Below are 288,358 nucleotides of genomic sequence, written 5' to 3'. Positions count from 1 at the left end.
ATTCTGATTTCGAGTCATAAAAGCATATTTTTCTTTTAAAATATTAAAATTGTTGCTATGATGTCATAGCGGTATGAATCATAGACCATCAGTTAGTTCAGTGTAGACAGTTGGGTATATTATATACATAGATAAGTATTTATATTTATATTATAATCAGATGTCTATGAATATATCGGTCAAAATTATTTGTGTTATTTCGTATAGTGATACCCATATTACGTCATCAAATTGGATGCCCGCATTTTTGACAGTTTAAAAAAGGTTTAAAATTTAATTTAAGTTTTTGGCAAGAAAGCGTGTGTATTTTTCCGAAATAAATTTTTGGTGGCTTTTTATTAGCAAAATTAACATTTTGAAGTACTTTTTCAAAAATAGTGGAATACCCTATTGTTTGTTTTCACTTGTCAAATTTTATATTTCGAAATAACGAAATTAAAACCGCAGTTTCCAAATTTCTTTCATTCCCATTCAAAATAATCTTAATAAAATTAAGTCAAATGGCGCCTGCGGTCGCACTTGTCGAAGGTCTCACAGTCAACTGGCTCGCGGAACAATATGACAGCAAGCATGCTTCGCCGGCAATTTAAAACTTTCAATATAGATCGAGTTTGTAATATTTTTAAGTTTGTTGTTTTTGAACCCCCTCGAAAGTTTTTGACCCCCCCTGCCCCTTGTCACATAATGTCACATTTCGTTGACCCCCTCCCTTCCGCTTGAGTTAATTTAATTATGACTCCCCATACAGTGTATAAAAATTACACGTTTTGTAGTCGATTGAAAATTTGAAAAAATGTTGACATTCTCTGATCGAAAAGAACATATTTTCTAGGTAATAAATATTTCAATTACACACCCGCTTTCCGTTCTGTTTACAGCATACACTGAACTCTCTTATAATAATAAACATAATGATAGAGACTCGACTTGAGGTACGCTATTCGAATAGGAAATACGAAAAGGAATGGAAAATTATTTTCTTATATTATTTTTCTTTTAGTGTCGTATTTCACCTAATTTTATGATTGCAAAGAAACAAGAAGGAAAGTGGATGCCACACTAACACTAACTGTGTACGAGAGTACAACAAGAAACGAACGATACTCGTAAATATTTTTATTTCTTATATCATTTATACAGGGTGTAACAGAAAATCGGTGATATGTTACAGTATGAAAAGTGTAACAATAGAATCTCGATAATCAAAACACAAAAGAAATCTCGATAATCAGGAAATCTTCGTTCACCCGCACTTCCCACACCGCTCTATCAATCACTTAAAAATTTTATTGTTTGTTTGTATACAGTGTGACCATTTCAAAAGTATCCACCCTTAATAATTCTTGACCTGATGTGATTATTGTTTTGAGTTAAAACACGTCGATTATCGAAGGGGGAAGTTCAAAAATGATACCTAGAGAATATTAAGTCTTACTCTTTCGCCCCTAGCCACCCCAAATTTCAAATAATCCTTTCCCTTATTATACATCAATTAAAAGGGCATACAATTTTCTATTCACCATGCTAAAAAAAATGAAATCGATCGATTGATTTTCAAGATAGACACACAGAAAATGGAAGGAATTTACCCTTAATAACTCGTGACCTGATGTGATTGTTTTGAGTGAAAACACATCGATTTAGGAATCGTCGGAAAAGTTCAAAAATGAACCGGAAATCGATCCGAAATATCGTTTTTTTCGAAAATTACTCGGCCAATCGCCAAATAAACTCGATTTTTGAATTTCTTGGGTCAAAATTACCTTATAAACTGAGTTTCATCCAATTCCGAAACAAATAATTTTTTACGACTTTTTCGAATTTTTCTAAGGGGTACCCCCTGAAAAAATTGCAAAAAATCGATACAAATTTATCGTCTCCAATTTCGATAAAACTCTGTATATAAGGTAATTTAGACCCAAAAAATACAAAAATCGGTTTCATTTAACGATTGGGCGAATAATTATCGAGATAATACCGAAAATCGATCCGAAAAATCGTTTTTTTCGAAAATTACTCGGCCAATCGCCAAATAAACTCGATTTTTGAATTTCTTGGGTCAAAATTACCATATAAACCTAGTTTCATCAAATTCCGAAACAAATAATTTTTTACGATTTTTTCGAATTTTTCTAAGGGGTACCCCTTGAAAAAATTGCAAAAAATCGATACAAATTTATCGTATCCAATTTCGATAAAACTCTGTATATAAGGTAATTTTGACCCAAAAAATTCAAAAATCGGTTTCATTTAACGATTGGGCGAATAATTCTCGAGATAATACCGGAAATCGATCCGAAATATCGTTTTTTTCGAAAATTACTCGGCCAATCGCCAAATAAACTCTATTTTTGAATTTCTTGGGTCAAAATTACCTTATAAACTGAGTTTCATCAAATTTCGAAACAAATAATTTTTTACGATTTTTTCGAATTTTTACGAGTCATAAGGTCATTTGGGTCTTTGCTGCGTAGGACCTATCTTGTAAACCGTTAGAGATAGAACAAAAATTTAAATGTAAAAAATGTTCCTTATAAAATATTAAACAACATTTTTTCGTAAACATCACTGTTTACCCGTGAGAGCACAAAATTGTATAGTACGTATGTTATGGTTATATCAGTTATAGTATCAGACAGAGTAATCAACACTGTCCATACATGGTATTTCGACAATTAACTCAGTCAATTGTTTGTTTTCTCTTGTTGGTGTAATAGATTTAACACCGAGTACTTGACTCATCTAGTAGTCGTGTCAGTATAATATATTTAGACCATAGTATAAGTTTTAATTGCGTGACCTTTCTATAAAACATATAAGAGGTTTTTTTGGCCAAAGTATAAACCGAATTTCATAATGATATTAAATAAAATTTTATTGGTTGTTAGAAATTGAAGTTGACATATTAAAAAAATGTCTGAATGTGTGTATATTTGTGTATGCTTGGTGGTATTACAAAAGTGTCATTTTAATTGAATTTATGTTCAATTATGGATTTATAATACGTTAAATATCATATTTTAAACAAGTTTGTGCAATTATTTTTTGTAGAAACTATAAACTGATTACTAGAATAGACTATAAGCCCAAGCTAAATGAAAAAATTAATTAAAAAAAAAATGACCTACCAAGAATCATGTTGAACAAGTGAAAACAGACAATTGACTGAGTTAATTGTTGAAATACCATGCATGGACATTGGGCAGTATTGATTACTCTGCCACATTACACATACATACATGTCACACATATGTAACTGCTATCCTCATTTAATACATACTACACAATTTGCGCTCTCGTGGGTAAACAGTGATGTTGACGAAAAAATGTTTTAAACAGTTGTTTATTTTTTTATAAGGAAAATTTTTTATATTTAAACTTTTGTTGTATCTCTAACAGTTTAAAAGATGAGCCTAACGGACCCAAGACCCAATTGACCTTTGTTGCTCATCTACGAACTCGACCTCACTTTTTACGACCTGAATACGCTGTAAAAATTTCAGCTTCATAAATTTTTTCGTTTTTGAGTTATCGTGTTCACGGACGAACGAACGGAAGAATAGCCGGAAATGGACTAATTAGGTGATTTTGTTCGTAGCATCATTATTAAGCGTTACAAACTTGGTACTAACCTTAATTTATCTTGAAATATATTACATGGAATAAAAGGATGTTCTTATATATAAGTTTAAGCACCATGACGTTAGTTTTGCGCGGTACAGGTAAGTTGAGGTGAGAATATGGATGTCACACTCCTTGGTGTCTTGCCCTTGCACCAGCAAATATGTCTGGCGTTGATGGATACTAACTTTGCATAAGTATTCGAAGTGAATTACATAAATGCCGTATAGAAATAAATCACGTAGAGCTTCGGCAATTGACGTGAGATCAAAAATTTTTCTAGTACAACTCTCTCACCTATACCGCCCAAAATAGACGCCATGGTTGGTGCTTAAACTTACTTTTACATATAGGAGCATCTTTTTCGACATGATTCCTGGCGGATCATTTCACCCGAACAAATTTTAGCAGGAGGTTGTAGTCTAGAAGAATAATTCAGGAATTCCAAATGTTATGCCATCATTAGGCAATTTAGAAATGTTTCGTGATCACAACCAAATCTGGAATTTTTTGAATGCCGAACTTTGTGTGAACAAATTCGCCCCAAACTGATTCTTCGACATGTCTCACTACAATTTCTAGTCGAATTAAGTTATGTAAATTTCTTAAAAATCAAGAGAAAGTATAATTAAACATTACATGGGAAAATCAGGAAACGAGAATATTGCAAATTGATTATTGTGGATATTCTCAATGAATCATCCTGTATAAATGCGCCATCATAATTTGTATAGTGTGGTTTTAATAATTTGTGATGTCAATTTGATGTTGAGATGATAAGCCATCAGTTTTTTCCATTATTTCATTTCTAATATTTATAAAAAACAGTTTTTAATGACATTTTTAATAAATTCATTAAAACATTGAATATAAAAAAAAATTTAATTTATTTGTGAATAAAATAATAATACTTCAAAACTAATGATGATTTTTTTGGATCCATATAAAAAAATAATAATTTTTCCACTAGAAATTTCATTTTCAAAGAATATGAACTATTGGTTGTACGGCAGATGGAATGTTGATACCTAAACTGCTTTTGGCGTAAACAAGGTACCCAGTAAGAAATTTTTTGTTGATCATTATGCCAGTATTGGCGTGAACTCCATACTGTATCGGTGTGAACGCTATATTGAGCGATTAGTAACATAAGCAATAGTTCTGGCTGACGAGTCAATGCAGTATGGGGGTCAGGCTTATACTGGTTGGTGATACCCACAATACTTCTTGTTGGTGATACCCACAATAGTCCTATTCAATGCTTTAATATTACTTATGCTAACATAGATATTATATATATCTTTCTGTATACCATACCAGCATTATAGTAAACGGTATTCATTTCTTACCGTGCGCAGACGGATTAAAATGCGGTTTATCCAAATTGTGGCTAATGTGGGGGGGGGGGTTAGTGTAATACTATTTTTGAATTTCAGACTTTCCAAACACTTTACTTTAAAATCTGAAACTGTATGTCGTATTTGTGGGAATTCGATTTGAGAAAGAATTTTTGTAGTTAACGCAGCTCCTGCGTGTCGACTTTTTATACCATGTATGAAATATACATAGTATATTAAGTTTAGTCCCAAGTTTGTAACGCTTAAAAATATTGATGCTAGGAAAAAAATTTTGTCATAGGTATTCATAAAATCACCTAATTAGTCCATTTCCGGTTGTCCGTCCGTCCGTCCGTCCGTCTGTCCGTCCGTCCGTCCGTCTGTGGACACGATAACTCAAAAACGAAAGAAGATATCGAGCTGAAATTTTTACAGCGTACTCAGGACGTAAAAAGTGAGGTCAAGTTCGTAAATGAGCATCATAGGTCAATTGAGTCTTGGGTCCGTAGGACCCATCTTGTAAACCGTTAGAGATAGAACAAAAGTTTAAATGTAAAAAATGTTCCTCATCAAAAATTAAACAACTTTTGTTAGAAACAATTTTTTCGTAAACATCACTGTTTACCCGTGAGGGCGCCAATTAGGCGGAAATTTTATAATATGTGTACTATACTTGATTATCAGTTATGTATGTGTCACATGTTTGTATGTGTTATGTGATCAAGAAATCAACACTGACTATGCATGGTATTTCAACAATTAACTCAGTCAATTGTTTGTTTTCACTTGTTAATAATTTGTTTCTGAACTGAAACAATTTAAAGTGAATTATAATATTATTTATAAAATGATATTTTATATTTAAATTTAAATAAATGCATGTTTATTTGTGTAATTATAAAGTTTAATTTCTACTTCGATGTATAAATTAATTAAATTTATATATGCAATTTAATATCGTTTATTTTAAAATAATTGGGTTTATGGTCTAGTCAATTCTGGTAGAGCGGAGAAGAGTAAACTTTTAATTTATTATGGCTAACCAATAAAAAAATAACTTAAACAAAAATTGTAAAGTTTAATGGGGGACATCATATGTTCTGACATCAGATTGGATTTATTTCTCCGGGATGCCTTAGTAGTCAATTCAGATTCTTATTCTGATCTAAAAAATACCTTTTTTAATTAAAACATTTTTTCGAAAATCATTAGCTTTCGAAGGATATGCGATTTAAAAAATATGTCATTATTGCATTTCATCGAAAGAAAATACGCTAACTACAGAAAAATGCTCTAACCAAAAGTTGTCAAGAGCAATCATTCACATTCACAATCAATTGTCAAGTCACATATGCCCATTACTTTGACCTGAAATTCTAGTTTCACGGTCATTTGATCTTGATATTCAAATGATCTTGAAAATTTATCTGGGTTTAACAGTTATTAACACAGGCGAATACCTTTATTGTTCTTGAAAACTTTTGTCTAAAATATTTTTGTAAACCTAACGTATTTTCTTTCGATTAAATGCAATAATGACATATTTTTAAGTCTTATTTCCTCCGATAGCTACCGATTTTCGAAGAAATGTTTTTTTTTTTCGAGAATCAACTTCCTAATTTAAAGTGTTTTACTATCTCTTACCTTTTAGGACCTAAATTGACTATTAAAGCAACCTGGAGAACTAGGTCTTATGTAAGGACATGATGCCCCCTCCCCCCTTTACACTCTACAACTTTAGTATGTAGTTTTAATCTCCTGTATGAGATTATAATATCCTAAACACAAATGCTTCTTAAGGTACAAGCTTTTATTTATTCGAAAGTAGAAAATATTTTTTTCTATGAGTCACTCCTACACGACTATTTGCAAAAACTTGAGGCGCTCCCATTTATTCTTGATAATTTAAATTGAGCACCTTCAGATTTACAAAATAGTCGTAAATGAGTGACTCAAAGAAAAAATTATTTTCTACTTTTGAGTAAATAAAAGCTTGTCCTTTAAAAAGAATTTTTTATTAGTCCCTCATAAATTTTTTCGCTTAAAAGATGGCACTGATATTTTATTAATGTATATAATAATTCATTTCATATAATTATATCTCGCAACAATTTTTTTTCTACTATAGAAATTTAAAATTAAAAAGCTGTACAGTAAATCATGTAGTATACGATTTTATCTTGGTATTTTAATCAGGGAACTTTTTTCATACATTTATATACAATTATTCATCCATTCATATTCATTCATTTAATTTGAAAGCTCAAGTTGAAAGCTCATGTATAGTAGTGTACTCTTTTGTATGGTTTGTTAAATTATGAAGAAGATAATAATATATGTTACAAAAAAACATTTGAAAATTAAAGCTCATATAGAACATAAAATAAAGCTTACAAAAGTACTTATGTTGCTCTAGTAATGGAGGAAGGTGTACATGTAATTTCCTAACCTTAATTACAATTATGAAGGAATATGAGAGATGAAAGTAATTTACTTGTACGGTTAATACTAACTGTTCACTTTTTAATTAGAAAATTGTTATTAAAATGGAAAAGCTACTGAAAGTTCGAGGATGATTTAGACAATTTTTGCATTGGAAATTTTCTTTAGTAATATATCTTTTTTTTTCCAGGTATTCATTAAAAATGTACTTTGTCTGTTGGTGTTCAGAAAGAAGCGAAAATTATAATGCCTAGAATCGAATTTGGGTTCTCTAATCCTTGAATGTGTTTGGATTCCGGCCCAATTAAACATCAATCTAGTCTGCATATATTACGATGTAATAAGGTAATATAGCAAATATATAAAGCGCAAAAATACTTTTTGTTTCAAAATAAATAACAGCTACCCGAGTAGGAATTTTAATCCGCGTCTGATCCAATTGGCCGTAGGTTCTTTCCGGCTTGGATGTGGAAAATCTGATCAGAATCGGACAAGTTGTGTAACGCTTGAGTCGCTCCGGGCCGGACCTGGTACACTCATCCGACCCGGAGCTGATACATTCATCCGGCCCGGAGCTGGTACACTCATCCGGCCCGGAGCTGGTACACTCATCCGGCCTGCATCGACTCTGCTTATCTTTTAACATTATTTTGGTATATTTAAGGTAGTACGAGCGCCAAGGCAAGTTTAGACTATAGTAGTTGAAATTATTTGTACCTTAATTTCTACTTTGATGATGAATTTTGTTACAACTACATGAATGTAGACGAAAAATAAGAATCAAATTTTTCGATATCTGAATTGGTTTTCGAAATATCGATGGCTTAATAATTAAAAAAAATTTTCAATTTCCGATATTTTGAAAATTACTCAGGGTATCGAAAAATTGTATTCTTACTTTTCGTCTAATATTGTCAAATTACAACATAATTCACAATCAAAATTGAAAATATATATTTTTTTTAATTTGCGTCCCCATTAGGTACCGTGCTCATACTTATCCTTAATTAGTCGAAAACAAAGGGTTTTTTTTTATTTTCAATAATTTATTAAGGTTTAAACTTTAATTTAAATAGTTTATTTAAATTTCCACCGACTAGTTTTCTAGACATCTGTGAAGACATATCCCGCTACCGTTTCCTCATAAGACCAATGCTAAATATGCCTACTTTTAAAGTAATTTATTTATTTCAATAATCGAACAACGACAAACCACCCCCCCCCTCAAAAATTTTCAGAATTGATTTAGACTTAGTTCAACTTCATATAAAAAAAGTTTTAATTTTCTTTTTTCAATGATTTCAATACATTTTTACCAAAGTTTACGTTTTTGAGAGAGTATAAATAATTTTTTAAAATTTTATTTTGTTCTCTCTCTTTCAAAAACAAGACTAAAACACTCAAAAAATTGTTTATCATTCCTTGAGGTAAAATTTAAAATATAATAAACGTTTTATTTAAAACAAAATTTTATTACAAATTTTTTTTTCTTTTCTTTTCTATATTTTTTTGTAATAAAAAAAAATGTTATTTTCTTTCAATGTTATCATAAATTTTTTATTTTATTTTCGAGTTTTTGTTTGTTTGTGCTTTCAGGGATTTGTATCTGTAAACATTATCAATACCCTCAAGATTACTTAGCTGTGTATGTATACGCATCCCTTAAAGCTTAAATATTTATTATTTATTCTTTAATCGAAATTTAAGCGTCTGTGAAGCTAGCAAGCCAAAATTATCGAGAATATCTCAATTTTGTTAAAAAAATTACAAATCTTTTTATATTTTTTGGTACTTGGTCTATAAGACATTCTTCCCGTCTATCGGTAATATTTTATTAAAATTATAAAATTATTAAAATGCATGATTATAAAAGTTCATGATAAAATTTTTGCAGTTATTTAAATGAAATAACAGTTTTAATAAATGCAAGCAACTAACAAGTAATGTAATAAATAAGTAGCTAAGCTACTAATACTAGATTATTAATTTATTACACAGTTGTTGTTTGTAACCTGTAGACCTCGTCCATGTCCGTTGATGGGTCAACTCTATCGGTCGAATGATTTCTAGGACATATATTACATATTTACATGGTTGGTACATCCAATATATGAATTGTACATGGGCATATATGAGAGGTTTAACTTGACTTCTCTTGACTTACTGTTTGCTCATTGACTCATTGACTCAGTTAGTTAGTATATTGGACTATTGCAGTGAGTAATATGTTTTTATATTCAACTAGAGAATCAAGTAATAATGTTTATAACTATATATATATAACCAGGTGTATTGATGTTACTGCAATGTTATGTTATTACAGTATGTTCAAGTAAGAATCCAGACACATTTTTGGAAAATGAAATATTACGTTACTAGCTAGACCCGTGCGAAATTCCGCTCCCGTAGTTACCGTAACCCGTGGTTACCCTGTACTCGTGGCTAAAAACAACAAATTTCGTAGAAAAGTGGTGAAAAAAATCAAAAGTCCTTAAATTAATAAAACTACAACATGTATTAAAATAGTAATTATAAGTCTTATTAGGAGAGTATCTGTAAAAACTAACATGTTTGCCTAATAAACTTATTTTTTAAATTTATGATATTTTTTCGCATAAATTATTTGTCTAGCATTCTTTAACTGACTTCAATAAAAAAAGGAGGAGGTTATCAATTCGACTGAATTTTTTTTTATGTGTGTTACCTCAGAACTTTTGACTGGGTGAACCGATTTTGATTATTATTTATTTATTTGAAAGCTGGTACTTCCCGTGTGGTCTCATTTCATTTTGGTCCAGTTCTGACAACGGCATCCATGGAAAAACCATAAAAGTCTTAAATTTGCATTAAGTATGCACGACAAGATAATGAATAACTCAATATCACGCCAACCGATTTCGATGATTCTTTTTTTACCAAAAATTAGTGTACTTCAGATTCACTAAAAATCACAAAAGAAAAAAAAAACTTTTAACAAAAAGAAAAACCGACTTCAAAAGAAAAACTTTTCTAAAACAAATTAATATACACTAAAAAGTAAAAAAGTAACGATACTTAATATAATGTAGTTAAAATTATTTTTATTTTTGGAGTCGATGTCAGCCAAGCTAATGTAGCAAACTGTTCTATCAAAGTTGCTTTCTTGACTGACACCGACTCCAAAAATAACAATAATTTTAACTACATTATATTATCGATATTTTTTTACTTTTTAATGCACATTAATTTGTTTTAGAAAAGTTTTTCTTTTGATGTCGGTTTTCATTTGTTAAAAGTTTTTTTTTATTCATTTGCTTAAGCGGTACATTTTTAGACCGTGAGTATAATTTTCGTTAAACCTAGACACAATAAGCTTGAAAAGGAGGGGTGAATCATGAAATTTGATAAAAAATAATTAAGATAAAGGTAAGACAGAATAAAACTTGCTAGAGTAATAATATATAAGATTGTAATTTCAAAAGTTAGCATTTCAAAATTTCAAGTTTACTTATAATCAGCGTTCGAAAAATCGGATTTAATAATAATTCGCTAAAATTTTAATTTGAATTCCATAATTTTCTAAATGAGATTTTTTTAAATACATCTATATAAAATGTACAGCTTTGAGAGTTTGATGAACATTATGATCTGATATCATATTGAATCTAATTCTTTGGGTTACTTTAATAGCCAATGTTGATCCCAAAAGGTAAGGAAATGCGACTTAAAAATATCTTTTTCCATTTAGCCGAAAGAAAAAGCCTAAATGGCCGAGCGGTCTAAGGCGTTAGACTTTGAGGCGATCTCCAATCCAGACAGCGGCAGTGTGAACAATTAATATAAAAAATTAATGGGGGCGGTAGAATTGATCACTTTGTCGTCGCTTGGATAAGAACGAAGTAATCGAATCCACCCACATCAAAATGTAATTATAAACATGTATGTAGTTAAATAAATAAAAAGATTAACCAATAATGATGCGGGTGGCCTCTGTTATAGGCGCATGTCAGAGAAACGGAGGTTGAAGCCTATTATTATTATTATTATATTCTTTTGCCAAAACTTGCCAACGGCAATGGGGAGGACATTCGCATGTGCCCATTACTTTGACCAGAAATTCTAGTTTAAAGGTCATTTGATCTTGATATTCAAATGATCTAGAAAATTTATCTGGGCTTAAAAGTTATTAACACAGACGAATGACCTTCATTGTCCTTGATTACTTTTATCTACAAAATTTAATAAAGATAGCATATTTTCTTTCGATAAATGCAATATAGTACCATATTTTTATGTCACATTTCTTCCGAAAGCTAATGATTTTCGTAAAAATGTTTTAGATAATAAATGTTGGTTTTTTAACTATTGTTCAACTTTGTTGAAGATCAAATTTGTAATTTAAATTATTACTCTTTTAAACCCAAGCCAATAACAGAAGTCCCCCATCAAACTGGGCAATTTTAATTCAAACTGGGCAGTTATTTTTTTATTGATTAGCTGCAAAACGAGATACTAGCCATAATAGATTAAAATCATTAATTATGACAATATTTATTAATAATACCAAACAGTGCTATCTCATCTTAGTATTCAATCTGAAACATCCTGTAAGATATAAAAATAGTTGACTATCAAAAAACAATATTTTTTGTATCTAGTTATTTGGTATCTACTATCTAGTATAGAATATTGAGTGTAGAATCTATTCGATTGTAATTTACAATATATTTTCATTCTAGCTCTAGCAAAGCTTATCAACTAGCATTTTACTATCTTGGTAGTATCATCTCTTGTATAGATTTTAAAGTGTATAGCAAGAAATTGATAGTATAACAAGTGTACAAGTGTACAGTTGTTGTTCCATTCTATTCCAAAGATGTTATTATTCGTATAAAATGACCCATTCTATACGTTTTGTAAAAATTTTTTATGACATTGCCCCAGTTGGCACCAAGAACATCTGTAGCTGTAGCTGTAGCTATTGCTAGTACCTATGTATGTTCTTAGCATGTTATATAACATGCTAGTATGTATACCTTGTGTTTAATGGAAAGTTGTCTTTTTACCTCATTATGATCAAGCAGACTGATTTCGTAGCTTTCTCATCCATTTTAACAGAACAGACGGAACATAAAAAACGAGGAACATAATTGTAAGAAAGTTAAATTAATGTCCACATGCCAAAATGAAATTTTTACAGCGTACTCATGACGTAAATTTACGAGGTCAAGTTCGTAAATGAGCAACATAGGTCAATTGGGTCTCGCCCTATGGGTCTTGAGAACAAATCTTGTAAACCGTTAGAGATAGAACAAAAATTTAATTGTAAAAAATCTTCCTTACCAAAAAATAAACAACTTTTGTTTGACAGATTTTTTCGTAAACATCACTGTTTGCCCGTAAGGGCGCAAATTAGGCGTAAATTGTATATGATGAACTAAATGTGTAATGTGATAGAGTAATCAACACTGTCTATGCATGGTATTTCAACAATTAACTCAATCAATTGTTTGTTTTCACTTGTTTATGCATGAAATTTACATTTATGATAAACATTGTTTAATTGAAATTCTACTTAAATGAACACATATTATTTATAACAATTACAATTACAAGAATGATGATAAGAATATAATAACAAATGAAATTTATTTTATGTGTTCAATACCAATAGTTTGGCTTGATACCAAAATAATATTATAAATGCCAAGATTCCAGTCAAACATGTACGTATATACAACAATTGATTCCAAACTAAATACACAGATATTTGACATTTATAGTTACAAATTTTTATCTATTTTCTATTTAAAATGAAATTATACTTTTTTTTATTTTACTTTAGGTACATATAAAAATGTTGTCGATTAAGTGCGGTCATATCAGAATAACTTATCTTTAATGTGTCGTAATTATTGCTGATAATTTAATTTATATTAAAATATACCACTTTTTTTTTTATCACAAAATGGATAAAATGTGGTTTGATGAAATTGAATTTCCTGGATTTAATTTAATTTTAATACTTATCATCAGAGCTATTTTAGGGAAAAAATCTCCCGTAAATATGTCATTACAACGTCCTTATGTAGCCAATAAATACTTACCGTCAGTATTTGCATTAAGAGCATTTTGCTCACGCTCGATTTAAAACATGAATAACTTTTTTAATTTTTTAAATGTAATCTCAGAGCGCGTAAGCAAATATCTGAATACGCCACTAAAAATTACCGAACGGTTGATGCAAGTGCTGTTGGGTTAAGGTTCGTCATTCATTTCTAGATTTAAAAAAATCTGAATTATTGATATGTTATTAATTGCCAATTTTTATTTTTTTTTTATATTTGAGGATGGATTTTCATGTAATTATTTGAAAATTTAATATGTTGTGAAAAAAAAAATGTTGAATGAACGTATACATTTTCGATAAATCTCGTAAAGTACGTTAAAGTTAAAAAAAAAAATAGTCTGACGATAAATTTTGTAAAAATCTTTCTTTTTTCCGCCAAGATGTACAGAATCAATTTCGATTCTCCAGTTTGTCTGAAAAGACAACTATTGGCGTGAGTGGTGCCAGGATCAGAGTCCACTGTTCGGGCTAAAAATCGGTCTAATTGTAAAGGTTGTTAGGTAAAGACAATACGGTGAATTTTTTACTACGGAATGCTAAAAAAAAAGCTATAAAAAATTGAAACAAATTTTTAAATACAATATTTATGTATTCCATTTTAATAAAATTTTCATTTCGATGGATCGATTGAGTTGTAAAACGGTAAAGAAAGAAAAATGTTTTTTGTCATTTTAAAATAAAATTGAAATAAAATATAAACATTGTAAAAAATATGGTGAAACTACCCAGAACAAGTAGTCTCGGTGCCCAACACCATAAAATGTCATTGATAAATACATCTTGCGTTTAATTTCCTTGAATTCAGTATCTGGCAAAACAATTTTTGGAGAAACAAAACAGCGAGAATCCGTCAACTTGAAGCTAATGGGGGCGTTAAAAAGTTTCTGAGTCTTGTTAAAAAAAAAGCTCAATTTACAAGAATTTGCATAAATAGAAATTGTTAGACTTAGCATAATAAAAATACAACACATGGGCATACATCCTTATTCCGTTAAGCCGTTTCGATATCAAAACGATAGTGTTACCAAAAAGCTGAAATTTTCTGTGTCAATTAATGAATATTTAATAAGCCTTCGGTATAAATTGGATTCTCTGTACGGTTTACGATAAATTGTTAAAAACCCTTCTTGCATGGTAATATATGAAGTAGTCGTAATAAATGTTGGCTTTTTAGTCAATAAAAGTTTTAAAAATGTTTTACCTATTATATAAACAACTTTTATCAATATTTCTCAAGTTTTAAGCTTTAAAATCATATCAAAATTAAGAATTGTACATGCAATTGTACACTTTGATAGTTAATTTCTCATAAACCGTTATGAGAATCGATATTAATTTTTCACAAAAGACGTATAAAAAAATGATTAATTCTTAAATAAAATTTTAAAGGTTTTGGATCATTTTTTGGTATCGAAATACCTTAAAAAACAAAATTTTAATATTATTCTGAACCGTTTAAAATCTTTTTTTAGCCGTATTAACTTTATTTTGGCCCTTATTAACTCGTGTATTGGTTATAACGACTATTTGCCATTTTAGTTAGCATTAGCGACGAACATGTGAACCTACTTTCACTTTAATACAAACATGTACATATCGCTTACAAAGACTATCTGTTAAAACGACCATTATTATTGACCCCTTCCAATGTCGTTATATCCGATTTCCATAGGGATCGGATTAATTTTTTTTTAATCACTTCAGTTGAAGAACTCTCACTGGACGTGCAGAAAAGTGAAGTTGGTTTGTAAAAATCTTTACTAGTATGCAAGATATGAACGTTTAAAATTCCTAATTAAAGAAAGAGGAAGATAGCCACTAGTGACGTCAAACGTGGGTATCGCAATAGAGATTACATATAAAACTTTGTTTTTATAAAAGCAGATGAGCAACCTATGAATGCAATCTTTGATTGCTTATAACTTTTTCATTATTTAATCAATTTTAAATTTACTTTCAAATTTTGTGATGATATCAAGTCTAGTTTTACATTTTTATGGGTAATATGGTCAATTCGACATCAGTATTATCCTCTATTGTATTTGTCAAACGACAATGTAATAGTAATGGGCATCCAGCCTAAAATCAGTACAGTACAATACAGTAGTCATATACAAATGTTATCACATTCAATTAATTCCTCATGATTGCGTTCAAGAAATACTTTCTTTTATAGTGTAGTAACATTTCGAGTTTAGAAGTGTGTATCAAGAATGATATTATTTCTATTCTATTCTATTCTAGTTGTTGATGTTGATGTTGAATACATCTGTAATGTTGTCTAGACAATTCGATTTTAATATATTATTAAATTATTATTATTTTTTATTTTTAGTTTTCTTCTAATTTTATATTCGAGGAAATATGTTTGTGTTTTGGTGTCTATGTTTACGGGAGTTTAAAGTACAGAGTGTTTCTTGAGTCTTGATCGATTCGATCTTGAAAGGTACAAGATTCTAGTTAAAAATACTATACAGGGTGGGTCATTTTAATCTATAATGGCTAATGGCTCGTTTTGTAACTAACCAATAACAAAATAAGAATAACTAAAACAAACATTGTAGAGTTTAATGGGGGATATCATGCCCTGACATTAATAGCCAATTTAGGTCCTAAACGATAAGGAGGGAGGGGGTCAAATAATATTGTTACAATTTGTTTCCCAAAAATACAATTTTTAGTTCTATTACATTCTATAAAGATGACATCGCAAGTTACTATTGATAAATAGTAAGTAAGCAGGTGGTCTAAATTGGAACTACTGAAAAAGCGATACACTTCCTGTTTAATGGTACAAATTTGTATCGCCAGTTGTCAGGATTTATCTGATTTGAATATTTCTATTGCCCTTAAAAATGGTATGTAGAAGTAAATATTGCCATCTGGTAGTCTAAATTGTAACTACTAAATTCGGGGTTTCGTCCGATTTTAATTAGTACGAATATTATCGCCAGTTAGCGAGTTGCAACTCCCAGTTATCAATAGCAGCTTTTTTTATATTATTTGTAAATTAGCGGCGATATTTGAAGAAAAAATTCAATGAGTTCCTCGAAGAAACAATAATGCAGAACAGTTTCCGAATATCGTAAATCTCTCCTGGTATTCTTTTACTCGAATCTTGAGACAAAAAGAATAAAGAAAATCTCGTTTCGTAAATATCATATTTCGTAACAACACAGATTTTTAACCAACTGTGAAAATAGATACGAAATGTCTTTAACAGAGAAAGTACAGCTACGAAAAGCCTTTCATATGATTTAATTTTGTATTGAACTTTTGAAACAAATTTATTTAAAACAAATGTGGTTGTATATATTTTTAAAAGATTTAACATGTCCAGTATATTTAGGATATAATTAATGTGTATTTTTTCTGGACATACGTAAATATTCTGGATTTTGTTTAAAATACAGCACATATTTTTGTATAGGTATATGTTTTTAGGTTGAAATGAGGTTATGTATGTTTTGTAATAAATAAATCATACATATAGAACGTTCTGTATCCAGACGGTTGATTCTACGATGAACGGATATAGAAACAGGATATCGAAATGTTAACAGTAGTGGGTTTTCATATATATACTTCAATTCTAGAAACCAATATATTTATACGATTGATATATTGCTGCTTCGATACATATTTGTATCAGGTAATATATTATGTTTGAAAAAATAAAATATATACAGCTTGAGTATAAAATGTGAAGAGTTTTATTTAACACAATAATGTTATTTACTTTATAAAGGACGTTGGGGAATAGAGAAATTATTACTCTAATTAAGAAATCAGAGATATCTTAGAAGTTTCCAAATATCTTGAAAATTACTGAAAAGCAAAATGGATATTGAAATTTGTTATTTATTTGTTTGACAATGATTGTTTTAGACTGAAAAAATAACTACACTTATTAAAAGAATCGAGAAATTTATTTTTTAAAAATCGTTTAAAAACACCAGGAAATACAAAAAAACAATTAATTGGACGACTACTTAAATAGTTCTGAAATAACGACATCTCTCCAAAATATAGTTTTTTTTTGGGCCAAAGTGCTCTATATAATCTCGAAACAAAAAATGTAATTTGTAATTTGTTGGATTTTTCAAAAGGTATTCCATTAACGAACTTAACCTCTTTAAACCCTAAAATTTTCAAAGTTAAAAGTGTTCATTTGATGATTAAATGCATAGTTTTTGAGGAATTCCAAAAATTCATATAAAGAACGATTTTTTCAAGATTTGCGTGAATTTTTGTGAGAAAAAATGAAATAAAACAAGTTAATTTCGAAAGGATGGTACCCTTCACTGTGGTTTTAATCTTCAAATACTGGAAAATCGGGAATTTAAAAATATGTAAGTGAAATACCACTGATTGGCTAACTGACTGATTGATACTTCACGAAACTATATTCATCCATTTTACGATGTGGATGCTTACCAAGAACGGATTTTTGAAAATTTAACTTCTAAGGTGGTTAAAAAGGGTATGATAGTTTGTATATGGAAACCTCGTGGAAATAATTTTATGGACAAATGTAGATCAATGTTTGCTATAATTTCAATGTTACTGAGATTTTCGTTTCACAAGCAGTATGTTAAGAATGTTTCTTTATAAATCGAAAATCAAACTATATTTTATCAATACAATAGGTACAGTAATTGTAAAAAAAATCTTCTTTGTATAATTTAATTTTATAAATAACTAGCTGTACACTTTCACGCTTCGCTGTGGCACATTATGATTGCATGAAAATAGATGAGAAGTTTAACAGCTTGTAAATTTTATAAAATTTGACAACCTCCCGATAAAAGAGTTCAGATTGTTCATCTCCACTTCCATTCCACTCTCATATTCCCTTGAGAGGGGGGGGGGGGGGGGTAAGGGATGATGGCAAATAAGTGAATGCTACAACACTATAATCTATGTATTTAAAATTAAATTTGCCCAGTGAAGTGCGGGGTTAACTGCTAGTTTAAAATGAAAAAAGTTAGAAATTTGATTTTAAAGTTATTCCACTGTAAGCATTCACTGTACTTCATTATTTTACTTTGCAGTAAAAATTTGTAGACGTATCAATAAAATAAATGTAAACATTTTATTGATCACAGGTATATAGTTTTTATGTTAGGTTGCGGGTTTCACGTTCCATATGGTGTGGATGTGCTTGCTATAATATAAGTAAAGTAACAAACAGTAACTGTTATATGTATTAGAACGTGGTTGGATATTTGGATGAAAATGTATCCACCTATCAAAAATATATCTATTTATTGGAAAAGTTTGAAAAATCAATTATTTTTTTATATCCACAAAATACATTCCTACATCTAACCATGGGAGAGTACTAACTTTTTAACATGATTAACACAAATTTAATATCAAAAATATACAAACTCATACATACTTTTTTTTATTGGACAACTTCCATAATTCATTAAATTATTCAGTCATTTCTCGAAAATATCACTTAGAAGTTAAAACCATACTCAGTCCGGAAGATGCCAATATCGTAACACTAACTTCTCTTCGGTTTTCCAACCTAAAATAAAGCCTGATTGACATTGAAGGTAGTGTAGGAAATGAATGTAAAATTAGGGTCAACTAACTAATTTTTTGATAATGAACCGAGTTTGATCAAACACGCGCATTTTGCTTGTTATTACATTTAACAAAAGCCCCTTAAATGAGTTTGTGATCCTTCCCTACTCCCTAGAAATTGGACTTTTATGCCCCAGAGTTCCTGAAACTAAATAGATGAAAATTTAAATATCATTCTGGAAGTTTTTAGGGGCGCTAAAGTCGAATCTGACTATAAAAAATATGAAAATTCAAAATAGAGGTCGAAAAATTCAGTTCGGGCCGAAATTCCTATTTTGAACCCCGACAACATTAAACACAATTAAAATAAATATATTAAGAAAACCATGTTGTCCTGGAGGTTTTCAAGGTCGTTAAATCCGAATCTGGGCCATGAAAAATGTGAAAATTCAAAATGGCGGCCTGGAAATTTTTAGCTAATCAATTAAAACAAATATAATATCAAGAAAATATTATTATATACGTATTCGAAGTAGTAGAGTCTGAATCTGCCTATAAAAACTTTGAAACATGACCAATCGTAGCTCCTCTCAACAGAATGCTGGTCGTGATTTTTGTCCGAATACAAGTTTTTTTGGAAACCTCAAAAATATAATTGCTAGCCCCCTCAAGTTGATGATAGTTTAAATTCAATATTATTTATCTTAATATGGAAGTTGTTTGAGGAACTGTATCATGCATAACATAATAATAATTATTATGCTTGTTCTGCTATAAATATGCCTCTCACTGGCATGGCATGTGAGTTTGTATAACATTTAATTATATTATTGACATTCAATATAATTATATTATGGATCAAGTTAATTAAAGTACTGAGAGTTTAATTTTATTTATACTTATGAAATAGTCCACAGTACGTATCTTTTGTTCATATTCGCTCATATTATTCGCACCGTGCGTGAGTTTTATTGGAGACGCTTCCATGTTAACGATACACTATTTTAATTATAGAATTGTATGGATTGCATTTATGACTTAACATTGAAAATTTAATATGATTGTCTCACAAATTTAAATAAATAATTATGATAATTTACATTTGAAAAATAATATTTGTGCAATTTGATTTCTTATTTTCACAATTTTTAGTTTTTTAGTGTTTTTCAATAATTTTAATTTGACATTTTCTGTAACATTAACATGTAAAGAATTGCAAATTAGTCATAACAGCCTCCTTTATCGCCAGAATTTTTCACTGGAAGCGCTGGCATCGTTTTTATTGTCCTTACCATGACTACAAACACAACGAATACTCATATTCTTTCGGTACATAAGTTTTATTTCAGAGAGTTACCATAGTAACGACACACTATTGATATAATTTTATATATACATATTTATAAATATTTATAATATAGTTTTTTTCTGTGTCTTTTGACTTTGATCTTTGATCTTTTTAACAAAAGAGGCAAGAACGGTTTCAAGGTCCTCAAAAAATTTTTCATGAATTAAGTTATTATTAACTAAGCTGTTTTTGAACAAAAGCTGTAGAAAAGTTTTTGAGATATTATTGAAAATGTGTTAGTTTTTAGTCAACTTAGTCAACTGTTACATTTAACCGAAAAATGTGGGCTTACGGACATTCTATCTCAACAAATTCTTAATAATGAAAAAGGTGGTAACGCTAAGTATACGCAAGAAAAGGTTATTTTAAGAATTTTTATGAACACAAAATGTTTCTGTGATTTAAAACAGTTCCATTCCATTTGATAGTTATGGAAATATCAATATTCAGTTCACCAGTTTTGACATTCCCAAAGTAACTGTTTTTCAATTTTAATTTCGATTTTGCAATTAATTCTATTATCAAAATTTTGTTAATTTATTTAAGCGTTTTATAGTATTCTTGTAAAATTAAATGTCCTATATCTCACGAAAATAAATCATTGCAAATTGCGTGAAAAATTACAAACTTACCACAAAAAATAAATCATTGAATATATTTTGGTCATAAAATTTAATTAATTTTGTAACGCAAACTTTTCAAAACTAATAAAGTTAACTCTGTGGAAATTAATATTATAAATAATACCATGTAATATTTTAAGGTAGAACAATCATGTTACCTAATCAGGATAAATGTTTTCGTGTAGAATTGTTTTTTACCTGAATCTATGTTTTGAATATTGTTTTCACAAATAATTTCTTACTTTCTAATAGTTCGGTATTTTACGAAACAGGATATTCATTATACGATGTCCAGAAAATTGTTTTTTTTTTTGGTTTGTAGGACGATAGACACTGTGTTTTGTATAATATCAAATCCCATTTTTTTTTAATACTAGCTGTACCTGGCATGCGTTAGCACAAAAAGTAAAAAGATTTGGTTGTATATTTTGTTTATTCAAGTGGTTTTTGACACTTTTGACACATATTTTTGTCAGACGGATTCCCGACGGCTGGACTAGACACATTTATTTGCTCATGTGGCTTATTTGTTATAATAGTTTTTAATTTTCCAATGGGTACATGAATATGATAAAGTCGAGTGTGTCTCCGCTTTAAATTTTTTTAAATAGATTTTTTGGGCCAGAAACCTTCTTGGGCGTCCTAAGAAGACCGTACTAAAGTGTCATCACTCATTCATTTTTATTTATACAGTGTGCTCATGTTATAACTCTTGACTTGATGTGATTATTGATTTCATTGAATAATTTTATGCCCTTTCAAATGAGGTATCACAAAGAAGGAGGTGTCATTTGAAATTTCTAAGGTGGAGAAGGCATGAAACCTAAAAATCTCTAGGTACCATTTTTGAACTTCCTCCTCTATATCAAAATCGACGTGGTTTCACTCAAAGCAATAATCAGATCAAGAGTTATTTATTGTGGATACTCTTGAAGTGAACACATTGTACAGATTGATTTAATTATCATCTTAGAATAACAAAAAACAGCTATCAATTAATTTCAACATTCTCAGGTAGTTGGAAATTATCGAACCTCTGCGAATTTCTGCCATTTTCGAATTTTTTTTTCAGTGGGCTATAGGGGGGAGGGAAATCACATAAAAAGTGTCCACCTGGTAGTAATTACTCATGAAAAGATGACCCGAGTTTACATTCATTGTTCTAATTTTGTATTTTAGAACATTGAACTTAAATATTTACGATAACCGTTCTTCCTTAATAATAATTATTTGAATTATTAAAAAGGAAAAATCACGAAAATTTTCTCTATTATTATGTAAAATTACAACAGTTCATTAAACTCGTAACTCTTTTGTATTATCGTTTCGAAGTGAATAATATGTTCCTTTTCGAATATAAATAGTTTCTAACAAAAGGTCTGTTTGTCTGTGTGATTCTACTTCTAGGTACATCGTTTCGATATAACTAATAAGTTTTAGTTTGTGTCCGTTGTGATTTGTTGACCTCAAATACATATCAACTTGAATTAAAATGAACTTGTTAGGTGGTTCAGCTTCAGTTTGTTCGCATCTAGAATGGCTGTGGTATTTGATTAATGATCGAAAAATAATTTTTTTTCTCGACAAACTTTTGTTATATTGGCCAAACTTTAATTAAATTGATTTTTCATGGTAAATTTTTCACGTATAGTCAATTGAAAGTTTTTCCTACTATGATAGCAAAGGAAAGTATAATATACAAGATGCATAAAATAAAATATATACAATCGCGAATCGTGCCTCTAATTTGTTTCAGAAAAAATTATAAATATGTTTATGACATTCTCAGAAAAAATAACTTGCAGAGATTAATCGAGTTTCAATGGGATAGTTGTATTCCATTCATATATTCAGGCTAACAGCTAGTTAAAATATAGGCATTCCTTCATATATTTGAACTAGCTGCTAACCATCTGCTACGCTGACCAATTTCAATTTTAAATACAAAGATTATTGTGTTATTACTTTCCTTTCATTTGCCCAAAAATCCCATAAATTATTTATTTAATTTCAGATTTTCGATTAAAAAAGAGACATTCCTAACATACTGCTTGTGAGAAGAGAAATAATGAATTCTCTTTTGTAAATATTATTTTCTGAAGGAAAATGTTATACTAGAACTGCTGTCTACACGAATTTTCCTTCAGGCCTTGCGCGCCATGTCTTTTTCTGTATAAAAGCATCTTCAACATTTTATCATGTGTCGATGGCACTTTATTTTTTCGCATAGCTTTTTTCTCGCATATTTCGATAAAGCTTCTATAACTTTTAAGTGCTATATATAGTTAAATTTTTTAGTAATATTTCTTCAAAACATCAAATAAAGTGAATTGAAAACGTAGAAGATATCAAACTAAACTCTCTCCCTTTCACATCTAAACATGCAATGCATACATAGATATACAGTAATCCCTGTTGCATTCAAAACAATAAGGGTAGGTTCCTTAGGGATGTGAAAATGCATACATTCAATAACAGTTTAGATACATATACAGTCAAACCTGGAGAAGCGAGAGTTAATGGGAGTATTGTTTTACCATTCTCGAGGTAGGATAGGAATCTGTACTCTTTTGAAAATATTTTTCCAAATTTTCAGTTCGCCATTTTTGCTGTAGAAAATAACTTTTAATAAAGATTAACAATAATGATGTGGATGACCTCTGTTATAGACGTATATGTCTGAGGAACGAAGGTTAAATCCCATTATTTTCATTTATTAAAATGACAATACCTGGCAATATGGGATATTCTATTATGTTTGAAAAGGTACTTCAAAATGTTGATTTTCCTTATGAAAATCACAAAAAAAAAAATGTTTTGGCAAAATAAACACGCTTTCTTGCCATAAAATTAAATTAAATTTTAAACCTTTTTATTCTCGCAAAAACGCTTGCAGCCATTTTGGTGACGTAATGTTGTTAAATGTTGTTAAAAACAACAGTCGTGTATGTAATTATTAGATGTATGAATATAGTCGATGGTAACATAACCTACAATGACTATAAAAGCTATCAACAATTTAGTAATTCCTGTATATTATCTTTGCCTATATGATGTCACATTATGGTGGCTCGTGTTTTAAGTCACGTGATATACAGATTAAAAATTACGATTTTTAATTTTAATTTAATAAAACCATAATGCGCTTTTATGAATCAAAATCAGAATATTTAAGTGTAATTCTACATAAATTTTAATTTTTATCAAATTTCATAATTTATTTTTCACTACCGAGAGTACTATCTTACTCTCGCTTTTACAGTTTTTCGCTTATACAGCACTGACTCAACCAGGTTTGACTGTACCTATACTATATTGCGTGTGCGTGTATGTGTCGCATATAATTTAGAGGGGTTGTTGGTTGCTGCAGTTCAACTTCAGTTGAATGTTGAGTTGAATTGGCATCTTTTTTTATTGAATGTGATTTCACTTGATTTGTAAATGTTGTGTCAGTTATTAGTTTTATGTGCATGTGAATTGTTTTGTAACGAATAATAATAATAATAATAATAATAATAATGGGATACTTGTTGTAGCTTTAAAGCTTGTTATCAAGGGTGAAACACCCTCCCTTTAATGTACCCAGAATCATATTTTGATGTCCATATTAAAACTATTTATTCATTTTTAAATGGAAAGTTATTTTTTTCACCTCAAAAATTGAAATAAAAATTATTTTTCAAATATTTCGTGATTAATACACTCTTTTCGAACTGTTTTCCTTGTTACAAATGCAATCTATACAATTATATATGCATTCATACAATTCTATAATTAAAGTAGTGTATCGTTACCATGGAAACGCCTCCAATAAAACTCACACACGGTGCGAATAAAAAAAATGTTGAGCCTTTAAATCAAACATTGTTGTCATGCTCATATATCCTTCAAGTTGGTACCTCTAAAAATACACTCGTTATATATTTGGTTTTTAAATTCTTTTTTTTTTTTTTTTTTGAAAGAAAACGTGAAGAAAAAAAAAAGAATTAAATTAGAACTATTATAAACTCGTTTCTAGCTCGAAAATGCTTATATTTACTAAATATGAATAAATTTTCTCATATATTTAGGGTATCTATCTCTATAAATAAAATTAGTAAATATATATTTTGATAAATCTGTGATCATTATTATAAGACAGTTAATTAATAATTCATTCATAATAATATTTTAATATTAATGTAGTATAGGTTGCCTATATACAGACATTATTATTATATTTTCATATAGTGCAAAATTTGCAATATTATATTAATCTGTAACCTATTATAAATAATATTGATAATAATGTAGACAGGAGAGCAGCCATAGGGAGGTAAAATAAAACCAAACCAACGTATACATATTCATACATGGCATTCTACATCCATAAATTAAATCCTATATATCAATAAAGTACTTTACAAGCTATGTATCTACTTTATTCTAGTATTGGACAAATAAAATGTTTATTGATAACATATAATGGCAATGATATATATATAGGGGATTTATTATTGAACGACTAAGCTATAAATGTCATTTAATGTGTTTTTAATAGTGTTGAGTGTCTGAAACCTTGCTTGAAAATTTTCGTGTCAGATTTCAGAATATAGTCAAAATTGCATTTAACAAACAAATGAAATGTTCCGACTGAATTTATATAACCACACACATGAATTGGCTATAAAGACATTGGCATAAAGACAACCAATATTCATTGGAATTATAAGCAAATATATCAGTTATAATCGTTTTTTTTTTTACATGCAAATATTTGTTCAGGTAAATTAAACGCCATTGTATTACAGTTTTGGACCTTATAAATTTTATTTATATTCTTATTGATTAACTTTTTCCAGTTATAATGTGCCCATGTCCAAATTTTTTAAGCATTCGTCTTGGAGAAACAATAAATAAATATAACTATTTTTTAAAACGTACATCGTAAAAAAAGTACTACTTGGGTAAAAAAATTTGTTCTTAACATAGTTGTAAGTATCACTATGTAAGTATAGGCGTGAACGCAATGTTGTATGATTCCAATGATTTTGATTTGCTTTAAAATTTAAAACATAGATGATTTTTAACCAACTTCAAACAAAAACGGAGGAGGTTATCTCAATTCGACTGTATTTTTTTTTATGTGTGCTACCTCAGAACTTTCGACTGGGTGAACCGATTTTGATGATTATTTATCTATTTGAAAGCTGGTATTTCCCGTGTGGTTCCAGTTATGACAACGGCATCCATGAGATAACCACAAAAGTATTAAATTTGCATTAACTATGCATGACAAGGGGACGAACAACTCGACTTCAGATTCACTAAAAATCACAAAATAAAAATAAAAAATTAGCAAAAAGAAAACCGACTTTAAAAGAAAAACTTTTCCAGAACAAATAAATATGCTCTAAAAAGTAAAAAAATAACGATAATATCATGTAGTTAAAATTATTGTTATTTTTGGAGTCGGTGTCAGTCAAGCCAATGTAGCAAACTGTTCTGGATTTCTTTTTGTTAAAAGTTTTTTTTTATACATTGAATGTATCGGAATATGAGTAACAATTAGGTCGTATTAGTCGAGGGACATCGTGAGCAATTTTTTGAATTGAAATATGGTGAAACTCAGTTTATTAGGCCCATTTGATAAAAAAAAAAAATGAAAATCAAGTTTATTTTATGATCGGTCCAGTAGTTTCTGAGAAAAGCAATATCTTCGATCGATTTCGGACTGAGAATTCTGAGAATTCGATAATCATTCGTTCAATCGTTAAACGAACCTATTTATGGTATTTTTTTGGGTCAAAGTTACCTTCTAGACTGAGGTTTATTATTATTTCAAATTTTTTGGATCAATTTCATTTTTTTGGTATCGAAATACCTTAAATTTTATTTAGCAAATATTATTGTTGGTTACTAAAATTAGTATTTGTAGCTGTATTGTATGTAGCACTAGTGATTGCATATAGCACACACAACACAACATAGGTTAAAATATGTTACAGTTTAATTAATTAGCAATGTAATATCGCACACCTGACTACATCATACATCACATATAGTTAGTTTGTACAGTAAAACACGTATATTATTGCATGTAATTCAGGTGTACCTACACCTGTAACAAGCAAGGGGAAGCTTATGGAATTCGATGTCCTATATTATTAAAAACAACAGTACCTATACAGGGTGTTCTGTTATTGACTGCAGATCGTTGGCCTACAGAATAAGCTCATAAAGACGAAGGAAAAAGTCATTTACCAATTTTGGATTTGAGCCCTAGTTTGGGCGCTACAGGTATGGCAAAAATTGATAAATTTGTTCATTCACTGACTATGATTCGATAACCAGCAGCCAATGATAATCAGTAGATATTAGTATATTTCATTCAAGAATATTATACTAAAGAAGGGATATGAACTGATTTCAATTGGGTTATATCATTTTGAAAAAACATTTAAAAAAGTATTTGATTGGTTTGGTCAAATCCTACTTTTTTTTATTTTTATTATATTTTTCCAAGAAAACATTAGATTCTTAGTAAAAAACAAATTACGTCATAAAAGGCGTTGTTTTAATTTATCGTAAACAAATAAAATTATTAAAACTTAAAATGCAATTGGTAAAAAAACAAATTAAGTCAGCATAGGAGTTTTTTTGTTTGTATACGTTAAATTAAAACAACGCCTTTTATGACTTAATTTGTTTTTTTACTAAGAATCTAATGTATTCTTGGAAAAATATAATAAAAATAAAAAAAGTAGGATTTGACCAAACCAATCAAATACTTTTTTAAATGTTTTTTCAAAATGATATAATCCAATTGAAATCAGTTCATATCCCTTCTTTAGTTTAATATTCTTGAATGAAATATACTAATATCTACTGATTATCATTGGCTGCTGGTTATCGAATCATAGTCAGTGAATGAACAAATTTATCAATTTTTGCCATACCTGTAGCGCCCAAACTAGGGCAAAAATCCAAAATTGGTAAATGACTTTTTCCTTCGTCTTTATGAGCTTATTCTGTAGGCCGACGATCTGCAGTCAATAGCAGAACATCCTGTATACAGGTATACAATAGAAGGAAGCATTGTATAAAATGTACGGGCTCACGCAAGAAATGGGAAACACATTTTTAACATATGATTTAATAAAACAGAAATGTTTATACAAGGCGTGTGTTTGGGGTTCGTGCAATGTTAAACGTAAAAAATTGATATTTTTATAAGCACCTGTAACACACTGAGACACTTTATCATTTTTTGTTTTGTTTTGTGTCTTAGGTGTCTCAATGGAGTTTGAAAGAAAAATAAAATAATGGGTCTCTGATGTTTTGAGATGAATATATTCATTTCACTGTTTTTATATTACCGGAAAATATAGAGGTTTAATATTGAGATAATAAAAAAAAAAAACCAACCAATCGCGAACTAAACTCGAGTTTCGAATTTTTTGGATCAAAATTATTCTATAAACTGAGTTTTACAAAATTCCGATAAACCGCAGTTTATTAAGTAAGTTTAAGACACACAAGATGTTGTTTTTCTCATAAACTACTCGACCAATCATAAAATGAACTCGATTTTCAATTTTTTTTTTTATTAAATGCGTGCTTTCACCTTTCAATTCAAAAAATTGCTCACGAGTTTTTCTTAACCGCTTAAGTAAAGTGTAAAAAATCGTAATAATTTAGTTTGTTTCCCCTTTTTGATGAAACTCAATTTATAAAATAATTTTGACCAAAAAAATACAAAAATTGGGATCAATTCATGATTTGTGTCGCATATTTTTTGAAATATCGTCCGAAATCAACCCTATTTGTCGTTTTTCTAAGAAATGATTTGAGCTATTATCAAATGAATTCGATTATCTTATTTTTTGGGTCAAATTTATCTTACAAACTCAAGTTTCATCAAATGGATTCAAAAAATTTACCACAAAAATTGTAAAAAATCGAGAAAATTGATTTATCTCCACATTCGATATAATATAAATTTTTTTGAATAGTTAAGAGGATTCTTAAACAAATTATTAAGAGGATTCTGATTCTGGAGTCTGATTTAAAATCAGATTTGTTTTTTGCGTGCAGTAACTCCAGTCCTTTGCAACAAGGCTCTTATATAGTTTTTTCGAAAGCCAAAAATGAAAAATATCATTGAATAGATTAGTAAATGATGTTCAATTCTTTGGAAAAGGGTTCGTCTAAGAACGAAACTCATTCCAAATATTTCATCACAATTCTTAAATAAATTACATAAAATTAATTGATAAATGTTTTTATGTAAATAAAATTCCGCCCAAAATTACTAGAAATTAAAAGCAGCAATAAAACATGTCTCTGTTTTTAAGGTGCGTAAATTTAAACTTAATAATATACAATTTTAATTTAGTTGGTGTAGACTGGGCAGTTTGTCGGACGTCTATTTATTTTTATCTATCAAATACACTCGAAACACACCCTTTCCCAATAATAAGTAGATTGAGAAAGGTTTTCTAACTAACAAAAATAATTTCAAGCATACATGAAGGAAGGTGGGCAATGTAGTAAGTGGTTGGGTAAGAGAAAAACACCCCCAACTCTCCCCTACAGAATAAATTAATCCTGATTATAATCCTCATAATATATTGCTGTAGGGTAAAAATAGTATTAATTGCATTAGAACCATTTTATAATATAAGGATTATCATTGAAAATATTACAGGAATCAGGGACTTATTGTTATTAGGAAAAATTATATATGTCCTGCAAATATATATTAGTACAGGGGGCGGTATAAGAACATATTTTTTTATCGATTTATAAACACGCTTATCATAATTTCTGCAGAAGATAAGTCTATATCATTATTTTCGTAATTAATTTAACTTTCTGCTGATACCAATTTCGATTGGTTAACAGATCGATGTGGATGTGCTCATTCTATTTGAAAAGGTAAGTCAATATAGGTAACTACACCGATCTGTTAATCAATCGAAATTGGTATCAGAAGAAAGATAATTTAATTAAGAAAATAATATTAGTCTTTTAGACTGCATGGATAATAGATTAAACAGTTCACTATCAACAAAGATATGCGCCATTTTTTCGGAAAACACTAATTTTTGAAAACAGTGATAGTTTATTTTTGAACTGATATGCTTTTGGGAAGTTTTTAACGAGGAAGTGTTAATAGCAGACATGGGCAAACATGACTTACAGAAGTCCCTCGGAGTAAGACTCACTACCTATCTCATTACTAGTAGAGAAACTGAGATAGTTAGAAAAGTTGTATACCCGTCTCGCTTCCTCCTCTATGAATAATGCGGACTTGGATAGACACACAATGAAGTTATAACATGACTATAACATGCCTGGTTTATAGTCATCAATTGCTTAGAGATTGGGAAGAGGAAATTGGGAAAAAAACGCGAGTAAATATAGGTGAATCTGCTGTTAAGAGTAGAAATAGCTCTATTAGGCTTACGGAGAGGGAATGATATTAGGAAAGGGGCTCAACCTTTTATTAAAATGAAATTAACCTATTTCTCTACTGTGCCTTTTTGAATTTCTGTCGCTTTTGATATCAAATGTTTTTCTGCCAAAGGAGGGTATGTTAAGTTTCGCCTTTTAAATTTCATCTTTTCCCACAGTGGGGTAGATGATTGATATCGAATTTGCCACATTACCCATTAAAATGTAAAAGAAGACTTGAAACCATAACAAAATTTGAAAGTTAAATTAAAAAAAGAAAAAAAAACCAATAAGTTATAAGCATTTAAAGATCTCTTCTTTTAAAAATAAAGTTTTTTATGTAATGCCTATGGCGATAGTGTTCAATGACGTCACTAGCCTATATCTTCCTTTTTGTTTAATAAAAAGTTTTAAACGTTCATATTTTGCAATCATCTAAAGATTTTCAAAAATCAACTTCACATTTCTGCAGTCCGTGCTGTCACACGCAGTCCGTGCATAATTCTTCATCTGAAATAAAAATTTAGTAGTCATTCCTATTGATGATTCTTTCACTTGGCGTTGGAACTTCACTATTCACTTATATTTGTTTCTTGAACACTCTGTATTTATGTAATAATTAATGAATTTTATAATTCAAATAATATTTAATAAAATATTTTTTTGTTTTTTACAGAAATTTGCACAAATAACAATTGTTCATGCTGTTATTTAAACACTGTAAGTATTTGAAAACTCCAATTATAATTTTTTTTTTTTTTTTAAATTATCTTGATAATTTATTTGTTTTTATAATTATTCCTGTTATTAATTGGATCATACCAAAATTTTTGTAAATCTTTGAATATTTTTTGTCTCTAAATTAAATTTTCAGGAAAATAACGATAATAGATTAAATTACTTTGCAGTGTGTTCACAGAACAAACTTGAACTAGACGACCTAATTGTGTGATATCTATTATTTACAAGGAAAAAGTCTATTATTTACAAGGATTGAATACTTCAAAAACAGCAGGTAGTTTACGACTACTGCTAGACCCAAGTGCTATGATCGTGTTATATGTTTTGCAGTACTGCAAAGTTGTTCTTTTCCTCTCTTAATAAATAGCCTTTGTTAAAATGGTTTGCCCCTGGAATGCCTCTACAATTAGGCATCCATACCGATTTTATACTGATTGATGCCGACTTCACATTCTGGGAATAACAGCAGTATGTTAGAGTGTTCAAACTTGAGGTTGAAGGGATGAACCTAACTTATCATCTCTGTCCTTGGAGGACGCAAATTTTTGCGAATTAAGATATTTTTAAACAAAACTCTTAATTAAGATATTTATAAAACTCTTTTTTAACTTTTTTTAAAAAATTTGTTGCATAATATGAGAGATTTTAAGGTAGTACTATCGGTAATAGACTTTGCATTCAGAATTTAATGAAACTTGGCATAGTTGTCCATTATTATATCATAATTAACCAGTTAAATTTTTAGGGGTCCTCAGAGAACTGAAAAAAGATATTTTAAAGAGCAACATTTTCAACATTAAATGTATGAGTTAATTCAACATTTGCAATTCACATGCTAAAATTCCAATTTTTAATGATTAATTACATAAAAATCCTTCGTTAGATTCTTCAAATAATAGCATATCAAAAATTTAGATTTTTATCTATATATTCCCTTAATGTCGGACCAACCTTAACTATTCGGATATCTTCGTTAAATCTTGTCACTTGCAGTTGATGAAACTGTCGTGATTCGAGTATTTTTCAAGGAAAGACTCTTCAACCTACTTTACCTTTAACTTGGATTCGTCAATATAAAATAATGTGTTCTTACGCCTGACCTGTCTCGGTCTCTCAATCGAACTCATTTCTGCAATTACAGAGATAAAGTTACAAGAAATATATATATCATTGAAGTTTCTTCCTTCATTATAAAAAAAGTGAGACTTTCTTATTTTTTATTAAGTGAAACAATTTCTCGAAAACCGAATGAATTAGTCGAAAAGTCTTGAATAATGTAAATATTAATATAATGATGTACATTTTCATCGATGTCCAATGTCCATGAGTGAATGAAACATTTATGAATAAAATTCTTGGAAAACATTAATCGATATTAATGTATGCTGTTGTGTTGTAACGTGACCTGACGTGACGTGACCTTGTTAACCATTAATATATAAATATATGTCACACAAAGAAGGGTTGATTTGTGTGTACTTCCATGTTGAAATATTCTAACTGACCATTAATAAAGTTTGAGAAGAAATAACAAAAAAAATCTATTTGAAAATTAATTTTTGGATAAACTGCGTATTCAAAAATTTACATCTCATTTGATTTAAGGTAGTACGGGCGCCAAGGCATGTTGAGACTTAAAGCTGAAATTATTTGTACTTTATTTTTAACTCTGATGAATTTTGTTTCAAAAATATGAATAAAATTTGTCGATATCTGCCATGGTTTTCGAAATATCGAAAACTAAATAATGAAATAAAATTTTCAATTTTCGATATTTTGAAAATTACTTCAGATGTCGAAAAATTTTATTCTTACTTTTCGTCTATATATTGTCGTCTGTATAAGTTATATAACATAATTCACCATCAAAATTAAAAATTATTTTTTTCAATTTTCTGTCCCCACTACCGTGGTTATACATTCCTAATTAGTCGGATAAAACAGGTTTAGTCATTTATTTATTTAAATAATTGGGCAATAACCCCCCCCCCTCCTAAAATTTTCAGAATTTATGTAGACTTAGTCCAACTTCATATAAAAAAAAATTAAGCCTTTTATCCAAAATTACCCTGATACTCGTACATCCTTAAAAACCTGCATCTCAGTTGATTTAATATGGTGTTAGTACATTAATATAATACATTGTTATCAGAATGTAAATATTTTTAGGCATATTTTATCGCCATAATTTTCAAATTTCACAACATGCATTCTATTGTTCTAAAAATAATGTTTTTTTATTTATTTTGAAAAATGAGAAAATGTTTTACCAGGAGTCCCTTTACTATTAACACTTAAATCATGAGGAAAATCTGAATATAATTTTAATGGTTTAATATTTGTGATAGGACATCCAGTGAGGTGAATTTTTCCCCGTGCATGACTTATTGTAACAAAATTGTGCCCATAAAAAAGCAATCATTGTGAAATAAATAAGTTGTTAAGAAAATAAAGATTTCACAAAATACTTTATCTTTTATTAATATTTAATATTAATATTAAAATATGAAATATTCGTTCACCCAACAATTTTTAACATTTTCTTATCGAAAATTCTTTATAAGACGTTGGAAGCATTGTCGTGACCTTCCATTATCAAAATTTAAAAATATTCATAAATTTTTATGATTTCCGTGAAAATTTATTATTATTTTAAAATTGCCATGAAAATAAATTGCTTTATTACATTTTTATACTGATTAGGAATCAAATGTAATAATAATATGCCTTAAACTGAAGCAAAATTTTATTTCTAGTATCGTGATATTTATTCGTTATTTTAATAACTAATATGCCACTGTTACTTTTAAACCTTCATATAGTTATATAGATTCTGCGAGCTTTTAGAAAAATGAAATGAATAGTTTACGCTCGTTAATAATCAAAATCGGTACACCTTTTACTCGCAAAAGGGGACTTTTTTAAATAAAAAATCTACTATCGTGTTTTTTTTTTCAGAATGCAATTTTTCTCAAGACTTGTACAAATTTGCAAAGTGAGCAATTTTAAATAAAAAAGAAGTGATAATTAACAATTGACTGAGTTAATTGTTGAAATACCATGTATAGATAGTGTTGATGACGCAAGCATTTGTTTTTTGACGTCACGTAATTAAAGAAAGATATCCACTCATAAATAGCCACACACACATAACTGATATTCCCATATTAATACATACTATAAAATTTGCATCTAATTAGCGCCCTCGTGGGTAAACAGTTATGTTTACGAAAAAATGTTTCAAACAAAAGGTGCTTATTTTTTTATAAGGAACATTTTTACATTTAAATTTTTAATCTATCTCTAACAGTTTACAAGATGAGTCCTACGGATCCAAGACCCAATTGACCTACGTTGCTCATTTACGAACTTGACCTCACTTTTTACGTCTTAAGCACGCTATAAAAATTTCATCTTGATATCTCTTTTTGTTTTTGAGTTATCGTGCTTACGGACAGACAGACGGACAGACAACCAGAAATGGACTAATTATGTGATTCAAAGAACACCTATACCAAAATTTTTTTCGTAGCATCAATATTTTTAAGCGTTACAAACTTGGGACTAAACTTAATATACTATGTATATTTCATATACCTATACAGGGTATAATGACCTTTTACACTTTTAAGTCTTTTCTATTTTTTTAAATTTAGCTTCAATTTTTTTTAGATTTCCCATATATTTTTTGTATCTATAGGCAAAAGATTAAGCCACAATTTAGAAATGCGAATAAGACTTTATTTTGATATATTTACCAAATTTATCTATAAAATGTTATTGTTTCTATTTTATGTACTATAATCTATAGCTAATAGGTTTTTTTCACATGGAAGTCAAGTTTCCTTATTTAGTATTTAAAAAACCATTATTATAAAAATTTATATCATTATTCTTAAATCAATAAAATTACTTAACTTACCTTGAATTGAAAAATAATAATATTTATTTTGATAATAATTTAAAGTATTTGAGAAAACAATTTATTTCAAATCTCCTCAAGTAAAAATGGCCTCGTCCAATTTTTTCTGTTATTATATCATCATTAATCAATATAGAGTATAGTGCTTCTAAAAAAATATTAATAATACTTGTAAAAATATTAAAACAATGTGTTTAAAAATTAGAAAAGGTTCTTGTAGCAGGTCTGGACCCGCGTGTAGTAATACAAACAATAAGCGATAGTGGAAAAGTTGGGAAACAGCATCGATTTAATGAATTTGTAATATGTTTATAAGACCCTGAGCAACATTAAGCCAATTTAACCTAGTTATAGGGAGTGGGGTACATAGAGCCCCGGTGGGAACCTGTGTCTGTGTCAATATCCATCAAATTTTTTTGAAATGCTAATTTTAGCTTAAAATTGTCTCTTGTAGGTGTCAAATTACACGGATTCTATCACGTATTTCGAAAATAGTGCCATTTTTGACAGGAAATTCCACTTTTCGGCACAACTAAGTGTTTATCGTTCTAACTGTGCTCTAGGGTGCATTTTTGTCAGATTAACCGGAAAATGGAAATTTAAGTGACTGGTATTCCTCAAATGAAAATTCTCATTGCCGGGGACTTGTCCGACAGCAGGGGATTTTGAAATGTTTTACTTGACTGATTTAATGAATATTCAAGGAAGCATATTCAAATAAGATGAATATTGAATAAATAATGCAAAGATCAAATCCTTCGCTATGAAATTTTTTTTTAAATTGAATTGTAGCATTTAAAATTTAAACGATTTTAAAATGATTGTCAAATACTCCACCTAGCCTTAGACCTAAAACTGACTAATAAGAAAAACGGTAGAAATAGATAGCATCATTAATCAAAAATTTGACGTGTGAAGTATTTTATAGAATTTATCGATTGATTGAATATAACTATCAAAAAATATAGTCCAGCGGAAAGGCATTTTCTTTTTAATTTCCAACAGTAATGCCATCTTATATAGTATAGTGATTCCACTTCTACAATTTTTAACTTTTAGAAAAATCTTCGAATATTATTTGACGAAAGATAAAATGTTGTAATCTTTCTTAACAGTTAATAACTTACTCATATCTAATAAAATAATAACCATATGATTAATGGCTTTAAAAATTTTTACCATTAATCTCTTCAAAAATTTGCTTTGAGTCAAGAAGATGTTTGAACTCTTGTTTGACGGACATTTAGCACCATTTACTACTTTCTGTTAATCATAACTTCATAACTCAAAACATGACAGCTTCTCAACTCAAAATAGAATTTTTTGGAAAAATTAATCACAAAAAATTGATGTTTTTAAAACAATATTGACCGCAATTGTTTGCCTGTGTTAATTTACGATTGTTTCTCGAAGGTTAATAAAAAATATCTTTTGTTTACTTTCCCGAAATTAATTGCGCAATAAATTTCGTTATAAATTCTGGAACAAACTCCAATGAAGTAAACATAATTATTGTTCACTTATAAAAAACATAGTCTTATTACCACCAAAAGATTTATTAAATCATTAAATCGAAAACTATTTTCTTGGTTTATCTATCTCTTCTCGAATCTGGTATCTGGTATGTGTGTTATTTATGAGTTTTCTAAAGTATTATAATGTCTTTTTCTTGAACCAAAGAGATGCTACTGACGACTTGATGATGTTATTAAATCTGTATGTGTATAGTCTTCTCTCATCTAGAAAACATTGAAAGGGTGGGTATTCGAAGGTCGATAGAATTGTCTACAACGTCATGTGTTTTGTGTTTGTGTTTGTGTGTGAATAGTAACGGTCGTTTTATTTTCTTTTACGTATTCATTTAAACTCTTTGTTTTTCCCGACAACAAAAAAACGAAAAATAGTCTACTTTAATGTACGTACGGGGTTAACACTTTCAATTTGTATTTTTCTTCCCAAAAAGTATGATATTTTCTAAGAATACTCCGTAGGTACCCATAAAATCGAAAATCTATTTTGAGAAATAGTTTCAGAAATTTATCTCTCCGTGTACAATTTAAATGATATGTCTTAATCTGCTCAGCAAATGAAAATTATAGTTTGATTTAAATCATAGAAAATGGCATAAAATTTTGTAGAACGATGTGACAAGCGATAACAAGATGTCGGCTGAAATCGCATACGAAGAGCCTTCCAGTGGCAACCATTTGATCAATTCTTATCGCAAAGTCATGAAAGAGATAAAAATTTTGAAATATCATGTTACAGGCTTTTCTTTAATTTCACTTGTATGGATGTCATGGAATTTTGCTTCAATATGTTACCCACTTCCTCGTTATTGGGTTGAACACATATTTGTTTCGCGTGAAAAAGTGTGACCTGATTTCCCATCACTTCCACCATATTTGATATACTTACGTTTTTATACCATGTATATATGAAATATATCTAGGTATACTAAGTTTAGTCCAAAGTTTGCAACGCTTAAAAATATTGATGTAACGAACAAAATTTTGGTATAGGTGTTCATTAAATCACCTAATTAGTCCATTTTCGATTGTATGTCTGTCCGTCTGTCTGTTAACACGATAACTCAAAAACGTAAAAAAGATTTCATGCTGAAATTTTTACAGTGTGCTCAGGACTTGGATCTTGAGTCCGTAGGACCCATCTTGTAAACCGGAGATAAAACAAAAGTTTAAATGTAAAAAATGTACCATATAAAATAAACAACTTTTGTTTGAAACATTTTTTCGTAAACATCACTGTTTTGTTTACCCCTGAGAGCGCAAATTAGGCGCAAATTACATAGTATGTATTATATGGGAATATCAGTATGTGTGGCTATCTAATAGTGACTTTGTTTGCTTACATGACTTAAAAAAGCAAACGATTGCGTAATCAACACTGTCTATACATGGTATTTCAACAATTTACTCAGTCAATTGTCTGTTTTTACTTGTTTTGTGTTAAATTAAAAATTTAAATAAAAAATTTTTTTTAGGGACAAGCTTTTATTGTACTTAAAAGTAGAAAATAATTTTTTCCATGGGTCACTCATACATGACTATTTTTAATAGCTGGACGCGCTTAAAATATCAGGGATGATTCGGAGCATCCCAAGTTCTTACAAATAGTCATGTACGGTGACACATGGTGACCAAATTCTTGCTTGTCTCAAAAAAAATATTTTTTTTTTAAATTTTTTAACTCCCTGCTCTCAACTGCGTAAGACACATTTGTTTTAGTGTGCCATCCTGTAGAACAACAAACCGCTTTCATACTTAAAGAGATAATCTTTTATATTATTTCCACCATTTCTGTATCCAAACCATCAGAGAATATAGGGGTAGGAATTTGTAAGGGTTTTACATATGTTGATGGTATAGTGTGGTAGTGTTGGTTTAGATGCAAACATAAGCTTTTCAGTTGCATATTTTCATTGTGTGCAGCCCATGACTAAATGATAAATTCATTATTTACCATATTTGGTTTTTCAATTATTTCTTATAAGTCTAAGCTTGCTAAAAAACCATTAGCTATTCATGAAATATTACGTTTTATTTTTCCGAGAATACAAAATTTCTTCGAAATAGTTGTTCGCCTCTTTGTTCCCAACAGTTTATGCCTGAATAAAAATATTTTTAATTAAAGCATATGACGTTCGCCAATTGCGATTTCTGAAACTTAATTCGTTATTCACAAAGTTCAATTTTCTTTGTGATCAAATATTTGCAGCTTGTAGCTACTTGGGAAACATTTCCTTAAAATTTCTGAAAGAAAATTTGGAGCTTTTAGGCACTCTGTTTTATTTGTCAGAAAGTTTAACCTCAGGGAAAGAAAAAACGAATTTTCTATATACTATTATTTTTGGGTTAAAATAATATTGTAAAAAATTTTGTCAAATAAATTTTCATTGGACGTGTAACAGGTTCTATTTACAAATAACAATACAATAATCATAATTTTCCACTCATAATAAGTAAAGTATGGGGAAAATTGTATTTACATTGTTATACACTCATTTACAGAATGTTTCAAACCATGTTGTGAATATTTTAGGAGTATATTGTATATTAGGCAATTTTTAGTTAAATCAGTTTATTGTAACACTGGCATAGAAATACATTTCAATTTTTAACCCCCGAACCAATAAAAGAGGTGTTATAAGTTTGGCCGCCTTGTGGTTGTGCCTGTCTGTCTGTCTGTGGCATTCTAGAGCCTAAATTATTTTAATATTTTTTTTTTTCGAGGTAATTTAATGAAGAGTGTTCTTAGCTATGTTTCCAGTGCGAGCTTAGAATTCCGTACCACTTAAGTTTACTTACACTTAAACACTTAAGTTTTTTTTTGAAATCTACTAATTTTGTGTCAAACTTTTCATTTTTGGTGTTAATTTTTGTCTAATATTTCCCTATTTTGCCAAATATCGATATCCCACTTTCTTTAAAACTGTTATAGGTAGGGAAAATTTGATCACAAATTTGAAAAGTGTGATCTAAATTTAGTATAATTATACACTTGGTTTATTAAAATTGGATATAATTTGAATTGACTAGTGTAAAATAAAATTTTTTGGATTTGATGACGTCATAAAGTACATAAAATCGAATGTTTTCATAATACACCCAAATTTTATCAAATTTAAATGAATTTTTTTTTTTGAAACCTACTAATTTTGGGTCAAACTTTTCATTTTCAGTGTTATTTTTTGTCTAACATTCACCTTTGTGCGAAATGTCATTACCAGGAATTAATTGCTTAACGCGGTGTGAATGGATGACAGATATCCGTATGGCGGAAAATTACATCTTACGAAATTTTAATTTTGTTACAATTTTTCGGCTTTTCATACTCTTGAAACATTCTGTATGTATAAATGTGTAGAGATACAAGAGTCGTTATTATCTTGTCCATTGTGTTTATCATACATACCCCCCACTCTGATCCCCACCATTCTACACTATAAACTATTGTATTTATTAAGCACAGTCTACAATGTTGTTTCCATTACCATCAGCAAATTTGGTTCTGATTACATCGGCAACTCTAAAAAATTTATATATTGTGTCGCATTTAAGATGAAGACACCTACATATTTTCGTTATTTATAGGAATAACGATTTGAAATTTTACAGTTATACAGAGTGATGGGTTATATTTTATGAGATACTTAACCGAAAACAGAACTTTAAACTCAGCCTACTACCAAATGACAAACACGACCGATTCTTAACATTTTTTCTAGCGTCAGAGATGGTTAAAGATATCGAAAAAAAATGCTTAAAATATTTTTTATACCCATATACCGATTTTCATGACAAAATTTGCATTTTTAATTTTTTCATAATTTTGGTCTTTACTTAAAATTTATTGAAATATTTGAATTCATAGCTAAATTATAAATTATTATACTATTATCATACTATTAAATTATAAATTTGTCCAGTTTTAACATTCCATAGCACAATAATTATATTTTTATTGTTTATTTTTTAATTTTATAACTAGTATGCTATGGAATGCAAAAACTGGATAAATTGATAATTTAATAGTTTTATGCATTCAAATATTTCAATAAAATTGTAATAATTATAGTTTTTTCGATATCTCTAACCATCTCTGACGCTAGAAAACATGTTAAGAATCGGCCGTATTTGTCATTTGGTAGTAGGCTGAGTTTAAAGTTCTGATTTCGGTTAAGTATCTTATAAAATGTGACCCATCACTCTGTATAACTGTAAAATTTCAAATCGGTATTCCTATAAATAACAAAAATATGAGAGTGTCTTCATCTTAAATGCGACACTCTATACCTGTAGTTTAAATGACATTCTAACTTGAATGTCGACTTGTAAGTTTATATCGTGTTTAAAAATATCAATATTTTAAATAAAAATATACACTTTTCGATATGTCAATGTTATATCAACAATTCTTACTTCCTGCCTATCTATATCCGTTCAATTTCAGTGTAAATCAGCCTTTATAACGCGTGTACATAACTAACTATACACAAATATACATTGGAAAATGGACGTTTATATATAAAATCGTGCTCTATCGATCGTCGGCTTCACCCGGCATATTAACGAACTTATACGAATGTATGTTCATTTGACAACGAGATATTACAATGTACAACTATATGTGTGGAAAATGGAAAAGATCGACGGACACCGTACATAGATACAAGAGTATTGTACCGTACTGTACGAACGGAGCAGAGAGCGAACGGCATGGATGTAACGGTAGCGGTGACGGCTGACGGCGGTATTCTAGTATATATCATCGATAGGAGGTAAGGTATTCTGTAACAAGTCCGGGATACTTTGATCCATCCACATCTCGGCAACAATCTCTCTTCTCTATACCGGAGTACCGGAGTTGTACGTTGTGTGTACATACCTTGTTATTATTTTCTTTGTGTGCGCGCTTCAATTCGAGACAGACGGAACGCGATTCGCGCTTACTGTATATTTCCTGCCTACGTCGCGGTGTGTGCGATATTTATATATATTTTTTTATTATTTCTGGCCGGGGTTTGAATAATTGTTATTGTTTAACAATTAATTGTTATTGTTGATTTATTTATTGGTTATTGAGTGCTTCGAAGATGATTTCATTGTTACATAGAAAATCGTTTTCGACGAATGTAAATATTGTTGTTTATAAATTTTTTTTTTTGTTATTATTGACATCTTTGTCTATCTCACTTTAGTGTATATATTTTTCTTTTGTTGGGCAAGTTCATTCATGTTGGGTTGGGTAAGAAATTTGTTCGAATTGTTCCATCAAATATGGACAAATTTATTTCAAAATTAAAAAATAACATATCTGGAGGTTTTTTTTCTGAACTATTTTCGTTTTATAAACAATTTTTATATAATATTATTTGTTACTTTTTTCCAAATCTAGTAATTTGAATTAAGACTGAACGTCCACTTGCGCATATATAATTTTTGGAGTAATTTCATTCATACTTAATAAATCCATTTCTTAGAAAAATATTTTATTAAGGCTGTTTTTAAAATCAGTGATCTTATCTCGAGTAATTCCCAAAGGAAGGCAGAAGAAATTGGGCGAGTTCAATGAACTTTTGCTTAGATCGGTTGTGCATTTACATTTTACTAATGTTGAAAATAATGTCTGAATCCTCAATATCTGATTTAAATAAATCTTGGTGAATATTTTGCTAAATAAGATTATTTGCCATTCGATTTCATTTACTATACTTGATTTTAAATTTTTATTAAATTACATAGAAAAGAATTTGGACAATAAGATAGAAAATACCAGGTCAATCGTTAAATGAACTTGATTTTTGAATTTTTTTGATCAAAATTACTTTGTAAGCCGAGTTTTATTAAATTCAAAAGTAAATCTGTCTGAGAAGTCGGTCTAAATATGGATACTCTGGCCGATATCTCCGAAATTGTGTACCCAATCATCAAATGAACCCGATTGATGTTTGTTTTGAGAGAAAGTTATCATATGTATTGAGTTTTATCGAAATTGGAGCTAAACATAAATCGGATTCATTTGATGAAAACATAAATCGGATTCTTTTGATGATTGGATGCATAGTTTTTGGCATATCCTCCAAAATCTCATACCAATAGCGAATTCTCGAATCGATTCAGATCATTTCTCAAAAAATATTTGCTGCCTAGTTCACTCAACTCAATTTTTGGATTAAAGTTGCTCTATAAATCACAAAACAACAAAAAGATGTCTGCAATTTCTGTCGAAGGAGTACTCCATACGAAAAGTGTAGAAAAACAAGCAAAATTTTCCGTCCACAATTTCTAACCTGATCAACTTTAGCAGATAAGGCTATGTACGGTTTCTGAAAAACTTCAAAGAGCGCTTTTTCCCGATCAATTCTATACAATATCTTGGCAAATAGAGGGAATTCCTAGTTGTGCTAGAAAATAAAAAACTGTGCTAGGAAATCAAATTATAAGACACCTTTAGGTCATAAATAACAATATATTAATATTAAAACAATTATCCACCTTTTTAAAAGGTTAACGACCTTTTTTTAATAAAATCAACTTGTTAGTTACTATACAGACACTTCATTTAACAATATCAAAAAGTTTTTCTTATATAAGCTACTTAAATTTTTAATAGACATTTTCAGCACGCTCCAAGATCGAGGCACTACCACCCCCAACTCCTCCTATTCAAGGAACACAAAGAAGAGGCCAAAAGGAAGGCATATTTTCAATTTAGTGTATTCCCATTCTATATATAGAATAAATGTGATATATTTTTAGGTGACACAGTTTTGTAGGTTGCCAAACCACTTTAAACTTTATTCCACATATTTAGTGATGTTCTAATAAGTTTTATTATTTTTTTCGGGGGTGAAAATATGATTATTAGATGGTAAATATTATTATTAGGTACGTAAGGGTGTGGTGTTTATGTTGTAAGGGTGTATCGTAGGATATATATACCTATATAGGAAGAACATGTAAAGGCATTTTAATAGAATGTAGGTCACTCAATCTCATATTCTCAGTGTCTTGTTAATAATTTTATTCAATATATATTTTTATTTTGTTGGCATATTATCCATTACTAGGCTTTTATGTGCAGCTTCGCTTGAATGGTTAGAAAAGGAAAAAATCGCAGTACAAAAGAAATGATCTTGGATGCTGTGTAAAAGATCACGAGAACCAGAATGTGATTTGTTCACGTAAGGGGTGTTTTTTATTAGAAGCTCACAATTTTAAATTAAAATTATACAAATAAAAATGTCTTTAAAAACTGGCTTTATTGCAAAGATAATTTTATTAATATTTGTATATGATTTTGGGAAATGAGACCGCAGGCGCGTAGATGGCGCAGTCTGAATATCCAATGATAACTTTGACCAATAACTCATCGAATGTTGTATTCTAAGTTTTTAACCGTTTTTGATTTACTGGCGCAAACAAGTGTCTTCATATCCCCTCCCCCAAAAATAATTAACAAGTACATTACGAAAAATTAATAAATTTCAAAAATGATTATAAAGATAAAAAACACCTTTAGATCGAATGTTTTATGTCTTTTCAATAGCCAAGAAAGCGATTTTTTTCGTACTATTAGAATGCATTCTACTTAAGTGAGACTTTCTATTGTCGATAGAAGACTTAAAACTTTAGAAAAAACAGCAGTGGTCTATGGGGTGGGAGACTAGAACATGAAAAGAATGGATTATTTTTTACTAGACAGTACGTTCTTACATTTGAACATTATTGTTGTAAGTTATTATGATTTCTTAATGTCTTATCAATTTAGTCAACGCCTGCTAAAATCTAGTTTGTAACAATGGTTCTATTAGATAGCACCAATTGTCGTATGGAAAAACCATTTTCCCAATACTACATACCGGATAAAAATGAAAGCGCAAGGTTATTGCAATGTCTATTACTATAATTAACTGCATTAGCTGTATTAAGCTTCCCAACTTTTTTTAATTTTAATATATTTAAATGTTAGATGTTGTGCTAGGGTATAATAAAACTCGTATGTATAACCCGGCAATTTCTTGTTGCTCCGTTTTGAGGTGGAAGACAGAAAAATCGCGGTGAGCATGGTCTTCAAAAAGCGAAGAAATGACTTCCTGATTGCATTAATTATTTTACTCAATAATAAATTATAGTAAAATTTATTATAATTATATTATCACGCTGGGCATTCCTAAGAAGTGTGTTATTTGATCGTTAAGGATTAAGGACGTAAAGATATCATACTATTTTTGATTTCTATTTTCGTTGTGGAAAGGATAACTTTCTATCAGAAAATTAATAATAAATTAATAATTTATTTTTATAATATCGAACAAAGAAATGACTACTTTTTGATGTAAATAAAAAAGCCAAGGTTTCTTTCTGCCTTCTTATTTGTAATTTGAGACCTATTCATTCTTCAATACAAACATATAACTCCTTTTATAGACCTGCAGCTAGTGACAAATTTTTTTTGTTCAATGCGTACACCCTCCAGGACTTATTCCGTCAAAAATGTACTGTTTGAGGCTCATTAGATCATATTCCAAATAATAATTACTTGAGTAAATACTTGAGTTCCAGAATCCTCTTTAAACTTGCTGCTGGAAGTCAAACTCATAATTTCTCAGTCATAATCAACCTCTCCCTTAGTTGTGTTTTCAATCACCTAGCTGATTGGAAATGTGAATCTGCCTCCAGCTGCCAGACTATAGACTTTTTATAATAAACAGAATTATGCGTGTGTAGGATGCATGTTAGCAATAATATAATATTTATTTTTTTTGGATTTAGTGATTCTGTCCACGATCAAAATATATAAAAAAAATAAACCTGTTTTTGTACTTGGTTTATTATCAATCGTAAACTAATTTGGTCAATGTAATAATGGGGGCGTTTTTTTTTTTATTGATACAAAACATATTTAACATCAGCAGTATTCAGTATCATAAAAATAGATATATTTTATTTCCTTTATTGAAATCAATTTCTAACGGGGATTATGTTTTAGCTGATTTATTAAGTATGCTTTGATATTTGGTCATCATAAATCCTGAGGGAAACATTAATTTAGTATTGTAAACCACTTGAAATTTTATATAGGAATTTTATTTAGAAAGAAAAAATTTATGTCAATTTTAAAACTTGTAACGGGATAAATATACCTATTGAAAGTCTTTTTAGAAGTAGTGATAAAGACTGAAAGACAACAAAGTTTTCCTGTTAATTGTTTTAATCCAATCAAAAATGGTTTCCCTTAGCTTTCATACTTTTCTGGGATGGATGTTTGTTACTCTTTCACACAAAAAATACTGAACGGATTTGGATGAAATTCCCGGTAAAATTTATGATTCTTGTGGGATAGATTTGTTTTAATTTTAGCAAAGTACCGACATGATATTTTGCATAGATAGTGGTAGTTTAGGGGTCAGAAAATGGCATAGGCTAATCTTTATCCCGGAAAGATGCACGGTTTCTATGGGAGACCATACTTGAACCGTGTTTTTTAAAGGGTTTTGTAAATGCTCGTGAAATTTTATGCATTTTTTCTCCTGAAGTCTTTATTTATTTTCACAGTAACGATAAAAATTCTCAAAATCTCTTTTAATCGCGTGTATCATCAGTGCCTTTTAATACCACAAGGCGCAGCTAATATTTCATTACAATATCTGAAGAACTTTAAGGTGTTTTATATTGGTGTGACAAAAGAACAAATTTTCTTCATTGTTCCAATAATTAATTGCCATATAGAAGAAATTTGCAGTATAATACATATTTTTTTCAATTTGCAGGTGTAGTTTTAAAGAAATACTCATACAGGATGAGTCGGTAGTAATGTAAACGGTGGGTTTTGATTACAAGAATTATATTCATTGAATTTAACTTTTGAAAATGAAAATTTATGGACTTGTTCATGGAAATTTGCAGTAGTTGATTTTTTTTTAAAGACCCATCCAAAACGAAGAAGCTATTTGAAATTTTTATATTAATGATAAAATTGTCACAAAAATCTGTTTTTTGAGCATTCATGTGTCACTGCATTTGCTTCTATGTCTTCTTACAGAAACAGTTTGTAAATTGAAAAGTTCTTAAGTAGAGAAAGAAAAACGCTTCAAATGTCAAAATGATCCTGTTTTAGAAAAAAAAAATTCTTTTAATGAACCTGGTGTGTTTACCTAAATTTCAGTTCAAACATTCAATACGTCTAATTTTATTTTATTTGGAAATCAAATCCCGAATCATTTAAAACTTAAGAAAGCCTGTTTGGGGAAATCATTTCTCCCGATTCATCCTTTACCTAAGATAAATTAAATTTATAAAACACACCCAATTTTCATTGTTTAAAATGTTAAAAAATGGATGTGTGTGTGTGTGTGTGTCTTTTGAGTTGGGTGAATCTAAATTAAAAAGAATTAATTTGTAAAAAAAAATAAAATTTAAATACAATAAGAAAACAATGACTGACATCTTTTTTAAGTCTATTCATATATATTTCAACTCTTTATCTCTTATTAAAACCTGCACGAAATCACTTCATTTACTTATGGAATTCTTTTAGTTAATTGGGTAACGGTTTAAAACTAACAGAGTTTACTTCAAAATTTTATCTAATTTTATAGATCGTTGTAGCTGAAAATGACCTCGCACAAATCTTATGCGAATTTGCTCCTAATGTGAGATTTTGTAAATCTTACATGCATAATTTTTTTTTTTTGGAAAACGCATATCATGGTAAGAAATGCATCGCGTTTATTATTACAATGCTGGTATAGTATAGGGACAGATACTCAAAAAGTATTTGAAAATACTCTATCTAATATTGCCATAAGATCCATAGCTATGGCGTTATTACCAATACTGAATGGTATAAAAATTTTGAAGCTACATTAGGAAATATATGTTCAACTCCACAGTAGGGTCCCATACTACATTGCATATGTCGCAATGCTGCTTGTTTTTCCCGCTTTGATTTTTGGCGAGTTTATCAATACGTATTATTACGATCCTATTCAGTATAGGTGTAAACGCTATGTTTGTTGTCACACTGCTCGCCACTCTATTGTTCTTAACCTATTTTGTCATTACATAAGGGTGGTATTCCATTAGTAGCATCAATGACATTACAGTATCAAATAGTACTATCCGCCATAAGTATTGTGAATATCACTAGACAGTAAGGACCTGGCACCCATCCTGACATCGACTCATGCACCATAACTGTTGCTCATATTCAGATATTTAATAGTTGCTCTATTTAATGGTAAAATTATCTATGTTTATTATTTTTAAGTTCTACAAAATCTCGCATTATCAGCAAATTTGACCGAAACCTAAATCCCATACGATTTGTGCAGGTCCTTTAAAATTTTTCAATTTATTAAGGTAAAGATTGAATCGTGTTATAAAATTAGTAGACGTAGCTTCGATTACCGCACAAATTCTCGAACGGATTCGACTTTTTCAAAACCATTAAATATGATCAATGGATTTTACAAAGTTAAATTGTGTCATTAAAATTCAGGTTAATAGTAATTACTTAATTACTTCAAAGTTAAATTCGTCAATGATTTTACTTCTTCAGGGTCCAATCTCAGAAATTATAATAGAATTTTGTTAAAACTATTTATTAATTTGCAATTATCTCCCCACCCTTCTCAATTTGCAAGTGAAGACATAATAGAATGTCCATAAAATCAGTGACAATAAATATTTATATGTAGTAATTAAAATTTATATCTTTAATTTATTATTTCACGGTACTTTTATTTCATAATTAGTTTCTTCACCTGTAGATACCTGTCCGTGTGTGTTAATTAGCTTCAATTTATTATATAAAAACTTTGTTGTTAACTTTTATTATTTAAATAAATAATTATTTTATTAAAATCAGTTGTTCAAACATGAATGAAAGAAAGTCATTGTATATTATTAACAAATTTTAAAAAAATTTTTATAATTTGGTAAGAAAAATTTTTATAATTTTTTAAGATCCCAATTTTCAAACGAAATATGGCGATTATTTTTGAAAATATACACTGGAAAAAAAATTATAAAAATGACAACTCATCTCGAAGTTGGCCGTTTCATATTGAAATAAAATAAAAATACTTTCAAACAATTTCCTAATGATTGGTAAAATACAGGTAAATATTTGTATTTACAATAGAATGAGATTCAATTTAAAATATGAATTCATTCATAAATAATCACTGAAGTTAAATAAACAAAATCATTACTTACATGGAAGAGCTTGATTTTAGTTTAAAGCCATGCATTTTAATGATTGAAAAAAAATTGTACTTATTTGGAATATATAATCGTGTAAATAAAGCGAATATACAAATTAAAATAATACGAACACGTGACTGTCATATCCAGTCTATATGTGATTGTGTCAACTACATGAAGATTGTTGTTACTAACTTACAGAGAGTTTGTAGTTTTTGTTTGTGTCATCCATACTATAATATTATAAATGCGAAAGTAACTCTGTCTGTCTGTCTGTCTGTTACTCTTTCACGCCTAAACGGCTGAACGGATTTTGATGAAATTTGGTATGGTGATAGATGATAACCTAGAAATGGTCATAGGCTATAAATAATCACGCCATCGTTCTTAGGGGGTAGGCAGTAGGCAGATAACTAAATTGAGTTAGTGATTTTTAGTCGTTTTTGTTGGGACTTTTGCTCTTTCACGTCTAAACGGCTGAACAGATTTTGATGAAATTTAGTTAGGTGATAGATAGTAACCTAGAAAAGGATATGGAATATGGGGGAGGGGTGAAAGTGGGAATGTTACCCAGCAAAGCGGGTAGTTCACAGCTAGTATAGCATATTTGTGTACATATATAACAACCATCGATAGCGCAGTGGACTTAAGACACTTAATTCAATAATAATGCATATGTCGCTGGTTCAAATCCGACTCGAAGAAATTTAATTTTTTTTAAAATAAACTTCATAAACTTGCTCATGTGGTTGTGACAATCACACCAGTATTTTATTATGGCATTTATAAGTAGTAGAACCAGTCAAAAAAAGATTGTTTAAAACTATGTTGCATTTCAAAACAACAATATTTGAAATTTGTTAGACAGTATATTACTTTCATGCAAACAACTCATGCGTTTGTGTCAACTTCACCCCGTACGGTAGTTGTATCACATTCGTCGCCACATTTGATCTCGCGATGAGATTGAGACGATCTCGTATCGATTGATAATAAGAATTTTTTTTTCAGTGTGGCGATTATTTTTGAAAATATAGTAAGACATTAAGATATGGAAGGATTGTACGCATCTATCATCCATATGAATTTGAAAGATCAGATAATTGTTAACATTTAAATTTTCTCCGTAAATACGCTTCATATTCTTTATAAATATGTAAATTATTCGTTCAAGTTTATAAGAGACGCGACAGCTTTGAATGTTAAATGATACAAAATGGTACAAAAACGATAAATATTTTTATACAAATATCATCAACGTCTCTTTAACCACGTTCTGTTCTATCTTGAGACAATCGCCTCAAGGTTTTGTAACAATAAATACACACACAAATTACTACTATAAATCTAGGTAAAGGTCGTAGGTAAATCAGAAAATTCTAAGAACTATTGAAAAATCTTTGAAAAATTTTGTAAAATTAATGCTTTTTGATTTTTAATTTCCTTGTGCAATATAATATTATCGAAGATAATAAATGAGAACTCTAGGATATGTCGAAATAAATTTCGATTTTTGCCCCAATTCCTAGATCAGTTTTTTGTATTTTTAAAATACGTATTTTCGACTACCAAGTAGTCATCATCAGTAAGAATTAGCTAGTGAATGTTACTCTTTGCTAATTTGGTGGCGGACTGCACACTGTTACATTCGTGTTTTTACAATTTATACTGTTCACAGTATCTGTCAAATTGTATTGTCAGTGGCGCTAGCCAATCAACTGCCATCAGTTGACTAGTTTGGCCAATGAGCATGATACTTGTGCGCAGGCCCATTCGAGTATTTTTTGACGTTTAAAATAATAAATTACAAATCTAACCTAAATTAAAAAACTATAAATAAATCATAAAAATAAATAATCCTTTATTTTTATAACGTATTGACAATTTTTAGAAATTCAACCTTGATTTTGCAATTTTTATTAAATCCGAATTTGGAATAGGTCCTTTGTCCAAGTTCATTGCTTCATTACCCATCTTTTGAATGAAGATGCTTTCATAAGCGTCTAATTCGCAAGGATTGGGTACTGATTTTAAGAGCTTAAGGTTTGATTTGTCGATTTTGTGGTCGTTTTCGATAACGTGAGCGGCTACACATGATTTTTCAATTCTTCCATATTTTAAATGGCCCATATGTTCTTTGAATCTTGTGATGATTTGTCTTCTACTTTGACCTACATACTTCTTCGAACAATTTTGACATCCAATGCAATATATTCCCGATTGTTGTTCCTTGTTGATTTTATCTTTGGGATTTCCAAGTAATTGTTTTAATTTTGTTCGACTAATGGGTGCTATTTTTAGGTTATGTTCTCCAAGTTCTTTTGTTAATTTGTTGACGTATGGTTGAAAATATGTAAGTTTGCACCATTTCTTTTTATCGATGCTGTTTTGTTCTGGTTTCAAAGTTGTTGAATTGTTCCTTTGGATTCTTAATTTTGTTTTTCGGATCATATTCTTGATTATTTTTGGATCAAACCCGTTGTGTATTGCAACTTGGTGGATGTGTTTTAATTCTTTAAAATAATTTCTGGTTGATAATGGTATTTTAATTAATCGGTTCACTAGGAAGTTGAAAATGGCTAGTTTGTGTTGTGGTGGGCTGTTTGAATCTGCTGTGATGTACCTTTCAGTGTGTGTTGGTTTCCTGTATATATCAAAATCTAGTTTCTTAGAATTTGTGTTTTTGGAAATTCTAATGTCAAGGAACGGAATCGAACCGTCCTTTTCGATTTCTGTTGTGAAATCAATTGAAGGGTACATGTTGTTCAGCTTGTTAAGAAAATCTTGTGGATTTTCTTTTTCTGTGTCAAAAATTGTGAAGATGTCATCAACATACCTGTACCAGACAGCGGGAAAATAACTGAATTGTTGTTTGGCTTGTTTTTCGAGGTCTGACATGAAGATGTTGCTCAAGAATGGAGATAAAGGATTGCCCATAGACGTTCCAAATGTTTGTTTGTAGTATTTACCTTCGAAGGTAAATACATTTTGTCTCATGCATAGACGTGTTAATTTTACCAATTCTGTTACTTCATCCATATGTAAACCTTGATTTTTAAGCCATTTTTCCAACGCCTTTATTGCTTCTGGTATTGGAACACTGGGATACAAAGCTTTGACATCAAATGACATTAGAACTGCACTTGGTGCCAATTCTGTATCCTTTATTTTGTTAATTAAATCAATACTATTTTTGACGGAAGACGAATCTGATTCGTTATTTAATGTTTGAAATTTGTTTACTAGCCATTTTGCAATCTTGTATGTTGGAGAATTTATACCTGAAACTATGGGTCGCATGGATCCGTCTTGTTTGTGTATTTTAGGTAAACAATACAGACGAGGTGTTACAGGATTCGAACACTGTAATTGAAATTTTAGTTGGTTGTTAATCAACTTTGGACATGCTTTTAAAGTGTCTTTTACATCGTTTACGAATGTGATTAATGGATCCGATCTTTGAACTCTGTATGGACCTTCGTTGAGCATTTTTTCTATTTTTGTTAAATAATCCTTTTTGTCCATTATGACGATTGAATTGCCCTTGTCTGCCTTCAGGTAGTGAACATCCTTTTCTTTTAATGATTTTATTATTTTGCTATGGGTATCTTGTCGACTGTTGTGTGGTTTGGAATTTTTTATTATTTTTGTACAATTTTTTCTAATTTGGTTTTTGGTTGCTTCATCTAATGCTTTGATTCCTGTTTCAATATCCACAGCTATATTTACGGACGGACATTCGTTTTTCTGGATTGAAAAATTCAATCCTTTGTTTAATAGATTAATCTCATCATCTGAGAATTTGATATTGGTTGTATTATGGACGAGCTGTTGATCTTTGAATATTGATTCTGGTTTTTTATTTTTGTTTTTTAGCATTTTTAGTTTTTTGTACAATTTTGTTGTTTTTGTTTTGAGTTTATGTTTTATGACTATTTGAATTTGCCTAAACCAAATGAGCCAGTTATCGAATTCAAAATTATTTAAATTTTTTGTCATCATTAAGTGGAACTTATAAGTTTCCAATTCCAAATTACTTCGTTTTGCATAAAGGGACTTAATTTCTAAATTAAGCCACTTTTGTTTCGCAGCTAATAATGATTTACTAGCTGCTCTGCTGTTTATGTTTGTTTTTATTTGGATAAAATTAGGAAAGATGCCGTTTAATTTGCACATTTTTAAAAAATGTATGTCTGCTGCCAATAAATGAAGTTTTTCCGCTAATTTGCGAAATTTATTATTCTCAGTTGGCCGGGAAGCCATTTTTAATATAATATTATCGAAGATAATAAATGAGAACTCTAGGATATGTCGAAATAAATTTCGATTTTTGCCCCAATTCCTAGATCAGTTTTTTGTATTTTTAAAATACGTATTTTCGACTACCAAGTAGTCATCATCAGTAAGAATTAGCTAGTGAATGTTACTCTTTGCTAATTTGGTGGCGGACTGCACACTGTTACATTCGTGTTTTTACAATTTATACTGTTCACAGTATCTGTCAAATTGTATTGTCAGTGGCGCTAGCCAATCAACTGCCATCAGTTGACTAGTTTGGCCAATGAGCATGATACTTGTGCGCAGGCCCATTCGAGTATTTTTTGACGTTTAAAATAATAAATTACAAATCTAACCTAAATTAAAAAACTATAAATAAATCATAAAAATAAATAATCCTTTATTTTTATAACGTATTGACAATTTTTAGAAATTCAACCTTGATTTTGCAATTTTTATTAAATCCGAATTTGGAATAGGTCCTTTGTCCAAGTTCATTGCTTCATTACCCATCTTTTGAATGAAGATGCTTTCATAAGCGTCTAATTCGCAAGGATTGGGTACTGATTTTAAGAGCTTAAGGTTTGATTTGTCGATTTTGTGGTCGTTTTCGATAACGTGAGCGGCTACACATGATTTTTCAATTCTTCCATATTTTAAATGGCCCATATGTTCTTTGAATCTTGTGATGATTTGTCTTCTACTTTGACCTACATACTTCTTCGAACAATTTTGACATCCAATGCAATATATTCCCGATTGTTGTTCCTTGTTGATTTTATCTTTGGGATTTCCAAGTAATTGTTTTAATTTTGTTCGACTAATGGGTGCTATTTTTAGGTTATGTTCTCCAAGTTCTTTTGTTAATTTGTTGACGTATGGTTGAAAATATGTAAGTTGCACCATTTCTTTTTATCGATGCTGTTTTGTTCTGGTTTCAAAGTTGTTGAATTGTTCCTTTGGATTCTTAATTTTGTTTTTCGGATCATATTCTTGATTATTTTTGGATCAAACCCGTTGTGTATTGCAACTTGGTGGATGTGTTTTAATTCTTTAAAATAATTTCTGGTTGATAATGGTATTTTAATTAATCGGTTCACTAGGAAGTTGAAAATGGCTAGTTTGTGTTGTGGTGGGCTGTTTGAATCTGCTGTGATGTACCTTTCAGTGTGTGTTGGTTTCCTGTATATATCAAAATCTAGTTTCTTAGAATTTGTGTTTTTGGAAATTCTAATGTCAAGGAACGGAATCGAACCGTCCTTTTCGATTTCTGTTGTGAAATCAATTGAAGGGTACATGTTGTTCAGCTTGTTAAGAAAATCTTGTGGATTTTCTTTTTCTGTGTCAAAAATTGTGAAGATGTCATCAACATACCTGTACCAGACAGCGGGAAAATAACTGAATTGTTGTTTGGCTTGTTTTTCGAGGTCTGACATGAAGATGTTGCTCAAGAATGGAGATAAAGGATTGCCCATAGACGTTCCAAATGTTTGTTTGTAGTATTTACCTTCGAAGGTAAATACATTTTGTCTCATGCATAGACGTGTTAATTTTACCAATTCTGTTACTTCATCCATATGTAAACCTTGATTTTTAAGCCATTTTTCCAACGCCTTTATTGCTTCTGGTATTGGAACACTGGGATACAAAGCTTTGACATCAAATGACATTAGAACTGCACTTGGTGCCAATTCTGTATCCTTTATTTTGTTAATTAAATCAATACTATTTTTGACGGAAGACGAATCTGATTCGTTATTTAATGTTTGAAATTTGTTTACTAGCCATTTTGCAATCTTGTATGTTGGAGAATTTATACCTGAAACTATGGGTCGCATGGATCCGTCTTGTTTGTGTATTTTAGGTAAACAATACAGACGAGGTGTTACAGGATTCGAACACTGTAATTGAAATTTTAGTTGGTTGTTAATCAACTTTGGACATGCTTTTAAAGTGTCTTTTACATCGTTTACGAATGTGATTAATGGATCCGATCTTTGAACTCTGTATGGACCTTCGTTGAGCATTTTTTCTATTTTTGTTAAATAATCCTTTTTGTCCATTATGACGATTGAATTGCCCTTGTCTGCCTTCAGGTAGTGAACATCCTTTTCTTTTAATGATTTTATTATTTTGCTATGGGTATCTTGTCGACTGTTGTGTGGTTTGGAATTTTTTATTATTTTTGTACAATTTTTTCTAATTTGGTTTTTGGTTGCTTCATCTAATGCTTTGATTCCTGTTTCAATATCCACAGCTATATTTACGGACGGACATTCGTTTTTCTGGATTGAAAAATTCAATCCTTTGTTTAATAGATTAATCTCATCATCTGAGAATTTGATATTGGTTGTATTATGGACGAGCTGTTGATCTTTGAATATTGATTCTGGTTTTTTATTTTTGTTTTTTAGCATTTTTAGTTTTTTGTACAATTTTGTTGTTTTTGTTTTGAGTTTATGTTTTATGACTATTTGAATTTGCCTAAACCAAATGAGCCAGTTATCGAATTCAAAATTATTTAAATTTTTTGTCATCATTAAGTGGAACTTATAAGTTTCCAATTCCAAATTACTTCGTTTTGCATAAAGGGACTTAATTTCTAAATTAAGCCACTTTTGTTTCGCAGCTAATAATGATTTACTAGCTGCTCTGCTGTTTATGTTTGTTTTTATTTGGATAAAATTAGGAAAGATGCCGTTTAATTTGCACATTTTTAAAAAATGTATGTCTGCTGCCAATAAATGAAGTTTTTCCGCTAATTTGCGAAATTTATTATTCTCAGTTGGCCGGGAAGCCATTTTTAATATAATATTATCGAAGATAATAAATGAGAACTCTAGGATATGTCGAAATAAATTTCGATTTTTGCCCCAATTCCTAGATCAGTTTTTTGTATTTTTAAAATACGTATTTTCGACTACCAAGTAGTCATCATCAGTAAGAATTAGCTAGTGAATGTTACTCTTTGCTAATTTGGTGGCGGACTGCACACTGTTACATTCGTGTTTTTACAATTTATACTGTTCACAGTATCTGTCAAATTGTATTGTCAGTGGCGCTAGCCAATCAACTGCCATCAGTTGACTAGTTTGGCCAATGAGCATGATACTTGTGCGCAGGCCCATTCGAGTATTTTTTGACGTTTAAAATAATAAATTACAAATCTAACCTAAATTAAAAAACTATAAATAAATCATAAAAATAAATAATCCTTTATTTTTATAACGTATTGACAATTTTTAGAAATTCAACCTTGATTTTGCAATTTTTATTAAATCCGAATTTGGAATAGGTCCTTTGTCCAAGTTCATTGCTTCATTACCCATCTTTTGAATGAAGATGCTTTCATAAGCGTCTAATTCGCAAGGATTGGGTACTGATTTTAAGAGCTTAAGGTTTGATTTGTCGATTTTGTGGTCGTTTTCGATAACGTGAGCGGCTACACATGATTTTTCAATTCTTCCATATTTTAAATGGCCCATATGTTCTTTGAATCTTGTGATGATTTGTCTTCTACTTTGACCTACATACTTCTTCGAACAATTTTGACATCCAATGCAATATATTCCCGATTGTTGTTCCTTGTTGATTTTATCTTTGGGATTTCCAAGTAATTGTTTTAATTTTGTTCGACTAATGGGTGCTATTTTTAGGTTATGTTCTCCAAGTTCTTTTGTTAATTTGTTGACGTATGGTTGAAAATATGTAAGTTTGCACCATTTCTTTTTATCGATGCTGTTTTGTTCTGGTTTCAAAGTTGTTGAATTGTTCCTTTGGATTCTTAATTTTGTTTTTCGGATCATATTCTTGATTATTTTTGGATCAAACCCGTTGTGTATTGCAACTTGGTGGATGTGTTTTAATTCTTTAAAATAATTTCTGGTTGATAATGGTATTTTAATTAATCGGTTCACTAGGAAGTTGAAAATGGCTAGTTTGTGTTGTGGTGGGCTGTTTGAATCTGCTGTGATGTACCTTTCAGTGTGTGTTGGTTTCCTGTATATATCAAAATCTAGTTTCTTAGAATTTGTGTTTTTGGAAATTCTAATGTCAAGGAACGGAATCGAACCGTCCTTTTCGATTTCTGTTGTGAAATCAATTGAAGGGTACATGTTGTTCAGCTTGTTAAGAAAATCTTGTGGATTTTCTTTTTCTGTGTCAAAAATTGTGAAGATGTCATCAACATACCTGTACCAGACAGCGGGAAAATAACTGAATTGTTGTTTGGCTTGTTTTTCGAGGTCTGACATGAAGATGTTGCTCAAGAATGGAGATAAAGGATTGCCCATAGACGTTCCAAATGTTTGTTTGTAGTATTTACCTTCGAAGGTAAATACATTTTGTCTCATGCATAGACGTGTTAATTTTACCAATTCTGTTACTTCATCCATATGTAAACCTTGATTTTTAAGCCATTTTTCCAACGCCTTTATTGCTTCTGGTATTGGAACACTGGGATACAAAGCTTTGACATCAAATGACATTAGAACTGCACTTGGTGCCAATTCTGTATCCTTTATTTTGTTAATTAAATCAATACTATTTTTGACGGAAGACGAATCTGATTCGTTATTTAATGTTTGAAATTTGTTTACTAGCCATTTTGCAATCTTGTATGTTGGAGAATTTATACCTGAAACTATGGGTCGCATGGATCCGTCTTGTTTGTGTATTTTAGGTAAACAATACAGACGAGGTGTTACAGGATTCGAACACTGTAATTGAAATTTTAGTTGGTTGTTAATCAACTTTGGACATGCTTTTAAAGTGTCTTTTACATCGTTTACGAATGTGATTAATGGATCCGATCTTTGAACTCTGTATGGACCTTCGTTGAGCATTTTTTCTATTTTTGTTAAATAATCCTTTTTGTCCATTATGACGATTGAATTGCCCTTGTCTGCCTTCAGGTAGTGAACATCCTTTTCTTTTAATGATTTTATTATTTTGCTATGGGTATCTTGTCGACTGTTGTGTGGTTTGGAATTTTTTTTTTTTTATTATTTTTGTACAATTTTTTCTAATTTGGTTTTTGGTTGCTTCATCTAATGCTTTGATTCCTGTTTCAATATCCACAGCTATATTTACGGACGGACATTCGTTTTTCTGGATTGAAAAATTCAATCCTTTGTTTAATAGATTAAAAAAAAAAAAAAAAAAAAAAAAAAAAAAAAAAAAAAAAAAAAAAAAAAAAAATTCCAAACCACACAACAGTCGACAAGATACCCATAGCAAAATAATAAAATCATTAAAAGAAAAGGATGTTCACTACCTGAAGGCAGACAAGGGCAATTCAATCGTCATAATGGACAAAAAGGATTATTTAACAAAAATAGAAAAAATGCTCAACGAAGGTCCATACAGAGTTCAAAGATCGGATCCATTAATCACATTCGTAAACGATGTAAAAGACACTTTAAAAGCATGTCCAAAGTTGATTAACAACCAACTAAAATTTCAATTACAGTGTTCGAATCCTGTAACACCTCGTCTGTATTGTTTACCTAAAATACACAAACAAGACGGATCCATGCGACCCATAGTTTCAGGTATAAATTCTCCAACATACAAGATTGCAAAATGGCTAGTAAACAAATTTCAAACATTAAATAACGAATCAGATTCGTCTTCCGTCAAAAATAGTATTGATTTAATTAACAAAATAAAGGATACAGAATTGGCACCAAGTGCAGTTCTAATGTCATTTGATGTCAAAGCTTTGTATCCCAGTGTTCCAATACCAGAAGCAATAAAGGCGTTGGAAAAATGGCTTAAAAATCAAGGTTTACATATGGATGAAGTAACAGAATTGGTAAAATTAACACGTCTATGCATGAGACAAAATGTATTTACCTTCGAAGGTAAATACTACAAACAAACATTTGGAACGTCTATGGGCAATCCTTTATCTCCATTCTTGAGCAACATCTTCATGTCAGACCTCGAAAAACAAGCCAAACAACAATTCAGTTATTTTCCCGCTGTCTGGTACAGGTATGTTGATGACATCTTCACAATTTTTGACACAGAAAAAGAAAATCCACAAGATTTTCTTAACAAGCTGAACAACATGTACCCTTCAATTGATTTCACAACAGAAATCGAAAAGGACGGTTCGATTCCGTTCCTTGACATTAGAATTTCCAAAAACACAAATTCTAAGAAACTAGATTTTGATATATACAGGAAACCAACACACACTGAAAGGTACATCACAGCAGATTCAAACAGCCCACCACAACACAAACTAGCCATTTTCAACTTCCTAGTGAACCGATTAATTAAAATACCATTATCAACCAGAAATTATTTTAAAGAATTAAAACACATCCACCAAGTTGCAATACACAACGGGTTTGATCCAAAAATAATCAAGAATATGATCCGAAAAACAAAATTAAGAATCCAAAGGAACAATTCAACAACTTTGAAACCAGAACAAAACAGCATCGATAAAAAGAAATGGTGCAAACTTACATATTTTCAACCATACGTCAACAAATTAACAAAAGAACTTGGAGAACATAACCTAAAAATAGCACCCATTAGTCGAACAAAATTAAAACAATTACTTGGAAATCCCAAAGATAAAATCAACAAGGAACAACAATCGGGAATATATTGCATTGGATGTCAAAATTGTTCGAAGAAGTATGTAGGTCAAAGTAGAAGACAAATCATCACAAGATTCAAAGAACATATGGGCCATTTAAAATATGGAAGAATTGAAAAATCATGTGTAGCCGCTCACGTTATCGAAAACGACCACAAAATCGACAAATCAAACCTTAAGCTCTTAAAATCAGTACCCAATCCTTGCGAATTAGACGCTTATGAAAGCATCTTCATTCAAAAGATGGGTAATGAAGCAATGAACTTGGACAAAGGACCTATTCCAAATTCGGATTTAATAAAAATTGCAAAATCAAGGTTGAATTTCTAAAAATTGTCAATACGTTATAAAAATAAAGGATTATTTATTTTTATGATTTATTTATAGTTTTTTAATTTAGGTTAGATTTGTAATTTATTATTTTAAACGTCAAAAAATACTCGAATGGGCCTGCGCACAAGTATCATGCTCATTGGCCAAACTAGTCAACTGATGGCAGTTGATTGGCTAGCGCCACTGACAATACAATTTGACAGATACTGTGAACAGTATAAATTGTAAAAACACGAATGTAACAGTGTGCAGTCCGCCACCAAATTAGCAAAGAGTAACATTCACTAGCTAATTCTTACTGATGATGACTACTTGGTAGTCGAAAATACGTATTTTAAAAATACAAAAAACTGATCTAGGAATTGGGGCAAAAATCGAAATTTATTTCGACATATCCTAGAGTTCTCATTTATTATCTTCGATAATATTATATTAAAAATGGCTTCCCGGCCAACTGAGAATAATAAATTTCGCAAATTAGCGGAAAAACTTCATTTATTGGCAGCAGACATACATGTTTTAAAAATGTGCAAATTAAACGGCATCTTTCCTAATTTTATCCAAATAAAAACAAACATAAACAGCAGAGCAGCTAGTAAATCATTATTAGCTGCGAAACAAAAGTGGCTTAATTTAGAAATTAAGTCCCTTTATGCAAAACGAAGTAATTTGGAATTGGAAACTTATAAGTTCCACTTAATGATGACAAAAAATTTAAATAATTTTGAATTCGATAACTGGCTCATTTGGTTTAGGCAAATTCAAATAGTCATAAAACATAAACTCAAAACAAAAACAACAAAATTGTACAAAAAACTAAAAATGCTAAAAAACAAAAATAAAAAACCAGAATCAATATTCAAAGATCAACAGCTCGTCCATAATACAACCAATATCAAATTCTCAGATGATGAGATTAATCTATTAAACAAAGGATTGAATTTTTCAATCCAGAAAAACGAATGTCCGTCCGTAAATATAGCTGTGGATATTGAAACAGGAATCAAAGCATTAGATGAAGCAACCAAAAACCAAATTAGAAAAAATTGTACAAAAATAATAAAAAATTCCAAACCACACAACAGTCGACAAGATACCCATAGCAAAATAATAAAATCATTAAAAGAAAAGGATGTTCACTACCTGAAGGCAGACAAGGGCAATTCAATCGTCATAATGGACAAAAAGGATTATTTAACAAAAATAGAAAAAATGCTCAACGAAGGTCCATACAGAGTTCAAAGATCGGATCCATTAATCACATTCGTAAACGATGTAAAAGACACTTTAAAAGCATGTCCAAAGTTGATTAACAACCAACTAAAATTTCAATTACAGTGTTCGAATCCTGTAACACCTCGTCTGTATTGTTTACCTAAAATACACAAACAAGACGGATCCATGCGACCCATAGTTTCAGGTATAAATTCTCCAACATACAAGATTGCAAAATGGCTAGTAAACAAATTTCAAACATTAAATAACGAATCAGATTCGTCTTCCGTCAAAAATAGTATTGATTTAATTAACAAAATAAAGGATACAGAATTGGCACCAAGTGCAGTTCTAATGTCATTTGATGTCAAAGCTTTGTATCCCAGTGTTCCAATACCAGAAGCAATAAAGGCGTTGGAAAAATGGCTTAAAAATCAAGGTTTACATATGGATGAAGTAACAGAATTGGTAAAATTAACACGTCTATGCATGAGACAAAATGTATTTACCTTCGAAGGTAAATACTACAAACAAACATTTGGAACGTCTATGGGCAATCCTTTATCTCCATTCTTGAGCAACATCTTCATGTCAGACCTCGAAAAACAAGCCAAACAACAATTCAGTTATTTTCCCGCTGTCTGGTACAGGTATGTTGATGACATCTTCACAATTTTTGACACAGAAAAAGAAAATCCACAAGATTTTCTTAACAAGCTGAACAACATGTACCCTTCAATTGATTTCACAACAGAAATCGAAAAGGACGGTTCGATTCCGTTCCTTGACATTAGAATTTCCAAAAACACAAATTCTAAGAAACTAGATTTTGATATATACAGGAAACCAACACACACTGAAAGGTACATCACAGCAGATTCAAACAGCCCACCACAACACAAACTAGCCATTTTCAACTTCCTAGTGAACCGATTAATTAAAATACCATTATCAACCAGAAATTATTTTAAAGAATTAAAACACATCCACCAAGTTGCAATACACAACGGGTTTGATCCAAAAATAATCAAGAATATGATCCGAAAAACAAAATTAAGAATCCAAAGGAACAATTCAACAACTTTGAAACCAGAACAAAACAGCATCGATAAAAAGAAATGGTGCAAACTTACATATTTTCAACCATACGTCAACAAATTAACAAAAGAACTTGGAGAACATAACCTAAAAATAGCACCCATTAGTCGAACAAAATTAAAACAATTACTTGGAAATCCCAAAGATAAAATCAACAAGGAACAACAATCGGGAATATATTGCATTGGATGTCAAAATTGTTCGAAGAAGTATGTAGGTCAAAGTAGAAGACAAATCATCACAAGATTCAAAGAACATATGGGCCATTTAAAATATGGAAGAATTGAAAAATCATGTGTAGCCGCTCACGTTATCGAAAACGACCACAAAATCGACAAATCAAACCTTAAGCTCTTAAAATCAGTACCCAATCCTTGCGAATTAGACGCTTATGAAAGCATCTTCATTCAAAAGATGGGTAATGAAGCAATGAACTTGGACAAAGGACCTATTCCAAATTCGGATTTAATAAAAATTGCAAAATCAAGGTTGAATTTCTAAAAATTGTCAATACGTTATAAAAATAAAGGATTATTTATTTTTATGATTTATTTATAGTTTTTTAATTTAGGTTAGATTTGTAATTTATTATTTTAAACGTCAAAAAATACTCGAATGGGCCTGCGCACAAGTATCATGCTCATTGGCCAAACTAGTCAACTGATGGCAGTTGATTGGCTAGCGCCACTGACACTACAATTTGACAGATACTGTGAACAGTATAAATTGTAAAAACACGAATGTAACAGTGTGCAGTCCGCCACCAAATTAGCAAAGAGTAACATTCACTAGCTAATTCTTACTGATGATGACTACTTGGTAGTCGAAAATACGTATTTTAAAAATACAAAAAACTGATCTAGGAATTGGGGCAAAAATCGAAATTTATTTCGACATATCCTAGAGTTCTCATTTATTATCTTCGATAATATTATATTAAAAATGGCTTCCCGGCCAACTGAGAATAATAAATTTCGCAAATTAGCGGAAAAACTTCATTTATTGGCAGCAGACATACATTTTTTAAAAATGTGCAAATTAAACGGCATCTTTCCTAATTTTATCCAAATAAAAACAAACATAAACAGCAGAGCAGCTAGTAAATCATTATTAGCTGCGAAACAAAAGTGGCTTAATTTAGAAATTAAGTCCCTTTATGCAAAACGAAGTAATTTGGAATTGGAAACTTATAAGTTCCACTTAATGATGACAAAAAATTTAAATAATTTTGAATTCGATAACTGGCTCATTTGGTTTAGGCAAATTCAAATAGTCATAAAACATAAACTCAAAACAAAAACAACAAAATTGTACAAAAAACTAAAAATGCTAAAAAACAAAAATAAAAAACCAGAATCAATATTCAAAGATCAACAGCTCGTCCATAATACAACCAATATCAAATTCTCAGATGATGAGATTAATCTATTAAACAAAGGATTGAATTTTTCAATCCAGAAAAACGAATGTCCGTCCGTAAATATAGCTGTGGATATTGAAACAGGAATCAAAGCATTAGATGAAGCAACCAAAAACCAAATTAGAAAAAATTGTACAAAAATAATAAAAAATTCCAAACCACACAACAGTCGACAAGATACCCATAGCAAAATAATAAAATCATTAAAAGAAAAGGATGTTCACTACCTGAAGGCAGACAAGGGCAATTCAATCGTCATAATGGACAAAAAGGATTATTTAACAAAAATAGAAAAAATGCTCAACGAAGGTCCATACAGAGTTCAAAGATCGGATCCATTAATCACATTCGTAAACGATGTAAAAGACACTTTAAAAGCATGTCCAAAGTTGATTAACAACCAACTAAAATTTCAATTACAGTGTTCGAATCCTGTAACACCTCGTCTGTATTGTTTACCTAAAATACACAAACAAGACGGATCCATGCGACCCATAGTTTCAGGTATAAATTCTCCAACATACAAGATTGCAAAATGGCTAGTAAACAAATTTCAAACATTAAATAACGAATCAGATTCGTCTTCCGTCAAAAATAGTATTGATTTAATTAACAAAATAAAGGATACAGAATTGGCACCAAGTGCAGTTCTAATGTCATTTGATGTCAAAGCTTTGTATCCCAGTGTTCCAATACCAGAAGCAATAAAGGCGTTGGAAAAATGGCTTAAAAATCAAGGTTTACATATGGATGAAGTAACAGAATTGGTAAAATTAACACGTCTATGCATGAGACAAAATGTATTTACCTTCGAAGGTAAATACTACAAACAAACATTTGGAACGTCTATGGGCAATCCTTTATCTCCATTCTTGAGCAACATCTTCATGTCAGACCTCGAAAAACAAGCCAAACAACAATTCAGTTATTTTCCCGCTGTCTGGTACAGGTATGTTGATGACATCTTCACAATTTTTGACACAGAAAAAGAAAATCCACAAGATTTTCTTAACAAGCTGAACAACATGTACCCTTCAATTGATTTCACAACAGAAATCGAAAAGGACGGTTCGATTCCGTTCCTTGACATTAGAATTTCCAAAAACACAAATTCTAAGAAACTAGATTTTGATATATACAGGAAACCAACACACACTGAAAGGTACATCACAGCAGATTCAAACAGCCCACCACAACACAAACTAGCCATTTTCAACTTCCTAGTGAACCGATTAATTAAAATACCATTATCAACCAGAAATTATTTTAAAGAATTAAAACACATCCACCAAGTTGCAATATACAACGGGTTTGATCCAAAAATAATCAAGAATATGATCCGAAAAACAAAATTAAGAATCCAAAGGAACAATTCAACAACTTTGAAACCAGAACAAAACAGCATCGATAAAAAGAAATGGTGCAAACTTACATATTTTCAACCATACGTCAACAAATTAACAAAAGAACTTGGAGAACATAACCTAAAAATAGCACCCATTAGTCGAACAAAATTAAAACAATTACTTGGAAATCCCAAAGATAAAATCAACAAGGAACAACAATCGGGAATATATTGCATTGGATGTCAAAATTGTTCGAAGAAGTATGTAGGTCAAAGTAGAAGACAAATCATCACAAGATTCAAAGAACATATGGGCCATTTAAAATATGGAAGAATTGAAAAATCATGTGTAGCCGCTCACGTTATCGAAAACGACCACAAAATCGACAAATCAAACCTTAAGCTCTTAAAATCAGTACCCAATCCTTGCGAATTAGACGCTTATGAAAGCATCTTCATTCAAAAGATGGGTAATGAAGCAATGAACTTGGACAAAGGACCTATTCCAAATTCGGATTTAATAAAAATTGCAAAATCAAGGTTGAATTTCTAAAAATTGTCAATACGTTATAAAAATAAAGGATTATTTATTTTTATGATTTATTTATAGTTTTTTAATTTAGGTTAGATTTGTAATTTATTATTTTAAACGTCAAAAAATACTCGAATGGGCCTGCGCACAAGTATCATGCTCATTGGCCAAACTAGTCAACTGATGGCAGTTGATTGGCTAGCGCCACTGACAATACAATTTGACAGATACTGTGAACAGTATAAATTGTAAAAACACGAATGTAACAGTGTGCAGTCCGCCACCAAATTAGCAAAGAGTAACATTCACTAGCTAATTCTTACTGATGATGACTACTTGGTAGTCGAAAATACGTATTTTAAAAATACAAAAAACTGATCTAGGAATTGGGGCAAAAATCGAAATTTATTCCTTGTGCAATGATTTTTATCCAAATCACAAAGTTTTTGCTTTTGATTTAATCGATTCCTGAATTCTAGGATTTTGTATTGGTACGCTTAAAATAATATCAAAATATTGCTTCATTCAGAATTTCGGGCGTATCATAAACAAATATTAAAACAATCGTTAATCGAAATTATTCCTCCACTCATCAAACCCGATTTTTATTTATTTTGGTCCAAAATTACCTTATGTACTGAGACTTATCGAAATTAGAATCAATTTTTAAACATAGCTAAGAACGCTCTCGATTAAATTAACTTCCAAACGATACAAGGCGCTACGATGCCACATACGGACAGGCAGACACACACACATACATAGCGGCCAAACTTATAACACCCCTTCTTTTAGTTCGGGGGCTAAAAAAATATGATTATTTTATCTTTTAAAGTAGAAAAATGTTCCCTTGTTCCCACAAAGGAACTGAACCTGCTTCATGATTGCCATGGAGCAATAATGAATGATTTGACTTTTTTTTCATCATAAAATTTGTACGTGGTAAAAGCTAAAAGTCATTTTACTTACAAGCAATATAAATTTATGAAATAATTTATGCATACAAATTATTATAAACAAGTGAAAACAAACAATTGACTGAGTTAATTGTTGAAATACCAATCATAGTCAGTGTTGATTTCTTTATCACATTACACATACAAACATGTGACACATACATAACTGATAATCAAGTATAGTACATATGTAAATGACTTTATAGGTTTCTGCATTACCGACCGACATTTAGTGTATAGTTTGTACACATATTATAAAATTTCCGCCTAATTGTCGCCCTCACGGGTAAACAGTGATGTTTACGAAAAAATGTTTCAAACAAAAGTTGTTTAATTTTTGATAAGGAACATTTTTTACATTTAAACTTTTGTTCTATCTCTAACGGTTTATAAGATGGGTCCTACGGACCCAAGACCCAATTGACCTATAATGCTCATTTACGAACTTGACCTCACGTTTTACGTCCTGAGTGCGCTGTAAAAATTTCAGCTCGATATCTTTTTTCGTTTTTGAGTTATCGTGACCACAGACGGACGGACGGACGGACAACCGGAAATGGACTAATTAGGTGATTCTATGAACACCTATGACAAAATTTTTTCATCAATCATTATTTTTAAGCGTTACAAACTTGGGACTAAACTTAATATACTATGTATATTTCATATATGCATGGTATAAAAATAAATGAAGATATTCCAAATCGATTCGCGAACGAACACGGTTTAGAACTAACTAGAAAAGTATGAAACTCAATGTGTTTACAAAAATGTATAAAACGTGTGTTGTACTTGTAATACGAATGGAATTTATCGATTTCCAGCCTTTCTTTTCTACCTGTTCGTATTTTTCTATTATATATTTTCTGTTTACTTTACCTATGTTTATACGTACGAAGTAAGTTGTTAAATTATTTATTTAAAAGATAAGATCAGAAAAATGTATGCCAAATCTGTACGATCTAACAATATATAATACAGCACAGGTAATACTTACTTTGTTGTTTCATTTGTTTTACAATTCAAATTTACTTGCAGATAGAAGAGAAAAACAGATAGGAGGGGGGTTTCCCGATTATTTAAATAAATTAAAGAACTTCAAAAGTAGGCATAGTTAATATTGGTCTTGGACGGTAGAGGGATCATATGTTCTCATAGATTTCTCCAAAACTAGTTGGTGGAAATTAAAAAAAAAAAATTTTAATTAAAGTTAAAACCTTAATAAATTATTGAAAGCAAAAATAACCCGTTGTGCCCGATTAATAAAGGATGTATGAGCACGGTAGCAGGGACATAAATTTAAGAAAAATGTATTTTCAAGTTTGATGGTGAATTATGTTAGAACTTGATAATGTAAGACAAAAAGTAAAAAATAAAAATTTTTCGATATCTGGAGTAATTTTCAAAATATCAAAAATTAAAAATTTAATTTAATTATTTAGCTTTCGATATTTCGAAAACTAACTTATTTTTAGTTTACATTCATGAAGTTATAACAAAACTAGCTGTTAAACCCGCTTCGCTGGGTTGTTTTTGCACATTTAAATATCAAAATTGTTAAATGAAAGACTTTTTTTTTAATTCTCTCTGTGTGTACGGAACAGTAAGATTTTTTTGGCCGATCCCAATATTATGTCTACACTCTCTGTGTGTACGGAAAAGTAAGGGAAAGATCGATAGAAACCCATGGAACATTCCAGAATATTCGAGAAAGTTCTAGAACATTCGATAGAAATCCATAGAACATTCCAGAATGTTCGAGAAAATTCTAGAAAATTCGATAGAAATCCATGGAACATTCCAGAATTTTCGAGAAAAATCGAAAGACATTTGCGCCAGTAGCGCCATCTAGTGAAAATTGTACTATTGACAGTGGGGCCTATTGTACTATTAGAACTATTTTTTTAATCTATTTTCTATGAATTTCTAGATCATTTTTAATTCCACCCCCACCAAACTCCCTTATTCACAATGGGAGCCTAAGGGCTACCCAATGACATAATCCCCTACCGAAGGTCAATGGTTAGTTTTAGGGAAAATCGGGGACATACAAACAAACACTCTCTTTTTATATATATAGATTCGTCATTAAAGTTGAAAATAAAGTACAAATAATTTCAACCACAAGTCTAAACTTGCCTTGGTGCTCGTAATACTTTAAGGAAAAGCACGTTAAAGGACGTTAGGACACCATGTATATAATATTATAAAGCTCGATCGTTGCCCCTTTTGGCTTGGTAATTGAATACTGATGGTGGTAAAATGAAATGAAGACTGACTCCACATAAATGGTAAAAACAATTAAAAAAAAACACAAAACCACAATTAAAATCATTGAACTTAAATATTATGTGTTCGTTCCTTTGCTGTTGCATTCAGTTCACTTCATTTTACAAATCTAGATTTTATAAAAATTATTTTAATAAGAGAAATATCCAAGATTTTTTTTTTTTTTTTTTTTTTTTAAATATTTTAGTATTAATAAGCATTTTTTTAATGATGTTGTAATTATTTCATAATATTTCTGTTAATTAATTCAATTTTTTATTTAACACTCACTTCTAGTGCAGTTTTTAAATATTTGAATATAATTAGAAAAATTTTTTATTAATAACTTGCCGGTTTATTAAAAAATAATTTATTATTTTATGTTTTCTTATAAAAAAACTTTATATTGGTTGTTTCAAAAGTTTTGCCCGTGTTAATGTCCTGTGGTTTTGTAGTTCCATATCTCCACAAATCAGTGTGCGAAAATTAAAAGAATTGAGTGTCGAAGTTTTGTCTCAACTACCATATTCCCCAGACCTTTCCACCACCGACTACCATCTTTTCAAGCACTTCGATAACTTTCTCACCGGTAGAACATTTGCCAATCAAAACCAGTCTTTGACGGCCTTCATCGAATCCCGAGCACTCAATTTTTATGCCGACCAAATCAATCGTCTTACGTTTCGTTGATAAACGTACTCTGATTCAAATGGCGCTTATTTCGATTAAATTGAATAAGTATTCACTGAGATATTACAGTTTAAAGTAGACTCATAAAAAAACGGTGCAAAACTTAGATAATGGTTTATAAAAACATTGTCTTTACTTACTCAGGATAATAATTCGCTTTCACACTATTTTTCTTGCGATAAATAGGTAATTGCCCATTACGTGGGCCAAATTTATTTATCGAAATCTTACTATTTGCCTACCAGGTGTTTATTTGCCGCACGAAAATTAACTGTTTGTTATTACATGGCAAATCGTGCAGAAGAGAATATCGTAAGTGTTGAAAATCTTGCAGAGTGTCTATTTCACAGTTCACACTCGAGTTTGGTAAAAGCTCACATTTCTTCACTCGCCCTTCTCAGAGGCGGACTGGCCATAAAGGAGTTTGGATAAATTTCCGGTAGGCTGACGGTCAAAAAACTAGAAAATGGGCAAAATTTCCTAATTTTGACCTTTCAAGTAAACATATGTTTTACACTTCTAGAAGATCTAAATAATTTAAATACTCGAATATTGAATTTCCTATTCATATTTCATTGAATTGACTATAAAAGCTCATTAGTGTGAAGAAAAGGCTAGAAAACACGTCTTTGCACTTTGCACTGTTCTCTTGTGCAATTGACTCTTTACCGCACTTACTGTCTATATTATACGATTTTATCCTACTTGAACTGATTCGCTTCCCTGCGCCAACACCACAATTTTTAAGTACAACAAATAAGATACTTCATTACTCGCCGAATGTGATATTTACGGTACATCTTATAGGGTTAGGTTTAATATCTGTAAAATAGCATGATTTATTTAACGGTAGTTTTAAATAGTTTTACTGTAATAAATGTTTGATACATATTATTAATTATTTTTATAAATTTCAAGCATTTATTCATAAAATTAGAATATCACATGAGTAGCAGATACAGTTAAATTTATGTTTACATTATTTCTGGTCTGCTACGATAATATCCATGTTCTACAGTAATTATTACTATAATACTTCAAAAATGCATTAAATATATTAAATTATCACAATGATACTTATATTAAACTAGCGACCTGCCCCGGCTTCGCACGGGTGCAATGCTGATACTAAATACACTACAGAAAAACTGTGAACGTTGTATATAAAAACATAGCGGCCCGCTCTGGCTTCACACGGGTATAAAATATATAGCCTATGTGATTAAAATCGATCCAGTAGTTTTGATTTATTCATTACTGCCCGTGGCCCGCACGCGTTAAATTTGGAGTAAAACAATCCCCCTTTCCCTATACCATGAAGATTTCCTGCTATCTTTGGAATATCTAAATTCATACACTACATTTTTACTTATTTACTTTTTACATTTTTAACTATTAACCTCAAAAATAGCAGTACTTCTCCACTATTTAATGGATGTTATTATACATATAAACCTTCCTCTTGAATCACTCAATCTATTAAAAAAAACCGCATCAAAATCCGTTGCGTAGTTTCAAATATTTAAGCATACAAAGGGACATAGGGACAGAGAAAGCGACTTTGTTTTATACTATGTAGTGATTATTAAATATAGTATGTAAAATGAATTATAAAGTAATCCAACATGTGAGGTTGGATATTTCTGATACACCCTGTGTACTTAAAAATAGAATCAATTATTTTTTTAAATCAATTTAAAATATTTTAAATTTATTTTATCTTGGGTATTATAAAAGTTATAGGCTTTTAAGAAACTATTTTTAAAATAGATTGTTTTTAGATTAATTAAAAATGTTTATCTATTTGTTCAATTCCTAGAAATATTAATACTTACTATTCGTAGAAGAGCTTCGTTTAAGATTAAGGTCTTTATTCTCCAGTTAATATTGAATAGGTTGTGCAGGAATCTGAGCTATAATTACTTTGGCGACACTAAGAGCTCCATTTGGATATTATTTTTGTACAAAATCGTACAAATAAAAGGACCGAAGCAAACAAATGTTGCTGCGGTAAGCCACAAACCAAAATCTTCAAAAAATGTCAGAGGAGGAGATTTCAAATCAACCGTTTGAAATGTAGCCATGACAAAAAAACAGGGATAATAGGGAATCGGACTCAATTTTTATTATCACTTCAGATGAAGAATTCTCACTTCACGAATAGAAATGTGAAATTGGTTTTTTTTTTAATTTTTACTAGAATGCAAGATATGAACGTCTAAAATTAACTAAAATTAACCTAACTAAACAAAGAGGAAAATACCAATAAGTGACGTCATACGCGGGTATCGCTATAGAGATTGCCTATAACTTCTTCGTTTTTAATCAATTTTAAATTCACTTTCAAATTTTGTCATGGAATCAAGTTCAGTTTTAAATTTTTATGGGTAATATGGTCAATTCGACTTCAGGATTATCCACTATTTATGATTGCAAATTAAACTGCTTCAATTCAGATTTTAATAAACAAATAATTTTGCTTTATTATGATTTTGCTTTATGAACTTCAAATCAATTTTTGAAGAAAATAATAATGATACAACTCAACGCCTAAAATATAAAAATAATTTGGGTCAAATAAATTATGTTATAGTACAATTTCTCGTATAAATGTATTATTATCGCAATTATAATAATTAGTATTAATGTCGTCAACACTTTAATAAAATATATATCACAATTGTATAAATAAAGATTGATTCACACCTTTGTATTTAATACTATGACACAGAAACACATAAAGTAAAACCATGACATTACAGAATATATAACATTTTACGAAAAGAAGAACCAAGTAATTGGCAATTATTATCAGTGATTATAATTGTAATACATAATAATCACTACATATTATAAAACAAAGTCGCTTTTTCTGTCCCTATGTCCCTATGTACGCTTAAATCTTTGAAACTACGCAACGGATTTAGATGCGGTTTTTTTTAATAGATAGAGTGATGCAAGAGGAAGGTTTTTATGTATAATACATCCATATTATAGTAGAGTAAAGGGTTGAAATAGGGGTTGAAAGAGATATGCTTCAAAAACTAAAAAAGTTGTGCATCGATTAAGTTCAAATATTGACAGGATATACAACCAGCTTCAAAGATCTATTGTTTTTATCTACTTTTAACCTTCGGAGGGTAGAAAGGGGTAGTGAGAAAGTGGGAAGGAATTACCGAATATTTACAAATATACCTAAGTGGGGTATCAAATAAAAGAGCATGACGTGTACATTACAAAACTGTTATCCCACGGAAGGAAATGTGGAGGGAGGGGTGCAAGTGGGGATGTTGCCCAGCAAAGCGGGTAGTTCACAGCTAGTAATAAATATAAAAGCAAAAGTATATTCTTAAAATATATTTTAATATTATAAATACAATTGGTCAATACACTTAGATTATTTTTATACCCTGTATATTAGAAATATATCATGGTATAATGAGTTTAGACCCAAGTTTTTAACGCTTGAAAATATTGATGCTGCGAACAAAGTTTTGGTGTAGGTGTTCATAAAATCACTTAATTTGCCTATTTCCGGTTGTCTGATCAACTGTCTGTGGTCACAATAATTCAAAAACGAACAGAGATATCAAGCTGAAATTTTTATAGGGTGCTTAGGACATAAAAAGTGAGAGAAATTACTTTTTCTGTAAGAGTGACTATCTTTCTTTTCTTACATGGCGTAAAAACACAAACGATTGCGATTGATTGATTTCAACAATTAACTCAGTCAATAGTTTGTTTTCACTTATTAATAGGTAAAAATTAATTGTAATAGGGGTCGGACTAATTTTTTTTTATCACTTCTGATGAAGAACTATCGCTTCACGAATAGGAAAGTGAAGTTGGTTTTGAAAAATCTTTACTAGTATGACATTTCTTAATTAAACAAAGAGGAAGATAAACACTAGTGACGTCATACGTGGGTATCGCCATAAAGATTACATATAGAACTTTGGTTTTGCTAAAAGGAGATGGGAAACCTTTGAATGCAATCTTTGATTGCTTATAACTTCTTCCTTTTTTTTTGAATCAATTGTAATTTCACTTTCAAATTTTGTCATGGTATCAAGTCAAATTTTACATTTTTATGGGTAATATGGCCATTTCGACTTCAGAATTATCCCTCATTTAGAGTGATCTCAATTAAAACCAAGTTGATTGGTATTTTTGATTAACATTTTATATGCTCACGGCATTTTTATTTAAAATGTAATGAAGGTATAACCTGGGCATTAGAAAATAAGTGATGACCTTAAAAACCATATTTAATTAAATACATTAATTAAAATTGATATTACATAATCAATTTACGGTGTCATATTCTGTATGTACTTTTTATATTTCTAAGGTATGAAATTTAAGATTTTTTATTATAACAAAAGTGAGATAGACAAAAAGGTTTTATCAAATTCATTTTTCAAGACAAAATATGAACGTCTCAACAAGTAATTTAATATCTGTTTGTTTAGTAAATACATTTAAAAAATCACTTTAATAAATAATAAAAGCACGACATTCATTGCATCTTCTGTAAAGTGGCACACTTTGAGTGCTATATCAAATTTCTTTGTAACAATTCTTTACAAAAGGACAACAAACTGAAGGGGTTGATTTTTTATAAAAAAAAGAACTATATTCTTATGTAAGCTAAAATTGGTTTAATGTGAATTCAATTTTTTAATAATTTTTTTCACTTGTGGCGGGTTTAATAAAAAAATTTATTCGGGGTGGCTGAGTGTAATATTGCTGTTGAAGAAGTCGCTTTGCAGTGGGACATGGTTTTACAAAAATTTATGTCCTCACGTTATCGGCGACCAAGAAAGAGGTAAGATTTTTCTATTTTAAATTATTTTAATGCATCATCAAACAATTGAAAACTTGGAATGGATCCGATACTGTTTAAACTTTATATATTATTACTTTATTGTTATTTATAAGAATATCGATTTGATACAGAGTTATGGGTCACATTTTTTAAGATGCTTAACCGAAATCAGAATTTGAAATTCATCCTTCTAAAAATTGACAAATAGGGACGAATCTTAAATTTTAAATTTTTTTTCTAGCGTTAGAGATAAAAACTATTTAAAAAAAGTTACTTAGAATATTTTTTTATACCCATAAACCGATTTTAATGACAAAATTCGAAGTTTATTTTTTCATTATTTTGGTCTTTACTCAAAATTCTTTCATGTTTATTTAAATTTATTTATCAATTTTTACATTACATAGCACACTAGTTATAAAACTTTATTTTTATAAAAAACGGTGTAGATAAATCGATCCGAAATATCGTTTTTTTTCGAAAATTACTCGGCCAATCGCCAAATAAACTCGATTTTTGAATTTTTTGGGTCAAAATTACCTTATAAACTGAGTTTCATCAAATTCCGAAACAAATAATTTTTTACGATTTTTTCGAATTTTTCTAAGGGGTACCCCTTGAAAAAATTGCAAAAAATCGATACAAATTTATCGTCTCCAATTTCGATAAAACTCTGTATATAAGGTAATTTTGACCCAAAAAAAACAAAAATCGGTTTCATGTAACTATTGGGCGAATAATTCTCGAGATAATACCGGAAATCGATCCGAAATATCGTTTTTTTCGAACATTTCTCGGCCAATCGCCAAATAAACTCGATTTTTGAATTTTTTGGGTCAAAATTACCTTATAAACTGAGTTTCATCAAATTCCGAAACAAATAATTTTTTACGATTTTTTCGAATTTTTCTAAGGGGGGGGGGATTTTTTCTAATTTTTCCCCTTGAAAAAATTGCAAAAAAATCGATACAAATTTATCGTCTCCAATTTCGATAAAACTCTGTATATAAGGTAATTTTGACCCAAAAAATACAAAAATCGTTTTCCTTTAACAATTGGGCGAATAATTCTCGAGATAATACAGGAAATCGATCCGAAATATCGTTTTTTTCGAAAATTACTCAGCCAATCGCCAAATAAACTCGATTTTTGAATTTTTTGTTTCAAAATTACCTTTATAAACTGAGTTTTGAAGTGTTGAAGATGCTTCGATCCGCCACTGATGATAAAGTATGTATAAAATTACACAAATTCTCAAATAATTCAGCTTTAGTGAACGTAATAATTTTAATTAAAACACAAATTTTATAAAATAATTTGGTATTGTTTTATTTTTGTGATGTATTTTAGTTTTTGTGACCTCCAAACTTACGGTTACTTAATTCATAAAATTAGATACACTTTTATTTCAAACACTCTGCTATGATGTAAGATTCGATCTTAAAATTATTATACAAACTACAGCGCGAGCGGTGACTATATACTACTGAAAACTTAAATAAATATTATTTATTTAATATAAATAATCAAATATTATTTTAATATTTATTAAAATAATAATAATTTTATACTTCATTAACGTTGATGGAGTTTTTTTTATTTATTTATTTTTATTGTAAAGAATAATAAGTTTTATTTTATTTTAATTTATAAAATCATTTTCTTATTATTATATCATTGTTTTTTATATCACAAGTACAAAGCGAATCAAATCAAAATATATTATATAACTTGATCAAATATATAAATTGTTTTGGTAGGTTCCAGCACAATACCTAATTGCATGGAAAAAAATCTTCCTAAAAAATATTTACTGATGTTTTTAGTGGCAATTCTTGTATGGAATTAAATAGTAAGAGACGAAAGGTATAGACACCTCCTTGCTAGAAATCAGAAACGGGAATAATAATATTTATTTCTCTAATATTCGGAAAGCAAACAGCCGAATTATTTGCATAATCTTACCTTGTGGGCGTACTTTCTTAAGGTTTAACACTCAAAGATTTTTACACAGACTTAAAAAGAGTCGAACGGAGCACAGTGGAGTATTTATACCAAGTAGAGTAGTCATATTCGTCTTCAAACCCAATTATTTCATTTTCTTCTTCAATTTTTTTAATTTTTTTGCTTCAGAGCCACTTTATTTCTTATCTGTGCTTGCTTTTGTTTCCACGTAAGGTGAAAGGCTTTGAAATTATAAGTTACAAAGTTTGACTGGAAAACTTCTTGCTCTTCTTTTGACTTTTGACTTAAGCTATCTTATTCTCTACCCTTATCTTGATCTTAAAAGAAAAGGCGCAAGTTCGTTCAAGATATTTTTCATAAACATGTTATAGAATACTTAAACTTTGCCATGTTACAAAAAATTTTGCTGGACAAAGTGTGGCACATAAACATAAGCTTTGAGTTTGATAAATTTAATGAAAAAAGTTACCTTTTTTAACAGCAAATATGAATCCCAAATATTTAATTTTATTAATAGAATCATTAACATTAAGTACTAATAAATAAAGCACAAGTCAATTATAAAAAATCCTGATTTAATTGCACTAACAAACACAGTAAAAGTAAATTGAATGACACGGTAAATCGAGAGAAACAACAATAATAACATGCATCCGTAAGAGAGGGCAGATTTCGGAGGTTAAGCTAACTCAAGGGACCTGTTTGTGATGGAGTGTTCTGTTTGTTTGTAACTCAATTGACCTGTATCTGACTACACCAAAAAACCACTTTTAATGCAAAACAAAGGAGTTGAGTTTTCTTCTTTACTTTTGCCCGGAAATTTGTTATAAATACTCCATTGTGCTTAATTTCCAGTAAAATATATCATAATCGTACATAATAATTTTGATCCATTCTGTAATGTTCTGTCAAATAGTATATACATAATATTTATATTTATGTAAATTTATTTTATATGAATTACTATTGCACAGCATAAAGATAGTACGTACTGTAGTGAATTAAAATTTATACACACAGGAAACAGAAACAGTATAACCAGCATCTGGGAATCATATCACATTGCTTTGCTACTAACAACTTTTATAGAAATTTTACATATTTATTACAGAATGACACAGAAATTAAATTTAATTAAGTGTTAAACATAATGAAACCTCTAAAATTCTAAATAGTAGATATTTCTTTTTATTACAAAATTGTCTTGGCAATTTTAATAATTCATAGTAAATCTCTTAACATTTTCAAAATATGTGTAAGATATAAAATCATAATGCCTCAACCATATGCTCTAAAATGAAAGCGTTGATTTTCAAAACTCGGAAATTGTAGAATACAAATCTTTATCCACAAAGATTATAAATTATTCCTTACAAGAATTGTTAATTCTACTAATGTATGAATAATAAATTATTTGAGCAAAACTTATTTTCCCTCTTAGAGAAAATTATTACATTTTTTTGTGCTTCGGACTTGATTGTATCACATTATTAAAGCAAAAACGTATTTCTGCTCCATTCTGTAAATTGATAGGAACTTTGCAATAATATAAAGTATAGTAGCAGTAATATAGTTTTTAGTCACAGTCGTCAACCATTATTACAATCATTATTATATATTATTTATTTATACATATTTATCTTCTTATTTTCATATCTCCCATCTATGCAACAACAACATATTATATCTATCTATCTCTTCCTGAATATAACAAATATATTCATGAATAATATATAAATAATATTATTTTCATCTTAATGGATTTTATATGTGTACCGCCTTCAACTGATTTATATTTTCAATATAAAATGTATACCGAGTCCTTAAAAATGTTCTTTAAAAACACTTTAGCCAATAATCCATAAAAAGTTTATTTCTACTTTCAAAATTAAGATATGTTTATAAAATTTATCGTCAAACTATTTTTTTTTTAATTTTAAGGTAGTAAGAGTATTAATTTATAAAAGTAGAAGTTTTTTATTTTTTAATCTTTAGAAATTGGAGCAACATTATTCAAAATGTATGCGATCATTAAAGATTTGCTGTGAATAATATATTAAAAAACAAATTTTTAATGATACCATTTTTTTTCTATACATTGCCTTAATAGCCGATCAACCTTCAGAGGCTTATCTTAAACTGAATACCGAATATAATCCACAAACTTTGTTGCCTGAAAGTGCGAGGTTGCTTGCGTCAAATCCGGTAGTTCTGATTTTCTGTAGACTTGTTTATGATGTTGGTCCAATGAATAATAATCCACGTTTTTGATCTCGAGCGCCGAATGCATCTATGTCAAAAAACAGAAATCTTAAAGGACTAGTTTTTAATACTACCTTTTCAGGATAGTTTTAAAGTAGACTAAATTTTCTACAATAGGAGACTAGAATTGTCTCTGTAGACCCAATACTTTTCGGGCTAAAGCCTTTTAAAGTTCATAATTTTTTCGCAATTATTTGCAATATTCTGTTGTTCTGAATGAATTTTTACCCTGATTCTTCGTAACCTCTCGTAAAGCTGAAATAAAGTCGAAATTAAATCTGCACAAAATCAGAAATAGAGGATTTGACGCAAGCTCTGATGTATAAAGTTACGTTGATAAAATTTGAAAGGCTTTATCTCGGAAATTATTGGGTCTATAGAGACAATTCTAGTCTCATATTGTAGAAAATTTAGTCTACTTTAAAAAAGATACTATTAAAAACTAATTCTTCATAGTTGTAATCGCCAAATCTAAAAATAATGACAAAAATTTCACAGTTTTTTTGATTTTGGACAATGTTGCGTTGGAGCTCACAAAGGAATATTCGTTAGGCCAACATCATAAACAATAATTCTGCATTTTCTCTCTCGATTAACTGTGATCTTAGCCAAATAAACGGCAATAAGCGGAAAACTTAAGTAAACGGGTTAATAATATTTTTATTTTGACGGTATACATAATAAATAAAATGTTATAGTGTATGACAATTAATATGGGTTCTAAAGTAATAATTTATTATTTAGTGTTAATATTTATTGTCTTCTCACAAGAGACTCATATTACATGCTAACATACATACTAAACTAACTATAAACTCCATTTTACATTACATTGCTGCCAACTTAATATTTATAATAAGTTTTGAATAATTGATTTCTTCTCTGATATCAGTCCATGCGTACTTTATTACTGTAAGTAGTAAAACCTTTTGACATTTTATTATTAATGACTTATAATAATAATAAATAAATAATTTAATATTATCAATTGAGATTCTGACCTAATTTGATCAAGACTGGCCAATTTATTTTTATTAATTCTATTTTATTTTCATGTATTTTGATCCTAATGGCTCGATTTAAGTTTAGTAAACATCGATGTGAAATTACCCTTATAATAACTCCAAATTTCTTAGCTTTATAGGTATTTATGGGGTATCCCAAAACCCCAGAGTGATAAAGATGATAAAAGCAGAAATTTTACGTTAAAGGCTATTGTCTTACTATAGGCATAGTGTCTGAAAATGCTAAATTTTTTTATACTTATTAAAGATATTATAATACAAGTTGCATTAAAAGTTTAAGTCGATAGACCGTTTCTAGCTCGACATAAACTGAATTAAAATTCGAATCATTAACATGCAGAGAGTATTCAAAATGTTGTGTTTTTAACAAGTTTTTGAATTTTGGAAAAAAATTTAACTGTTCATTGTATCTGGTATGAGATTTTGATTAAAAAAAGAAAAATTAATGATTGTTGAGAAATAAATAATATAAAAGTAAACCATCTAGTTGAATAGAAATAACTATATTTAGAGTATTGTGGTTATAAGAGAAATAACTATAATAACAAAATTGTAAACACCTGATTTTTCACAATGTAATGTATGAGAAATAGTTGTGTGATACAGTTTTAGACAAAAATTATACCTTCACTACAAGCTAATATATCGTGCAAAAATTTTTGACAATATTTAGCAAGACACAAAATTTGATTTTTTATCTAAAAATTTAAAATGTTTTTATTTTAGTAATTTGAACTTAAATATCTCTATAAATATAGAATTTGAAGAAACAATGCTTAAAGGATACATTAAGGAATAGTTTCGGACCACCCTGTATAGAGATTGTGTCACATTCGCGCTAGATTTTTAAGTATCCAAATCCAATTATTGTTGGCTACCAAATAATTCAATTTAATTAGATTTTACCATTATGGTTGCTTGATTTTATAAAATATTATATTTCTTTTGAATGAAATTATGAAAATAAAAACTACTTGTAAATTAATTGGGACAGTTCGAGTGATTATGATATACTCACTGGCAAAGAAATCGAATCACATAGAAATAAAATACAAAATAACATGTAAATTATCGGTAATAAATGTTTCTCGAGATCTTGAAATTATTAATTTTTTCTTTTTTCTTTACAAAAAGCGACTTTCTGCACAAAAACTGTTGCTTTTTGGACATAAAATTGATTTTTAAACAATTTTTGGAAAAACTTGAAATGCTTGTGTGTTCGAATCGATACTACCAATTGATCTTAAAACAGTTATCGTTAACCGATTGAGCTGAATTTTGCCAACATGTTTAGTTTGGATGACAATGCATTCTTAACTAAGTAGCGTCTTTCCAAATCAAATATAGCAGATGGCGAATCAAACTAGTTACTTTTATCCACCCGCATGATATGGATATCAAACCGAAGGTTTTCTGAGGAGAATACGAAAAACATATGTAATTTTAATGACTCTATAGTAAGCATGACCTGAGTTTCCCATCACTTCCACCATATTTGGTTGATATACGTATTTTTTTTTTAAGTTTTAAATAAAGAGTAGTTATTTCTATGAGTCACTCATGCATGACAATTTTTAAAAGCTTGAGTCTCTAGTTTGATATAAATTGATTTTTTTCACAGTTAACAGAATGAGATATTTTTTTAAAAGCATATATTAATTTCTTTGCTCACGAGTGTATATTTTTTTGCATATAAAATTATTTTAATAAAAATCCTTTTTAAAAACTTTTTTTGTATAAAAGTAAAAATAATATTTTTCAATTATACACACACAAAAAGAAAGATGCAAAGTAAGGTAATTTAATTTAATTTAGTTTATATATAAACACACACACTCAAAACTATAGAAGCTTAAAAAAATAAACTTTTTATTAAGTTTTTTGTGCCCACTTAAACTAAATAAATAATGATTTTTTCCAAGAAGACGTACCTACAAAAAATACATTTTCATTTTTTATTCATTTTCCGTTTTGAGTGGTTGAATGAAATGTTTGTTTGTTACTTGTAGTCCCTTGTTATTTTTTTTAGTTTGTGGCTTCCCTGAATGTTTTTTATTTAAAATAAATTTTCACTTGATTAAAATTTTTTTTTTAAGAAAGCAAAAATGTATTTTTTTAAAGGATTCAAAGCTCTTTGTAATTTTACAAACATTTAAAAAAAAAAAAAAAAAAAAATTTTAGATTTAACCACCAGTCAACTAAAACACGTATCATGAAAATTCTTTGAATAGATATGAACGCCAATTTTCTTAGTATTGCCTATCGTCTTTCGCTAATCGATTCTCACATCACCCTTAATTATTTTCCAAAAATGGAAAACTTTTTATATAAAACTAAACTGATTTCTAGTGCAATACGAGGCGGGAGTGAAAAACCTTGATTAATTTTACTACGAATATATTTTGTAGCAAACAGTAGCAGTCGTTGGTTGTTGGTGACAATGAACTGATGGTAAAGTGAGAAGCGTGCATACAGTTTACAAAGCTACAATGTACATGACATAGAATAGACAAAGACAATATGAATATGTAATAATAACAGAATACGATATTGTTTATTTACCATTAAATCTGTTGGAGTAATTAAATTTACAAAGTGTTCAACATTAAATTAGGCAATTTTGACGCGTAAAGTACGATGCAGATTGTAAACACAGTAAGTCTTATGTTCAAAGTCATTTTTTATACCCTGTATATATGATATATATATCAAACAAGTGAAAACAAACAATTGACTGACTTAATTGTTGAAATACCATCTATAGACATTGTTGAATATGGATCGTTTGTTTTTTCACGTCATGTAAGTAAAGACAGATAGCCAGCCATACATACATGCCACACACACATGACTGACATTCCCATATAATACATTCTATATACACTATATATATGTTCGAACATAATTTGCGCACTCACGAGTAAACAGTGATGTTTTCGAAAAAATGTTTCAAACAAAAGTTGTTTATTTTTTTATATGAAATATTTCTTACATTTAAACTTTTGTTCTATCTCTAACGGTTTACAAGATGGGTCTTACGAGCCCAAGTCCCAATTGACCTATGTTGCTCATTTACGAACTCGTTTTTGAGTTATCATGTTATCAGACGGACAGACAAACAGACAGACAACCGGAAATGAATTAATTAGGTGATCTTATGAATACCTATATCAAAATTTTGTTCAAAGTATCAATATTTTTAAGCGTGGGACTAAATTTATTGTACCTGGATATATTTTATACATGGTATAAATATACTAATTTTAGCCCCAAGTTTGTGACGCTAGAAATATTGATACTACAAACAAAATGTAGGTACAGGTGTTCATAAAAACTAATTCATGCTGAAATTCTAATAGCGTTCTCGCGACTTAAAAAGTTAGCTTGAGTTCGTAAATGAGCAACATAGGTCAATCAGGTCCTAGGTCCGTAAAACGCATCATGTAAGCCGTTAGAGGTAGAACAAATGTTTAAATGTAAAAAATGTTCCTAATAAAAAAATAAATAACTATTTGAAACACTTTTTCGTAAACGTCACTGTTTTAAAACTGTAAAAGGTAGAGAAATGAAAATTTCTATAAGTAACTTCATTTAATAAGTGAAAGATTTTCGAAATACAAAAAAAGTTTCCGTAAAAACTTATAGCCATTTATGTGATTGTTTTTTAAACTTCTGTAATTTAAAATAATGCAAGCCCTATTATTCATTATGTCTATACAGAGTATTTCAACAAGTAACTCAGTCAATTGTTTTATTCCTAATCTCTGTTTTGAGAAACTCGGTTGGTATAATTGTTGGGCAATTTGTGTAATTAAAATTTAGTTTCTCTAAGAATAATATTGAAAAACACACTTTAAAATATAAAATCTCGCCCATTTTTGCTTGAACACTTTGCACGGCAAAGTATATTTAATATAAAGCACTCCTATACTATAAAAGACAATAAATAATTTTCCAGATTTATTTCAGTAAAATAAAGTGTAGTGAATATTTGTTTTTCTTTTTATAATGTATAATATTTACATTTTTGATTTACCATATTTTGAGACTGTGAAACGGTTTTTATATTAGACTATGGAGTTTGTAGTGTATACTACTTCTGTTTAACTTTTCTTTTTCTTTGACTTTTAAATATGGTTGTCTAGTGCTAGTCTTTAGTCTTGATATACTCAAGTCAAATGTAAATAAATGTAAACAATTTAAAATATACATGAATGGGTTTACATTTGAACCGTTCAACGAATGTATACATGTACTATATGTAACTTGTATAGTCAATGAAATTTACATATTCATTCAACTCATACAGATTTGTTAAATTCAATATGTAAATTTATTGCAATTACTTCCAATATAATGTATATGTCATGTTGGAAACAAGAATCAGACGTTGAAAGTTTGATTATTACTACTTTTAGTATATTTAAATCATATAATATATTATTTAAATCTTATATTATATAGGTACTGGAAATTTAATATTTTATCTATATCTCTGCCTAAGTAATTTAGTTGAGGAAATAAGACTTGAGGTCGGAATTTATGAGGAATTTTGTACTCATATTTTGAACAATTCTTAGCGTTTTTTAACATTTTTTCCTATATCTTGACGTTTCCAAAGATTTGATACTGACAATATTTACGATTATCGAGTGGTTGTGATCAAATATTTGATTCAAAATCAACTGATTATATATTTTTGACTAATTTAAACACCTGGTAAATGTTGACATTTTATATCTACTTTCACTGTTTTCGAAATAAAGGCGTTTAAAAAAAGTCAAAAATATAAAATCAGTTGGTTTTCCCCGCACCAAAAAAAGAGGGTGTTATAAGGTTGACCGCTATGTGTGTCTGTCTGTCTGTGGCATCGTAGCGCCTAAACAGATGTACCAATTTGGATTTTTTGTTTCGTTCGAAAGGTAATTTAATGGGGAGTGTTCTTAGCTATGTTTCAAGGACGAGTTTCGAGTTCCGTACCCAGAACAACTAAAAAATGGACGATGATCCTCAAAATCGGTTCAGTTTAGAGAAAGCTCTAAAAAAAAAGATAATTTAATGAACAGTGTTCTTAGATACGTTTCAAATGCGAGTTTTTTAAAAGTTTGTAAATTTCACTTTTCTATTCAAAGATTTGATCAAAACCACTCGATAATCGTCAAACATTTTATATATTTTGGCCGGAAAAAGTTTAAAACGACGACATCGCGAAAGCGGCGGGATTAGATGAAAAAACTCATATAACAAAGAGTATATTACGAACCTATAGACCAGAAAGTTGGATTTCCTTTTTTTTTACAATCTAAAAACAGAGAAGGCTACTTTTTGCCGGTTGGCAAAAAATTATACAAGCAAATATTTATTGTTTTTAAAAATTAATTTTGTTTTTAACTTTTCTTTTTCAAAAGTCAAAACAAATGGAAAAATTTTAGATAGTAATTTTAACGCTTTACAAAATAAATTTACCAAAAGTACAACTTTCATCAAATTGCCAATTTTAAATTTGCGTATACAACGTAGCTGTGTTTTAATTTAAATTTAAGTAATGATTCATAAATCTAATCTGTTGGATATATATAAATTAATTGATGACTTAGAAGACTATTAACACATATTTTATAAATCATTAAAAAAATCATTTAAATATCAACTAATTAATTAAATGCAAGATATTTTATCAATGAACAAAATAAATAAAACTTTCTCTAAAATAAATAATAATGTGTGTGTGATTTTGGATTCAAACAATTACATTTATTTATTAATGTTTGTTTATCTGTTTATAATTGTTATTTAACTGGTAATGAATATGAATATACACCAAAAGCTAGAAATGGCAAAATTTGATCTTGCTCTTACCTTCTTGCATTTGTACCCAGAATAAGAGGTCACAATAAGAGTATTGTCAACTATCATAAACCAATTCAAATTTATTTCGAAAACAATGTATTGTGTGATGGCGTCTTGAATGACATCACGACTTGTCATACAATTATTTTTGTGTATGCAAGTTTAAGCAATTGTAATCAAGTAGCCTGCTTCATTTTATTAAATATAATATTTTCTGATTGGTGTTTAATATCACGAGACTAAATTCCTAATTTTACTAAAATTATTTTATGAATATAATAATCATGCTTAGTTTTTATGAAAAATAATTTTGTTTTGTTATCTATATATCAACTGTTAAGAATCGTGTGATTAGCGCTATTTTGAAAGCATAAGAAATTTTTGAATTAATCAAACTGATTAAAACAAAACAATTAACTTATAGATTTGATCTTATCAAAGTGTACCCTTTAAGAAGCTTAACACACGATCAAAATATTATTAGTCTCTTGGTGTAAAATTACAAATAATATTTGTTCTAAAATGAAATCACTTTCATTTTTAATACCTAAGTATCATTTTATTCTTACTTACTATCTAATTAATTTTAGCATATAGTAAATGACTAATTAAGAGTCTATTAATTATTATGAGAAAATAATATCACTTTACTTGACATGGTTAGGAGCTCAGTGATTACAATATTCATCGTTTTATAGTTAACTTAAATATACAACCTGAGTCTGACTTCATTTTTAGAGTTCCGTACCCGAACCAATCGTCTTCTGTCAACGGATTTTATCTCGTAAACTGCAATAATTAGGCAGCTGATATATAGTACCTATAATAACACTATATTTATAATTTGTATGACGGCCATCTTAGAATTCCCCAACTTCTTTTTATACCATGTATATATGAAATATACATAGTATATTAAGTTTAGTCCCAAGTTTGTAACGCTTAAAAATAATGATGCTAGGGAAAAATTTTTTCATAGGTGTTCATAAAATCACCTAATTAGTCCATTTCCGGTTGTCCGTCCGTCCGTTTGTGGACACGATAACTCAAAAATCGAGCTGAAATTTTTACAGCGTACTCAGGACGTAAAAAGTGAGGTCAAATTCGTAAATGAGCCTCATAGGTCAATTAGGTCTTGGATCCGTAGGACCCATCTTGTAAACCGTTAGAGATAGAACAAAAGTTTAAATGTAAAAAATGTTCCTTATCAAAAATTTAACAACTTTTGTTTGAAACATTTTTTCGTAAACATCACTGTTTACCCGTGAGGGCGCCAATTAGGCGGAAATTTTATAATATATACTATACTTGATTGTCAGTTATGTATGTGTCACATGTTTGTATGTGTAATGTGATAAAGAAATCAACACTGACTATGCATGGTATTTCAACAATTAACTCAGTCAATTGTTTGTATTCACTTGTTTTATTTTCTGTTTATTGTTAAACTAGAACTTTTGTTTAGAATTACTTTAATGTACATTCTCTCATGCGATAAAGCTACTACTACTTGAGTCAACCAACTTTACTATAAAACCAACAATACCGTAAATAACCCTTAAAATAAAAAACTGTAATAAAAAAACCAAAAGACAATTGACCAAATAAAACTAATAGAGACAATCATTTGATCGATTTTTATTTCTTATTTGTTTATTTTTTGTATCAATTGATGTATTTAGTGACGGTCCAATGACAAATCAAAAGATAGGGAAGAACAAAGAAAATATCGTCGACATTGACGTACTTACAGTCAATAAACAGAAAATAAAACAAGTGAATACAAACAATTGACTGAGTTAATTGTTGAAATACCATGCATAGTCAGTGTTGATTTCTTTATCACATTACACATACAAACATGTGACACATACATAACTGACAATCAAGTATAGTATATATTATAAAATTTCCGCCTAATTGGCGCCCTCACGGGTAAACAGTGATGTTTACGAAAAAATGTTTCAAACAAAAGTTGTTAAATTTTTGATAAGGAACATTTTTTACATTTAAACTTTTGTTCTATCTCTAACGGTTTACAAGATGGGTCCTACGGACCCAAGACCCAATTAACCTATGATGCTCATTTACGAACTTGACCTCACTTTTTACATCCTGAGTACGCTGTAAAAATTTCAGCTCGATATCTTTTTTCGTTTTTGAGTTATCGTGTTCACAGACGGACGGACGGACGGACAACCGGAAATGGAATAATTAGGTGATTTTATGAACACCTATGACAACATTTTTTTCCTAGCATCATTATTTTTAAGCGTTACAAACTTGGGACTAAACTTAATATACTATGTATATTTCATATATACATGGTATAAAAATAGTCTGTATAAAACAAAAGATTTAAAATCCATGTATCTTTGATTTCATGTAAATTGGGGTAGCATAAGTTAAGGTATTACTGTTTTGTTAACGTGAAGAAATTAGCAATTGAGTTTTCACCGGATATATCCATTTTGAAATAACGTTTGTGATTTGAATTTATCGTTAACACTCTATAAAAGTTAGAAAAAGCAATTGATCCAAGAAAAACTGGATCTATTTTCTAAATCGTAATTCATACAAGTAGTATTCATGTTTTTTTAAATAGTTTTTCTTCCCCATGTCTTTTTTATTCGTATTTCGTACACCACAAAACATTTGTCAATATATCATCAATAATAAGTTTTTCCTTTACCTTCGCATCAATTTAATATTTTATTTATCGATGGATGTACCTTTTTTCTTTTTTTTGTACAAAACAAACCGTTGTTATTTAGTGTTCCCGTAAATTGTTTACAGTTTAAAGGAAGAAGAAGGAATAATGGATAAACCTACTAAAACATCCTGTTTTCATGTATAAAAATATAAATGGTCACGCAATTCATAAAGTATTCTTTCCATCCCTATAATTTGTTGTTATTCTAATATTACCTAGTACACCACAGTACGTTTCCTTTCAAAGATCCGTGAATTTTTAATTGCATCACTTACTTCAAACTGATTAAAAACCGTTGTTTTTTATTATTTTTATAAGAAAGAACAAACAAAAAGGATGAGGTCGAGTCTGAACGCCTAGTCGTGTATCGGATGTTAAAAAAAGTTAGTCGAGCGATCTGAGTCAACGGTGCAACGTTTACTTAAAGAGCAACGTTTCAAACCAGAAATTTTTGCGTATAAAAATTAACGCTTTTCATTTTCTTCAATCAATATGGCAGTCATAAGCAGCTTTAATAGCCCAATAACAGAATATGCTGTATGAGACAGTTCATTCATACATTTTCACAATATTGTTGTAAATTCCTACTTTTTTCTGATATTCATTTATTTTTTCAACGCATGTTGAACCCTAGTTTAAACTCCTAATGTAGTTCTTTCTATTAAAAGGCACGAATAGTCGCAGGGAAAAATGATTCTCAAAGTGGTACTAAAAATGTTACCGTGGGTATTTTGCCAAGAAGTATGCTAAAATTGACTGGAGTAAAATAATTTTCCCGTTTTTTATATCCTGTGTATATGAAATATATACCAAGGTATACTAAATTTAGTCCCAAGTTCGTAGCGTTTAAAAATATTGTTGCTACTAACAAAATTTTGGTATGGGTGTTCATAAAATCACCTTATTAGTCCATTTCCCATTGTCAATGTCTGATGATTTTCTTTTCCGATTGACTTTGGGTCCGTAGGACGTTTTGGACCCATCTTATTAACCGTAAGAAATTTAACAAAAGTTTAAATGCAAAACACAGGCAGATAGGCAGCTGAAAATTTGCAGGAGACTAGTGGCCTTGTGAAAGATTCTAAGAAAAAGAAAAAAATTCTCGAACCCTAAACTCGCACTTGAATCATATCGAAGAAAACTCTTGTTTTTCTTTAAAGCCTTTTCCAAACTGAACCGATTTGAAAATCAAATTTTTGTTTTTTCGGGTACGGAACCTTAAACCCGCGCTTAAAACATAGTTAAGAACCAACTTTATTTAATAACTTTTCAAACGAAACAAAAAAATCAAATCGATTCATCCGTTTAGGCGCTACGATCCCACAGATAGACTGGCACACACACACATATAGCGGTCAAACTTAGCACACCTTTTTTGTTCGGGGGTTAAAAATAATGCAAGCACTGGCATTCAACACTTTCTATACTGAGTATTTCAACAATTAACTCAGCCAATTGTTTGCTTTCACTGTTTTTAAGGAAGTTTTTTCAATATTTTCAATAATAATTTTCATAATCAATTGCTTTCAAACATAATAAGTTATGAAGAACATTGATATTGATCATTTAATTTAAACGTCAACAAACATTTCCGATTCAACACAAATACTTTCACGCAATTGTTTAGGCAACTAATAATAAACTAGGGTGAATATTTTTACCCTCTGAATCTGATACAAGAATGTGTTTCTGATATCAGTTTAATGAAAACGAAGGTGAAGGTGTATATTAAATAGAATGTTAAGTGGTTTATATAGGTATCAATAGTTTTGAGACCCACCAATACCCAATCAATTATTTATTAAATATCTTGAAAACTAAATGTTATTACACAGAGTAGACCATTTTAGTCTATTATGGATAATAGCTTGATTTGTAGTTAACCAATCAAAAAATAACTGAAACAAAAGTTGCAGAGTTTTGTAGGGGTCATCATATTTGGTATCAGATTGAATCTAGTTTTCGGGTTGCATTTAGAGTCAATTTATTCTATTCAGGTAAGAGATAGAATAATACTAACATTAGAAAATAGATCCTCATAAAAAAACTAATATTTTTTATTTAAACCGTTTTTTTCGAAAATCGCCACCTTTTGGAAAAATATGTTATCAATTTAATCGAAATAAAAAACACGCTAGCTACAGAAAAATGTTTGAGCCAAAAGTTGTAAAGGGAATTAGAAAACATTCGCCTGTGTCCATGACTTTGACCTGAAATTCTAGTTTCAAGGTCATTTAATCTTTATTTTTAAGTTCTCTTGAACATTTTCTGGGCTTAAATATCATTAACACAGACGACGAATGACCTAATTGTCATTGATAGCTTTTGTCTAAACAATTTTATTAAGCTATCGTATTTTTTTCCGATTATTCAATAATGACATATTTTTAAATCGCATTTCCTCCAAAAGCTAACGATTTTCGAAAAAATGTTTCAAGTTTCTTATTTAAAGTGTTATTTTGTCTCATACCTTTTAAAATTTAAATTGACTATTAACACACTATGCAACTTTTGCTTTAGTTCTCTTTCGATTGGTTAATTACAAAACGAGCTATTAGTTACAATGGTCCACCCTGTACACCTATAGATCTATTGATTTATGTATGAGAAATGATTTGTACATAAAAGATACAGTAAACATATTGATGTGGTGGAAAAGCAAAAAATTCCGTACACTTTTTATCCTTCAAGCAAATACTTTAATCGCTAGACCCTTAACATTATTGTAGAAGTGGTGAAACTGACTTTGAGACCTTATTATCATGCTTTTATAAGCTTCTTTATTTTTGCTCTCTAGATGTGTAACATACTATTAATTGTAATATAAAATTCAAAGCGTGGGGTGTTCTCTGCATGTATTCTTCCAATTAGCTGATTTAACAGATATTGAATTTTACATAACAATTACAATTACGACAATTTATAACAAAACTGTTTTTAGTTTTTCATGATAATTTTAAAGTTACAGGCAGTTTTAAAAGAAGTTTTCCAAACAGAAACGCCCGACAAAAAAATGTTCGTAAAAGATCGTGTAACGTCATAATGTTAATTAATAATTGTATAAAGTGTATACTATTTAATTAACATTATTACGTCATAACGATGTTTTACGAAAAAAATGTGTAACGTCATAATGTTAATTAAACAGTGTATACTATTCAATTAACATTATTACGTCAAAATGTTTTACGAACATTTTTTCTGTCGGGCGCTTTCGTTTCTCTCTTCAAAAGTTCTTTTAAGACTGTCAATTATTATGAAAAAATAAAAGCAGTTTTGTTATATATATTATGATTTTTCCATTTTGTCAAAAAAATTTGGTTCAAAATAATAATTATTAACTACTTTTTAATACTACTTAATAATTTAATTATGATTCCAAGTATGAAATGATGATCTTGAAAATGATCTGCCTCCGTATTACATATTTTATTGTAAGAATTAAAATTTAAATAATTACAAAATAATAATTACAATTAGAGTTACATAATGATTGTTTATGCGTGACTGCGTTTTTACATAAACAATTTTAAAATTTAAATAATAAACAAACAAACAATCGTTCATTCTATTTCTGTACTTTTTATTATTGTATTATTGTTTAGCTTTTAGGTAAAAGAAAAATAAATAAAAAATTTTCACACAATTTAATTTTTATCATGTTTTTATCATTCAGAATAAAAATAAAATTATAATAAAATATATGAATATGCAGAGTAAGTATTTAGATAATTATTTTTGAAATAAAACATGGTGGACTTTAACTATTTGTTTGTTGGTAAAAGATAAAAACGAAAATTATAGTATTGTGACGTATGTGTCATGTTCATGTCTTTCTAGTCTCTACCAAATAAAACAACATATTCGGGTTGAAAACAAGTTTATATCAAAAAGTAATGTCTGATTCAAAGAGTGTCAAAACATCCATCTACCGTTTTAAGAACAATGTCAAATGAATTCATGAAGTCAACTTTCCCTCAAGTTTGAGGGAAACTTCCAATCAAATTTTCAGAATTGATTTAGATGTAGTCCAACTTCATATAAAAAAAATCAAGCCTTTTATCCAAAATTACCCTGGCGCTCGTACATCCTTAATAAGACTCGCTGTACGTTCGTCCGTCTTTCAACAGGATATCTCATAAATCACAACAGTTAGACAATCTAAATTTTGACAGAATGTGTATTACTATTGCCGCTATAATAACAATAAACCGAGATCATAGTCAATTCAAAAATTATCCCTATTCAAATTTTTAAAAAATTGATCATTGATCATGCGTGTTCAGCCGTGCTAACAATAAAATATACGAAAATGAACGAAACCATTCCTGTACGAGTCCAGCTCGCACTTGACCGGTTTTTATTATGTAAAGGTAATTATTATGATTATTATTTATAAAACATAAACATGATAACAGCTGCCAGAACGGTAAACAAAATAAATGTTAATTTGTAGGTATATGATGTTGTAGCTGTATTCGCTCCGTGCGTGAGTTTCGTTTCCATGGTAACGATACACTACTCTAATTATAGAATTGTATGGATGCATATATAATTGTATGGATTGCATTTAAGACTTACATTGAAACTTTAATATTATTGTCTCACAAATTTAAATAAATAATTATGATAATTTACATTTGAAAGATAATATTTGTTTGATTTGATTTCTTATTTTCACAGATTTTAATGCATTAAGTTTAATTAATTCGTGTTTTACAATAATTTTAATTTGACATTTCTATAACATTAACATGTAAAGAACTGCAAATTAGTAATAACAGCCCCCTTTAACGCCAAAATTTTTCACTGGAAGCGCTGGCATCGATTTTATTGTCCCTACCATGACTACGCACACAACGAATAAGTATAATAATAAATGTTTATTTAGTATTGTTATATTGTAAATGAATTGAGGTTATATTTGAGAAGAGATCAATAAATTCGACCATTACAAAGTTCGAGTGGCTGTGGGTATCATATCACATTCTATCATCTATCAGCTATCTAAACTCGAGTAACACCAATATTCTATACGAATATGTATAATCTATTACATATGTATTTATATATGTTTCGAGTTATGAGGGCATCGGGTCATATACATTTATATTCAGGAGCGTAGAAACATAAGGAAATCGGAGTAAAATGAGTAATGTTAACTTTCGTCCTACTGCGGTAATCGAAGTTGCCGCTTTCCGTCTCCGTCTAGCAAAAAAATAGTATACACACCACAGGAACATGTAAAGAAGGTCTCAGTATGTTTATTGTGGTTCGAGGCTTTTGCTTTCTAGGTAATATACTTTTTAACTTGCGTTGGTCGTTAACAGGGTGTCTTTTTTAAGTTGATATATGCTTGAAACTCAAAAAATAACTTTTATCGATAAAAATGCTTCAACCCAAGTTTTCAAGCTCAATGAAAGGCTCACTCTTTTCCATAACTGATAATAGTACTTTTATTTTTATAATTGACGAAAATCTTTACAAAATTTGAGATTTTATATAGTATTTTGGACGATATATTAGCAAATGTACTCCCAGTTATTAAACGGAACCGAATTTTTAATTTTTTAAGTCAAATTATCTTATATCACGGTAAAAAATGTATGTCGTTTACTTCAATGCTGGTATGGTACATATAGAGACAGATATTATAGAATCTATGTTAATATAATAATATTACAGTATTGAATAGGTCTATCCACCAGAAGTATTGTGATATCACCAACCAGTATGGGGCATGCTGCATTGACTCATAACTATTGCTTATGTTACTATTCCTTCAATGATCAAATCAGTATGGCGTTAACACCGATACTGACATAGTGATATCCTCAAAAAAAATACCGTGTACCATCAAAATACAAAAATTTCATACAAAAAATCTAGCTTTTTAGACGTTAAACTTTCATGTGGTTTTAATCTTTGTAGTCACCCGAAAAATAACTTAATAGATATCTGCTGAGAAATCAAACATATCGCCCTCTTCAAAAAGAAAAGTTGCAGTCTCCAACACTGGTATAATGGTTGGTTTAATATCTAGTTTACAATTTTCATGTGTTTCTCAAATATCGTTAGACCACCCTCTACCCACAAATAACAGTATCTATACTAACATGTTACGATGTTAATATTACCAACATATAAACATTAAAATGAATTAGTAATAATTTCCCACCAATAAAATCATTCATTTCAGGAATTTGTTTATCTTTTAAAACCATACCAAAACCATTAAATATACAAACTGGAATCAAATAAATAATTTACTTATGTAATCCTGCTGGCACTTACTATCCTGGATATTGGGGAAGTTTCAAACAATTTTTAATTTTTATATTATTTTAGGGAGTGTATAATGTTTATTTTATTAGGTTTGTAGATGTAATTATTGGGATCATTACATGTTTGGATTATATGAAGGCAAAGTTTGAAAAGTTTTATTTAGTCCAGTACTATTGTTTTAAACACACCATTTTTACAGTGTGTTCAAGAAATTAGATAGAAATATCAAGCTATTTATTCTATTTTTGATTTAATTAACTTAATTAGATTTTAAATAAATGATGTTTTAGTGTTTCTTATATTAATTTTATTTTTTTGTCTTGTTTCAGGTAAGTTTTGCCGTAAATTTGCACTCATCACTACAGCCACTAAAACAACTGGTAATTTTTAAATTAAAATTTGGAAAATTCGTATATTCATGCCTTTACCATTCTTTTTCCATTTCCACCAAGACGAAATTATTATCGATCCGATCGTATTAAACACGTGAAATTTAAAGAAGTGTAGTGTGAATCTGCCAGATAACGTCTTAGTAAAAACTGTATATAAAACCAATTTAAGAAGAATAACCCCAGATTAAATTCTGTTAACCAGTTGAACCGGGCAGAGAAATTGTGATTTATCATTGAAGTAGAGAAAATGATATTTAAAACTGCTTTTCCTAAGAATCAACGGATGTTGATCAAACAAAATTACGAAAGTCTAATCAATACAAAATGATTTCCATTGCAACAAAACATTCTGGTTAGCGAGAATGCATAGGGCTTTTCATTCTGACGTTCACAAAATGATTCTTTTTTATTTCGGACTGTTTTCAATCAAGTGAAGACATATCTTATATCTTCTATCCTTGTCAAAAAGCGCTGCTTGGAAAAGATAAAATATATTTAACTTTCTTAGATTGGATAATTTTTTGACAACTGTCCGAATGGGTCTGTCGATGAAAAGGTTTATTGGATCCCATTACTTGCTAATATTTCCTAAAGGTGTAATTTGAAAAGATTTTTTGAATGAATTTTGCTTTATCTCGTTGTCTGTACATTTTCTAACTAATAGAGGGTAAAAAGGGAGGATTATAGATAAATTATTTTGAAGAAAACCGTGTTATTTTCAAATGAATATCTCGATGTCATTCTAATATAAAATATAATTTGCAATGATAAGCATTATTTATTGCATTTTATACTTTATCGAATCCTGTTTTATTCAAATTCAGTAAATACTATTTAGTGATAATAATTATTTATTAATTTGATTGAAGTAGATAGTACAGACAATAGCATCAAATATTTATCTTCTATCATTCAGCGTCGGCATAACACTCACAAATTTTTCTCATATACATTAAAAAATTCATTCAAATACGATATTTGTCTAAAATATCTAAAAAAAAATTGATATTTTTTAAACTCTATGACATAAAAATCTCAAAAATTTAATTTTCTCCACCCCACGCAAGTTTTATTCAATTTTGATCACATACTTTTCATATATTTGGTCAAATTTTCCACATTTGGTATAAGGACTTATATAATAGAATATCTACCACATAAAATGAAAAATATTACCAAAAATGGGTTGGTTCAAAAAAAAATTCATTAAAATACGAAAAAATTTGACCAAGATATCTAAAAAATTGATTTTTTTAATCTTTATGACATAAAAATCCAAAAAATTTGTTTTGCTCCGTCCCACGCAAATTTTATCTAATTTTGATCAATCAAATATGTAATCCTACTTATTTTGTTGCCTATAACAAAGTTGATCTTGTTTACGTAATTTTTAAGCTCATAATCTATATTGTCTGTGCTAATAGACGAATTAGAATTAAATATATGAATTTAGGTCAATTTCTATTTTATTTTATTGATAGCATAGCTACAACAATAACAATAATAAATAAATTTTCTATTACTATTATTATTGTTGAAAATGAATCGATAAATACATAGATAAAATCTTGATTTGATTACTTCAATATAATAATAATTATAGACCAAATCAAGTATTCTTGATTATAATCAATTATTGTAGTACTTAAATATATAATTTCTCTTTTTTTTTTTTAAATAGACTCTTCTAATTTATGGCTTCTGTCTACAATCTACATCGTTTAAAAATTGAAAGTAAATGATGACTATTTATCAGGGTTCGAAAATATCCGATATTTATTATAAATATCAAAAAATCGGATATTTTTGATATATATCCGATATATATCCGATATATATCAAAATTTTGATATTTAAAAAAAACTAAAATGTTTTAAAGGTTTTATTTACTCAGGCGCTTCAAATCAGACAAATGAAACCAAAACATAAAATATTCTTCTAGATCAGGCAAAATCAATTAAAAATAATAAAATTTTTATAAATAAAAATCAATTTTAAAACAAAAAACAATTTTATAAATTGTTTTCAGTCAATGGTCATACCTACACTTAGGCAACAAAATAATAAACATTACAAATAATAACTCTAGAGTATAATCAGTCTTTTAATTATCAAATCAGTCATCAGTCATTCGTAATAAACTGTTAATTATCAAATAAAAAAAAAAAAATGTCGTTTCATAATTGTGCTTGGTTTGACTGCAAGGAAGATAAAGCTAGATCATCTTCCGATTCTGAATCTTACTTAAACTTACTCTTTAGTAACGAACTTTTTCTGACACGACACGGTTTGAGCTTAGTATTAGTAGGTTTTAACTCTACTCCAATGCCATCAAAATTTGGGAAGTAGAAATACGGTAACAAACGCCAAAAATTACTAAATAATATTAAATTTTTTGAAATCATTTTTGTATTGATATATATCATAAAAATGCACGTGATATATATCGTATATATATCGAATATATATCATGATATATATCCATTGATATAAATCCTCGAACCCTCCTTTTTATAAATCTAAAATTGATGATAACTTTAATTGTAATGTAAAATTCAAAGCGTGGAGAGGTCAATATCTGTCAAACCAGTTAATTTAAAGAATGAATGTAAAGAGCACCACACGCTTTAAATTTAACATTAAAATTAAAATTATTGTCCACTTTTGGAACAATAAAGCGTGCTTTTTAGTCTTTTTAAACTATAATTTATTTTTCTCCTTTTTAGTCTCCAAGATTGTGTACTCTTTTAGTAACAAAGTAGAACAAAAGAAACTTCTAAAAACGTGGATGATTTTTGATTTGTGTACCATAGCCACCACACCATCTGTTTGTTAAAATTAATATTTAAAGATAATATTATTAAAGTAATAAAGATAATATTATCGGTTTATCCTGGTCAGGATACTAGGATAAAGCTTTTAAATTGTTGTATTGTCATTAGATCTTCCTATATCTATTAATTTTTAAGAAAACATATTTTTCATTTGTAAAAGCTTGAATCTGTCAATAATCAGTTTATTAGCAACAAATACATCAATTCATCTTATTTGACATTATATACTAGTACGCGATTTTATTTAGAAGTTGGTGTGAAAAAATTTCCGTACTGTTTACATAGCAACAACAAAAATTTAATATTATTGAATTTTACATGTATGGGAAAGTTTATAGGAAGTTTAATTTCCGGTCAATAGCTAATAAACTAACAAAAAATATCTAAATACAAACAAAAAATGGTTACATTTTTTTAACAAAAAGTTCGTTTTCATTTAACATAATTACTGTGTGCTTATGTTTTCATAAAATCGATCTTTTAATGTAAAATTTTGATACTAATCTCCATTGGTTAACAGATCGATGTAGATCTGTTCATACCGTCTAAAAAGATAAGTCAATAAGATAACTATACCGATCTCTTAACCAATCGAAATCGATTGGTTGATCGAAATATCGAATATAATGGTATAGGTTTTTCCTGACAAAAACCGTTCATGGAAAAAATCTATTAAAATTAAAAATATCCATGAACACTTTTTAATAAAAAAACTATGATAGGAGGTTGTTAAAAATCAATTAAATTACCTAAAAAATATGTCTCACCTAGCTAGTTATCAGATGAGTGAAGATCAACCTTATACTGTCTCTTAGGCGATTAACATAAAAAAAAATTAAAAAATTTTCATCATACACGTAAAATAGGTGTATACCGTCCATCATCATCAAAAAGACATCCATTTTTGATTTGTTGAAAATCCAACCTGAAAGAAATGCCTATGAATTATTATTACACACTAAAAATGTGTTTCTAAACAAAAACAGACCTTAAAAAAATTTATTATGCTACAAATGTATTAAATAAAAACATTAGACTGCCCCTCTTACAGCCCCTCATCTCGTGAAATACTACGTGAGAATATTTTAAGATAAGCTCCTCTATGTATAAAAACGTGTTTTAAAAAACACTTGTGTACACACTAACATAGAAACATGTATTGTGTGCTTCGAAAAGAACAATAATGATTTAAATGTGATAGATCGTGCTGATCACGGGCTGGTACCCTCACGAGTCACAGGGTGTTACAAAATAACTCATCGTATTTTGGTTGGTCACTCCTAAGTTTAAATGTAACCTATGTACACTTTGGAATGGGAACATTTTTAAGGTGTTTCCAGCATGGGATTTGCAGTTCCTGTGTTAAACCTACGGTAAAACCCACTTTTCGACTGAATTTAATCGAAAAAAAATTTTCACAGGGTAAGAACTGGGCTTACTATTAAATCCCAAAGTTTCAGAAATTTTGACCGTTTATTTCAAAATTAATGTCTCAAAAACAAAACGTCTCAAATTTTTATATTTCTTACAACATTTCTTTAATTTCTTCTACTTATTTTTCAATTTTTTCAAGATAATTTTTTAATATCGTAAAAAATAGCTGGGAAGAGAGTTTTTCATGCTTTGACCCTTGAAATCGCGAACTTTACAGCTGATTATCTCGTGATCTAAACGTTACCTTAAATCTCTCAAATATCATCTGTGTCTCTTTATGCAGTGAATGTTTTAAAATCCTTTTAGAGAGTATGCTGCATTATGTTGCCTTATATTCGGTTAAATTTCCGGATGCTTCAAAGGTGATTACTTTTTCTAATGTCTCATGTTAAAACAAGTCTTAAACTACTAAATACCATAGTGCGCGGCTAATTGATTTCACACAACCTATCGAATTGTTATGCCTCAAAACTATTTCGCATTATTTTAGAAACGTTTGGTACGTTTCGTTAACGTTACGATTTATCATAACCATAAATACCATAAATACCATATATATTTATGTTTTAAGTTGTTTATTAGAATATAAAATTCTGAATAAAAAATTTATTATATATCTCTACTTTTCACAGAAAAGGAAAAATTGTTACAATTTTTTTATAACAAATTTATTAGTCAAGTGGTATCAATATTGATTGTGTCGATGCTTTACAAGATTCGAAACCGTATCTAGAGAAAGGCCCGAGTTCAATATCTTTATGGCATTCAGTAGTTTGAAATAATGTATTACTACATTTTTTAGACTTTTTTTAAAGATTGAGACGTTATAACTCACTGAAAATAACGGAACTCGATTATTTGTTGATTAAAAATCTTTATTGACGAGATTGGATTAGTTAAACAACCCAATAAAACGTTTATCCAATCAGTATATTAGATCGTGGAACGGACAATATGGGTTTTTTTAAATGATAAATACATACTTAAAACTTCGTTAGTGGCTTCCTTTTGACGAGTCTACCAAACTTTCGTCTACGAATTTTTTTCGAAAAGGTTGCATTTTGAAACGACATGCTGTCATATTTGAGTTATCGTTTTGAAAAAGCGCAGCAGGGAATTTGTCGGACACTATGGCCACTTGATAACATTAATAACTCTATTAAACAAGAAAAAATTTTGTCCGGCAAAAATACGTACATGGTTCACTTTTGCCGAATTGTGTAATAATTAATAATATTATCAAGCGGCGATAGTATCCGACAAATTACCCGCTGCGCAATATGACGTCATCATACTCATTTAAAATCCTAGTCTTTTCGAAAAAAATCGTTGAGGATATATATATGAAATATACATAGTATATTAAGTTTAGTCCCAAGTTTGTAACGCTTAAAAATATTGATGTTACGAAAAAAATTTGGTTATAGGTGTTCATAGAATCTTCCAATTAGTCCATTTTCGGTTGTCCGTCCGTCTGTCAACTCCGATAACTCAAAACAAAAAAAGATATCAAGCTGAAATTTTTACAGCGTACTCAGGACGTAAAAAGTGAGGTCGATTTTGTAATAAATGAGCAACATAGGTGAATTGGGCCTTGTAAACCGTTAGAGATAGAACCAAAGTTTAAATGTTCCTTATAAAAAAATAAACAACTTTTGTTTGAAAAATTTTTTCGTGAAAGTCACTGTTTACCCATGAGGCCGCAAATTGTATAGTATGTATTATATGGGTAGAGTAATCTATACTGTCTATACATGGTATTTTAACAATTAACTAAGTCAATTGTTTGTTTTCACTTTTTTTTTTTTTTTTTTTTTTTTGTAAATCATGGTGTCCTATGGTCCATATATATCCTAAACAAACTTATTGAAGGGTTCTGATTGTTTTTTCTAAATTGTTTATTTCGAAATAAATGCGAGTGAAAATTTTTTATATTTGTATTTTGTGAACACTATAAACAAAATGTATATAAAATATATAAATAATAATTATCCATTCATATGAAAAGCACATATATTATCTTTTTTTTGTTGTGTTTTCACATAAAAATAGGATAAAATTTTACACCCACCATGCTTTAATAAATAGCTACTATACTTAGTTATATATCTTTTAGCTATTTCAGCTACATTATCATTGTAAACATGACAAACACTTGGATCATCACAGTCAGTATAACGGCTCTATTCTTTCTATCTTGTCTCATATTCATATTCCATATTAAATAAATTTCACAGAATATCGTTTGTAATATTTTAAACTCCGCTTTTTCAGATAACACGCAAAAATTTATGTTTTTTAATAAAATACGAGAGTTTATTTTTTGTTTATGTTGATCGGACAGTACACCGAAAAGTAATAATAAAATTTTTCGATATCAGGCGTAATTTTCAAAGTATTGAAAATTAAAATTCTTCTTTGTTTCTACAGCTTTCGATATTTCGAAAACTAAAGCAGATATCGAAAAATGTTAAATATTTTCAACCCTAAGTCTACCTGGCTTGTACATTCCTAATATAGATGGAAACACCTGGTTTTTTCTTTTCTCTATCATTGCTAATATTTTTATTTTTTAACCGACTTCAAACAAAAATGGAGGAGGTCATCAATTCGGCTGTATTTTCTTTTTTTATGTGTGTTACCTCAGAACTTTCGACTGGGTAAACCGATTTTGATGATTATTTATCTATTTGAAAGCTGATGCTGTTCCCGTGAAAACCATAAAAGTCTTAAATTTGCATTAAGTATGCACGACAAGAGGACTCAATATCACGCCAACCGATTTCGATGAATCTTTTTTTAGTGGCAAATTAGTTAGTGTACTTCAGATTCACTAAAACTCAACAAACAAAAAAAAAAACAAAAAAATATATTTTAACAAATAGAGAAACTGATTTCAAAAGAAAACTTTTCCAAAACGAATTAATATGTCTAAAAAATAAAAAATTACAATAATATAATGTAGTTAAAATTATTGTTATTTTTCTAGTAGGTGTCAGCCAAGCTAATCTAGCGAACTCTTCTGTCAGAGTGGTTTCCTTGGCTGACACCGGCTCCAAAAATAACAATAATTTTAACAACATTATAGTAATTTTTTACTTTTTAGGGCATATTCGGTTTTCTTTTTGTTAAAAGTTTTTTTATTAAAAAGATTTGTATTATTTGCTTTCATTCATTCTAAGTGAAAATTATCAATTACTTGCAAGTCTGAAGTTTGAACCACATATTCTTTTATTAAAAGTCTACCTATACAAATATTTTGAAATTGTCATGCTCATACATTCTTAATGTACTCAAAACAACGGTTTAGATTAAATCTACTTCCTCCATTTCAGTACACAACAGTTTCAGTACAGTAATTATTATCTGTTTGGTTTCATTGAGGAAAGTCAATGTCACCATATTTTATAAAAATTATAAAACTATGAATCATACTAAAATAATTTATTTTATATTTATTTATGTTTTTTTTTTTTTTGTTAATTTTTTATAGGTGCTAAATGTCTATTTGTATGTTTGCTTACGTCATTCCAAAACATAAATTACTAAACACATTTTTATTATTTATCTAATGTAAGCTTATACTTAGGGGCACACTGGAATATTTACTAATGTATTGAAATAGATACAGGTTGATCTATGACGATTATTTTAACTTACTACTGTGCCCAAAAAATAAGGTGACATTGTATTTATTTTGAAAAAAATCTTTATTTATTCTTCCAAATCAATTTCACCCCCTTCAAATTAATCCCCTCCCGATGCAATGCATCAACGGATTTTCCACTTCTTCGAAACACTGGATGTAGTCATTTTCCGGGATTGTCTTCAGTTCCGTCTTCGCTGCTACTTGAATCTCCTCTATAGTATCAAAACGGTGTCCTCGGAGTGGTCTTTTGAGCTTGCTGAACAACCAGAAGTCGCTCGGCGCCAGATTAGGTGAATACGGTGGTTGCGGAACGATATGGGTTGAGTCTTTGGCGAAATGATCACAAATTATGAGTGCAGTATGGGATGGTGCATTATCGTGGTGTAAAAACCATGAATTGTCTTTCCAGTATTCCGGCATTTTTAGGCGGATAGCGTTACGCAAATGACGCATAACGTTCAAATAATATTCCTTGTTGACTGTTTGGCTGGGTGAAAGGAATTCATAATGCACAACAAACGCGCGCAGTTTAAATTCAAATGTCACCTTATTTTTTGGACAGAGTATTATATCGATAATCGTGAACTTCTGAAAAAAAAAAAACTTAATCAAAGTAATTCTTTAAAAAATACCATGACAAGATCTCTAAAATTTAAGTTTTAAGTCTCTGAATGCTAAAGCTAAATTTAAGAATGAATGTGCATAAAGGTGTTTCGATACCAAAACGAAAGTGTTACCATAAAAACCGAATTTTCGTGTGTCAATTAATGATTATTTAATACGCCTTCTGTATAAATTTCAAGTCGATTTTCTACGGTTTACGATAAATTATTAAAAACATCTCTTTTTACATGGTGATATATGAAGAAGTCGTAATAAATGCTTTCTTTTTAGTCAATAAAGTGCTTTTAAAAATGTTACCATTTACATAAAAAAAGTCAATATTCCTCAAGTTTTAAGCTTTATAATCTCGATTCTGTCACTCTATTCTTGCTCAGCGATCACAAAAACCCCCGAGTAACGAGTTTGGACCGATTATATAACGAATATTCCAGGAGATGCCGGGGATACCGTTTATTCTGAGCACCAGGTATCTCGTAGACCAATTCTAACGCGATATTCTTGTTGGAATCATTTTCATCACTATTAACCGAATTGTGAATTTAGTATATTTACGATCAATTCAAAATGCAAGTATAAAATACAAAGTATTTATGCAAATTGCATATTTTTAATTTCTTATAAATTAATTTTGGTCATAAAATTTCCCGACGCTCTAACGAATCGAATGCTGAAAACCGTATTCAACTCGGACTTCCTGTTCAAATTTTTCGAATTTCATTGCTTCGTTTCTGCGACTATAAATAGAACGCCATCTCGAAATATACCATATGACGTAATATTAAAGGTAGTAAATCTATCTCTGAAATGTTGTGGTTGTTTAATTACTAGACCAAAAATTGTTTACAAACAAATTTCTATGATTAAAATTTAAAATCAGTGTGTGCGAGTATAATGATTGAGTTTAGTTTTTAGTTTTGTAAATAATGACGATGGATGGGTGACCTTTTCTGTAACCACTAATGACAGTCATCAACAAACAAGTTCTAAATCAACAAACTGGATGCTGTACAGGTACAGGTAATACTAACAAGTACAGGTGGTGTTGTGATGTGATGTGAATGACTCATCTCTTGATTATTGTACCCAGGTATATTTGATGATAATAATGTTCAACTGATGCGATGCAATGCGACGACCATGATCTCACATTCACTTTTATATTAAGTACACTGGTTTGTAACGATTAAAATATGATCAATTATTTAATAATTTATTGATTATTTATTTAAATAAAATATAATTATATGCATCCGCAATAATGAACATCTTGAAAATTAATTAAATTTATACGACAGAAAACTCTAGTCTTAAACAAATTTAGAATAAATCGACAAGAATCAATAAGGAAGTTATAGGATACGCCAATGTTCGAAAACTACCCTCTTCAGAGCTACAGGTGTTCTTATAATCACCCACTGTTTAAATTTGCATTTCTACTAAATTCGGGTCATATTTATCAAATTTTTGGTAAAATTTTATCCCTCAGATCAAAATTACCTCATAAACCACGTTTCGTCAAATTCCAAAACAAAAATGTTTTTTCTGATTTTCTCGATTTTTTCAAAGAGAGTACCCCTTAAAAAAAATTCAAAAAATCGAAAAATTTTGTTTATCTCCAATTTCGATAAAACTCAGTTTATAAGGTAATTTTGACCCAAAAATTACAAAAATCGGGTGCATTTGTTGACTGGTCGAATAGTTTTTGAGTTACGGATTAAAATCGATCCAAATATTGCGATATCTCAAAAACTCTGCATCCAACCATTAATTTTACCCGATTTGTTTACTTTTTGGATCAAAATTACCCCATAAACCAAGTTTAGCCAAATTCCAAAACAAAAATGTTTTTTCCGATTTTATCGATTTTTTCAAAGGGGTACCCCTTAAAAAAAATTCAAAAAATCGAAAAATTTTGTTTATCTCCAATTTCGATAAAACTCAGTTTATAAGGTAATTTTGAACCAAAAAGTACAAAAATCGGGTGCATTTGTTGACTGGTCGAATAATTTTAGAGTTACGGACTAAAATCGATCCAAATATGGCGATATTTCAAAAACTCTGCATCCAATCATTAATTTAACCCGATTTTTTTACTTTTTGGATCAAAATTACCCCATAAACCAAGTTTAGCCAAATTCCAAAACAGAAATGTTTTTTCCGATTTTCTCGATTTTTTCAAAGAGGTACCCCTTAAAAAAAATCAAAAAATCGAAAAATTTTGTTTATCTCCAATTTCGATAAAACTCAGTTTATAAGGTAATTTTGAACCAAAAAGTACAAAAATCGGGTGCATTTGTTGACTGGTCGAATAATTTTAGAGTTACGGACTAAAATCGATCCAAATATGGCGATATTTCAAAAACTCTGCATCCAATCATTAATTTAACCCGATTTTTTTACTTTTTGGATCAAAATTACCCCATAAACCAAGTTTAGCCAAATTCCAAAACAGAAATGTTTTTTCCGATTTTCTCGATTTTTTCAAAGGGGTACCCCTTAAAAAAAATCAAAAAATCGAAAAATTTTGTTTATCTCCAATTTCGATAAAACTCAGTTTATAAGGTAATTTTGACCCAAAAATTACAAAAATCGGGTACATTTGTTGACTGGTCGAATAATTTTAGAGTTACGGACTAAAATCGGTCCAAATATTGCGATATCTCAAAAACTCTGCATCCAATCATTAATTTAATCCGATTTTTTTACTTTTTGGATCAAAACTACCCCATAAACCAAGTTTAGCCAAATTCCAAAACAAAAATGTTTTTTCCGATTTTCTCAATTTTTTCAAAGGGGTACCCCTTAAAAAAAATCAAAAAATCGAAAAATTTTGTTTATCTCCAATTTCGATAAAACTCAGTTTATAAGGTAATTTTGAACCAAAAATTACAAAAATCGGGTGCATTTGTTGACTGGTCTAATAGTTTTTGAGATACGAACTAAAATCGATCCAAATATTGCGATATCTCAGAAACTCTGCCAATCAATAAATTAACCTGATTTTTATACTTTTTGGATGATGACTTTATTTTATCAAATTAAAATTTTTGATTCATTTCAATAATTTATGATGAACATTCATCAACCAACATTAGGTATTATCCATCCGTCCGCTGTGAATAAAACAATTTGTCTCTTTTATACATTTCTTGTTATTTTATTAATAAAACACTATGACAAGTTACAGAAATAAAATGTCTGTCCATTGTTATCCAAAACAACACAAAAAGAAGACAACGGCAACGGTTGACAAGAAAAGTAGAAGGCAACCATTAAACAACAACAAAAAATATTTATGTCTAAATTTATTTTAGTATTTGTGTGCACAAAAAGATTTCTTTTTTTAGTTTTTGTTTTCATTCATTCTACATTCTACATTCTAGTAAGCAAACAAGAAGGAAAATCATCATAAAAATGTGAGAAAATTCTATTTGTGTTATCCTTTTGTGTTGCAAGGAATTGACATTGCTAGCTGACTGGCTGGCTGGGCTTTATGCTCTTTTATATGAATGTGCTATTGCCTCTAAAAGTCGACCTGTTTTAACCACATGCATCATTGTATGTGTTTGAAAAATGTGGTAAAAGGTCAAACTAGATGGAAATAATTCTCTTTTCAAGTTTTTTCATTATACTATTTTTCATTTTGTCTGTATATACAAATTTATTAATTCCCTCAATTTGTCATTGAGGTTTCTTTTGTAACTATTTTATCAAAAATTATTGTGCGCTCAGGATTCAGTTACATTCCTATATTATCATTTTTATTATCATAACAATAGAATCACTATATATTACAAGTGAAATTTAAAAAACCCTGACAAATTTTTTGATTACGGAACCCTAAATTCACACTTTAAACATATCTAAGAACACTCTTCATTAAATTACCTTTTTCGTTAAAGTCTTCTCCAAACTGAACCGATTTTGATGATCATGGCCTATTGATTAGTTGTTCCGAGTACGAAACCCTAAACTCGCATTTAAAACATAGCTAAGAATGTGAGAACATTCTCCATTGAATTACCTTTCAAACGAAACAAAAAAAAAATCGAAACCGGTTCATCTGTTTAGGCGCTACGATGCTAGAGACCGACAGACACACACACACACATAGCGGTCAAATAATACCCCTTTTTCTTGATCCGGGGGTTAATAAATGTGAAAGTAAGGTTGTTTTTTACGCTTCCACGCAAAAACTACAGAATGGATTTAAATGAAACTTAACAATAATAAAGTCATAAATTAGATTGAGCTTTAATTTATAAAAATGTATTTAAAAATATAAATTAAATTTTTTTTTTGATTTTTCATAAAACAGCGCGAAGGAGATACAATTTATGGACATCTGTTCAACCAAGGTTATCAGACATACTTTTTACATTTAAAAAAATTTAAAACTGATTTTTAAATGTGTCAAACAATCGAAGAATTGTACTTTTGATTATAGCATATTTCCATCTTTATGTCACCTTTAAGAGTTCATATGATTCTAAACAAATCAATTATTTAACATTTCATAAAACATGAAAGATACAATTTATATTTTTCCATTTGTATAGTCACTTAAGGTAATACAAATAATGTTCATATTATTTTATTTACTTTTAAAAAATCTTTGCCAGTTATTTCCGGACAAAAACGCCGCGCGGGTGGAATTGCGGTTAAAGCTATAATATGATATATTAACGATAATTCGTAATTTTTTGCTTTTTTCAAAAACAAAATGAAAAACATACCAATAAAATTTAAAGAGTTTTTGTTTTTTATAACTTTTAATAGCTAAACTTAGGTAGCATAATAGTGCTCAAGGGATATTATTAGATTGGTATGTAATTGCAATTTTTACACTTGATACAAATGATTTGCACTCGACCTTACACATTTCTCATGCACTAACAATGTATGAACTTATTATGATGCAACATACAATACAATATCTTATTATCGATAACTACTTGGATAAATTCTATACAACCTTGTTCATTCTTCTACTGTATTACATAATTATAATTACTAATTATACATAGTATAAAAGAAAGTCTATATCTGCGTCTGTCTCTCTGTCGGTTTATCCGCTAACTCCTTTTAAACCATGCAACGGATTATAAAAAGATTTCCACCTTCGTGTAAATAATAATTTTTTCCGGAAGTTTTTCGTGTGTAGTACATACTAATTAATATTAAGAAATTGTGTAAATAATAAATTATACATTTCTAGATGAAAAACAAGTGAAAACCAACAATTAACCGAGTTAATTATTGAAATATCTGGTGTTGGAAGTGTTGGATGTCATTTCAATTGTCATATGAATTGACATGTGTCATGTATTGAATATTATTTTTAATAAATTAGAAAACTTGAAATTCCAACAATTTTCGAAATGTTTTCTAGAATTTTTGAGAACCTTTCACAAGACCACTAGTCGAAGCTACCAAGAAAGTTTAAAAAAAAAATACTATTTACCTTATGTATTTTGCATTTAAAAAAATCAATTTAAATTTACTTCTAAAACAGTGTGGAGTATCATGGCGTCTTAAATGACATCAAACCGTGACAAACAATAATTTTTGTATATGCAAGTTTACATGTTTTTGTATTTGTTAGCTTACATAGCCTTTCATATGGCGTGACGTAGTACCTTCAAAGTACATCTGATTTGTGTTTGCTGTTACGTGTCCTAATGAATAATTTTAAAGAATTTATTATCAAAAATAATAATAATCCTTATATTTTATAAAAATTAATTTTGTGTTTCGTTATATACATACCATGATTAATCATTAGAAATTTTTATTCGACCGATTTATTCTTAGAGGACAAAAGCCTATTATCTGTATAACAAATTCTATAGTGTAAGAGAGTAAGCCGGGGCACATTTGAAAAGCCGGGCCGGGTCGCTAGTTATACCATGTATATATGAAATATACATAGTATATTAAGTTTAGTCCCATGTTTGTAACGCTTAAAAATAATGATGCTAGGAAAAAAATTTTGTCATAGGTGTTCATAAAATCACCTAATTAGTCAATTTCCGGTTGTCCGTCCGTCCGTCTGTGGATACGATAACTCAAAAACGAAAAAAGATATCGAGCTGAAATTTTTACATCGTACTCAGGACGTAAAAAGTGAGGTCAAGTTCGTAAATGAGCATCATAGGTCATTTGGGTCTTGGATTCGTAGGACCCATCTTGTAAACCGTTAGAGATAGAACAAAAGTTTAAATGTAAAAAATGTTCCTTATCAAAAATTAAACAACTTTTGTTTGAAACATTTTTTCGTAAACATCACTGTTTACCCGTGAGGGCGCCAATTAGGCGGAAATTTTATAATATGTACTATACTTTATTATCAGTTATGTGTGTGTCACATGTTTGTATGTGTAATGTGATAAAGAAATCAACACTGACTATGCATGGTATTTCAACAATTAACTCAGTCAATTGTTTGTTTTCACTTGTTTTACTATAATATTACTATTATTAAATAATAAATAAGTGAACTACTTAGAATATGAAAAGTGATATAACTTTTACATAAAAATTATAATTATTGAGGCTTCTTTAAAACCTTTATATTCAATAATACATAAATAATATTAAGTGTATTTGTTATTTCTGTTCAATAATACCAAACATGGTAAAAATTATAAATTTATAAACAAATTGAGTTGAGTACCTGGTTAGTTACTTATTAGTTGAGTTACTCCTTTTACAAATAGTTAGTTTGACATAGTTTTTATTTTATTTATTAATTTATAAATCAAAACATCAAATAAAAATAATAATAACATATTATTAAATACAAAAAAAAGTTACACATTGCTTGCTTGCTATTTCTATGATTATTGATTTTACAAAAAAAAATTTTATTTCAACTGTTCTAAATTTTTACACAAGAATGAATCCTATAAAAAATTATGTAAGTAGAATATTATAGAATTTATACAGATTGTATTTCTTTAGAAGTGTTGAAAATTGTAGAAAATCCAGTTTATAACGTCGTATATAACGGTTTATTCTTGATTCTACAAGTTTTATTGCACAAAATATTCGAAAATTTAGGACTAACTGCTGACTAGCCCGATATATAAGTTATTCAGGTTCAAAATAAAGTTAATAAGACTCAAAATAAAATTTGTAAGGTTCAAAATGATATACGATGGTGTTTTGTTTGACTAAAAAAGTATGTACATGCATTCACTTACACGGATTACACGGATTTTATGATTTGTAAACAGCGAACAAAAATACCCCTTAGAGCACAGTTTGGACAATAAATATTTAGTTTCCTTAGTGCCAAAAAAATAAAATTCTTGTCCAAAAATGGCACGATTTTGAGAGTACTTGAAAGAATCGATGATAAATATTTAATTTGGAGTATTTTTGTTCCAAAAAAGTGAAATTCTTGTGCCAAAAATTGCACGATTTATGGAAGATGGGCAAAATCCATCTAATCGGATATCGAATTCGTAATCAGCGGCCAAAAATAGGTCCTAGATAATAGGTTGGACGATAAATACTTTTTCTTTTTTGTGCCAAAAAGTGCAATTTAAAGTCATAAATGTCACGATTTTTGGAATACGTGACAGAATTCGTATAATCTGACATCGGATTCGTATTCAGCGACCATAAATACCTACTAAATGACAATTTTAAGCCAAAATAAGCATTTCAAAAAAATTGGAACTATACATATGCCCCCCGCTGGTGCCCTATACCCCTTTATCATTAGGTTAAGCTAGCTGAATGTTCCTTGGAGTTCTATAAGCAAAAAATTTCATTAAAATCGGTGCGATTTCCCAACTTATCCTATGAATTCCAGCTTATTTGCTGTAGTACTATATTGACAAAAACAAAAGTGACAATTAATTTATCACAATTATTGTATGTAACTTTTCAATTTCCATTTCGGGCAGAAATTTCTTTCAAAGCAAAATCATAAAATAATTTTAAATGAAAAATATACAAATTGCAACCATCGTATTTATAAAATTGATTGACCTTCTAATTTTTAATCAATAATAAAAATATGATTTAATTTATAAAAATTACATAATTGTATTTATTATGATTCATTTATTAAAACAAAGTAAAATTATTATTTATCAGCATTCGTTGAAATACAAATATTTTTAATATAAATAAATATAAATTACTATATTATTAATAAATTTTTATTTTATTTATTCATGTAATTGCTTACATTGCAATTAAATTTTATAAATAAACAAATAAATTTTTGTTTTTATTAATTAAAATTGGGTACATTTTTTGATAATTCAGAAAAAAAAAAAACAGATTGCACAATATTTTAAGGCCTACGTTTTAAAAAATTTTCAAAAATAATGCAAATATGTAAATTTATACAAAATTAAAATAAGCAAAAACAAATTGTGATAAAAATGCTTTATTTTCAACATGTAACCCTAAAAACCAATCTTAAACTTTGCTACTGCATTTTTTCCAACGATTATTAAAGAATTCTTTTTATCTGTTACCTTAACGACTCGAATTCGATTAGTCTAAAATAAACCTTTTGTCGGTATTTTATAGAAGGTGTCTTTCTTTATAAATTAACATATGTTTGAAACTCGATAAATAAATTTAATCAAGAAAAATGCTTCAAACGAAAAATATTAGTTTCAAAGGCACATATCGGCATCAAATTCGATCTAAGTTTTCATATTCAATTAAAACCCTACTATGATTCATAACTTATGAACATTAGATGAACGCTTTAAATTAGAAAGTTGTTATTTATAAATACGTAATCATTTTTTGTTTGAAACATTTTTTTGTAAACCGGATAGTTTGGACAGTAATTGAAAGAAAAAATTTATGTCTTTGTGCGTTTGGGCGTTTAATTTTAACAAAACTGGTCTTTATAGAAAAACAAACCACTATTGGATTTAGTAGAAAATTATTTTCGACAAGTGCCTAGTTTTCCTAGAGTGCCCAGAAACAATTATACGAAATAACAATTTTGATACGAAAAAACAATTTTGAAACGAAAAAACAATTTTGGGTTAAAATTTTTTAGTCTGTTTTTGTCTAAACTGTACGGTTTGCGAAAAAATGTTTCGGACAAAAAAAGTTACTTTTTTAATAATTAACAACTTTCTAATTCAAAGTATTCATTTATCGATTACCAGTTATTCAGTAGAGTGACTTTTCATTGAGCTTGAAAGCTTAGGTCAAGTTTAATTTCGTCGTAAGATGTACGCCTACACATCCAACATTTTTCGCTTGAAGTATTATTATCGATTAAAGTTTTTTTGCGAATTTCAAGCATATGTACCTTAAAAAGATAAATTTAAACACTTTAATTTTTGCTCAACCACTTTATCATATTTTATAATGCGACATGTTTCAGATATTACTCCATATTCAACTGCTCTGTATAGTTTAAACTTTAAAGTGAAAATAAATTTTGGTCAGCAAAGACACCGGTTCCGGTGTACATATTTTAGGTATTTTAAACACAGTAAAATTAATTTTGTCACGTTCATTTTTCACTTTTTAATTTTTTTGTAACGTGAGATTTTGGTCATTTTAGTTAACCAAGGACATGAAATATTACAACTTTATTTACTATTTTTGTAAAGAAATTGTAAATAAAAGATTTAACTTTTGCAATTTGAACAACAATATTTTTAGTAAAAACGTGATTTTTAAATAATAATTTTCAACATATATCCAATCTTTTCCTAATTGTAGGTAATGGAAATGAAAATAACCTTCAATTCAATCAATATATATTTACAGTAATTAGATTATTACTTATAATTAATTTGTTTACTGTATATAAACAAATTATCACTGTTTTAATTACTTATTGCAATTCTAACTTTATATCTTAACAACTAATTAAAATTGATAATTTTATAATTGAAATTATTGATTGATTAATTAATTACTAGACGGGAAATACATTGAAGAACTAACGATAAACATATCTTCTTAAGGACGTTCATGCGTCAACCTGTTTTGCTATGTGCGTTCATAGGGAAACAGTATGTAAATTTTAAAGAATTTTAAATTAATAGAAAATAGAAAATTTTTTTGAAATTCTATTAAAAGTTGAAATAATTATTAACTGGTAAAAGTTTCAAGTATAGTTATCGATATAATTTTTGAAAAATATCGATTTATATTTTTCATTTAGTCCCATGTTAAAACTTACTTTTAGTCATTTTTTAAACTTTAAAAAAATTTAAATTAATTCGAGGGTTATTTTTAACAGGTTATTTTTCCTGTCTTAAATCATAGAAAATCATTTAAATTATCGCATTATCATATTGTTTTTTATTTCTCTACTAATATTGTTGACGCATGAACGTCCTTAACACATTGGTTTCTTAAAACAAAAGTCGAAAATGTCTCATTTTAGAAAAGACTAACTTTTAAATACTTATTTTTAACCCCCGGCTAAAAAGAAGGCTTTTATAAGTTTAACGTGCCTCTGTGTCTGTTTATAGCATCATAGCTCCGAAACTTGGATAAACCAATTTTGATTTTGTTTTTTAAATTAATTGCTTTGAGTGTATTTTTAGCTATGTTTCAAGTGAAAGTTTAGTATCCAATAAACTATCACACGTATTTTTACAACCGTTCTTTCTATAATTCACCGACTGGACTATACTTATACACTTAAGTGAACTTTTCAAGCTTCATTTGAAAGTATCCTCCTCATTTGTATACAGTAACGATTGTGAGACAAACACAAGTTTTCTAGACTTTTAGTTAAATTCATGTTCTGCACATTTGTGATAAGTTTTAACACAAATGCACAACTTGAATATATTCTTACTTTATATTGCATTCTAAACAATTCCTTCCTGTAATACAATTCCGTTTCATTGCAGTCAGCCAGTAGTCCCTTGTGTAATTAATAAATACTAATTACGTACGTTATTTCATTTCATTCTCCGCTATACAGACGTTCAAATGTTCATTTGAGTAATCATCTAAAATACTAACAAATCCCTTTATGGTCTACATATCCTTACATTTTCTTTATCGTTGTTCCTTTCGTTATTCGTGCAAACAAAACAAAAAATTTGTTATTTATTATGAAAAAATTTTTTTTATATAATTTTTTTTAAGTTAAAATTTTTAACGTGTAAAAATTAAATTTATTATGCTTACTGTTCCGATTAACAATAATGGTAACAATTTAATTAAATTGTGGATCTCACGATATCATGGCTTATCGTAGCTGTTTCAAAAAAATGTATCCGAGAATTTTTCGATATATAAGCCTTGCGAAAATCTCAACAAATTTGCCCTCATTCTAGTAAAATTACAGCTTCCTCGTAGCCATACTCGAGTCTATAAACTACCATGTTTTAATGAATATTAACTAAAAATTAAATAAACGTATTAAAATTTAATAATTTTTGAATAAACATGCATATTTTTACAAAATATTCAACCCACTTATTATACTAATTATATAATATTTTGTATATTAAAATAAAAATATGCATTCAACCAATTTAATTTTTATTATGATTTGAAAATATTTGGAATTTTATAAGAAATATTGTAACTAAATTTACAAAACTTACTAAAAGAGAGGCTCCACATAGGTGTTTAATGTTAATGTTGCGAAGAAATTATTAGAAAAAGTATTTATTATTATTCTTTTATCTTTATCTAACACATATTATTTTTATTATTAATCAACAATTTTTACTAATACAAAAAAAATGTTTCATTTACCTTTACAGGAGGTTCAGAATAATTTCTGAGAAGAATAAACTCCATTAAAATGAATTTTATTGTGTAATATACAGAGTGTTTTTTTAAGTTACATATGCTTGAAAGTCGATAAATGTTAATCGAGGAAAATGCTTCGAATGAAAAATATCAGTTTCAAAGGCACACATCTTATACCGGCATCGAATTCGATCTAAGTTTTCGGGATTAATTAAAACCTCACTATGATTCATAACGGACAAACATTGGAGAACGCTTTAAATTTTAAAATTGTTCTTTATATATACGCAAACATTTATTGTTTGAAGAATTTTTTGTAAACCGAATAGCTTAGAGGCTTAGACAGTTGATAGAAAAAATTTATCTTTTTGTCCGTTCGAAACAATTATATGAAATAACAATTTTGGGTAGAACTTTTCTGTCCGTTTTTGCCTCAACTGTACGGTTTGCGGAAAATTATTTCGAACAAAAAATGTTATTACCTAGGCCATGTTTAATGTCTGCACAAAATATTTTTCGAGTTTCAAGCATATGTCTACTTTAGAAACACTCTGTGTATACTCTGGCGTGAGTGAAAGAAAGACTTGCTAAATCAAACTCATATGTTCAGTCTGTCTTTCACGTACACAAATAATATATATGCATAAAATAGAAAGGCTTACAATGAAATTAGGTGGAATAGTTTCGGAATTTGATGAGCCGATTTCTTCTGGACCATAAAAAAAATGTGAGCCGTCACGGGACGCCTGGCAGATGTGAAACATCGACATTATTTTGTAAAAGTAATATGCAGAAAAGAACTGCACACTACACACTACTGCATAACATCAGGTCTACTGTGCACTACACACTACTGCAATTGCATAGCCTGTAGATCTGATCACATCTACACACTACTGCATATAGACTGTATATATATACCATCATATGGCACGCGTCGCCACACCAGAAATCCGTTTTACGTGCGGCTATAGATGTTTCACATCAAAACTTTCACAGTTCCTGAAAGAAAAACTTCATCACAGTTGAAAAATTTTTTCGTAATCCTGTTCTACCCTCAATTTTTCTGAGGTACCCTGTATGTCGGCTATAACACATTTTAATTTTCAAAAGGTGTCCGTGTATATGAGTGTAGCTGACTAGCTGATTGCTTGCTTGACCGTTCTGCACACCTTTCACTCACTCACATTGCTTACTTTGGTATAGGTTGATGATTCATATTAATAATTACATCTATATAAAAACAGAGCACCTCAAACTATAGGTCACGAACAACTAAAACCAAACTGAAGTTTGTATACAAATGGCAAACAAGCTAGCAATCAATCTACGTGACTCATAAAATTAAAACGGGCTATTGTATTTTGCAAATAAATACCTGATAACATAGTTTTTATTTTAAGTGCATTTATATTTTGTTTTTATAAAATCATATAACAAATTTAAGCCATAAGAATGTTTCTTTTTAAGGTCCCCCAACACATATAGTGAGTGTATTAATAGGCTCTCTAGTCATTTTTCTATAGGTCATTTCCTTTTTTTTTCTGATCCGTGGAATCAATTTCTAAAGATTTCGAACACAACTTCTTGATTAGCGTTGTTTTATGAGTTTTGCATCCATAAATTGATATTTAGAAAATATGACTATTAAATCGTTTCTACGGCTCAAAAAACATATAAAATAACTTTGTTTATCAAAATTGGATAAAATTTCGATGTGATAGAGCAAAATTAATATTTTGAATTTTGGTGTCGTCATCAAGTTCAAAAATTCGATTTTTTTTAAATAACACAGACAATTTTGATCCGATCTTATTGGAATTTTTTTGAAACCCACTAATTTTGGGTCATTCTTTTCAGCTGTGATGTCAGTTTTTTGCTAGTTATCACTTATGTGCTTAATTCCGGGACCAGACCTCCACATTCTTGAAACCTATTAGTGCTAGGTTAATTTTGACCACAATTTTGAAAAGTATGGCCCAAATTTGGTAGGATTACATACTTTGTTGATCGAAATTGGATAAAATTTCGATGTAATAGAGCAAAATTAAATATTTTGAATTTTGATGACGTCATCAAGTTCAAAAATTCGATTTTTTAAATAACACAGGCAATTTTGATCCGATCTTATTGGAATTTTTTTTGAAACCCACTAATTTTGGGTCATTCTTTTCAGCTGTGATGTCAGTTTTTTGCTAGTTATCACTAATGTGCTTAATTCCGAAACCAGACCTCCACATTCTTGAAACCTATTAGTGCTAGGTTAATTTTGACCACAATTTTGAAAAGTATGGCCCAAATTTGGTAGGATTACATACTTTGTTGATCGAAATTGGATAAAATTTCGATGTAATAGAGCAAAATTAAATATTTTGAATTTTGATGACGTCATCAAGTTCAAAAATTCGATTTTTTAAATAACACAGGCAATTTTGATCCGATCTTATTGGAATTTTTTTTGAAACCCACTAATTTTGGGTCATTCTTTTCAGCTGTGATGTCAGTTTTTTGCTAGTTATCACTTATGTGCTTAATTCCGAAACCAGACCTCCACATTCTTGAAACCTATTAGTACTAGGTTAATTTTGACCACAAATTTGAAAAGTATGGCCCAAATTTAGTAGGATTACATACTTTGTTGATCAAAATTGGATAAAATTTCGATGTAATAGAGCAAAATTAAATATTTTGAATTTTGATGACGTCATCAAGTTCAAAAATTCGATTTTTTAAATAACACAGGCAATTTTGATCCGATCTTATTGGAATTTTTTTTGAAACCCACTAATTTTGGGTCATTCTTTTCAGCTGTGATGTCAGTTTTTTGCTAGTTATCACTTATGTGCTTAATTCCGGGACCAGACTTCCACATTCTTGAAATCTAATAGAGCTAGGTTTATTTTGACCACAAATTTCAAAAGTATCAAAAGTTCAAAAATAATAGTCTTAGAGACGGTATAAGGTCGATCTTCACCCATCTGATAACCAGATGAGACCACACTTCATACCAGACATACCAGAAATATTAGGAGAACATGTATTAAAAATAGTAATTATATGTCTAGAGTACTAGGAGAGCATCTATAAAAACTAACATGTTTGCCTAATAAACTTATTATTTAAATTTATGATATTTTTTCGTTCAAATTATTTGCCTAGTGTGTTTTTTCCTAAGCGGTACATTTTTAGACCGTGACTATATTTTTGGTCAAACCTAGACATAATAAGCTTGAAAATAAGGGGTAAATCATGGAATTTGATAAAGGAATAAGGAAGATAAGGGTAGGACCAAAAAAAACTTACTAGAGTAATAATTTATAAGATAATCATACACTTTCTGACACACTATTTTGGAACACATTGTAAAGTTTTACAAAGTTCTATATCGGTATTTGATTATTAGCTATTGATAAAATCGATTGTTGGATGTTGAAAGTTCCGCTATTTGAACAATGTTATTCGTTGTTTATGTATCCGTTGTCTATTGTATGAACAACAAGACCCCAAGCTAGAAAACTGTACAGGTGTAGTAAACAAGTTGCAAATTACTGTATTACGAACTTGCAAATACTAGGCTACAATATATCTTATATATTATTACTCTAGCAAGTTTTTTTTCTGCCCTATCTTCCTTATTCCTTTATCAAATTTCAAGATTAACTCCTCATTTTCAAGCGTATTATGTCAAGGTTTGACGAAAAATATACTTACGGTCTAAAAACGTATCGCTTAGGAAAAAAAACGCCAGAAAAATAATTTAAATCTCTAGACATATAATACTCAAAACATTAGGCAAACATGCTAGTTTTGACAGATAATACTCTAGGCATATAATTACTATCTTAAATACATGTTCTCCTAATATTAATTTAAGAACTGTTAATTTTTGTTCACCATTTTTTTTCTACCAAATTTGTTGTTTGTTGTTTTTAGCCACGAGGTACGGCAAATACGAGAGCGGAATTCCGTACGGATCGAGCTAGTCTCATCTAACTCTGCTTTTTTACTATGAGTACCAAATAAAATATTCAATTTACGTTATTATCCTCAACTTTTATCATTTTTTTACAATTTTCGTCTTTTCAAAGTATAACCGTAAAATAAATGGAATTTATCGCAAATCAATTACTTTTATTGTTAATTCAAGGGCGATCATTGCGCAATAATTAATAAGTACATTTATGGACATAATATATAGCAAAAAAATTTTACGATTATCGCACAATGGAAAAAGTATTTAGGTAAACAATAATATTTCGATTGAATAGCCATGAAAATTTTTTATAATAAAAATATTTCAATAAAAAAATTTTTAACGGAAATTGTTCAACATATTTATAAACATAAGCGTACCCAAAAATATATTTCTTGGCTAGAATCGCAATGAAACTTAAAATTTATTTTTAGCCATTATTCAATTGTTAAAAAAATTCTATTCGTAGGAACTACGTAGTCTTGACGAGTTTTCTTCCTTTAATGAAACAAAAAATACAACGTTAAAATTATTATACAGTAATGGAAAAAATTTAGCAACTCCCAAATTATTTTCTAAACAGTTTAAGAGAACTATAAAACGAATCTTTTGACAACAATACCGCTCACGCAACCCGCTTACGGTATGCAGGAGGAGGTAAAGAGCGCTTATTTTGTGGATTCGAGTCATGACTAATTCGAAATGATTTTTGAAGTTCTAGCAGAATCCACACTTTTTTCAAACGTAAGTTTCAAATATGTTCATACACTCATTTTTTTAGAAACGTCTTTAATTAAACAGATAAAAATTTACGAGAATTTTAGTTAAAAGACGATTTTTTATTATTTTTTAGTAATTAAATAATTATATAAATCAAATACCTAGTGTTAAAAGACCCGATAACTACGCCAATGATTTTTTTAATAATTATGTACAAGAGATAAAGATAGAGATAATACCTAGGTATTCATCCACAAAACAATTCCATATTGTTTTGTCCATTCCAATCATTCAGTGTATGTTTGGATGTGTGGATGTGTTGAACAGACACTAATATTGTTTGATATTATTTAAGAGCTTATAATAATGTAATTGTTTTTATATTATTGACCGGAAGTATGGTTACCATGATAGGTCACTCTACCTGTAATAACCCATACCATACCCATTCACTTGCTTGCTAACTGCTAAACAATATGTATTTATTGTTACCAAATTTAGCTGAAATATAGTATTCAAGCACGCTAATAGCATTTGTAATTCTTCTTTTTATTTTGTATTGTTTCTCAACACGAATTCTCAAAATTTATTATATTTTTTATTTAATTTATATTCGTACATTTATGGATGTTTTTAATCCCTTTGGTGAAATCATCCAAAATTTATTTCCATAAATAATCATTAAATTTTATTTGATTTCATACCCTCCATCTTCTGGGTTGTCTATTTTAAGAATCAATCGAACAATTTCATTTTTTTAATCATGGTTAAAGAGGTAATTTTATGCTCTTTCAAATGCGGTATCACAAAGTAGATACTGCCATTTGTAATGGCAAAGTTGAGAGGGGTGGGGGCTGAAGGAATGAAATCTAAAATTTTCTAGATACCATTTTTTAATTTTCCCTTCACAACCTAAATCGACATGTTTTCAATCAAACAATAATCACATAAGGTCGAGAGTTATTAAGGGTGGATACCTTCCATCTTCTGTGTAGTCTATCTTGAGAACCAATCGATCGATTTCATTTTTTTTTTTATCATGGTTAAATAGAGAATTTTATACCCTTTCAAAGGGTGTATAACAAGGTAGGGAGTGTCATTTGAAATTTCAAAGTTGGGGTGGCTAGGGTCGAAGGAGTGAAAATTAAAATTCTCTAGGTGCCATTTTTGAACTTCCCCTTCGATATATTAACCGACGTATTTTCCCTCAAAACAATAATCGGACCAGGTCAGGAGTTATTAAGGGTAACTTTTCAAATGATCACACTGTATGTTTACTTTTTATTAAATAGTATAATTATACATCTAGGGAGCAAAAGTAAAGAATGTCTCAGATCTCATTGTCGCCAGAGGCAAAGCCGGGGATGACTAACATGAGATCTGAGACATTTTTTACTTGCTCCCGTGGTGTGTATACTATTGTCTCCCCGACGGAAGCAGAAAGCGACAACTTTGTTTTGCACAGCGGGACAAAAGTTGACACTTTCTGCACGGAGTTGAGAAAATGTTTTTTTTTTTTTTTCATTCGTTTCAAGTGAAAATTATCAAAAACTTTCAAAATATGTCGTTTTTTGAGATTTCACTATAAGAGCAATGTATTTTATATCGATTTTCAATGATATTTATCTTAAAAATTTGCATGGTTACTTAAGCTGTAATTTTAACCATATTTTTTGAGCAAAAGTCTACCTATAAAAAATTTTGCAACTTAAAGTCAAACAAACATTGTTGTCATGCTCATACATCCTTAAATGTAAAAGATTCACCCCTTTAAATAAACTAATTCTGAATAACTTCAGATAAGATGATAAGTATTAAATAAAAGCAAGGTGAACGCTACCTTGAATTAAATACTGTTTACACCTGTGTATATAAAATTACTTGTTTGTTTGTGTTAAAAGTTATTAAAAGTCGTTACATAAGTAATAATATTTATGTTACGTATGTCGTATACTAAGACTTCTATTATTGTTATTATTTAAGTTACTTGTTTTTATTACCATGTATGAACGAACTTAAACTGGTGTAATGCCATTGGTAATGTCAACAATCAACATTCATGTTACCGTTAGATTTAGTTGTTAATAATAATAATAAAGGTATCTTCTATTTAACTTTACTATACCACAACTATGAGTGTGTATATACATCAGCTATATACGGGTAAACAGTGTACAGGCACGTACTTACAAAATTTATTGAATACACGCGAACAATAAAGAGGAAAAAAGTGTGTCGGCTCCATTGACATTATAGTACATACACTGAGCATCGCCTGCCTTTCCGTACAGTGTGGTAATTTGAGGTAATTGCTTGGGTCAGTTAGGAACATTTATCAAAAAAATACATTATATTAAAAGAATATACCTGGGGACATTTATCGAGAAAAATATACAATGCCAAATTTTCATATCAAAAAATGTTTTACATAAAACATCGTAATTTCACAGAACTTTTTCACTTTTTTATTTAAAAAAATACTTATCACATATCACTTTGCCTTTTTTGCTTACGAATCTACAATGACAAGTATGACAACAACACTTTTTTTGGCATTTCTAAACCGCAGTCATGATAAATTTGACCTAAGCAATTACCTCAGTAGTTGGCACGCTAAAAATCGTTTGACGCTCAGTTTACGTAACTTAATAGTCGAAAATCGGCTCACAAAGGATTCCATGAAAACGACAATTTATTTATCTAAAACCTTGAAATTTATTTCACTTATTTTTGAAAAGTATCTCAATTAGATTCCATAGCGCTATAAAAAAAACAAATTTCGTTGATTCGATATGATTTTAGTAACTAATAATAAATTAGCAATTAAAATTCAAATATAAATTCATTTCACCCTTTGTTGCCGTAATTAACGAACACGTTGAAAATAGGTTATTTTTTATTACATTGTAAATTAAAATCATTTACAGCGTGTGTAAGTCAAACGTATTGTTTTTTAGTACAATAACACAAAGTTATTCTTTGTAAAATAGAAATATTCTTCCATGAAAAAATATTTCGACAATGACTTCTATCCTCCCAAATTAAATTTCATCTAACCGTCAATTTCAGATAGAGTTTTTCCTATTATTCTCAAATCCCAATGAAGCCTTTAATCCACATCGCATAATTTTATCAGTCGCAAGTCAGATTGGTAAGAAGTAATCGATACAGCTTACTAGCACCTGCTCCGTTTATCCTCAAAACTCCATTATGCTCCTCAAAACCTGCTCTTGAAATACATTGGAATCGATTTGAATTTAGGAGAATATTTTTCTCTATCTAACTTAGTCTCCCAGATATGTCATTATAAATGAAAACGATCCACCGCGTTATAATGTAAATAAATCCCTTTTTTTTGAACACCCGATATTTGTATTGTATATGAATATGTATGTATGTTCCCTAAGGATAATAAATGCAAGCAATCATTGTTTAAAATTTCACGTAATTTATTTTAATGTTCAAATAAATATGATAATTAATGTTTGTTTTTGTATCTTGTATTCCAGAACCAGTCAACATTTGGCATCATTGAATTGTCTATCGGGAACACTCACAGACACAACTGGAGACGTCTTTCAAGAATCTGCTGTGCTTGTTGTAGATGGGTTCACGAGAGAGACAAATATCCGTGGTGCTGGGCAGCGTACACAACACAATAATCGTAGTGGATGTTGGACAACCAAGTCGGGTATGAGACTACAGCACGGAGGTATACTAACTGCTGATACGGAGAATAATAACATCCTCTTACAATCCGTTTTAACAGAGGATTGCACCACCGCCGAACTGGCGCTACTCGCTAAACTGGAGGAGGCAAATCGCCTCATTGAGGCTGATGCCAAATCATTAAATTCATTGTCGGGTGCATCCGTGTCGGGACATTCTCGAAAAAGTTCAGATACGTCACAAATATCATTAACATCAGGTAAGCAATTATTTCACAGACCTCTCCGATGTTTTTTTGGAGTTCGGTTGTTAAAGTTTGAAATGATTGCTTTTAGGTACAAGTTCCAGTCAAGAAAGAGGTGAAGATGAAGAAGATTTATGGACAATATGGGGTCGAGTTGTAAACGATTGGGATAATTGTTGGAAGAAACGAAATGCCTGGGTACGCGAACTTGTTCGAAAAGGTGTTCCACATCATTTTCGTGGAATCGTTTGGCAATTGTTATGCGGCGCACATGAATCTCCTGAGAAAAAACAATATGCTGATTATATAAAGGTAAACAATTTTTCACTAAATTTCCAATTAGCGAAAACTTGAGCAGAACTTGTCTTGCGAGAAAAATGGTCCGTCTAGTTTTCAAAGATATCAAAATTAAAAAAGGGCCATAATATCTTATGATTTTGACAAAAAAGATTTTGAATATTAAATAAAAATTTATATTTTTAGGCAACATCAGCATGTGAAAAAGTGATACGCCGTGATATTGCTCGCACATACCCAGAACATGATTTTTTCAAGGAGAAAGATGGAATGGGACAAGAATCCTTATTCAATGTAATGAAGGCATATTCGTTACATGATCGTGAAGTGGGTTATTGTCAGGGTTCTGGCTTTATTGTGGGGCTTCTACTTATGCAGGTGTGTATCTAATTCAAGTATAAAATTATCATTAGAAATTTCTAAAAATTTTCTTGGACTCAACAACGAAAACCGTTTAATTTTGTGTCATACTAAATATGTTTTTCATGAACATCACTTATTTTCCTAAATAACTATCGCTATCCTTTTTTCGATTTCTTTGAAATGAAATGAAATCCACCCACACAAATAATCTCCTTCACTTAAAAAAGCACCAATAAAGCTTCCACACGTCAAAAGTATAAAGCTAATGTTTATGTTGTTTATTTTTCAGATGCCAGAAGAAGAAGCATTTGCCGTATTAGTAAAATTAATGCAAGAGTATCGTATGCGTGATATGTTTAAACCAAGTATGGCTGAATTAGGTGTATGTATGTTTCAATTAGAAAATTTAGTACAAGAACAATTACCCGAATTACATGTACATTTTCAATCACAAAGTTTTCATACATCCATGTACGCGAGTTCATGGTTCTTAACTTTATTTACAACAGCGTTATCATTACCACTAGCATGTCGTATTATGGATGTGTTCCTGTCAGAAGGCATGGAAATTATATTTAAAGTTGCTATTGCAATGTTAACATTGGGTAAAGAGGATTTATTGTGTTTGGATATGGAAGGAATGTTAAAGGTATGCAAATTTGATTTATTTTGTTAATTCTTTGTTTTTAAGCCGATATTTCTGGCGTAAAATGAAATGGAATTGAAAATTGACAACGACTTCGGGTTGCAGCCACATTGTAACCGGTTACCCACGGGTTATAAAAACAGGGCCAGATTAACCATACTGGAGCCCCGAGACAATTCAATTGTCGGGGTCCATTTTCAGCCATTTGAAGATTATTAACTCTTTTCTAGTTGTTGAAGTAGGACAGAAAGTGGGACAGAAAGGGTGCTTTGTAAAATGATTAATACATAGTTGAAACTTCGTGAGTTGCTTTCTTTTGGCGAGTCTACTCAATTTCTCTCTACGATTTTTTTCGAAACTGCTGCGTTCTCAAATGAGCATGATGACGTCATATTTAAACTATCGGTCTGAAAAAACGCAACAATAAAATATTTTGTTCGACAAAAATACTGCACCGATGAGTATTTTACGTATATGGTTCATTTTTGAATGCTGAATAGTTAAATAATTATTGATGTTATCAAGTGGTGATAGTATCCGACAAATTTCCTGCTGTTCCCTGAAGTTCTCTGAATCGTGAATTTTATTTAATTTTAAATGAAATAAATAAGAATAAGATAGACGTTTATCCTGTTTTTTTTCCTGAGGTATTTTTGAAAACCGAATTACTCTCGTTTACAGTGAAGTTCGTTTATAATGACATAGAAAGAAAATTAGAATATCAGATGATGTCTTTATAAGTAATTGGACATTTTAGACACAGTCAATTTAGTCAATTTATACCAGATCGAATAAAAACCGAACTTTTTTGTATTTTTAGTTTTTCCAAAAAGAATTACCTCCTCGAGCTGAAGCTGACCCAGATGGATTAATGTTATTAGCATACAATGTTAAATATAATGCGAAGAAAATGAAAAAATTAGAAAAAGAATATATTGTGATGAAAACAAAGGAACAAGAGGAAATGGTTGAATTACGAGTAAGTGTACACTATATTCATTTTAATAAGGCACTGTATGTAACAAGGTTTTAAATCTTTATCAAAATTGATTTAAACTCTTCTTAAGCTTAAGATATTTTAAGTCTGAAATGACTTACGCATTGGGAGAGAAAATTAACGTCTGTGTCACGACTATTCAGTTACTTTTATGCTATTCAGTTACTTAAATGGTCAAGGAAAATTTCGACAAAAAACTTATGTCATCCAATATCTATTAATTTTACCTGATATGCTATAAAGGACCTCGCAGGATTAGATAGGAAAATGGCTTTATTACGAACTCGATGTCATATTACACGGATTCTGTTCCGAAAATCGTGCCATTTTTGGCCAAGATTTACACTTTTTTGTCGGTAAAAACGAACCCGATGTGAGATTACACGGATTACATTGATATCAAGGTATTAGTAGTTTCTAGAGACTATGTTCAGAAAAAAATATATAATATTTATTTATTGGCAAAATTAGCAAGATTTTCGGAAAACTTAACAGACTCTGTAATCTGACACCGGATTTGTCTTCAGCGTCCAAAAATACCTTTATATTAAGCCAAAATAAGCATTTCAAAACAATTTTTTAGTCATATCCTGCGTTTGGACAATTTTTGGGCTACATATGACAGCCAACTTATTTTAAGTTGCTGAATGTTCCTTGAAATCCTGTAAACACGTTGCAAAAACTTTCATTAAAATCGGTGCTGTTTCTCAACTTTTCCATGCATGTCGACTTATTAATTCTACTAATAACTAGAACCGTGAGAGTAGGCTGTAGCGATTTAAAAAAATTTCACAGAGTCATTTTCCTATGGAAATGGTACGGAGTGCTTTTACTGGATATGCTACTATGTATATACATAACCCTATACTGCAAACTTTATGAATTAATAAAAAAAATTTCAACTTTTTATTAAAAAACTGTGTGTTCTATCAAAGAACTTCTTGCGTTAATATTGGGACACCCTTAAATTCCGAAAATTTTAAGAAATTTTTTCAATGTATTGAAATTATGAATCACATTTTGTTTGTTTATATTTGAATTGATAAATTTTTTATGAAAATCAGTTAACAATACTATGATAACTGATAACGAATACTTTTTTTGTATTTGGTTGAATGGTTTGAATTGTGTTCTGATTCTGATTTATATGAAATATGAATCATTTTTAAAATACTTTGCATAACATTGCGTTGCGTGTATTTAACTATTTTCTATGCTAAGCTAGTAAAGAGCTATAATTATACAAAACATATGCAATTACAATGATAAGATTATGATAATATTTAATCCAATCACAATTACACCTGTATTAGTATCACCTAAATAATAATCAGTGGCGGTATTCAATATTTATAACAGCAACATAAAATTACTTTTTTTCTTTTGTTAAATTTCATTTTATATGTTGTGGTCGAAAAAAAAAACAAAATGGAGAAGTTGACCGAGTTTTCAAATGCATCCTTTTCAATCATAATCAAAATCGTTGGCACTATCCGAAAACAAAAAAAATACCTGCAATTTAAAAAGAAAATTTTGTCAAATGGTCACTCTATTATATGAATGGCCTAAGCGTCAACCAGCCAGTTCAATAATATTGTATTAGTTTAGTAAAAAGTCTAGGCTGTTAACTGAACGGCTAATTAAGCTAATCAATATTAGAATGTTAATTTTCCCGAAATTGATTCAAATTCAAGAGCTTCAAAAACTAACAAAGTTTTAAATAAAGCTTTTCACAGAGTGACTAAAGCCTATTTATTCACATCAGGCACTAATGTTGGTTTTTGCGACACCTTGTAATTAAAAAAAAAATTTTTACCCAAAATACGTAATTAACAGACTTTGACTAAAATGAATGAAATAATTAATGAATGTTATTGTCAAAGAGTCGCTGAACAAATTTTCAAGGTCACAATCAAAATGAAAGAGAAAGTGGAAATACCACCAAAAAATCGATTAATAGTTTATAAACAAAATTAAATCTTTGGAAGTAGACTCGATGCCGCTACTGATTAACATATTTCATTTTAAAATATTCAAAGTTTAAATTGTTTACATTATTAATTATGAAAGTAACATGGACGAAGTTAGTTTATTTGTAAAGGCAAAATTATTTAAGTACACTGACAGGAAAATTGAAATACAGGTTTTTATTTTACACAAAAACAATTATTTTTTTTATGTTGTCAATTTATTTATTTTTATTTTGTGTTAAAACAGAGATTACGATCGGAAAATCGTATGTTAAAACAACGTTGTGAATTATTGGAAGCTGAAAGTGCAGCATTAGCTGATCGTTTAGTACGTGGACAAGTGAGTCGTGCTGAAGAAGAAGAAACTACATTTGCTGTACAACGTGAGTTAGATGCCTTGAGGCATACACACTTGGAAACTGTACACCAGTTGGAAATGATACAGGAGGAAGCACGAAGTTTGGCGTTACTTGTACAGGAAAGTGTAAGTACACTTTAGTTCAGTCCCCTAATTAGGAAAAAAACTTTTTTGAGATACACACTTCGTGACCATGGGGGAGAGTTCGAAATGTTATCAAAAACAAAATCTAAAAAAGTTGCAAAAAATTTACCCCAGAACGTTTTGTTTTTTGGCGGGTTTTTTGAAAAATTTTTAAAATCTACGAAATATCAAGAAATCAAATTTTTTATTAACTTGCCTGGCAATAATTGCAGATTTGGCATTTGGGGCATTTTTTATAATATTTATCACGATTATTTTATTTATCATGATATTTTGAATAACTTTTGTTACCTTAACACATTGTACTCAGACTATATCTGTCTTGTAGTATAACAACCCTATCCCTCCATCTTTTACAATAAAGCCAATTTTCCAGATTGCCATTTCGCAAACGGAACTCTCAAAGCCTATTGATGCTTATGTCCGGCAGCCTTGTGCCATTCGTAGCAAAGTTCGCCGCTTTCACAATTATTTGAAATGTCCTTGTATCCCGGTACCCATACTAGGTTTACATTCATTTGTTTCGCCAACTCATTTCAGGACGTTCGGTAGTCCTGTGCTACCTTTGAGGTTAGGTAGACCGAGCTGAAGGATTTTAGCGCTGATTGTCTGTCGGTGAGAATAGTAATGTCATTTCACATTAGAGTGTTCAATCTTATAGATTCACATATCTCGCAAATAGCCATCCATCACTTCCGTTTGATAGACGCTACAGTGATCCGGGAGCCTGATTCAGAGCAAACACTTCCTGGTGGATATCTTTACTAAGAACTTGTTGCCGGAGTTGTGTCTTTAATTTATGGGAGAATTTTGAATAATGAAGGTTAAAATATGATAAATATAACGGAAAAATTGAGAATCTTGAGGGAATTTTGAAAATTGATTCTTGCGATCACTCTGAATAAATTTAAAAAGGATAACGCAATTTTTCTAAAAGTTACTAATCTAGAATATTTTTATAGAATTCATCACGACAATCTTCAATCGACGAAATGTCACTTAAATTAGAACAATTAAAACAACGTGATGAAATGGTTCAGTGTTTACAGCAAGAGTTAGTGAAAGTGAGATTACGTGATGCAGAAAATGATGCTTTAGTACGTGATTTACGTGGACGGATACAAGAGCTAGAAGAGGATAAGAAAACATTACGAGAAACACCACCTGATAACAGTGTGGCACATTTACAAGAAGAATTAATTGCTGTTAAGCTGCGTGAAGCTGAAGCAAATTTATCATTAAAAGATTTACGACAACGTGTTGGAGAGCTTAGTGCCCAATGGCAACGACATTTGCAGGTAAAAGTACGATTCGAATCATTCATTTTTATTTTTGATTTTTCTCATTTTTGTTTATCAAAACTAGTCATCCGTAAAATGATCCTTAAAAGTTGAGGTGGCTCTTTTTTTCAATTTTGTCTTTGTGGAGACTGAAAAATTAGGATGATCTTTTAAATTTTATGGACCTAATGTAATTTTGTGTGTTATAATTTTTAGGAGCATCGCCAAGAAGCAACACCTCCCGCAGATAGTACACCAAAAAAATTACTATTCTGGGAGAATCGCGGCAATGAAACACAAAAATTAGAAGAGGAATTAATGACAACACGTATCCGTGAAATGGAAACATTAACCGAATTAAAAGAATTACGTTTAAAAGTTATGGAATTAGAGACACAAGTACAAGTTGGTACGAATCAATTACGGCGTCAAGATGAGGAAGGTAAACGTTTACGTGAGGAATTAGAAGCTGGTCTTGTACGTGAACGTGATGCGGCCACACGTGAACGAGATCATCAACGACGTTACGCCGATTTGGAGGGAAAAATGAAGGAAGAACAATTATCGGCACGTATTCGAGATGCCGAACATGCACAACAAGTTGCTGAACTTAAACAAAAAATTAGTCGATTAGAATTAAAGGTAAAATATAATATGTTATCCTTAACCAATCCTTTCCGTTTTTGCTGTATATTTTTTTTATTTGATCCCGATCGAAATTTGGGAATTATCCGATTTTTTTCAGTTTTAAATGCATTTGACTTAGTAGTTTATTGTTAAATTTTAGAATGAAGAAATGGTTGCCGAAGGTGAATTACGCAGTAGTCATCTTGATAACGAAACTGTTCGAGAATTACAAGATAAAGTAGCCAATTTAAAAGCTGAGGTAACGCTTTTTTTTTTAATTTTGGATTCATGTTTTTCAATATGTATTTTAAACACACGCCAATCCAAAAAATTTTTGTTGATAATTAACAAAAATGGGCTTTTATGGGCAGATTTTTTTTTGTTAATCATTGATAATAAATAATTGGGAAAACACTGAAAATTCACACACACACACAATGCAACATTTTTTTCACTTTTTTGTAAATAACAAAAAAAAAGTATACTGGTTGTGTAATCGATAATAAGACATTAGATTACGGTAACACATTTTTAAAAAAATTCTAGCTTTGCTATATCTCGTGAAATCATAAGGTCTAATGATACGTTACACAAACTGTATTTTTCACTATAAATGCTGTTTAATATTTTCATTGTGTTTTTTTTACTAACAATAAACTAACAACATTGGCAACATTCTACATTTATTCGCAGGAAGTTTGTCACATTTAATGTACTTCCGCGGGATTAAAAGTTTTGCATTTTGCTAAATATTTTTTGGAAATTTTATGGATTTGATAATAATTTGTTAATAAGTGATAGATACACGGCTTTAAAAAAGCAATTATCGATGATATAAAATAGGGGTCGGAACTTCTTAAAGGAAATGATAGTTATTCAATATGAATGAACCCCGTTTTGTATTAATATTTGATAAATTTGATAGGGACATGAATCAGCTTACTAGAAATTGCACAAAGCTGTGGGGTGCAAGCACCAACAGACATCCGGAAGTTCTGTTTACGAACTGCAAGCTGCACCTTAATGAGAATATCTTAAAAAGGCCAATCTTAGATTGAGGGAGGAACACACTTATGAAATTACAAGACAGGTATGATCTGAGTACAATCTTCATACGTCAAAGCACTCTTGCTGTTCTTAAACAGCTCCAAATAGTTCATGGAGTAGTGGTCGAATATTGGCCAACGCTTTTTCGATGTCAATGTTTGCGCACTTTATCGATCATGTTTTATCAGCTGGTTTCGTAAAACTACTATTTGGACGACCGTCTGAGTGATGTTTCTCTTCATTTTCCCCTCCAAATCGGCGTATCGTCGTTGATGATCTCGTTCACGTGTGGCCGCATCACGTTCACGTACAAGACCAGCTTCTAATTCCTCACGTAAACGTTTACCTTCCTCATCTTGGCGCCGTAATTGATTCGTACCAACTTGTACTAGTGTCTCTAATTCCATAACTTTTAACGTAATTCGGTTAATGTTTCCATTTCATGGATACCAGTTGTCATTAATTCCTCTTTTAATTTTTGTGTTTCATTGCCGCGATTCTTCCATAATAGTAATTTTAGTACTATCTGTGGGAGGTGTTGCTACTTGACGATGTCCTAAAAATTATAAGAAGCAAAATTACATTAGATCCATAAAATTAATTGGTACAGAAAATAATTTAAAATTAATTTCGGACAGCGATAAGGGAATGTTGTACTCTTATAAGAATAAGGATAACAGTGTTTTACGACGGTATAAATTTTGATAACAATACATTTAATGTGACAGACCTCCCAGGATTTAAACATGTATAAATACTAAATAAATATAACCTGAAAAACTATAAACGTAACAACTCTTATCCTAAACTTTTCGTATTGAATGTCTGGTGGTTAAGTATAGAAATACGGAGAAAGAAACTAAAGACAATTTATTTTATTAACATTTTACTGTCTGTTTGATACACGACAAATTACCAGACTAGCATGGAATCTCATAAACTTAGTTAGTTTTTCCACAATTTCAGAGGCTGCTTCTCATTTTTCAGAAATAATCGACACATTAAAAATCCGTATTGAATGCTTAGATTTGCAAATAAGATCCTTTGATATCATTTTGCTCATGAAATTAAATCTCATGAAGTATTTTGAATCTCATTTAAAATTTCTCATCATGCATTTAGAATAAAAGTAAGAATAAAATAATGTGCATGGTTCATTTTTTTCTAAAACCAAAACTTTTAAAAAAAAGGCAGCTTTTAAAAATTTGTTACGTCTATATTCAAATGTTATTAATAATAATTTCACTTTTTAAAAATTTGTAGAAGTTATGCCAAAAATATTTCAGTAGTTTTAACAAATCAAAAATAATAATTGTGCCTTAAAAAATAAAAATATCATCTATGTTATGTGGAGGTGTTCTGTTTATAATTATCATCATGGGGGTGCTTTTCTTATTTGTCTCTTTAGTATCCTACACCGATTACCAGTCCGGACACTGAGCCGTGGAAATGGCTCGAGTAAGTTTTATTTTTTTCGCTTTTCGTATGTGTATAAAAAACAAAACAAAATTGAAAAGATTTTTACATTTTATTTACTCAAAAATATTAAAAGAAATGACATTTGGCATTATTCAAATTATGTCACAAAATATTACGTAAAATTGACATAGATCCCAGGGTCTTTAACCTTTTAGAGGCCCTGGACACATAAGAATCACGAAGTACCTCTTTTGTAAAACTTCATTTGACAGCTAAGTCGAGAACGCACTCCATTTTCTATGTTTATGGTCACGTCAAATTTACATAAAACTGTGAAACTAAAACGGTGGTAAATGCTTTCATGAATCAAAAATAGAAATTTTCTCGTGAATCTCGAGAAAAATTTGGATAGTAAATGAGATGTAAAAATATTTTCGTTTGTTTGCTTAAAATTTATTTTTTTAATGACGCTTGCATGTGATTTTTTCAATATTTTGTGGCTTTTCTCTTGTAATTAAACAACATCAATTTTATTTTTCTTAAACCGAAAATTTATATCCCGAAATTGTATTTAAAGTATATTCTTTCACTATGGAAATCAAAATTTTCTTGCATGTTGAAAATATCATGGTAAATTGTGAAATATCTCTTAATAAATTTTCGATCAAATCATCACTAACTTAAAGAAAAAATTGCGGTTTATAGAAGTTTACAAACTCCGACGCATAAATTAATTCTATCCAAATAACAACCGATTACTGAACCGAATTATTTTAAGCGAATAAAGGAATTTCTGACGATTTAATTCACTTTTTTATACAATATTATTATTGATACTTCAATACAAAAAATGAATATTGGCTGTTGTGGGTCGAATCAAAGTCGCCTTTTTATCAGCTACATAAAAGATTTGGCTATGGCTAATACATAATAGATTTAAATGATCCACCCTGTATATGATATAACCCACAAATACAGATAAATTAACTTTTTCATCGCGAAGAAAGTAATTTACGGGCAATTACCAGCCCATTTTTTATTTGCCTAATTTATCAATAATGCTTTGACTTCAATTGCACACAATCTCTAAAAACCATTTGACATTTGACAACAACCTACTCCCAATTTGATTAAAATGAATGTAATTTGCTCGAATTTCCAATCAAACTACCCATTTTCCTAATAATCAGAAATTAATTTGGAATTTTTCGTATTTTTTTCTGTATAAAACAGGTCATGAGATTACAATCATGGAAAGATTATTGGACAAGTGGTGGTAAAACCGCACGAGTACCAACCGAACGATCACATTCAATTGATAGCACAGAATTAGATGATCAACGTTCTGATGCTCTAGACGATCCAAATTTACATTTGCATTTACCGTTAGATCAAAATGATCTGTTAATATCACCAGATAGTGGGAATCCATCACCAACCACTACAACACCTGCAACAGATGTCAGCAGCACAATAGTCAATCAACAAAGATCGTCTTCGATAGATCAATCAGAGCAACAAACTGTTTGACACTAAATTCACCTCTTTCATGTTTACTTTTTTTTTGAATTATTCTTTAATTTTACTTGACTGAAAATATTTTAGAATTTGTTTTTTGTAAGATAGAAACGACAAACAAATATCAGAAGTGGGAATTGTTATTAGAAACTTTGTGATTGGATACAAATTCAACATGGTGGTCTTGTTCAAACTGTATATTTAAATCACGGTAATCTAATCATCAAATGGAGGACTTGTGCCGATTCGGCTACCAAGTACCCTGGTGGAAAAAATACTTGAAGAAATAATAAGTCTTAATAAGTCTTTGAAAACTCTGAAAAAGTCTTAGAAACTCTGAAAAATTCTTAAGAACTCTGAATAACTTTGAATTTCTCAAGGTTTTTGGTCTAGTTTGAATAACTCTGAATACTTTGAACTAGACTAGTCCAAAAACTTTGAGAAATTTAGAGTTGTTCAGAGTTTATAAGACTTTTTTGGAGTTTCTAAGACTTTTCCATTGTTTTCTTTCTTCAAATATTTTTTTCATCAGGGTAGCATTGGTCAGCAATTTGCTAGCAGAATCTAAGCTTGGATCAAATAGAAAGAAGCTAAACGTTTCTCGCGGATTAGTTCTTTTACAATGGGTATCAAATTGTTAATTATGCTTCCATGGACGTGGAGTCTCTGTGATTCCCGTGTTTCATCAATGAATTCAAAAGTTTTTCGGGTTTGTCCTGTTCAATCAATAGAGCTCAATGAAAACAATTTATACATATCAAATCAAATTTATCAAACATTCTCTATGGAAAATGTTTCTGTAGGAAAACTTCATGCACTTTGCTTCGTATTTCCTAAAACAGATCGAATATCGAATGTTGTTCATCAGAGAGAAAAGTGACGAAAAATATCTAAGATTTTACGACCACAATAGTATTACTTCACAGTTCCTGTTTTAAAATTGGAGCAATAGTCATTGTATCCCTATTTGCTTTCCACATTTTTGGAACGAATTTCGCACGGCTCTTATTTGTCTGAAATAAATACTATAGACAAACAAAATTGAATAAAATATTGCGATGATTCAAAAAGACACTTGCGAGGCATCGTTTGGAAGTATTTTTGATTATTTTGCTAATTTACACCGAATTTAGATCCTGTGCGAAAATTTTGTATAAAAGGTCACAAAGTTAATCTAAAAATAATTCATTCAAAATATTTAAATGTATTTGAATTGATTAGTGTATTTACTACTAATTAAAGAAACAACTAATTATTGTTAATTATCATGATGTGGGTGGCAACGAAAACTCAGTTTATACAAGTAACTGGGCTAAAAAAAATTGTATAAATTCCATTTTTGAAAATTTTTTTATTGTAAATGTCAAAAATTAAAAATAAGATTATGATAATTAACTGAATAATTTATTAAAAAAAAAAAAAATTGGGAAATACTCTTTACAGTTAGTCAAATAATTTTTTAGCATAATTTCTAAGTGATAAAAATAATACAGATTCCTAATTGGTTCACTAAAACATAATCCAATTTTTTGCTTTCCATTAAAAAAAAAATAAGGCATCTTTTGTATCGATATAATTTGTTGATACAAGTGGAGCCTCATGAAAGGCCTCATTTTTGAAATAAAAAAAAATTGTTCCTGAAAATGTAAAGCTAAAAATTATCTGTAGATGAAGAAGCTTTGAACATTCAAAATTCCCTTTTCCCTTTCGGCTAAACTTAATAACGGATTATTTAAAAATAGAATTCTACTTAATATTTTTATTTTGTTTTTACAAAAAACAAAATTGTGATTCGCTTATTTTTTTTTGTTTTATATAATATTTGGTAGCGTGTGTATCGACTAAAAAATTCCCCCCTCCACTGATATATGCCCTTTCAATTGTAAAATATGACCCCCTCTAAAATTTGAATATTTAATTTTAAATTGTGGTTTTTGGTTAGTTAAAAAAAACATTTTTGTGTCCATATTTGATTTAAAAAAAAGGATGACCTCACATTTCATTCTTTTTTAATCAAAGATAATAGTTTAAAGAGTAAAATATGAGTATGGCATCTTACGCTTGAAACAATATTTGTATCAAGGAAGCTGTGAAAGAAATGCTTGTTATGGCATAATCTCTTTTTTAATTTTATACAAAATGGAGGTATATGTTACTTAATTACTTGCCAGTGAAACCTGGTGAAGTGAAATCAAGGGACCTGCAAATTTGTTTCACTTATAAAGGTATTTCATTTACCCAGTGCCTCACATATACAGGTATAAATAAATATCTGTCTCATTTACAGAGGGTTCCATTAATAGTCCATTGGCTACATTTGTTAACATCAACAGTGTTACTTTCTCTCTTTCTTCAATCGGTCCACTTACCGAAACGTTTTTGTTACGAAGTTACTTGATCCATGTGAGCAAACACTGTTCAAGTTCAGGATATTCTGATAAATGTTTCAGTTTTCCTTTTCCTCCAGAACATTGTGATTGAATTTTATCTATATTCTGAATTATTATACAAAAAGTAGATTTTGGCACATTAAATTCTACACAGACTTCATCACGTGTCTTCCCACTTTCATAAACGGATGTTAACTTCAGTTTTTCACGTACTGATAACGATTTGAGCCTTGATTTCGGCATTTTTCAAATAAACATCCGTATAATAGCCAAGCAAAACTAAAACTGAAGGTCATTGAGGCTCAAAATTTGTGGGTAGAATAAGAATAAGTAAATAAACAAACAACACGATGTTATCTCAATTCTCAGTAACAGAGGTTAATGCATATAAAATTCACTCGCTGTCTCAGTTATAGAGGTAACTATGACGATAAAATCGGACGAACGAATCCCAGGCAGAGAAATTTGCTTCGTCCTACTAACAGAGTTAATTTAGTGCCAAAGTGATGGGGCCTCAGCATGAATTCCAGTTATGGAGGTTCCTGACTTATCCATGTCCCACTTAACCAAGTTTCACTGTATGCCAATTTGTAACAGCCATTTTGTCTCTCCGCAAATGTCTAGGTTCTTACAATGTCTCGCCATATTTTATATCTCTATTCTATTCTCTTTGATTAAGATTATTTTCCTAAAATTAAATTGTACTTATTGGCAAATTTTTAAATAATTTAGAATTTTGTTTTTTTGGCATTATTTTGTGGTGGTCGATTAATTTTTGTGTATATTGTGATATTTATTTTGTATTTTTTTTCTACAAATAATTCCATTTTTTTTTTTTTTTTTGTATTTTTTGACATATTATTATTTTCTTTTTAAGTAATTAAGTATACAAGAAACAAGAAAAAATATTTAAAACAAAAAAATTTTTTAATTAGAAAATAATTCCTTTGTAAACAAAAATATAATTCGAGATTTATATATTGAAATAAATAATATATATATATAAAAAAAATAAATATATGTAAAAAAAATGAATAGAAAGATTTTTTTAATTATTATTTTGGCAGCAATATTCTAAAATATTTCGATATTTATAACCAGTTATATGCAATTTAAGATCGTAGGGTATTCTACTAGTTTTAAAAAGTATTTCAAAATGCTGATTTTCCTAATAAAAAGTCACAAAAAAGTATATTTCGGCAAAATAAACACGCTTTCTTGCCATAAAATTACATTAAATTTTAATTCTTTTTTTATTCTCGCAAAAACGCTGTCAGTCATTTTGGTGATTTAATACTGGTAAAAACAACAGTCGTGTATGTAATTATTATTATATGTATAAATAAAATTGGTGGTAACATAACCCACAAATACTATAAAAGCCATCAACAAATTAGTATTTAATACATATTATTTTTGCCTATATGATGTCACATCATGGCGGCACGTGTTTTAAGTCACGTGATATACAGATTAAAAATTACGACTTTTAATTCTAATATAATAAAACAATAATGTGATTTTATGACTCAAAATCAGAATATTTAAGTATATTTCTACATAAATTTTAATTTTTATCAAATTTCATAATTTATTTTTCACTACCGAAAGTACCCTATTATTGCAATTTTTTGACAAACACAAGTGTCTAGAAATTACTGATGTATATGTGATGTTGTTGTGATCACCAGCTTGTTTATCGACGCTGCGGGTTCTTACTAATAACGCTAGAAAATGTCACTTTTATTTAGATCCATCACTGAACAAAAATAAAAGATATTTTAAAATATGTGGAAGATTATAAATATCGAAAAATTTTTAGTAAAGAAATTTTATTTTTTTTATTAATTAGAAAATTTTATTGAATTATAAATTATATATATATAGAAATTATAACAATTATTATTGAATTATTTATTTTTTTAAGTATACACTCTGTATCATTTATAAATATTCTAAGACGTAAATTCCAAGGTTAACCCTGAAGTTAAATTAAATATTAGAATTAACTTGGAATGTAAATTTATTGAAAATTAAGGTGCAGTTTTATAATAACAAATTATTTTAAAATCTATAATTGCTTCTCACTTCAGTAACATCTCAATTTAAGCTTTAATGAGTCTCTGGATTTGTACTTTGGATAAGTTTTTGGTAGTTAAATGGTTCTTGTTGAGACGTAATAGCTCAGGAAGTGAAAATAGAGAGCCATTATAAGGCCGATGCTTTGTCTAGGTGATGCTTTTAAAGCGAAACGAGAATAACGCACCCCGAACGATGGTGATTCTATTCGAACGAACCAACCCGCGGCAACATATTTTCTTTAAAAAACGGTAATATTTGTATGGATCTAGGTTAGGTTATGTTATATTGGCTGTCCACGAGAGCCATATTTAGGCCATTTAGGACCCATATATATGTTTTTCATAAACAAGCTTCTCATTTATTTTGTGAGTACACCTCCTTCATGCACTAAACCGCTACCCTTGGCATACCGCGTACGGAATAAATGGATGTAATTTTGTTGTATTTGGTACTTACCAAAGCTCGTTTTACAGGTAAAGAAGTGGTCTTAAAGATACTATACTCCAACATTTTATGTATCTTTAAAGCACAAATAAAGTCTAAGAGGACCAATGAAAACAAATTTACGCTCAACGCTGGAATAATATGTATTTTTGTCTGTTGAGGGTATAAACAAACTAGAATATTTTTAAATGAAACACACTGTATATTTTGTATTAAATAATTAATAATAATAATAATAAAATAAATTGTTTACTATTATTTATTGTTTAAAAAAATAAAACACATTCTTTACATTCCATTTTAAAAGTAATGAACAAGTATTTGCATAAAAATATGTTTGAAATTGAAATGATGATGTCCTGATATTTTTAATTTAAATATCAATTAATAAATTAGAAAACAAATTTTATATTTATTTAGTCTAGCAGCTGTGTGTCAACGTTTACTACCAGTCACAGAATAAATATACTCAAAATTATTAGGTGAGTGTTGGGATATGGTGTGGAAATTTGAATTAAAACAATTATTAATTTCACTTTAAAATAAATTATTTTATTTGTAATAAAGATGAAATCAAAATTTCTCCTTGGCAGTTGAATAAAAACAGAAGTAAGCTAATAGAGTGCGATATACAGGGCTTTCTTCAACCTTGTGAAGGCCTTTGGCTCATAAGGATCACGAGACCTCTTTTTTTGTAAAGCATCATTTGACAGCTAAATCGAACACGAAGTCCATTTTCTATGTCCCTGGTCACATCTTTACTGACAAACAGAAAAGAGATAGACTTACTTTTTGTCAGAGTGTATAAACAAATTAATGTGTTAAAAAATATTTCATTTTCCTGCCACGAAATACAAAATATGAGCATTTAGTTTACCCTGGATAATTTCGATTTAATTACTGTGCTAATTAAATAATTATTCAATGTTGTTGCCGTTTTTGCCTCATTTTATGTATTTTGATAGTTAGCAAATCGAATATCTTCATGTGTTTGAGAATAGAAAAATCGAAAATTGCATTTCAAATCAATTATTTTGGCATTGAATTGTGTATTTAATGCGTAGAATGGAACGGAGGCTGAACCGCCGACGATTTCGAGGCCCTGGACAATTGCCCAGAGTACCCAGTGAAAAAAAGGGAGCCTCTATCACTGAATTAATATAAATAGCACTCACTTGTGATAAATTTTACATAAATTTTGAGGATATTTATGACGGTAATAATTTAGCCATGAGCTTCTGGACTATCTGAATCATATACGCAGCGAAGTCAGTATTAAAACATCAACGTATTATGATGAAAAACTACATTATCAAAAGCCAAAGAGGCGCGAAAAAATCATTCCAAATTTTGAAAGAGTTAAACTTTCAGAAAAGATAATACTGAAAACTTTTGAGCAATTAAGTAAACTTGTTTTACACGTCGAATAAGTAGCCACTCTCTGATTTACTTTGAAAGTTTCGCCCGTTCAGAAATCGGAACCTTTTTTCAGATCACCTCTAAGGCTATAAGAAAAACTATACTTAAAATAAAACCATAATTCTATGTGTTTTTATAAAACAAAGAACCAAAAAAACGAACATTTTTAACAAGACCTATTTTTTGTTGACTCTTTTAAAAAAAAAATAACATTAGATTTTTGACTAAAATGAAAAATTATGATTTTTCATGAAAATTTTCATAATTTTCAAGAATAATTAATGAATTAATTAATATACAATATTTCCATGTTTGCAATAGAAGAAAAAAAAGAAAAATGATTGTATTTGACATAATTAATATATAAAAAAAATAAATGTGAAATTTATATGATAATTTTCTTGTTATTTTCATTTCCTGTGGGGCGCTAATCTTTTTATCATTTCAGATATTGCATATTTTGATATTTTTTTGGTAAGTTGAATTCAAATTACACTTCATAAAATTTTGCCAAGGATTGTTTAGATTGGAATAAAAATATTAAACGAATCTGGATAACCTGAAATTGCTTCGAAATATCTTTCGATTCGATCAACTGCTTAGAGAGGGGGGGTTGCTTATCGATTATTAATTTGAGCAGTTTTTCAGCCATTTTGAAATCAGTTTCCTGCCGATAGAAAACCGATATACAGGGTTGTTCACGCTGTGCGAAACGGAAGCTTATGGCTAAACGGCTTGAATTTAACAAAATTTTCTTTCAAAAATAGATGGAGAGTTATTGGTTGTACATTTTAAAATTATTTTCGTAATATACAGGGTTACCTGAAACGCGGAATGTATCAAAGTTGTATTTTTTTAAATAAGACACTATGTTTATTCTTTCATTTTCAGGCTCTACGATTAAAATAAAGGTGTTTTTCATCAAGGTTTACCTTACTTTAACTCCACGGTTTTCGAAATATTCTATATTTTCTGAAATATTATATTAGCAATTCTGAAATTATATTAGCTATAACTACGGTTGGCCGCAGACCTATATGTTTTTGTTTGCAGTTGGTTGCCGATTTTCTTAAGACGGTTAGGTTTACAACGAGTGTAATAGTGAACCCTATACTTCTTAGATTTGTTTCTTTACTTCACCAAAATATGTTTTAAATTTTTCAAATGGAATCAAATATAATTAATAAAATAAAAATTACAATAAAATTTTGGAATGGTTTTTCAATTACAAACATAGTAGCGAGTGATTAAAATGAAAGTGTGAAAAAAATAAATAAATAAAATATTCTCACAAACACTTATTAAATAAAATAAATTCATTGAAAATTCAAATCATAATTTGTTATATATTATTTATGAAGTAATCAAAAGAAATAAAGAAATAATAATATTTTAATTCGACGACATATTATCACGCACATACAATACAGAATATGTACTTACAGTCTTACATTACTTACAACAAATACGAACTCACTAAACGTTTACAACAATAAATATTTATAGGCCAAGAGCACAACAAGCCAAAATATCAAATCAAAATGGGTTGGAAATTTAAATTATTTTGCAAAATTACCAAATACACACATGGAAATTGGCTTCTAGCTAAATTGGGTGATTTTTTGTTAAGTTGTATTTCTAAGCATTTTGAATTAAATAGTTTTTTATGAGGATAAACTTTCTAATTTAAAGTGTTATTCTATTTCTTACATTTTAGGATCTAAATTGGCTTTTAAAGAAACCTGGAGAACTAGGTCTAATATGATGTCAGAACATTATGTCCTTTATTAAACTCTACAATTTTGTAATAGGTGGTGACTCTGGCGAGCTTTTAGATGCATAGACTAAAATGGTCCATCCTGTATATAAAAGAAGAAATTGACTGACTGACTGATCGTTCAACGCATAGCTGAAATCGCTGGATTTAGAAGCCTTTTGCACAAACTTTCCTTAAATGACGTAAGTGTGCACTGAGAAGGGTTTTTGAAAATCCATCCCCTAAGGGATTAAAATGTGGGTGAAAGTTTATATGAAACTTTGTCATTTTCGAAATTAAGCCGGTTTCCCACTAAACGGACAAACAAAAACAAAATAGAAAAATCGTATCGAAAAAAACAAAACTGCAATTTCTTACAAGCTTTGAAAACTGGCAATGTAAGAGCCTTTACAGTTTCAGTTTTGTTTCAATTTTGTTTTTGTTTTTCAACAAAAACTCAATTGTACGTTTAGTGGAAAACCGGCATTATAGAAATGTAAAATTGATATATGAGCTGATGATTTGAGACAAAAGTTTACTACATCACTTATTCAATGAAAATAGGGGTCTAATAGGGGATGAAACTTCGTAATTTTGGTGGTGAAAAGAGGATGATAGTTTGTATAAAAATTCGTCATATTTGAATACTTAACCGCTTTTAAAAATAATTTCACTTATAAAAAGCTTTATTATCAGCGAGTATCATGGGCTCTTGGTCTATGTTAGACGTAACATTTACAATAAAAGCTTAGACATGCATCACAAATAAACTATTTATTTTAATAAATTAATTTTTACCACGACTTTTAAAGACCTTCATGCGCATAAAGCCAGTATAAAGTATTACATGGATGCATTATTCAGATGTGATCTCTGAAGATGACTGTCAGATAAAAGACGCTGGCGATTCATCAAGAATTCTAAGATTATTAATGATTACAAATCAACAATATATTCAAATTATTCCTTTATTGTTTATTTGTTGCATTTTTTATCATTAATAAATATTACGCTTCATTTGCCCAGAGAACACATTTCTTCACCAACCAAGATCCATCCTTGTTGCAATCTGATATATATTATAACCGTCAAAGTTTCCCGAGGGATATATTTGTTTTAATTTTGCATAGAGCAAAGGATCGATGTGATTGTTGCATAGATAGTGGTATTTTAGCGGTTAGAAAATGATATAGGCTAATTTTTATCCCGGAAAAATGTACGGTTCCAATGGGATAGCATACAGCAACTGGGTTTTTTAAAGGGTTTTCTTTAAACACCCCGATTAAAAAATTTTGTGGCCGTGAGAGTTTTTGATCAGAACATTTTGGGGACAGTTTGAAAAAGTTTCACAGAAAGCCTTATTCCTATCTAATTGTGCAGGGTCTTTTAACATCAAAACTATTTAACTCTGTGTTAACTCTCAGTGAAATGTGGGGAAAAATTACAATAAAATTTATTGTTATCTAAATGTAAATAATTTTTCTGTAACCTTCGCCTAATGATAAAACAAATTGTCTGTCATGAATATGAAAACATATGACCTTTTTTTTTCCAACATGTTTCACAAATTATTTTAACATTGTAATCATAAATTTTTATTTGATTTATGAATTAAATCTATTGTTTTAATAAAAATTATGCGTTTTACGAATGCAATCACTACTTTTTTAATTACTCGAATGTTTTAATCAATTAAATTACTTACATTTTCTTTGAAAATAATAAATTATTACTTAATTTGTAGAATTCCTTTGGCCGAAATAAAAAATTTGTGGATCATAGAAGATACTTCAAAATGTGTAATAAATGTCTCATTTTACAAAGATGTCCAGTAAAATTGATATGAAAATATGGCTAAACAGATCGCGTACTTACCTATATGCCATCAACAGAGAGCTCCAAAAAACTGTGTTTAAATATCTCAAAATTATGATGTATTTTAAATATCTTTTTACACTTAAATACAGCATTTTTAAGCAGTATTTATTTTTTTTACTTTGTTATAACGGTGCAAACAATGAATTAAAAATATAAAAAAAATACATGACTATTCCCTATTGTTTAACAGAATTGTTATTCTAAATTTATTACTGAAACAGGAGCATTCCGCTACTATTTTTTTTAGGAAGAGAAAAATTACGTTTGGGGAAATCTTTTGAAATTACTGCTCGATCTAGGGATCTTATTTTTTATGTCAATTATTTGGAATACTTCTCGCTCCAGGGAATATCACATTTCCGGCCCCTACATTAATTTAAGTCGTGTAACTTTTAATTTAAAATTTTGTTTATTTAATAATAATTGGAATTTTTACATTTTGGGGTCGATTTTTGCAGTATTTTGACTATAAATGTATAAATAAAATAATATTAAATTAAATGGAATGTGTTTAATGTTTTTATTTTTAATTTTAATAAATTAAAATGACTTCAATCAAAATGAAATGAAGCTTTAAAAATATTTCAAACATTTTATACACATAATAAATAATTATTGTTTAATCTTCATAATATATCATCAAAATATCATTGCACTGACGAGTACTACTACCACAGCTTAGATTTTACACAACAATTAAATTGAAAACCTGTTGAAAAAACAATATTATTCATTCTATCCACATGTTCAAATAATTTTTCAAAGAACCATGCACAAAATCATTATAAAACAATGCAAAAAAACACAGTCTTATTAATCTTAGGCAATACACATTACATAATTGTAAATTTTTTGATAAAACTTATATTTTATGAGCCAAAGGTAAGTATTATTTAGAATCACATGCCTCAGACTACTTTATACAGGTGTCTTTTTTAGCTTGACATATTTATAAAACTCGAAAAATCGAGGAAAAGACTTGTGGAAAGAGAAAAATGTTAGTTTCAAAGGCACACATCCTATACGGGTATTGAATCTAAGTTTTCATTAGACGAACACTTTGAATTAGAAAGTTGTTCTTTACACAAACGTAAACACTTTTTTGCAAACCGAATATTTTAGATATTAATTGATAGCAAAATTTTAGCTTTTTGCTCGTTTCTTCTTTATGGAAAAACAAACCACTTTTATTGGAAAATTATTTTCGAAGAGTGACTAAATTCCTCAGAAAAAATTATACGAAATGATTCAGTCCGATTTTGTCCAAACTGTTGAGTTGGTAAGTATGCGATATATCAACAATTAGAGTTGGATGGAAAGGCATATCCACGTTAAACTAAGGACTATATCAAGAATACAACCGGAGGTTTTTTTTTAGATATTTGTGAGATAGATATAAAAGACTATCAGACAGAAGACAGATGGTCACATGATATACAAGATATTTCAGTATGTATGTAAAATGTTTTTTTATTAAAATAAAATTTTCACACAATCAGAACATTGTAATAAAATGACCTAATTATTAATTTTTATAAAAATATTCTGTAAATAAAATTTTAACATATGGACGGGTCATTTAAATTTTATGGAGCTGATCGTTTCAATATGCATGGAAATCAAACGAGCCCAGCATTTTAAAATAACTATTATACAGGGAGTAGGCCATCATAGTACGTGAAAATTTTTTAGAGAGGGCAAATATGAGCGAAATACGATAAGATTTTAACTTAGGAAATTTGTCTAAGATATCGCCCTTCAAATTCGGATATATTAGAAACGACATAATCATAAATTATATCCAAATTTGAGACAAATTTATTTCCAATTTTTTGCAATTTTATTAAAATCTCTTTGAAACACTCGGAAAAGTCAGTAAACATCCTGTCATGAGCGTCACCAGGAGGAGCAAGTAGGGGCAACTGCTCCTTTCTAGAAATTCAGAGCCAACTCACTTGCTTTAAAAAAGTAACATTCTATTGATTTCAAAATTGTTTGTGGTATTTTAGCGCCTAAACGAATGAACAGATTTGAAAGGTAATTTAATGGGGAGTGTTCTTAGCTATGTTTCAAGTGCTAGTTTAGGGTTCCGTACCCGGAACAACTAAAAAATAGGTGATGATCCTCAAAATCGGTTCAGTTTGGAGATGGTTCTAAGTAAAAAGTAATTTAATGGAGAGTGTTCTTAGATACCTGTCAAGTGCAAGTTTAGTGTTACGTACCCAAAAAATTTCCCGGGGGTTTTTAAAATTTTGTAAATTTCATTTGTTTTAGTAATCAGGACACTATAAAATTGTTTACTTATAATTCATATTTTGTACCTTTTAGGTTGCCTCCCTCTGGCCATTGTTTGTTAACGCCCTCGCACCCTGTAAATATTGAATAAATTTCTACAAGATATGAAAGCTCTTTCACAGGATTTCCCTAAAACTAACATCTTCCTATGACTGCAATATGTTGATAAAATAAAAGTTTTTCATAGTTCGTACAATCAATAGTTACAACCAGAATGTTTCTGAATGGCTCAACTTTATAAACATTAAATTCATTATACTGTCTAAGATGACTCATTAATAAAGATTTCGTATGTACGACTGATTTAACTGTATCTCTTATACAGTGACATTTATACAAATTCTCAAATCTTAATAATATTTTTGTTTGACGATTAAAATGATTTAGTTGTGACTGTCATCAGATCAATGTCATTGAAGCACTGATTCAATGATTCGGTACAGTTTGGTGTTCGGTTGGGATGCTTGATAACAATAGAATTGAATTTATTATTTTTAATAAAATAAGGGTTCAAAAAATAAAATTGTAATTGAATCCAATTTGATTTGATTTTATTATTTATTGTTGTATGGTATTGATCAACATTCATCATTATTTAACATCAGTATCAATCTATCATTTTGTACATTAGTGCTTACCATTACACTGTGTTCCAAAAGTGAAGCACTGTCGATTACTAAATTTTTTTTTAAACAGAAAGTAAAATTTTAATCTGTAAATAACTAAATTACTTAAATTTAGAGCATCTAACATTACTATTAATCAGATTTATATAACTATTTAATTACTAACAAACTTTGTGGTTTGAGGGACAGCATTGCTGAACGATACCTTTAATTAAACTACTGCTGTATAGTAAATGATGTTACAAATTAAGGAAAATGAAAGAAACCGCTTGCATTTTGCTAAAACCTCATTAAAAGTGTTTCTTAGGTGTCAAATATCATTAGTAAGGCATGAGTTACTGGTGCTAATGTTTTAATTTGTTAATAAACAATAAATTGGTAATTAAATGAAACGGTCAATGTAAAAGATGATTTAAAAAACTAATAAATAGGCAACTTGTATTGCATATATGTGAGTGTTTGTCAAATAATTAATCGAAAAATTAATTATTTACTATTAAACTATTTAATTTAACAATTTGTTGTTTATTAAAAAATAGAAACATTTGCGTCACTAACTCATGCCTTACTAAATGATATGTTAACCTAAGAAACACATTCCACCAGGTTTTAGCAAAAAGTAAGCAGTTTATTTAATTTTCCATAATTATCCGATTTTTGTAACATATTTTACTGAATGTTTTGAAATACATTGTATGATAACTTATATTGAATAAAATATGGGAATTAAGGATGAATCATAATAAAAATATACCAATGATTGTAACAATTTATATTATGTGGATTTTAATCCTGTAAAACATGTGAAGGAACGAGTTGGACTGTTCTATCTACACTACTGTATGTAGGAGTTCATTGACAAATTACAAACGGTCTGTCTACAAAGTGACTGCTTCTGTATCATCATCTCTTGAAAAAACCATTGACTAATCAATTTAATTCCAGACCTTATTTTATGAGCATCTATAGTCAGTCACTAGTGCGTCATTAGTCATAATATCCCAGAAAATATAGACTAATCCACTGTATCGAAGGTTAATGAGAGGGGGTGGAGGTGTGGGGGCGTTTAAGCTTGATCGGACATTAAGGGAATGTATGAATAAAAATCTAAATCAATATTTTAAGGCGTTAAAAACTTGGGCCTAAATTTAGTATACCTATATTACATATATGCAGGGTATAAAAATTAAAGTATACCTACTGTAAAATTACAGTGTACTGTCCGATCAACCTTAAATGATTAAATATACATTTTTACTAGCGGCCCCGACAGACGTTGTCCCGTAAAAACGTAACTCCAATTCATTAATACCTATACTACGTTTAGCCTGTCCGCTAAACCCATTCCGCTAAACCCCAATTTAACTTCTATTTATTGGAGTGGCCTGACCTTCGACCTTTGGTCTGGCCTTTGATAGTAGAGCTCGCTGCGCTCGCATATGGCTCTGATAAATGCCTATTGACAATAACTGAATCCTATTATAAATACATAATACACATAGTAAGTTGTAATATAATGTAATATGATTTATATGCGATTCCACCATTTAATGAAATTTCATTTTTTTGGTACGGAGCCCTCAAAAACAGTTGTACTGAACCAAATTGTAAATCTAAACCATCCTCGAACCCCCTTGAACTCACACAAAAAATTTCATCAAAATCGGTCCAGCCGTCTAGGAGGAGTTCAGTTACATACACACGCACACAAGAAATATATATATAAAGATTATCATTATTTGTAATATTTGTAACATGTCACAAAGGGTCGCTGGTTCGAACCTCGGTAGAGATAATATTCTTAGTCATAACAAAATTGAAACTAAACCATAAACTTCAAAAATTCAGAGGTTGGCAGACTAAAAGATAATACAATAGAGTATAAAAATTTATCTATGTGTAAAACAAGCCTAGACCAGACAGATTTTAACACTCGCCGTCAAGAACCCATCATAGTTACTTATTCATAGACGTGTACTACGTTATTTTTTTTTTTTAAAGAGATAATTAAGGGCGAACAAGTATTTGAAATATTTTTTTTTAGTAATGCATCATTAGTTAGATACATTTTTATTTATGTTATCATTATTATTATATTTGTAACATTTTTGTTCCAGTAAAATTTTTTTTTTTTTTTTTTTTGTTCACCTAAATATGGAATTAAAAGAGAGTGGATGGAAATGGTAGAATATTTTTGTGTTGAATTAGGTCTATAATCTGTTAGTTTATATATTACAATAAATTGTATATTTGTATTGTATTCATATTATATTCTATGTATACTAAAAACTAAAACACATAGTGACATAGCAAGCTCATACATTCTAAGTGCAATCAAGTGGGTGGGGTCGCTCTTCAATATGCGTGCACTCGTTCACTTCAGTTCTCCTGTTCTCTCAGTTCTCTCTGTTGCTGTTGCATGGTAACAAATATGTAGGTGACGTCATTGTACACCCCCACCACTATGATGGTATTATTTAATAGAGATCTTTCAAAACTAGATTGCTTAAATCTGGACTGCTACTCAACAAATAAACCTATTGCCTTTGAAAATTCACTACTGGAATTGTCAACAGAATGAGAACCACGTCTCAAAGTAGATTGACAAGGGTAGTAAATGTCGAGGCCTGGTCATAATACGCATGTCTTAATATACAACATAATATCCTGGCGCGTATTTAAAATAAGATTATACCACTTTTAAATAAAGTTAAAATAGTATATTTTGAACAAATTACCATTTTACCATTTAAAAATTTTTTTTCATAGAATTAACACAAAATTATCTAACAATATTACTCGTTTGAACGAAAGAAAAGTGATTTTCCAAAGTTTTCAGAATCCACGCTCAAAATTTGAAACGAATCTTCAAATATTTTCATACACTCATTCTTTTGGGAACGTACTTAAATCGAAAAACTTTTGTTCAACATTTAGTTAATTTCTTTCATTTAATAAACTCCCACCATTAAGGACGTTTTGAATCATTTTTAGGGTAAACAGCATTTTGAATGTCGGAAAACACTCATCCTTCTCAAATATGTTCACTATGCATTAAATAATACTTGATTTGTAATTAAAAAAAAATGCATAAATGTAATTAAAATAAGAATTATTTTAATTAAAAAAATAATGATTAATAAATATGTTACATTTATAAACGATAAAAGAAGTCTGTCTAGTATGTTAGTGATATCTATGTTCTGTCTGTACATAGTGACTAACCAATACTCGTACAGTTCTTCAGCCGCTTGGGTCGCTTGCTGTGTAAGCTTGCTCCAGTGCTAGAAGACTACCAGCGCGCAGTCCGTACGGTGATCTGTTGTGGACAACTTCGTCAAGTGTTCTGTTCTAATAAAAAGCATTTCTTTTAATCTCAAAAAAGTTTTTTGTAATTGTTTTTAATAAAAAAAAAAAATTTTTAATAATGGCTACTGAAGTTGAAAATAACGTGCAAACAGCGGTCGAAACAAAAGATAAAGAGGATGTTAAGGAAGTAACGAAAACTGAGGAAACAGTGGCTGAAAAACAAGAAACAACAACCGCTGAAACTCCAGCTCCTGTTAAGGAACCGGCACCTCCAAAAGTTGTCGTTCATAAAACAAATTATGAAAAAGATATTGTGTATTTGTATCAATTTTCGCGTACACCTTTGTTGCCATCAATCTCTTCATATTGTTTGAAAGTTGAATCCTGGTTACGTCTTGCTGGACTTAAATATGAGGTAGGTGAATTGTTTTGTTTGCTTTTGTTTGTTATAACCAGTGTAGCGTCCACTGAAGCGTCCTTGGACAAGTCAAGTGTGTTTTTGTTTTGTTTTGATTTTAATTTCAAGTTATTTTTTTAATAAAATTTGAATAAATTTTTTATGAAAAGAAACAAGACACAGGGGCGCGACCCTGTATATTTAGCCAGGGTTGTTGTCCTGTGTACTGCGCAATGTCTTTCTGGTGTATATGCTTCTGTGTATGTGTCGGGGTGAATTTCTCGCTTCACGTTAAAATTATTTGTCGGCCATTTTATTATACTTTTGTCTATGTATTTTATGTTTTTTTTTTCAAACTATTTTCACTCCATTTTAATAAATAATTTGTTTCAAAAGTTAAAAAAAAAACTAAAAATTTAGTTGAAAATTTATTTAGAATTTTCTAAAAAATTTAAGAATCTGATTTTGTATTTTTGAGTATTTAATTTGCATCACAATATTCATTTTTTTAGATTTAAATATATTTTAGTTGTTCCAAAAATATTTTCGAAATAGATTTCAATTATATGAATTAAAATTTTTAAAATTTGATTTCACATTTATTAATATTAATCTTTGTAAATAAAATCGATATTATTTTTTTAACTAATAATGGAAGGGAATATATGTTTCTAGAGTCTTAACGATTTTATAGATAAAAAGTTTTGGCTTTATTGAGATTTTTCTATTGATTTCAAGCTTATTTTAAGGATTCGATATCTTGCTTTTTCATACTCGTTAAATTAAAAGTTCGGATTTATCGTAACTTTTTCTTTGTATCGATTTGAAGTACACCCTTAAAAGTTTGCGTAGCCTTATTAGATATAGTATCTAAATATATATTAAATCTCAAGGTTTTTTATAAAGTGTAAAATAAAACGATTTCCATGGTATTTCGATTATCGATCTAGAAATAAGAATTCGAAAAGGCATCTCACACAATGTTTTTAACGAGTCTTATTAAGTATTAAGGATTCAATAATACCTTACACACTTGAAATGCTAAAATCCCCAAAATATAGAAATTTTAATATGAGTCGAATTTGCACTTTCGAAGGATTTAAAAAACTCAAATGAGTTCTCAAGGATTAAAGTTTCAATATCTCGAATTTGCATATTTAAGAACTTATAAATTCTTAAAATTTGGTAAGAATCAGTAGAAGCCCTGTTTAAATTTAATATTCGATAATTTCTGAGGCACGCCTTAGTTTGTCTATCGATATTGATGAGACAAAACGAAAAGGATCAATTTTTCGATGTATGAGTTGGAAAAACTGATTCAAAGAGTCGATTTATTTTGTTATAAAAACAAATTTTCCCAAAATTATATTTTTGAAATTTGATATTTTGAAAATAAAGCGAGATTTCGAAAAAATTACATCTTGGTACCTTAAGAAATATTTTCTTGGTTTTAAAAAGTGTTTTTGTTAATTAAGAATCCAGTTGTCTTTTAGAAATTTATGAAGGACATGTAAAAATAAAATTTTTTTTTGATAAATTTGAATAAAAATAGAAATTATTGTTGCTAATTAATAAAACAAACACCAAATTTTAATTTTATTCGCAGCAGTTGTTTTTTTTACAAATCCCCCTAAATTTATGTTTAATTATTTAATAATTATTTTTGGATAATAGGCCTAGGGCCAGAAATAGTGTATGCCAGTCTTTCACGAAGATTTTCCTAGCGGAGAAATTATTTTTCAGAGGGCCTAAGGATTTTTCGAAAATTTTAATAAAAGAAAAAGTGATCACGATTTGGATAAGCCATTCTTAAGGATCTTCCTCGTTCAGTGTATAAAAATATTTGAGACTTACGTTTCAAATTTTGAGGATGGAATCTGTTAGAATTTGAGAAAATTAACAGTAAAATTTTCCGATATATATCAAAGTTTTTGAAATACTGATGCCTAAAGGTTTAGAGAAAATCACTTACAGAAGAAAAAACACGCAAATGCCATTCATTTTCATCAATTTAAATGTATTTTAGAGAAAAACAAGTGCCATTTGTAATAATTTTTTTATAGGAAAATATTTGCCATGCTTATAGCTCATGAAAATTATTTTTCCAAATTAATCTTAAGAAAATTGGCCTTGTTACATAATAAAGCTTAAAAACACTTCAATATAGGATTTTTTTGTTAAAAACGAAAACTTTAACAGCTCAAATCTATAAATTTAGCACCGTAAGAAGTTTTAAAAAATTGACCTGCTTATAAAACGTGATTGCTTGGTCCTTCCCGAGATACGGCCTTTAATGTTTATCAAACATTATGCAAGGTTATGGCCCAAGGCCTATAATTTCTACACCATTTTTTTTCACTGCATGAATTCTGTTTTAGTAATTAATAATGATATTTCTTCTCTAGGGAATCTACAAATAATGTCACCTTTTATGTACTTTTCATATTTCGATTAAAATTTTTTAATTATGTCTCGATTAATGTATTTTTATAGCAAAAAATTTAATGGTTTTTTCCCAAATTTGAAAAAAAACAATAAAAATAACTTATCGCGCTATAAAAAAGGGCAACACAAATTATTAAGTATTAAAAATTAGGAAATAATTTTTTTACAATTTTCCGTATAATTTTATAATAATTTTAAATTTTCATGTTAATTTGTCACGGGGCTTGTCATTTGAGAACCTCGTTATGGGAAATTAGTGTCTCTCATGGGTGTGTCAACAATATTTATACTTATTACTTCCTTGTTCAAAGTAAAGGAGGTATTATAAACGCATTTTGATTTCCCTGTATCTATTTTTAACTCCCGGACCAAAAAAGGGGTTTTATAAGTTTGACAGCTGTGACTGCCTGCCTGTCTGTCTGTGGCATCGTAGCGCCTAAACGGATGAACCGATTTGGATTTTTTTGTTTCGTTTGAAAGATAATTTAATGGAGAGTGTTCTTAGCTATGTTTCAAGTTCGAGTTTAGGGTTCTGTACCCGGAAAAACTAAAAAGTTAAACAGTTAAAGAAGGCTCTAAGAAAAAAGGTAATTTAAAGAAGAGTGTTCTTAGATATGTTTCAAGTTTGAGTTTAAGGTTTCGTACCCGAAAAGTTTGTCGGGGGTTTTTTAAATTTTCTAAATTTCATTTGTCATGCTTTTAAGTTAAATAAAGAACTTTCAGAATATTTGCCTTTTTATCCTCCTGAAAATCATCCTAAAATTGAAAAACGATGAAAAAATTCAATTTTTGTGCTTATCCAAAATCCTAAAATGATCTTTGAACATATTTTATGAAGTTAAAGATTAATTCATTATTGTATCATTTAGATTTCTAAAATTTGAGAATTCAAAAGCGAGAAAGGCGCTTAAGTATTCATTATTTTTCTATTTAGATCAATTGAATACCTAATTTCTGGGATCTGTGTTTCTCATAAATATATAGACCCGCATAAATCTCGCATGACAAATCATTAATTATTTTTTATTGAACAGAATGTCTTTATTAAATACGATTAATATATATTTTTTGATTTTATTAATAAATAAATAATTTTATTTTATATTTTAATTTCTTTTTAATGGGTGCATTCAATGATACAAATACGGGAGCATTCATTAAAAAGACCTTGCTTAAATGCAATGTGGAAAAACTGACTATATTTTTTATATTTGTGCCGGTATCTTTTTTATTTATAAAATACTAGCTGGCTCGATCACGCGCTGCTGTCGCTCCGTTATTAAATTTAATAAAAATTTTATGCATAATTTTGCGTGTATTGTTTTGTATACATAAAAAATTAATATTAAAAAAATCGAACACCCGACTACGTTAAATATAAACTGAAAAGAAAAAAACATGTCCAACAGTGTTTACATAGCGACTTAAACAGTCGGGATCCATTATTTAGAAGATTTGAGATTTTAATAGTAGTTTTCAGTTTTTATTTTAGTTAGGATTTTCAAATACCTATTCAATGATATATAAGGTGTTTCATAATTGACTGCAGAACTCTTCATTTTCTAAATAAACTTACTTAGACGAATGAAAAATCTCTTTATCAAATTTCAATCTGAGGTCTAATTTTCGAGATAATTAACCAAATCTATTAATACATTTATCCAATGACAGAACACTTAGAAATATATGAATGTCTTTATCGTTGCATTTCATTATCATAATATATATTCAACTTTTTTAAATTAAATTAATCCACAATGGTTACTGGATTGGATCTGACAAAAATTTTAAAAAGTGAGATAGATAATATGATAATTAAATGCAACGATAAAGACATTTTTATATTTTTAAGTGCTCTTTTATTGGATAAATTTATTTTATTTTTTATTAATTGATTTGGTTAATTATCTCGGAAATTAGGCCTCAGATCGAAATTTGGTAAAGAACTTTTTCGCTCGTCTTTATAATGTTATTTAGGAAGCTAAAATTTTTGCATTCAATTGTAGAACACCTTGTACAAAGATAATAAAAAGTGTGATTCCTCCCTGACTTCCATATATACATATATATTCCTCGTATAATGAAAGTAAAACTGAAATTTAAAAGTTTATGTTCATTTTTTCTCATGTAAATTTATAATATGTTCAAAAACTATCAAGCATTATATTATATTTTTATAAAAATGTAGGCTTAAAACAGGTTTGCAAGCAGAGTCAGGTTTAACTTTATAATGCCTGCTTTTGTAAATCAGCCGTAAGCAATGTCATATATTTAATTTTGGCACTTAGTAATGTGGTATGTAATAACTATTAATCGATATAGTGACTTTAAAAAAAATCTAATTACTGCAGTAAAAGACCTTACCTTTAAGGGGTATAATAAAAATAATGTCCGATTATTAATTAGTTATGGATTAAGACACGTTATCTGATATCTGACAGTCTAAATTACAAATTGCTCTGGATTTTAGAGCTGGTGGGATGGGGAGGGAAGCTGAATGTGGTTGGTTGGACATTAAGGACAATGTAAGGATATTGATATTAATTGCTAACTCATACGTCTCAAATACTTTTTTGAAAAAACTTTTACGAAGGATTTTGAAGTAATCATTAAAAATTGAAAGTTTAGCAATTTTACAGAAGAGGCCCAGGTGACTGGTATCTTTTATCATTGAATAAACCGGGACAAGTCGACTTTCCTGTCTGTCAAGTCAATGGGCATTTTTTTCTCGAGATTTCATTACCAATACGGGATTCTTTCTATAAAGTACAGAAAATTTCCGAAAATTGGGAAGTTATTTTTTAAACTTGATTTTTGAAAATCGAGATTTCATTATATTGAAGTTTTAAATTTTTGAAAAATGCTTCAAGGGCATAAATAATTATATAAAACTGATTACTAATGAATTAAATTTTTGTACGTAATTCGAGTATTGCTATACGGAAGCTTATATGGTAAGAGGTATAATTTTTAACAATAAAACAAGCATTTAAAAGAAAAAAATATAAATGACTTTTTGATCTTTAAAAACAATACTTTGTTGTTATACTCAAAGTTCATTAAAACTACAAGACCCAGTGGTATTAATCTTCACTAGAGAATAGAGAGATGATTGATGACCTTTACATTTGGTGTGGAGATAAAAATCTTTAATATTGTACACTAGAAAGTAAATGAAACACACACACACACACATTTGGGGCGTTTAAATTGTGACAACAGCTGGACGCAGAACTAACTAACATCACTGAATAATATTTTAAACATATGTCTATGAATTTATTTTATACCAAAAAGCCACGAATATATTACTTACTGGCTTAAAAATGTGCGATTATTATGTGAAAATAATATTAACTGCCAAACGATTCAAACTAGACGAAAAAGTATTCATGCTTCACTACATAGTATAAAAGAAAATCGCTTTTTCTGTCCCTATGTCCTTATGTCCCTATGTCCCTTTGTACGCTTAAATCTTTGAAACTACGCAACGGATTTTGATGCGATTTTTTTTAATAGATAGAGTGATTCAAGAGGAAGGTTTTTATGTATAATACATCAATATTATAGTAGAGTAAGGGGTTGAAATAAGGGTTGAAAGGGATATGCTTCAAAAACTAAAAAAGTTGTGCATCGATTAAGCTAAAATATTGACACGATATACAACCAGCTTCAAAGATCTATTGTTTTTATCTACTTTTAACCTTCGGAGGGTAGAAAGGTGTAGCGAGAAAGTGGGAAGGAATTATCGAATATTTACAAATATACCTAAGTGGGGTATCAAATAAAAGAGCATGACGTGTACATTACAAAACTGTTATCCCACGCAAGGAAATGTGGAGGGAGGGGTGCAAGTGGGGATGTTGCCCAGCAAAGCGGGTAGTTCACAGCTAGTTTTTCTATAAATTAACTAGGCGTTTGATACTGGTAAATTTAATATGATAAACGTCTGGACTTAATGGATGGCTATTTGTGACCGATAAATAATTCACCTTGTATACAAATACATAATAATACCTTTATTTACATTTATTACTAATTTAAATAATAAAATATATTTAAATCTCAGTTAAAACCTAACAAAGTGAAGCTGCATGAGTCAATTATGATAACAGCAGCTAATTGAATAAAAAAAAAATTTATTACGTATAAGAACACATCTCTGTACACTATAGCACGTATCCCTCCCCCCTTAAATCGTGTCCCGCATTGTTTATGATAAATGACAGAAATGATTCATTACATAGATATTAATATGAATTATTTTATTTACATTGTTTTTTTTTTAGTTATTTTTATTATTAATTTTATATTTATTTTATTATTAATATTAATATTTTTAAACTAGTTATGAATTAAAATAATTTTGATTAATGATCAATCATTGCTATATATTCTGTACGTCTGTAAGTTTGTCTGTTTATGGCTGTTCTATACAAATTTTTGATTGCTGTAGAACTTTTTAACTTTTTTTTTTTTATAAAATTCTCCTAAATATTCTTTGTCGGGGAAAAGATTTACAAACAGAAGCGGTTTTCCCGATAAGAATGGTTAAAGTTACAATTGAATTTCAAGCACTGCGATTATTTTCGAAAAATAAAAGTACCCGAAGTATCACGTACTGAAAGTATCGAATATATATGTAAGTAGCTTACTTACATATCAGTTTTTTTTAGATAGATCAATATTAAATGAATGTCAGATCATCTAAGATCTTTTTTAAGTTTTATATTGTAAGTTTTATAATCATCTCAATAATAGTATAAACATCAAATTCATTTCAGATACATACTTACATACGTATACAGGATGATCCAAGTTAAAATAATAGGACTTAAAATAAAGTAGATAACGATAATATAATTACAATTTAAAAATACACTTTTAACATAGGAAATGTTACCAAAAGGGTATTGTAAATATTGCCAAAACGACTGTTTGGAAAGATTAGAAATCTCTAGTGCCAGTCGGTGGCAGACTTTTTTTTCTCGAACCGAGGTATAATCATACACCTATAACTCTACTGTTGGTTTATGCATAAGCCTTTGATCATGAAGGATCCTTAGCTCATACTGTCAAACTTGCGTTTATTAAAATTTTAACAATTGATGAAGTTCTGTTGTTACAATTTGAAGCACGCTGTATACTTGTACATGTTTGTATGTTTGTATGTATGTAATAAAAATATAATTTTTATTTATAGTTTATTGACCTTAACAGCATCATTATAAAATGTTTTATTTATATTAGTATACTATACATATTTATGTATGTATGTATGCATGTATGTATTAAGAAGAAATATAGATAAAATAATAAAAAAATGCTTTCATATTATTTACACTACTGGAAACGAAAATTTGAAGCACTGTTTTTTGCTTGTAAAACATAGTCCCCCCTAAAGAGTCAAAATAACATACCAAAAAAGGATCTTTACATTTTACAATTTTAATGTAGAATTTGACTGGCTTATGTGTCCGTTACAACATTCTATTATGTAATACCAAAATGGCAACACATTGAAAAAACACATCGAAAATCACTTTTTATAAAGAACAAAACCGACTAGCCCTGGAGCCCGTAACAGTTAAACTGCGCAATACTATTTAATGATAGGTACAATATGGACTACGTGTACCAGGGTTTATCGTGGCAGAAATATTTTGAGCTGTCACACCCAAATATTTCGAAAGTAGAACTCAAAACGAACAAATTAAAACAAAAATAATTCCGTGATAAGGGTAAAATTTTATTGGCTTTATATATTAAAAATCGATGTGGCAGATCTTTCTGCCACGATAAGAGCTGTCACACCAAATTTTCCTCAATAAAAAAAGATAAAGTTTGCAATCCAATGGTCTCTTACAAATTCATTTCCATGAAAGTGCAAAATGTTACTTGTAATTATTAAAAATAAAACTAAAAATATTTCTGTCAGGATAAAAACTCTGGCACATCTAGTCCATATTGTACCCATCGTTAACTAGTAGTGATTCATATGCGAAATTTTGAAATCCGTGTAAGTACAGTTTTACTGTCATGGGTTCCCCGCCTAATCGTTTTAATTTGGACATAAAACCCATCTTGTGTAATCTTTTTCAGGTATGTAAAACGTTTATAAGCAGTTAAAGAAAATACCCTATTATCGTTTATTGTGTTATTTTACCCTAAAGATCGTTCACTCAAGGAACACTACCTTATCCCCAACCCCAAATATGTTACAATAATACCATCGAATATCATTTTCTACCCTTGTTTTTTTCCTAGAAAAATACATTATTTATTGCCTATGACTTATAGGAAGTATAATTGAAACGTTATAACTTATAAAATGTGAATATACCTTTGCAATACATTAGGGTAAATTCACGGTTGCAGCACAAGTAACGGTATAAAGTCGATCTTTACCCATCTGATAACTAGGTGAGACATATTTTTTATGAAATTATATTGAATTTTAAACATGCCTATCATAGTTTTTGTTTCGAAAAGCATTCGTATCTATTTTAAATTAAATTAATTCTAATCAATTTTTTCCATGAACGATTTTTCACAGGCAAACCTACACCATTATTTTCGTAATTAAATTATCTTCTGACACCAATTTCGATTGATTAGCAGATCGTTGTAGATATGTTCATACCATATGAACAGGTAAATCAATTTATCAGAAGAAAGATAATTTAATTATAAAAATAATTGTATAGGCTTGCCTTCAAAAACCGCTAGTGAAAAATTGATTAAAATTAACTTTATTAAAAATAGCCACTTTTCGATAGAAAAACTATGATAGAAGTGCTTAAAAATCAAAAAAAATTTCATAAAAAATATCTTTCATTCTGACTATCAGATGGGTGAAGATCGACCTTATACCGTCTCTTAGATCATTGTGTTTTTAGGTCGGAACCACACAAGCACCAAAAATTGCGAATATTGATTTGAATAAAACATTTATTGTTTCAAATAGCTAACATTTAAAAATCAAAGATTTCTATATCACTGCTTCATCTTTTCGAGACCTAACACAACAACAATCAAACAAAAGTTAAAATTTCAATGTCGAATAGTTTCCAATACTGTATAAATATAGAGAAATAATTATATTATTACAACTTTTTTTTTTTTTTTTCAAAGACATCTGTTCTTGAAATTTTATAACAAATTTTTTTAGTAAAATTATTTTAACATGCAGGCATTATTAAAACAAAAAAACACAATTGTGGGGGCCTTTAAATTTTTAAATTTTGGATGTATTAAATAATTTATGTAATAAGTCACGATGTATAAATTATATCATTAAACAAAAACGAAAATTATTCGATGGCATCTTTGTTTTACATAAAAATGTGGCATTTTGTAAGCTGGAGGGGATAAATTTTTAACAATATTTATATTGTTTGTTAATGACGATTTTTTTCTGCTTCTCAGAGACATTTTTATTGTAAAACGTACATACAGTTTGAGATACAGCGGTAATTTAGCGAAATTTTCGAAAATGTTCGACCAATCAAGATAAAGATAAGAAAACAGACAAATTTTAGCGAAATTTTAAAAAATTACTTAAGAGAATACTCAATCAAGATCAAATTAATAGAGATCATTTTTCTAAATCTTAATTTTGATTTTGTTACGATAAAAAAACAAACAAATTTTATTCAATGTTGACAATATTCTTGGCTTCACTATAAATTTGCGAAATATTGTTTAACAAGGGAAAACAAATAATTCCTTGAGTTAATTGTTGAAATACTGTGTATGGAACGTGTTGATTACGCAATCGTTTGTTTTTTTATGTCATATAAGTAAAGAAAGATAGCCACTCTTACACACAAAGTAAAAACATTATCTTTTCACTGCATCAGTAAATATAGTATATGCTACAAACAAACAAACACATACATAACAGATGTTACGTATAAATTTAAAATATATGTATACAGAACCCGTATACATACTATGTAATGTTTGAAACATAATTTACGCCCTCACGGGTAAACAGTGAGCTTTACACAAATTTTCTAATGGTTTAAAAGATAGGTATTACGGTCCCAAGACCCAATTGACCTAAATGGCTCATTTACGAATCCGACTTCACTTTTTACGTACTAAGGGCGCTATAACAGACAGACAGATAACCGTAAATGGACCAATTAGGTGATTTTATCAATATTTTTAAGCGTTACAAACTTGGGACTAAAATTAGTATACCTGGATATATTTCATATATACATGGTATGAAAAATTAAGATCGATTGTCCATTATATTTTAAGTAAGTTTATAAAAACATGCTGCGATACACGTAGAGACTATTTGTGACAAGATACTTGTATCTGTACATAATACTTATACATCATATGTATACACATACAAATTATACAAACACAAGGTATGATTTAAAATAACCCTTAAAAAGTTCCAACTTTGATAGCGAATATCTTTTTTATTTGATGGGCAAAAAATTTTGAACTAAGCAATTCTCAAAAGCGTGGTTATTTTTAACATCTACTTAAAATTTTATTTCATTCTGTTAAAAAGTGGTTTTACGGCTATTCTATTTTAAACTATTATAGACAAAAGAAGTTTAACTGTAATAGAAAAAAATGTTAAATCGGCTTTGATAATATTATAAAGTGAAGACAAAGAGAATCTGACTGTTTTGCTGATGAGTACTTAAAAAAAAAACGAAAGAAAACGTTTTAGCAAACAAAGCGAAATACATGATTTTTAAAAACATTATAAAAGTGTACAGATACAGAATTAAAGCCAAGAAGCAAACAAATAAACACCGTTATTTATAAAAATACCCTCCAGATATATATTTGCGAAATAATAACAATAAAAAAAATATATATCTACACAGATATTACGATTTAAAGAGAGTGGAAGAGGTACCACGCTACAAATCATCTTACTATTACCAACATAAAAATAAAAATTCCATCACTAAAATTATATTTCCCCCTCATGATATATTTCTTTCTAAAAAAAGCTTTTTGAAGTTATACTTAGACGCGTTATGTATAACTAACCTAACTCACATACAGACTTTCAACTCTCTAACTTGATTTGGAGAGACTGTACAACTTTTCAAATAAAATCACGAAAAATGTAATATTCCGACATATAAAAGAGGAAAAATGGCTGGGAGTTTCCCAAAAACCACATCCTTGATACTAACCCAACGTATTTAGGAGACTTTACTGAAGCTTAAAACCATTAAAACGTCGAAAAAAGCGGTTTCTCCCGACGAATTCATCTTTGAATTCAGTCTCGCGTTTAAACACATCGATTCGAATAACTAAGCAATCTTATATCATCAAATTTCAGTTCATTGCCGTTGAAACAAAAAGCAGCGGAAAAAAATCAAACATCTTCGAAAAACTCAATAAATAGGCATGTTCATTAAAAAAACCCTGCACGGACAGAAAGGTGAAATTCGTTTTTGAAAATTTACTCAAAATATGAACGTTTAAAATTCCTAATTAAACAAAAAAGAAGGTATAGGTTAGTGACATAAATGCCCAATATCACCATGGAGATACGTGTAAAATACATATTAAACTTCATTTTGCTAAAAGTGGATGGGCAACAATCTTTGAATGCTTATAACTTCTTCGTTTTTTAATCAATTTTAATTTCACTTTCAAATTTTGTCATATCAAGTCCAGTTTTACATTTTTTTACGTATTATGCAAATTCAACATCAGGCGACTACCGTGTGTTCTGAAAATAATGAAACGAATTTATAGCGCATCCCATTCTTTTCCGTTGACATTCTTTACAGTGCATAACTCTATATTTTCGGATAAAATATGATTAATAAAGTTAATAGTAAATATTATGTTGAATGTTCGATGAACGATGTTCGATGGATTTGCATGGTCTTCAGTCTTATCGATATGTCTATAGGAAAGAAATTTTAAACGGTACACCGTGCAAGAAAATAGTTGAACAATCATTTCCAAAGAAAATCTACTTTAGCGAGTACAGTCAGTAGAGTTTCGATAATCAGAACGTTTTTCACCCAGTCATACTCTCCCAACCGCTCTCTACTATGCACTCGAAAATAATATTGTTTGTTTGTGGATTTAGGAAAAAATAGACCCGGAAAAAATGGACTGAAAACAATTTCGGTAATAGGGTCCCATTTTTGAACGAAAGGGTTAAAAAGGCCAGAACCTGGCCGACTCCTCTATAGTCGACAAACTCCGGGTCCATTTTTCCAGGTATATTATTTTTTCCAATAACCTTTGTTTGTGCATTCATCTAATTATGATTCGTTGTTATGATTCTAACAAGTGTTTATTGCTGTGTGTACAGTCTACCTAATATACACATACGTTCCAATACTGATTTGATTGAGTCTCGATTACAGAGACTACTAAACTTATTCAGGCAGTTGAAGAAAAAATTTCTGCTTAAAGTCAATTTTTTCGTAATGTAACTCTTTTACCAATAATATAGTTGATTTTGGTGATATTTTAACGGGTTTTCGTCTTGTAATAAATAAAAAATTGTGTACATTTATTTTAAGTATACATATATATTTTTTTTTGTTATCTATAAATTTTATCTTGAACGGAACCAATAAATTTTAAAGATAAATAAACAAAGAATAAGTATTGAAAATGGTAGAATTGAGAGATGAAATCTGAGCAATGAGCACATTTAATATTTATTCCATTTATTTGTACAATTTGGTACCTGATTTATCATTTTTTTTAATCTTTATTATTTGTTAAGTGTTAAACGTAAACCATGAAACTATGAAAGATACAGAAATGTTTATGGATTTTATTACGGAAGTTGAATATCAATACTTAATTTTAACAAGTGAAAACAAACAATTGACTGAATGAATTGTTGAAATACCATGCATAGTCACTGTTGATTTCTTTATCACATTACACATACAAACATGTGACACATACAATATACTGATATTCAAGTATAGTACATATTATAAAATTTCCGCCTAATTGGCGCCCTCACGGGTAAACAGTGATGTATACGAAAAAATGTTTCGAGCAAAAGTTGTTTATTTTTTGATAAGATAACATTTTTTACATTTAAATTTTTATTCTATCTCTAACGTTTTACAAGATGGATCCTACGGACCCAAGACCCAATTGACCTATGATGCTCAGCTCGGTATCTTTTTTCGTTTTTGAGTTATCGTGTCCACAGACGGACGGACGGGCGGACAACCGGAAATGGACTAATTAGGTGATTCTATGAACACCTATAGCAAAATTTTGTGCGTGGCATTAATATTTTTAAGCTTTACAAATTTGGGACTAAACTTAGTATACCTTGCATATTACATATATGTATGGTATAAATATTACCTAATTTTGAAGATATTTACCATTTCGTGTCTTCAAAGTATCATTGATGTTGTTATTTTAAAATTAACTATTTTAAGGTAGTAAGAACGTCAAGGCAAGTTTAGACTTGTAGTTGAAATTATTTGTACCTTATTTTAAACTTTGATTATGAATTTTGTTATAACTTCATAAATGTAGACGAAAAATTAGAATAAAAATTTTCGATATCTTCTTTGTTTTCGAAATATCGAAAGTTAAATAATGAAACAAAATTTTAAATATTTAAAAAATAACTACAGGTATCGAAAAATTTTATTCTTACTTTTCTTCTTATAATTGTCAAGTTATATCATAATTCACCATCAAAATCGAAAAAATATAATTTTTTAAATTTGTTTCCCCACTACCGTACATCTTTAATTAGTTGATACAACAGGTTTTTTGTTTTCAATAATTGATTGATTAATGTTTTAACTTTAATTGAATTAGTTTATTTTTTTTTATAATTTCCACCGACTAGTTCTGGAGTAATCTATGAAAACATATCCATCTAAATTTTTCCCATAAAACCAATATTAAATATGCCTACTTTAGATGTCATTTATTTAATTAATCGGACAAGCTACCCTAAAATTTTCAAAATTGGCTTAGACTTAGTCCAACTTCATATCAAAAAAATCAAGCCTTTATTTTTATCAAGCAATTGAAGCTATGGGATTACGTCGCGTCGAGGGCAGATTGATGAATCCAAGGTTTCGGACTCAAACATATTGACACCCTGCAGATTTCTACAGCTGCAACTACATGCATGGAGGTTTCATCGTCCTCCATACAGACCTTACGAGTAGGGTCATTAGAGATTCCCATGTTATGAAGGTGATATTTCAACCCACACTGGCTTGTCAACAATCCCATCACCCTCCTTAATTGTGTTCTTGTGACTTTCAGTCGAGCGGCCTAGCTGTGGTTGTACACAGCTTGGCCTATCGTATGCTTTGCGCAAAGTCCCGACTATCAAGATAAGCTTATCGTAGCCATTCGTTGATTCGGTAAATTACGGAGCATCTTGCTATGGGAATGACGGACAATTGAAAATATAAATTTTTTCACAAATCAATAGAATGCAGAATCTTTTATCCTGGGAAAATGCCTAGAATTTAAATTAAAAAAACTTCTCTATTGATATGGGTGGCTACCATATGATAGATATATGGTATCGTATATTAATAATTTTCTATATTAAAAACATTTTGTATTGTAATAATTATTGTAAAATATGATGAAATGCTGATGTAAAATTCATGTAACAGCTTTGTAATCCATCTCTATAAAATGTATAACTGTCTGTCTGTCTGTTCAACTCAACTCCAATGTTGTGTTTATATTGTATTTTTATTCGCCCTTATTCGATTTGTGATATGAAGAGGGGCTGAAAGGGTGGTGTATGCAGTTTTTAATATACTTTATGAGTTATATGTTCAGACTACAGACTCATACATGATACAAGTTGACACACAGTAACGACAGCTGCTTTGTTGGACTTAATATGCTTGAATTTTATAGTCATATACATTTTATTTGGCTTTCTATACATCACCTAGAAAAATTCTATGAACACATGTACATTTTTAAATGCTAATTTGTTGAGACTTGATAAGAAATTCTAGAGAAAAAATCTTTACAAAATATGAGACGATAGTATAGAAAAATTCAATTTCAATTTTTCAGTCTTCAATTTCGAACATTCTCAGTATCTAAAGTAATTCTGACCCAATAAAAATGTAAAATCGGGTTTATTTGAAGATTGGATCTATATGTGTACTTTTTACCCGACTGAGCAACGCAAAGGAGTGGTAATGTGTTTAAATCGTTGGAGCTGTTTTCGAGATTGCTGATAAAGATATATATATATACAAGAATTGCTCGTTTAAAGATATAAGAAGATTATTCATATATATTTTATTTTCCTTGCTCATAAACAAAAAACCATAGTTTTTTAATCAGAAGAAGTATTAAATAAATTCCATACTAATCTACTCTACTTTGTGGTTGCTTTGTTTCAATAGACGCCATACCATCAAAAAAATCGCTTGTTCTTTAAAGGATGGTGACATTACAGTGTATTGAAACTATTTCTTTCTATCAGTGTAAGTAAATAGGGTACAAAAAAACTAACATTTGTGTATTAAAAACAAACCATATTTTTTACGTATAGAGGTATGTTAGCTGTAACTTTATTCAGTCACTCAGTTTTCTGCCCGCGTCAATCTCTTTTCTATATGTGTGTACTTTTTTTCTGCTAGTTGAAACCTCAACAAAGGCGGAAAAAAACTATACGAGCAACTATCACACAATATGATGACACGTTTGAGGTTTTCTATTTCACAAAAATATAGAAGCATCAACATGGATAGTTTTAATTTATATAGAAAATGTATGGAGTTTTATAAACGAGACTGATACCATTAAGGATGTACAAGCGCTAGGGCAACGTTCGATAAAAGGCTTGATTTTTTTTATATGTAGTTGGACTTAGTCTTAATCAATGCTGAAAATTTTAGTGGGGGGGGGGGGTTTGCCCGATTATTTAAATATATAAATGATTTCAAAAGTAGGCATATTTAGCATTGGTTTTATAGGAAAACGGTAGATTGATGATGTTTTTCATTTTCTTTAAAACCAGCCCGTAAAAATTAAAAAAAAACTATTCAAAATTAAGTTAAAACCTTAAAAACTAATTAAAAAAAAAAAAAAAAACTAGTTGTGCCCGACTAATTAAGAATGTATGAGCACGGTAGGGGGGGGGGACAAATTAAAAACATAATATATTTTTTCAATTTTGATGGTGAATTATGTTATAACTTGACAATATAAGGCGAAAAGTAAAAATAAATTTTTTCGATATCTGGAGTAATTTTCAAAATATCCACAATTGAAAATTTTGTTTAATTAATTAGCTTTCAATATTTCGTGAAACCTAGACAGAAGTCGAAAAATTATATTCTTATTTTTCGTCAAAATTCATGAAGTTATAACAAAATTCATTATCAAAGTTGAAAATAAGGTACAAATAATTTCAACCACAAGTTTAAACTGGCTTTGGCCCTCGTACTACCTTAAGAGTATATTCAGTGAAATCATTTTTTCTAAAATGGCAATGGATAAAATGGATATGTCCTCTGAAGTGTACACAGAAGAAGCCTGGATTATTGGAGAGACGGGTTTGACCTTTAAAAAAGATCTGGAGTGTCACCAACTGATTGAAAGTGCCAAGTGAATTTTTTTCTTCTGTTTTTATTAATGTGTACGTGTTTCGTAAAGTGTACAGAAGAAGCCCAAGTGATTGGATAGACGGAATCGACCTTTAATCAAGGTCTGGAGTCTCTTAACCTTGAATATACCGGTGAAATTTGACTTTTAAGTTAATGGAATATTTTTTCTTCTGGTTTTCTTGGTATGTACTTGTTCCTCGAAGCGTATAGAGGAGACCCAGGTAAATAGACAGACAGGCTCGATCTTTCATTTTCTTTTACTACTTTGGCTGATAGAATACCAACCGCATTTAATTTCGGTCTCATTCGTTTTTCGCGTTTTTCTTGGAAACCTTATAAAAAAAAACTCATTAAATGTGAATGGGTAGTTAATAGTCAGTAAGTGTTTTTTTTAGCGTAAAAGTTTCTTGGTTTTTGTCGTAAAATTTATCTTTTCATTTGTCATTTCATAATCAATAAGCTTAACTTGTAAGATATATTTCTTTTTGCCAAGGAAAAAGTAAAATCGCAGCAAAAAATTATCAACTGGTGCTTCTGACAATCGAATAAAATTTTGTCGAAGGCTTTGTTCTCCATCACGAAACATAGATTTATCGTTGCTAGCCTGTATTTTTGAAAAACCTTGTAATACAAGTACAATAAATATCCACATTTTGATATTATAACTTGATTCTCTTGAGTCTGATATAAATGAATAATCTAGTACAGTCAGTATATTACTACTGGTACTTATTACGTCATATAATATTTAATATAACATTATCGTATGTAATTTCATATTTAATAAGTTTTATATTATGTTTATTTATTATAGTCTGTACGTCTGTCTGTTTGTTTCTATGTTCGTCTGTCTTTTATATATGAACTTCATTTGTTGTTAAATTAAAATAACTTAAACACAGCAATAAACATATTTTAAGGAAAAAAAAGTAAAACCAATTTCATAATAAGTAAAAAATCAGAAAATATCAAAAAATTTTGAAACTATAAAAAAATCGCAAATATCTAGTTCATTTTGGAACAATAAAAGTTTTCCAGGTAGTATCGATAGTTTCTCCAAAATAAGATTTTGGCTGATAAAATATACTTGACCATTAATTAAAAGAATCTGATTTTTTGTATTCCCAAATTCGATAAAACAGTACATTAGGTTATTTAATTCAAACAAGTAAAATTTACAAAATTTAAAAGCCTCCGAGAAATTCTTCGGGTACGAAACAATAAAATCGCACTTGAAACGTATCTAAGAACACTATCTATTAAATTACCTTCTTCTTAAGAGCCTTCTCCAAGCTGAATCGATTTTGAGGATCATCACCTATGTTTTAGTTGTTTCAGGTACGGAACCTTAAAATTGAACTTGAAACATAGCTAAGAACACTCCCTATTAAATAGAGAACCGATTTGGAACAAAAAAATCCAAATCGGTTCATCTGTTTACAGACATACGACATAGCGGTCAAACTTATAACACCCCTTTTTTTGGTTCGGGAGTAAAAAATAGAAACGTTTGGTCCATTTGATAAATAGACGTAAAATTTCTGAAATATCGTTCAAAATTCTTGATGAAGAGCGATTTTCTCAGGAACTGTGGAGCCAATTATTACATAAAACCGATTTTTGAACTTTTTGTGTTAAAATTACCTAATTTACGGAGTTTTATCGAAATCAGATATAAAGAATTTTTCCCTTAGAAAATTTGCAAAAATCGAGACAAATTCTTTGTCCCCGATTTCGATAAAACTCAATACATGAGGTAATTTTGAATGAAAAAACCATAATTTGGTTTATTAGACGATTGCGGATACATATTTTCTAAGATATCATCCCAAATTCTACCAGAAGATCAATTTTTTGTATCTAATAAAAACAATTTCATATTATATTTTGAATTGGTTCGATGGCTTAATCAGCGATATGATTAACTTGGGCTCGCGATCCATCTCTTCAAAAATCGAATTTTTTCAGATAATCCTATAATTTCATCTCCTGGTCATATTATGATTGAATACAGGTTAAAATGATCTCTAACCTAAACTACAAAGACGCCACATTTCTATATCTTCGATATTTTTGCTATAATGTTCTTACATGAGTATCAATTAGTATACAATTGAATTAAGAACTTCTCTGTATGTTTTCTTTTGAAGTCGGTTTAAATTAAAGTAACATTTTCATATAAAAATAATATATAATTTATATGAAGTTTTAAAAATAATATTATTTACATTTTGTAATTAAAATTAATTTATCATTTTACATGAAAATAAGTAGTTAGATACTTATTGTTAGTTACTGACTTGACTTGACTTGACTTAAGTACCAGTAACTAACTGATGTGATGATGTTTTGTTAATTAATAAATATTTGTCTTAATTACTTATTCATTATTTATTAAGATTAATGAAAATTATAATTATAATTATTATTACTTAAATATTATTGTGTGAGAAATGAAGATACATTATTAAAAATAAGACTAGTGGGGCATTAGGCTATTATTCAATAGTGGTTTAGAAAACCACAATTTGCTCTGTTTTTGATTCAATGCAGAATTTTTTTTTTTTTTGTGGTCTCAATAATGGAATCTTCTTCCAAAATTTTCTGAAATTGAATCATCTTAAATTCGAATACCTTCACTGAAAAAAATAAAATTAATATAAGGGCAACCTAATCTCGAAGTTGGCCGTTTCATATTAAAATGAAGTAAAAATTCTTTAAATTTCGTAATGATTGGAACAAATACAGCTTAATATTTGTATTTAAAATAAAATCGGATTGAATTTAAAATATGAATTCATTGATACAAAATCACTGAAGTTCAACAAAATCATTACTTCAATAAAAGAGATTGATTTTAGTTTAAAGTCATGCATTTTATTGAAGGAATTGTATTTAGTTGGAATATATAATCGTGTAAATAAAGCGAATCCATGAATCAAAAGAAAATTTCTTTGCGTTTGCTTTAAATATTGGATTTGGTTACTATGTATACATATCTATCATGTCTAGTCTATATGTGATTGTGTCAACTACATGAATATTATTGTTTCTAACTTACAGAAAGTTTGAAATAAACTTATTGATCATTTTTATAATATATACCTATCATCATTTTTATAAAATCAATAGTAATCCATATGTCGCGGGTTCAAATCCGACTCGAAGAAATTTAATTTTTTTTTTTTGAATAAAGTCTATTAACAGGTTATAAATCTTTTTTTTTAACCGACTTCAAACAAAAAAGGAGGAGATTCTCAATTCGATTGTATTTTTTATAATAAATGGTTTATACCTGCCCATGTGGTTGTGACAATCACATCAGTATTTTTTTATAATATTTATAAGTGGTAGAACCAATCAAAAAAAATATTGTTTAAAACTATGTTGCATTTCAATACAACAATATTTGAAATTTGTTAGACAGTATATAACTTTCATAAAAACAATTCATGCGGTTGTGTCAACTTCGCTACTCAATCCCGTTCGGTAGTTGTTTCACATTCGTGGCACCATTCGCCATATTTGTTCACACGGTGAGGTTGAAACAATCTCATATCGATTGGTATTATGAATTTTTGGTTTCAGTGTACTTATTTATTTTTTTCTTTTACTGGCGAGTTATCCTCCTTAATGAATGGTTAATTAATGAAACAAAGTAAATATTAAAAAAAAAAAAATTCTAACGCATTTACAACTCGTATGAGAGACTTCTTTAGTTTGATTCGCCAGATGTAGATTATAAAAAAAATAATAAAATGTTAGCATATAGCAAATAAGATAATATTTTTCTAGTTCAATTGAATTATTAATAAAAATTATATTATTTTATTAAATAAAAACCACAAAAACATCATAATTTTATTTAAAATAAATAATAAAACTAATTGTATTTTATATAAAAAGAAGTATAATTTTTAATTAAAAAATGATACAACTTTATTTATAGTTTTGTAATTTTATCGACAAATTAAAAATGTTTCCATTCATTTGAAAATATGGATAATACAATGTTTTGTTAAATGCTATCAAAAACAATGTATGCTAATTAAAAAAAAATGATCAAATATTCCGGGAACGGAACGGGGTTTATGAAATTAAGTTTTATCCGGTTTTTTGAAGGTGATGTTTGAGTTCCTGTAATTCGAAACTATAAAAGTTGAAAAACTATTGGAAAATTCATTCAAATGACATCATACAATTAATACAGCAGTAATAAAGAGGTTTAAATGTTGAAAAAAAACAGTAGTGGTTTAAGAAATAACTAAACCATTAAAAGTATATACATATATTTTATTAGATAATTTATTTTTATATTTGAACAGTATTGCTATAAATTACTATGGTTTCTTAACATGTACCTATTTAGTAAAGTAATTTTAGGTAAATCAATAAAGAAAATATATATTTTAAATTTTAATAGTGAATTATGTTATGGCCTTAACGATTTAAGATGAAAAGCAAAAAATGACTACGATATCTGGCGTAATTTTCAAAAAAATTGAAAATAGAAAATTTTCTTTAGGTATTCATCTTTCGATATTTCGAAAATCAAGGCAAGTATCGAAAAATTTTATTCTTATTTTTCGACTACATTCATGAAGTTATAATAAAATTTACCAACAAAGTTGAAAATAAGATAAAAATAATTCCAACCCTAAATCTACCCTGCTCGTACATCTCTTATATGGATGGAGACACTTGGTTTTTTTTTCTTTTCTATTAATTTTATTCTTTCCAGTGAAAATTATTACAAAACTTGAAAAATATGCCCTTTTTTGAGATTTCTCCAATGTATTTTATATTAAAAAATATAATTTTCATGAATACTTAAGTTGAAATTTTAACCATATTCTTTAATTAAAAGTTTAAAACCTTTTAAAAAAATTTTCAGCCTTCAAGTTAAACTTGGCATGCTTTTACATTCTTAAGACACGGATTATTGCGTCGCAAAATGATCCTTCGAATATGTGGTATCCAAAATCTTGACCTAGTTGCTTAAAGCATCTGGATATCTAGAAACTAGAGATTCGGATCCCAGAGTGATGAATAGCTTTTATAATACAATATTTAATTTAAACAATTCCTTTTTAAAATTTCTAAAGAAATCACCGCACATATTTTAATATTTAAAATTGTTAAACTGACGCATACGCATATTTACTTACGCATAACATTACAAATGATTTAGTGCGTTTATAAACAATGTAGCAGCAGCAAACAAACGAATCGAATTAATTAATTGTAATTAATATTTTAAAAATGTTAATGATGTTAAAAATGCGGGTAACTTCCTTAAAACGACATTTGAGAGAACACAACACTTTGAATTTATAACTTTATGAGTTTTTAAAAACACATTTTTAAACAATTAGTCATCTTTTTTAAATGAATCCAATCAAAGTGTTTTCCATTAAGAGTGTCCGAAATGTATACTTAAACAAGTTATGTTTTCATGCGATTCTTCTGATATCAGGGTGAACCCTTTTTAATCTGTTTTGTAAGTAACAAATCAAAAATTTTTTTTTACAAAAGTTGCAAAGTTTGACAGGGGACATGTTTTGAACTCAGATATGACCTAGTTCTCCGAATTGGTTTAATAGTCAGTTTAAACTTTAAAAGGTAAACAAAAATAAAAAATTAGAAAATTGATTTTCATAAAATAGTCAATATTTTTTTTAAAACTTATTTTCGAAAATCGTTAGCTTTCTTCGATAACTGGATGTCATAATCCGAGTCGATTTCATCCTGCTATTCAACGAATCATTTGGCTGATATTATGCATCACTCAAAATGGTCTGATATCCTCTTTAAAAAATATTTTTACCGAAATACTTTCTTAAGTTAAAAATTTGGACACTCTTTATGGAAAACCCATAAAAGAATAGTTTGTTAATCTATTTGTGGTTTTAAAAAATCTCATCAGAGATTTTTAAGTTCTAGAAAAAATATTTTTTATGTTAAAATTATCATATTTATGTTAATTTACCACAATGGTACAATTTATGGCATTGTACGTAAAAAAAAATTGGCATTTTAAAATTAGTTATTGTTTTAATTATAACATTTTTTTTAGGTCTTTTGAATTTTAATAAATGAGGTTTTAATTATAACAGTTTTTCAAAATTTAAAATCTTTTAAATAAAAGTGGTCTGTTTTGAATGAGATTTGTAGAATAAATCCAGCATGACCGGGTTTTCAATTTTTTCCATGAGATGTTTTTCCACGCAAGCCTATACCATTATTTTCCTAATTAAATTATGATTTGTTAACAGATCGGTGTAGATCTGTTCATACCATATATGAACAGGTAAGTCAACATTACACCGATCTGTTAATCAATCGAAATTGGTATCAGAAGAAAGATAATGTAATAAAGAAAATACTGGTATAGGCTTGCATGGTAAATTGATTAAAATTAATTTAATTAAAAATAGCCATGAACACTTTTCGATCGAAAAGCTATGATTGGAATGAATGTTTTTTAAAAATCAATAAAATTTCATAAAAATATGCCTTATCTGGTGAAGATCGACCTTATACCGACAGACCATTATGCATTGAATTTTAGACAGTCTGTCTCAACCGAGGTATGACACAATTTGCTGTCTATTTTTCGGAGGAAAGCGTGGAATACATTTATTCCCATAGAAATGTTTTTCCAAAGTTCACGTAGTTTGTCTCTGCCGAGTAATGACACAATATGCTGTCTATTTTTCAGAGTAAAGCGTGGAATACATTTATTCCCACAGGAATGTTTTTCCAAAAGTTCACGTTTTTCTTTAAGGTTGCTTGCAATAGAGATACTACACATACACCTGTCTACACTATTTAAATTTTTTGACGCTGATAGAAAATAAAGAATAATTTAACGTAAATAATTACTGATCGAGACGCATTTACGAAATAATTTTAAATTTAGGTACGAAAAAAGCATAATTTTAACATGTTTTCAACATTCATTCATAAAATATGTAAAAAAAATTTTTATTAAAAAAAAAAATTGGTATCGCAAGACAAAACTGTATGACGTCATTCCAAATGTATTTTTGGCTGTTGATAATAATAATTTGTCTTAATATTTTTGTTATTTCATTAACATTCCACATTTCCCAACATCATATTTTTTATGTCTATAATTAAAGAGGCGCCATTCTTATTTTTTTTAACTTATATTTTTAATATAGAACAAACAAATCGATTTAAACTTCTCAAACTACTAATTTAATGCTTCTGAACAAGATTTTATCATCTAAGTATTTTAGTTAGTGTGTGATAACGATATTATTTCAAAAAATTTCATTTTTAGGAATTTTCTGTTAAAATAATTTGAATTTGGGAAACATTATTGAAAAGATTAACTTATAAATAATAGCCTAGCCTACAAGTTCAAATTAAGAAAAACCGGAAGCGTTTTTTAGCACTTATGCTTCCTGTACATTTTTCTAGATATCATTTCGAATCTAACGTGCTATCACACGTATTTTTACGCCCATTATCTCTACATTTCACCAATTTGAACTACTGTTGACTAGACTATATAACTTCTAGTCATAGCGAAAATGCTAAATACATGCGCGTCCATCGCATATCTTTTATATATAAATTTATGCATGTAAAATTTAAATTTGAAATTTTATATATAGTTTTGCGTAATAGTATCCCAATTTTGAGCGCAAGGGCTTAAAACTTCAGAACCCAACCTCTATAATCGGCAACCTCAATCTTACCCACTTGTAACTAAAACAATACAGAGTTATCAAAAAATGAAATAGATAAATAATCAAATAGATTTACATATAATAATAAATTTTGTGACTGGATTCGAACTGGAATCACTAAAATAACAAAATGATATCTTATGTTTACAGAAATCACCATAATATAACTTATAAATACAAATGTAGAATATTATGTGTGTGCGATACGTGCGCGTTTATTCCGCAGTTTCGTTATGGCTAGAAGTAAATTTATAATTTTATATACAGAAATTAAATCTAACCAAAAGACTGTACAGTTTCTACATGAACGGTTTTTTTAATTGTGGAGGAAGTTAAAGTTCAAATATAGGAAGGCAATAATTCACGGATTTGGAAGCACATATCTGTCTTTCAAAATTTATATTTCGAGGTATTCTTTTTCGAAATCATGTACTTGAATTGAATGTGTATAAGTTCTTTGGTCGCTGTCTTTTATTTGCAAGCCCCCATTCTGTAAATATTTCGCTTTCTATCAACTTTTCACTCGATTTTCATCATTTCCACTTGATTTGTACACGTGAACAAAATAATTTACCTAATTTTACTATCCAAAAAGATAATGGCTCTCGATTTTTAAGTACAGATTCTTTATAATGTAAAAAAAAAAATCAAGACAGTTTTTTGGGTGCGATATTAAATAAGTACAACATTGATTGTAAGAGACGGACGGGAGAGAAATAACCTTTTGCCCTCATAAATAAAATAACAATCTATCAGTTTATTTGAATATAATCAATGGAATGCAGGGATAAAAATAGATAACTTTTTAAAAAAAGGAATTTTGTTTACATTATCAAAAATAATTTTTTTTTTAATGTAAGAGTTGGTTACACCATCTTTTAAAATAAACTTTTAATTGTTTTTTCAAATGTTATAACGATTTGTATACTTTAGGGGGTCTTCTCCCCTTACCTCGTCCATGTGTCACGTACATTGAACATATGTGTTACATTTAAAAAAATATAAAATTTATCCATAAAACTATAAAACTATGTATGTTTGTGTACATAAAAATATGTCGATCAAAAAATGATGTAGCCGTGAGAGCCCTCTATTTTTCTAAGTAACTAATTTTAATGGCTTTAATTGAAAAATTTTGTTATTTTAAAATGTTGTTTGTTTTTGTTACAGGTAATGTTTCAAATTTTTATCTGATGTCTCAAACTTAATGGGTAATGTATTTTTAAATCATTTTTATTTTATCACTACACAAAAGTTAATGTTTAAATCATGCTACCTACTAATTAGCAAAAAAAAGTTTAGGGAAGTCGAAAAGTACGCTCACAAAATTTCTGTTTGATAAGTCTTTTTTCAGTTCAGATTTTTGGATTGTTCGTTTGGAACAAGTGAAATTTACAAAATTTATAAATTCCCCGAAAAATTTTTCGGGTATGAAACCCTAAGCTCTTACTTCAAACATATCTAAGAACACTCTCTATTAAATTATCCTTTTCCTTTAAGCCTTTTCCAAACTGAGCCAATTTTGCACTTGAAACCTAGCTAAGAACCCTCGCCATTAAATCATTCGTTTCATCGGTTTAGGCGCAACGATGCCACAGACAGACAGACAGACGCATACACATAGCGGTCAAACTTATAACATAAAACATTATTTTTTACTTACAAAATTTTTATACTCTGTATATATGAAATATATATCAAGGTATACTAATTTAAGTCCCAAGTTTGTAATGTTTAAATGATATTATTTTATGATACTCACAAAATTTTTGTATACATCCGAACATCAACCCGCTAACTAAAAAACGTAAAAAGATGAGAAGATCAAGCTGAAATTTTTATATCGTGTTCGCTTACTCCGTAAAGTGACTTTGAGTCCGTAAATGCGCAACATAGGTCAATTGAACAAAACTTTGGCGTCTCTCCATTTCCTCTAAGAGAAAATAAATAAATTGCCCGAATAAATAGCGCCCGCCATAATTGTGTTGTTTTTTTTTTTTTGTAACTTTTCTTATTTATATAAAATAATACAAGCACTGACATTCGACACTTTGTATACATAGTATTTCAACAATTAACTCAGTAAATTGTTTGTTTTTACTTTCTTATTTTTTTTCTACCAAAAGCATATGTTAAAACACGTAAAATCTTATCTCCTAGTATCTTCTTTAGTTCCTTTATTTCAAAATCAGTCATGGAAAGGAAGAAAAAAAATGTAAATGTGTTTTTGAAGATAAACAAAAAAGATATATAATTTTGGTCAAAAATTGATATAAAAATCTAAAAATAACTCATATAGTTAATTTTTTGGACAGATTTGGACATTTGGGATCTGATGTTAGCTATTTTTAACAAGTTGCGCAAAGATTTAGTCGATAGATCAAATAGTTTTTTTCAAAATCGTGGGAACTGTATATTATCAATATACATAACTTATCATTAGGCAGCGATTCCTGGACTAATGAAATAATTCCTATGCTCGTTAAATAACAATCTAAAAATTGTTATTTTTGGTTTTTTTACATATAAACTTATATTTTTAACTTCAAAAATGATACGAATTTTGGTTTATAATTTTTTGGAATGTATTCCAATAAATTCTTAAACTAATTCGCGATATTTTCAAATCTATTTTTTTTAACAATGATGACATAAAACATTAAAAAATAATTTTTATGTATTAAACTAAACAATTTCTGCTCTAGTAATTTTTATACAAGAAAGTTTGTATAGTAGTTTTACTATAATTTCTTTTTAATGTTTATAAAACTACAGTTAATTATTTAATAAGTTTTTTTATTTTGTTGGAAAAATACAAAAAATATTGCGCATAATTCTCATTTAATTAAAATCTTACACATACAAAAAGAACCGTTTTTTTAAAACCTCTTAAAAAACTCTTAAACAAAAAAATAATAATTTTTATTGTTTATAAAATAAATAATTTCACTTTTTTCTCTTACACTTATTTATGAATTATTAAAAAACAAAAATTTTCATATAAATTTAGTGGAAAAATTGCGAACTTTCTAAAAGTAATTTTTATTGAGTTAAAATGTTAGCCATTGCAAATTTGATTTAATTTTAGCAAGTCATTTAAAAGTGATTAACATTTTTAAGTACCAATAAAAATTAAATGCAAGATCAAATTTTATTTTTATAATTTACTTACAAAGCTTCGATTGTGAAGTGTGTTTAATCTTATAAATTATTACTCTAGCAAGTTTTTTTCTGCCCTGCCCTTACCTTCCTTATTCCTTTATCAAATTCAATGATTGACACCTGATATTCGAGTTTGTTATATTTAGGTTTGATGAAAAATATACTCATGGTCTAAAAATTGACCGCTTAGAAAAAAACACGCTAGACAAATAATTTGAAAGAAAATATATCATAAATTTAATAAATAAAAATTACATAATAAGTTTATAAGGCAAACATGTTAGTTTTTGCAGATGCTCTCCTAATACTCTAGACATATAATTACTATTTTTAATACATGTTGTCCTAATAATAAAATAAGAACGATTTTTTTCACGCCCGGTATAAGGCTACGGGTTACGGTAACCGAGCGGAATCCACACGGGTCGAGCTAGTTTTTCATTATTTAAAAACAAAATACATTTTTTTAGAAATTTTCTGGGCAAATACGGTCACATAACTTGTGATCACTTTTCAAGAATTTAATAAAAATGTTTTGATCAATCAACAGTGTTGTATATTATTTGAAACACAAAAATAAAATTTAACTTTGATTTGTGGCTTTTCTTACAGACTCCCACACAAAGTGACCTTAAAAAATAATCAACTTGGAAATCATACTTTGAAATCAATTCTTCGCAATCTTATAATTGCTCAATAAAATAGACAATCATGATTGTCTGATTCGTCTTAATCCAAATATGGATCCTACCAAACTATTTAAAAAAATTGAAGAACTATTAAAAAAAAAACAAGTTTTCAATCATCAAAAAATTATCCGTTTTAAGGATGTATACTCTATGTCAAAAAAAATGCTCCTTCTAAAACATTCTAAGTGTTACTATTATAACATAACATATGATGAGTACGCTTAGAATGTTTTAACTGTGGCAGTTTTTTTGGAGTTAGGTATACGAGCGCCAGTGCAATTTTTGATAAAAGGCTTGATTTTATTTTATATGATGTTCGACTAAGTCTAAATCTATTCTGAATATTATGTTCTAACTTTCAATCTACTACTTCTTCTTGACATTATAAGACGAAAAGTAAGAATAAAAGTTTTCGATATCTGGAGTTATTTTCAAAATATTGAAAATTAAAAATTTAGTTAGTATATTTAGCTTTCGATATTTAGGAAACCAGGGCCGATATCGAAAAATTGTATTCTTACTTTTCGTTTACATTCATGGCGTTAAAACAAAACCCATCAAAGTTGAAAATAAGGTACAAATAATTTCACCCACAAGTCCAAACTTGCCTTGGCGCTCGTACTATTTTAAATGAAAAAAAAAATTGTAAAATAAAAATAGATTTTGATGAGTGATTAAAATCATACGATTAAACTTGGTTAAACTTGGGTGTTGAAGTGAAGCTAATTCTGTGAAGCTTGTTTCACACAACAACCAGAATTCAGCTTGCCACGTTCTTTTATATTGTATAATACTTATCGCTGTTGCACTTACAAGCACAGTGGAATCCATGTGTTGCGTGATTCAGACTGTTGTATATGATGGTATTCAAAACAAAATTATCAGTGAATTTATTGTTTAAAATAAATTTTATATTAAAAACGCCGCCGACAATAACCGTCATTCACCCGCTACAGTTACTATTATTATTTAGATTACTCTGCTGTGGTATTTGTAATCAATGAGAATGAACCGTGGAAGGGAGGAGAGACAAGGGGATAGATGCATAGTTTTAGGATATAAACAACTATATATGATTTTGTATACAATACAGCACAGATTGAGTTGACATTTTGTTTATGTTATCAAAGTATGTTCCGTGTCAATAACCATAAGAAATTCTTTTTTTTTTTCAAATTTATAGACAATACAATCATCTCTATTATTAAAATTATTCTGGTGTTTATCTCAAATTGCCGATGGCATTCTGAATAAATCAATGAATACGTTAAAATGTTACCTAAATTTAAAAAATAAAGTTCAAACTTTGTAATGCTTTCTTCTTGAACTAAAATGGGCACTAGGACTACGGGTAGCGTTAATTCTGCCCCGTATACATTTCTGGAAATATTTCGACTTGTCAATTATCGATAAACACTGTGTTAAGAATTCCCTCCTCTAGTTATGGCTGCAATTTTCTATGATTTTCTCAGCATCAATTATTAAAGATTTTTTTCTATGATTTTCTTGTCATCAATTACTTATTTTAAAACCTTATGGGAAATGAATGCAAGGTAAATTTTTTAAGATTTTTGTGGTGTTTGTTCTTTGTGAAGTTTTTGAATAAATGTCTGAATGAGACATTTCCAATATCATTTACAGTGGCATTTCGATAACCCGAACCTCGTTAAGTCGTAATCCTTAGTAAGTTGAAAAAAAGCCAATCCATTCCGTTGAACCCCTAAACACGTGGCATCTCGATTCTCGAATCATTTAGACTTTGTAACTCGAAGAAAATGTTATTTCCCTACGAGGTATTGATAGTACTCATATACTTTGTAACTTGAATTTCAAAAAGGTCACTTAACTAAGTCGAAATTTTAGCAATTTAATCCTCTGTATCTCACCTGTTTGTTGAATCGACAACTTATTAACTCGAAGTTTTTTTGCATTTCCCTTGACTTTCGAGTTATGGAGACTCCACTGTACCAGTAAAAATGAGAATTTATCAATGTAGAAAATACTTCATAACTACAAAACTGTTATTATTTTTTATTTTGCTTATTGAGACATTTATTTAGAACTAGCAATTACCCGCTCGTTTCGCTGCATCTCCCTTGCCCTTTTTCACCTCCCTCCCTCCTGCTCATCAATCGAAATGTATGTTACTTTTTATAAATTATTTTGCTTTTAAAATTGAAATCATTCAGTGAGACAGATGAATAACTGCTAGTATTTTTATAAATTATAGCCTACCTGCTATTCTGATATATTAGCTATATTACTATCAAGTTTCATTAAAATCCATTCAGTAGTTTTTGCGTGAAAGAGTAACAAACATTCATACATCCTCACAAATTTTGTTGGAAGCTATTTCCCATAAGGTTTGTACGTCGTTCTTTAATGGATATATTCATTGTCGAAAGTTCGAATGTTTCTATTCATTCGAGTTCAGTATTATAAACTATGTAGGTACAGTTTAGCCAATTTATTTTGGTACTGAATGCTAACTTAAAATAATAAATAATTAGCTAATAAATATTAAACGAAAACAATAAATTTAAAACATTAATTAATTTTAGTCGGATCTTCTATTAAAAACCGCATAACTTGAGTGGGCGAACGAATTTCAAGTTTATAACTCATAATATTATTTTGTTGAACTCCTGAGACTCGTGAAGTTATGCTTTTTTTTAAAAAAAAAATTCAATCGCAACAAAGAAAGAGAACCCAAATAAAATGCGATTATAGTAAATACATATAAATAATCACCGTAGGATTGACTGACATTATGTGGGTAAAATATGGCAGCGAATAATTTTGGTTTTATTTTTATAATTTAAATTCATATATTTCCATTGTGAAAGTGTTTTTTTTAGTATGAGAATCGTACATAAATGATGTCGAATAAAAGATGTATTTATGTCTGTCAGTCTGACTGATTGTATATGTGATGTCTGTCAGGAGGTTCGTCGACTTGATGTGTAACTTGTTGGTTTGTAAAAAAAGATCAGACAAGTGTATGAATTATATTTATATTCTTTATAAAAAGGTTGTTCGAGCTATGTTGATAGACTTTATCTCTTGTTAATATGAAGTCACAAAATCGGGATGTATAAGAGAATATGATATCCAACAAAATTGTCTCTGTGTTTTTTGGAGAGTAAACTCTGGTAAAGCAGACCCTGGCGATTAGATGGTTTGCTCTTGAGATATCAACGAAAATATCTCTAAAATATAGCGCTTTAAATAGAATTTTGTGCCATATCATAGAAAATACTTAACCTTAATTTAACTTAAAATCCCTTCTTTATACACAAATTATAAAAAAATTCCTGTTTGCTCGAACAACTTGGGAATATTCAACGTATAGTGTATATATACGTTGTTTATTTAATAGTACAATTTAAAAACATGTCCGGCCTTTTGTATATCAATTCGTTGCGCATTAATTCTATTTAGAATGAAAACTTTAACTTCTTGATTTGTTACACGTTTGACTTTGGATTTATAATAAATCACACGCTAAGCTAAGTAAATAAGCTTATTTATTTACAACTTGGTTGCTTCACCGAATTCTATAGATCATAACACGTCATACAGAGGATTAAAGAAATCTTTTTATTATGTTGTAGGACAATGAATGGACAGAAAATATTTACACACCCTTCCGTCTTAGAAAATAGAAATGAATTTATTTCACAAGAAACATTAATTTTTGTAAAATTAGTGTAAAGTTGAAGACAACACGTTGCTCGTTCATTTTAATTGGGGTTTTAATTTTAAAACACTTGCAGTTTTATTCGAAGATTGAATGTCTTCATTACTGTTTGACTGGTTGATTTTGACAGCTTTTTAACAAAGATGGCAATTAAGAGGCTATTGTTTAGGTCGCGACCAAAAACTCACTCTCATAGCTGAAAAATTCCATTTCATAGGCCTCGGAAAATTTATAATTGCTTTATAAGTTTCGAATTGATGAAGAGCCGCTAAAAAACGATATTTTAATAAGAAAATATTATAATTTAAATCAAAAATTTTTTAATAGATAATTTTTTAATAACAGATTCGGAACAAGGTTTTACAATCATGTAAGGTCACCGAAAAGCTGGAGACGCTCGATTTAAAATATTAAGAATTCGGAGCGCCTCAAGGTTTTACAATCATGTAAGAGTGACTGATAGAATTATTTTCTACTTTTTTTTTAATACAATAAAAGTTTGGTTTTAAATAGTATTTTTTATTTAGATTTGTAATTGGAAACTATAAAAGTATATCAAATATGGACGAACGATGGGAAAATCAATCTTACATATGTTATTGGTGTTTTTCTCAGCAAACCCTTTCATTTGATGCCCATATCAAGGTAGTTCAAAAAAAGTAGCCCTCCATATTGGACTTAAAATGACATCATTTAGCTACTCATGCATTGTCATTCAAAATAAACGTGCCTGCAAAATTTCAGCTCAATCAATAGAAGATAATTGTTTTAAAGAAAGCTTGTAAATTGAAACTGTTTTACTTCCGATATTCTAAAACTTTTCATGGTTTTAGAATTTCTCATTGCTTTAACGAATATTCGGCATTTTAAACAGAAAAGAAGGCTATGAAAATTTGATATTAATTTGTAAAATCGATAGATTTTAAAATCAGTTCAAAAATACTACCCTGATGTAAATGATATTTAAATAATTGACTCCGTTAATTATTACATATTCCTTGTTTTAAATTAAAATTGACAGTGCCATATTGAATTTGGATGATATGTACAAACAGTTTTGATTAGGTAAATTAAGGAATACCTAATAAATAACATTGCAGTAGTATTATAAAATGAATTGCATAACACAGGAAATGTAATCGCAAACCAGAGTTCCGTTTTATAAAACGATATGATTTACTTACTATACCATATAAATACATCTATCTATCTCCTCATTCTATTCTAATACTATTACTAATACTATAATACAAGTGACATTTTGAATAGTAAATAAATAGCAGAACATTTTTAGAGTTCCGTACTACAAAAACTAAACACATCATGTTTGATTTGAGGCATCAGAAGGCGACAGAAGTAAAAACTTAAAACTTTGAAATAACTGTGTTTTTTTTATTTAAATTTTTTAATTAATTATAGTATGAATAATTAAAATTTCATAATTTGTAAATTGAACCAAGGTGGTGGGTCTGATGTGACCTTTGAGATCCGCACAAATAACTTATCAGTATAATAAACAGTTACCGATTTGAAACGATTCGACCTAATTTTTCGAAATTCTTTTTGGATCATTTGGCCGTTAATATGCTTCGATCGATACCTCAATGAAGTCAATATCGATCAGGGAAAATATTACGAGGAGCGTACACACCCACGCACACTTCTTCTCCATATTGGTGTAGGTGCCTTGTCCTGACCATGAAACGTAAAGATGTTAAAAATTTCACTTTCGAAAATCGGACCCATTACAAAAACTTCTTTAAGAATATAATAAGAGTATAATATACTGGAAGTTAAATATTAACGTGGGTATGAAAAACTATTATAAATAATATAAAGGCAACAAATTAGTGTTTTCAAGTGGTCTCTCATCCAAGTACTAATTGTGTCAAATATTACTTAATTTCGGTGGTTTTTTTTAACGTGATATGCTTGACCCGTGACATGCATCTCGCTTCCGGTCTGACGGGTCCACGAGTCTACGCCTATTGAAAATCGTTTAACGCGGAAGTTTTCACTTCAAGATGATTGCAATATTTAATATTATTGAATCTGCCTCGAAGGTGCCTAAAAAGTACTTCCGTTTTATAAATATTCGTTTTTCAATTTGCGATTGAAATTCATGAATAAATAAAACTCGTTGTTCATTTTTCCGGATCCTAAATCTGATATGGCCATTCGCAAAATAAGTTAGTTTTGTCATTTCCAAATATATCGATCCACCATAGAAATTCAATCAATTAAGAAGTAGAACTTTTCGATTTATTAGAAACACAAATACCTCGCGAATTTCACTTCCTTCTAGCTAAAACTGATATATTTTTCAACACCTCCCTCCCCCCCGTTCTCTGAGATTGCAAGTGAGGAAACTCTAGCATTTGAAATTATTTTAAGGAGTCAATTTATTTCACAATAATATGAACGTGCCACCAACTTATAGTGCGGAACACTGATTGAACAAGTACAATATAAACACTTATCCGATTTTTTTACACGCTATTAGATAGTAAAAACAGTAGCGGTCAGCGGATCAAGCGGGGCTGGAATATTTTAATTCAATATTATTGTGTTACTATCATGTTTAAATCAAATACACGTATATGAATCTCTAAGTCCAGTACTACTAACAGGAAATATCATTGACTGACCAAACGGTATAACCCCCTTGACTTCCCTGCCATCACCTCATTGACCATAATATTCAAATCAATTTATAAATAGAATAAATATATTATGTGTTTTAGAGAACCTCTTCCTCATAAACTAACTATTAATGTTAGTAATGTTAGTAGCTTTTACAAATATAATTTGTTCATAGTATTAAGGTTGACCGGACAGTACACTGCAATTTTACAGTACACTATTAAATTCTTTTTTAACAGAAATTAAAAATTTTTATTTTGTGAATTAATTATTTAAATTTATATACTCTGAAAAAAAAAACTTATAATGACAAAATCTCTTTCGGAAGTTGGCCGTTTCATGTTGAAATAAAGTAAAAATACTTTGAACAACTTCCTAATAATTGTAACAAGTACAGCTAAATTGTATTTACAATAGAATGTGAATTCTTTGCGTTTACTTCATAAGTGTTACGTCTAGTCCATATGTGATTGTGTCAACTACATAAAGATTGATGTTACTAACTTTCAGTGAATTTGAAATAAACTTATTGATCATTTTTATAATATGTTTGTGCAGAGATATATAAGAACCATCAGTAGAGCCAGCAGTGGACTTAAGGTCGCTTGTTCTCTTCGCCAGACTTGACTTTTATTTTTAAATTTAAGCGTAATGTACGAGATTAATTAATATATATATATAAAGAGAAGGCTTTTTTTAAATCTATCTAGAAGGTGAGGCAACATTAGATATCGAAAATGTATGCGCCCATTCAACATTTTCTATTCACAACATGTTAAAATTCCAATTTATAATAATTAAAAAACTTGAAATTATTTTAAAAACCAAAACAAATTAAAGGTCGCCATAATCTTTATATATAAAAAGAGAGTGTTTGTTTGTATGTCCCCGATTTTCCCTAAAACTAACCATTGACCTTCGGTAGGGGATTATGTCATTGGGTAGCCCTTAGGCTCCCATTGTGAATAAGGGAGTTTGGTGGGGGTGGAATTAAAAATGATCTAGAAATTCATAGAAAATAGATTAAAAAAATAGTTCCAATAGTACAATAGGCCCCACTGTCAATAGTACAATTTTCACTAGATGGCGCTACTGGCGCAAAAATGTTTCATGGATTTCTATCGAATTTTCTAGAATTTTCTCGAACATTCTGGAATGTTCTATGGATTTCTATCGAATTTTCTAGAACTTTCTCGAATATTCTCGAATGTTGTATGGATTTTTATTGAATTTTATCAAACTTTCTCGAACAATCTGGAATGTTCCATGGGTTTCTGTCGAATTTTCTAGAATTTTCTCGAACATTCTGGCATGTTCTATGGATTTCTATCGAATTTTCTAGAATTTTCTCGAACATTCTGAAATGTTCTATGGATTTCTATCGAATTTTCTAGAACTTTCTCGAATATTCTGGAATGTTCCATGGGTTTCTATCGATCTTTCCCTTACATTTCCGTACACACAGAGAGTGTAGACATAATATTGGGATCGGCCAAAAAAATCTGTTCCGTACACACAGAGAGAATTAAAAAAAAAGTCTTTCATTTAACAATTTTGATATTTAAATGTGCAAAAACAACCCAGCGAAGCGGGTTTAACAGCTAGTTGTTTCTAATTTATTACGAATATTGCAAGTACTAACATTCGACTCTTTCTATACAGATTATTTCAATTTATTTTCAATACATAGCCTTAATTTCCGATCAACCTTAATGCTGGTAGCTTTAACAAATAATCAGTTCATAGTTGTATTAACATTAAATATAGAGTTTTAATCAAATAAATTAAAGTTTAAATAAAGGTTTATCTAAAGTTCAAAGGTGGTTTAATAACATTTTCGAAGTAATTAAACTGTACAGTAATACTTTGTATGTAAAGTATGCAGTAGTAATATTGCTTACTTAGTTAAAGGCTTTTTGATTTACCATTTCAAATTGGATTATCTCTCTGAACTGAAATGTTATATAATTTAAGAAAGATATTGATAAGTTTTATATGTTTTTGAAATTAATAAAATATAAGTTCGTTTTGTCATCAAAATATTGTAAACTTAGAAGGCCATACAATTTTATCGAAATTTTTCGAAAGATATTCTAATCTTATACTTTGGATGGGAGATTATTCGGAGAATCATTCACTGAATAAAAGTGCAAGTGCAAGAAAATATGTTCTTAACATGATAGCATGTAAATATTTTATTAGTTTGAGAAAGTTTTTAACCAGTCAAGTACTTATTTTCTTGACTTAAAAACGTACCCAAAAGTCACAGTTGTTCTTAGGAACATCTTTAAATCGTGTATATGTCTTCTCATTAATGCTCTTTTTACGGTGTTAAATTTTTAGATTTGAGCTATTTAATTTTGCGTTTTTAACATCTTAATATTGAAATGTTTATAAAACTAGGCATTATTATGTAATAAGATTAATTTTCTTAAGATTAATTTGGAAATCTTTTATTCATTAATTAAAAGCATGACTAATATTTTCCTGCAAAGAAAATTATAACAAACAGCACTCGTTTTTCGTAAAATACATTTAAAGTGATGAAATGAATGACATGATTAAATGAATGCTGTGTTTTTATACCATGTATATATGAAATATACATAGTATATTAAGTTTAGTCCCAAGTTTGTAACACTTAAAAATATTGATGCTACGAAAAAAATTTTGGTATAGGTGTTCATAGAATCATCTAATTAGTCCATTTCCGTCCATCCGTCCGTCTGTGGACACGATAACTCAAAAACGAAAAAAGATATCACAAAAGTTTAAATGTAAAAAATGTTCCTTATCAAAATATAAACAACTTTTGTTTGAAACCTTTTTTGTAAACATCATTGTTTACCCGTGAGGGCGCAAATTAGGCGTAAATTGTATAGTATGTATTATATAAATTATATATGTATGTGCAATGTGATAGAGTAATCAACACTATTTATGCATGGTATTTCAACAATTAACTCAGTCAATTGTTTGTTTTCACTTGTTTCTTCTATAAGTGATTTTCTATAAATCTTTAGGCATCAATATTTCAAAATCTAAGGTATATATCGTCTAATTTTCCCAAGTTCTAACAAAATCCACTCTTAAAATTTGAAACATAAGTCTCAAATATTTTTCTTCACTTATTCTTTTCAGAGTGTCCTTAACCTCATCATAACGAATGGCATTTGTATGATTTCTTTTATAAGTGATTTTCATTTAATCTTTAGGCATCAATACTTAACAGAATCTTCTCTTAAAATTCTTAAGATGGATTTTGTAGACGAATTATGCGTTAATCTATATTATGTATTTGCTGATAAATTATGGGTTACAAAATGTGTATTTTGATACAAATTTCCGAAGGTTAAATAAATATTATGATTTATTTTTACTTTTTTAATTATAAAAAAATGTATGATTCATCTCTGTATGAAATTAATTTATTCGTGTTTAAGACAAAAAAATTATACAACTTGAAAACAGGTGTGTATGTTTTTTGTTGTGATTGTAGTAAGTATAGCCAATAAAAAATGTTGCAATCACAGCCTTGAATAAATAATAAAAATTTAAAAAAAATATATATAAATTGTAATATTACGCGGCAGCGACTATGTAAATGTAATTCATTCATAAATACTTGATACGTTTTTTTGTTAATTACATAAAAAATTTTTAAATCAAGAATGAACCGTGATCACTTAATAAATGTATATCTTAAAATATGTATGATTTGAAGTTTTTCACCAAAATACAATTAATTTATTTTGACAATTCGAACTTAGACAAATTTCACAAGCGATACCAAATTTTAACCCAACTCATAGATATAAACGACGGTCGATAAAAGAATTTTTCAAACACACTGAATAATTTGTTGTGAACTGTTACGAAAAATTTGATGGTCTTGAATTTTTTTTTTCACTCGGTGATAATTTTTGTTTTTTTGTAAATATTAATTTGTTGGTAATGTTTTACATATTTACTTTTATCTTTGTAAAGAAAGTTTGTAACGTGTTATTTGAATACATTAAGATACTGACGATGGTTGTGTTTCAATCGAAATACCGATATTAAGCCAAATGTAAGTCTGTTGTTTGGTTTTTTTTATTATATTTAATAAAATTTGTAATAAACAATTTTATTTCGAGTATCGTGATATTTATTTCAATAACCATGTCTCAAATTGAAGTTTTTCAACAAAAATTGATCCTTATTTTTCTACTTTGGATCCTACATTATTCTTTCGACGTTTTGCCGTAACTTCTTCGAACTTTACCCTCTCTGGCGTTACTGAAAAGGAATTTCCTCAAGACTATATTCTTTGGTGATATCTTTGGATTAAACGATTTTTTTATTTTTAAAAAGATACATTTACTGGATGAAGAAGTAGAAATCGTTTAGGAGATATTAAACGTGAAAACATTGGTTTTAAGGACCCAATGCGTTTAACCCCCTCTAAGTATTTATACATCTGGACTCACTTCAGCAATTTCTTCAAATGACAACTGGAATACTATTAATTTTGATACGGAACGCTATAAAAGACACTTCTATAAAAAAAATTATTACAAATGTGTTGTAAATACAACCTATTAATTAGTAATTAATGGTTAGTCCGTTTCAGAGAAAAAAAATTTCTTACAATACAGAAAACAAGTGTAATTAAATTTCATTTTTCAATGTATTTAAAATCTTATTTTGACTGGTTTGTACTTAATAAAACAACTTGTAGCGTAGTTATCGGAATGTATATCTGTATTATTTCGTATAAAAATGAAATTAAAAAACTCATAATATTTGGTAATAAAAAAATAGGTAATAACATTAGATGTCATGACATTTTAAAATATAACATTTTTATGTGTGGTCTATTATGGTGCATCTACACTAAATGAATATTTTCCGACAGAGTTAAGAAATGCAACATATCCTACTTATTGTAGGGCATTTTTAATTTTTTTAAGTAGATTCAGTTTGTGAAAATATATCCCCTTCAGGACTCGAGACATTAATTTTAATAAGAACTATTTAAATCAACAATGTCTGAGTGTGAATGTACCTTTATATAAACATAAATTGAATTCCATATTTTGAAATTGGGTATTAATAATTAATCATATATGATTTAAATTCAATTAAGTCAGGATTTTTTCAATTTTTATATTATTAATAGTAATTCCTAAATAATGAGAATGAAAATTAATTTATGAAAAGTATTTGAATTAACCGAATTGAATCATCAATCAATCATGATAGAAAAAATTTAGGATTATATATTTAATCAAAATTCATTTTATGCTGCGCTGTAGCAAATCTAAACAACAGTATAAATTTAGTGAGGAAACCAGCAGAAAAGAATTCCCATTAATTTAAATGGCAGAAAAGTCGAAATTCAAAGATTTATACAAGATCCACAGACTCCAAATCTTTCTTAAAGGTTGAACCCGTTTGTCCAATCACTCGAGTCTCTTCTGTATACTTCGAGGAGCAAGTATATACCAAGAAAACCAGATGAAAAAAATTTCCATTAACTTGAAAGGCAGAAAAACCGAATTTCACCAATTTATTTAAGATCAAGAGACTCCTGATATTTTGTAAAGGTCGAGCTTGTCTATACAATTTCCCAGGCTTAGGAGAACAAGTACATGCCAAAAAATTAAAGGAAAAAAATTTGACCAAAAACATTTTTTTATTGACCTTAGTTACTTCGGCTGGTAGCTTCAGGGGTATTCATGAAGTTTGGATTTTTAAAAATTAAGAAATATTTTGTTTTTTTCCCACATACCAAAATCTTTTATTTTTGGAATCACCATGGTTTTATCATTCTCAAATAAGCTGATTTAACACTTTTTGTATAATTATTAAGTTGCGATGGTGCCAAACTACAAAACGTTTGCAATATTAATTATACAGATTGAGGTTAATTTATACCTCAACTCCCTTAACTATGATAACAACCGATCAACGGGAAATGTTTGAAAAATTAAAATAAATAGCATTGATTGAAAGAATGGAATGTTATGAAAACTTTAAACAAGTATTTATATAAATAAAACATTCCACAAGCATTTCTTTGATTTGGTATCGAACTTTGTAAATGGTATCGACTTATTTGGATACATAAAATAAAATTCATTAGAATCAATCCAATAACAAAACATTTTATTTTATTTCATTTTATAATAAAAATAGAAAACATTTCTTCAAACGGTATTTATAAAATCAAAACTATGTGTATGTATCAAACTATGCTTTGTTTATGTATTGAATTGACAATTGATAACTACATCCGGTTAAAATGACTGTTATGTTATTTTAGTTACTTTTTTATTTTAAATAACATTACTAAATGTTTTATCATATTTTTGAGTGATTCAAATGTAAATAATTAAATATTTTTATTTGATACTCATAGAAATTTGTTGAGTCTAAATACGATACGTAAGTTACTGTTTGATTATTTTATTGTGGGTAGTGAATCGATTAAACTCTCTTCTGGAAAAATTATTTGAATAGTTATAAATTTAAAAGACCTTATGGGAAATGGTTCCTTGTCTGAATTTTTGATATTTTGTGGTTCTAAGCTTTTTGAATGACTACCTCAATGTGCTCAAAGAAAAGTAATCAACAGTTTTGGGCTGATTACACATTTTATCTAATAATAAATCAATATTTCATTATCTATATTTGAATTAAAGACTCAAAATTTTTGTAAAGGTAGACTTTTACTCGAAGAATGTGTGGTTAAAATTTCAGGGTAGGTAACTATTCGTATTTCAAAGATATAAATTTTCGAAAAATCGTCGTAAAAGCTCTTAGAAAAATCTCAAAAAACGAAGTATTTTGAAAGTTTTTGATATACGGTATTCTAATATGAATGAAAAACTACTTCAGATGGTTGATTTTCATTATTAAAAGCCACAAAAAATATATATTTGGGCAAAATAAACATGCTTTCTTGCCATAAAAATGAATTAAATTTTAAACCTTTTTTATTCTGTCAAAATGTTGTCAGCCATTTTGGTGACGTAATATTGGTAAAAACAACCGTCGTGTATGTAATTTTTTTTATGTATAAAGTTGATGGTAACATAACCTACAATATACTATGAAAGCCATCAACAAATTATTAATTATTAATACAATTATTAACAAATTATCATGGCAACTCGTGTTTTAGGTCACGTTATATACAGATTAAAAATTACGACTTTTAATTTTAATATAATAAAACAATCATGTACTTTTATGACTCAAAATCAGAATATTTAAGTATATTTCTATCTAAATTTTAATTTTTATCAAATTTTATAATTTATTTTGTACCCTATTTTCACTTGGAACGAATGAAAAAGAAAAAACTTTTTAATAGAAGCAAACATATTAGCAATTATTGTTGCTTTTTCAAGTTTCCAAACTTCATTTAAAAAAAACCATGTCATATTTGTTTTTTTACACAAAGATAATTTTTCCTATCTTTTAATTTGTTGAAACGCAATTGCAAAAGTACATCGTCATTTCTTTTAAAGTGAAATAGAAAACATAAAAATTTATTTGATCGTAAAATAAATACTGTATACTGCTGTAATAGTACTATAAAGATGATAAATAAACATGCAATAATTTTTATTACTTAGTCAAAGAAAACAATATGACTTTATCAAAATCAATTCTTCTTTCCACCCACAACTCATTCTTATATATTTGATTCCTCTTCAAGTAATCGCTACCATAAAATAATACGTATTTATTATTTTTATGATAAACATTTTGCTTTTATTCAAAATGTTTTGCTATTGTTTACACGAATAGATATTCTTGTTACAGCAGCAAATTGGATTTAGGAATGCAACAAGTTCTATCGTGTATGGAAAAATTTATTTTTAAGAATATATAAATATCGTGACTGGAATATATAAAGCTTGGAGAAGCTTGACTTGCTGACAAATATTTAATTCTTTTATTGGTTGATTGCGTTTTTTAATCTTTCGACATGTGTAAGGAATTCTAAAAACACGAAACCAAATTAACGAGAAATGTGTTTTAGTATGTTTCTGTATTGTCAATTAGTTAAAATTTTGTATTTTATAATAAGGTAATTTTTAACCGAAAGAGCCAAAATATAGTTTTCAGAAATGAGCGCAATATGATTCCACCGTTTTTCTCAATTGTCTGTGAGATTGAAAAAGAAACATAACATTTCATCGATATACATCGACTTACGCTACTCCTACGCTCTACATCGATTTACGCGATTTCTAAATTTTCCCCATTTATACTTTTTCTTATACAACGGTGTATAGAACAAGATATACCTCGGAATATGCGAACTCGACTTACGCGGTTAACATTCGGTCCCAGTTTTCGCGTAAATTCGAGAAATTACTGTATTCGATATCGACTAAATTCTTAAGATTGTTCAAGCGGTTTTAAATAAAAAGCTTGATTTTATATATTAATTTGGACTAACTCTAAATCAATTATGAAAATTTTGAGGGGGGGGGGCTTGCCCGATTATTTAAATAATATTGGTTTTATGGTAAAACGGTAGATGGATGATATGTTTTCTTAGATTTCTTCAAAACAAGTCTGTGGAAATTAAAAAAAAAACTATTTAAAGTAAAGTTAAAACTTAAATAAATTAGTGAAAAAAAAATCCGTTGTAACCGACCAATTAGTATTTGAAAAAATTATGTATTTTCAATTTTGCTTATGAACTATGTCATAACTTGACAATATAAGACGAAAAGTAAGAATCAAATTTTTCAATATCTGGAGTAATTTTCAAAATATATCGAAAATTAAAAATTTTGTTTAATTATTTAGCTTTCGGCATTTCGAAAACCAAGGCAGATATCGAAAAATAATTTTTTTTCGTCTACCTTCATATCAAAGTTGGAAATAAGGTAAATATAATTTCAACCCTAAATCTTAACTTGCTTTGGTGCTCGTACTACCTTAAAGCATCATTTAATAATGGTGAACTTAGGCCATTTGAAATACGCATTTCTACATCACACTCATGTGAATATTTAATTAAATGTCCATGGATGTGAATTAAAATAATTTCTGATGTTCTTTAATTTCATAGTCTGCCCTATATAATTATTAAATGCAGTTTTTAATGAATAACAGATGTTTCACAAAAATATCGATTAAAAAAAAAAGGAAAAAAGTGAATTTTCTTACAGTTTACAACACAACTCTGTTTTAAGTACATTAATTTAATATTCAATTTCAATTTATTTATTCATAAATGTATTATTTTAATTTTAAATGAATTGAAACAATTTCTTTGTTTATTAGTTATCCATAAGTGTGTCTATAAAGTTATCCATAAACTATATCGCCCTCTTAAGGATTCTATTTAAGTCGACGATAAATTTGTATCGATTTTTTGCAATTTTTTCAAGGGGTACCCATTAGAAAAATTCGAAAAAATCGTAAAAAATTTTTTGTTTCGGAATTTGATGAAACTCAGTTTATAAGGTAATTTTGACCCAAGAAATTCAAAAATCGAGTTTATTTGGCGATTGGCCGAGTAATTTTCGAAAAAAACGATATTTCGGATCGATTTCCGGTATTATCTCGAGAATTATTCGCCCAATCGCTAAATGAAACCGATTTTTGTATATTTTGGGTCAAAATTACCTTATATACAGAGTTTTATCGAAATTGGAGACGATAAATTTATATCGATTTTTTGCAATTTTTTCAAGGGGTACCCCTTAGAAAAATTCGAAAAAATCGTAAAAAATTATTTGTTTCGGAATTTGATGAAACTCAGTTTATAAGGTAATTTTGACCCAAGAAATTCAAAAATCGAGTTTATTGGGCGATTTGCCGAGAAATTTTCGAAAAAAACGATATTTCGGATCGATTTTCTGTATTTTCTCGAGAATTATTCGCCCAATCGTTAATTGAAACCGATTTTTGTATTTTTTGGGTCAAAATTACCTTATATTAAGAGTTTTATCGAAATTGGAGACGATAAATTTATATCGATTTTTTGCAATTTTTTCAAGGGGTACCCCTTAGAAAAATTCGAAAAAATCGTAAAAAATTATTTGTTTCGGAATTTGATGAAACTCAGTTTATAAGGTAATTTTGACCCAAGAAATTCAAAAATCGAGTTTATTGGGCGATTTGCCGAGAAATTTTCGAAAAAAACGATATTTCGGATCGATTTCCGGTATTTTCTCGAGAATTATTCGCCCAATCGTTAATTGAAACCGATTTTTGTATTTTTTGGGTCAAAATTACCTTATATTAAGAGTTTTATCGAAATTGGAGACGATAAATTTATATCGATTTTTTGCAATTTTTTCAAGGGGTACCCCTTAGAAAAATTCGAAAAAATAGTAAAAAAATTTTTGTATAAAATAATATAAGAATAAAAGAAAAGTATAAAATTTTTCGATATCTGGAGTTAATTTGAATATACCGAAAATTGAAAATTCTGTTTAATTAATTTTATATTTTTAATTCTTATTTTTCGTCTGTATTTTTGAAGTTATAACAAAATTCATCATTAAAGTTGCAAATAAGGTACCAAAAGTTTCAATCATACGTCTAAACTTGCATTGGCGTTCATACTACCTTAAAAAAAAATTAAAAATACATAAAATTGAATGAAGAACACATAGTTTCTACCGGGTGTCCCACGACACGCTCGATTCGTAACTAGATAAAAAGTCATTACATAAATTGGTTTCAAACAAAAGCCCCGTGTTTCTACCTTCTAAAATCGATGAGGGTTATAAAAACATAAAATTATAATTAAATATTTTTTCTAATAAAAATTGATTTTTTGTGTGTGTATTCGTTGTTAAAATAATGTAGTGACGACTACTAACAATATTGTCACGCAACATGAATTGATGACGGTGACCACCGTTACATATGAAGGGGCGTAGAGGGTAAAAAAACAACCACAACGTTGTAAAACAAAAACTGGGGTTGATTATACCCTAACATTAAATTAAGTTCTATTTTTACAAACGTACATAACATTAAAAATAATGGCTACATTTTATACTCATGTATCAAATGAAATTTTAAACGGAAGTTATTTCCTTATACAAGTTCATTGGTTAAAATTAGAAAAGTTGATTTTATATAAAAAATTTGAATATTGGCTTAAGTTACGGTAATGAATATTGAGGTCAAACTAATATCCGAAATAATTGATATTTAATCGTTTCAATTAATATTTGGGGTTGTTTAACTTTTGTAGGTTTTGTGCAGGTTTTCTAAGGTCATCGATGTCAAGAAATTAAAACTTGGTTATTATTACTCAAAAATAAGTATCAAATTATTAAAAAAAACTGCTAAAGGTATTTTCCTCAAAATTTTTACTGAATTTACATATATTGAAAAAAATAATGACTTCATCCCCAACTTGGCTATTTCATATTGGAATAAAGTAAAAATACTTTCAAATAATTTCTCAATGATTGGAACAAGTACAGCTAAATATTTGTATTTACAATAGAATGAGATTAAATTTAAAATATGAACTCATTGATACAAAACTACTAAAGTTAAATAAACAAAATTATTACTTCTATGAAAGACATTGATTTTAGTTTAAAGCTATGCATTTTATTGATGGAAAATAAAATTGTACTTAGTTGGAATATATAATTGTATAAAGAAAGCGAATCGATGAATTAAAAGAAGATTCTTTGTGTTTGCTTTAAATATAGAATTTGATTATTATGAACACATATCTATCATGTCTAGTCTATATGTGATTGTGTCAACTACATAAAGATTGTTGTTACTAACTTACAGAGAATTTGAAATAAACTGCATTTCTGATCATTTTTTTTAATATATAGCATAATTTTGTACATATATAACAACCATTGGTAGCGCAGTTGGTACTGCGGTGGACTTGAGATACAAAAATCAATAGCAATCTATATGTCGCTGGTTCAAATCCGACTCGAAGAAATCTAATAAACCAAAGAAACCTGCTCCTGTGGTTGTGCCAATCACATCAGTATTTTGTAGTTAAATTTTTAAATGGTAGAACCAATCAAAAAAAGATTGTTTAAAAGTATGTTGCATTCCAAAACAACAATATTTGAAATTTGTTAGACAGTATATTACTTTCATACAAACAACTCATGCGTTTGTGTTAACTGTTTACTTTATCACTCAACCCCATCCGGTAGTTTTATCACATTTGTGGCCCCATTCGCCATATTTGATCTCGCGATGAGGTTGAGACGACCTCACATCGGTTGATATTTAGAATTTTTTTCAGTGTAGAATCACTGATTTAATTATCAATTAAATTAAGTTTTTCTTTGATTTAAAATCAAAGTGTTCATTATCATGAATAATTCACCTCTTTGTTATTGGTGACAAGAAATATTTTGGTGAAATGATTGATAAATAAATAAGGCATTGTATAATCATTTGTAACATTTTTTGGTTGTGGGTGTACAATTTTGATTAAACATGACAAGTTTAAAACAAAATATAAACTTATTCAAATAGTTCACAAGACCACACCATCAAGTCTAACAAAATTCGATTGTAATCAAAGCCTGTATAAGTTATTTACAGGGTGTTTCAGGAAGAAAGATAACTACTTATAAAATAAATTGTTGGATTAGTACAAAATTAAACATATAAATTTCAAAATTAATCCCAGAATTAATTTTAAAGTCTAAAACAAGCCATTATATTATTTATTAACCCATCAATCATGTACGGGAAAAAAATTCATGCTTATTTGTAAATGTATTAAATATTTGCCATTCTTTTCTGAAAGACCCTGTATAAGAATGTGTATTTATTAAAAGCAGCAGATATTTATAAGGTTTCTTCAATGTCTGGGATTATAAATAAAAATGACAGACTCTTTTTGTATTCGTTTGAGAAGATAATATGATTGTTTAGTGTTAGTAAAACCACTTTGAACTTAACTGAACTATACAGAGTGAGACGTAAGTAGATATACTGTTGCAATGTTATTTGATTCAACTTTGTAAAATAATGTCTTCTATTAGCGACTATCCTTCATTTCTCTAGATCAAAAACCAATGGTCTTAACTAACATTTACACCCTATTCGTGAATTCACGATTAAGTTTGTAGAGGCCAAGCCAGTTTTTTTTGGGGGGGGGGGTAGTAAATAAGAAGTGTTGCTTGTTACCATGGTTGCATAATACATATCATTGACGTAACTAAAAGACATTTATTTTTGAATTTAATACTTCTTTTATGATGTTGAATGAGTTTATTGTAATAGTTTTTTAGCAGGGAGTAAAAATTTTTGTTTGGTGGTTACCATGGTTCGGATTGTCACCTCGGAACCAACATGCATACCACGTTGAAAACACCGGTTCACAACTTGAGAACATTGTGTGTTGTTGCCTTTTTATTATTTATAATACTTTTTTTTTACCCATTATATATCTTTTATATAAAAATTTAACTTCCGTATGTTGTTAGTCACAAACTGACTTAAAATTGTGACTGATCGTTGCATTTATTATATTCGAGAGTGCATTTAAAAATAATTGAAAAAAGTGCTATTTACTGCCCTGATAATGTCCGCAGGCAAAGACACAGCGAAACATGGTCGCGTTTAGCTAGTATGTTAAATTTTAATTATTTATGCAATAAATAATTAAAAAAATTCAAAAGATTCTAAAAATTTACAATTTTACTTTTGTTGCCAGTTTAATTTCTTATTTTGAATCAAATAGAATTGCAACTTGATGCCTACTTATAGCCCACTCTGTATGTCTTATTATAGTAAGTAACTTACAATCCTTTGAGTAGTATATTTATTTATTGCATGAGTATGTAGTATGGCTTTATTTTATTGTATCGACATGTAGTATTATTAATAATGGCTTGTTGGTAAATGAAGGGGCCAGTGCCCTTTCATTTCAATTCAATTCATATAAGTTCGCTAATTTTTAATATCACATACGATATGATATGAACTGTCAAGGGAATCACATAATAATATCACTGCAAAGAATTATGAATAAAAAGTATTCACTTTACTTACAGTCTTATTCAATCAAGTTTGAATCACTAAAACACTTTTCGTCTTAGAAAGTTTATGATACGTTTAAATTCAAAGATTCAAAATCTTATACCATTAATGTACCCGAATTTAAATACAATTGTCGTATAAGTGAAAACAAACAATTGACTGAGTTAATTGTTAAAATACCAAGTATAGAATGTGTTGAAGTGCTTGCATTATTTTTAATAAATTAGAAACATTTAAATCAATACAATTATGGCGGTCTTTCGAACCGATGTATAATAATTTTCAGCTTTAGTAAATTCATTTTAGTACCACGGCAATCATAATTTTATTTATTTATTGTACATACATTAGGGCTGACTGACCAGCTTTGTTTTAACATCTAACTGACAGATTGTCATAATAGTTATTTAAATGAAATATACAATCGGTATAACAATTTTTTTTAGTAAATTCATTTAAATACCACGACCATCATAACCGTTTTGATAGCATATATCTGACCTCTGTTCTACAGTTCGCTTGACTGACCGCAGTATGTGTGTGTACACAACTACTATGCCCAATCCTCAAATGATCTTTAGTAAATTCATAAAACTTTTTTTGACCTAGCTCTCCTATTATATACCGACTTCACTTTGTGAGAATTCTTCACCTGATAAAAAAAGTGATAAAAAAATTTAACATGCCTATTATATTTTTGAGAAAAAAAACGTAGAAATCTGTTGAAATATATTTAAATTTCTGAAAGCAAAGTTTCTTTGTTAAAGAAAAGAACCGATACATGATTTATCTTGAGACAACTCATGAGTAAATATTTTATAAGATTATAATTCATTAAATTTCTTTCTCTTTTGTAAATTCAATCAGGGTTACAAGGCTATAGGTATTTGTAATGTTACAATAAATAGATTGGTTCAATTTTTTATGGACTAATATATACATTAATGCATTCATTGATTCATCTCTATCAAATAATAAGTTTTAGTAATTGTTCGTTAGTGTTTAGCTTTAGTATGTTATTATATTCAAATTAGCTTGTGTTGTTTGTGTTGACCAAGATAACAATTGAAAATTTAAATCAAATTCTGTCAATGAACTGACTGATGACTGTACTCAACTTAAATTTAACTCATTCATGATTTATTCATCTATCTCTGTCATATTATTCAAATTTTTAATATTCATAATTTTCGATGTTAGAGACCAGTTAATTTATTCATATATTGATTGGAATATTATTTAGAAACAGGAAACTTTTTTTAACCTAGCAATAGCTTAGTTTAATTTTGTAAAGAATTTATTTTACACTGTAAAAAAGAAATAGTTCTAAGAAAATGGTCTTTTTATTTCTTTTTTGAAAAATACATATCGATTCTCTAAACGGTTTATGAGAAATTAACTATCAAAATCAATGTTTACCAAAAAAAGGACACATTTCTCATAAACTGTGCAGAGAATCGATATGAATTTTTCACAAATAACCTATTCAAGGATGATAAATTGATAAATAGAATGAAAAAGTTTTGTTATCATTTTCATTTCAACTCTTTAAGGTATTTCGATACAGTAAATTGCAAATGATGCAAAAAATTTGTATCTTTGTTTATCAATTATTTATCCTTTTATGCGTCTTTTATGAAAAATTCATATCGATTCTCTGTACGGTTTACGAGAAATTAACTATCAAAGTCAGTGTTTTTACCAAAAAAAATGTTTTTCATTTGTATGTGCACTTCTTAATTTTGATATGATTTTAAACCTTAAAATTTAGGAATGTATCTTTTATAGTTCTAGAGAAAATGGACACCAAAAATTTTCCTTTATTTGGACCCTCGCGGGTAAACAATGATTTTATTTACGAAATAATCAAACAAAAGTTATTTTTTTTTTTATAAGGAAAATTTTTTACATTCAAACTTTTGTTCTATCTCTAACGGTTAACAAGATTGGTTCCTGTAGACTCAAAAACCAATTGACCTATATTGCTCATTTACGAACTCAAACTCACTATTTACGTTATAAGCACGCTATAATTTCAGCTTAATATCTCTTCGTTTTTGAGATACCGTGTTGAATCTCGAACAGATAAACAGAAGGGCAGACGAAAATGGACTACTTGTGATTTTATGAACAACTTAATCAAAATTTTGTTCGTATCATTAATATTTCTAAGCGTTACATGTAGGTACATGAAAATGACAATAAGAGAGCTTTTGCAGTGAGCTTGAATTGGGATACTTGCGGAGTAAAGAATAACATGAGAGTGTGCTAGAGTGCTTCATACTTCGGTTAACTTTGGCAAGGATATTCCACGAGAGTGTTGATGAGGGTAAATACTTATTTTGTTTCCATAAATATTAAAATATGTTGTCTGCCCTTTTAACATGAAGACAGTAACTACATCTGTGAAATATTATTTTTTGCAACAGTCTACTGACTTTTGTCGTAAATACGAACGTAAGATATAATTTAAACAAAACACATTTCACAACGTTTAACTTGTTGAGAAAACTTTGTTCTTAATTGAGATGAACTAAATTCACTTCTTACACAGAAGAGATATCATTATAAGATTGGGTTGTTAACTCATTATAAGAGTTAAAAAGAGTTTTGTAACAGCTTCTTTCTCCATTTATAATACTTCTTTATGAATTACTAATGACATTTTTTGTGAAATATTAATAAACTTGAACTAAAGAAATGGAATACGTATACCTACTTACAAATTTAAAATTGTAATTGGAATGGATGTTATTTAAAAAGCTATATTTATACTAAAATATATAATAATTTAAATCGTAACAAGAAGTTTCAAAACTATAATTCGCTCGATTTAACTTTCAACAAAACTTATTTCATTCACTTTGTCAGTCATTTCATAAATTATGCAAAAAACTTTTTTTTATTTACAAGTAGATATTTATTTCAATATAAAATGAAAATATACTCGAATATTTTTTTTGTAAATAAAATATATTTCTTAGAAATTATTTTATTTAATATACTTTTCGAATTTCATAAATAGCTCTTTATTTAGTAAACAAAGAGTTCGTAAAATATTGAAAATAGTGTGATTACCGAAATCTTTTAGAAAAACCATTTTCATACGGCAAAAGCAATTACTTGATTGAAGTAAACACGTTGATGTTCTTATAACACAAAAATATTTAGAGAGTTTCAATACTTACTTAATTCAAGATCAGTATTTGATTGCTTAAAAATTAAACAAATAAATATTTTCTTAAGGATGCATGAGCATGGTAGTCGGGTCACAAATGTAAAAAATATATATTTTCAATTTTTATGATGAATTATATTATAACTTGACGATATAAGACGATTAGTAAGAATAAAAATTTTCGATATCTGGCGTAATTTTCAAAATATCAAAAATGAAAAATTTTGTTCAATTATTCCGCTTTCAATATTTCGAAAACCAAGGCACATATTGAAAAATTTTATTCTTATTTTTCCTCATTTATAACTAAATTCATCATCAAAGTTGAAGATAAAAATAATTTCAACCCTAAATCTACTCTGCACTTACATCCCTTTTGTATAGAAACACTTGGTTTTTTGCTTATCTATGCCTTTGCTTATAAGTTTACTTTCCATGAAAAAGTTTTTTTTTAGTTTATACCTAAGCTGAAATTTTAACCACATATTCTTTGTGTAAAAGTCTAGCTACAAAAAAAATGTTAGCCTTAATATCAAAAATTGTTTTCATGCTCAAACATCCGTAAGAACGTATAGGCATGTGCTATTAACTCCCTGTAATCTCAAGAGGGCAATTTAACGAAATAAAATAACCAGTTTTATATATCATTAGATTTCATACACAAAAACGATATTCAATCCTTTTTATAACAAAAGCAAATACATTTTTTTTTAAAAGACACTAATGACAATATTACTCAAATTTCATTCGATAAACCCTCTTTACCTCTCCAATATTCAATTTATTAGTTGGAAGCTAACGCCCACATATACACAAATACACATCATATCACGCTAAATTAACATTAACACTCGTTGAGTGGTTTGCTTCCCCTTCGAGTAGCTATCGATTTTACAAAACAAACAAAGCTTTTTTTTATATAAATTCTTTTAATATTTAATGATATTGTCTTGTTCCAGACTGTTAATTATTTTGTCAATATATTTGTCCCCGTAATCGCCCTCTACAATGGACAACATTTACTTGATGCCTTCATATAGAGGTCTTGTTATAGGTTACCAAAAATGGGTTGTGATTCTGGTACTCTTACCGCTTCTGGTATCAATTGTTTTGAATTTCTTCAAAAAATTATTTTTAATCAATACTAAACTGAAAATGTTTGATAATGTAATGAGATATGGGATATCAAGATTAAATAACCCGTTATAAACTTAATCAATAATTAATACTACTGAATAAGAAAGCACGTCGTGGGACACTCGATCGGATCTATGTACTTTTAAGAATAAAATTATGTATATATGTATTTAATAATTTTTTTGAAGTGAAAACTTGTATTTTCGCGTTAGGCGATTTTTGGTAGCGTAAAATATTATGGATTCGCGTCAGCAATGATACGAGGTATAGTTGTCTTTTTTCAGTGCAGTGGATTCCGACATATTTAATTTTATCGATGAATTACCATAGATAAGAATAATTTTGTTTTGATTGCTGTTCATAGTGATCAAAACAAAAGTTGTTTTTTCAAATTTTATGTGAAAAGCCATCTATGACCAGTAATCAGAAATTACCAAAGATCCGAATCAGAATATGCAGGATACGTGTGTGTGCCTGTTTGTCTGTCTGCGGCATCGTAGCGCCCAAACGGATGGACCAAATTTGATTTATTTGTTTCGTTTGAAAAGTTAAAAATAGGCAATGATAATCCTCAAAATCGGTTCAGTTTGTAGAAGGAAAAAAGTAATTTAATGGAGACTGTTCTTAGATTTGTTTCAAGTGCGAGTTTAAGATTTCGTACCCGAAAAAAAGTGTTTTAAATTTTGTTATCGAACTGAAAGAATGACCGATTTGATTGTTAATAAAGTAAAATTTAATTTCAGACATGTTTCAATAAATTTAGAATTTTCTACATAATAATGTACTTGAGAATAAATAGCGAATGTTACATAATGATAGAATTATAACTATCACATTGTAATTATAAAATTAAAGTAACTGTAGTATTACAGTAAAACCTGTATATAATAAAAATTCATTACATATAATTTCTTAAATAAATAAATTCAATCAATAAATATTTCACACGTGTACTCTGTGTATTTATTAAATAAAATATTTAGTACACATGAAACTAATAGTGTCTATATCCGGTCACGAATACAAGTTTATGATTACGATTTTAGTTCTTACTTTACTCTTTTCTCTATTATAAGACGTGTTTATTTTTTTTCATGTCAGAAATTTGTTTGAACTGTTTGTAATTATATTTTATATTTGACTTTGAAAATATTAATTTCAATTCGAAAAACTATCTAAAATAATCATGTTTTAAACAGAATTTTCAGTAGAAAAGTTAATAGTGAAAATTTTAAAAGTACTTTTTCGCATTATTCATGTCCAAATAATCATTACACCTTTTGATTGCATTACACAAAACATCCCTAAAACCAGAGCCACGGCTTATAAAGTATCAGTCTATTGAAATTGTTGAAATTTAAAAATGATTAAAAAAAAACATCTGAAAACAAACAATTGACTGAGTTAATTGTTGAAATACTCTGTATAGAAAGTGAAGAATTTTGAGTGGTTACATTGTTTTTAATAAATTAGAAAAGTTAAAAAAAAAAAAACCAATACAATTACGTCTTTTGGGAGCCATTTGTATTGGTTTTTGAAAATTTCGATTAATTTCGAAAGTATTTTGACCAATAGATGAAGCTACCTTCAAATTTGAAACTACCTATCTTTAATATTTGTTGAGAAAATGGATGCCAAAATTTTGCCCTAATTTGTGTCCTCGCGAGTAAATAGTGATGTTTACGAAAAAATCTTTCAAACAAAAGTTGTTTGTTGTTATAAGAAACATTTATTACTTATAAATTTTTGTTCTATCTCTAACGGTTTAAATTATGGCTCCTACGAATCCAAGATCCAATTAACCTATGTTGCTCATCTACGAACTCAAACTCACTTTTTATGTTCTGAGCACGCTGTATAAATTTCAGTTTGATATCTCTTTTCGTTTTTGAGATGTCGTGTCCACAGCCGTTCAGGAAGACAGACAGAAAATCGGAAATGGACTAATTAGGTGATTTTGTGAACACATTGTTAAGAGTAACAAATTTGGGCAAAACTTAGAATATCTTGATATATATATTACATACATACAGGGTATAATAGAGTAACCCTGATCTTGAATATTATTTCCTAAAAATATTAATTTTTTTAAATACATAAATATTATAAAATTAATTAATTCAGTAAAAATAACAACACATAATAATATATACATAAAATCGATTAAATAATATTAATTGTAATAATTAATATTAAAAATGTAAATGATCTATTAATTACCATAATCTTTAATACTTCATTTAGATTAGAATTTAAAAAAACAGAGAAAGTTCAATATTTAAATTAATTCATAGATAATATTTTATGTTATTAATATTATTAATTATTATATTATCAAAATAAAAAAGGATTAAAAATAAACAGGTTTGGTTACAATATCGTTCAATGAAATTTATAGTTATTTATAGTTTACAACTTATTTTCATAATAGATAAAATTATTAATATATTGATTTCTTTTTATTATAGGTAATTTTCACAACTTTATTTTATCAATTATCAATACTGGTGTTGGGTAATGTATATTAGATCAGTTTTTAGTTCGCTAAAATAGGTTGGGATACTAATGCAGACGTCATTCACATCAAAAGTTAGAATCCCTCCAAAAAAAACATATAGCCTCTTCCTTCGATAACATCGAACTATGGACTTGCCAATAGCATAGTTTTCGAAATATTCATAAAAACTAGGGTTAAGACGGCTCAAAAACACAAAAATCCAATTTATTTTATGATTTGATGATATTAGTTCTTGAAATATAGACACAAAATTCGCAGTGCAGGAGCTGCGTTAGCAAAGCGAATTCCCTCAGAGATTAAATTACACATGTTTCTTAAAATCGAATATTGCGTTTTTAATTTTTCAAGAATTTTTATTTTGAAAAGTAAGCACCTGATGAAAAAAAATCACAAGAGTACTTTATTTGCTTAAAACTGGCCCTGCTTTTTAAAATCGAAGTCATTTGATGATTGGATGCATTGTTTCTAACATCGTACAAAATCGGAAACGAAAAGCGATTTTTTAGAATTATTTATTCGTTTAAAGTTTTCAGGCTAGAAACAGAATCTAAATGTTTATAAAATTAGTAGAAATTAAAAAAAATATCATATAGAAAGTATTTTTTACTTACAATCTAAAATTTCTATGCATATCCGTTACAACTGTAATTACTTAAATCCGGTGAAAAAAAAACAACATAAATCGCTCTCAAAATGACAAACAATATGCTGCACTGCACTCGCTAATAAATTATTAAAATTATAAGTTTTTAAAAATATCAAATTTATTTATTTCTTTTATATTCTTATAATAAATCTGTAAATTAAATTGATAGGAACTGGTGAATAAGTAGTTCCAGGAAATCACGTTTTCTCTTACATGACTAATTTGTTAACTTAATCCATTGAATAATAAATCAATCAAAATCACTTTGGTTCTTTATTTTTTAAGGTTAATGTTTTATTGAACACGAAATAAGTTTAATTGCAAGTTAAAATCAATAATTACTTAATTACTGAACTGTCTATGATTTGTCTACATTTTTTGATCACGATTTCAAATTTAGCTCACGAGTTTGTAAAATTTACATTTGAAAATCATACTTTTTTCTGAATATAGATTTTTTGCTTTATTTTTTCTTGTATTTTATAGGAAGAGCACCAAAACAGAAATTTTTCTAGCCGGGAACATATTTTTAAAGTAATCTTTAAATTCTTAGTTACATTATAAGTTTAAAATTAATGAGTATTCGTTAAGATCAATATTTAAATAAGAAGATAATTGACGAGGCCGGTGAAAAAAGGGCCAAACTGTACTTACGCCCTTCTTTGCTCCCATTGATTTTTTAGATTCATGTAGTAACTACCATAAAAATTTCATTACGGTACGACTAAAACTGAAAGGTCTACAAAAATTTCAAACGCATGAATATACCTTCCCAGAACATTTTGGGGGGTGGTTTAAAAAATTTTCACCGAAAGCCATTTTCCAAATCATATACTAAAAATATATTCCTGCTTTTTTCGCCCATAGCTCGAAAACTGCTCGTTAAAATTGTAGTCATGAGATATTTTTATCGGAATGCTCCATAGGACATTTTAAAAGTGGATTAGCTAAAGTTTCACACGAAGCCATTTTCCTAGCTAACCTTGTTGAGTGCTTCGAAACAATTGAAGCCAACTCACAGCTCTGTATGTCTAATTATTTTTGAGATATGATATTTGAAAAATTTACATGGTTTCCAGAAATGGTGAAATGTTGAGTTTTGCTTATTTGAAACCGATAGAACAAAAAATTGGCACAAAATTTCTTTTCAATCCTTATTATTGATTTCTCAAAACATATTTCGTGGACTTACGCCCTTAAGACATCCAGTTTCTCTGTTGAATAATAAATGAACAATCATTTTGCTCGATACGCCATCGAACGGGGTGTTTGAGGCCCGCAAAAGAACACGTGTTTCCAGTAACTTAATCGTTGGTAAAATCTTTTGGAGAAATATGTCAAGGCTTTTCAAAAATGCGAACACATTCTACATTTCTGTTAGACAACTAGTCTCATTATTTTTTATGCTTCACAGGAGGTTATTTATCTCCGACTCAATCTCTGTTTGTTTATTTTCCAAGAATCACAAACCTTTTCTTGGAACTAAATAAAAACATATAAATCCTTGACACAAATTTAAATAAAAACTAAATAGAATGCGTTTTATTCTTTTGCCAATAAAAACTATAACACTATAACATAACGCACTGACCTAGAACAATAATAATTTTGTAAAAACCGTACAATATTTAAAAAAAAACACTTAAACACTTGACATAATTTTGGCATGAAATTATTTCCAATTTACTAAACATTAACAATATCATCACTGTTATCGTTTGTATCCGATAACCCTATTTGTTTCTAGGGTAGAAACGTTTACAGGATGTTTTAAGAATGATGAGAAATAATTTGAAGAAGTGTTTAGGATTATTGGAAATTCAAATCTTTTTTTTTTTTTTTCGAAACATATTTGTTTAAATTCTTAGTTTGTCGAGTACCAAGAGATATGAAAGTAATAACGAAGGTGATATTATTGAGACAATGGGTTTTTGAGACTAAATTCGAGAAATTTGGCTTGATTTGCCTTGGTAAACGTTTTTTCTCGATGTGCAGTATGTGTTTCGTCACGTTAAAACTGCAAAGTAATCATTTTTCATTTTTCTAACCTACCAACTCTTGGGGTGTAATGTTTTTCTCATTTCACAGTAAAATCAACTACACTGAGCTCTAGTACATGATCCACTTACAGGGTGTTTAGCTGACGGTCCTTGAAATCCTAGAAGTGTCCTTGAAAGTTACACGATTTTACGCAAAATTTTGTCTTGTTAACCGCCAGAGATAGTACAAAAATTTAAATGTAAAAAATGTTCCTTAAAGAAAATTAAACAACTTTTGACAAAACTTTTGTGTTCATTTTCTCCAAAACAATAAGAGATAGGGAGTTGAAAATTGGCAACAGCTTCAACTAGTGGTCTTGTGAAACATTCTGGAAAAATAAAAAAATTCTAAATAATATAAAGAAAGAGAAAAGTCAATATTTTCTCTTTTCGCAAAGTACTAAATTTTGATTTTTCAAAATACAAAATATTTTTGTATTTTATAATCAAGTTTAAGCAAAAAAGTACTCTGGTAATTTTTCCCCAGGCGCTAAGTTTTCGAAATAAAAATTCTGGAAAAATTATAAATGCAATTTTAAGAAAAATGTATTATTTTTTCAATCTCTGAAGGAATTCGCTTAGCTAACGGAGCTCCTGCGCTACGAATTTTTCATGTTTAAATTGAATGAATTATATACGCAATATGGTTTTTTCTTAATGATTCATTAGATGCCGTAATTCAACTATTCTCAATCCTTACTGAAAAAGTGAACCTGTTAAAAAGGGGACTATTGTAAGGAATTCAAACAAGAAAACAGACGATAAATCCATTTGCTATTTTTTTTTCGGAAGTGACGGAAATATTACTTTGGTAATTCATTTGCCATTATCTCTGGAACACCTTGTATATTAATATCGATATCATAAACTTGTAGGAATATAAGCCACTCACTCACAGCTCCAACTACGCTTTGTAATTTGTAATCGAAACAACGGATATAAAAGTGGTGAGTTTAATAATAATGATATGGCCTGAAGGCAATGAACAAAAACATATAATCTAAAACGTTTTATATGTGAAAGCCTTTTAATGGTATTTGTTTGTTACGGGGTGGGGGTGTACGGGAAGGGTAGTTTTTTTTTATATAGTTCTGATGTGAAGAGGTAATGAAAATTTATATTCACATTCACCGCTAACAGGATTCCATGTTGGATTTTAATCGGATTATCGAACTTTTTTTATTTATTTTTTTTTGTAGTATTTTAAGTTGTTTTATTTAAATGCTTTCTTTCTTAGGATTCCGTATTTAAATTATACCTAGTGTTAATTCTCGAATACCAAATATGATTTAGCGAAGTGAACGGAAGAAAATCGGAAACAGAGAATTGACCTTGATTATAAGTTCATTTAACTGGATAAAAAATTATCGATATATATTGACGGAAATCTTTTCAAAATATATAGGATCTTTTTATACAGAACTTTGTATTACTTGAGTGAAAATTACTCTAAATACCGAGTTTTATGAAATTCCAAAACATAAAGTTTAATAATTTTTTCCCGATTGTTTCAAATTTATTTTGTCTTTAACTCAGCAATTTTGTTCTTTAAAATATGAAAATCGACTTTATTTATGAGTGTCTTAGTACTTATTTTTTGCATTGAAAGAAATTTTGAAAAATACAAAAGAAATTCATTCACTTCGAAAAAAGGGATCAGAAAACTAAATATCTAAATTCTTTTAATGGAAATTTTTTTAATAATTTTTTCTTGGACAGTTTTATCTCATGCTTGATAATTTTTTTTTCAAATTTGATTTCAAGTTTTTATCATTTTATCAGTGGTGTGTATCAATATTTACCTGCGACATATTTGAAATACCTTTTTTGATTTTATGTGTTACTTTGTCATGTAAGTATTTAATCCCAAGAAATAAAGTTTCATACAAATCGTTAAAAAAAATTTCAAATTCCATAAAAAACAAATTTTTAAAACTAGTATGACAGTTATGTGATGTTTTAGAATTTACAAAAGATATTTGTCATTTAAATAAAAAACAAATTAAGGATATTTAACTTTAATCCCTTAAATTCTCAATTACAATTAAGGAATAACCATTTATTTATACATACAGAAATATAATATCCATTAGGGATATTATGAAGAAAAATAAGAAAATTCTAAAAAGCTTTATGCAATGAGTCACCCCTCATTTTATACAAACTTAGGAGTTTGTAATGTCTTTATAATAATTTTCAAATAAATTAACTACTTTGGATTTAGCAACAATGGCAGTTTACTTTCTATTAAAGGTTTTTTTTTTTTTAAATGCCATTTTTTGATTTTTCCCCATAAGATTAATGTATTTTATATCGATTTTCCATGATTTTTTCCAAAAATTTGTATGGACACCTAAGCTGAATTAAATAAAATCGCATTTCCGATTTTCGAAAAAATGTTAGTTTTTTTTATAATGACGAACTTTCTAGTAAGTGTTTTTCTATCTGTTACCGTTTTAGGATCTAAATTGACTATTAAAGCAATCCGGGGAACTAGATCTGATTTGATGGTAGAATTAACAGAGTTTGATGTTTCCTATCAAACTCAGCATTTTTTGTTTAACTTTTCTTGTTTGGTTATCCACAAAACTAGCTATCAGCCATAATAGATTAAAATGGTCCACCTGTATGTGAAAATTTCTACTTTCAACCCTTGAACCAAAAAAGGGGTGTTCAGTTTGATCGCTATGTGTGTGAGTCTGTCTGTCTGTTTGTGGCATCGTAGTGCCTTAACCGATGACCCAATTTTGATTTTTTTTGTTTTGTGTGAAAGGTAATTCATTGGAGACATGTTCTTAGCAACTTTCAAGTACGAGTTTAGGGTTCCGTACCTGAAACAACTAAATAAGTAGGCGGTGATCCTCAAAATCGGTTCAGTTTGTTTGTAAATTTCACTTGTTATAAATATGATACTTGGGTCACTATAGTTCTACCATCGTCAATTATGTTATTATTTTTGGCTTTGACTGTACTTTATAAAATGCTTCACAATAAAATAATTATGAGGCATGATGAGAGTTTTATTAAAAATGCAGCACGATTTTTTTTTTGTAATTTTATTTTGTTTCCAAGTGCACTGCACGGTGCTGGTTGCACCAGAGTAAAATAATATAACAAATAATAATTAAGTTAATTGGCTAGACGACGACAACGGACGCACGGGTCGGGACGGGACGGACACACGGGCAAACGAACGAACGTTGTACATTATGTTGTGCACGGGTGTGGCCCTCGCCTTACCAAGAGTTGACTCAACCACACAATACAACAAACAATACAATAATAAAATATTACGAAGCTTTTTGTGAATATGAAGGGGAATTTTTTATTCTTGGAATAAATATTGCATTTATTAGTTAATGACAAATAAAAATGATAAAAAGGGAAAAAATTAGAATCTTGTGGTTAATGAACTATTTTTAAATTATTTATGAAACTTTTAAATAGCCACTGTTTTAAGATAATATTAGTTATGCTCGCGGTTTTTGCCACGAGCTATACAATTATCATATTACAGATATTTAGGTACTAGTTTGATACCCGCCCGCTTCACTGGGCTTAAAAGCAAAAACTACCGTTTTATAGCCTCCACCTCTCTTGATCTCAATTATTTCCTTTCCATAACATCCGAAGGAGTTGTTTTACTCAGCTAAAATAGTTGCTTAATCATCAATTTTTTGTACATCAAGTGTAAAATACAGTCAAACTTAATTGATTTTATTAGAAAAGAAGGCCTGAATTGTTTGAAATTTACTAATACAAATTTTTACAGTAATTTATGGTTTAAAATAATGATCATAGATGGAGCAGTAAAATGTCAGAATAAATTAAATTTTTTTTTTCTTTTTTAATATATCTTTATAAATTATAGCTAATGTGTTATTCTGTATGAGCTATATTGCTGAACAATTTCATTCAAATCTATTCGTTAGTTTTTGCGTGTAAGCGTAACATACAAATAAACAAACAAACATCCTTACTTTCCCATTTATGATATTTAAGGATATCTATTTGTTTAAAAATCTGGTGATCTCGGCTCAACATGTTTCAAAATTTATCACATCAGTCTTCGAAAGATATCGTGCGATCGAAACATGACTATACTGACAAACATATAGATAAAAATTCCTTTTTATACCATGTAAATATGAAATATATCAAGGTATACACTAGGTTTAGTTCCAAGTTTTTAATGATTCAAAATATTGATGCTACTAACAAAATTTTGGTATAAGTGTTCATAAAATCGCCTAATTAATTCATTTCCGATTGCCTGTCCGTCTGTCTGTGGACACGATAATACAAATTCAAATTTTTATAGCCTGCCCAGGACGTAAAAAGTGTGGTCTAGTTCGTAAACGATCAACGTAAGTCAAGGTCTTAGGTCCGTCGGACCCATCTTGTAAACCGTTAGAGATAAAACAAAAGTTTAAATATAAAAAATTTTCTTTATAAAAAAAATAAACAACTTTTGTTTGAAATAATTTTTCGAAAACATCACTGTTTATCGGTGAAGGCGTAAATTAGAGTCGAGGCATTGTATAGTGTGTATCAAGTATTGCATATATTTAAAATTTATACGTAACATATATTATGTATGTGTTTGTTTGTTTATAGCATATACAATATCAACTTACTAAGTTACAAGAAAAATACTATTATTACTTTGTGTGTAAGAGTGGCCATATTTCTTTACTCACATGGCCTTGTGTGTAAAGTGTGGCTATCTTTCTATATATGTATAAAAGTATTTCAACAATTAACTCAGTCAATTGTTTCTTTTTACTTGTTTTTTTGAACTGCAAATTTAGAAAGTTATTTTTGCAAAAAATCTCATTCATCCACAATATTCCATCTGGAAAAGGAAAGCAGAGCAAATTAAAATCACTCCTTCCATCTTCTCTATTACACTCACCCTATTACACTTAAAGGATAGAGAATGGGGAACATCCAAGTAATAGTTTGTCAAGTATATCGTCATCTAATTTGACCCCACTGTAAAATTATCGAATATCAATCGTTATTCGAAACTATCCACAAAAGTTCTAATTCTTTTTTTATAGTTTCGGAAACTAAAACTCGAAAGTAAAATTTTGTACGAAGTTTACGAGCTATTTTTAAAACTTAAAATTCTTAAATTTTTGTCCTCCTAGTCGATTCTCACATCTCTCTATTGTCAATTTTTTGTAAAATCAATAATCGTATTTCATATGGATCCTTTTATTTTTTTTTATACATTTAAATTTGGATATAAAAAAATGATGCTAATAAATAAACCTACGGGGCCCGGACCACATCATATGTATATCGGTACATTTAAAAAGTGATTGATATATTTACAAAAAAACATAATTATTAACTGTAATGGACAACAAATAAATTTAATTACCGGTTTTATATACACAAATACATAAATTTTTGACAAAAATGTAAATAAAACTAGAATTTTTGTAACACTGATAATATAAAAGCAGTTAGTCAGCCAGACAGACAGACTGACAGACATTACACGGTGGTTTTTAAAAATAAAACTCGTAGCTGTTGTACACTTTCAAATTAAAATCACACAATTAATTAATATAATTAGTGAAAGTAGTTAATAATTTTTAATTCTAAAGACGACTAACGACAATTATTTAAATATGACGTCTTTCTTCTTCTGAATAATTATTTATTTACTGTACTAACGGTACAAACGGTACAAATTGTTTTGTAAACTGAAGAACTATCTGACTGCGTCGAGTATTATTTAAGTCAAGTTCTGCTCTGTTGAATCTAAAAATGTCATCTTCTTTACTGTAACAAATTCCATAATACGAGTGTAAAAAAATATAATTAAGACAAAAATCCAAGAAAATAATTATTAATAAGTTAAAAATTAACGGCATTTACAAAAGGGAGACAAAGAAGATGAGAAACTTCGCCTTATTTAAGAATGTATAAGCACCAAGGGAATTTTAAACAAAGAGCCTGACTTTTTTTATTTGAAGTTGGTCCTAAGTCTAAATCAATTCTGAAAATTTTAGGGAGGGGTTTCTCGATTATTTAAATGAATAAATGATTTTCAAAGTAGACATATTTAACATTGGTTTTATGGTAAACCGGTGGAAATTTAACAAAAAATATTTAAATTAAAGTTAAAACGTTAATGTTCGATTAATTAAGGATGTATCAGCACGGTAGTGGGAACACAAATTAGACCGTGTTTAAATTTCAAACAAACAATTAAAAATTCTTTGGCAACTAATCAATGAAAAAAATTATATTCAAAAAAAATTATAACAATTGAAAATACTTAATTTTCCCACGCAGAAAAAAAAAAGAAATAATATCCACTTAATAATATACTTTTTGGACTAATTCCAAAAAATATATTCCCAATAATTACACTGGAGTAGATGCCTATTTGTTCCCAATAATAAAATTTTAATGAACATTACAAAATCAAATATTTTGATTTAAAAGTTACAACATTTATAAATCAATATTATTTTATTTAATGTGTATCAGAATTTTTTTTGGCACGAAATTTCTAGTAAAATTATGTTTTAGTGTTCTGCATGTGTTCAAAATTTTAAGTGGTTTTCTATATTTTAAATATTTATATTTTTAATTGAACAACAATTAATAGTTTTTCATAAAATATGTATTTTTAACATAATATGTTACAAAAAATAGAAAAACTTACTAAAATGTTTAAATACTCTGTTTATACTAATATTGCATATGAATTTTGATTTTTCTTAAATTACAAATCTTAATTCGTGCCGTTTAAACTTAGTTGATTGGTTTCTTTTATGGATGTATGAGCATGCCAACAATGTTTGATTTAAAGGCTCAAAATTTTGTTTTAGGTAGACTTTTATTCAAAGAACACGTGGCTAAAAGTTTAGCTTAGGTTTCCAAGCTAATTTTTAAAAAAATCGATGAAAATCGATATAAAATACATCGATTATATGGAAAAATCTCAAAAACGACATATTTTGAAAGTTTTTAAATAGAAAGTAAGCAATGATATAGATAAGAAAAAACCACAAGTGTCTCCATCCATATAAGGGATGTTACTTGCAGGGTAGATTTAGAATTGAAATTATTTTTCTTTTTTGATGAATTTTATTATAATTTCATGAATGTAGACGAAAAACAAGTGTAAACAAACAATTAACTGAGTTAATTGTTGAAATACCATGCATAGTCAGTGTTGATTTCTTTATCACATAACACATACAAACATGTGACACATACATAACTGATAATCAAGTATAGTACATATTATAAAATTTCCGCCTAATTGGCGCCTTCACGGGTAAACAGTGATGTTTACGAAAAAATGTTTCATACAAAAGTTGTTTAATTTTGATAAGGAACATTTTTTACATTTTAACTTTTGTTCTATCTCTAACGGTTTACAAGATGGGTAATACGGACCCAAGACGAACATGATTTATTTACGAACTTGACCTTTATTTTTACGTCCTGAGTACGCTGTAATTTCAGCTCGATATCTTTTTTCGTTTTTGAGTTATCGTGTCCACAGACGGACGGGCGGACGGACGGACAACCGGAAATGGACTAATTAGGTGATTTTATGAACACCTATGTCAAAATTTTTTTCCTAGCATCATTATTTTTAAGCGTTACAAACGTGGGACTAAACTTAATATACTATGTATATTTCATATATACATGGTATAATAAGAATGAAATTCTTCGATATCTGCCTTAGTTTTCGAAATATCGAAAGCTGAATAATATCTTATTATCGTTAAATTTAACAAAATTCACTATCAAAATTGAAAAGATATATTTTTTTTTAAATTTGTTTACCGGAATCATATATCCTATAAGTAGTGAATTTCTCAGATTCCGCCTATTCCTTTTTTAATTTTTTTATTGTGAAGCTTTGATTGATAATATTCGTATAAAGCAATTTTTTTAGGAAACTACTATGCATCAAAAATATATATTTGATTTGAATATTTACTAAATAAACAGTTTCAATATTGATTTGAGAATTTTTAAAATATTTACTATGAATTTAATTTTGAAGGTCACATATTTTCATTTAATGATTTATTTTTATTAAAATAAAATAATAAAACGTATTTTTAAAGTAAACAAAGTAATATTATTAAATAAATAAAAAAATGCAAGAATGAATGCTTAATACATATAAAATTTTCCGATCAAACGAGCCCGCCGAAGGCGGGCGACGTTCGATAGGAATTATACGAAGCGTCTCGTTCGAAGATGATTGACTACTTGTAGTACTGTTTATGTACATAGCTAACTACACACTTTAGAGATTAAATTGAAAAACATTCCCCGGACTTCTACTATCTCCACGGATACGTTCTTGTTACTTCATATTTTAGAGAGTATTGTATCTGTAAGTGTTATTTCAGCTCATAGAAGATGATTACCGAGGGTTCTATATTTGGGACATATTTGTTTTGGGAGGGAACGTAATCATCTTCGAACGAGACGCTTCGTATAATTCCTATCGAACGTCGCCCGCCTTCGGCGGGCTCGTTTGATCGGAAAATTATACTCGCGTCTCGTTCTCGATGATTGACTACTTGTAGAGGTTTAGAGGCAGAAATAACACTCCCCGTTTGTTCAATTTGTATTGAATAATTATTTATTTAATTTTTTACAGAAAGTAAATACAAACTATCCATTTACTTTTTTCTTTAAATTGCGCAAGTAAGTGAGTGAATAAAAACTTATTAATTTAATTTTTTACCAGAAAAGGAATTAGTTATTAAAAGGTATTCTTTCACTTTTTTATTAAAATAGAGCGAGCAAAGGTATCGTCCGAATCTTGAACTTGGCGGTTGTAAAACCGAGCAAACGTTGATGACGTTGAAGACCATCCAGCGGTTCTTCTAATAGTATTTACATTAACGCCATTAGCAAAGGCCTTAGAAACCGCAGCGTGTTTTGCACTGTACGCAGTGAATACATTTACGTCTACACCTGCTTTGACGAGCAGTGATTTTACCCAGTGTCCTATTGTTTGTGCACTGGCTGGTCCATGTGGTTTCACTGTTGCTATGAAGAGGTTTTTTCCCGAACGTCTGAGTTCCTCTGTTTTCTCAAGGTATTGTAGAAGTATAGTTGCTACGCACACTTCTTTATCTTGTTTTAAAAAAGGGATAGAAAGTACAGGTTGTTCTTTTCCCAATTTCGACGTCTTAATGAGATCCGGAATTTTTATTTGAATACCTAAGTTAGTCTTTATAATGTTATCAATGTTTATCACTGCCAGTGTTTGGAGTCTATGCGCGGTTATCAAGATCAATAATGTAGCAAGTATTTCGGAATGCTCCTTCAATTTAAGATTCTTTAAATCTGAAATATTTTTAATATAATTTAACACTTGTTCTGTATCCCATGTTACTGAGTATTTTGGCTGAGAAGGTCTTTTTTTGTAGCAGCCCCGTAAAAATCTGGACAATAATGGATTTTTAGACAAATCATTTTTGGAAATTAATGAAATTGCAGCTCGAGTGGAATTTAATGTTCCGTATTTTGCCCCACCGTGAAATTTTTGAGTTAAATATTCTAACACATCTGTGATATTAGGCTCGAAAATGTTTATATTTTTATTAGTAGCAAAGCACCACCATCCTTTTAAGCAGCTTTCGTATTGTTTCATAGTAGATTGAGTCAAGGAGTCCAAAACAATATCTACTGTTTCTTCTGTTGCACCCTTGTACAGGAACGCTTGCCGGACAAGATGCCTGCCACTAATGAAAGATTGTGAGCTAACGGGTGCAACTGTTTCCTGCAAGGAGATAATAGTAATGATGAGGAAGGTTTAAAAGTGATTGGTGATTCACGAAATAAAGAGGTAAATAGTGGGTACCATGGTTGTGAAGGCCACAAAGGGGCTACCATGATACCTGTCGCTTCATCATTAATTATTTTTCGCAAGGTTGGAAGAATTAATGCAAATGGTGGGAAAGCATAGAATCTTTCTTTTGCCCATGAAATTGTAAATGAATCTACAAATTCTGCGTCTGGATCAGGGAATCGCGAGCAGAATCGTTTGCATTTTGTATTGATTCTTGAAGCAAATAAGTCAATGCTGGGAACTCCGAAGGATCTTAGTATTTCCTCGTACGCTATCTCAGATAATTCCCACTCAGTGTCTAGATTTTTTATTCTTGACGCACTGTCTGCATCTGTATTTTGTTTCGATGGAATATATGACGCAAATAGGTATATTTTTCTGCTCTCGCACCACTGCCAGATTTTTCGTGTTAACTCGCTAAGCAATGGATACTTTATGCTACCGCCTTTGTTTATACACGCTATAGCTGTTGTATTGTCGATGCGAATCAATACTTCGCAAGTGTGTTCACCAGAGACAAAGGCTTTCAGGGCTAAGAAAGAAGCTAGCAACTCCAGGTAATTAATATGGTGTATTTGATCATCTTGGTTCCAAAATCCATGGATTATAACTCCATCTTTTTCAGCACCCCAGCCTGTTCTAGAAGCGTCAGAAGTTAAAACTAAGTTATACCTGTGTACTCTGATCGGGTTTATTCCTAATAATATATTCGCTTTCCACCAACAAAGATCCTCCTGCATTCTTTCATTTATTTTCATATACGCTTCGAAATCATTGTTATTAACAAGCAAAGCTAACCATTTATATCTTTCAAGACGTTTGCAATAAATATCTTTTCTTTTGTCCGTAAGTTCGACTGACAGTTTGTTGGAATCTAAAATAAAACCCAAATACCTGCATCTATTGCTTGGTACTATTGAACTCTTGAGTTTATTAATAACAAATCCTAGGTCTTCAAGTAACTTCATAGTTTGTTTTACATTCATTGCGCAAGATTCATAAGAATCACCAATGCAGAGGATGTCATCTAAATAAATTATAGATAAAAACCCTAACAACCTCAATTTATTCATAACTGGCTTCATTATTTTAGTAAAAACATAGGGGCTCGTACAGAGTCCAAATGGTAGACATTTAAATTGGAATAATTCGTCATTAAATCGGAAGCGTAGAAATTTTCTAGAACTTTTACAAACCGGAACTAACAGGTAAGCATCCTTCAAATCTATTGTACACATAAAGGTGTCTTCTGACACTAAATTTCTGGCAGATCTTAGATCCTCCATTTTAAAGTGCGTCGTATTAATCCAACCATTCAAATTTTTAAGATTAATTATGAAACGGTTTGACCCATCTGGTTTGGGAACCAAGAAATAAGAAGATATAAACTGACCTGGAGTTTCTGAACATTCCTCAATAGCTCCTTTAAGTAATAGGTTTCTAATTTCATCCGCTATTGCTAATTTTTCATCAGCAGACCAGACGGGATGTTGCGGTTCATATAATTGAATGGGGCACTTGATGAAAGGGATTTTATATCCCCTAATACAATTAATGATGAAGTAATCTTTTGTTATTTCGTGCCACTTTTGAACAAAATATTTTAGCCGACCTGCTATGCGTATTACCTTTATTTTTTGTTGGGTGCTGGACGCTGGTCCCTCGACAAGCTCGATGATGGGCGCGACTTCTGGACTCTCGGCTTGTATCTGGCATTTGTGAACTGTCTTCTCTGACTGAAGTTGCCCACCTGTCTGTAATGTGCAGGTGGGCCCCGGAAGTTTCCCTGAGATATGCTTTTATTTCGGGGCTTCTTAGACACGATCTTTTCTGGCTGTTTTAACGAAGCTGCCGCTTTCACAATGGACTTAGCCTCTTTTACTTGTTCAAAAAGCTTTTCGCCATAAAGCCACTGATCGGGTATACTCGCTTCTAAAGTCATTTTTAGATCCTTATCTAAAATTGGCGTGATAAATGACCTTCTAGCCTTTGACTGCTGAAAGAATACGTCGGACAAAAGTTTTCCTGAGTCCCAAAGGTACTTCAATAGTTTTGTCTGATCAATTGACCCTTCGGGATCTTCTGTAATTAATGAAAATGCTGAAGCTAAAGATATCAAAACTTTTCCGATACAGTCTTGCGTTTCAGAAAAATGGTGATCGCGTTTTTTAGCGACGTCGGTCATATGCCGTAATATCTCCAAGTTAATTTTTGGAGCATCTGTCGCAAAATCCGTGATTTGAGGATATCTTTTTACAACTTCCTTCCTGGATTCGTCAGATAGTCCGTTAGACATCCACTCCTTCCACCATTTGGTGACACCGGCATTAATTTTTATTTTTTCCTTAGAATCAGGTACTTCTTCTCCCAAAATCTCAAGTAGCTCAGGATCTAGCTGACACTCAGGCTGATTATCGATATCCGCTTGTGGCGAAATATCAAACTCATTATCACTGTTATCATTTTTTGACATCTCTGTTGGCGAAGGAGATACAACTATGACCTCACGTTGACCTGTGAAGAATAACATAAAATTTTGTTGCACAAAATTTTTATTATATTGATAAAGGCGCTAGTGTGAAGCTACCCTACAAAATGTATATTTTTATTAAAAAATTTTATTTATTTTTTATTAATAAAGGTACTCGTGTGGAGCCATCCTTATAAGTACCAGTCATGCATTAGATTAATCATTTTGTAATTATCCCATTGAATTTATACAAAAGTGAAAATGTATATATTTACCAGAAAAAATTCGTATAGAAACTTTGCGGTATCGCCCGTGTGGGGCTAACCTACCATACCACAGCCAATCAGATTATTTTAGTACCTTTCTTATTGAAATTGGCCTAAAATAATGTATAAAAATTCGTGTGGAATATTTTATACGATTTTTTATCGTTCGTATAGAACTGGGTACGTTCGTATGGAAGTACCCCGACAAACCTTCGTGTGGAGGGTTTATCGTAATTATTTATATTATATTTATCTAAAAATGAAAAATATTAAAATAAAATATAATTTAGCTTACTTCCAGAGTCTGACAGGCATTTATTCTGATCTCGGTGTGCTTTTACAAATTCATTGAAGCTGTTTGTCAAATTATCTATTTGCTGTTGCATGGTTTTTAATCTCTTATGCTTCTTGGAATGCTTCTCTGAGGGGGAATGTGAACGATTCCTCTTCTTCATGATGAAAATTATTTAATTTGAACGTTATTAAAAATTATTTTTGATTAACTGAAAATTCTCGTTGTATGCAGTTAGATACACAAAAACAATATGAAGTAACAAGAACGTATCCGTGGAGATAGTAGAAGTCCGGGGAATGTTTTTCAATTTAATCTCTAAAGTGTGTAGTTAGCTATGTACATAAACAGTACTACAAGTAGTCAATCATCGAGAACGAGACGCGAGTATAATAGAGTATTAGTTTTAGATCGTAAGATGATGACAAATTAGGGTACTTAATAATGCCCCTGTAATTATCAGCCAAAGTAGTAAAAAAAAAATAAAAATCGAATACGTCTGTTCAATCACCTGGGTTTCTTCAGTACCCTTCGAGGAGCAAGTACATACCAAGAAAACCAGAAGGAAAAATTCCATTAACTTGAAAGGCAGAATAGTCGAATTTCTCAGATTCAATAAAGGCCAACAGGCTCTAGACTTTTCTTAAACGTCTATCCAATCATCTGAGTCTCTTTTGTACACGTCAAGGAACAAGTATATACGAAGAAAATCAGAAGAAAAAAAATTCCATTAACTTTAACGTCAGAGAAGTCGAATTTCACCGGTCAAGAATCTCCAGATCTTTATTAAAGGTCAAGCCCGCCTGTCCAATCACCTGGGTCTCTTCTGTACACTTCGAGAAACAAGATAAAACATGCCAAGAAAATGAGGAAAAAAAATTCCCGGCAATTAAACAATAAGCTAAAAAATTAATTTGACACCTTCGCGTCTGTCCAATTACCCAGACTTCTTCTGTGTATTTCGGAAAACAAATAAGTAATAAGAAAAATTGACCCTTAAAAAGAAAATTTTAATTTGCCTAAGCTTCTTAGGCTGGAAGGTTTAAGGGCATTACTTAATGGCCTCAGTTCTGCCTCGGAGAAAACATATTAGTATTTACGTGTAATAAGGAAAATTTGTGAGTAAATTTTGTGGATAATGTATATCGCAAAATGTGCTTTTTCTCGATTTTGAAAATGGATATGATGGATATTATAGGCTGCTAGGGATAAAGCATTTAAATAAGGATTTAATTTTGCAAGGACACAAGGTAATTTTCTATGTTTTAGAAAATTCTGCCACGCTAAATGCCTGCGAGTGCATATCGTGAATATGGTAAACGAATTTTTCGATATGTTCTCCACGCAGTTTACTCACAAATTTTCTCCTAATTAATACGAAAATATTTGAAGACACAACTAAGAAAGTGAAGGTCCTAATTTGTGTCACTATTTTACGGTCTGTAAAATGAATGCCTAGTACATATAAAATACAGTATTATTTAAATAAGTTAGTAGGATCATATTATATTAAAGTAATGTTTGGTGTACCCCACAGTTCCACATCTCACAGCACATCAAATAAATACGCAATAAATTATAATAATAATAATTCATACTTTATTATTTACACTTAGCAGCTAACAAATATTTTAAATAATTAATAATTAGTGTAGAGATTGCAAAATTATATTTATTATTATGAATACACATTCTTTTGTTATATACCGTGTGTTTGTTATGTATAAGGATGCTTCAAGAGTCCTTCAAAATTTGAAGTTCAAATCAAGAAATTCTACCAAAAATATGTGTGTCATTTGCTACTTGATTTGTTTGAATTTTCAATTTCTTGAATTTTCGATTTTTCATTGCATGAATGGTTTCAAGATATCCTGTTTAAGATATCTCTTGAAACACTCAGTTTTTATATGTAAAATGTATGAAGGTATACTAAGTTTAGAACCAAGTTTGTAACTCTTAAAAATATTGATGCTACGAACAAAATTTTGGAATAGATATTGATAAAATCCATTTCCGGTTGTCCGTCTACAGGTCTGCCTGTCTGTAGTAACGATAACTCAAAACGAAAAGAGATAACAAGCTGAAATAAAAAACGTGAGATAGGATCCATCTTGTCAAACACTTTTTTCACTCTCCAAGTTTTTCCGTCCTGGAAAATTTGTCACCCTGAACAATAGCACCGAGAGCTCCTAGTATAACTTCAGCGCTAATTATGCTCACATCAGATTTTTATTTAGACAAATGTTAATGATTCATGTTATATAAATTTAAATAACAGGTGATAAATATATTATGATTTATTTATTTAAAGTAATATAATATATTTATTATTTTGATTGAATATAATTTTATTATCAAACTTTGATTTATAGCAGCTATAAGTATTTAATATTAGTTAATTAAAATTTAATGTGTCACGTTCAACATAAACACACTGTAATTGATACAGTGCGTACAATCATTTAAATTAGACGTGTATTTACTTCAATACGATGGATGCAATGCATTGTTATTGTAGAGTGTCGTCGACTGTTTTATATTTATTTTAAAATCCATATTTGATTATTGATTTTATAATAAATCAATATTTATTTATGTTCATTCGTTCGTGTTTCTATTCTACTAACATACAATTTATTATCTTATTAGGTAAAATTATTAAGTTCTGACCTGTCCTATTTTATCATAATAATTCAATTAGATAGAAGAAGTAATGTGTCCTTCCGTCTTGTTCCCACCTTGACTAAATTTAGCGTGACATCTGTGTGCGTAAGTCTGAATCCACTGAAAAAGCATCCTTAACCCGTCACTACTCGCGTCAACCATTCGGTAATCTTTTGCTGCGTGATGAGAGATTTGTTCACGAGTTCTACACAAGGTAATTTTAAAAACAATTTTGTAATGTCATAACCTTTACATAATTTTATATCAAGTGTTTTTTTTTAATTTACTGAGTTCGACGTATATTAAACTAACAAAAGTACACGAACAGCCCCGAGAATTTTCGAAATTAATATTTTTTTGCTGACACCTTTATTCTCGGTATGGGACAAATTTTCACCATTTCTGAAAGACTTAAAAAATTAAAAAACTGTAGATAGGTGTGAAAAATTCATAGATATAACAAAAGTTGTAAGTGTAAAAAATGTTCCTTATGAAAAAATAGATTATTTTGTTTGAAACATTTTTTCGTAAACATCACTGTTGATCTGTGGGAGCGCAAATTAGGTTAGAAACATTATATAGTACATATACAGGTATTGTATATATTTTAAATTTATACGTTATATATGTTGTATTTGTTTATTATATCTACTGATGAGATGGAAAGAAAGATACTTTTATTACTTTGTTTGTAAGAGTGGTTGTCTTTCTTGGCTTACATGACATTAAAAAAATGATTGCGTAATCCACACTGTGTATACATGATATTTCAACAATTAATTCAGTCAATTGTTTTCACTTGTTCATATTATGTCGCAAAAAAACAAAAGTTGACATTGAAATTTCCGGAATTTTTAATTTTTGTCGTTCTAAATTCAAAGAAATTCAATAATCATTTACTTTTATTGCTATTTTAAAAAACATGTTTATCTAATTAGAAGATAAATTATTTTATTTATTTAAAAAAATTTTGTACATGATTAGGAAGGATATGTTTTACTACTTAAGCCAAAAAAAACGGAAATACTATATTATTTTTTGTAATTTAAGATTTCTTTTACCCTCAAAAAGTAACACATTTACTTTTCAAAATTAATAATCTAAATGATAGATATGGGTTACTTTCTTAATTATTTTACCCTTAAGATTTTATTTGCAGAAAAAAATTGATAAAAAAAATTTAACGCAATCTTAAATTTTTGTTTATGTTCATGTTAATATTTTATTGCTATCGATAATTTATTGATAAAATAAAATCAATACCGTAGTTGCGATAAAGACAAATTCCTGTAGTTTTCTACATCAAAAATTAAAAGGCACAATTCGAAATGCTAGAATGTGCTTTAATTGAAAATTTTATCGAATATTTGATAATTATCAATGTTATCAAGTGATCATAGTGTCCGACAAATTCCATGCCACTTTTTTTTACTCCGATAGCTTAAATATCAACTTGTCATGCTTATTTGAAAACGCAGCACTTTCGAAAAAAGTCGTATAGTGCAGTTTAATATGTATTAATCATCTGTCCCACAGTCTATATAAAATATTCTAAAATTAAATCAATTTTCGATCCTTACCAAAAGTCCGTTCGAACAAAAAGTTGAAAATAAGGTACAAATAGTGTAATCTTGCCTATACTACCTTACCTCGCTCGTACTACCTTAAGTCAATATCTCATTTTTTTCTCTTTCATGCGGATGCTTCACTTATTATTTTCTGAAGTTTGTAATGTATTCAAAGAAAGGCTCGTGTCACTGTTGTCTTTTAAAGGCCAATAGACTTAAGAACGATTCTAATAATAATAAAATAAAATAAATATTTATTAATTTAAAATCATAATTATAATGTTAATCAATCAATTAATATATTAAATAAATAAATTTTAATAGGTTTGTATGACATACGATAGACAACACAAGACAACTTATTTACAAAATTAAATAAATAAACATAATAAAAATTTATGTTTGCACATATAAATTTATGTTTGTCATCAAAGTCTTCTTCTATCTATCTTTGATTAGCTAGAGCTGGTGCAGATGTAGTGTATGTTGTGAAAGGTACATTAAATCCCATCATTCAGCACTCACCAATAATTATATTTCAATTAGTATTAATTTATTTGGATTGGAAGATGTACGTTTAAATATGTGATCTATACTAATCAATTTATACATAGTGTTCACTATCAAGATACATATTACAAAGCAATTTTTGGTTTGACCCATAGCTGACTCCGCGATAAACCGCAAGATTATGATAGATCCAATAATAATCTTGCAGTTTATTCCCTATTTTTCGTTTGTGGGCGCCAGAAGAGACTGGAAGAACGCTAATTTTGTCTGAAATGAGAGAATACAGGATTTTCGAAACAGCACGGATTTTTCGGACTCTAACATGTTTACTGAAATCTTTTGTAAGAAGCTTATTTTTAAAATAAAACGGTATGATGTGATCCCAAAAAATATTGTCCTTAGTTCTACGAAAAGACAAGTGAAAACGAAAAATAATTGAAGTTTAAATGATGGTATCTCTATCCTTATATATTATGAATGTGAAAGTAAGGATGTTTGTTTGTGTGTGTGTTTGTTACGCTTTTACGCAAAAACTAATGAATGAATTTGAATGAAACTTAACAATAATATAGATCATACAACAGAATAACACATGAGCTATAATTTATTAAAAAAAATTAAATTTTGTATGATATTTAACTGCGCCATTTACGCGCATCATTTTTATTAAAAAAATTAAAGATTTCTGTAAAAATGGTAAAAATACAATTCATGGTTATCTGTTCTGGTATACTCTATGAATTATGACTATTTTACATTTAAAAAAAAGTGAAAACTGTACATAAATTTTACTTGTGTAAAACAATCCTTATCTCTACTTCAAGGGTTATGGACAGGGAATAAGTGAGAGCAAGGGAAGTGAAGCTTATAACCCGGTGATCTCTACTAGTCTTTACTTTTAAACCCAGCGAATCGCGGGTATCACGCTAAATACATTTTTTTGTAAGAATGAATTGAAATTTGTATGGATGAATTTGTATTGACATTAAACGATCATCCATAAACCACGTGGCCTGATCAAGAGGGGGGAGGGATTATAAAAACGTCAGGGATGGGTGGCAATGAAGTTAAGTTACGTTAATTGCTTGATATATTTTTTAATAATTTGCAGTTTAAGTTGCAGTATATGGATATTTTATGAACGTCATATTCTTACAATGCCGTAATTTTTTCATATCTGTGTTTTAGCAAATACAAAATGTCTTCTTGACTTGATAATAAAAAACCTACGTTTCATCCAAAGAGGAGGATTATAATAAGGGCTATGTTATGCTATGAAGAGGGAGGGGAGTGCCAAACAAGTTTGAAATTTTTATTAAGTCACGTAGTTTATGGGCGCTTCCTTATAATTAATTATAAGATATTCTTGGAAAAATTTTAATGGGATCTCCAATATGAATCTTTGACTCATCGTTGAAACGGACATAACTCAATAGTGAGAGACAAAACAGGAATTTGGTCGAATATTTCAAGTAATTGAATCCAAACCATGACTCTTTTTAAGACTAGATATATGTTTTTCAGTATTCACACTGTATATTCTAAACACATTAAATAAAATAAAATAAAAAATAGTTTAAATTCATGAACAAGGTCGCTTTAGAGAGAAATGTCGTGATGACTATTACATATAAATACATACAAATAAAAGACAAGCAATGTGCAATGTTTTAAGATTTTATTTATGTCAAGTATTTGAATATTGTTATGGAAACTTGATGTCTATACGATGTACTTTGAGCTATAAGAGTAAGACACACAGCAATCAGTCACTATAAGGTAACAATCAGGATATATCACTATGTTTTTATTATGAGTAATAAAATAATAAAAAAAAGTTTTAATTAATAAACCTGAAATTTGTTCTGATTTTATTAATTAAAAGACAAATACGAGAGACAGACATTATTAAACGAATTGCATTACATTTTTATTAAAACTGTTGTAAAAGAAAGCAATGTTTATTCGATCATAAAACTTTAAAAATAAATGCCAACAAGTTCCGGCATGGTTGACAAAAAATTTACAAAATACTTTAAAACCATTATAATGGCGACCAATTTAAGTAAGAATATTCTTTATGCATTAGACAATAATTTTTGTATTTATTTCAAATATTTTTAGTAGATACTTAAAATAATATTTACTAAAGCAGGTAAAAACATTTTTAGTTAAAAATACGAGATTAGAGAGTGTTTAGTTTTCTAACCGTTTTATAAAACTATTACGACCTTGAAATCATAACTAAAATCAATATTTTCTAAATGTTAGCATAAAAAAGTAAAACTAGACTTGATAGCATGACAAAATTTGAAAATGAAATTAAATTGATTAAAAAACGAAGAGTTTATAAGCATTTATAGATTGTTGGCCATATCCTTTTTAACCCCCGAACTATACAATAGGGGTGTTTAGTTTCACCGCTATGTATGTTTGCCTGTGTGTGTGTCTATCTGTGCCATCGTAGCGCCTAAACGCATAAACAGATTTAAATTTTCTTGGTTTCGTTTGAAAGGTAATTTAACGAAGGGCTATTTTTCAAGTACGAGTTTAGGGTTCCGCACCAAAAAATTAAAGATAATTTAATAGAGTGTTCTTAGATATGTTTCAAGTGCGAGTTTAGGGATCTGTACCCAAAATATTTGTCAGGGGTTTTTTAAATTTTGTAAATTCACTTGTACCCAAATCTAAGTTTTATATGTATTTTATTATGTGTCTCTCTATGGTGATATCGGACAATGGCGTCATTAACATCTTTTAATTAGGAATTTTAGACGTTCATATTTTGCGCACTTCGAAAAATTTTCAAAAATCATCTTCACTTTTCTTCCCGTGTAGTAAGAATTCTTCACCTGAAGCGATGAAAAAAATTTCGTCAATGTGCCTATTATTTACTTTTCAATGCATCCTAAAATTTTGATAGTTTTTTAACCCCATATCCACAAAGCATGCTCTTCGAAATCTTCCCTTCCTTGGATAATCAAAAAATATTGTCTTCTAACTTGTCGCAGTGTCTCTAAATGTCGCAGCTTTTTGTTAGGATTTATCAAAAAATAATATAAACGCAATCTAAATTTTATGACGAAATAGGTTAAATTTTTGAATATTTCTTCTGATTTTAGAATTAAATTGCCAAATTAGCCTATAAATATTATTTTTTCTAAAGAAAGCGATTCTGTATGTTGAAGAAATAGGTTTTTGTTTTTTTATACTTGGAGAGCATTTAATTGGGGTGTTTGGGGTTTTTCGAATTTACTCGATACTGTGAGCTCATAATTTATTTCAATGTTGATTTAAATTCTAATCGGTATTCATTAACCGACCTTCAAAGATGAGAATTGTTAAGCAAACAAAACACTAATTATTTCTCGAATTTCTGCTACTTTGAACAATAAACCTACAATTAAAAATTTATCAATTTTTAAGATTTTTCTTACAATTTTTGGGAAACCTTGACAAAATAAGAATTTTGATAAAATCGATATAACCTTAAACCAATTAAAACAATAAGAAGTTTAAATAATAATACCCTCCGCACAAAAAAACACAATCAAATTTATTTTGTTCTCATATTTTTGTAATAAAACAATTGTTTTGATTTCCTGTATATTTAAAGGTACAAATCTTATATATTATTACTCTAGCAAGTTTTTTTCTGTCCTAACTTTATCTTCCTTATTTCTTTCTCAAATTCTAATTAGCCCTTATTTACAAGCTTAGTATGTCTAAGTTTGACGAAAAATATACTCAAGGTCTGAAAATGTACCGCTTAGGAAAAAACATGCTAGAAAAATAATTTGAACTAAAAAATATCATAAATTTAAATAATTACGCAAAAATGTTAGTTTTTACAAATACTTTAGTCACGTAATACTTAAAACATTATTAGGCAAACATGTTAGTTTTTATAGATGCTCTTCTCGTAACACTCTAGATATATAATTACTATTTTTAATACATGTTCTCCTAATATTAATTTAAGAACTTTTAATTTTTCCACCACTTTTCAACGAAATTTGTTGTGTTTATTGTTTTTAGCCACGAGTGCATGGTTACGGTAATTACGGGAACGGAATTCCTCACGGGTCGAGTTAGTACATATTTTAATAATCACATATCCAAAAACTAAGAACCTTGTGATTGCTATTTAATAAATAATCATGATATTATGCATTAATTAGTATTTTATAATTTAGGATGAATCATTCGTTTTTTTAATCAAGATTATAATCACGTATGTGATTGTGTCGATTTGAACAGCTAAGCATGGCTAAGATTGGTAACTGGTAATTTATTTTATTTAATTATGGTCATAGAAATTTTTTTTTGCAATGTTCGCGCAAATCAGTATTATTTAAATGCTGACAAACTATTTATAAAATTATTTAAATACTTTTAATATGTTTAATAATTTCTTGGTAATCGTTGGATAATTTATTTGAAAGATACCGGAACATGAAGTTTTTATTCACAGGGTGTTTCAGAATAACTTTCTTGGTTTTCAGTAAACAACTTCAAAAGTGAAAATATTTTCTGTCAGGACTCAGGATATAAGCTCTTTCCGTTTGGTATCAGTTTGATAACATCTACAAACCCTTACAAACCAATGGCTAAACATGTTATTTTTGAAATATGGGAATCTTAAGGATGTATGGGCATGGCAACAATGATTGATTTATTAAAAGCTCAACATTTTTTTATAGATAGACTTTTAATAAAGAATATGTGTTTAAAATTTCCGCTTAGGTATCCATAGAAATTTTTAAGAAAAAAAATCTTCGAAAATCGATATACATCGATATACCAATCTAAGAACACTCTCCATTAAATTCCTTTTCCTTAGAATCTTCTTCAAAAGAATCATTGCCTGTTTGTTAGTTATTCAGGCTGCGGAACCCAAAACTCGCGCTTGAAACATAGCTTAGAATACTCCAAGCTCAATAACCTTTTAAACGAAACAAAAAATCTAAATTGGTTCAGCCGTTTATACGCTACGATGCCACAGACAGACACACATAGCAATCAAATTTATAACACCCCTTTTTTTTGTTCGGGAGCTAGACATACTTTGCTGTTATGGTGAAATCTCAAAAAACGACATATTTGAAAGTTTTTGATAACTTGCATTTGGAACGAATGAAAAAAAAAAAAAACTTTTTAATAGAAAGTAAATAAATTAGCAATGACTTTGTAAAGAGAGAACCAAGTGTCTCTATTCATAAAAGGGATGTACGAGCAGGGTGGATTTAGGGTTGAAATTATTTTTTTATCTTATTTTCAACTTTGATGATGAATTTTATTTTAACTTTATGAATGTAGACGAAAAATAAGAATAAAATTTTTCAATACCTATCTTAGTTTTCGGAATATCGAAAGTTGCCAGATATCGAATAATTTTATTATGATTCTTTTTATTTTATATCGACAAGTTAAAGCATAAATGTTTACCTGAAATTATTTAATCATGCACGCTCGTACTTCCTTAAAACGTAAAGGCACGTTGAACCTATGAATATAAACGTTGATTTTAAGTTTACTAGTTTTGCGCGGCGTATTTTACGAACAGCAACAAATTTTGATTTTAAAAACTTATAAAATTGAACATAAATTCGATTAAATGTGTGATAGTACGTACTTACAACAAAAGAAATAATTTTCCACTCAAATGAATTTTAATTTCAAGATAATTTTTAATGTTTATAATATAAAAATTTTTTTTGATGAAAGTGTTAAAATTTATAAACCATTCTCAACTCAACATACAACAAAGGCAACAATCTCTATATATTTTAAATGCGAAAGTAAGCATGTTTGTTTGTTTGTTTGTTACGCATTCACACTAAAACTAGCGAATGGTTTTTAATGAAACTGTACAACAATATAGCTGATATATCAGAATAACACATGAAATATAATTTATAAAGATATTCAATAAAAAATTCAAAAATTAATTTAATTTGACATTATCATAAATTACAGGTTTCTGTAAAAAGAGTCAATATAAAATATTTCACGGCCATCTTCTATGATATACTCAATGAATAATTACTATTATACATTTAAAAAATAGAAAACCATACTTATATTTTACCTGTATGAAACAATCCTTACGATTATATCGAGTGTTATAGAAAGGGGATAAGCGAGAGCAACCTTTACTTTTAAACTCAGCGAAGCGGGTGGGTATCACTCTAGTCTTTTAAATAAAGTATGTTATTTATCAAACAAGTGTATAAGAATTAAAAAAAAAAGATTATCTATATATAAAAAAAAAAAAAAAGTATAAAATTCTTAGAAATTGAATAAAAATTGTAAATATAAAACATTTTTCTGATGATAGAGCATCATAGATGATAGATTTATTTAGAGTTCGTTTTGACCAGGTGTGTTTTTGTTGAATTCTGAACAATCTCATGAATTTTATAATATTAATAGAAGATTTTTTAAAAATGATTGACAAGTAACATCGTAGATGAAAATAATGTGTTATTTTAATCAAATTTATAGAAAAAATTTACAAAAAATTCAATTCCGTTACTTTTTTTAATTTGCTTAATTTTAACTTTTTAATATTAACTTCATTTATACCTTTTAATAATAATGACCTTATACTAAGGTTCAATTTGACATTTCTCAGAAAACTATGAGATTTTTGATTAGTTTCAAAAAAAAATTACCAGGCTTAGTCAATTTTATTCATAGCGACTCAAGTTTTGAGAATTACTTGAATTTAATTCTATAATAAATCTGTGTTTTTGTGATAAAATTGGTTCTAAAAGTTTGACCTGCACACTGAAAAAAAATTAAAATAATGATAACCTCATCCCGAAGTTGGCCGTTTCATATTGAAATAAAGTAAAAATACTTTCAAACAATTTCCGATTGGAACAAGTACAGCTAAATATTTTTAGTTACAATAGAATGGGATTGAATTTAAAATATGAGCTCATTGATACAAAATCACTGAAGTTAAATAAACAAAATCATTATTTCCATGAAAGAGATTGATTTTATTTTAAAATCATGCAGTTTATTGAAAAATAAAATTGTACTTAGTTGGAGTATATAATCGTGTAAATAAAGCGAATTAATGAATTGAAAGCAAATTTCTTTGAATTTGCTTTAAATATAGGATTTGGTAATTATTTTGGTTATTACATAGCTTTCATGTCTAGTCCATATGTGATTGTGTCAACTACGAAAAGATTGTATCATATTCATCGCCCATTCGCCATATTTTATCTCGATATGAGGTTGATACAACTTAATATCATTTGATATTTAGAATTTTTTTTTCTCTGCAGGTTTAGTTTTATATATATTTAATTTTTGCATGTAGAGATAAACACCTGCAAATTTGATCGATTTCAAAGTGAAACAAGTAACATAGTTCTGTATAAATAATTAAATAAATTTTACACAATTTTATTTTGTTGAAAACTTACGACGTTGTATTTAATCAAATGTACTCCTTCAGTAAGAACAATGCAATACCCTTTTATAAAATAACTTTTATAATTAGCTTAAATGTCCGATGTTCAAAAATATCTTAGCAGAATAAGGTGCCAATTATAAAGCAGCCTTTGTAAATATAATTAAAACTTGATCCAACGGAAAAAAATAACACGTTTTTAAAACGATACTTCACGAAATCAAACGAATCATAACTTATAAGTCGAATAACTCGAAAACATATCTAGCGACTATTTTGGTGGTGAAACATTTCTGACCAACGATTGAATTTGATTTGGTGCTGCGTACTCTCTCAACGAGTATCCATTTCGTAAAATTTTACACAGATACCACATTTTAATTTTAAATGAATTGAGTTTTATGTTAGAACATTGCTTCTCAATTTTACAACAAATAGTTTAGAAAATAAAATCGTTCATTCTATTCTAAATACAATTTATTTGAGTTGTAAGAGCTACCTAGTTAGTTGTTAGTCTCAACTACAAATCTACAACACAACTAAAATGTTTTCCATGAGGAATGTCTGAAATTTAAACCTAAACAACTTGTGTATGAGACACCAAAAACTGTTTTTTTTTACTTCCATAAAAGGGTTATAAGTTTTACCATTATGTGTGTCTGTCTGTGGCATCGTAAGGCCTAAATGGATGAATCGATTTGAATTTTTTTGTTTCGTTTGAAAGGTAATTAAATAAGGAGTGTTGTTAGATATTAATCAAGTGCGAGTTTAGGCCTCCGTTCCCGAAATAACTAAAAAACAGGCGATGATCATCAAAATCGGTTCAGTTTTGAGGAAGTTCTAAAGAAAAGGGTAATTTAATGGAGAGTGTTCTTAGATACGTTTCAAGTGCGAGTTTAGGGTTACATATCCTAGAAATTTCACTTCTATGACAAATTATGTGGTGTATACACTACCAGCCAAATGTTATACGCAGCTTCATGGGGAGGCACGTATGTAAACAATACAATTTTTGATTTACTCAATCTCATAGATTCGATTCGATATCATCGAAAACATTGTTTATTATTACTGTTATTACTTGTACTCAAATTTAACACGTAGAGCGTAACACGCCAATAATTTTATTTCGTTGATAATAAACTCATTGAAATTCTTGAAGGTTAATTTTCATAAAAAAGTTCACTAATTTATGATATCTCTTTCACAAATTATTTTAGTTTAAAATTCGGTCACTTTTAATGGGAAACCCTCGATGTGTTTTGTTTCCATGGTTACATATAACAAATGTATATGGAATGAGATTGTTATAGTAGGCGTTATGGTCTACGGGTGCGGTCATACACTGTTCAGCTGCCACTGCCGATGTGGTTTTACACAATTCTCTCAGGGAGCTACGTATATACACATAGGAGTGTAAGAGATATACAGAGGTGTAGTTCGAAGTCCTTTTCTAACACACAGTGTGGTTCATAAATTATTTAAAAAAAAAATTGTTTCTCTATAAATTCGAAATTAAAATGAAAGTCAATTAAATATCAAATCGATATGCATTTTTCTGATAACTCCAGGGAATTTAGTAATTAAATTTTGTTTTGATACCTGGAAGTTAAACTGTACAATCGATGGGGAATTCGTGTTTGTGATACCTTATCATATTCGATGAAAATTGTAATCACGATTTAAATTGCTTCAGTATGGTTAAATGATGTATTGTTCAGAACAGTAACCTGACTACCGAAATTATCAAGGAACATGATTGGGTAATGCTACAGTAAACTGGGCAAGTTTTTCGGAAAATGTTTGTAATTTTATAACAAACTAGCCTCGCCCCACGGTGTTATCCGCGATTAAAAGAGATTTTTTATAATAACTGTGTAAATTAATCATTCCTTCTTGAGAAAATCTATTTCACGAACTTTTACAAAACCTTTTAAAAAACACAATTCCTGTATTCTATCCCTTGGGAACCCTGAATTTTTCGGGATACAAATTAGCCTATGTCATTTTCTGACCTCTAAACTACCACTAACTATGCAAAAAAAAGCATGTCGGTCCTAAGTTCTATGAAAAATTAAAACAAATTTGTCCCACGCGAACCATACATTTTACCCGGATAAAAAATAGGCCATGTGCTATCACAGTCTATAATCTATCTCTGTGCCAAATTTCATCTAGATCTGTTCTGGCGTGATTGAGTTACAAACATCCATCCATTCATCCAAGCTTTCTCGTTTATAAAATGTATCAGATTGGACCTCAAATAACACAAAAATCCAATTTATTTTATGGCTAGATGAATAATTCTTAAAATACTGCGGAAAATCTGACCAAAATGCTGGATTCATATATCATCCAAATTTTAATAATTGGAAGGGGAAGGTGGATCTCAATGGAAAACAGGTCACAGGGGAACAACCGGAATTGTTGTTCCAAAGAAATTTCTGAATAAATTACACAGAATTATTAAATTAAACAGAGTAAATAATTCGTTCTGAAATTTTCGTTGGATAAGATAAAAATATTACGGTTGTTCCACATTTTAGAAATTGAAGGCAATGTATTATTCGTATGATATATTGAATTATGAATAGCAAATATATTTCTTATGATTTGTTGAAAACAATTCTACCTTATCGAACTAGAAAATAATTAACGAACAAGTAAAGTTTTAATCATTTAAAGTGTGCACCTCTAACTTCTCTTTTATAGTGTGTGCAAAATGTTTGGAATAGATTGTGAAAGTTCAAAGCCCCACAGAAAACAAACAAAACTATATTTCTCGACCACAGCCACATGTATGTATCATCGTATTAACACAGCACACCATATGAGGGAGTGGGTGAGTTGCTGCACGTACCTACATAAGATATGATATAGAGCCTGTTCTCTTTTAAATCGGTGTAGTAAAATAAGTGTAAGTAGAAAAAGATAGTCAGTCTTATTACACTGTACTAACACTATCTTTTTATACCATGTATGTATGAAATATACATAGTATATTAAGTTTAGTCCCAAGTTTGTAACACTTAAAAATAATGAAGCTAGGAAAAAAATTTTGTCATAGGTGTTCATAGAATCACCTAATTAGTCCATTTCCGGTTGTCCGTCCGTCCGTCCGTCTGTGGACACGATAACTCAAAAACGAAAAAAGATATCGAGCTGAAATTTTTACAGCGTACTCAGGGCGTAAAAAGTGAGGTCAAGTTCGTAAATGAGCATCATAGGTCAATTGGGTCTTGGGTCCGTAGGACCCATCTTGTAAACCGTTAGAGATAGAACAAAAGTTTAAATGTAAAAAATGTTCCTTATCAAAAATTAAACAACTTTTGTTTGAAACATTTTTTCGTAAACATCATTGTTTACCCGTGAGGGCGCCAATTAGGCGGAAATTTTATAATATGTGTACAAACTATACTCTAAATGTCGGTCGGTAATGCAGAAACCTATAAAGTCATTTACTTGATTATCAGTTATGTATGTGTCACATGTTTGTATGTGTAATGTGATAAAGAAATCAACACTGATTATGCATGGTATTTCAACAATTAACTCAGTCAATTGTTTGTTTTCACTTGTTTACTTTTAAATCAAAAGTCAAAAGTAGAATTTGAACTTCTTGAGAACGCGTCCCAAATTTGTACTCGTGCTGAAATATGTATGTTTGAAATCTCGAAAACGGCTCCAACGATTTTCATGAAATTTAGTGTGCAAGAGGTTTTTGGGGCGAAAAATCGATCTACCTAGGTTTCATTTTTAGAAAACGTCGTTTACCTCGGACACTTAAATCTCCGAAATTACTCCAACGGTTTTCATGAAATGAGTATGCAGGAGGTTTTGGGGGTGAAAAATCGATCTAGCTAGGTTTCATTTTTAAAAACGTCGTTTTATCTCGGAAACTTTAATGTCGAATTCGTATGTAAATATAATTTCCAAAAACTCGATTTATCAAAACAAAAAAATAAAGCTCGGTTATCCAGGTACTAAAAAATTAAAGGAAATAAATAAGTCCAACACTTTACATATCGACTTTAACAATCGGAACCTTAAATCATTAAAATCCGGACGGGCTCAAATCTTCCCAATGATTGGCCCCGTCTGTTAATGTCGCTGTGACTTGTTTTTTTCTTTTTAAATTTTATTTAACGCAGTAATTGCCATTTTCGTGTTGTCCAAATTCGGACCGTTTCGGTGAGTGTAGGAAAGAATGATTTTTGTACTTTTTTTTATTCAAAATAGCTTCTTACTTGAATATCGACTTCATTGAATATTCATCAATTCGATTTCCAAAAAAAGAAGCCCTCAGCCATGAAATTTTTCGTAAAGGAAAAAGTTGTTGAACACGATATTAAAAGTAGAAGCCTCTCAACAGTACCGAATTCATTCAACATAGAGTTCGCTGTAAATTCAATCAAGAAGTCCTTTTTTCTTCAAGTCCACCGCCTGCCCCTTTGTTGGTTATTGCCGCCTTGGAAAAAACTTGTCTTAACCTTTCACCGTAGTATTTGATACTCTTACTAAGTAGCTAATCCGCTATTGCCTATCATTTTTCAGCCTTTCTGAAATGACTATCAAATTTTACTCATGGCACATTACACTTGATGTCGTACACCAAGCTAAAAAGAACAAACTATTGTATTCCTTCCTAGGTTATAAAACTTTTCATGATGTAGATTTACTTTTTAAGTAGATTCACTTGAAAGTATAGTAATATATTTGTGGTTATGTTTTATACAAACATGGACCACCGTATCTGTATCTTTAAACCATAAGCTTTACTTCTTTTTCAATTTCATATCTTTTCAAGTTTTCGACAACTATAAATTTCTATTTATTTTATGTGTACCTAAGTAATGTATCAGAATTTAATGTGTAAGATGTCTGCGAATTATTGTTTCTAACTTTCAAGAATGATATAATGTAAAGTAAACAATTTAAACTCAAACAGTTGATAAGGTTTTACGTTCTAAGTAATTCGAAATTTCTCTATAAGTGATTTTCTCTAAATCTTTAGGCATTTATATTTCAAAAACTATTTAATTTATCGAAAAATTTTATTCTTAATTTTCGTCTAATTTTCCCAAGCTCTAAAAGAATCCACCCTCAAAATTTTAATCGGAAGTCTCAAATAATTGTATACTTAATAATTTCATCACTGAGAAAGGAACGTTCTTAAAACTGTTTCCGTAACATTGAAAAAGTATCGATTTGACATGAAAATAATACTTAATGCTTACTTATAACTCGAAAAGCTCAACTGGTAAGATAATAGATCGTACAATAATGACCTGTCATATATCGGAGAAATCTTCCTTTTCGGAGAGAACTGAATGGTGAGTTTAGGAAATATAGAGGTGAAATATTTTAAGGTTTTCGGGTGCTAAACATAAAAAAATTGGCATAAAATCTGAAAAATCTGGATAGAGAAGTGAAAGTAAGGAACCTGAAAAGCGGAAAGAATTTATTGATTGTTATCAACGCGATTCCCTCACACATTTTTAATCATTTTATTTAATATTCACTGAAATATTTTTCAAACTTCTCCGATACAAAGGTGAGAAAAATGAGGCCAACAAATGTGTCACTATCCTGCGTTCTATCAGTTTATGGTCGCCAGAAGCCAAAAACTTTCAAATTTTACATGCATAAAGGTAATTCTGACTCCTGACTTCGCTTACTTTATGCGTTGAAAAGTTTTTTTGATAAATTATTCATCGATCGTTTTCGAACCTTCAATGGTACGAAACAAGTAACTGTTTTTAGGAAATACTCTTTCTGTTCTCGTAATTTCAAGTATAAATTATCTATTTGTTATGAATGGTTACATTTGAGTTATTCGAATTATCCCTTTTTTTTATTTGGCTAATAAAATGGTTTCTTATTGGTTAGGATAATATCATTCATTAAATTTTTTCACATAATTTCCACATTTTTCATAAATAAAATATTATTCAGTTATAAAACCGGTCTTCACGTATCATCTATTTTAATATATGTGATATATAAAAAAAAAAAACCCCCATCTCAACCCCCACTTAAATATACTTTATTGATACCATCCCTATCAAACATAAATTTGTAATCATTTAAAAATGAATTATTATCCAAGTGTGGGTTGACATACTATGTACATGATTCAGTAGGTCAGACGATTATATTTATTTAACTATTGGGGAGCGTCCATAAAATACGTAACTCGTTCAAGAGGGTTAAGAGATTAGTTCAAAGATACTCTGAGCTACGTCAGGAGAGGGTGGCAATGGAATCGAGCTTCTTTACGCCACATTCTTATATATCCTTAATGTCGTTTAAGCTTGATAATAAAAAATCATCCAGGGAAAGAGTCATAGTATAAGCTACTTGGAAGGATGGAGCGGTTTCAAAGAGGCTGATTTGTTTGCGGGATGAGAAGCTAGACCATAAAGATAGTAACAACTATATATTATCTCTATGGTAAGAATATAAAGTGTAATCATAATTAAAGCTGTACAATTAATTGATTTTGATCTATGGTAACTTCTGATTGTTGTTCATAGATGGCGCTTTATATAAAATTAAAAAACTTGATAATAAAATTGATTTCTTCGAATTTAATTAATTAATAATCAAGAAAATTTCTATTGTCATAAAAGAACATAATTCCTACCGGATTCTTACTTTTTTTTTTCGTTGGGCAATAGATAACTCGTACATTATTTTCCGTGCACAGACAATTTTCTAATTGTTCATTGATTGCGAATAAAACTTTCAATTTTTCTCATAATGTGAAAGTTAAACGATTTGGTATGCAAAAAATCGCATGTTTCTAGCATGCTTAGAGAAAGGTTACTTTGAAAAACAAGTCCTTCGCTTTCAAGTCTGAAAATAGCCTTATAGTTGAAGGCGCGCCCTTTTGAACAACCTCTAAATTGAATTGGTCATTGTTAAAGTAGATCGTAAGTTATGACAGTGTTCCTGTAATACGCGAAATCATTTATTGTTGTTTACAAAAGAGCTTTTCATACAACTAATTTTACGATGGGCTTAAATTGAATCCTTACCTTGACTTGCACACCCAGTTTATTCTAAAAATAACTAAATGTGTATTGTAAATGAGGTACAAAAAAATGTGCGATTATACTTATCCGTATATGCGCAGTACCCGAAAAAATGAATCAAATATCTAAATATATTTTTATCTCAATTTTTTGTTTTGGTTCAATTTTTTTGGGTTTCAAGGATATATCTAAAACGTATTTACTTTTATGTTATAAATAAATTACAAAAAAGTTACAAATAAAAAGGTTTATGCCACCTAGTCTACCCTCATAAACCTTTTTATTCCCATCCCATTCACTTTTTCGAATGGTTCACTAGTATTTTTTTTTGTAAATAACTTGTATACAAAAAAGGAGGGTGTTTTTGTTTTCCTATTTATCGATTTTAATCCCCACTCTTACATAAAAAACATAAAATCACAATTTCATACATATATATATATATATATATATATATATATATATATATATATATATATATATATATATATCGAAAATTTCGAAAAAATACATATAACTAATGTTCTTTTTTTTTGTTTCAGGTAAAAATCTTCAAATTTCTGTCTTTTCAACGCACGAATAATGCTGAATAAAAGAATAAAAGAAAAAATAGGAAGTATTTTTTAAATTTGAATTAAATGTATCACAGTAAACATACAGGATGAGTTACTTTAATCTATTATGGCTAATAGCTCGTTTTGTAGTTAACCAATCACAAAATAACTTTAACCAAAGTTCAGTTTAATGGGGGGGGGTCATGTTCTAACATCAGATTGGACCTAGTTCGCCCAGTTGCTTTAATAGTCAATTTAGATTCCTAAAGATGAGAGAGAACTAACATTTTTTATTTAAAAATATGTCATCATTGCTTTTAATCGAAAGAAAATACGTTAGCTTTAGAAAAATTTGTAGAAAAAAGTTATCAAAGCCAATAAAGTTCTAGTTTCGAGGTCGCTCGACCTTGATCTTCAAGTTGTCTTGAAAATTTATCTGGGCTTAAAAGTTAATAACACAGACGAATGACTTTTATTGTGCTTGATAACTTTTCTCAAAATTTTTTCTAGCTCACTTGTACAAACCACACCAGTAGTTCGTAGGAAGTTCGGTCCAAACACAGTACAATGAAACCAAATCATCAGCTTCACATCTCATAAAAGTTGTTCTTTTTACCACGATTTTAACACAGGATAGTACAATTCCAGTGTAATAAGACTATCCTTTTATTCTTAAACTCACAGCAAATAGTGTATACACTTTTGTACCAAGAAGAACATATCTATATTGAATTTGTATGTTTATAAAATATCATGAACAAACAGTGCCTCTATCGTCGGCTGCCTGAACTGTTGCCTAGCTAGCTATGTATTGGTACAGACCGACTCTTTCATATCACTTGTGTGAGAGGCTGAGGCCGTTGCCATGACAACGATCTGGGCTCAATGCACTTGAACAAGCGCAACTATAATATACAAATGTATTATGTATATATAATTCTATCTCACTCATACAGCTTAGATATGTGATGGTCTTTTTCTATTTTCTGTTTGAAATTGTATGTCTCTTTTTCCAAAAGCAAACCAATATAAAATATATTCGAACATGAAATCAGTGGTGTCAAAAATGTTTCTTAAAAAATTTAAGTAAATTTTTTGAAAGCGTATCATAATTTATTTTTAATGTTGATAATTTTATTATTTATGAATAGAAGAATTGTCTACTATTTTACAGAATGTAATAAATTTTTGAGTAGATGTTAAAAATAACCGCCCTTTGAGTATTGCTAAATTAAAAATTTTTTATCAGAAAATTTTAAAAAAATATTCGCTTTCAAAGTTAGAATTTTTGAATTGCTTAAATGTATCAGTTGAAATAAAATGGTACATTTTAAATCAATTCTTTAAAAGGCTTTTCTAATTTCTTCAAAAAAAAAAACAAAAAAAAACAATGGAACCTCGTCAAAAGAGGAAAAAATGGCATCCTTTTCCACAGAACCCCTAAATAGGTGATATCTCCAAATATTTAGACTTTGTAACTCGAACAAAATTTCCCTTCAAGGTATTGATAGTACATATTTATACTGTAACTCGAATTTCAAAAAGCAGACTCCGTAAGTCGTACTTAATAAAATAAAATAACGTAATTTGTTTCAGTAAGTAAGTACTTGAAAAGTGCGCTTTTCTAAGTCGAAATTTTAGCAATAAAAAAATTCTAGCAATTGAATCCTCTGTATCTCAAACAACTTTTTAAGTCGAAAACTCAAAATGTTACCTACATTTGGATTGATCAGGATATTTATAATGACATAATATATAATTTCCCTGTACTTTAAATTATCTCTATTATCTTTAACTTCTAGTTTCTCATTTTCAAAACTAATTTTTTTTTAAATGAAAAAACAAAAATTGACAAAAACTACAAATGGCGAATTATAAAAATATTTTTATTTATTCTCAAATTCATAGCAACTGAATCGATTGAAAAAGTAATAGTTTCTTGGGTGACCTAAATGAAAATGGTCGGTTTGTGGTGACGTTTTTATGTTTCATTTTCTTTGGTTTTACCTCCCAACCTGCAAACAATTATCAAAACCCAAAGAAAGATTTCTTGGATCGATTTCAACAAAAACTATTTTTATAACCCTATTTTCGAATCACTGATTTTTTTAATATTGAAATGATTCAATGAGTTAGATATATGTACATAGAAAACTTCGATACAAAGCTTCGAAAGAGATTTCGAATAATAATAATAACAGTTGTAACTTTCTCAAAAACTTTCTTGATATTATGAAAATGTGTACCTATATAAGAATAGTGTACTAAAGTTCATAGCTGTACTGTATTCACTTCTGTTCGTGGCAGGTATACGATTCTATATAATTTCTACCTATATTGTACATAGAATTTTCTAACAGACAGTCGAATAGGTTTTGATAAGAGGTATATCATCGTTGTATCCATATTCGTTGTCGTCATTATTTAATATGACAATCCGAGCATATATAATGTTTCTATGTACTTCGAAAAAGGAATAAAATAAAATTTTATAAAAAAGAGAAAGAAAGGTTTACATAGAATGTAGACGACGACTATACGAGTTTTTAATCTTCTAGTTTCTGCAGACGTTTCTAGGAAAATTATAATGTTAAGTGTAATTTTATTTTATTTAATGCAAATTACTTCAAGTATTATTATGTCTGTCCGATTGCAAGGGGGGATTGTTTTCTTCTTTTTTTGATTTTTCGACCGAAACTACAAAAACTTGGTTCATTTTACGAATGATTTTTTAGGGCCAATAAAATTAGTTTTTTCAAATTCCGAAAAAAATATTGTGATTGTTTTAATAATTACAAAAGGTAACAATTTTATAAGAAAAGGATTTAATTATGAATATTGCTAAAACAGTTGCTTTGCCCGTGGTATGCTCCTGAAACTACCAGTGGCTGATATTCTACCAGCCAAAGTAGTAAAAGCAAATAAAGTTGAGTCCGTCTGTCCAATTACCCAGGCTTATTCTGTACACTTTGGGAATACATAACAAGAAAACCAGAAAATAAATTTCCATTAACTTAAATATCGAATTTCATCGGTTTAATCAGGGTCAGGAGACTCATGAACTTTTTTAAAGGTCGAGTTCGTCTGTCCATTCACCTGGGTCTCTTCTGTACACTTCGAAAAATAAGTACACCCCAAGAAAATCGGAAGAAAAAAATTCCCATAAACTTGACAGGCAAAAAAGTTCTTAACTTGGTACCTACAATCATATGATGACACTCCAGACCTTTTTAAAAGTTCGAGTCCGCCTGTCTAATTACCCAAGCTTCTGCTGTACACTTGAAGAAAAAAGTTTGACTTGCGTGAAATAGTTCTAATTTTTCTAAGCAACCGTTAACGTTATCTATCTGAAGAATCTACTATTACGAATCGCCTATATATAAGTAGCGATGCCATTGCCTTCGAGTAAACAAATAACAATGACTTTCAAAATTTACGTCAGATGTTAAATTCAATTTAGGAAAATAAAGTCGTTTAAGAAAGAAAAAGAGCATTTTAGAAAATCATAACAGACACATTTTCAAAGGGGACTGATATTCATTTCATTTTCGTTTTTTTTCTCTAGTAAATTCAATTATTCATGCCCTTATATGAAAAAAAACGTATTATGTAATATTCAATTCAATTATTTTTGACCAAAAAATGTGTGTTTTTAAAATTTCTAAGTGAACATTTTCTTGATTCAAGGAAATATTTACTAGCTATTATAATTTTATCTACTTTCGAATTATGAATAGGCGTTTTTCTTAAATTTGAAAAATTGGTTTATACATTACATTAATATCTGATTTGCACAAAAAAGTATTAAAAGAAAACATAACTCTCAGAGTTTCTAATGTTTAATTATGAGCAAACAAAATACAATAAAAAAACTTTTAACCAAAAGAAAACCGACTTCAAAAGAAAAACTTTTCCAAAACAAATTCATATGGACTAAAAAGTAAAAAAATAACGATAATATAATGTAGTTAAAATTATTGTTATTTTTGGAGTCGGTGTCAGCCAAGCTAATGTATCAAACTGTTCTGTCAGAGTTGTTTCCTTGGCTGACACCGACTCCAAAAATAAAAATAATTTTAACTACATTATATCAACGTTATTTTTTTACTTTTTAGTCCATATGAATTTATTTTGGAAAAACATTAGAAACTCTTGTCATCCGATGTATTCTTAGTGGACAAAAGCCTATTATTTAATATACAACATTGCGAATTTTCACTTTCAAATGTTTCAAGTAGATTATTCATCGGATAAGTCCATTAAAAACCAATTTCAGTTTGTTTTTATTTGAAGTTAGTTTGTTATAATTACATTTGTCCAATTTAACTTTGAATTACAAAAAGTGATTTTTTTAAAGAAATAAAGATAGTTAATTTAAATCCAAAAATAATGAATGTTCAAATTTCACTAACATGTTCTTTACTTAAATTTTTATGGAGTAATATTAATCAAGCAAGGTAAGAGCCTTTTCTTGATTTAAAAATAGTTTAAAAATACACTTTGAAAGGATCTACATGAATTTGAATTAAACATTAAAGCTTTAGTTATTTTTAAGCTTTTGAAAGAAATAATATATCATATTTTTTTTTACATTTCATATAAAAATTATAAAACGCTATAAAAGTTAAGTGATGTGTTATATATTTTGATTTCATTGTTGGTTGTACTTTGAGTTTAATAGTATAAAGTATTATAATAATGATGTGTTTTATTATTTCATCAAAAAACTTGATGACGTTTTAACAGCTCTAGCCTAGCTCTCAATTCTATGACATATTTTATATACTTTTTTTAATGTTACATAAAAAAAACATTTTATTCTTTGTGGTTTTTAAGTTTTTTTATTTTTATAATAGGCCATCATTATGTGTTGGCAATTCATATAAAATTGTGTATAATAAACACTTACGATCCGCCAGCAATTATTTTTAAACATTAATTTTTCTCCGAATAACTCTAAAGTTTTTGAGTTTTGAAACCACTCTTAGATAAAATGCGTATAAAATAATATTTTTTGAAATATTTCCCCAAGGGTTTTCACAATTAAGGAAGTATGAATATGACAACAAAGTTTAATTTAAAGGCTCAAAAATTTCTGGCTTGTGTCCGGAACTTTGGTATAAATTCTACTCCATTGTGACTCATTTCTAAGGATTTTTCGTCTTATTTTACTTGATTTATTCTTCAAAACACATCGTGATGAGTTTGCTCCATCCTGTTAAATTATATTTATTATAGATAAATGATAAATTTATTAAAGTGTTGAAATCAAATTAATGAATAGATATTTTATCTAATTAGATGATCATGATTATAACAATAATTATATTACATTGTAATAACATAACATAATGTAAGTAAGTACTGTACAGTACAGTACAGTATACTGATGTACAGTACGGTACAATAATTTATATCACTGATATTAACCTGATAGCTGATTGATTGCACACAAATGAATGAACAATGATTTATTGACTATAAATATTAATTGATATTACTACTAAGTCAATACACTGTACTCTATACTGTATACAAATACATTGATAATATCAATTATATATTGATACCGTTCATTACTGTTCGGCTATTTATAACGTGGGCAATTTTAATAGTTTATCAAATAGTATTTCAACAGTTTTTTGTACAAACTTATATTAATATTAGAGCTATTTCAATTTCAATATTTATAATACTTTACGATTGACTTTAACTATGGTTTCAACAGACATTTAATAAAGATGTATTTTAACAAACCATAGTCATTTACAACTATAATGTTGGACACTATTTTTATGAGACATAATCCATAAACCATTGTTGTTCTTTTTTTTAAGATTTAAGTCTGGATTTCTTATCGTTGTTGAGTGTTTTTTCCAATATACCACCTGCTTTATCCATGCAAGAAGTTTTAATGGACAATCAAATTTTGACAAACCTGTGTTTTTGACATATAAAAAAAATTATTTACAAAAATGACCCACATTTCTCAATAAAAATTTTGGTCCATGCCTATAATATTCATTCTGTATCACTTCATACTGACAAATAACATAGCCATTAATTGTTACTGTATACCTATAAAGTAATTAAGATCGATGAGTGAGGAAAGTAGAGAGGAGTCTACGAGGTTAGGGGGGGGGGTAACAAATCAGAGAAACATGGAGCATTGAAGCGCACTGTAAATGAATATCTGAATGTACATTTGTATTGTAATGTGACTGATTACACCGTATGTTATTAAGTTGACGGTTACCTGATGCCACAGCCCCAGCTAACTCCTTGTTGTAACAATTTACCGATAGAGAATTATTATGATTTAATTAGATACGTATTATGTGATGAAGATAGATACATCTATTTTATGTATCTGTAATCATCCACGCAGATATTTGATAAAATAGATAAATGCAGTTATCTAAGAATCAAAGATAACGTTCTTTATTAGTTATTCTGATCACAACACATCAGGAGAAATGTAATTATTATACTTACTTGTATTTACAATTCCAACTGGTTGAACTTGTAACCAGTGTTAGTGTAAAGTAGGTTTTTAAGATCAATCTTTTTTTCTTTTTTTTATTTTAATACCGGGATGGTGATCGAATGAACTTTTTATTTCACATCTAAGAATCAAGAAAAACTAAGATATACAATGAGCCAAAACGTGTTCGTAATTTAAAATTTTCTGAATAAACTATTTCTATTATTTCTCTGTCTGTCCCTATGTGTGCTTAAATTTTTAAAAGCACCCAACAAGTTTTGATGGAGTTCTTTCTATCGAGGTTAATGGAAATTGTGAACCAAAGGAGGATAAGTGGCAGCATATGAAGTGAAGGTTATAATAACACGATAATCTTGTATTTAGAATTGAAGTTGTCTGGCGAAGCAGGTAGTTCACTGCTAGTTAATTATACAACTCTCAACTTATGATTTAGGTCCCTCAATTTCAATCGCATTCTATAAATTTTTCGAAATTGCTTTAAGCTGTTGTTTCGCTATCAGAATTCTAATTTTTATGTACTTAACAATCGAGGCTTTTGCAACAGCGCTTTTGCTCAATGCTGTGGAATACGGTGTGGCCACGCTTATAGCAGGACTTCATAAAAGAATGACAATTTCTCAATACACTTATAGCCGAGAAAACAACCAATTCTTTGTTGAAATTTTGGAAGAAAGGGGCTACTTTTATGAATGTTGGCAAAACGCCTTTTGATAGTTGGAGCCAAATGGAGATATGAGTGTGGCATCACCTCGCTTCAAGAAAAGAAATTTTCGCGCCACTAGATTATTGCAAATACAATAACATTATGTACTACGAAATTATTGAGGCATTCTGTGACAAATTTCTAATTTTTATAAGCAGCCCTTTCACCCCGTTGTAACTAGAAGAGAGTGCTTTCCCCATTATAAGTGAGTTATTGTCATTATTTTAACGTTATCTACTATTTGATGAAGTCCTCCTGTTTTAATTTGGAACATCCTGTAAACCAGTATTCACAAATTGCTCTAAAATAATTTCCAAAAATTGTTTTATATCTAAAACGCATTTATAGATCACATCGTAAAAATATTATGGTTGATGATATAACTTTTCATTTTTATATAAAATTATGAATTTTCTTTGAATATAAAATCATAAAATTATTGATTTTTAGGTCAAACTCTAAAAAATTTACTGAAAAGTTGTTTAAAATCACAAATCATAAATAAATGAACAGATGTAATTTTAACATAAAATAAGTTCTATGCATGATTCGTTCTTTTCAAATTTATTATTTATAAATTTCAACACATTTTTTGTTAAAGTGTATGTTTTCTTGTAATAATTAAAATTTTAATTTATTTATTTAGAAATCCTATTTCAAATTTTAAATATTTATCTTTACTAAAGTTCTAATTTTAATTTTAAAATCAATTAATATTGCATATAAATAGGCAATATTCATTACACTTAGTACATCGACACTCAAATATCTCAGTAGAGAAAATAATATGAGACCAGTTTCTTCGCGAGCACCAAAGCAATATTAAATAAAAAGCTTGATTTTTTTTATATGAAGTTGGAATATTGGTGTCATGCTGTGCCCAAAAAATAAGGTGACATTGTATTTATTTTGAAAATTCCTTATTTATTCATCCAAATCAATTTCATCCCCTTCAAAGAAATCCCTTCCCGATGCAATGCACTTATGCCAACGGATTTTTCAATCTTCGAAACACTGGTTAAAGTCACTTTCCGGGATTCATTTCACACTTCAGTTCGGTCTTCGCTGCGGCTTGAATCTCCTCTATCGTATCAAAACAGTGTCCCCGGAGCGGTCTTTTGAGCTTGCTGAACAGCCAGAAATCGCACGGCGTCAGATCAGGTGAATTAGGTGGTTGCGGAACGATATGGGTTGAGTTTTTGACATAATCAGGAATTATGAGTGGAGTATGGGATGGTGCATTATCGTGGTGCAAATACCATGAATTGTCTTTCCACAATTCCGGCCTTTTTAGGCAGATAGCGTTACGCAAATGACGTATAACGTTCAAATAATATTTTGTTTAATTATTTTGCTTTCGATGTTTCGAAAACCAGGGCAGATTCGAAAAATTTTATTCTTATTTTTGTCTACATTCATGTAGTTATAACAAAAATTATCATCAAAGTTGAAAAGAAGACAAAAATAAGTTCAACCATAATTCTAAAATTGTCTTAATGCTCGTACTGCCTTAAATGACAGATTACATAGTTTCACTTCCAACGATGTAATTTTTGATTGACGCATAATTTTTGTGAGTGCAAAATTTAGATGTCACTCTTGATTAATTGAAATATAATGACGTTTAATAATTTTAAGATAATTTATTATTCATTAATTTTAATGAATATTTTATTTGTCTATGAAATAATAAATTCAAAATTAATGATTAATAAAAAATTATAATGTATGTACGTACAAAATTATTACTCATAAATTTTAAAACAATGAGACAAAGTAAGTATTTAATAGCTACTAGTATGTTAGCTACTTAATTACAATTAATTGTTAAAACCTGTGGTTTGATTGTTAATAAATAGTAAATATTTGTGTCATAGATTACTTAGAATAATAATGTATCTTAAGTAAGTTTGTCTTAATTCTTGTTGGTTTTAATTTCAAAATATTATGAATCACTATTGTTTGCTAATTTCTTAATAATTAATACAGGAAATCTAATTAAAATAATTACATATGATAAAAACTAGAATATTCACTTAGTTTTGAGTTTAGTGTGAGGGAATTTATATTGTACTGTTCAAGGTAAAGACCAGAGCAGCTGACCGCCAATACTCGAAAGACACACAAAAATTTATCTAAGAACACTCTTTATTTAATTTCCTTTTTTCCTTAAAACCCTTTAAAAATTCAACCGATTTCGAAGATCATCGAAAATTTTTTACTTTTTTTGGATACGGAACCCTAAGCTCGCACTAGAAATATAGCTAAGAACACTCTCCATTAAATTACCTTTCAAACGTAACAAAAAAAATCAAAATCGGTTCATCTGTTAAGGCGCATAGTCGAAAGTGGGGTTTATAAAAAATATTTCCACTAAATTTAAATCGGAATCGGTCCGGTAGAATTTGAGATAGCATAACTACCATCTCGAAAAGAGTAGTTTCGAGAAAAACGCGTAAAAATCGGCGATCCCAGATCCATACACTGAGCCTTCTCCTACTTGAGTACTTAGAAAGAAAGTTTCCTCAAGTCGTCCTACAACATCTGCCGTGTATTGCGTGATGCGCCCCGCTCGACCTGTTTAGATGCTGCATAACAAAATCCATTGTATCTCCGAAAATAATTGGAATTTTAAAAAATCCGTTTAGGGATCATATTCTGAAGGCTCTAAATTTTGAAAATATGTAAACAAAAACATAGTTTTTTTTTCAAATTTCTAGACCAGAATATCGCCCTTCATTCAATCAAGTATAGTTCGATAAAATTCCAGCACATTTATTAGGAAAAAATCCTAAATTTCGCTCTCGAGATGAATTTTAGAAACTGTGACATAACCACAAAGAAAATAAGTATTCGAAATATAATGAAGCAATAATAATATACTTTATTAGAGAATAAAACAAAAAGCGCTCCGCTTAAAAGATCTGTTTAAGGACCATATTCTTAAGTGTCTGAACTTTGAAATAATTCACACTAAAATATACATTGATTTTTTCAAATTTCTAGACCAGAATATCGCCCTTATCAATCAAAATTATTTTGATAAAATGTAAGAAAATTTATTGGGGGAAAATCTTTAAATTTCTCTCTCGGGAAAAATTCTAGAAACTGTGACATAACCACAAATGAACTAAAAAATAATTCGATATATAATAAAGCAATAATAATAAAGTTTATTATAATTAGAGAATAAAACAAAAGTGTGTTACTGGATTGTGAAGAAATATTCAGGAAACTAAAATGTTATTTGGAATTACAAAATAAAAGGATGTTTATTGTATCGCATACACACACATACATAAAAGTGTGTGGTTTTCTGCTTATAATAATAATAGGCGCCATAGGACCTGATGACCCAGAAAATAAATGTTATGAATAGAAGAAGATAGAATTCTATTTCGTGTTTTTAACAATGTGTACTTAACTCTACTTGGCTATCATATCGAGTAGTTCTAGTTATGTTAAATAAGCATTCATCGACTCACATCACAGCTTCTTCAAAAAATAACATATCTTCAACATTTTCTTGGCACACGACATCATATTATATTGGCTGGTCTACAAAAATTATAAATGCCAAATTTTATTTATCAATTGCATACGAGAGTGCAGTTAGAAAAGTCGAGTACACTACTTTCTTTTATTTGTGAATTAAAAGCACGGAGAAATTTTTAAAATCTAACTTAATATTGATTCAGGAAAATTTGTAGGTCTGTGCGGGAAAATTTCCAGTCGTTTTGAAATGTCTAAATCTGGACTAATATTGGAAACATTTTTTCCGATTTCTTGAAATGAATTTCAACAGGCGTTGAATGGTTAGATGGATATTAATAAACCATAGTAATTTACAACAATACTGTCCAAATATATGAATGAACTGTCTAATAACAAATAATCTATGATGGCTGATAAACGGTCTTTCTGAAAATACTGAAATCCCGAAATAAAAAAAATCAATTGCTGTGAAGTGTGAAGTCACCATTGTTATAACTTTATTGTGTGTCTCTTTATCCAAGTTCGCATTGCTCATAGAGTAGGAAGCGAGATGGGTATACGACTCTTGTTTTACTCGTACTTTTGGTTGTCTCTGTCTTACTCGTCTTTTAGATACAGAAGTCTGAGAGACATCTCTGAGCCATGTTTGCCCAATCCTGGTCTAGGTATTTCACACGCCACTGTTGTTTTTTAAACCTGCTTGTAACTAACAAATTGATTGCAACACATCATTAGTAAATTTCCCAATTGACTAATCAGAAAATTTTCCACCCCGTAAAATATCACAATATCATATAAAAATAGACAATGGTATATCTCTCTCTCGTTTGTGCCATATCTCACATTGTCCGTGATATGTCTATTCTAACGAATCCTCATTTTATTATCTTTAAAGAGAGCTATAAAATTGTCATTTTCTGGAAAATAATTTATATGCTTGAAAAATATATGTGTCCTCTTTATGCTTATCGATAACATAAATATTCATTTTTCAAACAGAGGAAGGAATTTTATGCAAATTTGAAAAAATTTTGCACATATATTTGGATCTCTATATTCATTCATAATTTCGGTATTAAAAATTTAATTTACCGTAAATTAATTAAATGAAATAATTATATTTACATTTTGATAAATTTCAATAAAATATTCATAACACTTTATTCATTATACAAATTACTTTGCACGTTAACAACGCTTTCATTATTTTCACATTTCTATACGTTATTTTAAATCGAAACAAAAAATTGTGATTCTTCTTTACGGTAGTGGGGACACAAATTTAAAAATATATATTTTCAATTTTGATGGTGAATATGTTATAACTTGACAATATAAGACGAAAAGTAAGAATAAAATTTTTCGACATCTAAAATAATTTTCAAAATACCGAAAATTTTGTTTAATTATTTAGCAATATTATTATCAATCTTTCGAAAATCAAGGCAGATATCGAAAAATTTGATTCTTTTTTTTCGTCTACATTCATGAAGTAACAAAATTCATTATCAAAGTTGAAAATAAGGTACAAATAATTTCAACTACAAGTCTAAACTCGCCTTGGCTCTTATATGCGTGTATATGCATTATACACGTGTTCTTAAGATGAACAAGTGAAAACAAACAATTGACTGAGTTAATTGTTGAAATACCATTCATAGTCAGTGTTGATTTCTTTATCACATTACACATACAAACAACATGTGACACATACATAACTGATAATCAAGTATAGTACATATTATAAAATTTCCGCCTAATTGGCGCCCTCACGGGTAAACAGTGATGTTTACGAAAAAATAATTCAAACAAAAGTTGTTTAATTTTTGATAAGGAACATTTTTTACATTTAAACTTTTGTTCTATCTCTAACGGTTTACAAGATGGGTCCTACGGACCCAAGACCCAATTGACCTATGTTGCTCATTTACGAACTTGACCTCACTTTTTACGTCCTGAGTAAGCTGTAAAAATTTCGATATCTTTTTTCGTTTTTGAGTTATCGTGTCCACAGACGGACGGACAACCGGAAATGGACTAATTAGGTGATTTTATGAACACCTATGACAAAATTTTTTATCTAGCATCATTATTTTTAAGCGTTACAAACTTGGGACTAAACTTAATATACTATGTATATTTCATATATACATGGTATAAAAATTTCTTTTTCTCCTGCCCGCGTATGTATCCTGAAGTCCTATTACTGTATTCACGTACCATTATGACTAACCTTGTAAATAGACCATTAAATATAAATTATGGAACAGAGAGAGCACTCATCAAGAGCAAAATGAAAAACTAGGTATGTTTTGAAATAATTTTGAAAATGTCATGAATGGTGTAAATTAATTATAAATATAATTTAATATCAGTATTTTGATAATTATTAGTTAAGTTACTTTTGATTACACAATCTTTTTTTTTTTTTTTGTATTAATATATTATTATAATATTAATTTAATAATTATATTATGCGGTTTTAATTAATATATTATTATTAAATAATGTATAGATATAATGAATTTTATTATGGAGTCTGAAGGTAGAATTAAACTCAGTTTGCTCCGTAACCAGATATTTAATACTGTCAATAAAGTATTGAATTTTATCGTGCAGGAAGTTTAAGATTTTTTTAGTCATAATAAATGGGTTAATAAAATAGCAGATACCCGCCCGCTTTACTAGACAATTTCAACTTTAAAAACAAATAATGTAACTTTACAGGTAAAATATTTTTTTCAATCGGTATTTAATCCAAACATGATGAATATCAACTTCGATGCAAATCACCCCAAAATAACTTTCTACCACTTTTTAACGCCGTTACGCGATGAGTTTTAATAAAATACGAAACATCTTCGACACATTCTGTTAAAGATTGTTTTCACGCCCTTAAGAATAGAATTTCTGAAAATCCTTTCTTATCGGATGCCTACGTCGTACAAACAACATACCCTCCAAATTTTAGGTCTCTACGAGTAGCGGTTTAGGCTTTGCGTTGATCCGTCAGTCAGTCATTCAATACAAGCATTTTATATGTATAGATTAAGAATTTATCTTCTTTTTGCTAAGTTTGACAGGCAGCAACAACAAGATTGTATTAAATTTTTATAGGAATGGTATAAAGCGGCTATAAAACAGTCCAAAATTAGAATCATTCTATTTAAGAAAAAGCAATTGGCATTTTTATAAAGATTTGACTCGGCATTCCACCTTGTGCTAAAATTCATTTTTTGTAATACGGTAGTTGCCTGATGTCGAATTTGCCATATTACGCATAAAAATGTAAAACTAGACTTGATACCATGACAAAATTTGAAAGTGAAATTAAAATTGATTAAAAAACGAAGAAGTTATAAACATTCAAAGATTGTTGCCCATATTCCTTTAGCAAAAAAAAGTTGTATATGTATCTCTATTATGATATCAGACAATGACGTCACTAACCTATATCTTCCTCTTGGTTTCATTAAGAATTTTAAACGTTCATATTTTGGGTAATAGATTTTTAAGAGCCAACTTCACTTTTCTGCTCGGGCTGTGAAAATTCTTCACATGAAATGATAAAAAAAAGTTAATCAGCATGCCTATTGGCCGATGTTAGAAAGAAGAAAATTGTTGATATTTTGATTGAAAATGTAACACTTTTGTCTTAAGAGCTTTGCTAATTCATTGAGGATACATAAATAGATATAAATAGGCAAACAATTTAACTCACTTCTACAAAATTTTCAATTTTCAAAAGAAATTGTTAAGTATTGAGTTTTTAGTTGACAAGCCTTCAGAAAATATGATTAATTCATCATATTTACACGAACACTTTTAAACAAAAACAAGTACAATATGAAAAAAATAATTATTTCCGGAAAATATGCACTTTTTCTATATGCAAGTACAATTTTAAATACAAATAATTGTTATCTGTTTTCGATAAGAAGAACCGATTTTCCATACATCGACTAGACGGCGCCGTCTAGGAACATTCATTCTCAAACTACGCACGTAGTAACAGAAAACAATACAAAAAAATACACTTTTCGATTTTGTGCTTGCGTGCAAAACATTGTGTTAAGTTTTCCAATCCCCCTAAACACACATATGGGATGTATGTTAATGTCTAAAAAGAGACTTCGTGTTATATACACGAAGCGGGAAACATGTTGAAAAATGAACCAGTCATTGTATTTTTTTTTCAAATTTCATGATCGATAACTTTTTATTTTATAAAACAGTTTTATTCGTGGTCCCCAGAAATTCGGGGAAATTAGGAATTATTTGGGAAATCTGAAATTACGGAGTTAAGGAAATCTAAAAAGTATCAAAAATTCTTTGAAATTACCTACAAATAAAATACATTTTGGGTTGCATTTCCCTACGCAATTATTTTTAGTGGAATGATAAATATATTATGTTTTTTTCCATACTTGATTTAAAATACCAAGGAAATTCAATTTTATTGTCTTAATTACACGAAAAACAAAGTAGGTTACTGTCACAGGCTAAACGTGTAGTTTTCGATATAATTTCAAAAATTTTTCCTTAATACAGAATTGGCTGCAATCATAAAAAATATTCAACCAATCGTTAAGGTAGTATGAGCACCAAGGCAATTTTAGGTTTAGAGTAAAAATTATTTGTACCTTATTTTTAACTTTGATTATGTAATTTTGTTATAACTTCATGAATGTAAACGAAAAATAAGAATACAATTTTTCGATATCTACCTTGATTATCGAAATATCGAAGGTTTTTAATAATTAATCAAAATTTCCAATTTTCGATATTTTGAAAAATTTCTCCAGGTATCAAAACATTTTATTCTTCTTCTTCTTACTTTTCATCTTATATTGTCAAGAAATAACATAGTTCACCATCAAAATTGAAAATATATGTTGTTTTTTTTAAATTTGTGTCCCCACTACCGTGCTCATTTATCCTTAATTAGTCGGGCAAAAAGGATTTTTTTTCAATAATGTATTAAGATTTTAACTTTAATTTAAATAGTTTTTAATTTCCAACCAACTAGTTTTGGAGAAATCTATGAAAATGTATCATTCATTTAACCAGAAAAAGCCGAATATTTAAATAATTTTCAGAATTGATTTAGATTTAGTCGAATTTTATATACAAAAAAATCAAGCCTTTTACCTAAAATTGTCCTGGTGCTCGTACATCCTTAAGTAAGCCAAATTTTTGAATGATTTTTCGCTAGTTTGAGGACATTACACATAGGATATTATATAAATTGACAATATATAGTATAATGATTCCACCCTTATTTATAAATTCATATGATATTAAAATCGAACAGAACAGAACAGAACCCTCATTTATTTTCACAATGAGTTTAGTTCACGATTCCTTTATCAACCCCTCTTGATAGGCATCGCATCATAATAATTATAGTTCACACATTTACTATACTTACATGAATGGAGTGTTTCTACATATCATTTATTATTGTTATTTAGATATTATTATTTTCTAAGAGTACAGTTCGAACCGAAATTCTAAGAGAAACAATTCAAAATCATTTATAATAATATATTATTGTATTCAGATTAGAACATTTTTTATTGAGCTCTTTATTTGGTTAAATAATTTTATATCAGATTCTCCTTTCAATATTAATTTTCTGGAATAATAATCGCAATTTTACAACGGATTCGGCTGGAATCTTGCAACTTAATTTTGAAGCAGATTTCTTCTTTGAGGATGTACTTTTAAATAAAAAGCTTGATTTTCTTTATAATAAGTTGGACTAAGTCTTACACAATTCTCAAATTTTAGAGAATGTTGCCTGATTATTTAACTAAATAAATGACTTCAAAAGTAGCCATATTTAATTTTGGTTTTATGGTTAAATGGTACATGGATCATATGTTTTCATTTCTTCAAAACTATTTGATGGAAATTTAAAAAAATATTTAAATTAGAGTTGAAACCTTAATAAATTATTGAAAACAAATAAAACCGTTGTGCCCGACAAATTAAGGATGTATGAGCACGGTGGTGTGGGCACAAATTTAAATAATATATATTTTCAATTTTGATGGTGAATTATGTTATAACTTGACAATATAAGACGAAAAAATAAGAATACAATTTTTCGATATCTGTAGTAATGTTCATAATATCGAAAATTGAAAATTTTGTTTAATTATGTAGCTTTCGATATTTCGGAAACCAAGGCAGATATCGAAAAATGGTAGTATTATTTTTCATCTACATTCATGAAGTTATAACATGATCAAAGTTGAAATTAAGGTACAAATAATTTCAACCACAATTCTAAACTTGCCTTAGCGCAAGTTAAAAAAATTAATAATTTTTATTTGAAATTTGTTTTCTTGGCATAATCAGTTATATATATCATAGAATATTAAAACGCCTTAGGTTTGTTTGAGCTAAGCAATTTTATTTTAGCATCTTGTAGAATCTCCCCCCCTCCCTCAGTTACGCCATTGTAATTAGATACTAGTTTTATTATCATTGCAAAATAATAACTCCCCCTTTTGTATTTCATAAGGTCACTAGTTACATATTTGTCGTATAAAAAATAAAATAAATCTTGCGTTAAGAAATAGTTAAACGACAAAATAGTTAACAAACTTCTTAAATAAGTAAATGGAATTTCCGGTTGTTGGAAATACATTTAAAATAATAAAATACACATGCATTTTTATGTTGTGCACATATATAAACAATGGAGTGTGCGGTACGCGCAGCGCACTTCACTTCTACAGATTATGTGCGTAGACTTTTAATAAATTAAATTTAATTGCAAAATTTTATTATAATAATTATTATAATATGTGAAATTTTTTATAGAATTATATGTTATTACGGTTCTGTTACTATTTTTATACACTTTTAAAAAAGGAAAAGTGAATTTAGGCTAGATCCATTCCAATATACTAAAATTTTTTTCACCGAAAGTTGCAAAAACATTCTACCTAGGATGATAATCCAAAGTTCCCAAGTTTTTCGCTTCTGTTTCATGACGTGGCTAACTTATAGAATAACTTTCAAAGTTATTTTCTTAGCCAAAATGAAAATTTTCTGCGTTAGAGAAATGCTCTGCCACTCGAAAATAAGAAAATGGTATACTCTCTTAAGTTTTAAATAGTGAAAATAGTGAATAGTTACTACAAGATAGTCATTTTTTACACTCAACAATTTGTTTTTAGAGAGTAACTGTGAGACTCATTGGCATTCGGTCTGTAAATGGCCAAATATAGAAAAATTTGTATCACTTCGATAATTTTTCAACACTGAAATAATTTGCAATCCCCTTCAAAACAGAAGCATGAAAACCGGATACCTAGCTCGGTCACTCTTGGCACAATTACTTTTATTGAGTGATTGAGTTTTGTGTAAGAGCTGAATAATTTGCGAAAATTCGACTTTGCATATTGTATTTATTGCTGTTTACACTTGCACTAAATACTTTTTAAAAAATTCGTAGTGCAGTTGCTGCATATGCTAAAATTTTGTTCCTTGCTCCTCCACTCCAAAATTCCACCATCAGTACAAAAACAATAGCTCTATTTCCTTCGGCAATTCGCTAAAATTACCTCAACACTGCAAATAGTATTAACGTACGGCTTATAAGCATACAATGTTTTATTTTACTATAATTTTGCAACCAATCTAGATGCCAATAAAACAATTAATTAAATAAATTAAGTTGCTTATTAGTTTTTGCGTCTGAAATTCAGTAGATCTTATAAACGTATGTCAGAAAATCAGTAAATCATTTTTCTCTATGGATATAAAATTTAACATCACTTGATGCGGGTTAAAAAGGATTGGTAGCAAATAAATATCATACAATTTCATTTTATACAAAAATATTTATATTTATTATAAAAATTCTTTGCATGAAGATAAAATATTTATTTTTGTTATTATAAACAATATATTAATAATAATAAATACGCAATAAATTTTAATATCAAATATATTTAATTACATTTTCAATTTCAAATATTATTTCATATTTATTATTTTAAATTTTATCCATTTTTACTAATAATTGTATGAAATTCATTGTAAAATGTTACCATGTAGTTTTCATTTTACATTTCTATGAATTTATTTTTAAATTAAAACAGTACAGTGCAAGTTTATTTTCAATTATATAAAAATGGCTATTTTAAAAAAATTCGTCGCACAGGAGCTATTGAAGGAAAAAAAAACACATTTTTCTAAAAATCGGAGATTGCAGTCTAATTTTTAAGAATTTTTATTACAAAAACTATTCGCCTAGAGACAAAATCACAAGAATACTTTTTTGCTTAAAACTGATCAAAAAATATTTTTTATTTAAAAAAAATTCAAAATTTTGTACTTTGCAAACCCCTTTACCCCTTGTTTATCTGTCGATTTTTCTCATTAACGATCTTAATTTTTCAAATACCAAAACCCTTCCTGATATCAAATTTTATTCAAATCAGACTTAAATTGCGACCACTAGAGAGTTTACAGACAAATTTTACAAATTTTAACGATGGTCATTTTTGACATCTGTTAGGTAGCATCGATGAACATTTGAAGAAATTATTCCAAAATTCCATCACCTGTTTCATCTTTTCGTGGTTAAATTATTTTCACGTAAATTCCATTCGATTTACTTGAAAATTTTCAATTTGTAAAAATTTACTTATGCGGTTGGCATTGGTAAAATTAGATGCAAAGTTGTAATTAAATAATGGTGCATTTGGTTGGTCATCTAGCCATTACAACTTGTTTTTGTTTTTAAATCGTTGCTTGATTTAATAAATAATTTGTGTTATATCCAACAAAAGAATTTTTTTTTATCAATTCAATAAATATGAAGGCAATTGATTATATAAAGCAAAACACAGCAAAATTTATTATGAAAACATATCATAAATTTATTATTTTCAGATAATACACTTTCTTGTTTTGAATTTTGTGTATAGAATACTTTCAAATAAAATATTCAGACATCTTTAAACAGACTTTGATTAAAAGGTCAATATACTGTCTTGGAAAAATTTTATGATTTGGTCAAGCAATAACAGCTCTCTTTATTGACGATAGTTTCGACCAATAATTCGGATTTTGATAATTTGTTTTAAAAAAAAAAGATATTCCGACTACAGATGTAGATTTCTAGAGATATTATTTCAAAATAGGCATCTTGAGCAAATTTTTTTATCACTTCAAGTGAAGAATCCTCACTGCACGGGCAGAAAGGCGAAGTTGGTTTTTGAAAATCTTTAGAAGTACGCAAAATATGAACGTTTTAAAATTTCTAATTAAACGAAAAGGAAGATATAGGTTAGTGACGCCATTGTCCCTTATCATCATAGAGATACATATAAAAGTTTGTTTTGCTAAAAGAAGAAAGGTAACAATCTTTGAATGCTTTTAACTTCTTCGATTTTTAATCAATGTTAATTTCACTTTCAAATTTTGTCATGGTATCAAGTCTAGTTTTACAATTTTATGCGTAATATGGCAAATTCGACATCAGGCAACCAACATAATGTTCATCTATACAGGTTTCAGTCCCAAAAAAATGCAATTTTTACTCTGAAAAATCATTTTGACACTATTATTAAAATAATCATCCTAAAGCCATGTTATAGAATATTATTCGCTTAGTAATGCTTGACATGTAGAGATGCTGTGGTTAACTACTCAATGACAGATGTCACCATGAATGTGATAATTAATTGGTAAAAATTTGTACAATAATACTTCAAAACGTTTAAGAAACATTGACGAAGCATAACTTTAGTCAAGAAATCTGAGTAATATACTCAATTGGGAATAACTTAACCCATTACAGTCAAATCGAATTCAATTTAAAGAGAATATATTGATAAAATAATTTAAAAGCAACTTCTGATATCTACTGATATCTTAGAAATTCTAACTGCAATTTATTATTGTTCTTTGAAATACAATCATACTTTCAAACGTCGGAATTTATTTATAAGTTAGAACTTCAGAAGACGTTAACATCAAAGTACCGTTATATGTATAGAAAAATTTGTAAAGTTTGATGATTACCTATAATTCAATTGATAATATTTCTAAAACAAATACTAAATTCATTCTCTATACCATTTTCAATAGTTTACGTCAAACGTTTTAAATTTAAAATCTTCGTAAACGGTAAAACGTTTGTTTCAAGAAAATTCATGAAATTTAGTACGAAAAGGGAATACCTACAAACTTGTAAACATAATTTGTATGAGGAAATGAGACATTCTAGTCTTTCATACGACCAAAGTTTATGAGATGAGACAATGAAAAACTTCGAACGAGCTACGTTGCAAAAATTAAAACCCAATTTTTTGGTCCAGAAGTGAGTATTTATCTCGATTTGACTCTTAATATACACAGAATATAATGTATGTACCGGTATCTTTGATAAATATAAGAGAAATGAAGTAAGTGACTAAGATCACTACGATCCACACTTGGTGAATGTGTTTGAATGGACAGACGTGAGACGAACAGATAGACATTAGTACAGTACACTGTGTATTATGTAGTTGGTAATGTTAATGTTTGTTTGGTGCAATGACCGGGTGACCCTCTTATTTTTCTTTACTTTTTATTATCATTTTTATCTTCTGATATTTGTTATAAGAAAGAAATCTTATGTTTGTGTATTTTTAATCATCATTTGTTGTTCATCAACCATTCTGTGTGATTTCTTATCACCGCCACCGAGTATGAACGACCTACTTAAAATTCGAAACCTTAAGAAATTCCCTGTCCTAAAAGCGGTAAATAAAACGGATTAGACTAAAGGATTTGGCCAAATTGGTTTTAGCAAAGCTTCCGTCAAATTCTTCAATCTTTTTTTTGAGCCTCACGATATCAATTTGTATATTTTCCATTGACAAAAACTGCTAAAATACGGACAATGGTTTGTTTTCTGACAAAATAATATACAATATACCTTTAACATTTTATTATCACTTGCAACTCCTAAACTAATCGATCTCCGATAATTTTCGAACAGACTCGGAAAAACGGATTTTTAATCGGATCTCGGAATGCACACATCAATTTTAAGTAAATTTTTAAGTCTGGTTCAACATTTTTTTATTTTGTTCTATGCTTTTTAAGACTGCAGAAAATAGTCGATCAGGGAATGAATCCGATTCTAGTTGACCACGCAGTAAAATATATTCCATCTTTAAATACAGATAACTTTTGTTTGAAACATTTTCTCATAAAATCAAAATACTGCAATATATAAACAGCTTTGGACAATTAATTATGTTAGTTGTGAAGGCTCAGTAACAAAGAGGACTCATTTTTTTCAGTATTAATGACCTAACAAAATTAAATAAATATAAAAATTAAAATAATCATTCTTCTTTCATTATGCAAACATACAAACACATGTTAAAAAATACCTAAAAATAAACTTGAAAAAGAAAATATGTAAATGCAAAAAATATGTGTTCTTTGAGTGAGTGAGTGAGTGTTACTGGAATTAAGGGGGCGACATATTTTTATTATAATATGCAAGCAGTTATTCAGAAGTTTTGTTACATTTTAAATTATAAAATAAATATGTGTACGATTGAGTTGGGATCTCTGTGTATATTATAGTCTTGTTTAAATCAACACTAAAAAGGCGTTATTGGTTTAAGTCACGTTTACAGAGTGTTACAAAAGTATTAATATGTAAATATAGAGCAAAAAAACATGACTCAAAAAACACATAAATACATTTTATTTATTGACTCACGATTTCGCCGAAAATTTCTCCAAATTATAAGGCTCCATATTTTCAATTTTCGTATTTTTTGGGTCAAGTTTGCACCATAGTATAATCATCTTTCTTCTGATACCAATTTCAATTGATTAACAGATCAATGTAGTTGTCTATATTGACATACCTGTTCATATGGTATGGAGATCTACACTGATCTGTTAATCGATCGAAATTGGTATCAGAAAAAGGATAATTTAATATCTAAAATAAATTAATTTAATTATAAATGGCCATGAACATTTTTCGATAAAAAAATGTATGATAGAAGGGTTGAAAATCAATAAAATATAATAAAAATTATGTCTCAACTGGCTATCAGATGGGTGAAGATTGACCTTATAACCGTCTTTTATACTATGGTCGCAATTTAAGTCCAATTTAAACTAAATTTGGTTTTCAGAAGGGTTTGGTATTTGAAAAGACAAGTGCGTTAATGAGAAAAATCGACAGATAAACAAGGGGGGGGAGGGCTGTTGGAGTTTGCGTAAAGTACAAAATTTTGAATATTTTTTAAATAAAAATTATTTTCGTGTTTTTTTATCAGTTTTAAGCAAAAAAGGACTCTTGTGATTTTTTTGTCTAGATGCTTAATTTCGAAATAAAAATCTTTGAAAATTAAAAATGCAATGTTTAATTTTAAGAAAAATGTGTTATTTTTTCAATCTCTTCTCAAAATATCTTATCTTTATTAGCGTTTTTCTCAAAATAATATACTTTTTGAATTTACATCCTTATTTCATGGAGAGTCTTATTCGGTTTTTAATACTATACATTTAACCAATTTCCCTGAAAGACTCGGTATAATAAAGTACAGTGTGGTTGATGAACTTCATTAGCTATAACATTAAATTCAATTAAATAAGACATTTATATAGTATTATTAATGCGTTCTGTTGATAAATGTTGTAACACAAAGGGCTTATAAATTTAATGTCTATCACCATACAGTACACCACCAGTCACCTACACCCACCTACTTGCTGTTTGTTCTACAGTCTACAGTCGTTAGTAACACTTATTTTAAGAATAAAACGCGAATAACACATATTTCATTCGCAAATATTTAATTAATATTACGTTTTAAAAACAAAAAGAAGATATTTATTCATAGTTTTTGATAAAGTCTAAAAAAACTGGGGAAAATAGAAGATTGAGAACAATCAAAATATACAGATCGATTGGACATTTTATTCGCAACAACTTTTCTAATAATGCCCAGTTTTTAAGAAAAATAAAAAACCATCAAAAACACGGAAAATGTCCATTGATGTAGATTTTTCAGAAAATATGATAAGAAAATCTCCTACATGATCAATGAATTTTCTAAAATAATTTTAATTGATTTTAAACTAAGATATCAAATTTTCAATTTGTAATACCATGAAATAAATTTGTTTTAAAGTTATATAAGAAACTTTTTAAGCATACCTTAATAATTGCAATTATATAACATACCACAAATTCTGTAAAGTGTAATTACTATAACCATCATGCTTTTATGTGAACGAAGTTGGTCCATCACATTTCTACCTAGATACGTTAGCCTAGACCTATAGTATTACATTGAAAAATAAATTGTAAGGAATTAAAAAATAATTTTTACAAACCTCTCACAAGTGCTACATTTTGCTAAAAACCGACCTAAACTTAGATATAAAACGTATCATAAAAATCATGTATACATTTAAAACTGGAATAGCTTAAGAATATACGTACACCAGGGCAATTTTGGATAAAAGGCTTGATTTTTTTAAAATATGGAGTTGGACACAAAGGCTAAATTTATTCTGATAATTTTAGAGATACTTGCCCGATTATTAAAATAAATAAATAACTTCAAAAGTAGGCATATTTAACACTGGTCGTATGCAAAAACGTTAGATGGATGATATGTTTTCATAGATATCTCCAAAACTAGTCGGTGGAAATTAAAACGTTGTGCTCGACTAATTAAGGATGTATGAGCACGGTAGTGAGGACAAAAATTAAAAAAAAAATTTTTTTTTTTCAATTTTAATGGTGAATAATGTTATAACTTGGTAATAATAAGGCGAAAAGTAAGAGTAAAATTTTTCAATATCTGAAGTTTTTTTCAAAATATTAAAAATTTTATTTAATTATTCAGCTTTCGATATTTCGAAACAAGGTAGATATCGAAAAATTTTATTCTTATTTTTCATCTCCGTGAAGTTAAAACAAAATTCATGATAAAAGTTGAAAATAAGATACAAATAATTTAACCACAAGTCTAATCTTGCCTTGGCGCTCGTACTACCTTAATAACTTAAATTAAAACGTATAAATTAAACTAAATTTAAAATGTATGCGAAAAAGGGCAGGGAATTTGGTATACGTTAACTTTTGCTTAATAGTAACAACTAACAGTGATCTTAATTGTCTCTCCTGTCCGACACATAAGCTTTCACGTATTCATTTGTAAAGATAGTAAGTTGTAATTACTAGAAAATGAAGGACGAAGTTCACATACGTTAAACACATTATCTGACGTACAAAACTCGAGATGGTAGTCTTATAAACGTAATATAAAGTTGAGTATATGTTTAAAAGTTAATTGTATAAATTATCTTTTTATGGTCTTCATAAGAACAGAACAGTGAAATATGACCTAAGTAAATGTAATTCCTTTTTGGACATAAATTATCACTTCAGTATGTTTCACACCAAAATTATTGTCTTGTTCATACTTCATACGTTCGTTCATACGTACATTGTAATTAAATGGTTAGTTAGTTTGAGTATTAAAACTAATTTGTTCCAAGTTAATTACTAGATATAAATCATATTTCACGCAATTTACAAATTATTATTATCATTGTGGGTCAATGTACGATATTATTTTCCACTATACTACCATATTACCCTGTTACTTACTTCAACAAAAGTAAGATATTGGGTCATGTACGATTTTAGTCTGTTTTTTTTTTTTAAATTTTGAATTGTAGAAAAAATTTTTATTAATGTTTTTAAAATATTTTGTGTAAACACCTAAAAAAATGCATAATGCAGTTAATTTGACGACTAAATGATTAGTTCTCGAGATATCGAAGAAATTTTTTTTAAGGTTTTATATAGAATTTCGAACGATATAGAAAATATTCGATCAATCATTAGTTGAATCCGATTTATGTATTTCTTGGATCAACATTATTCTACAGGTTGGGCAGCGTTAATATATTATGGCTAATAGCTCGGTTTATAATTAGCAAATAAAAAAATAACTGAGACAAAAGTTGCAGAGTTTGATGGGGAAATTCATGTCTGGCATCAGATTGCACCTAGTTCTCCGGGCTACTTCACTAGTCAATTTAGATGCTAAAATTTGAGAGATAGATTATCACTTAAAATTAGAAAATTGATCCTCATAAAAAACATTTTTTATTTAAAACATTGTTTCGAAAATAGTTAGCTTTCGGAGTAAATGTGACTTAAAAATATGTTATTATTGAATTTAATCGAAAGAAAACACGCTTACTACAGGAAAAAGCTTTTGCCAAAAGTTGTCAAAGGGCATAGTTTGACCTACAATTATCGATAAATTTTAAGCGTATTTTCCTTCGATTAAATGTTATAATGACACATTTTTAAGTCACATTTCCTCCGAAAGCTAAAGATTTTGAAAAGAATTGTTTAAATAAAGAATGTTGAATGTCTTTTTATAAGGTTCAATTTTCCAATTTAAAGCGTTATTCTATCTCGTACCTTTTAGAATCTAAATTAACTATTAAAGCAACCCGAAAAACTAGGTCCTGTCTGATGCCAGAACATGATGTCCTCCATAAAACTGCCAGTTTTATTTAAGTTACTTTTTTATTGGTTAATTAAAAAACGAGCTGTTAGCTGTTATATATTAAAATGATCCACTCTTTATAGACCATGTTTTATCAAATTCGAAAACAGGCAGCTCTTTTTATTCTCTCGACTTTTTAAGAATGATTATCTCCTGATATCATAAAACTCTAATAGAAAAATCATACAGAATTGCACAAAAAGGGCGATTTGTCGGATCGATTTCTGGCTATGTTTTTAAGACGATCAAATGAACGGAATTTTCGTAACATTTGGGTCTTAATTACTCTTAATCATCAGTAAATCAGAAAAACACAGGATAAAGAACAGACAAAAGTGGAAAAAAAATATAAAATTAAATTATTGATCTGTATAAGTAAAAGTCAATATGAATCAGTTGGTAATGAGTTTCAAAAAACGATCATTAAAACATTTAACGTATACGAATTCAAGATATCGACTGAAAAAAAGTATGTTTATTCGGCCAAAAATTCTCCTTTTATTGAGTCGCTAATTAGTGTGGCTTTAATGTTTTTTTAAAATAAGATAAAAGCATAATATATCATACTACGAAATCGGGAATAATCGGTGAATTATGAAAATTGATTCTTTTTGGTTACCCTGGGAATATTCAAATTTCACGCATGTAATCATAATAGAAGAATTTGTAAAAGTATTCCTTTAAAATTATGCAGCATCAGTTATTTATCTTCCTATACATTTTATTGCAAAAGCGAGAGAGGACAAGGGAAAGAAAGCGACAGGACAGTAGACATGGTAGGTTATTTAATATCGTGTGACATAGGGCTTTAGCTATGTTCGTGTTGGTAGTTTGGAGTAATGCAATGCAATGTAGATGATTTATTTAATATTTATACGAACATTGCGATGCGATTAACTAATTATGTTGTACTACATGACAGTAAGTCGTTTATATTAATAATATCCATTTATTTTACAATATGTTTTATCAGTAATGTCCATCTTGATTATATTCTGCTGTTTATTTGTGAATTATTTAAAAAAGGAAAACTTTAATCCTATTTGGAATTTAATATGAGCCTAAATGGCCGAGCGGTCTAAAGCGTTTGCCTTGGCTGTTTGTTCATTTAGACTTAGGTTGCGGGTTCGAATCCAGGCAGCGGCAATGTGAACAATTTATAATTAATGGGAGTGCAGAATTGATCACATTGTCGTCGCTTGGATAAGAACGAAGTAACCGACTCCACCCACATCAAAATGTAATTGTAAAATATGTTTGTAATTAAAATAAATAAAGATAAACAAATAATGATGTGGGTGGCCCATGTTATAGACGTATGTCTGAGAAACGCAGGTTAAACCCCATTATTATTATTATTATTAATATGTGAAAAATTAATATCAAAATTTAAAATAGATAAACCAACTACCTAAGCAAGATGGAAACCGTTTTGATACCTTCATTTGGTCTTAAATGCGTGTGCACAACTTTTTCGAGCCATATAATTGAAGAAATTTTTGCTCTCTTTTTATTTTTTTGCTTGTAGATCGAAAACGATATGTGCGGTGGAAATTCAATGGCATCCGTTCAATATTAAAGAGGATTAAAGTCTGCGCCGAGTAAGCATTTAAAACTTCGAATTCGGTTTGGTGGTACAACCGAAATCAAGAGTTAAAAATAGAAAATTTTTTTATTTAATTGCTAACTTTTACTTTGCGACGTTTTATTCGCCGTATCTTTGAAACATATTACTACTGTTTTGAAAAACCCATAGAATATTTTTATTATACATACAAACAACTTAATTTTCAAAGACTACATTTGGCATCAATTCTAAATCGTTTTATGTCCTTCCCAGTTGCACATTTTTCTTAAATATTTGGTGTGAGGCCTAAATTTATTGCAGTGTTACGGCCAAGAACATTTCAAAGCCTGATCAGAAAACTGGTTATATAAATATTCATATCCTGCCACTAAATTATAAAATCTCAGTTTACACCTAAATAAGAAATTTTCTGGGTTTCTAACATTTGATATCCTCTTTAATATTGAATGAAATGACATTTTCCATCCGATGTACCATTTTTGTACAGCATGCAAAAAACTGAAAAAGGAGTAAAAATTTCGCGGTTATTTGCCTCCCAAAGGTTATACACACTTCCTGGAATTGTGAAAACTCGAATTACACATCTTTAGGACCAAATGGAAGATATTAAAATGATTTCCAGCTTGCTGTAAATTAATTTCCCAAACCCCTTTTTATAGATTTTATTTGATTAGCCTTTTGTAACAAGAATTTTAACAAAAACTTGGATGGCTGCTAACGACCTGAAAATATTTGGAAGTTCGTGAGATTCGTTATCAGGGAATAATCTGATTAAATATAAATTAAAGCTTTTGAAGATTTGATTTGATACTTCATTCAAATTTTAGTTTTTGGGTTCGATTTAACTGAGTAAGTAAATGATTGTTAATAAAATGGGTAAACGAGCTTTAGTATTATTTATGTATTTTTCTCATTGCGAAACATCAAACATGCCATTGTCTGGAATAAGGATACCTTGGTTACGTCCTTAAGAGAATTCTAATAAAAATTCCAACATTTTTGCATACACATGTTATTTTGCTTTATTACATTTTAAAGGATTCCCTTCTTAAGTTTGAAAAATATGTAAATAAGGTTAATGAACTGGTAATCTAGAAGAGAGTTCGAAAGATAAGTAGGAAAAAGGGTGTGTCGTATTTTGTGATTATCATTCAGGGTTATTTGTCCAACGATAAAAAACGACAAGGGACAATGAACACGACCTTGTTTTTAATATAATCATTATCTTTTGGTGCGTTAGTTAAATATTAACGCATCAACATTGTTAATAGTGTTTAGATTACAGCATGTTTCATGAACGACGATACGTAAAATTGAAATCTCTCAAAAATATTCCATATCATACAAGATGATACACAACGGGATAACTAGATGTTCTAACAATTACTTACGGGATACTTTGTTTTTGAAACCTCAGCATCGAATGTTTTCGTGATTTCAATACCCATTTTACTTTGTACCAGTAAATAAAAGGAATACAATTTTTTTCGTATTATTCCAATCTCGTATAATCATTTCACGTTACATTTATATCGCTTAACGTTAACAGAAAGAAATGTCTTCAACCAATTATTTATAATGATATTTCCACATGTACTACGTCACAGACAGAACATTTTCTGACAAACAGAACTGTTTTTAACCCCCGAACCAAAAAAAGTGGTGTTATGAGTTTTACAACTATGTGTGTCTGTCAGTGGCATCGTAGTGCCTAACTGGATGAATCTATTTAGAGTTTTTTTTGTTTCGTTTGAAAAGTAATTTAAAGGGAAGTGTCCTTAGCTATGTTTCAAGTGCAAGTTTAGGATTCCGTATCCGGAATCACTAACAAATATCCGGGGACGATCGTCAAAATTGGTTTAATTTGGAGAAGGCTCTAAGGAAAAAGATAATTTAATGAGAAGTGTACTTAGATACATTTCAAACGTGAGTTTAGGGCTCCATACCCGAAAAATTGGTTCAGTTTGGAGAAGGCTCTAAGGAAAAAGATAATTTAATGAGAAATGTACTTAGATACATTTCAAACGTGAGTTTAGGGCTCCATACCCGAAAAATTTCTCGGGTTTTTTTTAAAATTTTGTAAATATCACTTGTTAAAGTAATACCATTTTCGTAATTCCGGACCGTTGTCCCTGGAACAATCTGTACAATATTAAATTTGTTTATTTACATAGAGAGACATAGGCAGGCCAGCCACAGTCACTATTAACTAACCACACCTAAAAAGGTAATTTTAAAATCAAGGGGATCTGTGTTTACAATTTGATCGTTTTACAAACTGGCTGTTATGTTGACTTAGTGACTGACTAACTGACATTGTTTGTTCCATCGATAACACTCACAAAATAAAAAGAAAGTCAATTAAAATTAAACGTTTTCACTTATAAGTCGCTACACACACACACCCAATTTATTTGAATTTAAGGTAGTTCCATTGCTTGAACTATTGTAAAATGCACGTTTCAACTGACTTTAACGAATTTTTCACAGGCTAAGAATAGTTCTTGCTATTAAATCCCAAAGTTTCAGAAATTTTGACCGTTTAGAACTGGAGGAAATTAATGCCTAGATAGAGTGATTCTAAAGGAAGGTTCTTATGTATAATACATGCATAATATAGTAGAGTAAGGGGTTAAAATAGAGATTGAAATGGATGTGCTTCAGAAACTTAAAAAATTGTGCATCGATTAAGCTCAAATATTGACAAGATATAAAACCAGCTTCAAGGATTATTTTTATCAATTTTTAACCTCCGGGGGTTGGAAAGGTGGAGCGATGGAAAAGTGGGATGAATAATCTAATATTTTCAAATATACCCAAGTGGGGTATCAAATGAAAGAGCATGACGAGTCCATTACAAAACTGTAACCCCAACGCAAGGGAATATGGTGGAGAGGTTGAAAGGGGGGATGTTGCCCAGCGGGTAGTTCACAGCTAGTTAGTAATTTTATACTATTTTTTTCATGACAACGATGAACATTACCTATAAATTTAAAATTTAGTTTTAATAATATATAATTAAAATTATTATTTACATTTTTATGATAAAAACTACTTGACATCCATAATACGAGATTTTACACAAGAGCTTAACATCAACAAATCAAAACTCGTGTATACGCTTTAATTAAAAACAATTTGTTAGTTATTTTTTCTAATTTTATTTTTAAAAAAATTTGTTTGTTTACAAATGTTGCATTTTAAAACTAATTTATGCAATATTTTTATTTGCAATTTAAATAAACTGTAATCTGTGTACTCTATGATGCATTTTATCATCTGAAAACATGTTGAGATAGGGAGTCCTCCCTTTATTATAATTTAATGATTCCGTACCATAAATTCTTATAAGGTTTGGTACAAGTTTAGAAATAATTTTAATAAATAATTTTTAAATATCTTTTACAAGTGGATTCCAAAATGGTTTATTGAAAGAACTATGTCTTTTTTTCCCCACTCTTTATTTTCTCTTTTCTCTTCACGGGTTTCAATTCAATAAACTTTAAATTCATACCGAACCCTTGATTCAAGAATCTAGTTCGCGCTTCTCCTCTTGAATTTTATTCTAAATAGAAAAAAAAAAGTTTACATATTTTCCATGCATGGAAAATTAACATTAATATAATATACATTGTCTATTAATTATACGACTTTTCCTCCATTCAAGAAAAATATCGCACTAATTTATTTTTCAATTGCTTACATTTTGTTCAATTGTATATTTTTTCCGTTAAATATTTGTTGAAATATTCAAATTTGTAAGTTTGATTAAATAAGTTCGATTGTTAGTTGGAATACTATAATCGATGTAAGTGTAGATTTTTACTTAATCACAAGTTTGATTTCATTATAGTGTGTATAGGGTGCCTAAATCTGAGTCACTATCTCTCGATTTAATTTGAAAAATACTGAGGTTGTAGCAACTTAGCGTTAGAACAACAAAGTTTGATGATAATTGCATTATTATTTCATTATCACTTGAACAGAAAACCTTCATTTGAAATAATTATTTGTGTGAGTATATGATGATGATCATATTTCAACTTCTGAATTTAATTTAACAAAATATAATATGAATAATAAATAGAATTGAACAAAGCGATACATTAACATATATATTATAAGCACTTGAGCCACTTAAAACGCAAGTACTTTGTAAACAATATCATAATACTTTTCATAAAACCCGCTCTTCAAGTGCTACTCGCTTCATCTAACTAACATTAACATTAACATTATTCATTGAAATTGAAACCTTTTTTAATGAAACCATATTTTATTTTAAATATTTATTTACTCATTCAAAAATCATTTTTAGCTTAGGATATTTCGCTACCGAAAAAATGAAAATGATTAAAAAATTTGAAATTTTAATTATCAATTAATCATCCTTTTATACGTTTTTTGTGAAAATTCATTTCGATTCTTTGAACGGTTTATGGGAAATTAAGTATCAAAGTCAGTGTTTCTAACCAAAAAAAAGTTTTTCATTTTAATGCACAGTTCTTAATTCTGGTATGATTTTAAAGCTTAAAACTTGAGAAATATTATTAAATGTTTTTTATGTAAATGGTAAAACTAACATTTATTATGACTTCTTACTGAGAATCAACTTGAAATTTATACAGAAGGCGTATTAAAAACTCATTAATCAACATACAAAATTTCAGCTTTTTGGTAACACTTTCGTTTTGGTATCGAATACATTAATTGATTTTAATCATTTTCTTTTTCGTGTATACTTGTGTCCTGCCGACAAAGAATCTATTGTTTGAAACTGAAAATAACCTGACGAACACAGCACAGAGTGTAATTGTTACCCATCGATACAGAATGATTACATACTCAGCCAACGTACATCGTACTTCTTTTTATTTTTTTCTGGTTACCATAAATAAATTACACTACATAGTACGTATGGTATAACAGACATAGAATCTATTGTTTGAAACTGACAATCACCTGACGGACACAGCACACTAAACAACACTAAAGTAGTTAACTCCAGTCGTGCGTCGGAGCTAACATATACATTTTTTTTTTTACTAACGGAGTAATTATTCGTCAAGAGAAAAATGTAATAGGAGCTAATTTGATAACTGGCTTTAAAAATTCAAATTCTCTTAGAAAAAATGAAGGATTTTTGTCAAAATTTTCAAAAGATAGATTGGAATACCAAAATACTGGGTTGGAACTTCTCATTTGATTACTTAAAATAATAGTAAATTTAGTTATTTGCCGAGTACACTTTGAAAGAAAAAGAGTTGAAGATATTGTAACTCCTTCTAAAATACTTTTTCCCGTTAAACATTAATTTTATTTCCCTTGGAAACAAGTTTTAATTTCGTTGAAGATAAATGACTTCCGAGTAAAATGAGTTTCCTAACACTTTTCAAGAATCGATTAACCTAGTTTTCCAACAAACAGTCATTTATTTATTATAAAAAAAAATAGATTTATCGTTTTATTAAATTAAATTAAAAACGCCAAACAAACGCATCTTTTGGGAGGTTTGCATGTTCTCAGATAATAAAAATTTAATTTAATATTAAATAGCATGTAATATTTATTTATTACAGACATTAAATTCTTCTTCTATTTTTTTTTCTACTTGTGCAAAATAACAATTGTTCAAGTTCTCACAATTTAATTTGTTGTTAGTGACCTTTATTTTAACATTTTTCTGTTCTATTATTTTAATAACCTATTATTTATTAGACCAACAGGAAAGTAGTTTTCTTACAGGGATAATTATTGATGTCGAAAAGTGACATGGAAGCGGAGAAGGGAAATTTTATGGGAACTTGATTCATTTGAAATATCGTATCATCCATCATAATTTTAACTTTTGAAATTATTATTTCCAATTTTTTTCAAAGTCATTTATTTGCAACGAGAATTATTTTTTTTTGTAGAATTCTTCCATAAAAATTCCCTACTTAAAACAATTTTTTTGTAGAATTTTTGCCATAAAAGTTCCCTACTCAACTCAATTTCAAAATCTGGTACACTGAAAAAAACAGATTGGTTCTACCACCAAATATTATAACAAAATAGTGATGTGATTGGCACAACCACAAGAGCAGATTTATGAGGTTTATTTAAAAAAATTAGATTTCTTCGAGTCGGATTTGAATGAGCGACATATGGATTACTATTGATTTTAGTGTCCTAAGTCTACTGCTTAACTAAGTGCGCTACCGATATATATTATAAAAATGATCAGAAATGAAGTTTATTTCAAACTTTCTGTAAATTAGTAACAACAATCTTCATGTAGTTCACTTAACCCCACATTGGCTAGAAATGATAGGTTCGTAGTAACCAAATTCTATATTTAAAGCAAACCTAACTATATTCCAACTAAGTACAATTTTATTTTACATCAATAAAATGAATGACTTTAAACTAAAATCAATCTCTTTCATAGAAGTAATGATTTGGTTTATTTAACTTCAGTGATTTTGTACCAATGAATTCATATTTTAAATTCAATCCCATTCTATTGTAAATGTTAAAAAGTATTTTTACTTTATTCCAATATGAAACGGCCAACTTCTGGGAGGTTGTCATTATTTTAATTTTTTTTCATTGCACAGTATTTAAACAATTAACTATTTAATATAAAATAAATTTCAAGCACTTATATTCAACATACTTTTTTAAATAAAACATTTTGATTTATTAAAATTAATAAATGGAAAAATATTTCATTTCATTAATCTAATAATTTCTATTTAAGTTTGATTACAGTCATCAAGTGTTGAGATTTTTTTTATTAAAAAAATTATTTTTTATTGAATGTAGGTGTTTGTGAAGAGTGCTACGGAAATTTAAATTAATTTGTTCAAAAACCTACGAAGGAAATAAATCATTTAAGGAGTTCATATATTTCTAAGAACGTAACGAAATATTTTAAAAATGAATTTTTTTTAAACTTTATTAAAATAAACATTTAGTTGTAGAATTAATAGTCTGATGATTAATTTTTATATTTTTTTCCAGCCACAAAATCTCATAAAAAAATGTTCTAAAAAAAAATAAATAAACAAATTAAAAGATATTTATGAACTTATTAAAACAAACAATGGGGTCTATAAATAACGAAAAACGTGTAAAAAGCGTTATTATTCTACCTCTAGTGATTATAAAAATCTAATGAAATATTTTAAGGAATTATTAATGAGGAAAAATAGAAATGAATACCAAACAATTGACTTGAGTTAATTGTTGAAATATCCTGTATAGAAAGTGTTGAATGTCAATGCTTGCTTTATTTTTTTATAAATTAGAAGAGTTTAAAATGCTAACACAATTATGGCGACCTTTCGGCCGCCATTTATTTGGTTTTTGAAAATTTTGGAAAATATTTTCTAGAATTTTTTTCTTTGAGAATCTTTCACATGATCACTAGTTGAAGCCACTTGCCAATTTTCAACTTCCTATCTTTTATAGTTTTGGAGAAAACGGACACCAAAGTTTTGTCCTAATTTGCGCCCTCATGTTTCAAACAAAAGTTGTTTATTTTGTTATAAGGAACTTTTTTACTCTTAAACTTCTGTTCTGTCTCTAACGCTTTACAAGGTGGGTCCTACGGACCCAAGACCCAATTCACCTATGTTGCTCATTTACGAACTCAAACTTACTTTTTATGTCCTGAGCGATATAAAAATTTCAGCTTGATATCTCTTTTCGTTTTTGAGTTATCGTATCGAGGGACGAATAACCGGAAATGAACTATGTAAGTGATTTTTAACCCCCTGTGGCATCTTAGCACCTAAACGGATGAACCGATTTGGTAATTTAATGGGGAGTGTTCTTGGCTATGTTTCAAGTGCAAGTTAGGGTTCCATATCCGGAACAACGAAAAAATTTCGATGATCCTCGCAATCGGTTCAGTTTGGAGAAGGCTTTAAGGAAAAGGGTAATTTAATGGACAGTTTTGTTAGATTTGTTTCAAGTGTGAGTTCAGGATTCCTTACCCGTAAAATTTCTCGGGGGTTTTTAAATTTTGTAAATTTCAGTTGTATGAAGAAATACTTCAAAATTTTGTTATATTTCTAAGCATTATACACTTTGGACTACAATTTGTATACCTTGATATATTTCAAATATACATGGTATAAAAAGTACCAATGTGCTTTTATTTTTCCCTCAGTATATAGGGCGGCCCGTAATGAGAGCATTGAATTAATTCAGTGATATTCTTCCAATATTTATAGACGAGATTTTCTCAAATATAGCGATTGAAGATTATTCACGGGTTTAAATTTCAAAAATTCTTCCTATTTTACTTTTCAAATAATTGTTGTATAAAATATTGAAACAAATTTTAATACTTGAATTTTTTTCTTTTCAGAATGTTGACCATAAAATGAAATTCCGTAGCAAGAAAGGACAGTTACCATTCGTTGAATTAAATGGTGAAGAAATTGCTGACAGCACAATCATTCTCAAAGAGTTGGCACAACGTTTCGATAAGGATTTGGATGCAGCTTTAACACAAGAACAACGTAATGTGGCTCATGCTATGGTTTCCATGATTGAGAATCATTTATTGTGGGTAATTTTATGGTGGCGTGCCAAGTATCCTGAACAAGTGTTGAAAGGATACAAAGTTAATTTACAACATGCACTTGGTACCAGAATACCAAATTCATTCTTAAACTTCTGCTTCAAATTCCAATTTGGACGCAAGGTGAGATTTTCGATTTGAATATTTTATAGAAAATTGTGATGTCCTTTAATATTTAAGAAAAATTTATTTACTATTTATTGAAAACATTTGGAAAGACTTTTTATAAGTTGGAAATCAACTCAAAACTAGAACATCCAAAAATTGAATTGTTATAGAGCGTGGTATGTTAATAAATAGTAAATAAAATTTTGGGAAATTGAAAAAAAGTAACAAAAATATCCTCTTAGAAATTCTGTACGAATCAATTATGGAATGTAGTACTGCATTGATGAAAAATTGGATCAAATAAAATGAATTGCTATTTACTAATTTGCAACGTTTCGATAAAGACTTTGAAACATTGCTAACTAGAAAATAACTTGTTTTAATTCCATGCAGGCCAATTTTTCGCTAAAGCAATATTAAAATTTGATTATTTGATTATAATAAATCCAAATTTAATAGGTTTGCGGCCAAATTACTTAGGTGTTAGTCAACATCGCACCGTCAATCGTAAAACTGCTAAGAGTTCTCAAAGCGAAGGTCTTAAGCCCCCAATAGAATGCCAAGGATGTAGCGTCAATCTTAATTTTAAACTGATTTCAGAAAGAAAAGAACCGATTTTACTCGACGGATATTTAAAAAAAATATAGTCGATGCGAGAAGGTCCGCAATAGTAGTGAAGGGTTTATCTAGTTCACATTTCCGCAACGCTAAATTTGTCGGTTCAGTCTCATCAGAAAACTGATTTCAGAATGGCTGAAAATCGGCTCAAGTGAAGAATTGAGTCTAAAAATAACAAAAATCAAAACGTCCGCAAGGAAGGAGGGATGGGGTTGGGTGTTAAGTCAGTTCTTAATCAGAACTATAACTCAAAAAGTATTTTGACGGATTGACTAAATCGCGCCCCACCCTACATTAGGGACGAAATTATTTTTTAATTTTTAGTCAAATCATGTGAGTAGATATTCAGCCACATTTAGCCACTCTAGACCTCCCCCTTCGTCGCCACACTGGACGATCTAGCTTCGATTTTTTTGGAATATCTGTCGATTAAAACCGGTTCCATTTTTTCTGGAATCTGTTCAAACTTGAGACAGATGCTACATTTTTGGCAGTCTATTTCGACCCAAGCCCTCTGTTTTGAGAACGCGAAATAGGCTTTCAATTGATTAAGGGCGCGGTGCTAGGCTAACAGCCAAAATTTTCTGTCTTCCTGAAATTACGGTTGGCTGCCGACCTTTAAGGAATATCTAGTTTGCAAAATTTTCCTATTGGCATCCTTACACGGCTTAAATAAATTAAGTGCAATAACACGTTATGCTTTGTACTCCTAAAGTTAATTCTGGGCTTTTACTAATAACTTCGAATTTAATTATCAAGAATTTAATTTCTGTGTCACCAAAAGGAATCTAAAGAAAATATCTGTCAGTGGAATTACACAGTACATTGATAAAAAGTTATTTTTGTCAAATTTTCTGGAAATTTTTGGATATTTCTGCTTAGAGTTATTCTTCGTGAGATTTGTTCCAGTTTTCTTCACGGCACAGAAAATTCATATATCCAAAAAAATTAAATAATTAATGGATTAATGATATTTTTGTTACTTTCGAATCCATGAAATAAAAAATTGTTTGCTATTCAGGATGGAATTATTTTCAAATTTGAAAATAATGTGTACATAAACTTTTTTAATAACATTTTTGTCACTAATGCGTGAAAATTTCTTCATGCGCGCGTTTTAAAAACAACTAAAAAACAAAATATTAATCTGGTGCTGTTTTTTGCTTTTTTTTAATGTTTTCTTTTTTGGGGCTTTTTTGGTAATGGCAAGCATGTTTTTATTTATTTAAGTTCTTATGTTTTTAATGGGGGGTTTATTGATGGGGGCAGTGGTTCCAGGGTTCCAAGAAATTGAAGGCGCAAGGTATGGGAGTTCATTCCGCTGAAGAAGTTGAACAATTTGGTGAACGTGATCTCAAAGTATTGTCTGATGTTCTTGCTGATATGCCATTCTTCTTTGGTGATGAACCTACAACTGTAAGTATTCTATAAAATAGGCTTTTGTCCCAAATTTGAAAAATTGTTTTATACGTTACTTTAGTATCTGATTTACACCAAAAAAGTATTATTTAAAAAAAAAAAGAAACACAATTTGCATTATGTATTTTCCATTTTCAAAAACCAATTCAAATTTACTTCGAAGACAATCTATGTCATGGCGTCTTGAATGACATCACGACTTGGCATACAATCATTTTTGTGTATGCAATTTTAAGCATTTGTAATCAACTAACCTATTTCGTTCCACTAAAATGTAATGTTGTTTACATTGCGTTTATTATGGCGCGACGTAATTTCTTCAATACTTTCTGATTGGTCACGTGACAGGACTAAATATCTAATTTTACTAAAATTATTTTATAAAAATAATAATAATCCTTATTTTTTATGAAAAATAATTTTGTGTTATTATTATCTACATATGATTAATCATCAGAAACTTTTATCCAACCGATTTATTCTTAGTGGACAAAAGCCTATTTTTTTAAATTTTGGATTCATTTTATATTTCTATTTTTGTTTTTAGTTGGATATTGTTGCATTTGCAAATTTGGCTCAAATTTATTTCATTGACAAAGAAGTTAGCTATCCATTACGTGATTTTATGACTGAACAATGTCCAAATTTGGTTGGTCATGTCAATCGTATGAAGGAACGATGCTTCCCCGATTGGGATGATATGTGTAACACACTTGAACTTAACTCTCATTTACCAAAACCAGCACCAGAAGAAAAGGACAAAGATAAGGAAGCTGCTCAAGATGAAAAAGAAGGTGGTGACAAAGAAAAAGAACCATCTGATAAAGATATTGAAAAGGACATTGAAAAAGAGAAGGTATGTTTATTTTAATTTCAAAATATTACAAGTCTATTGATTTTATGAACTTTCCCCTGGGCCCTCCCAAATCTGTCCATCATCGAAATAAGCGAACGTGATATTTTATTTGCATACTTTTCTCGTTAATGTTTGAAATGAAAGCCAGAAAATAATAGCTGCGAGAGATCCAAATGCTCTTCAATTTTTACGGTTCCGTGCCCGAAGGGTAACCAACCCTATTACATAGATCCCGCTGTCCGTCAACAAACTGTATTTCATAAACCACAACTCCATGGCTCTCTCTGCCAGCGAGTTGTATCTCATAAACCGCAACAGTTATGTAGTTGAAATTTTGACGAGAGAATGTATTACTAATAAAGGCGTAATTCCACTGAGGCAAAAGTGAACGACATATGGCTTGATATTTTTTTCCTAGTGTTGCCTATTGTAAGCTTCCGACTATATGGCACAAAATTCAATTAAATAATGCGTGCGGAATTGTTTCCCTGCATCGCATGCGCTTTGTCGTACATGAGTGTAGCATGCGTCTAAAGCGATTCCATTCAGACAACTTCATTTTGATATATATTCGGAGAATTATGGTAATCGTCAATCAAAGGTGTGGTTTTTTTCCGATCCGTTGACTGTTGGATAGACAGGCAACTACAGTCAACTTGTAGCATGCGACAAGGAGACATATTTTTTGTCGCTTTCTGTTCCTTCTATTGAAAGGCTGTGTCTAGCGTTCGTTAATTTCACATGCTACATGTTGCCTAAATGTTGGCTCAGTACAATTACTCTTCTCCCAGTATCTATCCGACTCTGTTTTTCTGGTACAGTAGGCTTGTATTATTTGTTAATCCTTTTTTATCTGAAAGACATACAAATAAACTTTCCAGTTTAAATTTTACAATAATTTTATCCATAATTTTATTTTCTATAATTTTTAGGCCGATGAAAAAGAAAAAGATATTGAAAAAGAAAGTGAGGAAAATAAGGAGAAAGAAGCAAAATGAACACATCCAATAATAACAAAGTAATCAGTATATCTTAACTCCTTTTAATCCTTTCACTGCCGAGGTATTTGTTGTCCTTTTTCATAAAAAAAAAGTCCCCATGTGTCCCCCATTTTTAAAATATAAACAAAAAAAATAAAATTCCCCATAATCCCAAATAAATCGTATATTAATCAAATTTTTTTTAGACATTTGGCCTTCGTGTCGTTCGTCGTACGGTACCTCGGGCCATAAATTAATAATAATCCTCATTAATTCCCCTCAATTTTATTCCCCCGTCAATCGTAATTAAAATCCTAACTGTATCATCAGACTTATGTGCAACAAAATATCTAGTTTTAAGTAACAAAAAAAAAAATAAAAACCACATATTAACCGACATTTTTATATTAAAAGAAGAAAAACAAAAGATTTTACACAGGAAAATAATTTTTGATTTCGTAATTTTGGAAAGAATCCATTTTCGAAGGCACGACTTGATATGACGTAAGATGATGGATTTATTTCAAAAATTGTGAAAAAAAGAGTCTGGATGTATAGATTTTTCGGGGAAAACTTTAATCTATTTTCCGAGATAAATCTACGTATACAGACTTAAAAATTATTTGGATATTATTCATTGCTTAGCTAAGAAACAATTTTATTTGTAAAAAAAAAATAATTATTAGTTAGATATTTTTATTGTAAGTAAAACGTTCGTAGATCATTCGACATTTCTATCTTTTTATTTTTTTTAAATTTTACTACTAGATGCTGCCCCACTCCCTATCTCTTTGAAGCCCTCTTAATTTAGGGCTAACTAAAAGAGTTTTCAATTTACATTTTAATTAATTTATATATATAAAAGTATGCTCTCTTTTCTATCAGAACATGCGTATTTCGGACAGCGTCCTGTAGGACTTTTAATCTTTTTGACATCATACTTGCTCTCTCAGTTATATGCGAAAATTTTGTCGAGAATAACGTCTATAAAACTTTCCCACCATTGCTAAAAACGTGCGTTTACAAGAATGGTTGAAAAGTGGTAACGGATTCTTTATAATTGCGTGATATGATCCAAGTTTTCATTTTCCATTTCAAATCATTTTTCATTTCATTTTCGTAAGGTCATACATGTCTTAACAACTCAGGAGTTATTTTTCACAGGATAGTGAAGAATCCCTCCATAAATACAACGGATCAATGTGATCTTTCAACCATATTTGTGGGTAGCCAACTTTTCGCTATATAACTAAGCGTGTAAATATGTTTAATTTTAGTAAATGTATTTAATAATTCCATGTAATAACGGCATTTAAAATAACCCATTCCACCATTAAAAAAACAAATGAATAAGAAAATAGTGTATTTGTAGCTTCAAATTTCCCCCCATTTATAATTCTATTATTAGGAGAGCGGATTATAGTAAACTCTTCCTTTTATTCAAATTTTATTTTATAGTTTTTATAGTTCTTAAAGTGATACAGGGTTTTTGGGCGTACTTCAAGGTTTCTATTATGGGCCCACCGAAGTAAAATATTTTTTTCAACTCAGTTCCAAAATCTTTAAGGACAATAAGTATTTATTTAATTAAAATTGAGCTAAGGGAGAGTGGATTAGGGTCTGCTCTTGGACCATTTAACGTATACATTTAAAAAAAAAAAAGCTCATATGATAACTACATAAAAATTAAGGCAACCATTAGTTTTTCATTGTAGATTTTTGTATTTTTTTAAAATGATGATAAAAAAAAACTCAATTTTTTATAATCGAAATTATTTAAAAACTCAAAAAAAAAAAACGAAGTATGTCGTCTTTAGTCGATGTATAAAAATTTAATTTGAAGCTCAAAATAATGTGAATTTTTTTAACTAAAAAAAAATTAAAAACGTTGTGTAGTTTTTACATTGGACAGAGAAAAAAAAAGATGAACGCATAACTTTTTTTTGATTTTTTAATTTTTTTTTTGTTTTAAATTTATTATTTTGATTTTTTTTAGTTTTTAAATATAATGAGATAAAAATAATATGTTTTAAAATATAATATTTACAACTATGTTGTATAAATAAATAATGATGCTATTATTATGATTTAAATAAAGTTAGGATATTTTAAAAAAACCAAAAAAAATTTCGGTTCTTGTTTTTTTTTATTTAAAATCTATTTTTTCAAGTTGAGGGGGGCTTTTATATTTTAACATGCAGTTAATCCAAAATTTGTAGGGGAGGTATCAACACAAAATTGTGGTCGCAAAAGTATTAGAAATCAAGGAATAAGTCTAAAACCGAGAAAAAGTTTTTTTTTTTAACTTTAGTGGGGCTTTAATACTTATAAATTTAAAAAATATTCAATGATAATATGATTTATTATATTCGAAATACGGGGACAGCCTAATTATGCTGCATGTTAAAAAAAAACTTGCTAATTTTATTAGAATAATAGCACCATTCCCCTTTCCTATTTTTATTTTTAATAGGTAATTTTAAGGCAGAAAATAAGAACTTGGAAATCACGTTTGAAAAGGTAGGTACTTGAAATGTTAATATTTATTTACTTGATTGATCTTGAAAAAGTGACTTTTGTTTCGTACAGTTTGTTAAAAAACTAATGTGATAAAATGAATAACAAATATCTTGTACCTTTGTCTAACTTATTACTGACTGCCCGAAACAATAATGAATCGTACTTAAAATGAAAAGGTCTATTAAAAAAATTACATGGTTTTGAAAAAACTCGTGAGTAGCAGAAAGAACTTCATCACTAATATGCTTTTTAAAGAAATTGGATTTTGTTTTTGTCTTGCCATGTTTTTAAAAATATGAAGTGTTTACTCGAAGGAGCCTGGTAAGCATTTCTTCGATGTTAACCCCATTGACATATAAATTTTCAACCCTCCAACTCAATTTGATGGAGCTGTAGAGATGCACAAAGCTTTAAAATCGTCTCACGACCAAAATCTTCTTTTTACTTTATAGATCCGAGGCACCTGAATTATCATAGACATTTTCTATGTCTATGGTCACGTCATTACTGGCATACAGAAAAGAGACTGTGTCAAAATGTATTAAAAAAGAAATACCCTGCAAAAATTTTGGGACTTATTTAGATAATTATTCAATGTCGTTGCCGCATTTCAACTCACAACACGTATTTTAATAGTTGACAAATCGAATTTTCTTTCTATGTTTAATTGAATCTTATTAAATTCTATACAACCAATAAAAGAAACATAATTCTAATACTTCATAAGTTTTGGGTTAGAAAACAGAACAGCGCTTTGCAAATCAATTATTTTGTCATTAAATCGTGTACTTAATGCGTATAATGGAATGACGGATGCAAAAACTGGCTTTTATGAGGAAGAATGTCCAGTGGAAAAGAGAGACCTGCTGCCTCCATTATTTTATAGCTGTCTTTGTAAATTTGTGAATTTGATTAAAGAAAATATGAAACAAGCCGGGGAATGGTTTCACTCGAATGACCCTTGAGGTCCACACGAATAACTTCTCAGTATAAAAAAGAAAAAAATAAACAAATACTCGGCCGATTCGAAACGATCCGATCGAATATTACTAATTTTTTTCGGAGCATATTGCTGTTAATATGTTTTGATCGACATCGCAACGAAGGCGGAATCATTTTTTGATCGCGCGGTATCGATCAGAAAAAAATGACAATGAACGTACGTACGTATACATACTTCTTCTCCAAATTGGTATTAATATCTTGTCCTGGCCATGAAACGTAAAGATATGTTTCATAAACGTAAAATTTCGGTTTCGAATATAGGACCCAGTACAATAACTTTCTATACTGGGGGGTTATTATATAAATAAATATTTCTAAAGAATTACAAACGTGTTTTTTTACTGTCAATTTTCTTTATAAATACAATATTTTCTCAAAATTAATAAATATATTTTATACAAAAACAATAATTATATTAAAAATAATATAAAGACAAAGCGTATTATTTATCCATCATAAAGTTTTTTTTATATTTAAAATAGAAATAAATATGGCGATTGGATGTAATTAAAATGATCGTTGTTATTTGTTAGTTTAGTTTTCTTGAAAAATTAGAAAAGTCTGCTTGACAAAGAAAATTTTGAAAGTTTATTTTAAAGTACAACCGAGTAGCAAATGTCCGATTTTTGAAAATTAATCTGAATTCGAATAAATTAAGAAGCATTAATCTTCTTTGTGAAAATAAGTAGTTAGTTTTACAAGGGAAATTTTGAAAGCCTGTATTTAAAAACAGCCTGTGAGAGTCTATTTAAAATTAAAAAGAAATGTGTTATGCCATGACAGGCGTTGTTAGCGAAACGAGTTCCCTTCCTTAAATTAATTTTTAATAGCGTGCACAACTTTTTTTTAAACATAAAATTTCAAAATTTCCTCTATATGCAAGAGTGGAATCGATTTTTCGATACATGATCTCATAATGAAATGGACATTTTCTTTAATTTATGTTTAACTTTTCCGGACGTTTATTTTTATGGTTTTATAAAATAAATTTTTGATATCTTTCATGTAAATTGATATTCATTGCTGGTTAAATTATTCAAAATGAGGGTTGTTATACAAAGAACCAGATATACAAAAGCACAGATTTAGAACTATATACAAAAGCATGGATATCGAAATCGGACTAATCGAGGGTAAATTCAATCGATGACAAAAAAAAAGACGGTCGAAACTTTGTAAATTATAAATAAATTTTATTCAATCCGTAATAGATCTTATTTGGCCAATATAAGATCTATTTCTGTATTTTCTGGACAGAATAAGATCTATTTTTTAAATTTAATACCAGTTTTCGACATAAATGTTGTGAACAGAAATTCGGTAAACTAGAAATGAATCTTATTCTACTTTTAATAGATCTTATTTGGCCAATATAAGACCTATTTCCTAAATAGAATAGGACCTATTATTCTAAATTTAATACCAGTTTTCAACAGAAAAGTTGTAAACTAGAATATTACTCTATGATCTTTTGATCAATAGAAGATCTATTTTGAAACAGAAAGACCTTTTGTTAATTTACTACCAATTTTCTGTTCTCTGATTTTTCTAAATTTTCCTTCGAATTAATGATTTAATAACGACAAAGAAATGGACTACTTAATTCAATCGCCATATTTTCAGCAAAATATAAAATCTCATTTGAGACAGGAAATTTATTACAATAAATTACGGAATCAAAATTTGATTTATTATTATAATTGGAGTCAAAACTTGAATTACTATTCAAATCAAAGTCAAAACTTGAATTATTATTTAAATCGGAGTCAAAATTTGAGTTATTATTCAAATCAATTTCATCATGAGAAAAATTAACTTGTTGCCGGCAACCATGACATAAATCTTTTGGATAACGTATATTTACGCTATATTTTTCACAATCGTAAAGTCCTTGTTTTGGTAGTGAATATTTTCGTTTTTTATATGTTTTAGAAACTTTGTGTGATCGTTTGTGATCATTAAGTTTTTGTTCAGCATTCTTTTTGAAGCTTCGTCCAAATTTAATATTTCTTGAGTCATACATTTTGGTTCTTTTTCTAAAAACATAAAAATAAAATCAACATTAAAAGCTGCGATGATCTAGTAACGAATTAAATAAATCTGTGGTGGGTCTTGAATAAAATGTAGTAGTGGGGCCAAAAATTAAAAAGTATATTTTTTTTCAATTTTGATGATGGATTATGTTATAGTTGGCAAAATAAGT

At 29.1% G+C, this 288,358-nt stretch overlaps 2 protein-coding genes across 6 annotated transcripts; both read left to right on the top strand.

The window, feature by feature from the left end:
* The first annotated feature begins 7,712 nt into the window (after positions 1–7,712).
* Positions 7,713–134,763, top strand: LOC123296556 (ecotropic viral integration site 5 ortholog). 4 transcript variants are annotated; one of them, XM_044878078.1, is made up of 12 exons: positions 7,713–7,745; positions 31,133–31,176; positions 123,388–123,806; positions 123,883–124,103; positions 124,275–124,466; positions 124,741–125,100; positions 125,918–126,076; positions 128,312–128,548; positions 129,529–129,864; positions 130,063–130,488; positions 130,634–130,732; positions 134,173–134,763. In XM_044878078.1, exons 3-12 carry the CDS (start codon positions 123,572–123,574, stop codon positions 134,467–134,469), a joined length of 2,562 nt encoding a protein of 853 aa, XP_044734013.1. In that variant the 5' UTR covers positions 7,713–7,745; positions 31,133–31,176; positions 123,388–123,571; the 3' UTR covers positions 134,470–134,763. The 4 variants fall into 4 exon arrangements, with proteins under 4 accessions (XP_044734013.1, XP_044734011.1, XP_044734014.1 ...); XM_044878076.1 differs by lacking the exons at positions 7,713–7,745; positions 31,133–31,176 and adding an exon at positions 74,342–74,431 and having other exon boundaries at positions 123,388–123,569; positions 123,648–123,806; XM_044878079.1 differs by lacking the exons at positions 7,713–7,745; positions 31,133–31,176 and adding exons at positions 74,342–74,431; positions 132,929–132,978 and having other exon boundaries at positions 134,173–134,298.
* A 15,862-nt stretch (positions 134,764–150,625) lies between these two features.
* LOC123294718 (failed axon connections) lies at positions 150,626–284,305 on the top strand. 2 transcript variants are annotated; one of them, XM_044875840.1, is made up of 5 exons: positions 150,626–151,071; positions 278,434–278,772; positions 280,654–280,791; positions 281,342–281,650; positions 282,583–284,305. In XM_044875840.1, the coding sequence occupies exons 1-5, from the start codon at positions 150,775–150,777 to the stop codon at positions 282,646–282,648; spliced, it is 1,149 nt and encodes a 382-aa protein (XP_044731775.1). In that variant the 5' UTR covers positions 150,626–150,774; the 3' UTR covers positions 282,649–284,305. The 2 variants fall into 2 exon arrangements, with proteins under 2 accessions (XP_044731775.1, XP_044731774.1); XM_044875839.1 differs by having other exon boundaries at positions 280,645–280,791.
* Positions 284,306–288,358: the final 4,053 nt, after the last annotated feature.

The sequence above is a fragment of the Chrysoperla carnea genome, chromosome 3 (assembly GCF_905475395.1).
Source record: "Chrysoperla carnea chromosome 3, inChrCarn1.1, whole genome shotgun sequence".
In the NCBI taxonomy this organism is placed as follows: Eukaryota; Metazoa; Arthropoda; class Insecta; order Neuroptera; family Chrysopidae; genus Chrysoperla; species Chrysoperla carnea.
The sequence above is the reverse complement of the archived record's forward strand: the minus strand, read 5'-3'. Positions and strand labels throughout refer to the sequence as shown.

Excerpts from the sequence above, each read along its gene's own strand:
- LOC123296556 (XM_044878075.1), top strand. The coding sequence starts at position 74,382 with ATGGTTTTACAAAAATTTATGTCCTCACGTTATCGGCGACCAAGAAAG. Across the intron at positions 129,865-130,062 it reads AATGGCAACGACATTTGCAG|GAGCATCGCCAAGAAGCAAC; the intron begins GTAAAAGTACGA and ends TATAATTTTTAG. Across the intron at positions 130,489-130,633 it reads TTAGTCGATTAGAATTAAAG|AATGAAGAAATGGTTGCCGA; the intron begins GTAAAATATAAT and ends GTTAAATTTTAG.
- LOC123294718 (XM_044875839.1), top strand. The coding sequence starts at position 150,775 with ATGGCTACTGAAGTTGAAAATAACGTGCAAACAGCGGTCGAAACAAAA. Across the intron at positions 151,072-278,433 it reads TTGCTGGACTTAAATATGAG|AATGTTGACCATAAAATGAA; the intron begins GTAGGTGAATTG and ends TTTTCTTTTCAG. Across the intron at positions 278,773-280,644 it reads AATTCCAATTTGGACGCAAG|TGGTTCCAGGGTTCCAAGAA; the intron begins GTGAGATTTTCG and ends TGATGGGGGCAG.